The 288,358-nt window shown below is 35.7% G+C and overlaps 9 protein-coding genes and 1 long non-coding RNA gene across 12 annotated transcripts; 7 read left to right on the top strand and 3 right to left on the bottom strand.

Annotated features, from left to right (window-relative positions):
* Positions 1-6,799: 6,799 nt before the first annotated feature.
* LOC120771920 lies at positions 6,800-8,719 on the top strand. The gene is made up of 3 exons (XM_040100210.1): positions 6,800-6,918; positions 8,000-8,356; positions 8,435-8,719. The coding sequence occupies exons 1-3, from the start codon at positions 6,871-6,873 to the stop codon at positions 8,663-8,665; spliced, it is 636 nt and encodes a 211-aa protein (XP_039956144.1). The 5' UTR covers positions 6,800-6,870; the 3' UTR covers positions 8,666-8,719.
* Positions 8,720-10,304: 1,585 nt separating this feature from the next.
* On the bottom strand, positions 10,305-10,854 carry LOC120772095. The gene is made up of 2 exons (XR_005705036.1): positions 10,675-10,854; positions 10,305-10,587 (listed from the first exon to the last, which is right to left on the bottom strand). It is a non-coding gene; the product is annotated as an uncharacterized LOC120772095 (long non-coding RNA).
* A 3,498-nt stretch (positions 10,855-14,352) lies between these two features.
* On the top strand, positions 14,353-14,759 carry LOC120773073. The gene is made up of 2 exons (XM_040102018.1): positions 14,353-14,447; positions 14,505-14,759. Exons 1-2 carry the CDS (start codon positions 14,394-14,396, stop codon positions 14,757-14,759), a joined length of 309 nt encoding a protein of 102 aa, XP_039957952.1. The 5' UTR covers positions 14,353-14,393.
* Positions 14,760-19,473: 4,714 nt separating this feature from the next.
* On the bottom strand, positions 19,474-20,270 carry LOC120772100. The gene is made up of 3 exons (XM_040100507.1): positions 20,190-20,270; positions 19,818-20,126; positions 19,474-19,730 (listed from the first exon to the last, which is right to left on the bottom strand). The coding sequence occupies exons 1-3, from the start codon at positions 20,241-20,243 to the stop codon at positions 19,521-19,523; spliced, it is 573 nt and encodes a 190-aa protein (XP_039956441.1). The 5' UTR covers positions 20,244-20,270; the 3' UTR covers positions 19,474-19,520.
* Positions 20,271-23,553: 3,283 nt separating this feature from the next.
* LOC120772086 lies at positions 23,554-24,353 on the top strand. Its single transcript, XM_040100485.1, has 3 exons — positions 23,554-23,620; positions 23,678-23,986; positions 24,074-24,353. The coding sequence occupies exons 1-3, from the start codon at positions 23,567-23,569 to the stop codon at positions 24,281-24,283; spliced, it is 573 nt and encodes a 190-aa protein (XP_039956419.1). The 5' UTR covers positions 23,554-23,566; the 3' UTR covers positions 24,284-24,353.
* A 4,851-nt stretch (positions 24,354-29,204) lies between these two features.
* Positions 29,205-30,137, top strand: LOC120771632. Its single transcript, XM_040099725.1, has 3 exons — positions 29,205-29,275; positions 29,357-29,668; positions 29,751-30,137. Exons 1-3 carry the CDS (start codon positions 29,222-29,224, stop codon positions 30,063-30,065), a joined length of 681 nt encoding a protein of 226 aa, XP_039955659.1. The 5' UTR covers positions 29,205-29,221; the 3' UTR covers positions 30,066-30,137.
* A 5,923-nt stretch (positions 30,138-36,060) lies between these two features.
* LOC120772563 (mucin-2) lies at positions 36,061-38,089 on the top strand. Its single transcript, XM_040101250.1, has 3 exons — positions 36,061-36,148; positions 36,228-36,599; positions 36,675-38,089. Exons 1-3 carry the CDS (start codon positions 36,101-36,103, stop codon positions 37,923-37,925), a joined length of 1,671 nt encoding a protein of 556 aa, XP_039957184.1. The 5' UTR covers positions 36,061-36,100; the 3' UTR covers positions 37,926-38,089.
* A 60,445-nt stretch (positions 38,090-98,534) lies between these two features.
* On the bottom strand, positions 98,535-276,135 carry LOC120770299 (potassium voltage-gated channel subfamily H member 8). Of its 3 annotated transcripts, XM_040097665.1 has the most exons (17): positions 275,953-276,135; positions 246,664-246,787; positions 184,866-184,985; positions 169,810-169,920; positions 167,057-167,176; positions 161,072-161,209; positions 140,033-140,286; positions 136,985-137,213; positions 134,790-134,953; positions 128,798-129,002; positions 124,979-125,158; positions 124,676-124,794; positions 117,205-117,285; positions 108,278-108,373; positions 104,520-104,673; positions 104,160-104,284; positions 98,535-102,396 (listed from the first exon to the last, which is right to left on the bottom strand). In XM_040097665.1, the coding sequence occupies exons 3-17, from the start codon at positions 184,939-184,941 to the stop codon at positions 100,234-100,236; spliced, it is 4,215 nt and encodes a 1,404-aa protein (XP_039953599.1). In that variant the 5' UTR covers positions 184,942-184,985; positions 246,664-246,787; positions 275,953-276,135; the 3' UTR covers positions 98,535-100,233. The 3 variants fall into 3 exon arrangements, with proteins under 3 accessions (XP_039953599.1, XP_039953598.1, XP_039953600.1); XM_040097664.1 differs by lacking the exons at positions 246,664-246,787; positions 275,953-276,135 and adding an exon at positions 190,192-190,243 and having other exon boundaries at positions 140,033-140,271; XM_040097666.1 differs by lacking the exons at positions 246,664-246,787; positions 275,953-276,135 and adding an exon at positions 190,192-190,225 and having other exon boundaries at positions 100,234-102,396.
* LOC120770301 (phenoloxidase 2-like) lies at positions 216,676-219,432 on the top strand. Its single transcript, XM_040097667.1, has 5 exons — positions 216,676-217,264; positions 217,317-217,766; positions 217,836-218,466; positions 218,758-219,013; positions 219,076-219,432. The coding sequence occupies exons 1-5, from the start codon at positions 216,725-216,727 to the stop codon at positions 219,275-219,277; spliced, it is 2,079 nt and encodes a 692-aa protein (XP_039953601.1). The 5' UTR covers positions 216,676-216,724; the 3' UTR covers positions 219,278-219,432.
* On the top strand, positions 220,819-224,062 carry LOC120770302 (phenoloxidase 2-like). Its single transcript, XM_040097668.1, has 7 exons — positions 220,819-220,995; positions 221,065-221,240; positions 221,309-221,483; positions 222,096-222,545; positions 222,602-223,226; positions 223,296-223,575; positions 223,786-224,062. The coding sequence occupies exons 1-7, from the start codon at positions 220,819-220,821 to the stop codon at positions 224,060-224,062; spliced, it is 2,160 nt and encodes a 719-aa protein (XP_039953602.1).
* Positions 276,136-288,358: the final 12,223 nt, after the last annotated feature.

Here is a 288,358-nt window from a genome sequence, read left to right as displayed (position 1 = left end):
GCTACCAACTCCCCAGTCAATGGGCACTTACGCAGTGATTTCCACACTTAAGTAGCTGTTGAGCAGCAAAATACATGTGTACTTTTGGATTGCTGTGAATTTAAACGATAAGGGCATATGCATGTCCTTATATGTTTGCATGTCTGTGTGTATGTACTCAGTACTTAGCAGCCAGTAGACGCCCTCAGCTTGACACTACATCCTTGACATTCGGGCGCGCGCACAAATTTTTAAACGAAATTTTCTGCGCACACACACACATCATTATATATTGTAAAGGGAGGCAAAAAAATGAATAGACTCGCTAAAAAGAAAACAAGCAATCAGCCATGCATGTGTGTAGTGGTGTGGTTGGGCGATGATTGAATGGCTCCCGGCTGTCTGCTGCGCGACCGGCTGGCGCTAGCTAAGCAAACACATATTTATTCTTAAATATATGCATATGTACATAAATTACATATACTATATATAAATATACATACATATTATCACATGCGCCGGCTTGTGCATAAAGCGCGCTTGTCGATTATCAAACAAGCAGGTGGCAGTTGTTTTGAATTACTTACATGCTTGTTTAGATGTGTAATGCTTGTATGCTTGTTGCCATAAATCAGCGTTCTCTGCTCAATACTTACTCATACATACATATACATATGTGTACCCATACTTATGCTTACATATGTTAATGCTTGTATGCTGATGCTTGAGGTTCAGTCAAGTGACTTTTTAATATCTCTCATTCAATCTCATTCAGCGGTTTGCTTGAATGAATGGCTGATTTGCAGCATGTAATAAATATATTTACTTTTATAGATATTTTTTCATCTTTGATATGTTTGAAAAATTGTGGCTGCTGATCTTACGACAACTTACGTGGTAGGGTTCTAATATATTCGGTCTTTGAAAAAAAATCTGCAGCATAATTTTTTTAATTTCTAAAATATATTTATATACATATATTTTAAACATAGCGTGTATAGGTTTTTGAAGGGAAAAATTTAATATTTTCAAGTCAAACGCGATATCACAAAAAAGAGGTCATCCAAGGCAGCAGAGATTGTGTCATTATTCGTGAATGACAGCCAAAAAAAATCTCTGATGGAATAACTAATGATCCAAGGGTGAAAAAAAATTGTTTTGAAATGAAATTTTTAATTGAAAGCTCGCTTTTTCTGTTGGCGACACACGCCCGTAGAATGGGGCTGGCAGATAGAGAATATTGCAGGAAATATTTAGAGCAGGGCACCTGGAAAACAATAGAGCATCTCTTGTACACATGTCCCGCATTGGCAAGACCAAGCTGTAAGCATTTAAGGTCTCCACAGTATGGTTCACTGAAAAAGGTATAAATAGTGAGGCCAAAGAAGCTGGACTCATAGATCTAACTGAACTCCATATGGCAAATATATCCCAAAGGACCAAAACTTGTCTATGCGTGTCTTAGCTTTTAAAATTCAACCACACCCCTCCCCTTCCTCTTCTAGCTATCAGATTGTCCTTAAATTATTATCTTCCATTTTCCTTATTTAGACTTTCCTTTTCAACGGACTTCAGCCTACTATAAATCTTATTCACTTCTTACCATTTTCCAACCCTCTGCGCTGGTCTATTATTGAAAAACTCATAATAAAACTGTAACAACAACTCCTTTACCCGACGAAAATCGTTGACTATGTAGATCATCCTTGATGTGGCGAATCATAAAGAAGACTAATTCAGTGGATTAATAAAAGATCGTTTTAAAATTCGATATTTGTTTGCATGAAGATCTTTTCTTTAGTGAAAGATTACTCGCCGATTTTTCACCACTTTGCGACTACAAGGTGCGTTCCAAAGTAAACAGGACTTTAAAAACAAACGGAACAAATTGTTTTTTCGGCAAAATCAATTTATTTTTTTCAAAATAGTATCCTTCAGCTTCAATACAGCACGGTCTAAAAGCATGTCGAACGAGTATTTTAGTTCGTTGGTCGGTTGGCCACCAGTATGCCGGTGCAAGTCTTTTCAATGGCCTCTAAGTCTGCAGAACGCTTTCCTTTCAAGGGCAAATGCATTTTTCTGAAAAGGAAGAAAACGCAGGCCATATCAGGTGAATACGGGGTAAATGGTTAAAATGTGATTTTTGGTAAAATAATCGGTCACATTGATGTCCTTCGAATGTTCACGTCCAATCAATGAAATGTCATGAAATTCTCACTGGTCAATCGATAAAGATAGCAGATTCTAACGCATAGGTCAACATATAGATGGAGCCACCAGGAGGCGCTGGATTCATAAAGTCCTATTTACTTTGGAACCTACCTTGTATAATATATTTGAAATATTCGCCACATGTTAGACCAGCCCGCCTTAAGCCCACCTAACCACAGAGATCCCGTATTTTAAACAGCAACCCTTACAATCAGCATCTCATTACCGCTATTTTTAACAGCTTTTCACTCTTGAGACATATTAGTTGTTGGAGTATGCTCTCAAATATATTTTTAAATATACAATACTTTTGCATATGTACAACTTGAAGTGCTTGCCCTCAAAGCAGGCTAATATATAAACAGACATACACACACAGAATGCAACAAAGGGCTTAATTTTAATCGCTTACAACCCTTTGGCACCTTGAACTTGGTGACAGTGTCAAAGTCAATAAGAATTCGAATGCCTACGGTTGCTTATTTAATGCTAATGTACATACATATAGTATATATATATACATATGTATATATATATATATATATAGAGGCATATTATGCATTGAAAATAGATTATGTGTGATATAAGAAGCTTTGATTTGAAGCACTGAAGTGGGCTGTTTTTGAATAATAAATGTTTTCTCTTTGTGTCAAAAGGCAAATTTGGAAGTATTAACTTTGGAGCTGTCTGCTTCCTGCTCAACATATTGACTTCCTTGGTAGTGATCATGTATGCATTATATCTGAGTGCCGAGCTCTTAGGCAGACATCTGGAATGTGTTGTCAATGTGGTTTTTATACACATACATATATCGTGTGCCTAAAGTGTTAAATACACTTGTAATTCAGAAAAAATTTGTTTGAAAGAGCATTTTAAATAATAAATAAATTTAAATAATTCACATTTCCTTTCATTGGGGAAGTTTTTTAAGTGGCTGGTCCGAAATCCAGCACATAGCCTTGAGGATGGATGATTCGCCTTCAAACGGCTGTTTTTCGACTATTTAGAAAATATTTGTTCTAAGATAGGAGCTTGTGTGCTGCTTGGTCTATATATTAAAGAATCGTCTCTGGCCACTGACTGGTCGACAGTGCCATCTTTTTGTTTTGTATAGAATTGGGGACCTGGTAATGTTCTTGAGTCCATTTTTACGTATGTTTCATCGTCCATTATAACACACTCAACAGAATCTTTTAGCAAACGTTCGTACAACTTCCGTAGTCTTGTTTTCCCTATTTTTATTTGTCGTTGACTTTTTTTGGGAATCTTTTGTTTTTTATAAGTTTTTAAGTTATTCCGTTGCTTCACTCTTTGAATCATAGTAGCACTCGTTTTAGCTTTTTTCGCCAAATCGCGCACAGACATTGATTTATTTTCGTTTATTAAGGCCAACACATTTGCCTCAAGATTTGGATCACTAGGGCCTTTTTTTCGCCCACTTTTTGATAAATCCTTAAGAGAACAGGTTTTACTGAACTTTATTATAATATTTTTTACACCATTTACACTGACCTTAAACCGTTTTGCAAGCTTTCTATATGAAATGCTTTTTTCAGTGCAGTAATTGTGCACAATTTGCTTACGCACGTGCTCTTTGATTCGACCCATCGCGAAAATGAAATAACAAATAACGGAGAAAGAAAAAACAATAGAAGCAGAACTGATCACGCTTTCTAACGGTACTTACCGCAATGTGATCAACCGGTTAGTTCGTGAGAAATATTGAATTGAAAGTGTGCAGTTTCTTTTCGGTACAGTCCTTAGCTTCGCAATCAAAATTATGGTGACGTCAAATATATCTAAGAAGACACAAAATACAAAGAACCACTTATCTCCTAAATCTCCAAAACCATTCGCCGGCTCAACTTAAAATTTTCGGAGTACATTTGCAAATATATGTACATTCGATATATAAAAAAAAATAATATTTAGTGTCATTGGTTCTTGAAAAAGTTCAGAGAATTGCGTTTTGAAAAAATCTTTTATTATTTTCTTCCAAAAACTGTTTTAAAATCAGTTGATGTGTTTGCTTTGATTTCACATTTCAACTTGTGGTAGAATTCAAGCTCTTATAAGGACATTTAGAACTTATTTGCAATATGATTATCACAAAACAAAAAGTAAAAGGGAAGAAGAAAAATCAACAGCAGCAAGCTAGCTTTCCAGCTTCAGCAATCTCAAACCCCAAAAGGCAACAACTTTGTTTCCAAGAAGCAAACACTCAAAAGTGCTAATCACAGAAGTAATTTATCGCTTTGCCAAATTTACAGGAAACACATGAAATGCAGACTGTTTTCTAAGAACCTAAATCTCAACCAAATCTTCCATTATAAATATCAGTAACACCAAAATGATATCAGTAATTAAGGGGTTATCTCACGTAAACACATAAGTGGTTATATAGATACATATTCTTAGAATTATATTTACGGTTTTTATGTGGGAAAGTGTAGCTCACGCCTGTTATCTTATCGCTGAGTGTTACTCGCACACTTGCCACCTTATCAGTGAGAAATTTGGAGAGGCCGAAGGGCAGTAAAACATCAGCATGAAAAGGGAACTCTGTAGGCTTAGACGTAAAAGTTTTCATTTGTTATTGTTTATTTTCTTCAAACTAAACGAACAATTATTATTATTATTGTTGTTTTTTGCTATAAATATTATAAAATATATTATCTAACATATGGTAGTATGGCATACAGCCTGCCGCGCCCATGATATACATATATTTTAGGTAATAAAATAAAGAAATTAAATTATTTAAGCCCTAAAAAAAAATAAGATTGACATAAAGCGTAGAACACGCTTCAAATATAAACATAATAAACTGAAGACTTTTCTGTCTGAGCATGGGTATAGCCTGATATTGTGGTATTTCTCTGGAAAGCACTGAGAAATCCGCGTCTCATTATTGACATTATATACACAAGTATAGTAAGTAACATTATACTTAATTCGACTACATAGATGCTACAAGAGCAACAGTGGAAAAAACACTCATATTCTGTAGGCAGTTGTAGGCAACAAATAACGACAGGTGCGTTCAAGTGGCACAAAAGCAACACAGTTACTCCTGGAAACATGCTAACTACCACTTGGTTACTGCACCCACTTACATATTTATAGTGACAGGAATATAAAATGCCAAAAATAAAATGAATACGTGGCACATGTGTGCTTCATTGGTAATAATGTCAAAGCCCAGACATGCTTAGTGCAATAGGTGAAACCAATTACTAAATAAAAGCAAACAAAAATGGTATATTTTTGTCTACAGAAAAAGCAAATAAATTACAATCGTAAACGTTATAATACTATGACTTAGGCTTCGCAATAAATTTTGATCAATTGAGAATGCCATCCTGTTAAGCCTGCGGAGTCTCTTCATGATTGTTCTAAGCTTAAATTTGTTTTTGTTTTAGCCAGGAGTATGCCTGATTGCTACTGTTTCGAAGTTCTATGTCCATAAGTTCCTCCAACAAATTTCTTTTCTTAGTTCTCTGGTTTGACAGCTGTTCCTCTATAAATTTCCATAAATGAAAAATATCGCTGATCTTTCTGGAATGCTCCGTAAGTTTGCCGAATAAAAAACAGTTTTCGAAAGAAATTGCACCGACTTTAAAAAGTAACTTGTAAGCAAATCTGATTGAAATTTTGAAAGATGTGTCTCGTATTTGATAGCAGTTTTGTCAGATTGTTTGACAACTGATTTGACAAATGATTTGACAGCTAATTTACCAGTTGGCTTTACAGTTATACCTCAATGAATCGCAGATCTTTTCAAAGTACTCAGTAAATTTGTCGAGCAGAGCACAAATTTTCAAAATAAATTGCCTCAATTTTGTATGACAATTTTCCACGCCAGAGAGCCATATACATGCCTCTGCTTTCACAACTGATATTACAAAAGCTTTGGCAGCTAATTTGACATTTGTCTTAACAACTACATATGTATATCTCTAGGACTTTCTACATTCTTATTTTTATGACCTAGAAACTATTATAAGCCATTTATCAAATGTGATCCAAAGAATTTGTTATACAAACACAGCACACATTTTTTCTAAGCGCTATATGAGCATGCCCGGCCAATAAAAATATAACGCCAACACGTGTGATTTTCACAAAAGCAAAATACAAGTAGCAAATACAGATGTAAACAAGTGATAAGAGAGTAGCAGCTAATTACAAACAAAAAGGTATGAATTTATATCACAATACAATGAGTCATGTAATATATCTAAAAAACAGCTTCTTCTTTCATCGAAATCATGACATTTTTGATCGAACACACTAATTTGCCATTCATGCGAAAATTCTCTGCATTTTTGACGAGAATTCGATCAAGTAGATATCATTTATGAAAGTTTCCATGTTTGTATGTGCGGAATATTAAAATTTGCTACCAAATTTCCATCTATGTCTATGGGTGCACACTCACATAAATTAATAATGGTATTGTTTTGTATTTTATCTAAGCATCTGACATTAGCAATCAGCAATTTTCACATAATTTCCGTTCAGAAACTGTTGTTTGTTTTCATTTTTCGAAAATACTGCTATAAATACTAAGGGACATGTGAAAAACAGTTCAAAGTACAGTAAAGTGTTGAAAGCGGTGAGAATTTCGAAGCGTGTTCTTTAGTATATTTACAGATTCAGAATATTATTTCCGACAAAATGCAATTGATCGGTTCTGCAGTGTTAGTGACTGTGTGCTTTTTGGGCGTAAGTATGAAAAAGTGAAAATTAAAAAATTATTTTATGGGCCTTTTCGACGATCCCCATCGAGTTCATTATGTTAGCTAATTTCAAAAAAAGTATTATCCTCAAAATGCATCTTCTACATTATCACTTCCGGCTTAATAAGCAGTAGATTTACAAAAGCTGTGAAAGTTTTTTGTTAGCTTTTGCGAAGCTTTCATTGATAGCGTCGAGTGTGCTTTCCTTATAGAAACCACACAATCGTAAGAAGAGCTATACAAAGGTCTCAAAATCTGAGAAAATATGTTCAGAGAGAAAAGTTAAAAAGTGAGAAGTGGAAGAAAGGAGCCGAAGGTGTTTCTTGACAAAATGGCGCAGTAAATTCTTAAACATATAGTTATTTACAAAAAGTTATGGAAGAGAAAAATCATTACTCACTCTTTCTCTCAGGAGGATTTTTTTATAAATTGTGTGTTTCAACACCCAAACGACCAGACAAAAAATATCAAAATGCTTAGCTCAATCTGGATATATTTATATACTTTTACGGTTATAGATTGGATAAAAAAATTACCCGAAAGTTGTAATTAAACTTCCCAGGTGTTAAAAAAGTGAAAGATATGGTGCTTGAAAATCGTCAGACAAGTGTTAGAGAGATGGCAAGAAAGCTCGACAACTCTCGAGAGTCCGTTCGAATGTTTCTGGCGAATATTTTGAGTATGAAATGCGTTCTTGTTCGACTCGTCCCGATAAAGCTGAATTTTCTTCAAAAAGAGTACTGGTTTCGTTAGGCAGATTTGATCGTGCGAATTTCGATGACACATTCATGGAGAGCATCATAACTGCCTATGAGACATAGGTTTATGAGTTTGACATGCAAATAAAATAAAAATCATCGGAATGGAACCCACTTTCAGTCGATCGCAGAGAAAAAACAAAATCCGCTGAAGGAGCTGAATGTCATCCCAAAAAGTGCTTATAAAAACTATTTCGAGGACTGGAAAAATCGTTGACAAAATAAATATTGATGAATAATTAAATGATTATTTAATTAAAAATTTAATAGAAAAGCCTCTCTCTCTCTCACTTCCCACAATCATTTCAGACTTACGCCGTCCCCAATTACATTGAACCTCAGGAAGCTGATAACAATCATAACGAGGTCATTGGTTTACTAGTCGCACAGATGCGTTCAGCCTTAATCGATACGCGCGCCTTGACGCCAGCCGAGTCCACATGCGCCACAACATATAACAATCGCACACAACAAATCAACAATTTGCTGACGACCCAAACCAATGTCTGTTTCGAGAATGCCAATCGTACACTGGTGGCCAACAACCAGACCGCCAATGCCACGATAGCGAATATAAGGAAAAATTTGCAAACAGTGCAGCAACAATTGGCCAATTGCTCGGCAATAGCGGACACCAGTAAATTCCTGAATTGCACCACAGCTTCGGTAAAACTAAGACACTATGCAGCACTCAAAACATTTCAGTTCATTTCTATATTTATATTCTTATTTTCCTACGCACAGTTCGACAAGAACATTCAACTGCTGGACGAGGCAAACTCGCAGGCCTACCAAGCGGAGGCACAGATCGCCGCCAATCAGTCGTTAGTGATCGTTGTGCGACAAGCATGTGTCAGCGCAGCCATCGGCGGTGGCAAGACCAATCTTACGCTGGCCGCTAATGCTTATCAGCTATGCTTGAGCAATATCTCTAGTCAGCGCATGGTCGGCACATCACTTGAGCTATTCAACTAAGTTGCGCATTGGTATGATGTATTATAAATGAATAAATAAAATTTTTGAGCAAAAGTATTTGATTTTTATTCTAAAGTTGTTCGGTGATCGGAAGTTTTAGGTGGAAGCTCTCCAGTTTTATATGCAAATAATAGTGCAAATTATGACGATGAGGAAGAACACTTCAGTTCAACTGCACTGTCAAATCATTACTCACACTCTCATTGACGCTCACTATCATTAGGGAGACTATTGGAAGTGCTATCAAACAGCTGATACTGCAAAAGATAATTTTTATCTTTATATGTGTGTCGTATGTTTATTTACTTATTTACTTATTCACTTGATTTTCTTTTCATTTGGGAAATAACCATAACGAGCATGTGCTAAAGCTAACTGACTCATTTATTAACAGAACAGTGCACAAATAGACAGCGAGTCTTATCAGTACAATTATTTATTTATTTGGAACTTTCTTTCAATGACATAACAAGTCGGTTCCAACAAAAGATCTATTCCAAAGAAATATATTTATATACATATATTTATGACCAATGTCCATCAACTTGTCCCTTTCTCTCTCCTAAATATACCCTGTATTTTTTCGCTCAGTATGGTGACCGTGCAATTGGCAGTGGCGAGTTTCAAGATCGTTTCAATTTCCACAACAGCCGGTACTACGACAATGAAATTGAACCAGATTTTATCCGGCTAAGGTATTTCGTGGATCTAACCCTGCATAGACATTTTCTGTAAACAATGGAACTCAACTTTTCCGGCCATGACTATCTGATAGAATGATAAGCAATATATGGGGCTATGTAGAATCTGACTAAATATGACCAGGAATTTTGAAACTTCGAATTCGCCATGGATTTGTAGTAAAATAGCTGAAACTGTAGATTTTTCCAATCAATCCACGTCAAATTTGATCAAAATCGTTTTAACGTTGTTAATAATACTTCAGTTGAAACAAAAGTAATTTTTTGGGGTTAAATTATATGTATGTATCTTATTGTCTTCAAACTTCATTTTATTATATAAGCACAAAAGGAGCCAATTATAAACCATAGCGTAAAAGAAAAATCGCAAAATGTTGACTATAATAAAAAAATTCAGCTCACAACGAAGTAGTCAGCATAGCGAAATCTTGTCGCATTTTCAATGAGAGATGCTGTGCATCTTCTAAAAAATATGTCAGAGACCACAAATCATTAATCGAAGCTTCGAGTTGACTCTGTCTTCCATTAGGGTTGCATTTTCAATATATTCATCCATAATACAAGGTCTAGTAAAAATATTATTTTTCAAATCTATGTATGGCGTTATGATTGTAAGATCAATAACAATTAACTTCGGCTGCACTGAACCTGTAATACCTTTCACAACAAGTTTTCCATACAAGGATTGGAGTTTTTTCGAGATGTTTGTATGCTAGCTATATAATGTAATACATATAAACCAACGGTCAAAGATTGTCTATATAATTTAGGGAGCACAGGGCACAACGATCTGGTTGGTCAATTGTCAGAGGGATTGGATATCAAGCAACACCGTGCATTTTTGAACTAAATCGGATCACTCTTCCCATACTAAATTATTCAATATAATGTAAGAGAAATGGAATTCTTTCTACTAGACCTACTAATAAGTAAGATAGTTTTTGAAATGATAATGCACTTTTTATTACGAAAATGTAGTACAATTCAGATATTCTTGAAAACCATTGTATTTCATAAAATTTGTGGAAGAATGGATGAGCTTGCTGTGGTCTGTTCTGCCTCTGACGAACCAGGTGGTGATGTAACTTCCGGGTGTCGCACTAAGCAAAAATTAAATTTAGCATATTCACCGTCTATACGCTTGAAGAGTTTTACCAAACTGAAGAATATTTTTACATTGTCAACTGGGGTAGCCCCAACTTCTCGGACCACCTTTTCAATCTGAAATTGGCAAATTATTATATTATTACGAAAAGTTTTTATTTTGAATCACGAGGATGTCTTATTCTATCATTATATCCTACATACCGCCGAGATGTAGCAACCATAGCTTTCCTTTTGTGCGTCGCACTTGTTTATATTTGCTACGAAATCCTTTTCCAATTGACTTAGGTTTTCAAAATCGTCGGCGTCAGTTTGTAGAATTCCCAATACCTGGCGAAATTCTGCCCCAGCTTCGGCAATGTCTGTCCGAACAGAACTATTGAGCTCTGTTAGCACAAGCTTCACGAGCGGAAAGTGGTTTACTTGTAACAGCAGGCAACGAAAATTCACTTGGATTAAAAGTAGCTTGAAACAGGTCAGAGAAAATCTCTGAAACATTCAGCTTGGCGGAGACCTATAAATATAGATTAATTTGTTATTAATTCTTACTTTTTTCGTTAGTTTTTCCTACACCCCTGTTTTGGAGCACTAGGAGTACTGCGATCAATGCCAATGTAGCTTTCATTTTGGTCACTATGAGTGTCACTGAGGGTGTTCGGATGCAGCGTGTGGCTTTTATATATTTTCTCAATGCATTTTTACAATTTTTACGATGTCGTATAAATCCAATTACAAATATAAATATTTATAAATTTTTCAATAGTAAATATTTGAGTTGCATTATGGAAGGATGTTAATATAATATGGTTTCTAATTTTTTATTTATTCTATATACATATCAAACCCTTGTTTGCCACCATATTTACTTAAAAGACCATTTTTCTTTTGAGAGAACAGATAAGGCTTTGAAGCTTTGCATACAGCTTCATTATTTAAAGCAGCCTGTGAGGACGGCGAGGATGTGCTGAAACGGCAACTTATATTTATTAATTTAAAGTGGGTTTTAAAACAGGAAACTTAAAGTTTGGAAAGCAAGTCGACCTATGGCCCATGCCCTCCTGTGAATATTTCTTATATTGCACCGAAGAGTTTTTATATCAAATACTAAGAGATCAATCATCGCAAAGCTATCTAAGTACCTTAGAAATAAGATGCCAAATAAGTTTCCATCCTTAAAAAAAGCGACGCATCATTAGTAGAAGTTTCCATTTAACGGATGTGTGTTCTTACGTTGAACTCTTTAACGCAAGTTTTAATCTCCTCGGGAATACAACAACAAAGTTTAAGACTAACTGGCCATGACTATGTATTTTATAGTCCAGATATATTTATACTCCTTCAAGTTATCTGAGTGATCCTATAAAAAATAATGCCACTCAAGGGTTAATAATTTTGTAATCTGCAAGCTGTAAAAAGCAATGCACAAGTTTTCCTTTTATCCTATAGCAAAGATGATATAATTATTTTTTTGCTGTATTTAGTTTGGGGGTGTTTGGTGTAATGAGGGTTCATAAACCTATAATTTAGTATTTATTAACAATAACTAGGCATAACTAGGCATAAATACAGTTTCCAAAGGGTTGTATACATATTTTATCTAAGTATTACACTATATTTACACATAACGAGGTTTGTAATACCCAGGTGGAAACATCGGAGACCGTCTGAAGTATACAATTATATCACAAATAAATGTTCAATGTTACAGGTTGAGTCGATTTAACTATGTCCATCTGTCTGTCTGTGGGTTTGTATATGCACGAGCTAGTCCCTAAGAGTTTGAGATATCAATGTGATATATTTCACGTAATTCTTTCCTGCTAAGAAGCTGCTGATTTGTTGGAACCTCTGATATCAGATTGCAGCATATATTTTATAGCTGTTGCACAAGCTAATCGGAAGACGAAATTTTATATCTTTAAAGCAATGTTTTATTCTCTAAATATATTGTTCGAATCGAATGACTACAATATACAACTGAGATATATATGTACTCGTATGTATACCATTTATCTGAAAGCTTCGATACAGTCGAAGTTAACGTTGTTTTTTTGATCTATTTTACAGAAGGGTTATTTATAACCATGTCATTGTGGTAATGATTCCGATACTTCTTTCCTATTTATAACGCAGCAGATGTGATTTTCAAAACCACATTGGGTTGAGCAAGCCTTTTGAATCTTTCTTTCATATTTTTGAAATTCTGATACCACCGTTATTTTCAATCCCCGAAACAGTTGCTTAAGTCAATTTCGGGAATGTTTGTTGAAAATTTGGCGAAAATCTCACGAAGAATGCGACGGAGTATTAGCGTGGTGCGAGAACCAAAAGTTGTCGGGCAATAATTCTGGCCTCCATTTACGAATGGCTTCGCGCAAACGACGCTTAACTCTCAAACGGTATTCCTTGTTGACAGTTCTGTCAGTTGGAAGGAATTCGGAGTTTTTGACCTCCTTTCACGTACTTTTTCGGCTGCGGCTCACCTTTGTCCGCTTCCCAGTCGTAAGCATAGACACATCGACTCATGATTTTTCAAAATGGTTTCCACTGATCCTTCCGATATTCCAGCGATGCCAGCAAAATCTCTGACTGTTAGCCGTCAACCCTCAAGCACCAATTCTTTTGTTTTATTGACGTCGTGATCATCAGTTTATGTTGATGGCCGTCCTGGACGTGAGTCATCGTCAACGCATTCTCGACCCCTTTTGAATAATTTTCACCAATCAGAAACACATAGACACCAACGGACAGACAGATTGTCATAGCTAAATCGATCACACTGATCATTTGTTTAATACTATATGCCACAAACGGTCTCCGTTGTTTCCTTCTGGGTATTATGAACCTCGTGGCAAAGATAATATATGTACACGGTCCAGGTTATAAATATTGGGTAATACTTAGGCTAAGTATTTATACAACCATCTGGAAACTGTATTTACAAGTATTTTGACGTAATGTTTAATAGAGCTTAATTATTGTTAATAAAATACTAAATTTTAAGTCTGCTAACTCTCATTCCACCAAAAAGCAAAAAACAATCATCACCCTTACCTTAACTATAGGATAAAAGGAAAACTTGTGCATTGCTTTTTACAGCTTGCGGATTACTAAATTATTAACCCTCGAGTGACGTTATTTTTTATAGGATCACTCAAATAATTTGAAGGAATGTAGGCATAAACCCACAAAAAGATAAATAGTCAAGGGAATTTAGTCTTAAAAGTGTAATACTAATGAAATTTAAGAAGCTGCAGTAACAAGTTCCACCTTGGATCCCACGTCCCTAGAGCGGAATCTTCGTTTAAAATTTTGTAAATTTTTTATGGATGTAATCTTATTTGGCATCTGATTTCCGCCTTATATAGCTTTTCAATGATTTATATTTTTATATTCGATACATCCGGAGGGACTCTCTTCCTCTTCCCATTCTTCCAAAAAAAAAACTATATTCAGTAAAATAAAGGAAATATTCACATGAAGGCTATTGTTTTAAGGAGACAATAGATAGTCGTGGTGCTTTTCCAAACTTTAAGTTCCTGTTTTTAAACCCACTTTGAACTAATAAACATAAGTTATCGTTTGAGCACATCCTCGTCGTCCTCAGGCTGCTTTAAATAATGAAGCTGTATGCAAAGCTTCAAAGCCTTATCTGTTCACTCAAAAGAAAAATGGTCTTCAAAGCAAATATGGTGGCAAACAAGGGTTAGATATGTATATAGAATAAATAAAAAATTAGAAACCATATTATATTAACATCCTTCCATAATGCAACTCAAATATTTACATTGAAAAGTTTATAAATATTTATATTTGTAATTGGATTTATACGACATCGTAAAAATTGTAAAAATGCATTGAGAAAATATATAAAAGCCACAAGCTGCATCCGAACACCCTCAGTGACACTCATAGTGACCAAAATGAAAACTACATTGGCATTGATCGCAGTACTCCTAGTGCTCCAAAACAGGGGTGTAAGAAAACCTAACGAAAAAAGTAAGAATTAATAACAAATTAATCTATGTTTATAGGTCTCCGCCAAGCTGAATGTTTCAGAGATTTTCTCTGACCTGTTTCAAGCTACTTTTAATCCAAGTGAATTTTCGTTGCCTGCTGTTACAAGTAAACCACTTTCCGCTCGTGAAGCTTGTGCTAACGAGCTCAATAGTTCTGTTCGGACAGACATTGCCGAAGCTGGGGCAGAATTTCGCCAGGTATTGGGAATTCTACAAACTGACGCCGACGATTTTGAAAACCTAAAGTCAATTGGAAAAAGGATTTCGTAGCAAATATAAACAAGTGCGACGCACAAAAGGAAAACTATAAGTTTTTCACATCTCGGCAGTATGTGGGATATAATGATAGGAATAAAGACATCCTCATTGATTCCAAAATAAAACTTTTTCGTAATAATACATTTAATAATTTGCCAATTTCAGATTGAAAAAGGTGGTCCGAAGTTGGGGCTACCCAGTTGACAATGTAAAAATATTCTTCAGTTTGGTAAAACTCTTCAGAAAAGCGTATAGGCAGTGGAATGGCCACTAAATTTAATTTTTGCTTAGTGCGACACCCGGAAGTTACATCACCACCTGGTTCATCAGAGGCAGAACAGACCACAGCAAGCTCATCCATTCTTCCCACAAAATTTTATGAAATACAATGGTTTTCAAGAATATCTGGTATTACTACATTTTCGTAATAAAAAGTGATTTGCCATTTCAACGCTTATGTTTTCATTGGTAGGTCCTGATTAGTAATTCTAGCTAAATTTCTCTTACATATATTGAATAATTTAAGTATGGGAAGAGTGATCGATTTAGGTGAAATGTATGCCGAGTTGTTCGATAACTTGTCGTCCGACTCGATGATACTCAATATCTCTGGCAATTGCTGTCTATACATAGTTAATTGTTATTGATCTTGCAATCATACCGCCATTACTTGTATATCCTCACCCAATTGCACTTACATAAAGGTAGATTTGAAAAATAATATTTTTACTAGACCTTATATCATAGATTAATATATTGAAGATGCAAACCAAATGGAAGACAGAGACAATTCAAAGCTTCGATTAATGATTTGTGTTCTCTTATATATTTTTTGGGCGACGCTCTGCTTCCCCCATTGCAAAATGCGGCAAGTACTGATAAGACTCGCTGTCTATTTGTGCACTGTTCTGTTAATAAATGAGTCAGTTAGCTTTAGCACATGCTCGTTATGGTTATTTCCCAAATGAAAAGAAAATTAAGTGAATAAGTAAAGAAACATTATATATAGTTACTACATACATATGAAGATAAAAATTATCTTTAGCAGTATCAGCTGTTTGATAGCACTTCCAATAGTCTCCCTAATGACAGTGAGCGTCAATGAGAGTGTGAGTAATGATTTGACAGTGCAGCTGAACTGAAGTGTTCTTCCTCATCGTCAGCGCAGCCATCGGCGGTGGCAAGACCAATCTTACGCTGGCCGCTAATGCTTATCAGCTATGCTTGAGCAATATCTCTAGTCAGCGCATGGTCGGCACATCACTTGAGCTATTCAACTAAGTTGCGCATTGGTATGATGTATTATAAATGAATAAATAAAATTTTTGAGCAAAAATATTAGATTTTTATTCTAAAGTTGTTCGGTGATCGGAAGTTTTAGGTGGAAGCTCTCCAGTTTTATATGCAAATAATAGTGCAAAATATGACGATGAGGAAGAACACTTCAGTTCAGCTGCACTGTCAAATCATTACTCACACTCTCATTGACGCTCACTGTCATTAGGGAGACTATTGGAAGTGCTATCAAACAGCTGATACTGCTAAAGATAATTTTTATCTTCATATGTATGTAGTAACTATATATAATGTTTCTTTACTTATTCACTTAATTTTCTTTTCATTTGGGAAATAACCATAACGAGCATGTGCTAAAGCTAACTGACTCATTTATTGACAGAACAGTGCACAAATAGACAGCGAGTCTTATCAGTACAATTATTTATTTATTTGGAACTTTCTTTCAATGACATAACAAGTCGGTTCCAACAAAAGATCTATTCCAAAGAAATATATTTATATTTATATATATGAGCAATGTCAATCAACTCGTCCCTTTCTCTCTCCTCAATATACCCCATAAACGAATTTCAGTACTTCCACCTGCGTTCAAACGTTCAGATTGGTAAAAATATATGATATTTTAATGAAACTAAAGGGATACATTTTCTTTAAATTATGTTATTTAGCGCGGAATTAGAAAGAAATTGGTTTAGATCTAGACCTAAACCGCATATCATGAATATCCAATTATCCAATTTTCGAATCAGGAATGACTGATTATGGTTCCAGCACTGTAGATAAACTTTCACTAAAGTTTTGCAAAAAGTTTTAATATGAAGAAATTCAATACAACGGTTTTTCGATTTGGACGACCCAACAGCCAGCAGGTAACAATTTTTGAAGAAGTTCCTGAACCGATTAATTGCTTGTGTTGCTAAATAGTTCAGATAAACAAATGAGTTGATAGTTAAAATATAAAACTTTCTTACAACTCAAATATTCCTTTGCAATTTAAATAATAAAAAGCTTATTTATTGTAATCTAATAAATTGATACCGACCAGCTGTGGGCACACCTGACATTCATTATCAGTAAATATATGAACATTTGCCATTTATTTCCGGCCTTTGAAGTGGACTCGAAGATAAAGTGTTGGATCATAAACGTTGGCGTTCGACTGTGTGACTCTCAGCCCATGGAAATTCAAAGCACCCAGATTGCTTGTTATCTTGATTATTTGATTACAAGTAATTACCTAGAAGCTGAACGAAACGTTAGGTGGGAATGTGTGGCGTTAAGTGGGTAAGTAGAAAGCGGAATGAATAAAGACTTGGGAAGTATTGATATATCAAGAAGACAAATTAACAAATTAGGAAAGCCTTAAATATTGTCACCACCTTGATGAGGAGTGCGAAAAGGCACTTGTGTATCCAGTCCTACTGCGCATAAATAACTTCTTATTATTTAGTTATAATTTTTATAATTTAGTTTTAAACAAATTAATTTTAATTTGGAGTTATGAAAGATTTTTCCCATCATTCGAAGTGCGGTGTTCTGACAGGTCTGCATCTACTCTCTATTAGAATAAAAGAATTGAAAGTTTACAATCCTTAACCGTCAAAATTTCAGCATCCTCGACAGACTTTAAGTCCAATCTGTATTTTTTCGTTCAGTATGGTGACCATGGAATTGGCAGTGGCGAGTTTCAAGATCGTTTCAATTTCCACAGCAGCCGGTACTACGACAATGAAATTGACCCAGATTTTATCCGGCTAAGGTATTTCGTGGATCTAACCCTGTGTGGACATTTTTTGTAACCAATGGAACTCAACTTTTCCGGTCATGACTATCTAATAGAATAATAAGCAATATATAGCATAGCCCCATGTAGAATCTGACTAAATATATTTTTTTTTTTCAAACAATTTTATTTACTGTAGCTGCTTTTTCTCAAAGCCTAACAATAAGTAATAAAATCTTAAATCTATTTAAAAACTAGACAGACTCAAGCAAGTGATTGAGCTGTTTTGGTGATACGTCGCTCTTTAATACGCAGGCATATCTCTTCTTTAAAGTCGTGTTTGATCGCAGGAATGTACCAAAGCATTAGCCAAAGGGTTTGGGTGATGTCAGAGTTTAGATATATATTTAATTCTGCTGTCCTCTACTTATTTTTTTACCATAGGAATACCAAGGTCTTTATGGATATTTTCGTTACGCACGTTGTATTAGATCAATATTAGTTGCACAGGTCGCACCCCACAGTTAAATGCCATACTCTCCTTAGCAACATTGTTGCGAGAGTATAAAAATATTGACTATAACAAAAAAACTCAGGTCACAACGAAGTGGTCAGCATGGTGAAATCTTGCCGCATTTTCAATGAGGGATGCAGTGCATCTTCTAAAAAATATGTCAGAGACCTAGTAGGAGGTCTAGTAACAATATTATTTTTCAAGTCTATGCATGGCGTTATGATTGTAAGACCAATAACAATAAGTTTCGGCTACACCGAACCTGTATTACCCTTTACGGCTTCAAGTTTCCAATACAATAACTTGATTTCAAGCTATCAGTATGCCGCCTTGGAAAATAATCAATGTCAAAGTTCATACCTACATATAATTTCGCAAGAAATAACAAGTTTTCCATACAAGGATTTGAGTTTGTTCGATATGTTTGTATGCTAATATGTCCTTAAAATTTTAAGTCGATAGAAGTAATATTCTTAGAGTTGTCTTCTAATTAGTCTTCTGGCCTTTAACGCTTTAACTCTAACAGCTGAAGGCGGTCGGGATAGAAGTGCAAATTTTGACGTGCTTTTCTCAAAACTACTTTTCCAAAGTCCGTGTTCACTGTCATTTCAAAACTACTTGCTCGATTCATTTCAAACTTTGAACACATTTTTAACATGTAAAATACCGCCCACCAACGTTTATTAATTAACTTTTTTTCATTAAGGTTGTTTTCCACCCACAAAATGGCGGAATTTTTAGTAGAAAATAACAGTTCACACTTTAGATTTTTTTCTCAAGACTTTCTGGGGAAAGCACTGTTACCGGCTTATGCCTCAATACTTCTGCATGAAAAAATTACCTTATATTGTCAAAGGTGTGCTCCATAATCTACGAAAGGTCCGAATAAAATTACTCAATCCAGATTTGGGAATAAAAACCCCCAAAAACAAGTATGTTTTTTTGAAAACCCTACCCCCCCTAAACACACAGTCAAACTTTGTCCATATAATTTAGGTAGCAAAGGGCAACACGATGCGGTTGGTCAATTGTCAGAGGTATTGGATATCAAGCACCACGGTGCATTTTTGAACTAAATCGGATCACTCTTGCCATACTAAATTATTCAATATAATGTAAGAGAAATATAATTCTTTGTACTAGACCTACTAATAAGTAAGATAGTTTTTGAAATGATAATGCACTTTTTATTACGAAAATGCAGTACAATTCAGATATTCTTGAAAACCATTGTATTTCATAAAATTTGTGGAAGAATGGATGAGCTTGCTGTGGTCTGTTCTGCCTCTGACGAACCAGGTGGTGATGTAACTTCCGGGTGTCGCACTAAGCAAACATTAAATTTAGCATATTCACCGTCTATACGCTTGAAGAGTTTTACTAAACTGAAGAATATTTTTACATTGTCAACCGGGATAGCCCCAACTTCTCGGACCACCTTTTCAATCTGAAATTGGCAAATTATTATATTATTACGAAAAGTTTTTATTTTGAATCACGAGGATGTCTTATTCTATCATTATATCCTACATACCGCCGAGATGTAGCAACCATAGCATTCCTTTTGTGCGTCGCACTTGTTTATATTTGCTACGAAATCCTTTTCCAATTGACTTAGGTTTTCAAAATCGTCGGCGTCAGTTTGTAGAATTCCCAATATCTGGCGAAATTCTGCCCCAGCTTCGGCAATGTCTGTCCGAACAGAACTATTGAGCTCGTTAGCACAAGCTTCACGAGCGGAAAGTGGTTTACTTGTAACAGCAGGCAACGAAAATTCACTTGGATTAAAAGTAGCTTGAAACAGGTCAGAGAAAATCTCTGAAACATTCAGCTTAGCGGAGACCTATAAATATAGATTAATTTGTTATTACTCGTAATTCTTCCGTTTTTCGTTAGTTTTACTTACACTCCTGTTTTGGAGCACTAGGAGTACTGCGATCAATGCCAATGTAGCTTTCATTTTGGTCACTATGAGTGTCACTGAGGGTGTTCGGATGCAGCGTGTGGCTTTTATATATTTTCTCAATGCATTTTTACAATTTTTACGATGTCGTATAAATCCAATTACAAATATAAATATTTATACATTTTTCAATATAAATATTTGAGTTGCATTATGGAAAGATGTTAATATAATATGGTTTCTAATTTTTTATTTATTCTATATACATATCTAACCCTTGTTTGCCACCATATTTGCCTTAAAGACCTTTTTTTTTTGAGAGAGAACAGATAAGGCTTTGAAGCTTTGCATACAGCTTCATTATTTCAAGCAGCCTGTGAGGACGGCGAGGATGTGCTGAAACGATAACTTATGTTTATTAGTTCAAAAAGGGTTTAAAAACAGGAAACTTACAAGTTTGGAAAGCAAGTCGACTTATGGCCCTTGCCCTCCTGTGAATATTTCTTATATTGCACCGAAGAGTTTTTATATCAAATACTAAGAGATCAATCATCGAAAAGCTATCTAAGTACCTTTGAAATAAGATGCCAAATAAGTTTCCATCCTTAAAAAAAGCGACGCATCATTAGTAGAAGTTTCCATTTAACGGATGTGTGTTCTTACGTTGAACTCTTTAACGCAAGTTTTAATCTCCTCGGGAATACAACAACAAAGTTTAAGACTAACTGGCCATGACTATGTATTTTATAGTCCAGATATATTTATACTCCTTCAAATCATTTGAGTGACCCTATAAAAAATAATGTCACTCAAGGGTTAATAATTTTGTAATCTGCAAGCTGTAAAAAGCAATGCACAAGTTTTCCTTTTATCCTATAGCAAAGATGATATAATTAATTTTTTGCTGTATTTAGTTTGGGGGTGTTTGCTGTAATGAGGGTTCATAAACCCATAATTTAGTATTTATTAACAATAACTAGGCATAACTAGGCATAAATACAGTTTCCAAAGGGTTGTATACATATTTTATCTAAGTATTACACTATAATTATAACGAGGTTTGTAATACCCAGGTGGAAACATCGGAGACCGTCTGAAGTATACAATTATATCACAAATAAATGTTCAATGTTACAGGTTGAGTCGATTTAACTATGTCCATCTGTCTGTCTGTGGGTTTGTATATGCACGAGCTAGTCCCTAAGAGTTTGAGATATCAATGCGATATGTTTCACGTACTTCTTTTCTGCTAAGAAGCTGCTGATTTGTTGGAACCTCTGATATCAGATTGCAGCATATATTTTATAGCTGTTGCACAAGCTAATCGGAAGACGAAATTTTATATTTTTAAAGCAATGTTTTATTCTCTAAATATATTGTTCGAATCGAATCACTGCAATATACAACTGACATATATATGTATTCGTATGTATACCATTTATCTGAAAGCTTCGATACAGTCGAAGTTAACGTTGTTTTTTTGATCTATTTTACAGAAGGGTTATTTATAACCATGTCATTGTGGTAATGATTCCGATACTATTTTTCCTATTTATAATGCAGCAGATGTGATTTTCAAAACCACATTGGGTTGAGCAAGCCTTTTGAATCTTTCTCTCATATTTTTAAAATTCTGATACCACCGTTATTTTCAATCCCCGAAACAGTTGTTTAAGTCAATTTCGGGAATGTTTGTTGAAAATTTGGCGAAAATCTCACGAAGAATGCGACAGAGTATTAGCGTGGGGCGAGAACCAAAAGTTGTCGGGCAATAATTCTGGCCTCCATTTACGAATGGCTTCGCGCAAACGACGCTTAACTCTCAAACGGTATTCCTTGTTGACAGTTCTGTCAGTTGGAAGGAATTCGGAGTTTTTGACCTCCTTTCACGTACTTTTTCGGCTGCGGCTCACCTTTGTCCGCTTCCCAGTCGTAAGCGTAGACACAAGACACATCGACTCATGATTTTTCAAAATGGTTTCCACTGATCCTTCCGATATTCCAGCGATGCCAGCAAAATCTCTGACTGTTAGCCGTCGACCCTCAAGCACCAATTCTTTTGTTTTATTTACGTCGTGATCATCAGTTTATGTTGATGGCCGTCCTGGACGTGAGTCATCGTCAACGCATTCTCGACCCCTTTTGAATAATTTTCACCAATCAGAAACACATAGACACCAACGGACAGACAGATTGTCATAGCTAAATCGATCACACTGATCATTTATTTAACACCATATACCGCAAACGGTCTCCGTTGTTTCCTTCTGGGTATTATGAACCTCGTGGCAAAGATAATATATGTGCACGGTCCAGGTTATAAATATTGGGTAATACTTAGGCTAAATATTTATACAACCATCTGGAAACTGTATTTACAAGTATTTTGACGTAATGTTTAATAGAGCTTAATTATTGTTAATAAAATACTAAATTTTAAGTCTGCTAACTCTCATTCCACCAAAAACACCCTACTTAAATAAAGCAAAAAACAATCATCACCTTTACTTTTACTATAGGATAAAAGGAAAACTTGTGCATTGCTTTTTACAGCTTGCGGATTACTAAATTATTAACCCTCGAGTGACGTTATTTTTTATAGGATCACTCAAATAATTTGAAGGAATGTAGGCATAAACCCACAAATAAGATAAATAGTCAAGGGAATTTAGTCTTAAAAGTGTAATACTAATGAAATTTAAGAAGCTGCAGTAAACAGTTCCACCTTGGATCCCACGTCCCTAGAGCGGAATCTTCATTTAAAATTTCGTAAATTTTTTATGGATGTAATCTTATTTGGCATCTGATTTCCGCCTTATATAGCTTTTCAATGATTTATATTTTAATATTCGATACATCCGGAGGGACTCTCTTCCTCTTCCCATTCTTCCAAAAAAAAAACTATATTCAGTAAAATAAAGGAAATATTCACATGAAGGCTATTGTTTTAAGGAGACAATAGATAGTCGTGGTGCTTTTCCAAACTTTAAGTTCCTGTTTTTAAACCCACTTTAAACTAATAAGCATAAGTTATCGTTTGAGCACATCCTCGCCGTCCTCACAGGCTGCTTTAAATAATGAAGCTGTATGCAAAGCTTACAAGCCTTATCTGTTCACTCAAAAGAAAAATGGTCTTTAAAGCAAATATGGTGGCAAACAAGGGTTAGATATGTATATAGAATAAATAAAAAATTAGAAACCATATTATATTAACATCCTTCCATAATGCAACTCAAATATTTATATTGAAAAATTTATAAATATTTATATTTGTAATTGGATTTATACGACATCGTAAAAATTGTAAAAATGCATTGAGAAAATATATAAAAGCCACAAGCTGCATCCGAACACCCTCAGTGACACTCATAGTGACCAAAATGAAAGCTACATTGGCATTGATCGCAGTACTCCTAGTGCTCCAAAACAGGGGTGTAAGAAAACCTAACGAAAAAAGTAAGAATTAATAACAAATTAATCTATGTTTATAGGTCTCCGCCAAGCTGAATGTTTCAGAGATTTTCTCTGACCTGTTTCAAGCTACTTTTAATCCAAGTGAATTTTCGTTGCCTGCTGTTACAAGTAAACCACTTTCCGCTCGTGAAGCTTGTGCTAACGAGCTCAATAGTTCTGTTCGGACAGACATTGCCGAAGCTGGGGCAGAATTTCGCCAGATATTGGGAATTCTACAAACTGACGCCGACGATTTTGAAAACCTAAGTCAATTGGAAAAGGATTTCGTAGCAAATATAAACAAGTGCGACGCACAAAAGGAAAGCTATGGTTGCTACATCTCGGCGGTATGTAGGATATAATGATAGAATAAGACATCCTCGTGATTCAAAATAAAAACTTTTCGTAATAATATAATAATATGCCAATTTCAGATTGAAAATGTGGTCCGAGAAGTTGGGGCTACCCCAGTTGACAATGTAAAAATATTCTTCAGTTTGGTAAAACTCTTCAAGCGTATAGACGGTGAATATGCTAAATTTAATTTTTGCTTAGTGCGACACCCGGAAGTTACATCACCACCTGGTTCGTCAGAGGCAGAACAGACCACAGCAAGCTCATTTATTCTTCCAAAAATTTTATGAAATACAATGGTTTTCAAGAATATCTGAATTGTACTGCATTTTCGTAATAAAAAGTGCCTTGCCATTTCAACGCTTATGTTTTCATTAGTAGGTCTGATTAGTAATTCTAGCTAAATTTCTCTTACATGTATTGAATAATTTAGTATGGGAAGAGTGATCCGATTTAGGTGAAATATGCACCGAGTTGTTCGATAACTTGTCGTCCGACTCGATGATACTCAATATTTCTGGCAATTGCTGTCTGCCATAGTTAATTGTTATTGATCTTGCAATCATACCGCCATACTTGTATATCCTAACCCAATTGCACTTACATAAAGGAAGATTTGAAAAATAATATGTTTACTAGACCTTATATTATGGATTAATATATTGAAGATGCAAAACAAATGGAAGACAGAGACAATTCGAAGCTTCGATTAATGATTTGTGTTCTCTTATATATTTTTGAGGCGACGCTCTGCTTCCCTCATTGCAAATGCGTGGGTCGTTGGGACCTGATTTTTTTTGTTATAGTCAACATTTTTCGATTTTTGTTTTATGCCAAGGTTTAAACTTTTTTTAGCATCTTGGGATGTGGTGGGTTGTAGTCATGCTTCCGTGTAAGCAAGTAGAGTCATAGGACTGCGGCCAAGTATTTCTCTTGCATTTTCGTCGCACACCGTGGAAACGTGATCAACTCTGTGTAAGATGCGGTAGCCAACCCATGTAGATAAAGCCTAGGGCTACGACTGAAAGAGAGAAAGCTTCAGCGAAGGTCATCGACGACTTCCTATTCGAATTGCACTCCTGCTCTCTGAGATTACACATCTGCAACTCGGTATAAGAGAACTGTGGGACGTCTTTCAAATTTCTTATGCACAGCTGCAAGCGAAAGCATTGGATTACCATGATTAACAAACTTATAGAACGTTATCAGTGTGACTTTAAACCTGGAAAGCTTATCATCGCCCAGATTTTGGAAAAGAGTCTTGAAAGGAAAAGCGACATACACCACTTTTTTATGGAACTGCCTCTATTATTCTGTCACATAAAGAAACAATGAGTGTTGCTTTAAGCTAAAATCTTTGAAAATTTAATATTGGGACGAAGCCAACTCCCAGGCCTACCTAAGCGGAGGCACATATCGCCGCCAATCAATCGTTAATAATCGTTGTGCGACATGCAAGTGTCAGCGCAGCCATCGGCGTTGGCAAGACCAATCTTACTCTGGCCGCTAATGCTTATTATCTATGCTAGAGCAATACCTCCAGTCAGCGCATGGCCGGCACATCACTTAAGCTATTCAACTAAGTTGTGTACTGGAATGATGCATATGAATGAATAAAATTTTTGAGCAAAAATATTTGATTTTTATTCTAAAGTTGTTCGGTGATCGGAAGTTTTAGGTGGAAGCTCTCCAGTTTTATATGCAAATAATAGAGAAAGGACAATTCAGTTCAGCTGCACTGCCGAATCATCACTTACGCTCTCATTCACGCTCACTATCATTAGGGAGACTATTAGAAGCGCTATCAAACAGCTGATATGGGTAAAGATAATTTTTATCTTCATGAGAATGTAGTTGTAGCTATAAAATCGTCAACTCACTACAATTTTATTTCATATTTATTTACTTTTTCACTTAATTTTCTTTTTATTTGGGAAATAGCCATTACGAGCGTATGCTTAAACGTAGTGATTCATTTCTTGATAAAACAGCGCGCAAATAGGCAGCGAGTCTTATCAGCACAATTATTAATTTACTTAGAACTTTCTTTCAATGACATAAGAAGTCGGTTCCAACAAAAGTTCGGTCAATGCCGAAGAAAATATTATGAAAATGCGATTTCAGCTTTCTAAATTATTAATTATTTCCGTCTCCTAAAGGACGTATGTATAAAATAATTAATATGAGATTTTTGCTTTAGACATATTATAAAGAAAAATAAAAGAAAAAAACGATATTTTGAAGCCATACACATAGGCTGTTCACGATAAGGTGGTTATCGGGTTATGTGGTTATGTGATTAAGTAAAAAACAACAAAATGCAGTATGAAAAAATAACCAACTTTGACCAACCAAGGCCCTTGTTTACAGATTATGTGGTTGTTTGCTTATTTCCCGTGTTAGAAAGTCGTTGGAATTTTACTAAATGGCAGCACAAAAAATAAATAAAACTAAACGAATGGCACTTCCATTTAGATTTTCTTATTAGAAAATCTGCTATTAACAGCTGTTTTTTGTTTACAATCAGCAAATTAAAACCGAAATAAAAAGCATCACAAAGCATCAAAAAATAGGAGATGAGCGAATTGGCATTTGCTGACGCGTAGCATTTGAAAAAATCTCCACGGTCAAAGCAACACGGAACATTTTCTCGCCAATGAATAGATCTCGGAACATGGAGTTCATCTCCCCGTCCACTACAGATGATTAAAGTTATATCCTCTAGCAGTTCTTCTAATACTTCATCCATTGCATTGCGACACTGTTCAGGGCGCAAGATGTCTGCACAGTTTTTGAACCCTTAAAATTCGGATTAATTAATACGAGTAAGCACACACCTTCAATAAAGTCCATTTCTTGAATAGCAGAACTTATTTTAAATTCGATTATTTTGCTTTTTAAACTTTGTTTAGGCATTTTATAAGTAGGAATTTCATTGAACTAAAATTGTAAACAGTGAACAGCTGTTTGTGTAAAAATAAGCCAATGACCATACAAAGGATGTTCACAGAGCATAGAGGTTATTTTTAACCACCTTACCGTGAACAGCCTAACAGTATCTAAACAGCAGTTTGGATACGAGTGATTTCTCTATGAAGAGTTTCTTATTAATTTAATTTAAATAGATGCGTCCGGTGAGTCAGGACAAACATTTTCGCGCGATGTCTTTCTGTGTGTGGTGTAAGCCGAAAATGCAGAGTTCGTTAGAGTACCTCTGCTCTGCGCGATTAAATTCTGTGTGAAACTCGATAAATCTGCGACAGAGACGTTTGATATGAACTAGCAGGCTTACCTATATGTTGCTTTAACAAGAAGTGGTGTGTTTCGGTGGCACCAAGCCTTTTTGGAAGGCCGGGAAGATATTTATAATCGGAACAGGAGGGCGCAAGGTGTGCAAGACATCGAAACCGAATGCCTTCGATGACGCCTTAAATGCTTTGAAATGGCGGTGGCAGCGATACATCGAAGCAGAAGAATTCTATTTTGAAAGTTTTTGAAGAATTGTAACGATTCAATAAGTTATTTATAAGATCTTTTCAATGTGTACAATACTCAGTACATTATCTTGAAAAATCGCGTAGAGTTCAGTCTGCGTTTTCAACGTTGTTATACATATAAACCCTTTTTTTCAATCAGTCTATCTAATAAAAAGAATGTATCAAAATTCGTTGCGTAGTTTTAAAGGTTACATAGGGATATAGGAACATTCAAAGCGACTTTGTTTTATACTACCTATAAAACCAATAAAAACGTTTATATTCCATGACTGTGTTGCCGTTAACATATATGGATAAGGTGTATACCGTTAGAAAGAAGAAGACGTGCAGAAGTGCAAAACGCCATTTTCTCCCATGTGTTTTAATAGGAACACAGGTTGGCGCGTTTTCATTGGTCGAAGATAATTTCTTTGTTGAAGCGATTTAAAAATACAGTATCAGTTCGAGACTTCAGCAGTACAAGTATTTCATTAGTACAGTTAATCAAAATTTTGTATTAGTTATTTTGGCATATTTTTGCAGGTTCATACGTGAGCACATGCGACGACAAATTCAAATCGGCCGATTTGATTCGCTTGCTCGTTGAAGGCGGAATTAGGCCAAACCCACAAAGATAGCAAATGATTTTGCACACGAAAAAATTATAAATCTTAATTTATTTCTTTATTTTGTAAATTTTTTTCTAAAATTTTCTTTAGATTTGGTTGATCATTTGTTAAAATTCTTCCATAAAATTTTAATACTATTAACATTATTAATAAATTGTATTTTCTATTGATCGAATACCGACCACTGCCGGTCCTAGTCTGAGTAATTACAATAATGATATGATTGTTAGAAAACTTCTGTAAAATAAAACAACAAAAAACGTTAACTTCGACTGTACCGAAAGTACAATATCCTTCACAACGACAATACTTGTCGCATGAAAGATATAAATTTATCGTGATCTTGATATGATCGGTCAGCTTGCAGAGCACTTGTATGGTATAATGATTCGATCTGAAAGATTAATATAGAGAATATGGCGTTGCTTTGAAAATATTCCCTGCTGAATTTTATTTTGATGTAATGTATAACATTTCTTAATTATTGTTAATAAAAGACTTAATTTTAAGTTTATGAACCCTCATTGCACCAACCACCCCCAACCTAAATAAAGCAAAAAAATAATTATATAATCTTTACTACATGATAAAAGGAAAACTTATGCATTGCTTTTTACAACTTGGGAATTACACAATTATTAACCCTTGAGTGACGTTATTTTTTAGATGATCACTCAAATAATTTGAAGGAATATAGTTATATACCCACAAGAAAGATAAATAGTCATGGAAACTTAGTCTTAAATGTGGCTTTTGTAATCCTAATGAAATTAAAGAAGCTGCATTTAAAAGTTCCACCCAAGAATACACATCACTAGAGCGGAATCTTCTACTAAAGATGTGTCGGATGGGATCTTATTTTGCATCCTATTTCTAAGGTGCCTTTAAAGCAAATATGGGTTAGATATGTACTTAGAATAAATAAAAAATTAGAAACCATATTATACTAACATCCGTCCATAATGCAACACAAATATTTACATTGAAACATGTATAAATATTTATATTTGTAATTGGATTTATACGCCATCGTAAAAATTGTAAAAATGCACTGAGAAATCATTTAAAAGCCACAAGCTTCATTCGAACACCCTCAGTGGCACTCATACGAGTAGTGACCAAAATGAAAACTACATTGGCATTGATCGCAGTACTCCTCGTACTCCAAAACAAGAGTGTAAGTGAAACCATAAATAACGAGTTTGTCTAACGAAAAAAGTAAGAATTAAAAATAATTTAATATACTATATATTTATAGGTCTCCGCAAATGTGAATGTTTCAGAGATTGTCTCTGCCCTCTTTCAAGCTACTTTTAATTCAAATGGATTTTCGATGGAAGTCGTTATAAGTAAACCACTTTCCACTAATGAAACATGTGCTAACGAGCTCAATATTTCTGTTCGGAAAGACATTGCCGTTGCTGGGGCGTACATTCGCCAGGCATTGAGAATTCAACAAACTGTCGCTCAGGAAAATTTTGAAAACCTAAGCCAACTGAAAAAGGAACTCGTAGCAAATATAAACAACTGCGTCGTACAAAATGCAGACAATATTTGCTATTTCTCGGCGGTATGTGGAAAATAATGTTACAATAGTACATATTCATGATTTATAACAACAACTTGTTGTAATAATATTATGTCAATTTCAGATGCAGCATACTGTCCGGAAAATTAAGGCCCTTAACCATAATCAAATACCGGTTGACAATGCACAAATATTCTTCCATTTAGAAAAACTGTCCAGGAGTTTAGCTATAGAATTTGCGAAATATAATGTTTGCTTATTGCAACACCCGGAAGTTACATCTCCAAAACCACAAGCCTCGTCAGAATCCACAGCTTCTTCGCTGAGCACTGATTCAGAACCTCCAGCCTCTTCACTGAGCACTGAAAAAGGAAGTTCTGATTCCTCAAGGTCAGAAGAGACCACAGCAAGCTCATTACTTCTTCCACAAATTTTATGAAATACAAATATTTTCAAGAATAAGTGAATTGTGCTACATTTCCGTAACAAAAAGTGAATTACTATTTCAACACTTATCTTACTTATTAATAGGTCTAAATAGTAGAGATAGAATGATCAAATCATAGTTTTTTAGGCATCCTATTGTTCGAAAAATTGTCGTCGGCCCCGATAGTGTCCATTATCTCTGACAATTGGCCCTTCAGACCGTGGTGTACTTTTACCACCTAAATTATATGGACTATCCTTGACCGTTGGGATTTATGTATTACATTATATAGCTAACATGCAAACTTATTGTTCAAACTCAAATCTTTGTTTGGCGAACGTTTTTGTTTATTTTTTTTTTTCTTTGCGGCCAGCTGCTTAAAACGGAGTCGAAACTCAAACAATATACCGATTAAAGTTCGGACAATCAACTTCTGGTGGGTACTGAATGCCATTCATTGTTGAGCCATTAACACCTTCACTGACTCCCTCCCAGTGAATGGCGTACTTGGCGTCCACATACCATCAATAGCAGAACGAAAGTTCTAGTTGACACTTGAAACCAATGTGTGACCTTTATGCAACCTTCTTCTAGAAATTGCAGCAGCTTGAACTCCGAATTATTCATTACAGAACTACATGGAATGAATTCGCGCTTTACGATAATCACTGCTTTGCATGCCCAATGAAACCATCTCACGTAACATCGTTTTCTCAATGGTCTGATTTCTTGCTTTACCCCAAGCAGCATCTGCATAATCGTCACAACAACAATAAGACACTCAACGTTCATCAACCAAATTATTTTGTGTTATTTTCTAAAATTATGAGTTTATTCCATTTCTTTAACCACCGTTAAATTAAGCGAGGATAGTGGTCAGTTAGAGCTGCATGTGGATCGCGATAGCAATTTCAAAAGACATTCCACATATAATAGATAATTTATCGTAAAAGTAACTGTAAAGAGTTAATTATGCGCTGTCCCACTCAATTCTCAAATACTTTTTTAGATAGGGCAACAAAGCTTGTACAAAGTTTTAGACTATCATATTTTTTCTTTTTGATTCAAAAACATTTCTTAATTCATTATGAATTCGGCTTATTAATATTACCCACTAAACGTGGCACGGCCCCACTTAATAGCACATTTGTCGAACGTTTCGTACCGGATGTGGGCAATTGCTTACTTATAAACAATTAATCAAGATAAAAAAAAAGTCGTCTGATCGAACGCTAACGTTAATGATTCAAGACTTTATCTTCGGATCCACTTCAAGCTTCGGAAACAAATTGCAGGTGTTCATAAAATTGACGATAACCAAATGTCAGGTGTTTCCACAGCTGGTCATTATAAATTTATTAGATCAGGCTTTTTGTTATTTAAATAGCAACGGAATATTTGAGTTATAAATAAATTGTAGCAACACATCAGATTATCTTAACAATAAAGCAGCTTTGCAGGGTTGAGTTGGTTCACGGAAGAAAACTGTGAACTAGAAACTCTTACTCTTAAAGGGTCTCAAACGTAGTCAGCTGCAGTCGGAACTATCCTACAAGAATTGTCTCTCCCTTCTGAGCCTACATAGTGCAAATTACAACTACCTCTTTCAAATCTTCAAAGACTTGAAAATTCTTTACGAAGAACATATTAATTATGTAAAACTTCCTCAAAAGAGTTTTGTTTTTGGCTGTAGGGTCGTCCAAATCGTATCAAGCCAGTTGTCGCCTTCAAAATAGTCCCCTTTTAATACAATGCATATATGTCAGTGCTTGTTTCAATCGTCGAAACACTTCTGGGCTCAAACTTTGGGAGAGTTTTTAGCGATTTTCGTCTGTTGTGTAAAACAACTACTCTTTAAGGTTTTCTTAATTTTTCGTAATACCAAGTAGATCCAATAAATAAAGAAATATTGAAGAAAAAAATTAGAAATAGTAAAGAGTCACATGTTTTCCCTACAATATGGGAACTATATGCTGTAGCGAACTAGTTTGCATATATGCCGACGTGCCTTTTTGACTCAGCTCGTCACACTGATCATTTATACCATATGTATATACTTTAATACGATTAAGACCACGAACTTTATTTAAAGAATCAAAGTGACCCAAATAAAAGTTACATTGGCAATGACAGCAGCACTATTGTGCTCCAAAATAGGAGTGTAAATGAAGCCATGAAGGCGGACGAAAAAAGTCAAAGTTAGTAATAAACTAATCTATTTTGATAGATATCCATCAATAAGTATATTCCAACGATAGCCGCCGACCTATATCAAACAATTTTTAATTTAAGGTTATTTCATATTACCACTCTCATAGAAACTATCTTCCAGATTGGCGAGAAAGCTGGGGCAGTCGATGTGTACAAGCTTCTTTGAAGTCAAATTTATTCGCCATAAACAGGAACAATATTGGTACTTGGCATTAGATTCGGAACGAAAGTTTGATGCGTAAAAGATTGTCAAACGAGCTCCTGGAGCAAGTGGCGAATCACTGTTGCTTTGCGTGGCCTGGTCTTGTCCTGATAACCATTTCTGCGCATCTACTTTCTTCAAATGGCTCAATTGTCAACAGTACAAGTTCAAATTAGAGGCTTGACTCATAGTAGATGATTCCTTACCAATTCCACCATAACACATAGTAAATGCTTCCTGCCTGTCAATCCTGGCTTGATCACGATGTTGTAACTGTTAGACACCCACTTAGTAGTTAATCGATTTTATTTCGGTTTGTATATGAGAGTTCGATCGATGATGTGTTTTTCCATGTAGCCTAGATTTGTCTGTCTTCTTGTAAATAGTTTTCATCAGATTCGCCGATTTCCATTATTTTATCGGTATGTTTTGATCATACTTAAATTTGTCCATCACAATTACCGGTACGGCATTGACGAAATCTAAATAGCGTGTGATACAATAACAGGACTATAAACATTATTCAAATTTTTGGCCGAGCAGCTCACGTTTTCACCTTTATTGTACAAAAACTGTAAGATATGGCGTATTTTATCTTTCCTGGTGCTCACATTTGACGCGTGTTCAAACAATGCTGAGTGAATCAATCACAAAATTATTCAAACAATTTTATTACTCTTGCATGATGTTCATACAGAGTATAAGAGTTCTCTTCACTCAACGGACTGCCCGTCCATCCGTCAACTGTCCGTCCGTAACTTGAGTAAAAATTGAGATATCTTGATGAAACATGGCATATTCGTTCCCTGGCAAAAAAAAGTGGGCGTAAATAGACAACTACCGCGCCCACAAAACGCCATTAACTCAAAATAAATAAAGTGTAAAACTAAATGATAAAATGTAATTTGGTACAGAGGATCGCAGTCGCAAAGCAATTTTAAAATATGCGTGGGCTCGACTTCCAATAAGTTTAATGTAAGTATGGAAGCGTGGAAAATATCACATTGACATCTCAACAACTTAAGAATTAGTTCACGGATATACAAACAAACCGATAGACAGATGGACAAAGCTAAATCGACCCAACCTGTCACAGTGATCATTTAATTGTAATACATACTTTTTATGGTCTACGAAGCTTCTTTCTGGGTACCACTGTTTTACTACTATTGAAATCAAAGGAGCTTCATTGAGAAATTCCACTTATTTATTCATCCCTAGAACGGAATCTTCTACTAAAGATACCTAAATTTTTATTCATGGAATCTTATTCCGTATCTTATTTCTAAACGCCTTATGTAGCTTTTCGTTGATTGATCTGCTAATATTTGCAACATCCGGAGCGACTCTCTTCTTCTTCTCATTCTTCCCAAAATCTCTTCAGCACAATATAAGAAATATTCACATGAGAGCCATTGTTTTAAGGACACAATAGATCGTAGGGCGAGGTGCTTTCCCAAACTTGAAGTTTCCTGTTTTTAAACCCACTTTGAACTAATAAAAATTAATTATCGTTTCAAAACATAGTCACTCCACACAGACTGCTTCAAATAATGAAGCCGTATGCAAAGTTCCAAAGCCTTATCTGTTCCCTCAAAAAATCACCACCTGGAAAAGGAAGTTCTGATTCATCAGAGGCAGAAGCGAACACTGCAAGCCCATTAATTAATATATCATTTGTGTGAACTACAATTGTTTTCAAGAGTATGTGACTTGTACTACATTTTCGTAATAAAAAAGTGCATTACCATTTCAACACTTTCATTAGTAGGTCTGGTAGAAACAACTCCATTTCTCCTATATTATATTAAATAATTTTGTATAGATAGACTGGTTAGATTTAGGTCAAATAAGCTCCTTGGGACTCGATGATATCCATTATCTCTGACAACTGGCTTTCCAGTTCATGGTGCAGTTTTGCCATCTAAATTAACGATCAATCTCAAATCCTTGTTTCAAAATTTTTTTTTAATATACAAATTTGTGATCGGTTGTTTTCTAAGGCAGCTTTACTATCTCCGAATAATTGATCAGATTTTTTAGGAAAAATGTTGCTATGTTTTAGTTGATAGTAAAGAACGATAACTCAAAACAAAAGGGTCGTATAATCATTAACCGATTTTAAATTTTTGGCTATGCTGGTAGCTTAGAACGTTGAGATCATTTTGATATACAATCTCATCAAATTTGATCCGGACTGAAAAAAACCACTTTTCCAGGTATTTAATAAACATGCTTGGCGAATTCTAGATGAAACAGAAAATCCAGGGCAGTTATGATCATATGCAATGTAGCCTCAAACAGGGTTGTACGGAAAGTAAAGGGACTAATTTTCTTCTTAGCAAGAAGTGGTGTGTTTCGGTGGCGTGGTGTGTTTCGGTGGCACCAGGTCTTTCTGGAGGGCCGGGAAGAGGTCGCTTATGAAGACCGTGCTGGAAGACCTGTGACTTCGACAAACACAGACAATGTGGCTCGCGTGCGCAAAGTTTTGAACTCAGACCGTCGACTAAGTATTCCTTTAATTGCGCAGATGTAAAATTTATCAAAGTCTGTGGTTCATGATATTGTGACGGAGCACTTGAACGTGCGTAAGGTGTGCGCGAAGATGTTCACAAAAGTGCTCACTGACGACTCGAAATTGCGGCGAGTGGAACTGTGCCAAGAAAATTTTAACATGTGTGAATATGACTCCCAATTTTGAATAATGTAATCAAAGGTGACAAGTCATGGATCTCGGACTATTTTTTTGTTTCCTTGCCTGAAAAGACCGATGAAAGGCAAGAATTTTGAGACAAGAGATGGGATCCAAGCAGCATGCACCTCAGCTCTCAGGGCTATTCCGGAGAATGTCCTCCGTATCTCCTTTAATGCTTGGAAATCGCGCTGGCAGCGCTGCATTGACGCAAAGTGAGCCTATTTTGGAAGTATTTCAAGAATTGTAACGGTTGGTTCAATAAATTTTTTTAAATCGACTCAGGCGTATTACTTTTCGGACAAACCCTGTACCTTACTTATCATTTTATTGACACACGAAAACGTTTCATCATAATTTTTTTTTTAATTAGAAATAAGGAGATTTATATTTATGATTTACAAAAGCGAACGGTTGAAGAAAGCAGAAACATATATATTAAGTTTATCAACTGATAAGTAAATTCTCGGAAATACGGTTGGAGAAGCAACACCCGACAATGTTATCTTTCCTATCGTAGGCCACTAAACACCAGCAAACACCCAGTAGAAAACTTCCGCCTTTTATCTAATCAGTCGAGAAATTGTCAGTACTTCATGCAAAAGCAGCAACACAATTTATTTACCTCTACTTTCTGTTGTAAAGAGATTCAAAAATGATTAAAACCCAGTCAAAGAGAAAAACAAAGCAAACGTGTCAATGAAAATTTATTTACCTAGGGATTTCCGAAAAGTGAAATCATTTATCATATTAGTTCATATTTTTTGCAAATGTGATTGCTGTTAGTTTACTTATCGCAATGCTCAAAGGTGCCATACGATTGGACGGCGTTATCTGTGGTAAAAATAAAATAGTATAATAGCAGTTTGATAAACAGTGATTTGATAGAATATTTATATATAAAAAGTCGAATTTCGACTGACAAATCAACAGAACAGAACGATGAGGTGTACATGGAAGGTGCTGGCAGTTTGTCTGCTCTTGCAAAGCGTAAGTCCAAATTACTTCCATAGATCAGTTCGGGAGAACTTTCCAAGAAACACAATACTAACAATAACGCTTCTTACAGGTTTACGCTTATCTACCGTTGAACAATGAATCACTAATACCGAAAGGTGCCGAAATATTAAAAGAAAATGCTGAGAAATTATTCGAAGCGTTATTTCAACCGTCACAACGAAAAGAATCATTTCCAGACGACAGGATAACTCAGAATGAACTCCGAAAGATATGCGGTGACTTGTATGCTCAACAAGTGGAGGACACTTTGTATATTAGCGGATTTGGCATTAGGAAATGTATGCGTGTCGATATCTACCTACTGGAAGCCTACATGAAGTTTCATGACGTTGAGCAAATACAGCAACAATTTTTGGAAGGCATTGAACAATGCTCTCTGCGCAACCCAACCAATGCCGAAATTAAATGCTATTCCCGTTTGGTAATTAAATGTGTATTTTCTTTGGTGACGTAAACTTTTGATTTTACAAATTATTTGTATTTATTTTATATCCAGATCTCTAAGCTTTTCAACGAACTGAACTATCTTTCAAGTGATTTACCTCAAAAGGAAGAAAATTGCATAGACATTAAATTGTGGCAAATGATACGCGAATTGGCGAAGGTATCCGATAAATACGAACGCTGTCTGTCAATTAGCAGCTCCAATAATAATACATCACCGCCACCACAATGGAACTCCACTTGGGCGCCTCCCAACGCTACTTGGGCTCCACCTACCGCTACCTGGGCACCACCACAATGGAATTCAACTATAGCTCCACCCAACTCCACCTGGGCTCCACCACAATTGAACTCCACCTGGGCTCCTCCCAACTCTACTTGGGCTCCACCCAACTCCACCTGGACTTCACCAAACACCAATTGGACACCACCACAATTGAACTCAACTATAGCTCCACCGAACTCTACCTGGGCACCACCACAATGGAATTCAACTATAGCTCCACCCAACTCCACCTGGGCTCCACCACAATTGAACTCCACCTGGGCTCCTCCCAACTCTACTTGGGCTCCACCCAACTCCACCTGGACTTCACCAAACACCAATTGGACACCACCACAATTGAACTCAACTATAGCTCCACCGAACTCTACCTGGGCTCCACCACAATGGAACTCAACTATACCTCTACCCAACTCCACCTGGGCTCCACCACAATGGAACTCCACCTGGGCTCCTCCCAACTCTACTTGGGCTCCACCCAACTCCACCTGGACTTCACCAAACACCAATTGGACACCACCACAATTGAACTCAACTATAGCTCCACCCAACTCCACCTGGGCTCCACCACAATTGAACTCCACCTGGGCTCCTCCCAACTCTACTTGGGCTCCACCCAACTCCACCTGGACTTCACCAAACACCAATTGGACACCACCACAATTGAACTCAACTATAGCTCCACCGAACTCTACCTGGGCTCCACCACAATGGAACTCAACTATACCTCCACCCAACTCCACCTGGGCTCCACCACAATTGAACTCCACCTGGGCTCCTCCCAACTCTACTTGGGCTCCACCAAACTCCACCTGGACTTCACCAAACACCAATTGGACACCACCACAATTGAACTCAACTATAGCTCCACCCAACTCTACCTGGGCTCCACCACAATGGAACACTACTGTTGTTGGAAATGCTACCCAAGTATCAATCAACACTGCTGAAAGCAACGATGATACTGCAAGTGTGCCTTGGTATAAAAATATCTGGCATAACATTAAAAATATTTTCTAAATATGTATTAATAAGTTTTAGCAGTGGCAGATCACTGCATCCATTCTGAGCCAAGTGGCTATCCAGAATATTTGTAAAAATTAAAATAAGGCTATGACATGTAAAAAGACTTAGGTATGCATTTTTAATTTCTCAGAAAAGTATGATTAAACGCACCGATAGCTGCATGTGAAGTAGAGTTTGATTGAGAGACATTAGATTCAACATAAAATATACATATATAATATGACTCCAAAAACATTATCTCTTTGAAACTAAATTACAAAAAATAATCTTTCTCAAGTACCTCCTCGAGCATTAAAACAATGACTGCACAATGCTTCAAGAGTAACATAATTAAATCCTGAACAGGGTATACTAAGTTTGCCATGAAGTTTGTAACACCCAGAAGGAAGCGTCGAAGACCCTATAAAGTATATATATGTATAAATGATATAGCCATGTCCGTCTGTCTGTCTGTCCATCTGTCTGTATAAATATATACGAACCAGTCCCTGCTTTAAGTTTTGCACCTTGTCTTTTTCTCTTCAAGAAGTTACTCTGTCGGACTAATATAACATATAGCTTCCATACAAAAACTGAACGATCGAATTCTGTCCATTTGACGATTCTTTGGTGCAGCTCAGTCAACGTCTGTCTGTTTTTATTCCTGATATATCAACATTTCTTGAGTCATTGCTCATTAATTTCCGTTTAGGTATTACCCACTTGACGCCACGGGATCTCAATTAACAACACAAAGTGAGTAATTACTTAAAATCAAAAATTCAAGATAAAAAATGCGTATGGGTGCTTTGACTGGGCATGAGAGTCCCACTTCAGAACGCTAAAGTTTATGATTCCATCAATTTTTTTATTCAGCAATGAAATAAAATGATAACAAAGCTTGATTGCCCCAATTGCAACTAAAGAGGCATCTTTCTAAAAGGGGACTTCTCGTTTCCGCATTCACATATTCATTAAATCTTTTGTAGCGGGCATCTGCCTGAAATCTTATTTCTTCAGCGACTATACTTGCACTTTCTTGGGTCTCCATGAATATGAGCATTACTGTTGTACCAGGAGGCCTTAATGATTTTTTTTTTTGAAACGTGGCTTAATATTTTCCCTTCTATCATTGGCGATACCCAATACTTACGCACCTTATGACCATATCGGCTTGATATATAACTTGTTTGTTTGAGTGATGATATGCGATTCTGGAAGAGTATAATACTTAACCGGAAGACATAATTTTTACTTATGCTTATAGTTTTGTCTTTGTTTTTGTCACACCTTAACGAACGCCACAATCAAGGAATACCGCTGAGCACACTACTCCCTATTTGAAGGGTATTTCCATTTTAAATGTTATTCTATAAATTTGCGCTATTGTTGAGTGCTAATGCGATAGGATTAATGAAGTCCAGTTCTTATTGTTTATGCATATTTTAAATTGAAGTCCTTTTTAATGGTTATTTCACTTAGTGTTAAATATATTGGAGAAAAATCAGAGCTTAAATATATTTTGATGAAATTTCAGGATACTTCCCCAGTAATAAGGAAGTCTATTACATCGAGTACTTTTGGCGTTGGCCAATAAGTTGTTTTGCTGATCGATACCGACTAACATCCTATTTCCTGAACTGCTTGGAATAAATCTCGCTAAGCGCGATGTACAGGAGACATGCTTCGCATTAAAGTCGCCACCCATAATAAATTTGTGTATGTGCATGATGAAAAATTCCATCTTCATCAATGAGAATTTCATACCACTTAGGCCCATTCGAATCAGGCAATAGCAAACTTAAAGAGCTAAAAAATAAAATTCTTGTGTTTATCAATGTCGAGAATTAAAATTTGAGCATGAAAGCAGGAAGAAAATAAGCAAAAAATTCGCGTCCCTTTGCAGCTGCTGGTATTAATTGATAACCAAATGACAATTTGTTGGCTGTGCAATTAACTAACTGTTTGCTGTTTAAATAGCAACGGAATATTTTTTATTTATTTGAAAGATGAAGTCGATGTTTAACTCAATAATTTCTTTTTGACCATGTAGGAAAATGCATTCATTATATAGAAAAATATTATAATAACAACTCCACCTCGACTGATCGAGTATGAAACTCCTGTGCAGCTCTGCCTAACCGAGCACTCTATAACTGTATATTGAAAAATATAATTATCAACACATTAGACTATCTGAACTATAACACTGTTGGACAGGAGTCACTCACAGAGTTCGGTACCTGAAGCGTCAAATTTAATACAGAACTTGTTTATCAACCCTTACAGACTCCAGTCGGAACTACCCTATTGGAATAGTCTCTCACTCCTGAGCAGACTATAACATTCACAACGGGGTCTTCTGTAACCGTTCTTACAGTAAGAATATCTGCTTTTCTCTTTGATTAACTGTTTGTTTATTGCTAAACTGTAGTGACAAATGGTGGTACTTCAACTGCTGTCGCCTTCGTCACATCTCTTCTCATCCATTTTATTTACTCTTTTCAAAGCTCCGAAATTTCTTTACAAAGAAATTAACCTCTTCTCCCAGCGAAAGTTTCTCTACATTTCGAGAACCATTATCAGTCATACCCGGCTATAAATATATATATGCAAGTATATACATATATAAATGCGGAACTTAAGTATTTTATTGATAGATTTATATGTGTATTGAAAGCTTATTGAATTTAATTTATTCAATAATATAAATGATATACTTATAAATAGGTATAACTTGCTTTAAAACTTTCTGTTATATTTAACGCAATGTTTCCATTTCATATACGTATGTACCTTATCTTATATGACTTTTACTTATTTCTTCATAAACAAAATATTTCAATAATAAAATAATTTATAGATAAGCTAGTTTGTAAGTGCCGTGCTCAACTATTTGTGTGACTAAAACTAATTAGCTTTCACTTTTTTATTTGGGTTTAATTTTAAATTAATGATATCTATGCATTACTAACAGTGACTCATTAGCATTGATACCCTCTGTACATGACTACTAATAGCATAAGGTCTGATACTAGCAGTAAATTGCGACTAGTTTATCTATGTGGTATTTTAACAATAGAAATTCCGTATCATAAATCCACTACCATCCAAAAAAATATTTATGAAGCACTTGAACTTGTCATAAATTTAATGACTACAATATATATCCATAACACATTAGCTGTCACTTGTCTTGATAAGCGAGTAAATCAAGTGAGGTAGCACCATCAGGTCTGCATGAAATTTGCGATTAAATAAAAACGAAATAATTTCAAATTCAATGGGTGGTAATGTCTATTATGATATGAAAATACATTCTTTTGCATTTATTTTTTGAAGACTATCTCTTTCAAATGTTGGCCGCAGCCCGTCTCAGATGGCCCATACATCGGGTCCAATTTTCGTTCAAACATTTCAACTGGTAACTGGCGAATGACACGCGTGATATTTTGCTCAAAAGCCTGTATCAAAGTGGACGCTTATTTTTTGGACTTTACATATCCTCGCAGAAAAAAGTCTAACGGTGTGAAATCACGCGATCTGGGTGGTCAATTGACTGGCGCAAAACGTGAAATTATCTACTCACCGAAGTGTACTCTCAATAAATCCATTGATTGATGAAATGTGTGGGAAGTGGCGCCATCTGGTTAAAAGCAAATGTCGCCGCAAGCACGAGCTATAATTGCAAGCATCAAAATGTCGGTTACCATGGCGCGAAAACTGTCGCCATTGAAGGCCACTCTCACTGGCATTACTTTTGAAGAAATTTGGACTGATGATTCTACCGCCCTACAAAACATACCAAACCATTGCTTTTTCAGAATGAAATGGAAGGTTACGTCGGATTTACTTTTAATTTTTCAAGAGCCGCTAGAGCGAAGTGATGTCGCTTGAGAATTTCGAGCGGCTTCAGTTTTTGCACAAGATGTAGTTTTTACGTTTTCGGCATAAGATCATGAAGTAAATGCGCTAAGTCGTTCCATATGTCAGTTCGAGTAGCTGCGAATGGTGCTGAATCGACTCTCCACTGCCCACGGTTTCTTTCACTGCGTGCTGGACGTAATCTATTCGGTCGAATATAATCCAACTGTGAGTGCTGGGTTTCAAATGTTGCGAATAGTACGCTCAGTAGGCGGATTATGTTGACCATAAGTTGAGCGAAGAGCGCGAAAAACATTCTTTGCGGAACGTGAATTTTCGTATTAAAGTTGAACGTTTAATAAACGTTGTTTAGGCGTAAGTCATTCCATGATGATATACCAAACAATCCCTCAATTTTTAGATATTTAAATTGTATATTTTATCACCTTCAAAACAGGTTTCCTAGTCAAAAAAAAGTATGTCATGGTTTAAGCGAATTATGCCTCTACTAGGATGGCCATCAGCGACTTCAGAGAAATTCGGTTTTTTCGGTTTCAACTCACTTTTGAAGCGCCATTCGCTAGACTGTTGGAGAGTTTTGACATCGTATTCATAAACCCACGTCAATGATGCCTTTGAATTTAAATTTCTCTGTTGTGTTGTCAAGCATCTTTATTGCCATGTCATTTATTATTAACACATTTTATAACCAAAAAGTGTTGAATCTATCCATTAGGGATCTTGAGATCCTCTGCTATTTCTCCGATCTACACGAAATCTTGTGTTCATGCTAAAGTAGATTCCCAGAAACCCTTCTGCCATATTTTCAATGATTCCGCAGCAGTTATTCTATTGGAAATAAAATTTGAGACAAAGTCGTTGTTCGATTTTTTTTGGTACTAGTAACCCTAATAACAAATTTTATCAATACCATATGTGCCATACAAAAATAATTGGTGGTTCCAAAACCATCTATAGACATTCATCCACATATAGAGAAAAAGTGGCGCTGATGATGGTTGTTTAATATTATCGACGAACTAAATTCTAGTTTGAAATTTGACGAAGTTTCCTTTAACATCGAAGTTGTGAATAATACAAGTATTATTGTTGTGAGCCCGCGAACCGGTTGCTTTGTTCTTCTATAGAGAAATTTTGACCAGCTGCCTTGAACTTGTGCCTTCTTACGACGTCGTTTACCAGAAGTTGGGTACAATATAAATTGAATTCTTCACAATTCTCAATTCAATAGATCAAACGAATGTTGGCGCTGAACCTTTGGTCAGCTCTGGACTTCGCTTATCAGCCCTCTAGCGGATTTTTCATACTCTCAACAGTTTATATTAAGTTTGTCACGAAGTTTGTTATATCCAAAATCGATCCAACATCGATTTGAAATTTTGCACAAGTCGTTTTCTTTTCAAGAAGCTGCTCACTTGTCGAAATCGCCGATATCGGACTACTATAGCATATAGCTGCCATACATACTGAAAAGGTTGTATAGAAAACTTTCTCATTTGATGAGAATTGACAAAAATTGATCAATTTTCGAAAAATTTATTCAGATCGAATCACTCTAGGATGTAGTAACCAAACGAATTGAAAGACCAAAATTTAGCCCTTGTAAGGACAAAATAATTATGTGGCAGGACATCTTCATGGAATTTGACTTAGATTTTTGTCCAGTACAGTAGCATAATCTTGGAAGGAATCGTTTAAATCGGATCGCAACCTGATTGTTCAAAATCAAGTTCTTGCAAGCAAAATTTGTGAAGAGTAGTATGGCTTCGGCAGGCACAACCGAAGCTAACATGTTTTCTTGTTCTTATAACAATTTGCTTCGTTCTCAAAAGAAACCTTCATTTATTTTCGCAGATCGTATGTATGTATGTGTGAGTATGAAATTTAATACATTGGCTTCTAAACCAGACGCACATATGTATTTATAGGTTTATCAGATTTAAATTGTGTACGCCTCTGCAGCTCCGCTTTTGTCGCTTTTTTGCACTTTCCGACCGCCGCTCTTTTCGCACACATACACATATAAGTATGTGTGTGCGATTTTAAATAAATGCTAATAGCAGACTGTCTGCGGTATCTGCTTTCACTTTAGCTGATTTACTACACACACAACAGCTGTTGCGGAAATTGTCAGCGCCAAAGCCGCCGATGTGCAGTTGAGCGAATGCGATCATAACGAATTAATGTCACTTATCATATAAACAGCTACTAGGATTTGCTGCGACCACACATACAAACACACGTACACGCACACATAAACGCATGTGCTTGTGAATGCTGTAAAATCGGAGTCTATGTGTCGGTACTTAATTGTAAGGATGTGTGGGGCATATACATGTACAGCGCTGTAGCGAGAGTGAGCAATAAGCATAGAAGCGTATGCACTTGATGAGCTTATATCCGTCACAGGTGGGCACGTAACCATGGCATTCAACTATACATAGAGAGTAGTAGTGTCATGGATATGCTTGTGCGCTTTCAGTTTCGGTTTCTATTAGAGCCAACATTTTTCAAATAATTATACGCTAGACAGCTTCGTTTTTAATACGCCCACTTCAGTATAGATACTTTAAATTTAGTATGTGGTTTAGCTGCTCAAAATTTTGAAAGGATTTAAAATTTTTTTACTTCCGTAAATGCCAAAAAATGTACGTGATTATTATGAGAAATATTTGTAAACCGTTTTCATTTGAAGTTCATTTTATAGAATTTTTTTCTTCAATTTATTAAACGTCCGTTGTTCTCTTCCAAAAATATTTTCAATTGCCTTATTTCACCGCATTGGATTGATTTCTACAGTTATTTTGTATTTTCAAATATGCGGTAACCTTCTAGCAACATGTTTTTCACTTTTCGTGTAATATCGTTCAATCCAAACAAAATTAACCAAATCCAGCAAAAAGAAAAATAATAATATGTATCTTCAAAAATCACTTTCAATTCCATACTTTTATAAAAAGACATTTGAAAAACTGATATTGTGAACAGCAGCAGCTCATATTTCAATGACGTTGAACACACTATCCCATCTCAAGCGACTGATACACACGTTTGCTGCATGCAGCTCATGAAAAATATTTACTTTTCAAAAAGCAAGCACTTACAGAGAATGTATTTAGGTACATCTATGTGCATACGTCCGTAGCACTTATTCAAAGATATCGCTTGTGAGTATACTTATGAAAAATAAAGCAAACCTTCAGAGTCACCAAGGAGCAGTTGCCAATTAGTGCAGCTCAAAACATTTACAGAAATCATAATTAAATAAAGTGGCATACACATGCAGTTCTTTGCGTTTGCTTGTAAAGATCTTGTTACTGCATACTTGCATGGTGCATACGGGAAACCGAACTCTGTATTTTGATTTGTTAATGAAATGTAAATACAACAATAAACTCAATTAAATAAAGAAGAGAATTAGGTATATACATATATATGTACATATCTGATACTATAAAAAATGGACTGCACGCAATTGGGTAATCATTTTATATACACACTTGCTAGTATATTATTTCAGGAGACGCTAGTTTAATTAATTGGTACCAGATCGTAAATCCTGTTTTTTTTTTTTGAGGCAAGAATTACATACTGTACAAATACCAAAGTAATCTTTTTTTCAAAATAGCACTAAATAACATTGCATAGCACAACAAAACCAACATAATGCAGCATATTATAGCGTAACAAAACGTAGCATATCGCAACATAATTTAACATAACTTGACTTAACAAAACGTAAGCATGACTTAACGTAACATAACATAACATAAGATAACATAACATGACATAACATAACATAACATAACATAACATAACATAACATAACATAACATAAGATAACAAACCATAACATACCATAACATAAAATAACATAATATAATATAATATAACATAACATAACATAACGTAACATATCATAACATAACATAACATAACATACCATAACTTAACATAACATAACATAACATCCCATAACATAACATAACATAACATATCATAACATAACATAACGTAACATATCATAACATAATACAACATAACATACCATAACATAACATAACATAACATCATACATCATAAATAAACATAAAATGGTAAATCATAATATATGTAATCAGACATGACATGACATAACATTATATAACATGGCTTGTAATAGAAAACCACCACATTGCAATGAAATCGTAACATAAAATAATATGTCATTAAAATATCGACTCATAAGAAAGTAGCATGTCATTTTATGTCATAATGACGAGAAATTTAATTACTTATAATATGCCACATCCTGAATTAACAATGCTTGAAATACAAAACTAAATCACACACAAAATTTATTATCAATAAATATATAGAGAATCACAACTATTTGACTCAGTTTGCCACTTAATATGACATCATACATATGTATGTACATAGAACGCAAAATAAAGGCACTGTATGAATGTATCATACTTTTTGAAGGTTACGGTGAAAATATGAGAAAATTGCATATCACTGAGAATTAGCAAAACGCGTTTAGAAATCATTAAAAATAAACAGAAGGTTACGTGACATTTTGACTGTAATAATGACACCAGTTGGGTCAAATTAGGTGCCCTTATAAGATCTATTATTAATACTAAGTAAAAGGGTATTAATTAGTAATAACATTTTTCATAATTATTTCGTAGATTTGATTCCCAGTGGAATTAATAGGCTAGGGAGTTAAATCAAAAATTATCAAAATTCGTCGTTTTTATGACAAAAGAATTTGAGTGAGGTAATCGATCGCCTGATGATGCAAACACGGCGGAAACTTTTAGAAATTCGAATGAGACAAGAAATATCACTTACAGGAGCATAACATAACATATCCAAGAGAAAAATGCGTACATAAAAATCCGGTATTAGGGTCAAACTGTAGATTTTTTAATAGGATAAACATTCAAACTAATGAAAAAAGGCTGCAGACCGAACAGAAGCTTTAATAAAGAGAATCACCTGACAACAAAGTATATGCTCACTTACACAGCTTTATATGAGAATACTTACACACGGCCACTTAAAAAACAGATAACACTATACATACCATGGTATGCCATCCATGTAAACTCACTTTACTTAAATATTTTTTTCAAAAAGGTGATTGGCATGCACCAAGTTGTTTGAAACAGCCCCACAGCCACCATTGCTAATGATTATCCCACACCTTAATTACCAAGCACGGCAATATGCGACGTTCTACTCCCTCACTCAACTCAACTCACAACAACTTAATTAACATTTAAATTAATTAACCTCATTTACGTATTTAAGCAACTTGTTTGTGTTGTTTGTGTAGGCTACGGTGCTAAGTACACAAGTTGCCTCATAACCTACCGCTGTGGGAGAAATTTATGAAATTTCCATAACTCCAACGCATAGCAGACTCGCTGAGCGCAACAAAACGCGGCTAGTTGCCTGACAGCTGACGGTTGTCAACCGCAGGTGGGATGCCGCAGATTTTTTGGATTCTTCGCCGACATGAAATTTCCGATTTATTGTTTCTTTTTTCCAACCTGATAACCACAGCCACCCCCACACACACACACACATGTACCGCCAATGCTTCGTGCAGATTTTTTTATTATTCCATCTACAGCTTGTCGTAGTAATTAATTTTGAAAAGTTTTTTTCATGCCAACTGAACATGCAAGCCAGCATTTAAGTGAGTCGGGACAGAGAGGCAGAAAGAGCGCGGAAGAGGATGAGAAGAGGGTCGTACAGAAAAGGTAAGGAAATTAGTGTATGGCAGGAGCGACTCGGCTGCTGTGGCAGTGATTGTTGTGGTGGTGATTGCTTTAATTGATGTTGCCTCTGCTGACGCTGCTGCTGTCGCTGCCACCGTCGCTGCTACCGATGCCGCTACTGTTATTGTGCAGCGATTTGTTTACGGCTGTACAGAATGTGATGATGTGGAAGGCGCAGGGAGAGGGCTGAGGTAAAATTGGAACGTGAGCATAAAATCATTTTAATTAATTTATACTTTTCGTCGGCATGCCAGCCACACACACACACACATACACATACTTACATACATGTGTGCCGATTTGTGTGTGTGTGTATTGTCTGCAGAAGCTCTTACCGGCGGCAGCGCTTCGGCAAATGAGCGCGCAGTTATTCGAAACTACTGTCTGCCTGCCGCTGCCACTGTTCGTCGGCACCCGGGCGTATGAGTGATGTGTCGTGGGTGGCAATTAACTCGAGCGCTCAAAGTTGCGTGCGATAAAGTTTTTGCCAAAAATGTCGGCTGTGCTGGTGAGTTACATACATATGTATATATGTACGTGTGGGTATATTCGTCTGCATGAATGTGTGCGCTGGCGTTGGTTGTGTACAGTGCGGCGCTGTGGGAAATTAGTTAAAGGCTTTCGCTGTATTACAAATATCGATTGCTCGCTTTCGCTTAAACAGCAAAGTCTCCATTAAATGTTGCGTAACGCTGCAATGACGTGATTTATTGACTGTCAATGGGCAGGCAGCCGCAGATACACACATTTGGCTGTATTTAGTTGGGGAAATAGTTAGCTAACATGACAGTTGCCAGATAAGCCACAAGCGATATTTAAGCAAGTGGTTTTCAGCGAATACTGCGCAGAATACAATTTATATGAACTAGCGCAATTAGATGCCATTTGAAGTATGTATGCTTACTGGCTCGCGTTTATTTCATTTGTTTTTTTATTGGAATTATTTGAGAAGTACTTGTAGAGAAGCATAAAATTCAAGCGAAAAGTATTAAGTTATTCTCAAGCAGACACTTTTTGTCAAAATTTTCGAAAGAAGCTACTACGAAAGATATTTTTAACTATGCTAGAAGGTACTTGTTACACAACAAATTGAGTTTATATAACATAAAGTCAAGTTTCCTAACAACAGTTAACTTTTATTGTTGTTGGGATGAGGTATGAACTGACATTATTATCACGTTAATACCGTAATATACCATGAAATCTAATGGCACAGAGTTTACTACATATAAGAGATTTAGCGAAATTCTAACGTTTTTAAATAAAATTAAATTAGGCTGAGGACCCGTAATTTTAATTATGGCGTAAAATAGAATAAAATAAATTTATCTGATTTTTGATAATTCAGCTTGATTAACCTACAAGTTAATATTACCTTCATATGCACCAAATTTCATGAAAATATCTTACTAAATAAATAAGGTTTTTAATGAAAATTTGCGAAAAAGATAATGATTCAAGCTTCGTGAAGCTCAACAAATGGTCGCAAAGCCAGGATTGACGCCTCGAAAGGTTATGCTGAGTGTGAAAGGAAAGGGAAGGAGATTAGAAAGGAATCGCTCACTATGAGCTGCTCCTGCCTGGTCGAACGATTGATTCAACATTTTAATGTCAAAAACTGATGAGATTGAAACAAGGAATCGAAAAAAAGGCCAGAACTGATGAACAGAAAAGGCTTCGTCTTCCATTAGGACAACGCTAAGCCACGCACTTCTTTGATGACTCAGAAAAAACTGAGAGAGCTTGGATGGGAAATTTTGATGTATCCAATATAGCCCTGATCACGCACTATCGAACTACCATTTGTTTCGGTCAATACAGAACTCCGCTAATCGAGTAAAATTGGTTTCAAAAGAAGCCTGTGAAAATTATTTGTCGGAGTTCTTCGCCGAGAAACCAGAAAAGTTTTCCACTGATAGAATAATATCTCTAGCAGAAAAATTACAAAATTTGTTCGACTAAAATAGTACATATTTGTTTTATTAAAGTTCATTATAAATATAAAAAAATAAGTTGAAGTTTGATTAGAAATTCGAAAATACTTTTTCGACTACACAATAAAGAAGGACTGGGTTTTGGTAGGTAAGTTTATATGGTATGGTTGTAATATGCTATAGTGGTCCAATCTGAACAAGTTCTTTGAAGATTGTATCGTTGTTTTTGAAAATAATGTAAGCCAAATTTTGTACAGATGTCTCTTCAAATAAAAGAGTTTTTCACGCAAGAACTTAATTCAGATCGTTCGGTCTGTATGTCAGCTTTCACCAGAGATTATACCTTAAACAATAATCCGCGTTAAATTTAGCGAAAATATCTCGTAAAATCAAAAAGTTGACCCTTGAAGGGCATTGGTTGATCGTTCGGTTTGTGTGACAGGTCTGATATCGACAATTCCATCAAATGAGATGCTTTTTGAGGAGAACTTCCACTTAACTTTGAATTCAAGCATTTTTATATTATTTTTATACCAAATGTGTTCTTTAAGCATCTTCTTGCTCGTATTACAGATAGTGGAGTAACGCATGTTCCACATTCTCAATTACGTCGCCTCTACAAACGTCCCTTATATCATCATTTTCGTATATACATCGTTTCAAATATGCCCTGGCGCAACCATGACCTGTGAGAACTTGGCTTAAGCAAAAATCTGCTTTGTCGTGTGGATTTTCTATTCTGAAGATTTTTTTAAATATCCAAAGGCCATTTCGAGAGACTTCCTATCGTGCAACGAAGCATCTTCTTTTATAGTTCTGTGTGGTAGCCCCTTACACGCTTACAAATTACAAAGACAGATTTTAAAACTTCAGTCAGAAGTCTTTTGATATTTTTTTGACTTCGGGTATAAAGCATTTAGTAGAAGAAATTTTATTTGATTTGGTAAATTGGCCTCAATATTTAATTATACTTGTAGATTATAAAGTGAAGTAAAAAATTAAAACTTAACAAAATATTTCCTAACAATTCATGAATAACTTGCGACCTTACTTTCTAAAAAGGATAAAAAAAGACATATTTTAGCCACTTAAAGCCTGAAAAATATGGTATAGAAATTCGGCTGAATGTCGCAAACAAAGAAGAAGAATAAGGCCAACACTTCTTTGATGAAAAACTCTTTGAGCACCCAAGACATTGCTGTCATTTTATTTCATTTTAACATCAGTTTACTTATGTCTTATGTTTCAAAAAGGCTATAGTAAAATTCGTGATAATTAAATTTCTAAGTCTAATAATTCTCTACAAAATATATAGATAGCACTGTTATATGCATTTGAATCGAGTGTTACAGCTTAACTTTAAGCCTCTAACAAACTAATTATTATCTTCATCAAATGTTATAACATTTGAAAAGAATAGCACCACAAAAATAATAAGATGAGCGAGCATAGAAAGAATGAAGAAGCCAATGGAACCTTGGCTGTAGTGGAATATGCGAGCAAATAAAGAAACGCATTGAATATTCGGCACAAAATTGAAAGTGCACACTTGAGCACTTCAATTTGCAACGCACCAAATACTAGAGCACGCAGAAGCAGTCTGCTACCCTGAAACAACAGCGCATTCATGCGCGCACAAGCGAAAGTCATATGACCCTGTAGGAAAAAATTGTAAAATTTTTGGTTGAGGGAGATAGCTCCAATATTCGATCGACATAATAGCCCTGCAATGTCTGTATCAATTGGTTTCGCACCACGCTTACTCTAGTATTCGCATTCTGAGAGACCCCATGGAGTGCGCTATTGATGTGTGGAAAGGAGTAGTGAAAAAGCCCCTAATAAGTCCATCCCGGGCAACAATTGGAGCGGAGCCTATTCACTTCATGGAAGATTTTGCGAAAGAACTTCGGTTTTCGGTGAAAGACGGTATTACTGATCCGTATTTCTTCAAAAATGAAGCTGTTCATAAAGTTGGATCCAATAGAGAAGACTCAGAGCCATGATTACTGAATTTGTTGTGCCTGATTAGAGGTTGTTTATGTGTACATTCATTGGTTCCAACAAGATGCCGGTTATTGGCCAAACAAACAATGAAATAATCAATTTAAGACGATTTTTCTAGAGTCGTAGGTCTGTAGTGTGGTCTCCAAGATCGTGTCATTTAACAAAACTGCACTATTTTTGTATGGTTGTCTGATATCGCTTGCCTACGCAGATAGACCCGAGACGATTGACGGATATTTGGTTCGTTATTGCTGACAAACGATCAGATTGCTGCAAAAAATGGTCGAAAATTGAGCCTCTCGCTGGAATTTATTCGAGCCGCTCTCGTCGAATACTCAGCCGAAATCATTTCTTATTAATGACAACAAACCCTTATTCTTGTAGTAAACTTATCTTATCATAAAACTATATGCGTGTTTGATCTTCTTAAAAACCACATGTCTCAAAGGCATTTTAATAACATCGCCAGTCATATTAAATTTAGCTTTATAAATACAAAAAATTCCCCCTCAGTTTCTGCAAGGGTCATCTTTAACTATTTTTGGAACAGAATTTTTCCAACAGATACCCCAAGCTAAAAAAATATATCACCGCGCAGTGTTTTTTATCAACCGCACCCATTTCAAACAACAAATGCCAAACAAACATTGAAACGTGCTGATGGAAAGCGTGGCCTGATAGAATAAAAATATACCACAAGCACACACATGCATTTGCATATGCATACATGCATATATGTGCATATATATTTGTATAAATATAGCTAATCTCCCATGCGCGGCAATCTCCACTACAGAAGTGACTGCTAATCCTTTGAGGTTTTCCAATTAGCAACATTCGCTCTGCGTGTTCCAAACGCAATATACACATGTAGATGGGCAGAGCTCGTATTTACATATACACGTTTACTATACATACATATACAAATGCATATGAATGTTTATGCACGCTTGTGTGTATTTACTTTATATATTCTTAGATTTTACTCTGGTAAGGAAGCTGAAATGGTTTTTGTAGTAGTTTTCACTCTCTTGATGCGTTGCAGCTTGTGCGTGCAGGTGTGCAAAAAATTAGCATAAGTAGTCAAATGTCAAAGTAAAAGTTTATAATTATGTTATGAAAGACGAGGCTGCTTTCTCTCTGCAGCTTTTTCAGCGACTTCGCCGCATTGGAAAGCAATGAAAAGCGAAAAACAAAAAAACAAATACAACAACAGAGAAAAGTGAGTGGCACAAAATGAAGAGGTAAATAAGCACACATACATACATATATATTTAGGCAGCCAAGCTTAAGTAAGTTCGCAAAAGAAAGCCAAGAAGACAAACTACTCGCGCTGGCTGCGTCTTTTCAAATAACCATGCCTCTTTCTCTAAGGCTGCGAGTTGATAAGTCGTTGCTGTTGTTGCATGTGTTTGTGTGAAAATGTGCAATGCAACCGCACTCTGCACCCTGCTGACATTCCACACAACCACACACACACTTAAACATGCGCGTGGGCAAACAACACAAGTCCATGCATAAGCATATTGAATGTCAGGTTTTCTTGAATTTGTTTGCACACACCATAATTATAATAATCCATTGGTAAGCATATTTCAAGCATCTTCCCTCATCTAATTTTAATTAGTTGTTGCACACACACACACTTGCAAATATATGCATATACATGTGTATTTGTGCTTATGCTCTTCCATAAAGGAAAACTTTCGTAGCCAAGGACACGAAATTTGCACATACTTGTAATACATGAGCTCATGAGGTGCTTACTGGAGGTGGTGACATATGTCTTGGATTAATTAATTTAGTTAGCAAAAATAGCATAGGCTTGCGTAAAATTAGAAACATGGTGCTTGCCAAGAATAATCACCTTGGTTTGGTTGCAAAAGTAACTACAAACGATATATATTTATTTCCTGAACAGGGTATATTAAGTTTGTCACGAAGTTTGTAACACCCAGAAGGAAGCGTCGGAGACCCAACAAAGTACATATATAAATGATCAGTATGTTGAGCAGAGTCTATTTAGTCATGTCCGTCTGTCTGTCTGTCCGTTCGTCCGTCCGTCCGTCTGTATATATACGAACTAGCCCTCAGTTTTTAAGACATCGTTTTGAAATTTTGCTAACGTCATTTTCTCTTTAAGAAGCTGCACATTTGTCGGAACTGCCGATATCGGACCACTATAACATATAGCTGCCATACAAACTGAACGATCGGGATCAAGTACTTGTATGGAAAACTTTTGCATTTGACAAGATTTATTAACGAAATTTGGTATGAATTATTTCCTAAAGCAACAATACAATCTTCAAAAAAATTGTTCAGATCGGATTACTATAGCCCATAGCTTCCATATAAACTGAACACATAGTTACTAAAAGAAACAGTTTTAAAAAAGAAGGACAGAAGAAAATAATAGACCTCTAACTCCAATAATAATGAGAAGAAGTTGCTTTCTTGCAAGTTCATCAGCATTATAATGGGTTGTCAAAAAAGTCTTGCGGTATTTTTTTTGAATTTTTTTTTTTATTGAAACTGAAATGAATTTTTGATGACTCATGCCCAGCTCTTGACCGATGCTACGGCTGCTACTATGCCGGTCTCTTTCGACCAATTCAGCGATTTTATCGCAATTTTCGACGACAGGCCTTCCGGAGCGTGGTGCATCTTCGACCACCTCTACACCAGAACGAAAACGTTGAAACCATCTTTGTATGGTGGAAATGGAAACTGTATCGGGTCCATAAACTGCACAAATTTTATTGGCGGCTTGAGATGCATTTTTGCCTTTATCGTAGTAGTACCGTAATATATGCCGTATTTTCTCTTTATTTTGCTTCATGTGTTAGCACGTGAAATGAGCTTTCCAAAAAGGTATAGCATGACCCGATGCGATGAAAAAAATAGTCAAGTGTTCAGCAGCCATCTATCCTATACCCAACAGCCATCATCGCGGTGTTACACCTTCCAACTCTATCCAGATGGCGATGAGTTTTATTGCTGACGTAGTTTGTAACTCTCTAAAAATCTTTGCAGATTCCCGAGAATCCAGCTCAAACTTATGACTGTTTATCAGCGACTTCTATCGTATCGTATAATTACCTTACAAAAAATTGTTAATTTGACTATGGTTTCGTATAACCAATGAATCGCTCTTCATGAGTTACCCAATATTATGGCTTCCGATTTACGAAGAACTCTGTGCCAGTTTTGGTGAATACGAATAGATACATTATTGAGCTGGTATGTTTTAGATATAGTCAACGTCCAAGTGTGCAGCTTGGCTCACAAGCAAATAAAAGCGGTCGATCAAAAAGCATGGACTTAGCCACGAAAGCCAGCAATTGAACACCAAAAGGCCAAACAACGCTTGCGACCATACAAATGACCAATCCTGCAATTGACTAAATACAAAAACCGTAAACAAAAACCAGCTATATCACATGCACACACATACATGACCAACGGCATACGAGCATGCAAATATTTATCGCTGTGTTCAGCATGAAATCGATTTTATTTATCGGCGTTTTTTGTCGTTGATCTCCGAACTTCCCAGCCGGCTAAACGGCCGCAGAATGTCAATAGCCGCTACGAGATACACACATCACTCGACAGGCACCCGGTTGGCAGCGATATGTGTGTGTACAGTGCCAACAACAACAAGTAACTGTCACTACACGACCAAAGTCACCTTTATTAGTGCGGCGTTAGGACCACAACGAAATAAAAAAGATTTGGCTCTGGATTGCCGGCATTGCAGGCCGCCCACTCTACACGCACAACAAATAAATTTGAGTACACACATATAAGCACATGTCTAACAGCTGCTTATGTATGTGGGTGTATGAGTGACTCGTGTGGTGTTTGTCGGAATAGAGAGGGCACGGCTGACAGTTGCGCTTGCTTGGGAAATGAATAGTGTTGGGACACCAGATGAATCCGAGATGAGACCACATGCACGCACATATACATAAAAGCGCTTCCACACAAACACACGCTCTCATGCTGGCATTTGTATTTGCAAAATTTGCCAATTTTATTTTGAAATGGCGCGTAAATCCTTTTTTACTAAAGGCGTGAGTACACATACCAGCGCAAGTCGTCTGTGAGAGCTTTAACTGCATGCAATGAGACATAGAGTACACAAACACACACGCACATATGCGTACATGCAGAAGAGATGAATATGTCCCTGGATGGCAATTATTGTTATCGTTATTGGCATCGCTCGAGATTGTTAGGCGCGATGATGCAGCACAACAAGCAAGTGACTTAAAGCGGCCAAAGGACAACTGCAACGTAACTCTACATATATGTACATATGTGTGTGTGTTAGCTAGTATTGCTCTCGTTGTAACGCTGTGCGCGTGAGTGGTCGGAAGCTTCTGATATTTATTTTTCAAAAAGATTGATTTGATTACGAACCGAGTCCTTTGCAACAAATCACTACAAAAGTAAATATACAGTTACATAATAAAGACGAAAAAGTTTTTTTTTTTGGCAGCAACAGTTGAGGGTAAAATTTGGTTCGATGTGGGATCTTGTAGGCTGAAAAAGGTAAAATACCGAAGTTTGTGTGTGAGATATATGTAAAAGAGTTATCAGGCTTTTGGATAAGGTTTGGGTGCCACTAATTGTAGAGTGTATGTACAGGGTGCGCTCCAAAGTAAAGAGGACTTTTTGAATCTAGCGTCCCCTTATGGCACCACCTATATGTCGACTGGTGCGTTAGAATCTGATATCTTTATCAATTGTCCAGTAAAAATTTCATGACATTTCAAATATTGGAAGTGAAGTTATTGCGTTTTAAGTGTCAGTATGTTGTGTGTGTAATCGATGCGAAAATGAGCTTCGAACAAATAGCCAACATTATTTTTTTTTTTAAATTGGTGAAACTTTTACCGAAACGTTTCAGTTGATGAAACAAGCTTATGGCGATGATTGCCTATCCCGTAGCATAGTGCAAGAGTGGTTTCGACGTTTTCAAAGTGGTCGTGAGGACATAAATGACGATCAACATGTGGGCCAATCAAAATCCGTGATCACCGGAAATTCCATCGAAACTGTGCGTGAATTCATCGAAGATCAGGCGAAATCATTATTGAAATTCATGGAAATGGAATTCAACGCCTCCAGAACAACCGAAGATTTGGGCTTACGAAAGGTGTGTGCACGGTTCGTTCCGCACAAATTGACTGACGACTAAAAATTGCTCAGAATCCGTCTCATCGATCGACGCTTGTGACCGATTATTTGACCAAAAATCACATTTTAACCATTAACCACTCCCCGTATTCGCCTGATATGGCACCATGGTCTCATCCTTTCCTCCTTTTTCGGAAAAATTCATTTGCCCATGAAAGGAAAACATTATGCAGACGTAGAGGCCATTCAAAAGGCTTGCACCGGCATATTGGCGGCCATACCGGCCAACGAGCTAAAACACTCGTTCGACATGCTTTTGTACTGTGCAAAAAGCTATATTGAAGCAGATTTTGCCGAAAAAATCATTTGTTCATTATTTTTTTAAAGTCCTGTTTACTTTAGAAGGCACCTTGTATTTATGGGCGTGTGCAAATTCAGGATTTTTTACATGCTGCATAAGGGTATAATTAAGAAATTAAGAAGCAGAAAAAAATGTTTTTTTATGTCGAAATTATTAATATTCCCCGAGATTACTGAACAATATTTCAAATAATATTATAATATATATAATATATTTGTCCAAAACAATATTTTCAACACAAGTAGAGTACATGAGAGGACAGTCACCTTCAATATTTCATCGTTTGATCACATTTGACCCTGAAATTACATTTTGAAGTAATAGTATCGCCTTCAAATAGGCTTCTCATCCTGTAAACATACCACGCTTCATCCAATTTTCCATATATTGGGAAGTCGAAAAAGTATTTTCGTATTTTGTCAATAGCTGTCGTTGCGGTCGTATATCTCCAGTGCCTTCAATCACATTGTATCATATAGTGATGGAAAGGTGACATTTTAAGCTTCATTTAACCTAAAAAATCTAAATTCTGGGAAGTTGCAAAAAAAAGTTACAGCTGCAAGAAATGCGTGAAATTTATGAAGAAACTTGCTTTATTTCGTATTTTTTGTATAAAAAAGGGAAGAATGCTGCGCAAGCCACCAATGAAGTTTGTGAAGTTTACCGAGACGACGTTGTATCAGTTCATGTAGCACAGCAATAGTTCGCTCGCTTTCGTTCTGGAAATTTCGAAGGAATAATGGCAAAAAGTGGTCGACCAAAATGATACATATTTATTTATTTAGTTATTTGTATTAATTAAAAAAATAATAATATGAAATTTGGTTAGAAATACGATAGACTCTTTCGACTACCCAATATTTGTTATAAAACTCGACTGGGATAACCTTCAGCAGTACGGCAAAATACATACTAGCGCTGAGCTCGCAAATTGTGTGCTCAAAGATAGTCAAGGAGTGTCTGTCATATTCTTTTGACCTGAAGCTTAATACAGAAGATCTAACTAACCACTACCGATTTATTTGATTATAGCAAAGTTCAACTTGCACAATCGTTTGCGATTTTCCCGTATTTCGACCAATAGGTGTGCATTCGGTAAGGCTGAAAATATTTTCGGGCGCAAGTTATCAAAGTTGTGTGGAAGAAAACATCCAAACCACTTCAACCTCCTGCAAGACTAACTCAACTTCAGCGAACAAGAAGGTTGTGCCATTGTGCCAAAACTGTCCTTAGCCACCTCAAAAAGACTGTGATAGGCGCAAAGTGCTTTGTCGATTTGTGATTGTCTTAACATATGATCAATTATATGTACAAATTGGAATGGTATATTTGATCATTGAGAGTACTACACATATATTCGTTTATTGAATTGCGGTTAAATTAGATTTTCAACAGCATATTATGACGTACTACTATGCGCAAAAAATTGTGAAACTTTATTCATAAATTTAAAAACACTAATTTGTTTTTCAAAATCTTTTTCGTCCCACTTGTGCCAACATTTCTTCAAATCCTCGAAACAGTTTCAATGCGCGGAATAGCCTCAATGCGCGTTGAGCATGAGTTTTAAATTCTTCAATTAACTTAAAACAGTTTCCCCGAAGCGGTCGTTTAGGTCTGCTGAATAGCCAGAAGCTAAATTAGTCAAATGCGGAGGTTGCGGCACGATATTGTTTGAAAACTTGAAGAAAAATTCATGAAGAATCAATGCAGTATACGACGGTGCTGCTCAAACTAAGAGTTGTCGGCCCATAATTCCGGGCTCTTTTTACGAATAGATTCGCTGTTCACGGGTTGGTCGGTCGAAAGGAATTCGGAATGCACCACAGCTTGATAAACGAAGAAAACTGTTCACATAACCTTGATTTGTGACGGGTGTGGCGTGTAATATTAGGATGTGCCCCTAGTTTCCGGATGGAGCGGTATATTTGGAGGGGGAGTTTATACTAATTTAATCAGGTTTGCTAGACTTTTTTCGGCATCACAATACAAAGACTCATCTTTATATCTGATCCTTATAAAAACAAATTTATGCACCATTTTAAGGTAAATACACATTTATTTTCCTATAGTGCCCATATGAAATTAAACTTCAAAAAATATAATAGTTAGGAATACTCACACTTTAGGTACGGAGGTTAAATCTATTGAAATGTACACCTGAAAACTATTGAAATTAAGATTTTTACAAGACGATTCTAAATTAAGTAATTAAATATTTCCATGTGTGTGCAATTAAAACGATATTTTTATTGTGAAAGTCCTGTTCAAGATTGAGACTAGAGTTACTACTAATGTCGGATTTCCTTCCTAATGAGTTTTCTTTCTTTTTTTAATTTTTCACTTTCTTCTCATAATAGCTGAATAATTTTGCAGCATTTCGAATATTTTATTTGACAAGCAAACAGTAACATTTCAGCGGAGTCCAAACGTCTTCCGAGAACTCAAAAGTTTGGAAGTAAGTAGATAAGTAGGTAATCAAACAGCCATTCCGGTGTGCCTCCACCGCCCGAAACAACGGCTACATACAAAAAACCTTACGGCTGACAGCACTTTGGTAACTTGTTTACCTGCCTTTTGTAATGAATACGAGCAATTTCCCAACAAGACCGTAATTTGAACAACACTTGTAAGTGGCTAGCGCAAATTTTACTCTTCGACTATTTCACTACTTCGCTTGTTATTGCCGATTTTACAGAAACAAAGCACAGCCACTGACGAACAATGAAGCAAAGAAAACCTGCTATTAATAGAAATGTCAATTTTGTCTGGAGAGGGGTGGGGGGTGTTGTCAAAGCACAAAAGACGCTGCGTTGGAGTTGTGAGAATTGAAAGGATGCTAGTAGTCAAAGCAACGAGCTGCATGCCGCAGACACTATCGATTCGCTCACAGTGGGCGTTGAAGCTGAACAAAAACTAATCGCCAAACTTTGGCTATTCGATTTCGACCAATAAAAAGCACACAAAATTGCACGCAAGAAAACATTCCGGTTTTTAGTCTGAAAACAAAGCACTCGAAAATGAAAGACATACGAAAGAGTACACACCGGGAAAGAGAAATGAACACAGCTCGAAAAGAACAATTACAAATGAATTAAACTGCGATTTGTGTGAACAAACACAAACAATGGCTGCGGCAAGAAAGCAAACTGCGCTAAAGCAACGCAGACAAGTAAAAGGGGGAAAAAATAAAAAAAAAAATCAAACAATAAATGCACTCATTGGAAGCAATGAGCAGCTGAAGTGTGTACATGCCAACTATTGAACATATTAACACACATGTTGTTGAACGAAAAAAAATAAAAGGCAGGAGAGTCCAAAGACATGATAATAACGACGCAGAGTGCAGGCGCACGACGGCATACGAGCTGCCCATTGAATAACGGCGTTAAGGTGAAGCAAATGCGGAGGTGTGGCGAGCATGTGTAAAAAAAATACAACCAATTAGTAAAACAAACAGGCGGCCAAGAAAAACGGCACACAGCAGAAAGCAGACACCTCACACTAACGAAAAACTGACATGTGCATGCAACAACAAATATGTTCAGTGGACACGACGATGCGCTTTAAAAAACAATTAAGCTTTAAAACGAGCGCTTTTAGCGAAATGCTTAGAGCAAATATTAAAGTAAGAACTTGGAAAGCATATATACATATGTACAGACTGACACTAAATTGACGTAAGTCGTCACATTTATCGCTTATATTGTAAATACATTTTATATGGGCTACAGTGCTTTCTCCTGGGTGTTAACCCAGCCTGCTTGCTGAAACCTGCTTGCTGAAACCACTCATTGTGTTTGTTAAGTAAAAAACCTTTATTCATAACAGAAATCTTAAGAGAGGATTAAGGGGGTATTCTGGTCTAAAAGCATGAATTTCAGGTAATTTTTAAAGTGTCGTAAAAAAAATGCAATTAATATTTTTACTATCCATTTTTTATTAGTTATTTGTTAATTTTAGAAGAGTACAGAAATAAATTAAAAACTCAAAAAAGTAAAAAATTTCAAAAATTATGAGCTGACGAAGTGGGGGGTCTCTAAATATTTCCACGTGACCATACAAAATTAAAAACTAAAAATAGTAAAAAATTCAAAAATTATGAGCTGACGAAGTGGGGGGTCTCTAAAAATTTCCACGTGACCATACCCATGATTTCAACCCTCCTAGTTATCTGAAACCAAAAAAAAAATTTTATTAATCTAGACTAATGTTCCAATGGCCGAAACTACGGAAAAGTGGGAACAAATTTTTTTCACAAAATGGCGACTGCCTGAAAAAAAAAGTTTTTTTGGATCACTTTTTCTGACTATTTCGAAATTTTTAAAAATAACTTAAATAAAAATTTAGGGATGGGGCTAGTTCCAACCATAGACAAGCCTATAAAGAAGACTCTATAAAAATTTCAAGTAAATCGGTCTAGTAGAACCTGAGAAATCGTGGGTGTCGTTCCGCAAAAGTCAGTTTTGAGAAAAACGCGTTTAAAGTTTCGCGTAAAGTCTTTTGTTCGATTAGTTCCGGCCGAACCAGTTTGGATGACGGGTCAGAAAAATGCCTATATCTCCGAAAATAATTTGAATTTTGAAAAATCCTCTTGTACACATATTCTTGAATAGTTAAACTTTGAAAATATAAAAAAAAATCGATTTTTTTTAATTTCTAGACCAGAATACCCCCTTAAATTTTCGAGGATTATGTCCTCGGAATCATGCCAATCAAAGTTTTTGGGTAAAACTTGGCATCGAAAAAAGCTCTTCAGTAATGGGAGAGCGCTCAACAACACAGTTACTCAATTGTACATATACGCAGTCAGCGGGCATGATATCGAAAGATTGTATTTTGGTATTCGAAAACTTCACTTTTCGGAAGCACACGAAGTCGTCAACAATGGAATTATGTATTTTAAAAAATCTCTTCATGTCCTGCTAATTTTTACCTTTACAACTACACTCATTTTCCACAAAACTTCACTTGATCTTGCATATGTGAAAGCAATTATGCCTTAACTTCCTTTCTTATATCGTAAAGTTGCAAAAAACAACATATTAGAACTCTCTTGAAGAGAGAGAAGGAGCGAAATTTTTAGTACTCTAACTAATTTCGGATTATTACCAATAACCCAAAATTAGAGTAAAATATGCGTAAAATAAAGTCGCACACCGAAAAGTAAATAAAAGAGTCGTAAAAACCCGACTTATTTAAAGCTAGAGACAAAACAAATCGCTACAAAGCTTACAGTCCATAAAGGAACGGGATGCAACTGTCAGTTATGTTGCAGACCGAATGTCAATGCCAGTGAACCAAAGAGCGACTAAGCTTAAATCAAAATATAAATGTACATATATGTAGTTGTATATACATATGTGCGTATATATGCAATATGTAACCTGAATACGACGGCAAAGAAAGACCGTAAAAAAAACTGTATAAAAAGCCGAAAATTAAAAAAATATATTTGTGGAATTTTTTCAAACAAATCCACCAAACAGAAAACAAACACGAATGCAATATACAACAAGTAAGTTACGGGTTAGTTTGGGTGCAGCCGAACACTGATAGGTATAAATGATCACCGTGACGAACTGAGTCGATGTGGCATTCTCTGTCTGCCTCTGTGAACGATATTAACTGTTCCTTCAGTTGTAGAGATATCAATCTGAAATTTCGCAATTTGTCGTAGTTAGGCCTTAACAGACCACTATACCACATAGTTTTCATACAAACTATACGAGTGAAGTTAAGTTCTTTAAGAAATCTAAAAATCAGATATAAATCACTTATGGACGTACCTTATATATTTAAGTATACATCCCATATTCGAAACGCATATACATTTTTTGGAGAGACGGAGATCCTGCTATTACTAACTAGAGAAAAGTATGGACACATTATGAATATTCATATACAGAAAAACCTATTACCGCTGCCATTATTTGAGATACCTTTGATTTGACGTCATCGACGAATGACACCGAATTTTTGCCCGAATTTCCTCACTTTTATAACTAGTTTTTCTATAGAAACGCTGCAAAAGTAGATCAATAGGCACAACAAACAATGCCATATTTTTTCCCGCGCTTTTCATATTTCTCTTTAGTAATGGAAAGATATACGATCCAACAACTAGTCGAAATTATTAAAATTTACTAACGAAATTCGGAGTCAATGGCCTCGACTTTATTAACACAACTTCCAATTTATGATCGTCATATTCGACCTGTCAGATCAACAATTGAGCATCTAGTGGAAAAACATGAATCCACAGACACAGTACAAAATGTTTTCGTGCCAGTCAGTCAAAGAAGTGCTCGTAGTGTCGAGAATATTGCTGCAGCTATCATAACAAGTAATGAAGACCCAAATCAGTCTCTCACACGTCGTTTTCAAGCATTGAGCATCACTATGACGTCGTTGATGCGAATTTTGCGAAAAGATCTTGGTCTGCATTCTTATAAGATGAAATTGACGCCAGAACGGAAGCCGGTTAACCACAAGAATCGTCGTAAGTTCGTGAATTCTGCTGAGCAACAACTTGAAAACGATCCGGATTTTCATTGAAATATCAGCTTCAGCAATTAGGCTCATTTCTGGCTGAATGGCTTCGTCAGCAAAGTATGTGCTATTGGTCAGGCAGCAAACCACACTTACTCCATGAGTTACATTTGCATTCCGAAAAAATCACGGTTTGGTGCGGTTTATGGGCCGGCAGCATCATTGGGCCGTACTTCTTCCATGATGATCAAGACCGGCACGTTACTGTGAATGGGAATCGCTACCGCTCAATAATAACCGAATATTGTCGGCCTGAAGTGGATGATGTTGACTTGGAGAATATTTGGTTCCAACAGGACGGCGCCACAAGCCACACAGCGAATGTCATAATCGATTTATTGAAAACTAAGTTTGTTGAACGTGTTATCTGGTAGTAGAGTTTGCGTATTATGGTTTTCCCATAGATATTCACTCACCCATATTAAGCTTAGCTTTTCTTGATTGGTATGTTACCCAAACGAACGCACGAATAGAAAGACATCAGAAAATAAATTTCTCGCGTCAGGTTCATAACTGAAATGCTTATGTAAATATAACTCTTTCTATCTGTATATATATGTATATAGTATATCGATGATACGGAGTTAAAAAAACACTTCTACTCTTGCGTCACATGCTACGTGGGTTTACAAAATCATGGCTACTATCTCCAACTATTTTCCAGCCAAAATAAAGCTTACATCGGCACATTCGCGCCGAGTTTCATTTCAATCATTTTTATTTTTTTACCTTTTTTCGAACGGAAAGTAAAAATCGCTTACACACATTCGCGCTTTGATATTCTCCAATGAATTTGTAGCGGAAAACAAATAGAGACTGCACAGTTACTTAGTTTAGCCATACGATTTGAGCACCATGGGCACAGAGGCTGAATGGTCGGATTGCAACACTGTTATTATTTGTGACCAATTGAGCTTACTTCTAAAAAAAAAACTTTTGCACAACTGAGCCTAAATCGGCCAACCAGCTCCGCTATGGCCAGCCACATAACACTTGGGGAATTTGTCTACCTTTATAGTCACACATGTGTGTTTTTGTAGCTCAGTTGTATGGAGCAGAGATGGAAATGTGCTGTTACTGTGCGCGAAAACGAGATTGTGCGGAAATTTGTTTTTTTTTTATTTAAATAAAACCCGTTGCTTCCAATTCATGCACGTTATCTAAGTCGAAATCGGGAAGTGTCATATAGTAACGGTTTACTAGGTAAAGATTTTTTTGTTGAGCCTCCTCTAATGTTATTAGAGTAACTGATTTAAGTTAGATCTCCAATCTGTCTTCAAAAACAGTTTTCGGTATTAGCTTTTCTAATACATATATATATAATTGACAATATTTTCTACGATACAGATTATTTTGAAGTAAGTCCAACTCATGCATATGTACATATGTAATTAGTTTGAAGTAGAATTATCTGCGATTTAAATTTTTCTAATACTTCGTACAAAAACCAGAAAAAACGTTAATGGTTACCCTCACAAATACAAAAGATTTGTTATAAGAACACTTATCGGTTAGTTTGTAAGGCAGCCATATTCTATAGGGACTCGTTCAGGACCATTTCTTTTGCGATTGTATCATTATCTCAAGCAATAATCATGCCGAATTTCGTGAAGATATATCGTCGAATGAAAATGTTTTATATAAAAATCTTTGATTATTTTCCTTAAGTTTGTATGGTAGCTAAATTCTATAGTGGTTCGATATTGGTCATTCCCACAAATGAGCGGCTTCTTGATGATAAAAGGTCAGGCGTAAAATTTCAGATCGATATCTAAACAATTTTTTAACGAAATTAACTTACATAAGAACTCTAATAATACGGCGTCGAAGTAAAACAATTAAATCCACTAAATTCAGAAATCTCCCTTCATGGTGGTCCGAGAAAGCAAAGTCATTGTTTTCTTCTGGTAACCAGCTGTTTTTTTTTTAATTCTACTAGTTTAGGTCACTGGTCACTCTCAATCCCTTTTGAAGGCGGATGAATGTCGCCAATACTTTGCCTTGAATCATACTAATACTCACTGTATCAAGATATAGAATATATTTAGTATTACGAATCGAGTCTGGATTAGTAAGAGTTTAATTCAGAATAATAACCACAGCGCAGTTGAACTCCACATCAACTTGTTTGCCTACTAAAATGTCGTCAACTACATGGAAGAGAGTAGGCGGAGTTATTTCCTTTAAGTTCCATGGGTAACAAAAACCTTCTTTCAAGAATTTTTTTCTCTTAAAAAAATTAAACATATTTTATTAGAATTTTTTATTGCTACAAAACATACATTATTAACAAAGAAATTCTGAAATTTTTGAAGAAAAATATTTTAAACTCGACTATTGCGACGCTGTTTCCGGTGACCCCCCGGAAAAAAGATGCATCCGCGTTGACAGGATAACCCCTTACATTTGTTTTATTCGCTTTTTGGGTGACAAGACGGGTTGATGTCAGAGAGCGGGGAATAAGTTGATTCACAAGGTCCAGGATTGCAGATTCAGGGCATTTTATATATGTAGTTTCACCGTAGAATATGCTTATATGAATTTCAAAATATTAGGTCTATTACTGTATTCCTGCGATTTTCCACGAGATTCCGTAACTTCATTATAAGTAGCTGAAAGTCATGGCATCTTAGTGAAAGTTTATAGTGAACTTGGTCGAACTGAGCGAATGAAGCGAAGAATGTACTGGAAAGTCAAAAATTTTATATAAGAGGAAATGGAAGCATAACTCCATGTTGATTGATGTGAAATAGAGAAATAGCTCGCAGAATCTTAGGGAGTCACTCAAGTAGCAATTTCAAAATGTTTTAAAGTCGTCAGACATATTCGAAAGCTAGGCAATAGGGTGTCATATGAAGTGAAGGCAAGAGACGGTCAAGGATGATTTTGAATGCCAGAAATACTGTTTGATCATCACAACATGTAGTCAACCGCCTATAGACAAGGTCTGATGTCCTTCTGACCATCATTTGTTCCAGTCGATATAGAACGCTTTCACTGGAATACGATTTACATTAAAACAGGGCATCTTAAACTGTTTTCATTCTTCGCTACAACTAATTTAAAGTTGAAGAATTTTTATGTTTAAATATTGAGTTTTAGTAGAATATGTAAAAATGCCATAAATCTCTCTTTTTTAATTTCTTGCCTGACATATAAAAGAGAATAGCATATCATTAATATCAGGAGAAACCGATAAAAAACCAAACCAAGCGGAACAACTTCGGCTGATTAAACTGATTTGAAGATTAAAGCAGTAATTAAGAAAAATTTCAAACTTTCGAAATGACTTTCTTTAATAACTGTACATTAGAAGAGAATTCAACTTTTTCACTTAAATTTTTGATCATGTCTACATAACTCTTTCGAGGGGCAGTAAAAAATTATTTCCATCAGAAATGAAGAGCAAACAAAGTTAGTCATGCGAGCGAAGGAAGGAAATTCCGAAAGATGATCAGACATTCTGTTTTTAATTGTGAAACCCAAAGGGTCAGTGGAAAAATTAACATTTTTTGGCTTTTCGCCTTCTTCTTCTCCACCTCCCGGAAAGCTTCGTAATGCCAACAAGTGCGTTGTTTAATGGCTCATCACATCGCTGACCGCGGCTTCAACCTCTCGGGCAATTGAGAGATCGAAAAGACACTGCCAAGCAACCATCGGACGCGGCTGCCAATGCCGCCCACACTTGAATGTTGCCGTTGCTCGGACCGCAGTTAAGGTCATTTTAGACAATTGAGCTGGTAACACTTGCCCAAGTGAAAAACATTAATTTTTAATGATGAACGCAAAAGCGAGCATGATAACGCGCACCAACAGTATGCGCTGTTGTTGTTGGCGTTTGACGAAAAAGCGCGAAAAAGCTGCTGAAAAATCGCAAAATGAATGGTTGAAAAAGAAAGTTGATCAATCTGTTGAAGCAGGAACAAGTAACGTCCCATACATACATAGATACACATATATACACATACATACTTACATGCACACTTACACGTTTACACGTTTACATATACTTACGTATAAGCAATTACAATTTGGTGCCTTTGACGCCTCGCCAATTGGTAATCCCGTCAGCTGAGGCTCCAACGGACGTGCGTGGTGGAAGAGGTCACCGGCAGCGCGCAAAATGACGAAATTAGCGCACCCGAAGTCATAGGGTACCGATTGCAAGGGTTTTATTGGTCCTTGTCTCAATTTTGGTTAATGTAATAATATTTTAAACTTTGCCTTTATCGGCTTTATTTTCAACACTTGTGGGCCCCTGCTGATAGGGCTGCTGCTGGGTCTATCAATTTGCTATTGCCATTCACCCTTCACCCATTAACTGACAACACAACCTCACCCTTCACCCTTTAACTGGAAGCGCAGCCTCACGATTGCGGTCACAGCAGCGCTGTTTAATTTATATTTTGGCTTTTACTTTACATTGCCGTGTTGTTATTGCGGTCGGCAATTGTCTGCTTTGTGAGCATAAGGAACGAGACATACAACAAACAACATGAAGCAATGCCGAAATAGAAAACAAAAAGCACATAAATTAGGGAGAGCAAGCGTAAAAGTACTTGACGTGATTTATATGACTCTGTGGTTAAAGAAATTTAAAACAAGAGTTTTGTACCTAGTATATTATATACATATATAGCTGCGATATTATATATGCAAATATAATATGTAGATTAATGGTGTATGTATTAGCGAGTTTATTTGGCATAAAGCAGAGGAGACTTAATATAACTTCAATTTTTATTTACAGTTATTGGAGAACTTCCGAATGAACTTTAAAATTAAATTCAGTTTTAAATTAACAAAATCTGACTAACTGAAAGTTTTCTCTTGGGGAGAAACCCAGAACGCTGGTTTTAATTTAGGCAAGCAAAATCACGATCTGATACATGTCTTAATGTCATGGGCAGCAATGACTTCCACAGGCTGGACAATTCACACTGAAGTATTATAGAATTTTAAAGCGTACTTTAATCGTTTGGTGTTACCGCTATAAAAGCATTTAGTTAGAACTACAGAATAAATCGTACTGAGGGATAACCTATATATTTCTACATTAGAATGTATGTTATTTCCCGAGTTGATTGCTGTTTTTCCAAATGTAGTTTCGGCTGTGGCCTAGATCCAACAGCAACAAACACTATATTTTCAACTTAAACCGTAATCATTTTTCCTTCCCTATATATCTTATATAGCATCTTTTGCAATAAATTTTTTATCTTCTTCATATTTTATTTTCAAAGCAAACAAGTCTACAATTTGAATATAGTGATAATCTAAAAAAAGTTTTCGACTCATCAGAATGCGATCAAATGTAATAGATTTATACAGTTGTCCATGGCGTATGAGCAACACAAAATGTAGAAATCACTTGTATGAATGTTCACGTCATTTGATGGATAGATTTAAATGCGTACAAATTTTAAAGCAACGTTTTTTTTGGGAAAATCATTAAGCCTTATTTTGTAAATTGGAAAGCTTTTCAATAGAGCATCACTTTTGCAAATTTGTTCATTTACTTTCGCAAAGGGTTATATACAGTTAGAAGGCCGAAAAAAAACGAATTTTCAAGAATTTTTTCTCAGAAAACTTTCAAATTTATTGATTCAAAAATTAGTACACATATTATGGTATCTTTTAACTGTAGTTTAAGACTTAGTATCAGTAAAAATATTTATTTGGAAAGGAACTACAGCGGCTATTACCGCTCTTCAGATCTCGAAGGAGTGCTCGCTGAGAAAAAATTTTTTCGAATGAAGAGGTGATCCGCAAAACTGGGGTCTGTAATCAGTGTATCACCTTTGAACTGGAAAATGTTGAATAGAAAAAACGAATTTTGCCAAAAAGTGTGTTTTAACATAGTGAACTTTTCAACTGACCTGTTGTAACCGGTTTAGCGTAAAAAAATGGTTTCAATGTTTTGATATTGATAAAAACGGGCATTTAAGGAACCTTTTATGAACATATATACTTCGTTTTTCATCACCACTTTGGTTGCGCTCTTGAACATTAGAGAGTCTTAATATACTCTACCATAATAAAACTTCCTTCTTTGAGTGATTTTCGTACCTCTCTTCAAAGAAATTTACAAACAAAGTTTCTTTTATAACCGAAGGACTCTCTCTTTTATAACCGAAGGACTCTAAATTCTCTAAATTTATACTAATACCCAAAAACCATATGTTTTAAGGTCAGAATGCTAAGCTGTGCCAAAAAGTGTACCAAAAAATCGACAGTATATTTTTTGGCAACCCGCCTCCTGGCATGTTCGCCATTTTTGTGCCGCAACAAGGACACGTGCTGCTGTGGACAACGTTTAAATTAACCAAGGATGCGTAAATATTTTTAAATGCATCATCAACGTAGACAAATATTTGCCATCTAAATAAATATTTCGTTATATCGGCATAATTGTTGAATATACACAGCCTTCCGTTATGGTGGGAGCCGCGCGTTGGAGATAGGAAAGCAGCGTTTGTCCTTGCAATGCAAATTCGAAATGTTTTTGTGAAATATTTTAATTTTTGCAATTTGCCAGCCAACAAAAAATATACACACATTTAAATATGCATACAACAACAACAACAAGAGCGAGAGGCTTCTGTGGGTTAGTGCATTGAAATGAAATTTGGATAACTGCGAGAAAAAAGGCAGCAAACTGGAATGAGATAAAAACCAAACCAATTATTTAATAGCAAACCATAACGGTGCTGCGCCAAATATGCGCGACGCATTGAGGCAGCTACGGTAAGCGGCAGTTATAAGTGGGAAGGGTGCTTGCCTCTTTGAGGCCATGTTGGCCTATCGGTGCATGGAGATGATTGCAAGCGTGTCTGGCTGTGTATGTGCGCGGTTATATTTTGGCCAAGTTACTGCAGCAATGTTTGGCCGCTTTTTGCGTTTTTCTGTCTCTTGCTTTGCAGCTAAAACGTTTGCTTTATTTTGCGGCAAATAAGCGAAATATGCGCACATTTAATTAAGGTCAGAAATGTATTTTTGATTTGACGATGACCGGTTCGTAGGGGCAGTGAGTGCTTTGTGCAAGAGCACCCAGTCAGCATTTACAGCTGAAATGACTCGTAACCGAATCTTCTCGCCAATAAGGCAACGTTTGATGAATGTAGGGTTCACAGCTATGCTGCCTGTTGCTGTTTTAGCGGATACTCCTTCCTTATTTGGCTGGTAAGGATTGGCTAAGTTGTCATCGACGTCATCTAACGGGAGGCCCAAGAAACGTGCTGTTTCGACGGGGTTGGACCAAAAGGAGAGGGTTGTCAGATGAGAGGGGTTGATGGCATTGCATATGTCCGGGTCTATTCTGGATAAGTAGGTGTTTAACTTGCTATAGTAACCAAAACAAAGCAGTACAAGGGTCACTCTCGTTTATCGCAGCGACTCGAACTCTTCGTCTGCAATGGGGGGTGGTTTGACTGGAAGGGAGTCGATGTTGATGGCTGAATAGCAGGGCTTGTCGGAATGACCTCTTGATGTTCCACTCCAAGCAGGTGACTGTAGGGTTGATTTCTGCGAAAGCATGTACTGTCTGTAGTAGAATTCATTATACTCTTTTACTGGGAGCATACGGGCCTCACTATGTAGGCGTTCGATAGGAGAGATAAAGAGGCATCCTGTCGTAGTCTGGAGTGCAGTATTCTGACAAGTCAGTAGCTTCCTCGTCTGCGTTCCACTGCATCCTGTCTACCATATTAGTGCGGCGTAGTTAAGGACCGGCCGGCCGATTGCCTTGTAAGTTGCCAACAACGTTTCTTTGTCCTTTGTGCTGCCGTCTCTGATGGTTGTGGGAGTTTCGGGTATATAAGTTAAATAATAGCGGAGAGAGGACACCACCCTGCGGAGCCCCTTGTTTAATTCCTCTCAGTTTTGAATTTTTCCTTCGAAAAAGTATGGATGATTGGCGACCGCTCAGGTAGTTCATGGTCCACCTCTTCAGTCCTGGAATCCATGCTAGTGGTTTGCTAGGCTCAAGTGGTGGTTGAATGTCGGTAGTAGCAAGACATCAAGTGTCTTCTATACTGGAGAGAGGAGAGTTATCGGACGATAAGACTTCCCTTTGTTAGCGGGTTTCTCAGGTTTCAGTAGTGGAAACACTCTTCCGACTTTCCACACATCGGGTATTTGAAGAGTGGTTAGCGACAGGTTGAGGACTACGGTGAGGTATAAACAGAGGTGATTGCACGACTGATACAACTTTTCAATGGCTTTAAGATCTTCACAGAAAGGCTTGTGCCACTCAAATACTTGTGTGTATAATAAAGCAGACTCCCTAAATACTTCAGCAACATTTTTATCAAATCCATAGCCGCGATTCATTTGGAGTTTGAATGCTCAGAGTTCAAATTATGGAAGTGAAAATATATTAATGCTTCCAGGTGGTTCTTACTCGCATCGTTTAACTGACTTGCTGACTGGGTTAACACCAATAACCATTTTGCGTGTATTTGCATTTGTATGCGAAGGGTAATTTTTTCTTCAATTTGAGGCGGTACAAGTTGAAAGGGTTACAGGAAGGCGCCAAAAAAAGCCAACAAGAGCAATCAAAGCCTTCGCGTTTGCCAAATGCTAAGTGAAGAGTAAAAACAAATGAATGGAAGAAAGCAGTACTTCTACAACCGCGTTGTATGCCGCATGTGCTAAGTGGCAAACAGACCACGTCACACAAACACACCTCCCCGAAACACATTCCCGAAAAATACCGCCAAATTGCGTCCTAATGATGCGCAGCGTCAAATAGTTGGCCAGTCAAGTTGGGGCAACATTTGGCCGGTCTAGCCGCCGCTAAGTAAACGAAGAAGGATGTTGCAACAATGGCAAGCAGCTCGCACAGGCTACTGGCCTGGGGTGCTGAACACATCAAGTCGGTGCTTCTCAGCCTGTCTGCTCGCTTAGCGTCACAGATTAGTTGCTGGCATTGTGCGACTTAGCGAACACGAGCAACTAAATTGAAAAGGAGAAAAATAATTTGACTAAAAAGGCAATAAAGTTAAAAAAAAGCAGAGCAACAACAATCCAAAAACAACCGAAATCACTAAAAGGAAGTGATCTTATGGCCAACGAATTGCGCAGAAAGTAATTAATGCAAGAGCAGCGGCCGCAATCAGCTTTGGTGTGGCACTAATTGAGCAGCTCAGTAGTTGTTGTTGTTTTTGTGAATGTAATGCCAAATGCCTGCAGTTTGGTTGAATTTCGAACGCTTTGGTTATGGCCAAAAACAAAGCGTTAAGCAAACAATTCGTTTAAGCCAAAACGACTGTCAGACAGACAAGTCTTCAATCTGCCTTCAGTCTGCTGTCGAAAGCGATTCTAAGGACTTAGCGTAGTATGAGTCTGTGTATGTGTGAATGTGCGTGTGTGCCTGGGTTAATGTTCGGAAGCAAAAGTAAATTGCGTAAATGAAGAAAAATAGCCTTAACGTCAATACAATTAGGAAAACTTGCAGCGCAAGAATGCTGTGGCTTAAAGACCCACACTTGCCGACTGGGAAGGCATATATGTATATGTATGTATTTATGTATGTCTTTATATAAACTGGCGCACAAAACAGTAGCAGTAACTTTTCTTTAATGAGCTGTAAGTGCTTTAAAAACTTCCTTATCCTTAAACTTAATTGATCGGAAAAGTAAATTGAGTAAAATTATATAAGCATTTAATTTGCATATGTATGTGAATGTATGTATGTATGTATGTATGTATGTATGTATATGTATTTCATTATGTTCAATTATTTTTCCATAAAATAATAGAGCAAAAAATAGTAAGATTATTACTGACTATGACACGAAGATCATAAACGAGGTTAGGAGAAATCCTTGCAATTCAAACTGGGATTTCTACAGGCAAATACTATTAGGCAAGAGACTTAAGCCTTGCGTGTATAACTCACACGAAGAGCTTGAAAAGGGCTTTACTATATTTACAAATGCCCTAAATACAGTTCTTCACTACGCATACCCTATTCTGTGACTCTAGCACGAGCACCTGGGCCAAGCTACCAGATAGCGAGGACTGCTGGAATGAATATAAAGATCTTCTATGAAACTACAAGAAATTGGTGTGTAGGACAAACTAAGAATACTGGAAAAACTTTTGAAGTGGGTTTGAAAAGACTGACGTGGTGACGAGATTATTATACAAAAGCCCCGCCTGGCCTGATTTAATTCGCAAAAGTAGCGAAAAATGGACGGACAACTGCCAGGACTCATTGGAACACTTAGTTAGTGTGCACTTTCCAGGCTGTAAGAACGCGATAAGTCCTAGCATCGAAGAAAGTAGTGCTCTGTATATCTGTGCCATGGCTAAAAGCGCTTTTTAGTGGATGTATTAAGTTCAGCTATGTGCCACACTCATGGGGAGAGGCTAGAGTGGTTTTAATACCAAAGGCCGTTAGAAACAACCCAACCTACTCAAAAGAGTTTAAGCCTATAAGCTTAAGTTTCTGCTGGAAAGGGTAGATGGGATTTTGGACGCGCATATTAGGGCCACAGCGCCTCCTAGAAGCTTGTCCAAGGCGCCGAACGCATCGAAAGAACTCTTGAATATAAGGAATAAGCTCTTGGAGCATTCCTCGGCATTTCTGGAGCGTTCAACAACATCTCTACCGAAACTATTCTGAATAGTATCCAGTCAATAGGTGTTGATCCGGCTATACAAAGCTGGATCAGAAACCCTTTGACCTTTAGACAGGTAAGAGCAGAATAGAATGACGCTAAAATGACCAAGGAAGTCTGTAGAGTTACTTCCCAAGGTGGAGTGCTATCTCTGCTTCTGTGGACATTAGTTTAAATAGTTTGAATAAACTTTGGAAGCAAAGCTCCTAAGGTAATGGCTATGCGGATGACATTGCTATCTTAATAACAGGGGGGTGTCTACAAACCATACTAAGACCACCACTCTCTATGCAGCCCAGAACTAGGCATTGCAAGCGCGTCTTGGTTTGTACCCGAAGAAAACGGATCTGCTTGTGTTCACAAGAAAGCAGAAAAATCATCTATGGAGGTTACCTTCGATACATGGGACAAAACTCTCTCACAAGGACCGCACCAAGTACCTTGGGGTAGTCTTGGACAGCAAACTACTTTGCACTCTCTGAAGCACGACGTGGAAGAAAAAAATCAAAACGCATCCAAGCAAAACAGAAAGTTAACTAAACTTCAAATATGACCGACTTTGTCAGCATAAGTAAGGGATATGAGTGTCACCATAGCACTTGAAAAATCAAAATTAGCCATAATTCTTGCAAAAACTTTCTACAGCAACTGCATAAGAGTATTGTCAGTCCTTTTTCTTGTTTCTAGTAGCGTAGAATATCAGCGATTTAAGTTACTAGTACGAAAGGCTGATCTTTTGAAAAAGGATTCCTATTTCAGGAGTATATAAAATCCTTTACTCTCTACAAAACATTACAGTTTCTCTCTTTTTGCTGCTGTAAATTATCCAGAGAAATTAACTAAATGTAATGAGCACTGATTTCGGACGGAAATCACAATCAAATACACAATCACTCATTGATAACCGAAATTAAATGGCGGCTATTATTTAGAATCCCGCTTCGAATGGACGGAGCGCACAAAGGACAACAGAAATGCCTGCTTGTACAACAACATTAATGGCACATAGCAACAATGTCTTTGACTGCAAATAACTGTAATGACAGTAATCGCCAACGGACATTATGCACACGCGCCACTCACCCAATGACAATCTGCTTAGTTCAGTGGTGAAAAATAACAGCGCATTGCATAAATTAACCCGACAATTAACATTTCGCTCATTGAGCATTAAATAATAATGCAAATTACATAAATTACAAACGCAAATTCAAGTCTGCCGCTGCTGCTTCTTCTTCACGATTACCGCGGCCAGTAGATCACTGTACATTGTGTATCGCCGCCTGTTGGCAACCCGAAATTTATAGCTCCTTTTCCGTTTCCCTACACATTTTTTGGTGTGCGTGAATAATTGATGCCACAAGAAAGAAGTGTAGTGAAGTGAGAGGTTGCAGTTTTAATTTATGTGCATTTAAACTTTTTTATACTCGAAGGGCTTGTAACCCATTTTATGCGAATTTTTCTCGGCATTAATTTTTCTTGTCAATGTGAAATTGCTGTGCATTTATGCTGTATGTCCGCTTTTTTCCTTTTTTACATTCCCCCAAATTTCGACGGCAGCTAATGACAATTGACGTGACTCCGGCAGCTAACCCGGTTTTTCCATTGCATACATTACGGCGTCAGCGCATAATATTTTAAATCACACTTTATCCCGGAGCTTAGCTGCTTTTTTCGTGGATTTGCGCCAGAACTCCGCCCTTTTAATGTCTTGTTTGCTTAATATTTCAAATTAAGTTAAGTTTATTCGCGCCTCAACACACTTCCGGACAAGTTGGTTTTCCGCTTCTTCATCACTTATGAGTGAATGAGTGAAGCGGAGAGTGTGAGAACTTGCGTTATACACTTGTGTAAAGAGTGTGAGAGTATCTGTTTGCGTTTTCAAGAAGAAAAAGTAGAATAAAAAACAGCAAAGAAGTCGATGAGCGCACGGCTTAATGAATTAATTATGCAGTTTATTTACATGCAGCCGCCACCTACTCCCATATTTTCCTTTCTCTCTTTACATTCGGGTGCCGACATGAGTAAGGAGTACGGAAGATTTATTTGCCTGAATGTTGACTTTGATTAACTTAGTTTGCTGGCATATTTAAATCAACCGCTGAACTGTGATTTTGTCGTCAAGCGGCTTATACATGTATCTGCGCATTGATTTATCTTTTAGGAGAGCTTAATTACGGCGGTATTTGTATGCAGATTAGAAGATTTTTATAGAGTGAATTGACGAGTCTTCTCAATAATATTGTCATATAAATTGTCTTCGATATTTAATTGTAAGTTGAGTTTATTGCGAGTCTGTTGAATATGTAAAATCATTAAATTATGTTACATATACGCTATGTATGTCCAATATTACTTATTTAAACTAATATAGTGATCAACGTTTAAAGATTAAGGATTAACGATTTACGATTTAAGATTAAAGATTTAAGATTTAAGATTAAAGCTTTAAGATTTAAGATTTGAGATTAAAGATATAAGATTTAAGATTCAAAATTTAAGATTTAAGAGTTAAGATTTAAGTTTTAAAATTTAAAAACAAGTAAAGATTACAGATTAGATTTAAAAGATAAAGGTAAAGATAAAGATAAATATAAATATAAAGTTAAAAATATAGTTAAAGATAAAGATAAAGATAAAGATAAAGATAAAGATAAAGATAAAGATAAAGATAAAGGTAAAGGTGAAGGTAAAGGTAAAGATAAAGATATAGATATAGATAAATGATAGAGATAAAGATAAAAATAAAAAGAAAGAGAAAGAGAAAAAGAAAGGTAAAGATAAAGATATAGATAAAGATACAGATAAAGATAAAGATAGAGATAAAGATAAAGATAAAGATAAAGATAAAGATAAAGATAAAGATAAAGATAAAGATAAAGATAAAGATAAAGATAAAGATAAAGATAAAGATAAAGTTAAAGATAAAGATAAAGATAAAGATAAAGATAAAGATAAAGATAAAGATAAAGACGAAGACGAAGATAAAGATAAAGATAAAGGTGAAGATAAAGATAAAGACGAAGATAAAGCTGGGCGAACAATACGAATTGCTAAATGTGGCGCGAAAAGACATTTGTATACATAAGTTTTTATGCAGAAAGCACAAAAAAGCAGCGTACACAAATAAAAACAATAAAACTAATTGCAGTTCCCTACAAGTAAGTACCACACCCATAAATTTTATTTTTTTCGTTTGCTAAGAAACCACTTTCGCTTTTCCAGACGCGTTAATCTGTCTCGCGGTATCGCTACTATTGTCTGTGGCGCATTTCTGAATCGGAATTACTTTTTTTTTACTATTTTTTATGCTTTTAAGTACCAACAAACTCAATGTACATAAGTTTCTTGCTTTGCACAGTGGGCTCAATTGTGATTGTAGGGCAGTTTTTTTTTTAAGAAATTAATTTTTTTTTGTACTTTTTAGAAAATTTGTTTTTAAAAGCCAAAATGAAGTTTGTACAGTAATTTTTTTAAGAGTATTTTTTTTTAAGTCAGACCTAAGCAAAACTCTTATACTTTTGTTTTTTCAAGCACAAAAAAAAAATTTAATTTTTTATATATAGTATATCATTATTTTTGATTTCGATTTCATATTGTTACAATTTTTAATGTGAATCAATGATCAGAAATACCATGACATTCCTAAAAAAATACAATAATATAAGTTGTGATATTAAAATGGTATCAAATACCTACATCAAGCCAAAAATACACATTTCTTTACCTACCCGAAAACGCCCACCGTGCGACAAGTGCGTCGGCGAGTATAAATTTTACACGACAATTGCACTGGGAACTGTTGAGAATAAAAACGCTGCGGGAAGAAATTTGAACTTAATTCACACTTAATAGTCGAGTCATAAATTTCTTCACGCCCGCCTGCGAAGTCGGTGTGCCAGTGTGCGACAAATACGCAAAGCCATGCAGCAGCCAAAACACACATATATGTATATCTCAGCACATCACTCCTTAAGGCACATGCCGCTCCCTCACTCTCTCGCACTCTCTATCTCGCTCCCATCCATTCGCTTTCGTGAATGCACATGAGTTATTTGCTTTTTATGCATAATTTATGCTTTAAATGAGTTTTTCATATGTTAAACATGCCAAGACGGCAGAGCATCACATATTCGACGCACCCGCACAAACATACACACAAACAGTGATATATGCGTGTATGCGCATGGTAACTGCGATTTGTTGCGCATCAATTTTATTTATGACTTGTGTGCATGGAAATTCATTTAAGCGCATTTAAGTGGAAGATATTCTAACAAAGCATTTCATTTGTGCGCAAACGCGTCGAGCGCCTTAAAGTATGCACACAAGTGTACAAGTCAGCTGCATGCCAGTTGTTGTGCTCATATTTCTACATACATATAGATATAAATAATGAAAATGTATTAGTATGTGTGTATATTTGGTCTTGAAGTTGTGTATATGAATAAATGGCGCAAATGAAAAATAAATTTTCCTTAACTTTCATTTCCGGATTTATGCGCTTACATGTGTATGTGTATACGTATGTGCGTTCCTCATATGAACGTAATAATTGAGTGTCAACAAAGTGTTATGTTACATACTCAATGCGTGAATATATTCGCTCTTCCTGTCAACCCTTTGACGAAGTGATTTCGCCATTTTTGACCTGCTGGGTTGAGTTAATGGCGTTTAATTGTTTGGAAAGGGATTTGAATACGCCACACAATGTCATGTTATGTATATGCAGTGTATTATACTCTTGCTTGCAATGTCTGACTTGATGCGATAAGCTTTAAGTGCTTTTACTTTATTCCGAGAAAGTCGATACGTAATAGCCGGCAGCGTCACGCGATTTACTCTCTTTCAATAATATCAATGACGCATTCAGTAGATTCAAGTAAATTGAATAAAGCGTAATAGATTGAGCGCAGATTTTGTACAAAGACTTTCAAGGAAATGTAAGAACTCTCAAGCATCTTGGAAGCTTGGGTGCTAGGAATGCATTTGCAATCAATTGAGAAGATATTAAACAATACTTATATGATTACAAAAGTTGTATTTTAAAATTATAAAATAATTTAAGTATAAAGCAATATTAAATGCAAGTTTCTAAGGTCTACAAAATGTTTCCCTGTTTGAGTAATATGTAGGCATTACAATAATATGAAAATCGAAAAAAGATTTAAAAAATCCAGTTTCCTCAAGTTCTTTTGAAATAATTTTTGTACAAGAATTAGTTGTTTGTTTGAGGCACGAGAATTTTGACTGGCAATTTTTCTATGGGAAAAAATTTTAAAAACGATTATACTTGAAATTTTGGTTTTAAATGCAAAATTGCAGAAATATTCTGGGGAGTTCGCCTTATTACAAATACAAGTACTTGAGCGCCACAAAGCATTCACTAAAGGCCTTACAGTCGTTGGAAACTTGTCTCATGCGAATCGTCCACACACCTCTGTTAATAACGGTAACATAGAAAAGAAGCAGCGATTGAAAGTCGCCTTGTTAACTTCAGAGAAATAGATAAATATTATAATAGTTCTTAAGAATCGATTCAATAGATTACGGTTAATGTTTTGGGTTCGAAGCGTATAAGTGCTAACTCTTATTAAAAGACCTGACTCTTTAGGAAAACTAACGTCGTGTAGATTTCGCAAAATAGATGTTTGACAATGTTGCTAAAGACACTATATACATATATCAAGCGCAACAGTACTGTTCGAGCCGGGGGTATAAAATATGGCGTCAAAACTGTCCAGCAATCTAGTGAATGGTTTATTAGAATTGATATGCCTCTATTGCCCAATAGGAGCTTTTTTCGACAAGATAATAATTTGTATTAAAGTACAAGAAATTATAGTACTTTTCTTAATACATATTTGTATTATGAGCGATAAATAAATTACGAGCGATACTGTATAATATAATGTTGCGTATACGCCATGTATACTTTGTACTAGAGTCCTGCTATAACAGCCAGATTTTATGCTATTTCGATATACTAATCGAAACCTGATGAAGAATAAAATTTTGTATATGTATGTGCATACAAAATACTTTCAGAAATACCTACGAGTTCATATGAATATATTTGTCAGGTTTAAACAAAAGATTGCGAAATATTTTCTTTGGCAGATGAAATAAGCTGAATACTATATATGTATATACATACATATACATAAAGGTTGATATAAACGTTCGGTGTTAGTAGTTGAGACGTTTGAAGAAATATATTGAGGCGCATAAAATAAAATATAACAAAACCAAACTGCATTGATTTTCAGATTATGTACTATGTTCTTGATAATTACTTCTCAGCCAATTAAATGCACTTAATTAAGAAAAAGTCGGTGCTTTAAACGTTTTTAACATTTAGTCTAGTTTCACAGGACTCAAAGTGACTCAAGATGAAACTTCTAGTGTGGGAAACCAGTTTATCCGCTGCCCGTTCCTAAATATTTACATTGCGACTATTAAGGTGGTTAAATTTTTAAAAGAAAGAAGCGCACATTTTTATGGTTGCTTAAGAGTACATCTAAAAACTTTACTTATTCAATGGCTACTATTACGTCCATTTCAACGTCTGAGGTGCCCTCATAGCAGCGATTTATATTTTTGAAAGGCTGTATTTATCTTACAAATGGCTTGATCGATATGCCCCTAACCTGAAATGTTATTGGTATGATATGGTTTTTGGTATATATAAACAATTTATCAATCGTTGCGTCCGTCAAACTGGTTGTCAAATCTATTCTGAAAAATTAAACTTCGTTTAAAAGAAATTTTCAAGTTTTTGATTTCTTACATTTCCGATGTTTGTCTTCATAGACTAGTAGCTTAAAACTTATAAATCTACCAACACTCGCTGGCCTTAAGGAAATGCTTAGCCTAATTTATTTAAAAAATTCTTGAATGGAATATTTTGAAATCGTTTTCTACTATTTAAAATTAAAATTAAATTAAAAAAATGTCGCCTTGCTAACTGAGGCAATTTAAGTGCTTACTTTTTAATCATATATTTCAGATGATCTAAGCGAACCATTTCGTCACGTATGTCATCATTCAAAATATCACTTACATATTTCTTTTAACTGAGTCACTTCTCAACATTGAAAAAAAAACTACATTATTTTCTTTTAAAAATAAAGTAGTAAAAATATTAGTATAACGAAATTTCAAATCTTAATTATTGAGTTTTGTTTGCCATAGCTGAACTGCTTAGATCTCAACGCATAAAAAGCACTTTGTCTTTCATAACTTGGCCGTATAAGACTTGCAAATCTTCTTATGTCAGTTTGGAGGACGGAGGATAATCTTTGGATTATTCTTATTGTTATAGAATAAAGAATAATCGTCAAACACTCGAAGTCAAAGATTCGAAGCAGCCCACGTTGATCAACTAGATGATGAGCAACGTGCTTTGCGCCAAAAAAAATTTTCTCTAGAATGATCTGTGTGGAGCAAAGTGCTCTGAAAAAAAATCGACAAGATCGAAGATAGCTAAAATATTGGGACTAATAAAGCTTTTATTATAAAGTATTTTTACCAAAATTCTGGATTTTATAAAAGTTGTTATGATTATTTGTGCATGCATATATAATTTAGGTTAGGTAAAGGTTTAAATATCAAAATAAAGTTGTAAAACTTTTGGTTGTATTACTATAATATATAATAGTACATAATCAAAGACCTTCTGGTATTAGAAAGTAAAATTATAGCCGCCTTACATGAATCTCATCTTCAAAGACTCGTAGAATCAAGTAATAAATTATCCAAAAGCTAAACTTAACATCATGGTAAATAAAAAAAATGCTTATAACGATGTTTTTAAGGGCGTGTGAAAACCACGCCCACCTCTTCGACCAATTAAATGTGTCTACCGCTGTAAGCCCATTCGAATAGATCATGCCATCATTAATCTCTTGAGAGGAAATTAAATGAAAAACTTAGCTAATTTTCAAATCAACTGAAGCACGGCGCAGCTTAAATGTTCGTGAGCACATTACTTTTGCGCCGTACAAAAACAATCAAGCAGCCAATGCGCAATCCACAGACTCGTATATTAGCCGCCGAGGACCTTTGCACCTTTATTTGAAATCACATAAATTTCCGCTGATAATTCGTATTTTTATCGCAATCCTTTTCCACCCATCTAATTTACAAAAACTTTTAATGCTGCCACAAACAAAGAGCCGACAACAAAAACAATTGAAATTAAAAACGATTTAAAATATCAAGCAAAACGACTGAGTCAAACCGTTATCAGCGAAAATGGGCACTCGAAAGCAAAAACAAAGTGCAGAAATTAAACACACACACACATACACATGTACAGAGTTAGAGAACCATTGCAGCGGCAGACAAACTTTTCCTTATTAATGACATCAAAGTTCTAGATTTCGATTCTCCAATCTTTCTTGTGATTCGCGCGCCAATGAAGCGTTGCATGCGGCACATTGACGCTTTGGCAAATCCGCCGGCCGGCTGCTGGCTGCCGCTGCTGCGCATTAATGTTGGCGACCGCAAAAATCTGCTCGCATTGCCGTTGCCGCTCTTGTTGTTGTTGTAGTTGTTGTTGCAAGCAGCAGCCGTGGCAGCACGACGACTTCCTTTTGCTAATTACTTCGCTTAATTCAATTTTATGGCATTAGCCGTTGCTTTTTAGCAGCCAGTTGCAGCCCCGCCACACACTCACACACCCCCGCACACACAGTGGCTTCATTTTTGCTCCATAGTTTAGTTTTTCTCACCCTCTAGTTCCTCCTCAGCTGACTTTTCGCATCACTTTTCTCTGTGCTTTGGTCGTGGCAGCGCTTTGCGGTCAACGGTATTGGTTAATGAACCGCACATTAGTGCAATCAAGCATTGCTATTGCATCGCACCAACAACAAGAACAACAGTGTCACATATACATATGCAGTTACGAGACGAACAAGTTTAATGCCAAGTCATCAGCTCAGCAGCGCACAGGCGTTTTTTGCCACTTAGCACAGGCACGCACTCACACACACACTCATGCACACAAAGGTTTGAGGCTTGCCAACTGCTTTGCTGCTTGGCAGTTCATGTATTCATTTATCGTTGCGAATGCACTCAGCAGGCAAATGAATTAGTCATTCCTTCTATACGCCACAAACAAAATGGTCATATGTTCGATCATTTGCTTTCTTTCAGAGTCGTGTGGTATTGAAGGGAGTGGCGTGGCGCGTAGTGGTGTGAGCAGCGTTTGTATATTGCCTTTATGGTTTAATGTTGCTTAGCTGTTTGCTTCCTTGCTGCTGTTGCGAATTTACTTTGATACCGTGTCAGTATCGGTTTCGCCCTGATTTGCCTTTTTGAAACAAGAAGTTGTTAATATTTTTTTAAATTAAAACTTTTTTAAGCATAATTTTGGTTTTATCTACCATTGATGAGACGACAAAATTATAAATCTCAATGCTTTTTGCCTATCAATTTTGTACTCTTAATAAGAAAACACACATAAGAATCTCAGAAAGCTAAAGATACTGGAGAAAGGCGCCGAAAAATAGGCTTTTCACAGCCATAAAAGCACGTCCTTCAGTTAGCTTATTTACAGCACCAGGTTGTTCAATATAGTTTATCGTTCGATAAGAGTAGGTATTTGCTACTAGCCCAAAATTTTGTTTGTTTTGTTGGCACACTCTTAACATGAACGTATGTAAAGTCCTTTCAGTCTGTCAATTCATTCTTTCTTTACAAGCCATTTAGTGTCGCCGTGTCACAGTAGTGTGAGCCTTATTTTAAGTGAAATTTTCGGTTATACGAGAAGAAAGCTGTGTGCACAATGGGTGCAATGGAACAAAAACACATTCAAATGCGACTTTCTCAGCAAGATTTGGAGCGTTTTAAAAAGAATAAAGTGGATTTTGTGCGTCGATACATCACTATGGATGAGACCTGGGTCTATCACCATGATTCTGTATCAAAACAAGAGGCTAAAGAGTGCTGTGAGCCTGGTTGTTTGGCTTCGAAACGAGTTCGTATCCGGAAATCGGACAAGAACGTTATGGCATCGGTTTTATGGGATGCAAGAGGAATTTGTTTGCGGATTACTTGCAAACTGGTAAAATAATTAATACTGAATATTATTGCAGTCTTTTGGACCAGTTGAAGGAAAAAATTTGTGAAAAAAGACCCGGTTTGCAGAAGAAAAAATCATTTTTCATCAAGACAATGCATCGTGTTACTGAAGCATTTTTACAAGGGCTCAAATCCATTAATTAAAGTTCGAATTGTTGAAGCATCCACTGTATTTATCAGATTTGGCCCCCAACAACTTCCATTTGTTTCCACAACTCAAAAAATGTATGCGTGGCAAGCGTTTTTCATCAAATGAAGGTGTCATAACGGCGTTTGAAGCGTATTTTGCAAGCCTTCCGGATTCTCACTTCAGGGATGGGATCCACAGATTGGAGGATCGTTGGAGCAAGTGTATTAACGTTCATGAAGATTATATTGAGTAATAAAGGGTATTTTGAATCATAAAATTATGTTTTTCTTATCAAACGACAAGACTTATTGAACAACCTGGTAGACCCTGTGCGTTCCGAGGTTTTCATAGGCTGTCCACAGGCACTATAACTCACATAAAGCTTAGTACACCTGATAATAAGCAGAAACTTGAAAGACTGTCATTTTACCAAGGGACCGTATTTAAATAATAAGCCAAAGAAGAAGATATCAAAGTAATTGTAAAATTGTTGCTTTATAAACGAAAATCAAATAAATCATAGACATATTCTTGGCAATTTTTTACTCCAAAAAAAAAACATAACTCCATGTTTTCCCTTACTAGTTATGAATCTTGCTTAAATATTTGTCAAATCACTTAATTTGCCTACTGTCTCCTGCATATAATTGCTCCTCGTAATTGCACAGAATGCCCGCAATACGATTATCAGCGCACTACAACAATACAACACAAACACTGATAAGTCTGAAGAAAAATATATGCTTTCAACGGCTTAAACAGGACTAACAACAAGTGCACACATACATTTTAATTAATTGATAATGGAATTGTTGGCACAAAGTAATGAATCTGCAAAAATGGACAATTACGCAAATGAACGGATGAGTACAAAAGCACACAAGAGCTCATAGATAATAATTGCTGGTGAATATGGGAGTAGCCACGTCAGACTGCTTTGCATATGAGCAGGACACAGCAGCAACAAACATAAACTAAACAGGTAAGGAAGAGGTAAGTTCGGGTGAAGCCGCATATTAGATGCGCTAGCCATTTAAAAGAGTTAAAGGCGTGTGAGATACATTGAGGTGATCAAGAGACTTTGTTGCTTGCTTACTAAGGTAAATTGGAGCCAATTAAGCTGGGGAAAAGTATGAAACGATTTCATGTATTTTTAAAACCAAATTAAATTATTCTTGGGGAAATATGCTCCTATAATTTCATTAAGATATCTTATATTACCCGAAATTACCAGGGAAAAGTCAAACGGAGTCTGATTTGACCAAAGCAATTTTGTCAATTTTTTCTAAATTTTCCACCTTCATATTAATCACCATATATCTTTATCGATGAGTTGTAGATCATAAAAGCAACAGCAAATCTTTTATACTCCCTGCAAAATATTACGGTAGTTTGATAATACATATCTATTTCCATTCCAACAGGATAATAGCATAACTAATGTGAGGGATCTCAGCACAACCACCAACGTACAGATTAACAAACAGTGCTAAATTCACAATTGTAACTTAAACAATGGTTAAGACAATGGATGTATAGGCCATGCTTCTAATGGTTGCCTATCCGAGCATGTTTGCAAAAGTGTACGGCTGCATATTTGTGTCCTGCAGCAATCAACTACAATTCCAAACAGTATGAAGATTCTTCTAATATCGAGTGAATACAAAACTTTTCAGGATAATCTAGCATTTCAGCGCAACAATATGCAGTTATGTGAAAAGCAGATCTCTTCTGATCAGCAGAGCATGTGTCATTGATTGTTGCTCATACGCACTTGCAATCAGATAATTGTTTGCATGCAAGGCCGCATTTGAAAATAATTGCTGTATATTTGCTATGTGTTCTCAGTCTGGTAAATCATTAATTTAAAATTAAAGATATTTTGGTTTTGATTATTTATTATGTACAAAAACAGTTCAAAAGAGACATTAAATGCGATCACAGCGCTGCATATTTAGTCTGAAAATTATAATCAAATATTAACCACTTTAATAAAGAAATTAACTAAGATTTATTTATAAATCAGATATACTAATTATTCAGTCTAGAAAACTCAATTTCTTTTAAGGATAATATCAACAGAACTAGCAACTGACTTAGGCCTTAGCGGGTTTTACTGCAAACGAATTTGACTTAAAATGTTTTAGTATCCATGTAAGTCAGGAAAAAATGATTTTTTCGTTAATTTTATGTAATTTTTTCTTTTCGCTGTTTGGCGCCAATCGGAGATTCCAAGGGCAACCAGACCCTTCTCCGCCTGGTTTTTTCTACGGAGTGGAAATCTTCCTATTTCACTGCTTCCGCCGGCTTGTACTATATCGAATAATCTCAGAGCTGGAGGGTTTTATCCAATCGGACGACATGACCAAGTTAGCGAAAGCGCTGCCTTTATATTCACTGAAATGTAAATACGTACATCTTGTACAGCTCATCGTTCCATGGGCTGCGGTATTCGCCGTTCCTAATGCACAAAGGACCATAAATCTTCCACAGAATGGTTCTCTCGAAAACTCGTAACGCCGACTCATTAGCTGTGGTCATCGTCTATGCTTTTGTACCATATAGCAGGACTTATAGAATTTGGTTTTTGTTCGTCATGAGAACACGACTTAACTTCTCAACTACCTACTCAGTCCGAAGTAGTTACTGTTGGCAAGAAAAATTCTGCATTGGATTTCTAGGCGGACGTTGTTGTTGATGTTAATGCTGGTTCCAAAATGTACGAAATTAACTACGACTTCGAAGTTATGACTGTCAACAATAACGTGGGAGCTACGCCGCGAGTGCGACGATTGTTTGTTTGATGACTGGAGATGTTTCGTCTTGCCCTCGTTCACTAGTAGACTTATTTTTTTCGCTTCTTTGTCAAACCTGAAGAAAGCTAAACTAACGGCGCGCTTGTTATGGCCAATTATATCAATATCATCGCTCATCGACAATGCCAGCAGTTGTACACTTTTATAGAAGATGGTACCTTCTCTATTTAGTTCTGCAGCGCGAATTATTTCCTCCAGCATTAGATTGAACAAGTCGCATGAAAGGCAGTCGCCTTGTCTGAAACCTCGTTTGGCATCGAACATTTCGGAGAAATCCTTTCTGATCTTGAGGGAGCTTTTGACATTACTCAACGTCAGCTTACACAACCGTATTTGTTTTGCGGGAATACCAAATTCAGACATCGCGGCATATAGGCAGCTCCTTTTCGTGCTGTCGAAAGCAGCTTTGAAATCGACGAAGAGGTGGTGTGTGTCGATTCTCCTTTCACGGGTCTTTTTCAAGATTTGGCACATGGTGAATGTCTGGTCAGTTATTGATTTTCCAGGTCTAAAGCTACACTGATAAGGTCCCATCAGTTTGTTGGCGGCGGGCTTTAATCTTTCACATAATAGGCTCGATAGAACCTTATACGCGATATTCAGGAGGCTTATCCCACGTTAGTTGGCGCAGATTGTGGGATCTCCCTTTTTGTGTATTAGGCAGAGCACACATAAATTCTAATTAAAACAGTTTTATTATTTTTTTTAGAATGCAGACACATTAAGGTGATAGCCTAATAAACGCACTTTCTTTCAATAAAAAAAAAAAACCGATTGTAAATTTTAGGTATGAAATAGTACTTATTTTAAGAATAGCCAGCAAGATTTTTGTAAAATTTTTTTTATATTTTTCGAATTACAGACGATATCCGCTGGCCCTGAAAAGAAACGTCCTCCACATATGCAGTGATTCCAGCATTCTTTTGGAAACCTTAAAAAACTCTCTCTAAATAATATTGTCACTAAATGACTAGTAGTCGAAAGTTAAAAATTTGTCTTGGAAAAAGTTTCATTTAACTCTAAAATTTAATAATTTTCAATTTCAAATTTAAAAAAGGAGTTTTGTGAAAACACACATTTTATGTTAAATGATAGAGTTGAACACACTAAACATGTTAGAGTGATATAACTCAAAAATTTGTTGAAATATTGTTTAAAAGTTTATCACGTTATTTTTGTAGGTACAGCCGTTCGAAATGTGAATTTCATTTATAATTTTGCTTTAAGAACAACCCCTTAAGAGCGTAAATCATGAATATAGCGGCCAATAGCGATCGCTACGTGACAGCCAATGTTAAAGCTTCGTTTCGTTTGTGGATATAAAAGCTCATCAAACAATCAAAACTTCAAAGCACACCAAAAGCTTAAAGCAATTTTCTATACAAAAATAACAACACAATAGCCAAATATAATCGGATTGAAATAAATAATTTGTTAACAATTAAAATGCATTACTTTCCAAATTCGCTTTGCTAATGATTTTCCATTTCATTTCGCTTTAAACATAAACACTGCACTTAAGCAAGTTAAACTATTTAATAGAAATTTATTCAGCAGATTAAACAAAAAGCACTCTACTTAAAAGCACGAATGCATTTAGTTAGTTTGAATACACTTTGAGTGCAACTAAGTTGTATTCGAAAATAATTCGCCTAACAAATCCACAAACACCAACGCAAATCTACACACACACACACATACACATGCAAAGAAAAACACTAGCAGAGCAATACGCAACAGAGTCTTTCATGGAGACATTGCATTTATTATAACAGAACTTCAGCATTTCAACATTCATGCTACACCTACTACAATAAAAGCAACAACTTTTATTGTTGTAAATAGCGGTGGAAGTGAGTTTGAAGCATTTTACTTAACATTTGCAATGGGTAAATCCATTTCGCGTGCATGCCAACGACGACAACAGCAACAGCAACGATAAACAAACACAACAACAAAAGAACCATAATAACAATAATAACAACAAAAACAGCAATGCAGCGTAGAAACTTAGAGTAAACAATCACCAACACACACACACACACACACGCGTGCCACTTGCCGAAAGCCAAAAACAACAAAGCGCAGTGCAGTTACAGTTACATAGCGACATTCTATTTACGAATATGGGAACAAATGCATTTCATGGCACAGCTGAGCTGGCGTGGCTTTGTGTAGGCGAATTGCGGTGCATTTGTAACATTTTGCGAATTTCGAATGCACACGGCGGCGCGGGTCGCTTGGCACAGAGCAACTGGCTCTCCATACACACATACATATGAACATATGAAGGTGTGTATGTATGTACATACTTGTGCGCATAAACAACGCTTGTGTTGGGCGCTTAGCAACCGTTTTAAATACCCACTTAGCTGAGAATTAAATTTGCAGATTTTGCTTGCAACAGCAACGTTTGGCGGTGTGTGCGTGCAACGTATGTACGGTATATTTGGCTGTGTGCGTAATGCGACAAACAGAAGAGGTGGTCCTGTGTTTTGGTTTTGTATAATTTCCGCTTCAATGTTTGCTTTGAAAATGCGATTAATTGCGAAAAAACTGGCATGGAGCGTGAAACCAATACTCGAGAGGATTCTTTATTGAAAGTTTATTTCATTATAATTTTAATAAAAAAAGTTTTTTGGATTACTTTCTATCTTCTTTCCGTTTTATACGCAAAATTCTTCTGAGTTTATACTTTATATATTTTTAATTGATCAAAAATCTGAGAATTGGATAGAAGCGTTGTTGCTGTTGTTGTAACAGTTACCTAACCCCTGATAGCATGATAAGGACTAGATAGGTGGTCATCGAGGTCATTCAACGGTAGACCCCGGAAACGTGTTATTTCGACGGGATTGGGCCATAAGGAGTGGGGTGTCAGATGTGTAGGGTTAGCAGGGCATGCAAAGAGGTAGTAAGTGTCATGCGAGAACTCGTTGCACGCTGGACCTATGTATGTTTGATATGTCAGTGTCGATTCTGGATAAGTTGGAGTTTAACCTGCTACAGTATCCAGAACGAAGCTGCACAAGGGTCACTTTCGAATTGCGGAGCAATTTGAGCTCTTCGTCTGCAAGGCGTGGTAGTTTGACTAAAAGTACGCCATTCATTGAAAGAGAGTCGGTGAAGGTGTTAATGGCTTCACTGTGAATTGCGATCAGTGCATGGCTGAAGTTTAATGCGTGCGAAGCCAAGTCGGCGTATTGTTTTATGTCGTCAACGTAGTTGAAGACGGACCACTTGATGCTCCTAGGAGGAGGTTCGCTACTATGACTGCAGGGATGATTTCTGAGAAAACACCCCAGCAGAAACTTTTGGAGAGGCGTTCACTATGCTCCTTAACTGCATACGAACCTCACTGTGCGGGTGTTCGATGGTAGACATCAAGAGACATCCCGTTGTAGTCCAGAGTGCAATATTCAGACATGTATGTAGCTTTCCTCGCATTTCACTGCATCTAGATAATATTGTAAATTTAGTTTGTTCACAATACTTACTGAATAGAGCCACTTCACTATATTCTTCATTAGCGTAGATACCGTTTACGTGGGTATAGCCGAGCTTAGCTACTTGACCATACTTTTTTAAATAATAAACCGAAGATCGGTTATATCTAATAATAATGAACATAAACTGCACTACAACATATCTACGATTACATAATTCTGTTAAATTAAACATTTCTCGCGGAATAAGTTCAGCTGAAAAGCTCAAGTAAGCTTCTGTATCCGTATACCTTTTATATAAAAGCTTCACATGGTTGTAAGCTGAGCTGTCATGCAGTTTTTTTCAGAACCCTCAAAACTTGCTCAAGCTACATGAGCTGAAAAGCTGCGGTAATAAAGCTTTGTTCGTTAGTTGTGGAAAAGCTACAAGAGGTGGGTTGTTAAAATGGAAAAAAGCTTTATTCAGATGCTACTTTAAATTCCACAAAAGCATTTACATATATGTACTTCAGTGAACTTAATTTAATTGCTATAAAAGCTCTAACAGCTTTGTGAAAAAAATTGTATGCACTTAACACTTTGGTAGTGAAATATATACTCAGTAGAAACCTTTAGGAATAGGAAATTAGCGCTTCAAACGCTTCATCGAACATTTACACCTGAGCACCCTGTGTCTTAAATACTTTATAAGTGATGGCCATTTACTGACATTGAAATTAGATTGGTCTGAAGATGGTTCTGAAGATAACTTTGTCACAAAATTGTACCAAAATTCGTAGTGGGGACAATAGTCGTATATTATTGAATCTGAATCAATTATTACTGCACAATATTTTTAGGGATTTTCATTGGTTGATGTCGCAAGAACTTCTATATATGAATAGGTTAATGCACATCCCAATTAAAATTTGGAATCTGTAGCGAGTAAATATTTATCATAAAATAGCAAGCTTCAAATTTACAAAATGTATATTGAATGAAAAAGATATAGCTTTAGTATATTTAATATTATAAAATCAACGTCATAAAATTTTGAATTTAAAAACAAGAAAAAACATCAATAATGGTAGCAGCGAAGCTATAATGCCCTTCATAGATACATTTCTCTTAACATAAAAGAGTTTGAAACAAGATAAAACGTCTTTTGGCTTCAGTACAACCAAAATTACAGTTTTTTCTTCAAAAATAAAGAAGTTTTAAAACAAGTACTTGATTTTGATCGTTCAGTTTATATGACAGCTATATGCTAAAATGGTCTGATACCGGCGTTTTTCCCAAATAGGCAATTTTTTGGGGAGAAAACGAGACGTGTAAAATTTAAGATCAATATCTCGAAAACTGCAAGCCCAGTGCATGTGTATATATAAAGTCTCGATGTTTCCTTCTGGGTATTACAAAGGTAGTGGCAATATTTATATACCCGGTGTAAAGTATAAAAAGGAAAAGCAAATAATTCATCTGAGCGAAAGTAAATTTGTAAAATGTTTAGTCGTGTCTGACATTTTATAAAAACATACAAACGTAAAGAAATACTTGCATACGCAGACATTTCCACCATATCCTTTGAGACTGGCAAATAAGTGGCAAGACATAACTTTCTGTTTACCCAAAAGAAATCGATATTTATGCTGGAAAACTTACAACTTTTGCATTAACGGACATAAATACAAACACACACACACATACACATTAACTATAGCGCAAAAGAAGGTGTGTGTTTCCTGCCGCTCAAGAAAGTACTGCGGTACTTGCAGGTACAATTCATATCTTATATATATTTTGATATTTATATGTGTGTTGGTTTATGTGAACCACTCAAAACTAATTTCCAAGTAATCTGCATAGTTTAGAGCACTTCCACTCACTCTCGTTTGGGCAATTTATCAAAGCAAAATGTTTTTGCGTCGATTTTTCATTATTCTTGAAAAGATATGAGACTGTGGATCGAATATTTCAAAGAAGGGTAGAGAAATAATGTTTATGGCATTTCTAGTATTTTACCTTGTATATAAGCTTTGCAGGTGTATATGTCGAACTTCATGCTAAATTTGTGGTTACTGCTTTGATTTACTTAGTTTTCAATGGAAATTTTAATTTCTATAACTATAAAGCTCATACGAAGAGTTTAACAATTTTTTGAGAAATTTTTAATATTTAAAATTTCAAATATGAATCGGAAGGGGAGTAATTCCAAGTACAAGACTTTCTATAATTCTGAAAAATTTGCGTATTTTTTTATTTTGAACCAGTGTTCAGCAGCCTACCGAAATAAGAATGTATTTACAAATATTTATGTGTTTGTCTGTGCAGTTCTCGTTTTGCCAAAAATCGTGAGACTTCCTCTAACCCCTTCTTTTCTCATTCGTTTTCAGCTCGCTGAATGTTTTACAACCGTTTATCATCGAATTAAAAACTTTGAAACTTCACTCACAACACAGATTTATATATGCAATATGTACAATGTATACTATATATGTATATATATAGATGTGTATACATATATACAAACTAAGTAAACAAGTCGCTTTTAGCAGTTTTGGTCAGTCCACTCCAAATTGTATGCAAATCTCAGCGGAGATTAACAACCAAGTTGAGAACAAGTTTGTTGTTGTTGTAATTTCTGATGTTCCTTTTGTCGCTGCTGAAATGTGTTGGCGGCTGGTAAATTCTTTGCAAACTTTTCATTGTTATCATTATTATCATGATCACCATCATTATCATCTTCTTCTCAATCGTCTCTTTCGTACTCATAGCTAACATCAGTAGAAATATTATTTGGTGTCTCTTCTTTTTAATATTTTAAAAGTTGGTCTGCTGACTACTTGGTCCGTGTCTCTTTCATCCCAAGGGGAAGGCAAAGTCGCACTGCCGACTGTGCGAGTAAAGGATACAATCTGTCTAGTATTAAGGCAGCAAAGAGCACAAAATCAATCATGGCTTGTGAGGAAAGATATGTAAAAACTTCGAAAAAATACTTTGAAAATCTAGTCGCTTCAGGGAATGTATGCACCTAGATAAAAGTGCAAACTCTACAGGAAATTTCAAAATTCCATTAAGAAAACAGAATTTGAAATACTATCTTTTGAAAGCTACTTCTATAACCATATATGTATATACAGAGCATGTTATTCATACAGGCCACATTTAGTACCCACAACAGACCGCAGATTTTACTCCTATAACTTTTTTCTAAAGGATTGATTATAATAAAAGGCTTATGCCAGCAATCCTTGGAAGATTCGGGACCTCAAAACAAACAATAGAAAAAACAATATTGATTTACAAACCAAGATGATCGTAAAGAAATAAGGACAGCCATTTGATCGGTGCTGCGGTTAATAAAAAGCTAAAATAATTTACATAAAATAAATCATAAATAAAACAAGTTTTTCTTTTCCAAATAGTCAATATCTGCCTAGCAATGAACTAATTATAATATTCCTACTGAGCCTCCAAAAACTATTGTTGAATTGCATATACCATTGTATGTGCATTTGTCCGAATTTTCTTCTCTAACATGGCATTCAACTTAATGCTTCTTATATAAGCAATGCTTAATATTCACACAGCTGTAATTCGATTCAATTTCCATACAGTAATCGCAATCCCTTGAATTCACAGTGGCTATTTGCTTCGTAGCGCAATATATTTGGCACTCAATTTAAAAGTTTGCACTTGCTCTTACTTGAGGCTACAATTTACGATCGAATAAATTATCAGGAAATTTCAATAATTTGCGATAGAGCCGAATTTATTGAATATTTCTGTGGCGCTATCTGATTTGAATTCGAGGCACTTAATTTAATAGTTCTAAGTAAAAGTTAAATTTGAAAATAATAGACAATTTCAAGTTACTAAACTTAATTATACCGTTTACTGTGTCGGAATTTATAGAGTTTAAATTTTAGATTATAATAGAGTGTAGATAATTTGAAGCAATATTCGGAGATATTCGTTTAAATTAAAGTAAGTAACTATAACAAATTGTTTGAAGTGGCAGATGCAGTATCAAATTTAGATTACCAGTACTAAGGTATTAAGGATAATATCTACAGAGAAGCAATGTTCGATGAAAGTAATAATAAGAAATACGTAGTTTATTCTTAAAAATATCGCAGGAGTCGGCAGAGTTGAAAGTCAACAGCCGTCAGATGAGTTCAGTATCATCATAAGCACTCTTATCTATGCCAAAAATTTATTGTTTAATTAAAATCGAAGAACTTGCTGAATAAGCTGAAGAGCATCGGAATTAGTTCAGGAGGTGCTATGTAGATAGCATCCAGAAAGAAACATATTTAAATGCTGAAGAAATTATTAGATGGATAGATAAGAGTGCAATCTCCCCAGCTCAATTATCGCTAGATTTTGATTAACTTTAATAAGACTTTTTTAATCTTGCTATCTCGTTTCATTGTTGCGTTCAAACACTCAATGAAAGCACTTATTTCTGTGAAGCTTTTAGTAGATAGTCATTGAACGTTTAGTACCTGATATACATATTTCAATGGTTGCATGTCGGGTCTCTGATAGAGCTAGTTGTTTATACAGAAAGTATAAAACATCTTCCTTAGTCTCTTCTAATTTGCAGTTGTGTAAAATATTATTACAGGCAGACCTATTTTAGTCCTTAGTTCTTGGCCATATATGATGCGTTATCATCCATTTAGCTGAGATTTACATCTATTCTGAACTATTTGTTTATAGTAAGTTGTGAATCAAGCTCCCTCTTTATCGTTTCAAGCGAACATGGTGTTAGCTCCACCTCGGATTCGTCTAAAATGGTTTCTAGCATGGTCAAATCCTTGACATTATTGTGGCGGCAGGGTTCTGCCGAGTTGACAGTGTTCGGTCGGATAAAAATCTGGGTCCGTTCCGTTACGTAGACTCGACCGTCGTGGGAACGGATGGTTGCCGAAAATGTACTTTTTGTCAGGAATTCAAATTATGGAAAAGTAGAGTTGACCTGCCAGTGAGTTAAAAACTTGCCTACATTTATAGAATACTTCCGCTTGGAAGATGTCAGCTGAGTTTGGTACACAGATACGAAAAGAGGTCGCAAGATCCTTGGATTATTACACAACAACATTAGTTAAGTCTAACTGCATTTAACACCTAGTTCGTTGTTTGCAGCCCACAAGTGTTTTTTGTGTACGGTTTCCATATTCTAAATGAATGTGAATATGAAAAAATATGAAAGCAACACTGATATCATTAAAACTCGTTGTTTTGCCACTAATTCCTCTCCACCTCCCTCAAGTTGAAGTAGTATTGCGAACAGCGCCACCACCTGCTAAAGCGAGGAAAGGACACCTCCTTGAGAACTCGGTCTTCTTACGTAACTTATCACCTCATATCGGACAATTTCTGTTAATCAACCATTAGTGCATGATTTGCAGTCGATAAGGTATCCGCTTTGATTGATCTTACCATATGTCTATATCCAGTAACCTTTTTATGACCTTCACCATGAAGGAGGTGAGGCTTATAGGTCTTAAATCTATAACATTATCATGTGTAGTTTTGCTCGGTCTTGGTAGGAACACCGCTTTGATTTTTTCCAACTTGTTGCAATGTAAAATAGCTGGATACTGGTCTTACCAATAAATGATTATTTAACGCAGGAGGTTGATGCAAAATGCAAATAGAAGAATCATTGATTTTACAAAAGAATGTTAATCTCAAAAAGATGGTTGTATTTGCTAAATATTAACAACGGGTATGTCGTTCCCGCTAAAGGTAAGCAAAGGGGTCATTGACCTAACCGTAAGATGTTGACCTAGCAAAATGTTAACAAACAGATCAACAAAGATCGCAAACCTCAGAATAAGTGGTAGCTAACAAATAGCTGTTGTATCTGCTAAAGTTAACTTAATCACCAAAGTTCACTGACTTCGAGAATAGTGGTCGATCTCGCTACATATAAAGAAAGACGTATTATTGTGGGGACACGTCGAGCTATTTTAGTCTCAGTTGAAAAAATTGAGGCGTCTATATGCTATTAATTTATGATACAACGTTTGATTTGAAAAAAAGTTAGCTCCAAAAACCACCCTTTAAAATGAACAATCGTATCAATGAAATTCAGTTGCAATTTTATGTATGTAAGTATATTTTGTTCAAACACTGTAGTTATTTTATTTATACTGTTGAAATGCTTCATCATTATTCTTATTTTCTTTGTTTTCCAAATATTTTCTTTTTCATATACTTGTATATACATAAAACCTATGTACATGCACTTGTTTGTAAATATTTGCCAAAATGCGTTTAACTATTTGTTTGTTTGTTGGTGTTGTATTTACAACACTGAATATGCATATCTATTACATGCTTGTTCGATAATTGTATGCTTTTCAGTCCAGCTGAGTTTTGTTGGCATTGGAAAAGTTGTTTGATTTTTGTTTGTTCGGGTTAAAACATTGAATTTACAGAAACTGGGTTTTCATAACGGTTTTTTCTTTGAATTCAATTCTTGAATTCTTTGAATTGATTTTTTTTCATTTTATTTTATTTTTTCGAACAGTAAATTGAACTTTGCTCTTCAATAGACTTTACTTTTCATTTACATATAATTGCTATGCGATATCTTAGTAACTTAATATACATATATAACTAGTTGCTTGTTGTTGTAGTACTTAATTTGAGCAGGTATTTTAAGTCTTTCAGGTTCAAGATTTTAATAGAATTCAAGCCTGCAGAAAACAATGCTAGTTTTGCAATTTTTGTATTTCTCATTAAACATTTTTTGCTGAGCTAGCACTAGAGATTTATGATATTTAGATGTAGCTTGTATTATTTTACAATTTACTTTTTGCCAATTAATTTTTTGTGGAATTTTTCTTATGTTTTTTTACGGAAGTAGAAAGCTTAGAGCAATAGTTTTACATTTATACAAACATACAGCCGTGAAGTTAGATTTATTTTATAATTTTTTTATTTATTATTTTACAACATTTTATTTTACATTTCATTTTATGCTTCATTAAACATTATTATGCTCAAATAAATTAGTTTTTATTTTCACTTATTGTTTTATTATACATTTCGGACATATACTTAGACTTTTACCTTATTTGTGTTGAGAGCAAGCGTGCTAATTGGCATACAAAATCTAAAACAGTCATGAGCCTTTTCAGTTTTAAATTTATAAACTTAAAATTTAACATAATTTACAAGTTTTGTATTAAGATTAGTGATAAAAAATATTTTTAAAAATATTCAACCAACTTCAACAAGCGATTTTCAAAATTTATTTGCACCAATAAGCCTATGCTACGAGTACTCATACATTATACTTATGCTTCCAAGTAGTATATATTACCAAATAAATTAATATAGCTTTTGCTCATATGTCTCTGTTTACAGTTATACTTTTTTGAACTTTACGGTGACAGCTCGGCCACAAGTTGATATAATTTCTTTGTGTATAGGTATTTGCGAAGGTAGCAGTTATATACTAAATTTATATAAACAACTTTGAAAAATTAAAAATAATTATAAAAAAAAATTAGAAAAAAATTTATTTGATAAAAATGTACAATGATAACAGCAGATAAAAATGTATGTCACACACATATAAATATATATATATATATTTTAGTTAAGAACTATTTTCTACTTAAATTATAATTTTTTTTTTTTCATTTTTTCTAATAAATATTTTTTTTTTTAATATCCTCAACTTTAATAAATTAATTCTTACTTAAAAATATTCTTAAAACTACTTTTTTTTTTAATTTCACAAACATGCAAAAATCACATCGAGAATTATTCAACAAAAATTCAACAGAATACATCGTTTCATATGTATATGTTTATACATATAATAATGGTGTATGTGTGTAAATAGATGATTTATTTCTCTTTTTTATTTTTTATCTGTTAAAAATATCTCTTCTTTTCTATGTATATGATATAATCACTCACTGTTACTTACTAAAAACTCACTCAATTTCTAATTCCTACTCATTTCCATACTCCCGTTAGCTCACTTCTAAACTAAACTAATGTGAGATAAGCTTCGTGCAGCCCCCAAGCAAGATACTCTCTAACGCTCTCATGCGTATATCACCGAAGGTTGGAGTATACTATATTCGTTTATGACAAATTTGAGCTGTCAAGTTATGTCATTGCTGGATAATTGAGTAGAATAGTCTAAAAGAACTCAAAACTTGTATGCTTACTATTCAGAAACACTTCAAGCATTGTGTTACTTCATTAACGATGCCTACCAAATCGATCTTAGCGAAAGGTCCAACGAATAAAAAGAAGACGAGCCTCTGCAAGCGATAACCATAACCGCAAAGTTGTTGTTCATAAGTCCGATTACAAATATTCAAAGTGTACTAGAATGGTGTACTCCAGTATTTTAAAGGTTTTGGAAAAAAAGCATCAACAAGGATCCTTTTAAACTTCATTAATAAATACCATTTGCAGAGTAATTTTTACAGAGGATTATCAGAATGTTTCTAGGGTGCCAAGCCACAAAGGCATCGACAGCTATGATATAGTAGACGCTATTGCCAAGAGTTGTGTACGACCGTCAGCCGAAAACAGGAGCGACATTGGTAAGCCCATGCTTTGTCCTTACGACAATCTGGACAAGAGCATGACAAGGAAACTCGAAACATCGGATACAAAACTGCAAAAGTCATATGAAAAAATGTAGGTCAGAAATACACTAAGTGCCTTATCGTTCTTGATAGAAGCTACCTTATAAGCATGATTGGAAAATCCATTGGTTACAGAATGGAACTAACAGAGTGTGATAGCTGCGAGAAATGCCAGGAGCAAGGCACCAGTAAGCATTGGATCTTCTCTTGTGCACTTGCCCTACATTGGCAAGGTAACGCTTTAACTATTGGTGGCTTACGGTATGAGACGCTGGAAGAAGTAGCGAGAGTGCGGCCACGGAACCTATAGAAACTCGCATCAACAGCTGGCATCCTTAATGATGACTATTGCTCATGAACTACCTAATGGACTCCAACTGAGACCGCTAAGGAGCAAAAATGGTCTATGTGTAGCGCATTAGCCGACCAGACTAATCTAACCCAACCTACCGTAATATTTTCTGAAAATTATGTATAGGAATACAAAATTTTGAACCCACTAATATAAAGCTTTACTCAGAAAGAAGTAGCAGTAAAATTCAACAAGTGGATCAATTACGAAAACGAATAAATATTATATGTTTAGCAAATAGTATAAAAAGATTTCCTTGACAATACACGTTTCTTTCTTACTTGGCTTCTAATAGATACTCCTAGGGTTTTAAGCTCTCTCTCAGCATTACTAATTTCCTACCCATTATATTCAAACAAATTCTCTATCACTTTCTTCCACCTTAACCTATGAATTTATATGCTCCAGCTAAAACACAACCACTGCTTTCTTCTTCTCTTTTATCACTCATCTCATTTGTACCTAACTACAAATCTGTCTTTTTGTCCACTTTCGCACAGCACTCGGTTCATGATTTCTTAAAAAACTAGCTAGATATGCAGCTATTACTACGTCTCCGCTTCAGCGATTTCTTCGGTTTCCAGCCGCTGGCGTCCAACTAATTTACGCTGGCGTCCCGCAGCGATCTCGTCGATGGCAAACCCTTCAGTCCCTTTTCTAGTTTGTCAGCATCGCCAGCGGAGAAACGATAACTCGTATGCCCATGGCCACCATTTGTACCAGCGCCAGCACCGCTAACGCTCAACAGGGAGCGATTCGCATTGAGACTGTTACGCTTGCTCACCACTGCCGCCTCTGCGGCCGCGCTGACCACCGATGCGCAACTGGCGCGCGATGAGCGTCTGCTGGCGAGAAGTTCGAGATGTTCGTCGGCGGCGCCACCGCCGCTGTATGCGTAATGTGTGACAGACGTGGTTGTTGTTGCACTAGCAGCGGTAATGATCTTTCCCGGCGGTGAGTCCTCTAGCGCCTCGGGTAAACGTTTATAGTCGCCACTTTGTGAACGGTGAAGTTTCCAAGAAGAGCGTCGACTGTTGTTGTTACTGGATGCACTGTTACCTCCGCCGCCACCGCTAATCGTGCTGCCACCTGTGCCACCACTAACCGGTCCATTGTGTCCGGTCGTGCCGGCAGTTGTTGTCGCAGGCGGACTGTTGCTACTATTCGAATGTGTGGACGCATTGCTCGAGAGACTGCTATTGCTGTTGCTTTGGTTTTGGCTGTAGTTGGTATTGGAGTTCCGCCGCGTTGTGCGGTGTGCTGGCTGCTGTTGAGTTTTCACAGAACCGCCTGTTCGTTCTGCTTCGCTAACTAATTGGAAAGTGGCTGCCTGATCAGCAGATGCCGGCGTCGCGGCAATGATTGTCGTCGCGGTTGTCGTAGCGGACGTGTAGTGGTGCTCGTATCGCGAGGGTGGTGACTGTGGCATGCGTTGCGCTGATTGAACCGAGTACTTTGGCAGCTCCTGTTGCTCTTCGATGGGTTGCAGTAAAGCCTCCGTCGAGCGACAACAATTACTACTTTTACTCACGGAATGTTTCATTATCCAACGATAATCATTGGAATTCTCATCATCCATCACGGCGTACGACTTGCCGTTGCCACAGAAGCTGTCGCCCAGTAAGCGTTCATTGGAGCCGGTAACCGAGCCGGGGCCTTCGGCGGGCGATATAACCTCCTCGATTGTATTCAATGGCGATACTTGTAGAGTCTGCTGTTGTTGTAGCAATTCAATTTCAGTCTTTATCGCCGGATCAATACCCAGCAGGCCGAGCACCAAACGTGGATTGGCCAATACAAAACGTTCGAAAACGGGAAAGTCTATCTTATAGAAGTCTGTTTGTGTAGCGCGCGATATTTTCGGCACTTCTGGCGCAGCCGGCGAGTTTGTCTTGGCGCTACCAGTAGCACTGATGCCGCCACCAGCATCAACAGCAGCTTTACTTCCTTGTACTGTCGCACCGCCTGCAAAAGGCAGTTGCATTTCACGTCCCCAGATTTCAGGCGGATGAGAGGACGAACGCTGCAGTGACATATCATCTGTGCTACTCGCCACAAAGTGCATGGTGCTGCCCATACCCACTACGCCACCAACGGTACCACATATATTGGGTATAGAACGTGCAGGTGGGAATTTGAGACTAGCCTGCGAGGCCATAGTCGAAAACGTCATCTCCTGTAGCGCCTGTATGGCATTGCGCACTTCCAGACTCAGCTGCGCCACATCATTGTGCAGCGTCGACACCTGCGAATCCAAGCGTTCCATCGAAGGTTTCTTCTTTATGCTGTGCACATCATCATCCCCATCCTCGCCGTTCATATCCTCATCCATGGAGCCGGTATCCAAACTTGATGTTATATTTAGTGAACGTTGCCGCTCCACACGCTCACGCAAGGTTATCAGCGAACGTCCACGCGGATGTAATTTCATTAAACGTGGACTATTCAAACCCAGCAATGGTGAGCGTCCATGCAATGGTGATGGTGTAGTAATGCTGTGATGTGGTGAGGCGTTCGCACCATTTTCATTATCATCATCGCCACCATCGCCGTCCTGCTGGTTCTCATCGTCTTCGCTTATGCTTGGCAACGGAAATGATGGTCCTATTTCTGAGTCCTGACATTCATAACCTTCACGTAAGTTGAATGTGAGATCGTGTTGTATATCATTGGCAAACTGTTGCTGGTATTCCGGATAGAGACGCAGCACCTCAACCAAGCCGCCCATATGCACGCACTTCAGATCGCAATAAGTGAGCGCCTGATGATGATAAGCAGGGAAAAAGAGAAAAATTGTGAGCATTCATTACTTCAAGGGATATTCAAATAAAATTCTGAAATGATTTAAGAATGAATGATAAATATGGCTGGCGTCTTGTTGAATGAATGGGGAATATTTGAGTAAAGAATTACTATTAATATTTAAACGTAAAAAACTGTGTTTATAGTTTTACTATATAAACGAAAAAACGAGGAATAAGTGAGGAGGAAATAAAACAAGATAGATAAATATAACAGTTCTGTAAGTGTTATCCATACTATCGCCTCGGGAAACGAGCTTAGCTCTGCTTTAACCTTTAATAAGAGTAGTTAAGTTCCAAAAAACCATTGGTATCTCATATACCAATAAATTGTCATTGAAAAGATGGGGGAGGTTTTCGTTGAAGCTTTGTAAGGTCTGAACTACTGCCAACTTGAACACACAACCATTACCTATGACTTTAATATATGCTTATCTGCATATCATACCCTCTACCATTAAACACTGAACCACTCACTGCCTACCCTTGCAACCCACATTATCGCACATTATACAGCGCAAAGCCAGGAAATTAATGTTCATCATACGACAATGTTCACTTCCTGCCATTTGTCGGCGTCTTAGGGTATAATTGACTATATTTAAATGATATCAAAGTGAGCTGCGAAGGAGATACAAAAAATTTAACGAAAGAGTCTGATACATTTTCGTATTTCCTTTTCTTTTTGCATGGAAGAGTCTTAATAGAAGCTGAGTTACTAAAAGAAATACATAATTTAGCATTTGTATTACAAAGTAGCATTTATTTGTAGTATATTGAAAAAAGATTTTTCAGTATTATGATGCTTTCCTAGAAATTAAGGTCTCCTCAACGGGAGCGGGTCAGAGTTTAGTCGCTAAAACTAAGACAGAGTCGACTATTTTTTTTTTTTTGTTTTTACTCTTCAATTTTTTTTGTTTAACTGGCGACTTCTGTTGAACAAAATAAAAGAGTGTTACCACCTGATTTAAAAAAATAAAAGTTGCAAAGGAAATTATTTAAAAAAAGCAAAAACGGCTTACCATCATTTTAAAAGTAAATATTTGACTGAATAGAAAAAAGGGTGTTGCCACCTGATTTAAAAAAATTTTCAAAGTTGCAAGGAAAATTATTTAAAGAGAGCAAAAACGACTAACAAGCTGATTTTAAATATAAATTTTTGACATAAAGTTTTTGGTCTTGCCACATAATTTAACTTTTTTGGTAGAAAATACTTTCATAAATACAAAGTGTTAAAATATGGATGTGTATTGAATTTAACAAAACTACACTTATATGAAGTTGCCACCTGATCATAAATACGAAAAGCAATATAATAACAACAAATTGTTTAAAGCTTAAATAAAATTCAAAAATTTACTTGCTGTTGTGATTAAAGAAGCTATCAAAGGCTTGCACTTAAATAAAAATAGGAACAGTGTTGCCACACTTGTCAAACATAATTAATGATCTAAATTTATAATAACTAGTAAATGGTAGAAAAACAAGCAAAAACTATAAAATTCATGCTAAATGACTTTATAATGATGCCATCTGATTGAAATGAAATTAATATTTAAACTCTGAATGTATGCGTATGTATGTATTTATGCATAAATATTTAATAACTGCTTCAAATGAATTTTTTAAGCCACCAACAAACACAGATTAAATGAATAACTCTGCAGATTAAAAAACAATTTTAAACCCTCATTATCATTTATTAACTGTTAATTTCACTCACCTTCACATCACTGCTACTGCGCACCACCGCATCCTGACCCGCACTGTTGGTGGTCGCTGTCATCTGGCCATTGGAAGTGGCCACCAAATGGACGTTAATGTCAGAGCCAACCAAATCGCCTTTGCCTGCGGCGTGGAAAAAGTGAAATAAAAGGATATTTATGCAGCGATTAACATTTTTCATTGACAGCTAATGAACAAAGGCGAACAAATGAAAAGAAAGGGCAAAAAAGATATTAATAAAAGCATAAAAAAATCGAATTTTCACTTAACAAATGAGTTATTTCAATTTGCTTTCAATATGCTAAAGACAGCTTCTATGATAAGCTATGGTCTTTTATAATTTAGGCATGCCACTCACCCAATATAGCCACCACCATATCGTCCTTGATGACCTCCATGGAACCATTACAAAGATAGTAGATATAGTTTAGCGCGTCACCCTTGTGTATCAAAAATTCACCGGGTGCGCAAAAGTTGGTCTTGATGTGTAGTGAAAGCAGCTTCCGACAGCCCTGTAAGAATAAATTAGAACAATATTATGTATTACTTCTTGTAGGAACTGAATTAGTCAGAACTATACAAGAATGAGTCAAAATTTTAATGTGCTATTTCAGAATATTCGAAAAAGCACGGAAATTCCCCGGTCGCCAGACAAAGAGCACACGACTTTCCTTACTTTTCATAAAACTGAGACTTTTCATTTCACATAGATTATTAAGATGGCAATACTACAAAGGAAACAACCATATGGCAGCATGAAAGAGACTAGCGAGGTCTTGGATAGAAAAAGTTTTTATTTATAAAGGGTGTTACAGCTACGTTGGAGCTTAAGTTCTTCGCTTTTTCTCAGTTATATGTTCTTTAGATAATCAAATGCATCCAAATGAATCGGATTCCGTTTCTAAGACGTCTGAGAAACATCGTAGAGGGCCCAATAAAATCCAGTTATAGCAAAAAACAAAAATTTTGCCAACAATAACTTTCACAAATTTTGCAACTACTGAAATTTATGATGTAACACCGCCTTCAGCTACTTGCCACATGTGTTTCATTAAGAATTCCCAACTGTAACAGTACTTCACAAACAACATGTGCTGCAATAAATTCGCCGTTATTATGAAAATAAGTTTTCGTGTCTGTCAAAACTCAACTTTACTTTTAAAAAAATGTCTTAAAACTATTTTGCCCGCGCATACATTACCCCTCGCCCCCTGACCGCGTGCAGTGTCCTTGCACAACAATCCCTCAAGTTGTCACATTTATTTAGTATACGAATTTACCGGGCACTTTGAGTGATCCTCAACTGTTGCTTACCTTTTGCTTACTTTCGCACGCAAATTACGCGCTTGAATTGTTGCTGCCCTTTCCGTCCGCTCACCCATTTGTTGCACGCTTTCTTTTGTTGGCATGCGACTTTTTATGCTGCAAAGTATCCACCACTTAGCAATCCGTCTCGCAAGCACTTTTGCACTTGTAAGAGTCAGTATATCTTAAGCAGTGTTTCTGTTGTTATTGTTGTTGGCTTTTTATACTTTATGCTCGTAATGTGTTTTTTTCCTTTTTAGTTTTTAGGTTTTCTTTTCCTTTTACATTTTACAAAGCAATCATAGAGAGTAATGCACTAGTTCTTGCTGAGGGTTTGGGTCTATTACACAACAATAACAATAATAACATGGAAACAACATGTAGGTCTATACATACAAATATTGAAAGAGGTGAATGTTGCTCGATGTGGTCGCAGGTAAGCATTTCTATACACACATGAGTGTTTTAAAAAACATTCTTGGTTCTGAGTTTTTAGTTAAATTGTGGAGAAAGAAAGGTGTTTGTTAATGCTTAAAGCCGCACATGAGAACTTATTCCAGGCAAGTAGTTTATCTCAAGAAATTATATAACGTATATATGAATACCTCATAACTATAGTGGTAAGTTTAATAAAGAGTTATAGATGTGTAAGAATTACTAATATTGATGAACTCTTTCAGAACTGCTTTTGGCACTGAAAACCCGGAAAAAAATTATTTATGGGCTTATGAATTTTATGTTCACATAATCTCTCACAAAAACATCCTGTTGATATATTTTAGAAGAACGTTACTTTAACTACCTAGCTAAACAGACTATTCGCTGAGGTTCAAAAGCTATTCCAATACGAAGCTAAAGAGTTATGTGCACTTGTGAAATTTAAAAAATCACAAATTTTTTCACAACAAAATTTTGTATTAATCCTTCGATTATTTGATGTACTTTTCCATAATAATAATAATAAAATTGTATGGTTCTTAGAGTTAAGACAACTTTTTTCGAACTGCCTTCTAAAGATCGGCTACAGATTTAAGGAAATCCAACATTGCCTTCTTCCCGAGACAGCTAGTTTCCTTCGACTTTTTTACAATAGATCCGAAATCTTTTAATTCAGTTTTGTTGTTTTGAAAAAAAAAAAATGTCCGCTTGTGCATAGCCTCAGCTACGAAAATACACTAGGTGTCCTTCCAGCCTTCCTCCCAGCCAGTTTGATGCTCGGCCCATGCAGTAAACTCAATCATACTAAGGCTGCTCGTGTGAGTGCTGTGCTATTGAGAAGCGAAAAACACCCAGATAAAAATTCAGACCTTAGGTAGATACCTCGCAACTACACTAAGGTCGACCTGTTACCAGCCGGGCTCTGTCTTCGCGGTGATACCGAGATATATTGGGTGGATAGTCGAAAAACTATTTTCGTATTTTGTCAATAGATGTCGTTGCAGTCGTATAAATAATGAAGAAATTCGCTATATTTTGAAAATTTGAACCATACACATTTTTGATGACTCGACAAAAACTGAGAGAGTTTGTCTGGGAAGTTTTAATGCATTCACCATATAGCTTTGGCCTTGCACCATGGAACTACCATTTGTTTCGGTCAATGCAGAACTTCCTTAGTAGAGTAAAGTTGGCTTCAAGAGAAGACTGTGAAAATTGCTTCTCGCAGTTTTTCGCCGAGAAAACAGAAAAGTTTTATACTGATTGAATAAGGTCTCTAGCGTAAAAATGGCAAAAAGTGGAATACCAAAATGGTACATATTTGGTTCATTAAAGTTCATTATAAATAAAAAAATAAAAAATAAGTTGATGCTTGATTAGAAATACGAAAAGATTTTATCGACTAAATATATTACCAGCCTTCACCCACGACTAATATGAGTTAAGCAATTTTTGGTATAAGCAAGGTATCGCCTTCAATTAGGCGCATTTCGTATTTTAGCAAAGTCGCACACTTTTGGAATTTATTAGTATGTTTTTTAAATACCTACATATATATAACGTTATGCACTCTTTAAACTCGCTTTTGAGAGGGGGAATATTCAGTAAGTTTAAAATAATGAATCCAGAATTGTTTTATAAACATACATATTAAGAGAATTTCAACTTAAAAAACAAATTCCTAACCTTTTAGGATACTGACTAAGTGGTCTCATGCATAAGCTCTACTGTCAGCCAAATATAATAATTTAAGCTTATTATATTCGGCTAATAACAATAATACCTTAATAAACCCAACGAGGTCTGAAATTCAAATTTATGCCCAAATATTTCTGTATGTAAACACCAAATAAGACCACTTTATGTTAATATAAGTCTATGTAAAATTTTAAAGTAAGTCCCGATTTTGCATTTCGATAGTAACATCTGCCTAAAATATAAGCACAAGCATTGATGAACACAGAACAACAACTGATATAAATTTTCCAACGCAAAAGCGTACAAATATGTCAACCCAATATACAAATTTATTTTCAGCCCCTACAACACACCGGGGAATTTGAAAAGGCAACGATAACACAGTCTTTTCGCGCCTTACATGTGTTTCCCTTGTTCACGAATTGCGCGCATTTTCGCAAAATATTTCAATGTGTTTATTATTTTTTGTCTGCCTTCAGCTCAGCGTGCTGAATACATTGAGCGAACAGGCTTCGCGTCGCCTTTGTGTCACTTACACCTGGGCACTTGAAGGTAAACAGCATTCATGCAACAAGCTGAGACGCGCAAAACGTTGCCGAAGCCGGAGGAAATTCCATTGAAATTGTTGGCAAATCGCGAATAACAAAAAAATTTATTGATTCTTAGAAACATTACCTGTGAGGCGGCTTCGAATATCGGCAATTGCAGGATCTCACGGTGTAAATGCATGGACACATCGCCGCGCAGCTCCTCGGGAAATTCGCGTAGCGTCTGAAATTATTGACACACAAACAAATACAATGATACTAATATGGAAATGTGAAATGGAAAATGAAAATAAAAATATATTTGAGAAATATAATGTGTTAGCTAGCTTTGTTTGTATTTGTTTTTGTTACTTGAAATATGTACGAGTATATCAACTAATACAAATACATATATATTTATTTATGTATAGAAAATATCTACAAAGTCAAGCAGCACCTGTTTTCAATAAAGACACACACATTCACAATTGTTATGCGGACATCTTTTGATCGCTACACATCTGTTGTCTCAGCCAGCGGTTAAACACATTTGTCACCACAACAGACAGACAAGCTGACTGGCAGATGTTGACATACACACACACACATATACACGTGGCTAGCTCTTGTGCTCGTCTGCTTGGCAAGTATGCTACGTTTTCCCTAAACAACTTGTCTATCTCATTGCTTGGCAACACAAAAGGCATTTGATTAAATTGCTTTTGTAGATTAACTATGGGAACTCAGGCCAATTTGCTGAGGCTTTTCTCAGCACATTTTCTAGTTGGCATATTGCAGGCGTTTTATAATTTAAAATATTTCATCGTTCCGTAATAACATTTCAATTGATTGGAGTTGCTGCGACTATGCAGTGTTTTGCCTGGAATTGTTTTCCTAGATTCCAATATTGGTTAATAAACATTGATTAAGACGCTAAAAGTCCGAAGTTTAGTTATTTTTTATACGGAAAGACTAGTTTGTTTTAAATTCAATGCACAAGTTAGGTTAGGCTTGATGACAGTTCCAAGAAACGCACTTGACTACAGTCCTTTGTAAAGCCATAATAATAGAACTGTATTCTGTATCCGTTCTTACAAGTCGGTTAAGCGTCTCGTAGCCAGTAAACATTCTCCTAGGTGTTTAGTTTTTGTTCTCAATAGCCCGATGGTATATCTGAGAGTGTAAGCTCTCAAGTATTTAAGACTTGACCTCTCAAATGCGGGTCAATCAAGAGGGAAGAGATATTTTTGCCTTGTTTCTTTAATACAACTTTTGCAGCTGACATCAGGTAACATTCTTAACCTTATAGCATGGATGTGGATAGAGTAATAAACACCCGCAGCTAAGGAGAGGTTATTCTTACTTAGGATAATCAGCTCACTAGATCTCTTCAGATCGATCTTGGGTCAAAAGGATTTTGCGACAGCGCATCAATCATGCCAGCCCTGCGCTGAGATGATGCAGTAGCATAAATTATTTCGCGAAGTTAACAAATAATTTAAGATAATGTTTCCGGGGTCTTCTCTGTCACGAGTTTGGTAATACCTAGGGGTCACAAGAAGTTCTGTGTGGATGTTGCGGTAATAGAAAATCTGCTTGCCACGCAGATAATAATGAGTGATTGCGCAAAAAATACTTTTCTTATCATTGAGGTCATAAAGAATTCTTCCAGAAACCCCAAATTATTGATTAAGCAAATTTCGGCACGAATCTCTAACAAAATCTCATGAAAAAACCATATTATTTCAAAAATAAACATTGAGTAGCGATCTGATATATAACTACTGGCTATTGGTCTGTAACCGTTTATGATTATGATACTGAAACTGCAAAAGAACTTTAAGTGAGTACAGTCCAAATATACAATAAAGTGGTGGACGAAATAACATATTTCAAAGTCGCAAGTCAGCAATCACGATACTACACATATCAGGAGCGTGATACACTATGAACTCCTACCAGTAATGAAAAGGTCAGTAGGAAACATTATTTACTTTTAATCATCATTGTGAAAAAATCAGACATGAACTAACTCCTTGTGGATACACAAGTAATTCAAAAGTTCTTTATAACAAAATATAACTTCGCATACCAACCGAAAAAGATACGATTTTTTTGGGTCACATTCAATGTTCAGACCTCTTACTGACCAGATTTGGATATTTGAAACTTTTGCGGTTTCCTGAACTCAAATATTGGTTTCAAAAGAGGGCTGTTAAATCGAGGGTGGAGAGTTTTGTAGATAATGAAAATCCTATAAATTGATTCATATTCTAAATTGTATCGAGAAAGTTTGTGTAAAACTGTTTCAAAGTTTCGAAAGTTTTCGGTTCTACATTTTTTTCATTTCCATTTATATGTATTTACGTATTGAAACTAGGCAGGGTTGAGTTTATATAATATTTTTCTTAAATTGAATTGCTCGAACAAGTGGCAACCCTCTTATAATATCACAAACTGCAATATTTATTGATTCAATTTAATTGGGCTTTTATTTAGAATAATTTCATTTATTGCAACAAAATATTTAAAAAACTTAGAACAGGTGGCAACTCTATTCCAAAGTATTTTCAACTTTAAAACGCTTTAAACAAATTTTTTTTGATATGCAAATTGTAATTATTCGTTTCTTCAAATTCAACGAATTCATAGCAAACTTTCCAACAGATGGCAACTCTAAAATACAAAAAAAAATATATTTTAAAATTCGTCCCTCATAACCCAATTAAACAAATTTAAATTTGTATTATCTGAAGTTATAAAATAATTTTTTTTGTTTACATTTTTTAAATATACCGCAACCTTCCGAATTACCGAGAGAAGGTTCGGATCAAACATTTTGTTTTTTTATTCCAACATTTATTCCCGTAACACTTTCAGCATTTAACTAAAACTAGCAAAAGCTTTGCTGTAAGTTATTATTTAAATATACATACATACATACATTATTATTTGATTAAGAAAAATTCAAACCAAGTCAGTAAAGAGCATTTCCGATAACTTGGACTATCACCTGCTTTTGGTAATATTTAATTTTATCCAAAACCCACAATTCGAAATAAGTTTATGCTAATTTGATTATTTATTGCAGTGCTGTGTCTAGACTCTTATAATTCCACTCATCGGCCGAAGCTCACGTTCAATATACTTTTTTAACTTTTTAATCTTTTTTATTTCTCAAAAATTTAAATTGGATAGCAAAATCAAAGGCTCAATATATTTTGAATACAAGATTTGACATGACAAGAACTTCAAGCGAAGCGTTTCCATTGAACTCAAATGGCGACGAATTGCAATATTTTTGTAAAATCAAATTTCGTGTTTATTACATAATTTTTCACACATCAGTGGAGGCGCAAGCATATATGTTGGTATATACACATAGATGCGTGATTTTTCAATTTTATAACGCCAATGCGTTGAACACTGAATTTCAACACCTTTCTGTCTTATATTTTGCAAGAGCAAATCAAATGCAAACTCATTACATAATGTCTTCACCTAGAAACATTGTTTCGTCATTTCAGTGTCAGGCGAAGGCAAACGAAGGTGCATATCAATGCAAGTAAATAAGCCAAACGAAGCGTTTTCATTGAAAACGCGGGGTGTAAGCGGAGATTCCATCATAGAAATGTTCACGCGAAAGGCACTTCCGCGCAGGCGGCCAACAATCAGCAGCAGAACAGAATGTTTCCACTTTGTACTTTTCGCTTTTGCCGAATATATGAAATAAAATTTCCAATATAGTCGCTGTGCTGTGTTATTGCCACCGATTTAATGCTAATGGCGTGCGTATACAATGTGTCACTCTGATGCAGCAACAAAACGCTGCTGCATTGCAAATCAAATTTTCCAGCAATTCGCTCTTGAAATGCGCACATTTGTATATGAAGCGAATTGTTGCGTATACGCCATGGCAATCAATTGCAGCCGTCAAATATTATTGCATGCAACAAATAACCATTGCTGCAAATATATTAAAAGTTACGAAATTTCATTTTAAGTGCTGACTGGAAATACTTTTTAGTGAGAAATTTGAAAATTCTGAAAAATATTTAATACTGGCTTAAAGTGAGGTTATGCTCAGCGGAAAATATTTATTTGGAAGATATTTATTAGACACCATACAGAAAGTTAATTTAAATAACTAACATTTTTTTATCCTTGTTTTAACATAGGGATGGCAAGTAAGGAGATGTTAGGAGGATGCCAATTGTTTGAAAATATTTTAAATTATTGTTACTTTATAAATTTACAAGTATTAAAATTTAACTATAAAGTGAAAACTGTTTTAGACATATTATAGCGGAAAATATTTTTCAGGGTTGCCACCTGTTTAAAAATATTTCCTAACAAAAATGAAAATGTAAACAAATTACAACGTCTTAGATAGAGTTTTAAAAAGTTTTTTAGAAAAGAATTTTGAAGGAATTGCCACCTTTTTAATCAATGTAAATTCAATTGATAAAATAAATTTAGTAAAACAACACCTATAGAAAAGTTTCTAGCAGAAACATTTTTTATAATGGTTGCCATTAGGCTTAGAAAAATATAAATTGAAGAAGTTGATTTACATACATGCATACATACATACATACATATCTTTCTTACAGAGTTGCCACTAGCTTGAGAATGCAAATTGATGACATAAATGCAATTGACGAATATGTCTAACACATGAAACGTCACTGAGAAAAATTTGATGCGTACAATAGTATTTTCAATAACACCTGCAATTTAGGTAAACTCTCTGTTACATTCTTATACCCGAAAAACAAATCGATACCGAAAAACATAAACAATCTATAAAATTGTCAGCCACAACATAAAAAGACAGAAATCATAAAAAATATGTTACTTCGGTGACCAAAAATAACCTTCCACTTCCACTAGTTGCTCTAAATGCGTTCAACTTTTTCCGCAAAAAATAATACAAAAAAAAATCCATTAACACCAAAACTTCGGAAACTAAAAAACAGAGTCTACAATAACATTTTGTCTTCATCATCATAAAAGAGACACTTGAATATCTACTATTTCCTACTCAACACTGCGATTGTGGTAGAGGTTACTTGTATCAACAACCAATGACCCAGTTAATTTGCTGGAAAATATTGCTTTTATGCACATACACAATGAAACCCAATATGTGTGCACACACATATATATATAGTTACATATATGTATATATTTATGTATAAAGAGATTTGTATATTTTTCCTGAATCCAAACTTGGTAATTTCCGTCGCCTGTTGCTTACATAATAACTTACACAAATTGTATATATTAACATACATTTACCGCAACAAGTAGGAGTACCCACATGTGTATGTGTGTGCGCGTGTGAATACAATAAGTACGTACTTGTCGAGCAACCACTACAATGTAGACAAAAATCGTTTACATTTTCCGCAATCGCAAAAACGAAGCGGAGGGGACAAAATGTAATGAAAATCTCCATCGGGAAATGTTGCTTGTGAACGTCTGCAGATGCGTAGATGTAGTTGCCACAATCTTGGTAGATATGGGGTGTGAAATGGCAATGCTTTTTACAACTAAATTAATTTATTGTAGAACTTGAGCTGGTTATCACCAAATTGGTTTCTATAGACAACAAAGACATAGCTACGACAAAGGGACATCGAAGACGATTGGTGTGGCGGTTGACCTTATACATACATATATTCATACAATTTAATGTGTTTAGAATAGGTTTTTACTAGGTAGTTATGTGGTTATTGTAATATTATTATGTTAAGCGCCTTAAAATATGCAATGATTTTATTAAAAAAGTGGTGGGCGAAATGGTAGCGGGGAGTTGAGGAATTATTGAGCATACTAGCTTTATAAATTGTAAATATGGAAGTGGAGGTGTCTTTAAGTGTGTGAGAAACACGGGTGGCATAAGATCTTTAACATAAGGATTAGGCACGTGGTTATGGTTACTGTTGGATGTTTGCTTTTTATATCATAATGTAAGAATCATAACAAGAAAAAGCGGTCGTACTTATACCGCTCATAGCTTAGGTTTCACTTTTAGTTTAGAAGCTATGGAAACATTTTGGGGTTCTTTTCATTCTCTAACGCTTTTGTACAATCGTTGCCACAAGAAAATATTTCGGTTGTTGATATCTGCTGATAGAACTACAAAACAAAAGGAGAATATTGATTATAAAAAAGCGAATTTTACCTAAAAAGTCGTTTCCTATTGAAATGAGCATATCCTGACTTTAAAACATCTATTTGATTCTCTGTGGCCAGTTTATCAGATGTTTGCTAATTCGAAGTTCCAGCTATCTCAACAGATGTGCCTTCATAACCAATTTCTCAGGTAACCAGCCCTTTTCGTAAATGAAATTGGATTTAAATAATTTTTAGAGAAACGCACTTAAATGAACTTAGTTAGAAATCTGTTCGGTTCGGTTCAGAGTTATGATTTCACTTCTGGATTAGCTAATACGTGATTACGATTAAGAACCCATAGCTGGATTGGAATAAAAAACTATAAGCTCCATTGTATTGAAGTTATAATACCTTTCACAAATATAAAAGATTTCTCACAAGAACTTAGTTTCGATCGTTCAGGTTGTATAACAGTTATATGAAATAGTAATTTGTTCCCAATAACCCATGCCAAATTATTTGAAGATATCTTAACAAATGAAAAAGTTTTCCATACAAGTTCTTGATTCCGATCTTTCAGTTTGTATGACAGCCTTATGCTTTAGTGGTTTGATATCGGCGGTTCCAACTAATGAGCAGCTTTTTAGGAATATAATTTCCTTGAATGCTTCAATTTCTGCCCTGATTTAGGTTAAGTCTTTTAATTTTAAACGGTTAAATTAAATGGTTATCCAATTGGAGGTAATTTTTCAATCGCCTTGTTTTGACAGGTCAATCCTGAGTCGTGTCAAGCTATCATCTTATTTTTATTCAGTACTGTTTCATCATGGAAAGACTTTCGCCTGAACAACGTTTTCAAATCGTTCAAATTTATCACGGAAATTCGCGTTCTGTAAAGATCGATCATCGTATAGGCTCTTGAAAAGTTCCAAGAAGATCCCACGTTTTCGAGCCAAATTTTGTTCAGCGAAGAGGCCCATTTATGGTTTAGATTGCCGCATTTGGGACGAAGAGCATGCTGGCGAACTTTAAGTGCTGCTATTTCATCCAAAAGAAAAAACGGTTTGGTGTGGTTTGTGACCTGGTGGAATCATCGGTCCATATTTTTTTCAAAAATGAGGGCGTTGAGAACATAACCGTCAATAGCGAACGCTATCGCGGATGGATTGTATTGAAGCTCGTGATCTCGGCGCCAAATCACACATATCGCATCAATCAATGGGTTTATTGCGAAAACTTGCGGTGAGCAGATAATTTTACGATTTGAGCCGGTCTATTGGCCCCCAAGATTGTGTGATATCATACCTTTAGACTGTTTTTTGTGTGGATATGTAAAATATAAAATTTCTACGGATAATCTCGCTATGACTTTGGCCTTGGAACAAAACACCTTGCGTGTTGTTCGCCAGTTACCCGTTGAAATGCTCGAACTAGTCATTGAAAATTGGACTCAACTGATGGACCATCTGAGACGTAACCGCTGCCAATATTTGAAAGAGATAAACTCCAAAAGATTAATTCGAAAGAATGTTCTTTCGAATGATAATAAAAATTCTCTATTAGATTTGAAATTTCTACGTATTTTCCTTAAAAAAGTGGGGAACCTCGAAATTGATCACTCTTTAGTTAGAGTGTATGTTTTGGAGGCTCTCAGCAAAATTTTGCGAATGTTTAAATATCTGATATGGATATGAAACGATTTTTATTAAAAATTTTTTTGAATTTTTTCTCACAACTGGATCATTGAGACCTATAGATTGACTACAGGAGGACTAAATGTTCTTAAAATGTATTCCACATATTTTTTAAACACAAATGTACTACTGTTCATCCTGCTGAAGCGTAATATATTACGAGTTACGTATGAGTTTTAAGCAAAATATGAATTTTTTGAGAATTTTGACGGTTTCAGGTCAGATCTTTCAAATCAAAAATATTTAAAAATTTGTATTATAATATCAATTTCACACTCGCTTAAGGTCCGCCTTGCATAACGGAGAGCAGACAATTTGCATTTATTTCATTTTCGTTTTTTAGGTGAAAGTAACAGTTCAAAAAAGAATTACTTAAGTTTCTAGTTGCGCACATTTAAAGCTCACCCAAATTCCTGGTGCTCAAATTTATTTCACGTGCGGCAAATTTATGAATTAAACGACCCTTTTTATCAAACATTCCATAATAAATCATAACTCTTTTGTAGCGTAAAGAAAGTGACTGGCAAAAAGTAGCCGGCAAGCAAGAGCATTCATTTACCACTTGCAAGTGTAACACAACCCGACATTCTCAAATGCCAGAAGAGGCTAGTGACACATTAAATTCCTTCGTTAGGCATGATACGGCATTCATAGCTGCTGTCAGACACTCAAAACTAAAATATACTTAAGTACAGTATATGAAAGGGCATAGCAGAAACCCGCATCATTTACACTTTATGCAAATGTCAGCAAACTCGACCGCACACACACACACACTTCCACACAAATGGATCATTGAAAGCGTTCAGTTGCTGCTTTTGTGCTCGCAGAAAAACTAAGCTACATTAAAAAAATAATAAAAGGTAGCAGTAAAAAGTATAGCAGCAACAATCGCTTGCAAATAAGTGTGTTTTCGCACCACTCGTTACAGCTCAGTGAGCGTTGCTGGCAGAGTTCACTAAAAGTATGCTTCGGTTGGCCGCGTTGACTTTACGCCCAGCGTGAACCGCAGACAATATGCACTTTTGTCTCTAGAAACGACTCTGTGTTCACGCGTAGGTGTGCGTGTATGTAGCCGCCATTTGTGTTGGCACATTTGTGGCTGTCTGCTGTAAATATTTTAGCATTAACCGCGGCACTTACTATCTAACACTTTTGTTATTTTTTTCTTGTGTGTCTGTTTGTGTAAATTAGCATTGTGGCTAGGCTGTAAAATAGTTGAGTTATGCTTACTTTAAGTGCGTTAGCGTGTACTCACCTCGTAAATATCAATGCCATGGTTGAGCGACCACGATGTCTGGAAGTAATCTTCAATCCTTTGTTTCAGTTCTTTGGGCATCTATGTGTGTGTGTGTTTTGCCGTGAGATGAGGATGAGATTTTTCCATTAGCACGTTTTTTTTTGTGGAAAACATGAAAAAGGGGAAAAAATGTATTTCTTTATACGCATATATAGTTAAATTCAAGCACAGATTTTACGTAAATATTTCCACATGCTTTATCACATCAAATATTTTCAATATCCATTGTACAAACAGTACTTTCATGAGCACTCAAACTATTCTACTACCGTATTTTAATAAGCTGCCAGTAGATGGCGCTATAACCGATAACTTTCGATTTTTGAAAAAAAAAGTTATTCATTTGTCTAAAGTAATATGTCTCCCTTAAATAGTGCACATTTTATATTATGTACTTAAGCCAGCATTTCTTCTAATTGTCCAAATACTTCTCAAACTCGTTTTTTGGGAGAACTTTAAGCTCTTTCAACAATTTTCTTTATTTTTGGAAGTAATGAAAGGTCACACGGAGCCACGTCTGATGAGTCTGGGGCAGCGTTTCAGTATTGGTTGACCAAGAACTCACGAACAAGCAGCGAAATGTGAGTTTTTAACAAACGACAAGCCAAGCTCATAAAAGCACAGACAAATTAAGCAATGGATACAACTGAAGATTTTATCTTACTAGAGTAGTTGAACCTCCTGAAGGAAGTAATCGCCCAGAAACAATAACTATAGCCAATTGGAGAGTAATTGTGATCTCTCAAGATGTTGTGATATCAAACACATTGATAGTGACTCGCCGAAAGCTCCGATGGCTTGGTGGGGGAGTTCTATCACATCGCTCTTTAAGACATGGAACCAAGTGATTACTATGTATTCTGGTCTTTGCTTAAATTCCTAAGGCTCCCTAGAATCCACTGAATCCAAAATGTGATATGATTTGCGTGCCGAAGCCAATATTGCTTTCAAAACACTCAATATGTACCCATACAATACTGGGACGAATAGTTCATAGACGGCCAAGACGAATTTCGAGAGTGATGAACAGATAGACAAATAAACTAAACAACAGGTCGATGGAAGAACTGAAAGAAACACAGATAGACGGGGTAATAGACGGATGGACAGATTGTCGTATGGATAGAAGGTTAGGTGGACACATGAACAGATGAACTGGCAGAACGATGAACTAGCGAATAGATAGACAAATATACAGATAGATAGAAGAGTAAACGGATAGACAGATTTCTATAGAGTTATTTAAACAGATGGTCGGAGAAGGAGGTACACAGATAAACTGGCGGGTGGATTATATGGTAAACGAATGAGCTAGTCGATGGATGAACAGACAGACAGTTGAACAGATATATAAATAGACGGCTGGACAGGTAGACAGATGAAATGTCGTACGGATGAGCTGTTGGATGGAGAAACGGAGAGCTGAACTGTCATACAAATTAATGGATGAACAGGTGGACTGATGAGCTGCCGGATGAATGAGCTGGAGACATAAAATGACAATTAGACAGATATACGGTTCGATAGACGAACAGGTGGACAGATCAACAGACTTACAGATAAACAGGTGGACAGATTAGATAGCGGACGGATGACCGGGCGGACGCATGACCTGGCGGAGGGAAAGACAGACAGACGAGCAAATGATGAACAGATTATCGGATGGCGATACAAATATACGAACAGCTAATCTGCAATAGCATATAAATAGGTGGACTGATGAGCTAGCGAATCGACGAACTGTCGTAAAGGCAGGTGTACAGATTGTCAGATAGACTGATAGACTGATAGACGAATGAACATACGGAAGGATAGACTGGCGGACACATAGATACACATTCGCAAAGATGCAGAAGAACAGACATATAGAAAGATATTAACAGATATATAAAAATGTCATCTTGATTACTTTGAACCAAAAAAACCCTACTTGTCTCAACAATTTCAAGATGTTCCAATCAAAACTAAAATATTAAGGTGATACAAAATTTATTTGTGCCATTTCACGTATTTTACTTCAGCAGCTTTTGCAGTTTGGATAAAATATGCACCCAACCATCCCTCCAGTTGCCCGCTTTCATGCAAAATTGTTACTAAAGTCTGTGTGTAAGCTTGTAAGCGCAGCGCGTCTAATTCGCTACACGTGCAGTATACTTTGCAAATGAGCAGGTTCGCTCTTCATGTAGTCCTAACCTCAAACGCGTGACACACGTGCCGTTGGCAATTGGCGCGCGCACAACTACAAAGCTTCCGCTGCGTGATGGATCTAATCATTTGTGCATTAGTTGCTACAATTGGCCTTGGAAATAAATATCAACTCTGACTGCGCTGTTTTTACGACAAAGTCATCAATGTGCGCTTGATATTGCCTTGGAAGTCTCATTTGTGTCAATACCAGTCGATTGTGGAGGCAAATAATACTAAAATTAATTTATTTGACTCTCTGAGACCCTTAAAGTGTTTTTGTGTTTCAAGTTTACGGTAGCAAATGTGCCCTTCTTTGCAACCGAATTAAGTATTATACTTCAGGTATACGTTTATCAAAACATTGTTCCGTTATCGCTCGATGCCAACTAACTTTGTGCGAGAGTTTCTGCCACCAGCTGTTGCTGACTAGTTGCACGTTTATCTCTGCAGTGCTCATATGATGTCCATCAGGTGGTACTTCGTAATTTCCACATCATTGCCTGTTATTTTATGTCCGTCTATATATTTGTGAGGATGTGTGCTTAGAAGACTCAACATCTATACGTTTCGTAACTACCGTTAAGCTATTTTTTTTTGCCCGCCACGACTTGGAATATGCAGTAATAAAAACAAATTGGTGCGGCTGATAGGTGCTCTCGCCGGTTACTTGATAAAATACTCCCTATCAGGGCACTTGCGCGATGGCAACACCAATATTACACGCTCGAGCAGCAGACAGTCAGTTAAGTGAGTTAACGTTCATATGGGTCACTGGCGTTGTGCAACAGGGCATATTTCCCTTATATACTACGCTTTCTTACATAGATATTCATGCCGAAGTACACCTACATGCATATAAACGCATTCGCTCGCATGTCTATCCGCAAAATATCGCTCTTTCTGGCATCGTACTGAATTTTGTTAGTGCCACGGAGTTTGCCAGCGCATCCTTGCAGCGATAAGCAATTTAATTTTACTTCGATTATCGATAGACGTGTGTAAAAAATAGGCAAACAGCAGCAAAAACAATAACAAGTAGACGTGTGTGGTAGTTACACGAAGAGTTTTCAACGCGCTGCCACAATAAACGCTGAAATAACGGCATTTATATATACGTTTGTCTGCATATAATGCTGAACCTTAAATGGAGATGGCGATTTTTACACTATTTTCCTTTAAAACTTTAGATCTGCGAGTACTAAGACGCGGTCGAACTTTCAATAGACCAGTGTTGAAGGATCTCGGTTGTCATATTGGCAGGAAATGATAGTAGCCTCCTCAATAAATTTGTGACAGGCTCTAAGCATGTTGGCGATATCCGAAGGTCTCTTTGATCCATACTAGGAGTTCTGGGTATCACAACGGACAAGCGTCCATAGCTAGTGAGATTATTCGTGGCCTCACTAGTAATCAGCCTATTTGGCCAACCTAAACTAACCGTAAACTTGGTCGAAACTGTGATTATATCTTATACATCTGATCAAATTTGGCCCGGACTGACAAGAAAAACTACACTTTCACGTATTTTTTCCCAAAACTGTATTTAAACAGACTCAACTCAGTGAAGTCGATCACGCTCAACCCATTTGGGGATGTTTCATTATGGAAGCTGAATTTACCGTTGAGGATTGTGGATAGACGGCCGACACCGGGGTGAGTGCCAGGACTCGGCGACGGAGTTTCTCTTCCACCACGAATCCCACACCGAATTTGCGCTCCTTTATATTTCTAGGACCGGTGGTAATGTCAGCCTTTACTTTTGCGAAAACATCAACCCGCTGGGCAGGTGCAGACCTTCTCAGTTAAGGACCGGATATTCCAGGTGCAGGATCAGCCTTAGGATTTAAGGCGATTGCAGTGGTCGTATTCAAAAAGGGGGTTTCTCATCCGAGGCTGTCTTCCTTTCGTTGAAGGTGCTTGGCGTATCCTAAACCCAGCCTTCTTACTTTAGCTCGCTTTCAAACGGATGTTTTTTGCCTACTCTGGTCTAATACTAAAAGTCGTGAGCTGCTTGAGCCATATGTAAAAGAATCGTTTCTCTCCACTCTCAAGTCAATGGCGCTCAGAAAACTTTCCCAACTTACATGAACTTCTACACATGGGTCCACCCGCCACCTGAGTAAGCATTTATTTGAACAAAAAATCTTTTTATATTTAAAATTATTTTACAAAAAGTCGCACCCTAATGTAATAATCTATAGCATATTCAACACGCGCCGCCATCATTAAGAGTTCACGTGTTTTTGCCAAGCCGCTGTAATTATTGTCATCGACCACAGACACGGCAGTACGAGTATTAAATACGTACAATAATAAAAATAAATACGCCAACAGTGGCATTTACAACAATAACAACAAAAATTTAACTGTCACGTATGCAGAACTGCATTTTGTGCCATTTACCGCTACTCTGTTTTTAAACTGTCGCGTGGAAAATTGTTCGCTGAGTTTACAAACTGCTAGAAATGCAAATATTATTGTGGCAGCCATATTTATTCTCAAATTTCAACGGTACTTTACTCGAAATTTATTGTCACTGGCTTGAGTTTTAAGCTGGTGAATATTTTTGTACATACATATGGATTTTTATACATATATCTCGTTTATCAGTATATGTGACCTGGTCTACGAAAAGGGGGCTTAGGTGTCAAAAAAAAAGGAGAAGAATTAATGAGATAACGAGAAACTTACTATTATTTTTAACAGCTTTTCCCAGAAAACTAGTTTTCGCACGTTAGCCCCCTTTTCGTAGACCAGGTCACATATATAGTGCTTCAATTTAGTGGAATGTAGTTGAAGTTAAATAAATATTTGAAATTTTTATAAATCCTTTTAGAAAATTCTGCACAAATACAGAATACTCGTACAGCTAAATTTTGAAATCTGTATAAATTAATGATTTTTTTTTAAATTGTATACAATAGAGCGAGTTACAAGCTAGTTGGCGGAACTAATCGAAATTTCACGAAAACCTCATGGCATATTCAGAGAGCACACTAAAGTAATGTTCGAGCTGTCCTACGAATATATTATGAGATGAAATCCTAAATCTGTGACCAAATATTCGCTCGTGTTCATTTAACATCAATAAAAAACAAGAGAAGAGTTAACTTCGGCTGCATCGAAGCTATAATAGCCTTCACAGGTGAATTTCTTATACCAAAAAAAGATATAAAATGATTGTATTTTTATTTTGATCGCTCAGATTATATGGCAGCCATGTGGTATCGGTGATAGCCATAAAGAGGCAGTGAATTGGTTAAAAAAGGAAGTGTGCAAAATTTCAGATTTATATCTCAGAAACCGAGAAAGCAGTTTGCGCATATACGAACAGACAGACAGGCAGGGCTACATATACTCACAATGCTGATAAACTACACATATTTAACGGTGAACCAAGTAGAGTTACTTTTTCAATAGTCTTTCTTTTATAGATCTTTCTTTTATAGATCTTTCTTTTATAGATCACGCGTGAGACATATCAAGCTATAATGATTTTTTTGGTCAGTTATTGAACGATTCGCCGCATTTTACGTCGAGATCTTAAATTGAAAGCGTGAAAAATACTGCTTGTGCATGAACTGAAGCTGGACCTTCCCAATCGACATCACTTCGCTCTAGGGGTTTTTGAAAAATTCCAAGAAAGCCAAATTTCTTCACCTATGAAGCCTATTTTTGGCCCAACGGCCAGCAAACTTGTGGCATTTGGGATGAAGAGCAACCTGAAGAGATTCAAGATCTGCCATTTTGTATGGAAAATACAACGGTTTGGTGCGGTTTGTTGGCTGGTGAAACCATCGGTCCATATTTCTTCAAAAATTATGCCTATTGACTTTTTAAAGCCTGAAATTGAGGTTCGTAATCTCGATGACATTTGGTTTTAACAAGAGATTTATTGAGATAACACCTCGGTGAACAGACAAATTCACGTTTTCGACCGGCCGATTGGCCACCAAGACCATTTGTTATCACACCGTTAGACTTTCGTCCAGTGAAGACATGTAAAGTCTAAGGTCTATGTAGACAATCCCGCTTTGATTCAAGCCTTGGAACAAAATATCACGCTTGTCATTGGCCAGTTACCAGTCGAAATGCTCAAAGGAGTCATCGGAAATTGAACTCAGCGCATGAACCATCTGAGCTGTAGCCGCGGCCAACATTTGAAAGACATTGGCTTCAAAAAATAAATGCCGAAGAATGTTATTTCGAATGATAGTAAACATTCCCCATTTAATTTGAAGTATTTGTTTTTTTCTTTAAAAAAGTAGGTAACTTCGAAATGGATTACTTTTTATATTTTATATAGTCCCCGACATTTCAGGGTAGGAGTAATAATGAACAATCGAGTTGTGGCACATCACAAACCTCATTTCAATATGTTCTAGTTTTGTCAAACCCACTGACACTTCTTTGACAACAATACAATTTTGACGACATATCTTTCCACTGAACCGAAATATGTTCTTCAAATGAGAAAAACTGATCAAGACATGGGAAAGAGCTTATTCGCTCTAAAAATGTTGTCATTTTTGCACTACGACTGTCATTGAATTTGACATAACCAACACATAAGAAGAGAAATATATTAAGAAGAAAAATAATTTGTGTAGAGTTTACTGAAAACGTATCATTTTTACTTCAAATATGACATAAGTCAACCGTATTCTGAAGTATAGGGACTTTTGAAAATATATAGAAATTTCCGTTAAAAATTTACCATCTTGAAATCAATGGTAAATATGACTGTAATATTGACAAAATTTCTATTTATCTCACTTATTCTTCATGAAATTAAAGTAATGAAAAAAAAAACTTTTTTACTTAAAAATGTTTAGTGCAGCGAAGCATATTGGAGAACATTGTTTGTTATATAATTTTTACAGGAACTAAAACCTTGTTATTATTTAAGAATATGCTCTTAACGAGACAACTGAACACATTGTATCTGTAAGACTTTACAAAACGTTTCTCTGCGAACACAAAAGTAACATGTGAATTGTCTGTTAAAAAGGCTTAAGAATTCCTCTATGCAAGAACACCACTTTCTGTATAACTACATAGTATGTACGTAGCATAGGTATATATGTATGTACATAGGTAAATATATGGTATGTATGTAAACACCTGTTTCATATTTTTTAGGAAAAAAATTACATGAATATTTACCTGCCGCTTTCACAAACATATAAGTAACACACACACTCATAAATATTTGAAATGGAAATCACGCCGACGAACTCACCTGATGCAGCGCTATAAAATCCTTTAAGTCACGCCATTTGCTCTCGTACAATGAACGCCGGGAATACATGCGCTGGATTATCGCCGTCACATTGCCGAACACGACGGCGTGCATTAATGCTGTCAGATGGGCGGGAAAAGGCGGCAGACAACGCGTAACGCACGAATGGATTAAAAAGGAATGAAAAACAATGATTTTAAATTTTTAAGGAAATCCCGCTTAATTACTTTTCAAATCCACATGAAAATGAACAGTCAATATTTATGAAAGGTAAAAATGTGCAACGGTTTCTGGCTTTCTTACCTCCAATTAGCATCATGATGATGGAGAAGACTTTCTCCGCCGTCGTATTCGCGGATACATTGCCAAACCCCACCGACGTTAGGCTGGTGAAGGTGAAATACAGCGCCGTCGAATAGGCCTCGGCGTTGGTGATATTTGTGATGGGTATCTTCAAGCGCTCAGACAAAGCGTGCATCCAACCTGAAAGCAAGGTAAATATTATGGGTCGTAGTTCATAAAAGTAAAAAAAAAAATATTTTATAAAATAGTTTTTAAGGGTTTTCAAAATAGTATTATGTTCAGGGTAATCTAGCACACATCAGTAGCCACTGCAAAGCGGAAACAAAGGTTAGAGTGTCGCAACGATATAGTATCTTTGCAAGACGCAATCAAGGTTTCTGAGCAAAAAAATAAACGACAAGAAGTTGGAAATGGTTTAAGATGTAGCAAGGTAGGGCCCCAGTAATACAAAAGTAGTATAGAAACTTACTCTACAAGTTTTTCCAGAGAGCAATTTAAGATATTGATATTGAGCGTATTTAACCAAATTTTCGCGTTGGAGCTTGACGGATCATGTCACTTAGTTCAAGGCTGAGATAGGGGTTCGACCAGCGATAATTACTAAAGAAAAAGCTGAAGATCGCACAAACTCCAAATTATGTCAAGGTTTGCGGAGACTATATCTTTATAGATCTAGTCTAAGGGAATGAAGTTCAGATATTGTTTAATTATTGTAAAATTACTTTTAACTAATCTGACATTCAAAGGCATTTCCCTAACAAAAAATATTACTCAAAACTCAAAAGCAATTATCCTTAATCTTCAGCGACATTACGTTTTACTACTCACTTGATAAATCAAAATTGACACTTCAATAAATTTCCTTTGCCTAATTGGATTGACCTATTGACCTTCTCAGCGGCTGTCACAAAAACACTCACATATAAGTATATAACCTTAGATGCTTCTGACATTGGCCGAAGCATATTTCACATGCAGACAAAGAAAATAACACCCACACATACGCACACATACACATGTATTTGTGAGCTATAACAATTGAATGATTAAGCAAGAAAGACGGTCTTTGCAAGGCAAAGCAAAACAGTGACAAATAATCCAATGAAGGAGTACGTAGCAAATGTAAACGCACACAAACAAAAACAACGACAAAATAGCAAATGTCAACAATGTCGGACTTAGAAAAATAAACTGCGTAAACACATACACCCAAACATATACACCAGACGACGCACATTGCTGCCAACGAGCACTGTTTATTCTGTAGAAGAATAGTCGAGAGAGAGAGCGAAGAGACAAAACAAGGAAACAGCTTCGTCAGCGGATCACTGCGAAGCAACAGCTCAATGTCAGCAAACAAACAAGCGAAGCAGCAAATGTGTGACAGGGTGAATGCGAGCGGAATACCGAGGTGTGTGTATTTGTAATAACTTTTGCGTGCGCAACTGTGTGTGCTGTGAGTTATAAATGTAGATATGTGCATATGTATGTATTTATTTGTGTATGTGAGGCACATGTCTTTGGTAAATAGTTTGTGCTGCAATGCCTTACGCTAACAAGCGGAACTGATTGAGGGCATAAGGAAATTGCTTATAAGTTTACATTTCCTGGCAGCTCTAAGGAGAATTTACTTATGTACACAGAGATATGTATGTTGGCATGTCTGTGTACATATGTACTTATGTGTTAGACCCATTAGCGAATTACATAAGTATATGAATGAATGTCCTTACACTCGTATGCACTGGAAGTTGGCAGTAATTTTCGACTGATTATATGGAATAAGAAAAGTTATAAGAAACAATAGAAGTTACTTCTTGCATGAGATAAATAAAATAATAAAGTTCAGTGCACTTATAATCCATTAGTGCAATCTAATTAACCAATATGTAGTGTTAAAAGGGGATGGAAAGGAAAGGAAAAGAAAGGAAAGGAAAGAAAAGCAAAGGAGGGGAAAGGAAAGGAAAGGAGAGTAATGGAAAAAAAGGATGGAAAAGAAAAGAAAGGAAAGGAAAAGGAGAGATCAGCCAAACAAAACCAAACGAGATGAAAGATAATGAAACCAAACGATGTACTTACATATATTTTTATTGAACTTCTATATTACTTACAGTGGTATTTTAGTAATATTTTACTAACACTTTTTTCTTAAATTGTGGAGCTAAAATGCCACTTCTCTTCCGCTCTTCCATCTTTACGAATATACATACACATCTACATACATACTTATGTATGTATGTACTTACATATTGCCATACAAGTATGTAAAACAAACATGCGGCCGCCCTTCACCAAAACGAGGATTGCCTACCAATCAAATGTTCGGAAACACAAACCACATGACAGACAAGAGAATGAGTGTTGGTCAAATACAAAATCTCGAATTTCTCAGCAAAATCCAAAAACAACCATTAATCTAGGAATTTCCATGCAAAGGCAATTTGTAGGTCCGCTCTTGTTACTACTTGCGGTCATGGCCAGGAGGCCACTCTCGTTCTGTGCCATCGATTTATTGCTTAGCAATGCAAGCAATAATAGAATTCCGACGAAAACCCTAATAAGTAAGTTTAGATACGAGTTCACATATACATACATACATACGTACATCTACGTTTGTATGTGCAACTGCTTATTTGCTCGAGAGATTTAAGGAGCTCTTGTTAGCAAAATTTTGCCGAAAGTATAGAATTTGATTTTAATTAGTTGCTAAACAGCTTATCACTTTTGAGGTGGCAAGACAGCGTAAACAAAATTGTTTAGGGAAGTGTGTGTTTGACTTTAGGCAATCAGCCTTGGCAACCTCGTTATTAAGTCTCTTCGTAATTTGCAATTTGGCACAGAAGCAAAGTCAATTCGAGCTGTGTGATGGACTTTTAATTACTTCGGTTAGAAAATGCGGTAAATCTTGTTGAAGTTTAGGTGCTGAAATTTGTCGCAAGCGCCACAAGCCTAACTCCATTGACAAGCGTCGTATATTATGAGTAAGTTGTGCATTAGAAGTGAGAAGAAGGTAGACGCTGTGTAACTTAGAAGTTTTGAAGAGTTTCCAATATTTTCGAAATAGCTGGCAGTGAAGGTGTTAAGCGATTCCTCTCTGCATCACTTATCAGTTAAGGTAAAGTTTAAGGTGCAGGTATGTGTTACTTGATGTATTTACTCGAGAAGTAGAGTGTTTAGATAAACAATAATTCCTATTGTTATCTTTCTCGACTTTAAAAATATGTATGTATATCTCATAGAAAACCATATCTCGAAGTTATCGTTATTCGTAGCGCTGTCAAATTGTCAAACCAAATATATTTGGTGTCAACCCCACACTATCATGTCCAGTTGTTAAGCCACGAAGAATCATCCAAATCACAAAGCAAAAGCAAATTCATAACCAATTTTTATGTGCATTGTGTAATATTCACCGAAAAATTCGAAAGTGGGAAATATCTGGGAATTCGCTAATGAAAATGCTGTTTTTGCATCAAACTAACCAGATTTAACACGAAAGCCCCCAATATACTTTACAAATAAGTTGCTGAGTTGTACGTGGAATTAATCGCAGCTCATGTATACACTGCTCACCACACACATGTGCACGCGCAACACGGTATTTACATGAAAGGACATGCTGTGGCATACCAACTTGCTACGCGGTCACACGGTGCGTATGAGTAATTTTCATGCGAAGGCAAAGTGCATGAAATTAAACACATTGCGGTAACGCGTATTCATTTACCATAAGTGAGGCACATGCGGGCACACACACACCCCTATCTATGCATATGAATATGTATGTGAATGTATGTGGTTGTATGCGCGGGTACTCACCTATATCCCAGCCGCTATCATTCATCATGTACTCCTTTTCGGCAATGACATACCAGATGCAGGCCAACCAATGCGCCACCAGCGAGAAGCACAACATCAGCAGTGTCAGTATCATGGCGGTGTACTGTGAGTATCGATCCATTTTTTGCAGTAGCCGTGCCAGGCGCAACAGGCGTGTCAATTTCACCAAATGAATGTGCGACTCCTGCGGGAAGAAAAGGAAACCAGAAAAAAAGAAGAAATTAATAGCACAAAAAATTCTGCGGTTGTTGTGTGTATGCTTTCCACGGTGATTGTGTGTTGAAGGTATTGGCGCGTAGGCACGTTTGAAAGCAATCTGCTTTCCATGAAAAAATGGGCAATGAAAAGAATTTCAACTTTGCTGTGGAGTCAAAAGGAACGTGAACAGTTATGCTGTCAATGATTTCGCATGCGATATTTCTTTCTTTTGCGTGGACGGTTTGTATAAAATTGGATAATGCGATTAAATAGAGGTTAGGTTAGGTCTTTGTTGCTTTACAAATATACTTCAGTATTTATATGATATATGTATTTGGTCTAAGAGTTTTCTGTAATACTTATATTGTTGTGGACAGGTTGTTCATACCACTTGCGAGACTCTTAACTATGAGAAGTTATATCATTCGATTTCCTCGATTTCTCATTATTCATGTAATTATTGGGTGATTGGGAGCACTGGAGATATACGACGGCAACGACAACCATTGACAAAATAACGAAAATACTTTTTCGACTACCCAATATATCGGTTATTTACTGAATAATATTTTACGTTTCATTATGGTTCAAAAAGCGAAATTATTTCCCTCCATTATAGTTAAGTTCATCTCTGTCTGATGATCTTTAAGATATGAACTGTCAGAAGACCGTTTATTAGAAGAATACATTCAGTTGCTATCAATAATTTTAAAAATATTGCCTTACATCTCCTCTTGACGAAATAATCGTTTCCTACTCAAAACCTGATTCGACTGTATGAAGCTGAATCTTGTCATCAAGATTATCTAATATCGGTAACGGTCCAACGTAATACATCTATGCATGTATTCGCCCACCACCAACAGCTTTTAGATACTACGCCTCAAACAAAATGAGTATTTACCATTATCTAGACTTAAATCTAAGAGCCGTAGTTACCTAATTGATAACAGTGCCCGAAAAAGTTAATTGGGTGGATCGAAACTCTGATAGATAAAGGAAAGGTAATTTATTTCACTGTTTCCCTGTCCGTCTTATTTATGAAAAAAACAAAGAAACTATAAGACAAGTATAGCCAACGTCAAAACAGAATTAGCATGCACCTGTAATAAATAAGCCAGCAACTTGAGTGACAAAAGCGAAAGCAACTCAAAAAGTCAATGGCAACTCACCGAGCAACACTCAATTTAAGAGCACACCCATTCAATGAAGTGTGTGCAGCTGCTTGCTGAAAGGAAAGAAGTCAATTACTGCAAGCAAGGAGGTGAGTCACTGCAGTCTAAACTGATAGACACACGCCACCGCGGCGAACAAGCAAACATGAACTGTGCTAAGAAAACCCACTCTGTGTTTATGCTATGATACGCAGCGGTGGACGAGTTAATCCCACCGATTTTGTCGCCGATGCCGCAGAAAGTAAACTAAGACGAATGCGGGACTTAATAGAAAAGGAAAAAGCGCGCAAAATAAAAATCGCCAGGCTAGAAGATGACAAAAGTGAGAAGAAGATGGCAGGTGAAGGAAAAGAGTATAGCATTTTGGGAAAAAATTTAATGAAAGTAAAGTGAAGTGGAAAAATTTTAGTTAGGTGAGGTTAGTTCGCTCTTTTTTTGTTGTTGACTGTCAAAAAGACAGAGCTGAGTTTCAATTTCTTTGAAGTTTTGAACCCAAATACTGTGAGCAGCATAGAAATAAATATATATTGTTATATAATGGCAATAAATTATGACATGCTCGAGTGTTCCTCTTCACTAAAAAATCATTAAATTTTTTTCAACTCCATTGATTTATCTTCAAAGCTTTTAAAAACTGCACATTTTTAAGTGCAACACTAATGTGTATTAATGTCTTGCAGTTAAACTGAATTTTCCCTTATTGCCTTTTTTTTCTTGCCTTTGCACTTACTTCAAGGTGGCAACTACACCGCGCTCATTAAAAACACAGCAGCAGTTAGTGCAGCGCTTAAGTTGTCACAACAAGAAATTTATATTGCGTGCTTTATGCCGCGCAAGCTGTGTCGTCGGCTGTCCGCTGTTGCGGGAGTAGTTTCTGATTTAAATAATTCATTTTATCTTCTCTATAAGTGTACGCTTAATGGAGACAAATTGCCAGTCGCTTCTTTCTTTGCTAGAAGGTAGTCTCAGTGTGGAGCTTAATGGCACTTTGCGGAGCAGATTAGCGATGGCTATGTAGCTGTATGTAAATTAATTAATAATGGTATATTTTGTATATTCTGTGTAAAAGTTCAAGAGACTTTTCTATGATGGATTTTTAAGAGAGCCAAAAAAAGGAAACGCATCAACATAACCTCAAAACTCCTTTCATATCCTCTTCAGGGAACAATAAAAGCTAAGATTTTTAATAATTTAATAATTTTTTTCTACTACAAGAAAATGATCTGTGAAGGATATTTTAGCCACATTGCAGCCGAAGTTAAGTTTTTTCCCTGTTTAAGTTTAAGGATTCAGAAAGGATAGAATTTTACAAAACCATTAATCAATAAGGCGCAAATATTTGTTAGGATAAATTCTCTCGTTTTCGAGTCAATATGCATAACCCTCAAAGACTAGTGATAGAGATTCGGCTTACAAATCTTATAATCTCGCCACTCAACTTCTAAAAATTTAATTTTAATTATCATTTATGCCATTATTCACCTTCACTCAAGTCCACTCTCATATTACTTCCTAAGAAACCGCCCAGCTGTCTGTTTAGTAGCCACAAATCAGTACCAAGTGGATTAATATTACCCTCAGCAAACTCTGATGTCCTTATTCGATTTCAAATATAAGAAAGTACCTTGTCTTTCACCATTATGACGAACAACTTCCGAGAAAGTATTCCACTTATAAGTATTTTGTCCCAATTACGCCACTGCAACTCTTTATTTGTCCTCTTGCCATCACGATTGCAGCAAATGACTCGTACACAGCATAAAAAGAGTTCAAGAACTTTAAAAGCTCTTAAATCGCATTTAATCACTGCTGATTATGCTGATGATTCGCTGGCATGCCAACAAAGGCAAGAAGTATGCAGCAGGAAAAACTGTTTTGAACGGCAAGACAGGAAAGCTGAGCATCTCATCACGGTTGTAATGGCAGCAGGAAAATGAGAAATATCCCATCAGCATTGTTTGTCGGACACAAATGCACGGAGGAATGCACACATCTACTAAACCAACCCACCTGTCGACATTTTGCTGATATTGTGTGCACGAACTGCACTGAATTGCAGTCGAGTGTCGGAAACAAAAAAGCTGTATTTTTGATGAACGAGCAAAAGTTTTGGAAAACTTAGCAAATAAAGAAAAAGAAAAGCTACAAAACAGCTTTAATGCCATTTGGGGTTATGGGGATGCAGTTTGTTGATATGTTAGGGGATTTTATGAAAGAAAGCTAGTAAGAAAAAAGGCAGTTGTTTGGGTAGGGGATAAGGCGTACTCGTATTAGCAAGTGGTCGCTACAGATGGTCTTCCAACTGCTGCGGTGATTTCCGTGAGTGGGCTCCGAATGCAGTTTGACTACAAGTTACAACACTAAAAGGTTGTGTTCATATCATGTAAGCAGAAATAATAAAATGTAATTGGGGACAGTAAAGGTTACGGGTGGCAACTAAGTTTATTAGAAACTATGAAGGGAGTGAATTGGGATGGGAGCTTCTGTAAAATTACTTCGATTACCCAACAGTGAATTGTCTAGCATTGACCAATTTTGAAGAGAGAGTAAAAGAAAGAAGGAAACTTGCAGCGCTTATTTTCCCAAAGACTGAAGCAGAATTGTCAGGAAAAAGTCATTCCCTGAGAACTATGAACGCAAACCTTCTTTAAGCTCGGATAATTATGAAGCACACCTTCCCCCAAAATTGATGAAAATAAATAAATGCAATTTTGCATTTAAAATCAATGAATGAAGATTTATGGATATATTGGCTAGTCGAAAAAGTATTTTCGTATTTTATCAATAAACGTCGTTGCCGTCATATATCTCCAGTAATACTATATACAATGTGTCATACTATAGAGTGTTGGAAAGGTGAGACTTTAAGCTTCATTTAATCAAAAAAATTTAATTTGGGTATAAAACAGGAAAGAATGTTACACATGCCACCAACGAAATTTATTAGGTTTACGGAGACGATGCTGCACCTCACTTTAGTCGACCAATCGTTTAAAAAGTCGATAAAATGATGAAAGATTGACCAGAACCGTCGCATAAATAGTCATGAAATCGCTAAGGAACATAAAATTCATCATCAAATGGTTCTCAACCATTTAGAAAGGGCTGGCTACAAAAAGATGCTCTATGTTTGTCTGTAAAAAATTTAATGGACCGCAATAACATCTGTCATTCTTTGCTGAAATAAAATGAAATTGAACCATTTCTGTAGAGAGTGGTAACAAAAGACGAAAAGTGGAAAAAATATGACAGTAATGTGTGAAAAAGATATGGTGGTGAAGCTCAACAATAGGTCACAAAGGCAGGAATGACGCCTCGAAATGCTAAGTGTTGGGTGGGATTGCAAAGGAATCATCCACTATGAGCTGCTCCAGCCTGGTCGAACGATTGATTCTACATTTCCCTATCAACAACTGTTGAGAGTGAAACAAAGAATCGAAAAAAACGGCCAGAATTGGTCAACAGCAAGGGCTTCGTCTTCCAACAGGATAACGCTAGACCACACATATCTTTGATGAAGTGGCAAAAATTGAGAGAGCTTGGCTGGGAAGTTTTGATGCATTCACCATACAGCCCTGACCTTGCATCATTGAACTATCATCATCTCGTCAAAGTCGGTAAAAATCAAAGTGATGTTCGCCGTTTCTTTTCTTTTTACCATAATGTGGTTCACCAAAAGCTCGTTCCACGGCGGCAAACGGCCAATAAGAAATATTATTATCATTATGATTCGTCTAAATAAGGTAATTCATAATAAGCGACCGAATTTGAAATATACCAGAACATTTTAGTATGATTGTCATTGACTTTTTGATCAAACGCCAAGTGGAAATCATCGCTTATCCAGCGTATTCTCCAAACTTGCATGCTTGTGACTTTTTTCAATTTTCGGAACTGAAGAATTCACTTCGGCGAGTGCGACATAGTACATTGAAGATATTAAAAGTCGATTGCTAAAGGCACTGAAGGGCTTTCGGACGAGGTCTATAAGAAGTATACGCAATTTAGTATAAAGGTTGGCACGCTTTTCTTGGCTCAAAAGGAGCCTGTTTTGAAGTCGATAATAAATATTTGTATAAAATAGTGAAAATGTAATTTTTTCATTCCGTGTTTTTGGTTTAAATGGTCTAAAGATAAAAACTAAACTTAAATAACAGAGGCATTTCATAATCAATTTCAATAGCTGCTGTTTTACAAGATATTATACTGTACTATTAATCACAGAAAATTGTACGCTTTTTCGTTTTCTCCAAAAACTTTCATTACTTATATTTTTTGTAATGATTTTCAAAAATCCATTAAACATCTTAACTGCATTTGCCAGCGAACATAAATTTGTAATTTTCTGACAACCGTCTCAAAAAAGATTGTAAACAACTCACAGCTCAAAACAAATTCAACAAATAAATGAAAAAGTTAACGCTGATTTACGCAAAAAAGTCCTAAGCAACAAAACATCAACAACTCAATAATGCACGTCCATCGCGCACATTTCTTAAACTTTTAAAGCCAACGAGTGATTTAAGCAACTTGTTGCTGCGCTGTTGTGAAAAAAGCATTTCTCAACTTTTTCATTTTGCTACACGCCGACTACTCACCTCGCCATTGTATAAATCCGATGCATACAGATGATCGAACGGCAGCGCCGCCAGCAAATCGACCACGAACCAGCCGCGCAAATAGTTAATCGCAATCAGCTTGGAATCGGAGACAACTTCACCTTTGCTCGAGACGAACGTTGTACGAAAATTCAATAAAATGTCTGCAAAGAAAGCACAACAAGCATGAAATGTGTACTTCAACATTGGCACATAATAAAATATTCACAAGCCGCCGACGACTGGCGGTCGTAAATAAGCGTTAGAAATAAATAGGCATGGAAATTCAATAAAAATATATACAAACAGACCATCAGTCTGCGGTGACTGAGTAAATGTAATCAAATGCTGCAGACTACTCAGCTACGCGACAGGAGTGTTGCAATAAAACGGTGAAAACAAATATGAGTAGTCAGCGTTTACTTGACCCAGGCCAAGGTATTTTTTGCATATTTTCTTTTTTTATATATTTTCTATTTGAATATATGTGTTTAAAGTGGCACTCAAGTAGCTTTATAGCAGTGTATATGAGTGACCAACGTGTCGTATGAGTAACCTGCATATTTATTTGATTTGACTTGATTGCAATAAGCGGCTTTAAACTGGAATTGCCAGTTTTATTTGTTATGAAGATGAGTTTGCTCAGTGTCACCATGAAAGTAATTTTGTTTTTGTTGAAGAGGTAATAGCATTTTTTTTATTATTGCACGCAACTGACTTCGTTAAGGGTTTCATACACATGGAAGTGAGCAAAAATGCATTTTTTTGGTGAATTTTATTTAAAGATTTTTTTTTTTTTTTGTAAATAAGGAAAAATATTTTATATTTATAGAATCTAATGTAATTCAATGATACCGGTGACTCATTGTAAAAAATTTTGGACTTTCTTTATTCCTTAACCGATCTCCAGAAGTACCTGACGGTAAGCTCAATTTTTCAGCTTAAAATTTTCTCAAATTCACAGTTAAGAAAATAATTTAATTCATATGTACTTGTATGTAAATAGGTAAAAATCGAAGGACTAGTAAAAATTTTATTTTTGACAAAAAGGCGGTTTACCTAAAAATCAATTTGAAAAAAATATATATTTCGTAGTAACTTAAAAAATTAATATTGTTATCAAAAACATATATTAGGCCTATAATCGTTTCCCTATAAATTTATTTGAGAAAGTTGTGTAAAAATTTCATGCCGTTTCAGTGAAATTTTCCTCAGAGATTCTGAAACTAGAGTTTCGAAAACAGCACGTTAAAAATTTGGAAGCTTTTGGCACTAAACTAAAACTACATGCCGGATCAAAATAAGTCTTTAGAGAATATTCTGAAAAGCATGTAAAACAAACAATGAGTTTTTGGAAACCACAAGTGGCTGTAAGCCCTCAACAGATTATTTGGAGCTTATCTCTTTATAAACTACTTCAAAAGTATCTAAACTTCTTATCACAAGATTTCCATCAAATATTTACCCACTTAAATGCCTAACATTCACACATTTACTAGTTGGGACTACATGGCGTATACGTAACATTTTTTAAAGACTGTATGCTGACTTACTTTTGAGATTTTGAAAGGCTTGCTAATGACTAATAACACTCTAAGATTTCCATTAAGTATTTTACCACTTAAACACCTAATATTCACACATTTACTAGTTAGGGCCACATAGCGTATACGTAAAATTTTTATAAGACCTTATGCTGACTTACTTTGGAAATTTTGAAACGCTTGCTAATTACTAAATTACTAATAATACTCTAAGATTTCTATCAATTATTTTACCACTTAAACGCCTTACTAATAATACTGTAAGATGTCCATCAATTATTTTACCACTTAAACGCCTAATATTCACACATTTACTAGTTGGGACTACATGGCGTATACGTAATATTTTTTAAAGACTATATGCTGACTTAATTTTGAGATTTTGAAACGCTTGCTAATTACTACTAACGCTCTTAAATTACTTTTGAGCTTCATAAATATCCTAAGAGTATCAGCAAATAAATTCTCCCTCATATTTCTCATAAAATTCTTCAATAAAAGTTATCTACTTATGGTCTCTCTCTACTCGTATTTTTACAAACTTACCAATTACATGAACACACAACTTACTCAAGCCATTTGTAGAATATTTTCACGCTTCCAACATGCATATTTTACAAACTTTTGGCAAAAAATGAACCACCCACTCACCTGCAATGAACAGCGCCTCGACAATAACATCCGACACCATGGTTTGACGATCAGCTTTCGCGAATGCCGCATTGTATGGCACCAAAACGGCCACATAGAAGGTGGACACCAATATAATCCAGTCCCAAAAACCCTTGAAAACACCGTAATGCGGCAGAATGAAGCGTGACTTTTTTATTGATTGCGTTTTGTATTCGGGAAAAGGCGCCTCCGTTGAATGCAATAAATTCTGTTTGGTAAAATGCAAAAAAGGTAAAAAACATTTACTATAAAAAATGCGAAAGGTATTAATATTTGCGCAAAAGAAAAAAACACAAACAACAAAGCGAGGGTGAGCTGGAAAAACGCACTAATTGCTTGACAGTCACTAGCCTACAATTGTTGTTGTTGCAGTTGTATTGTGCGCGGCGAAAAAAGAGATTAAATTACATTTAAGCTGAATGTGAGAATTATTTGTATAACCGTGTTGGCTGCTGTTACGGCGCACAAAAGAATGCTGCGTGAGTTTATTTGAATAGAGTCTCACACATACACACACACGTGCAGGTCCACACCTTTTCACGTTTATTAGCCGCGAGCGTTGTGAGGCAGATATTGGATTTAACGTTAACGGATGAATGTAATATGACTCGACTTACACACGATTGCAGTTGTATGGCATTAGTTTTATTCGCATGTCTGTCGAATTTAATTAAGAGGCAAAAACGGAATGATAAACGAGCGAATATGCGTGTGGGACATATGTGTGTATGTGATATGTCAGTGTTTAGAGGCTTGATTATCATCGTCATAGTAGGCAGCTGCAAACTAAACGACTACAGCAAAGTCTTTCAGGCCAAAATTGTGGCTATAACAGAAGGTGCCAAGTAGGCTTCTGCTCTAACCAGCAAGTTCACATTTCATCTCCTTCACAGACATTCTAGTGGATTGCCAAGCAGCAATTAAGGCCATTTGTAGCACCAATATTAAGTCGCATTTCGTTAGGTTATGCAAGCAGACAATAGCTAATTTTATAGTAGGTAACTCGGGTTCTCATCTGGGTAGCTGTTCGTAAAAGGAAATTAAAACGCAGGCGAGCTGGCCCACTCGGAGGCAGCTGAAGACACAATTCCACTAAGCTGTTCATACCATTCAGCTTCTTCAATCGCTTTTTGAAGCAATGGGTTCTAGGGGAACACCTCAGATCTTGGAACACAAGCAATACAGAACATATCACAAAGTTACTTTGGGGTAGTGGGCAGACCAAACAGACCAAACAGTTCCTAATTATATGCAAAATATAGCTTAGAAGCATTATTGGGGTACCTATCGTTAAGATCCCAGCTTAAGAAAATTTTAAAAGTGGATGCGGACGCTGGAGCTTTATCTATGTGAAATCTCAGCTTTCAGCCAAATGAGAAGCAAAACATATGACACGGCTTCCAATATTCCTACTTAAGAGACTAAGCTGAATAAGGCTCAAATATTTTGCTTAGTCTCTTAAGTAGGAATATTGGAAGCCGTGTCATATGTTTTCCTTCTCATTTGGCTGAAGGCTGAGGTTGCCACCCGAGAGCACAAGTGACCTAATGATGGTCCAAGTTTGCCAACTTTGGTCCGGCACTTATACGCTTCCCTTTTCAACTAAACAACCAAGACGTAACTCTCGTTAAGTAAGAGCGATTGGGTTACGCTTTATGGCGTTCGAATGATAAGAATTCACACTCAGAAAGTTCTGCAACAGTGAGTCCGTGACTTAGTGACTATTTTATTACGACCCTGAAACTGCAACAGCCAGGAGATGAAATGTTTCAACGCAAACGATGGGCAAACCACAATTTGCGGTCGGGAACTACAATCCCTACTACCATGTGCCAAACTCGGAAATATACCAGGACTTGCGGTCATGAAGTTTTTGAATTGTGTTTGGTGGCATTGGTAGGGAATAATCATGCACGAGCTAAGCTCGGGCCTATACTGTCATCAATTCAATAGTCTAAAAGAAAAGAGAACAACCAGCAGCGGGCAGTTTTGTCCAACAGGAGGCGAAAACTGTGTCGCTAGGATAACGGAAGACACGTGAAGTGATAGCGACTCGCTAAAAAGTCGCTCTGGTAGCTCGTTTAGCTTTTATGCCACCACCTACTAGCTCGGACCTGACAACAAGTGATTATAATTTACTCCTTTCTCTGGTGAATGTTTGTTTATGCTGGTGAAAAATCCAGTTCGAGAGCAAAGTGTGAAAATTTAATGTCCCAGCTTTTTGCCAAATACATAATATCCTGAATAAACTTGCCAACAGCTGCTACTTCGAAGTATTTGATAAGTAAAATCCTCTTTCGACGAACAAAGACCAATCTCTATAAGTCACTCATTATTCCCGTTCTGCTGTATGATGCAGAGGAATGGACGATAACAAGTCAACACTGTGATGAGTCGACGTAACGAGTTTTCGATGGAAAGATTCTGCTGAAAATGTATGCCCATTGGCAGTACTCGCCGTTGCCAATGAGCATACGACGAAACGATGGGCTGTATGAAATATACAATGACATTTAACATAGTTCAGCGAATTAAGAGACACGGCTACGCTGGCTAGATCATGTCGTCCGAATAAATTGAAACACTCCAGCTTTGAGGGTATTCCACGCAGTACCCGCCGGGGAAAGCAGAGGAAGGGAAATACATCCACTCCGTTGAAAAAACAAGGTGGAGAAGGACCTGGCTACACGCAACACTTATTTATCTTGTAGTTGCCACCAATTTTCTCCATCATGCTATTTATTATTTAAAAAGCATTAATGTATGCGTATACTCGGCTTCTGCTTTATTGCTAGTTAAGGCTTTTGGATTTTAGAAAGCAACTTGTCTTTCAAAAAGTAAAATTGCCTACAACAACACTTATTTATCTTGTGCTATACGCGTATAGCGTTAAAGATTTGGATTTCAGAAAGCTTGTCTAAAAAGTAAAATTGCCTATACTGAAATGTCTCGTACCTTTTTTTTACTTTTAATCAAATAATAATGTTTAAATTAGTACGTAATTGATTATAATAGTTGAATACTCACATTTCCTAATTTCAATTTCGTCTTCACCTTCTCCGGCTTGTAGTGGCCGGATAGTTGATAGAGCACCGCGCGACTACGTCGCCGTCCCATATTACAGCCAGCAGGTACATCCAGATTATTGCCCTCCATGCCGTCAGCATCCGCCTCCGATGTCGGCGGACCGCCCAGACCCGGCAGGCCGCCCAAGCCCAGCATGCCAGCATTGGAACCGGCACGAAAACGCGCGCCCAACAAAGCAGCTGTAAGGGCAAAAACTTTGCAGCGTAAACAAAAAAATTGCGAACAGAAGGAGAAGCGATAAGTGAAGATAAAGGGGGCGAAGAGTACATTTTTCGGAATTTGCATTTTTTTTTGCACAAACAAATGCAATGCAAACACAAATGAGAGACAAAGGTGAAAAAGAGAAAAAAAAAACAAAATAAAAATGCAAAAAGAGAGCGAAAATGGCAAGTAAAGAGAGTAAGACAGGTGAAACAGTGAGTTAGATGTGAGAAGTGCAAAAATGTGTAGCAAAGTGCGCGGGATTTTACAGAAGAGCACAAAAGCGCGAACAAGAGAGAGAGAAAAAGAGAAAAAAGAATGGATAAACAAAGGTGAGGATTATTAATGGTTTCTTCTTATGAGATTTATAACTTTATTGACATATACGCTAATTTAAATGTGTATTGGTGCACGTGTAAGCATTTATAAGGTTTTGGGGCAAAATACCATAATTAAGTGTTTTGGATTTAGGTCGTTTCTTGTTTTATATTTTTATTTATTTTTTTTTGGTTTTGTGTCACTAAATGCGTAATCACTTTTAATTAAATATTTTTTTGTTACAAACTTTTCATGCCACACGCACAAGGCAAACAGCTTGACGGTTTATAAATATGTAAATAATTTGAACTAAAACTAAAACTACTTTCGTGGAAATTTACTTCATGCCAGAGTGCAGTCATTAGTGGCTGAGAACTTTGTTACAAAACAGGCATGCACACACCACTACATATATGTAAATATAAGTAAGGATGTACACACAGAAATATATATAAAAACATTTTCATATATTGCTTGGTAGCTGATGACCAGCAGAGCATCACTTTCATCGACTTTTTTTTAGTTTTTATACAATTTTTTATATTTATTTTTCTCTTTTATTATATTTTTTTATTAATTTTTTTTTCTTTTCTCAACTTTTATTTTCATTTTTATTTTCATTTTTATTTTTTTCTTTTATTTTTTTTTTTTAATATAATATCTACTTCTACGCATTGAAATGCAGCGCGTTGCCAAAGCGTTAAACAGCGCAATTTGCCTTTGCATTTTCATTACTGCAGCGAAACTTTTCTCATTTTATAAGCAAATATTAAAATATTACAAAGCACTTTCTCACGCGCTGCGCAGGCGTGCTGCTCTGCCTTTCCTGCCTTTGTTGCTCGGCGAGGACGTTTTCATAGCCCAGCGACTTTTAAGCGCTTTGCTGTTTTGCACTTAACGCATTTCGCACACCACTTTTTGCGCTTTTTTCTCTTTTTTCCACAAACTTCCTAAACTACTTTGCCGACGTGCGCGGCCGCTGCTCAAAAAGCGTTATTTTAATTTTTATTCAATGTTAAGCGAGTTGCAATTTTAAACGCCACTAATAGCAGTAATAAAAAAGCTATGTTGTAGAAATTGATATGGTCTAATGTTTGCTTCTAGATATTATAAACTTCGGGCAAACTTAATATACCCTGCTCACGATGTAAGTCTCAATTCCTGTAGATCAGCTTTAATTCCCTTCCAAACAAATATTTTTGCTAATACTCCGTTCTAAAATACAGTTAAAATGTGTACACATTTTTGGATCAATAAACTTAAAAGTGTACTCAGAAAAAATTCTAAGAAATTCGCTTTTTTTCTGCCAACTAATTGTATATAAGCGTTCAAACTTCCTTGCGTCAAATATTTTCGACGTAACGGTAGCTCTCGATTATATGAAGCAAATGAAGTGTTCCCTTTAAAATAATTTGACTTTTTTACATTGTTTTCAGATTTCCAGTTGCAAATGAGTGGGATTGCTGGGCAAAATAGATGCATAAAAAAAGATTTTATAGACTACAATTTGGTACCATATATCGCAGAGATCAAGAGGTTCTTATCGTGATATTTCCAATAAAACAAAACTTCATAGGGTTCGAAATAGAGTTGCTACATATTAAAATATTCAGGGTTCTTCACAACATACCAAACTAATTAAAACTCCCCTTCTAATCTAGTATGATTTACATAATTATACTAACCCCTCTCAATTGTTAAAAGGAAAAAACTTACAATAATGCATACGCCTTAACTTCAGCATAATTCCAGCTAAAATTATTAAACCTGAAACAAGTGCTTCAACATGAGTTTTAGGAAGCCACAAATGAACCAAAAATACTTTTAAGATCTAAATATATCATCATTCAAATGGCATCCACTACTTCTTTAGCGGTAACAAATTCAATAAAAACTCAATTTTCGAGTACTCTTTCCACTTAATAAATTCGAATATCATGAACAGCAAGTTCAATATTGGCTTCTAAAAATTAAAGAAAGGCTGGTTTATTGCTAAAGACCAATGACTTCAAATAACCCCACAAGAAGTAGTCTAATGTCGTTGAACCACATTTCCTTGGAGGCCATTTAATGCCACAATTTCTTGAAATAATCAAATCTCCAAAATTTGCTAGCAGTAATTCGGTTATTGCAGGTGCTGTATGGCTTTTTCCAATTGCGGCCATATAAAGTTTATTATAATCGATCTATACCGCTTTCCATTGACAGTAACGGTGTGACCAGCTTCTTTTCGAATGAAGTACGGACCAATGATTACACCAGGCCAAAAGTCACACCAAGCGGTCAATTTATAGTAGGTGAATATAATTGTTGCTCATGAATGATTTATATATTTTCTTCGCATCAGAATATACAGTTTTGTTTATATACGCCACTATTCAAAAGAAAGTGAGTCGCATTGGGGAAGATGATTTTCTTAAAAAAATCGTTATCTTTTTCAAGTGGTTCCACGGCAAAATCAGCAAATTCACAATGCTTATAGTGGTCAAATGACTACGTTCTTGAGTTAGAACAATTTTATACGGATGCAAGCTCAAATCCTTTATCAAAATCGATGATTTTGATAACAAAATTGAAAAATTCTCAGGAGAAAGGTTCATCAGAAGATTTATGCATTCGATGGGACAATGAGATCTACGAAATATATGACGGCATTGACATAGTTCAGCGAATCAGTAATAGTGCCTACGCTAGCTCGGTCATGTCTTCCGATTGAATGAAAAAAAAAGATCATTCCATGATGAATTTGTAAACATTATTGAATAAAATGAAAAAAATTAGATATCATGACGTATAAAAATGGCCAAAACGACAATTAGAAATCAAATCATCCCTGGTCCTGGAAAACCCGATTTTAATTGGTGCTTTATTTGTATATTGAAGTGAGAAAGAATTAGATGGAATTTCAAATTGTATTATGGAAAGTAGACGTAGTTGTAGTCTGATTTCCTCACTTATAGCGGGTTCAGTTGATATCGGTCGAGACATATGGATTTTGACCTAAATAAGGGTGGTTTTACTCCCATTACCCTGATACCCATGACTGATAGGGCCATCAAACCAGATCCTAGTGTTGGGGCTGCCAATGGGGGTCCACTAAGCCGATACTTAAGCAACAAAATTTGTTCTGTGCTAGTAGAAGGATATATAGCCTATGTTCTCGGTCGGCAGTTGCTTTTTAGCGATAACAGGGATCATCAAGCTGTTAGGGGCAAGGTGTGGGATTCTCGTTTAGAAGGGCGTTTTTATATATTCATTTCACTGCCCCATAAAGATTGCCTAAAACATATGACATGTCAAATATTGAAGAGAAGTACTTGGTTTTCATTACCATATCACGATTAAGTGACGAAATTAGGTAGCTCAAAATATATTTAAAATAAATTTCGTAACAAATAAAAATGATTTTTTATAAATATTATTCGATAAAATGATTTTTAGCTAAAAAAAAATTATTACTATGGCTTTCGAAAGCAAAAGTTTCAAACAAATCACACTGTGATTCCATTTGTCAGCCATTTGTCCCACGTTTTCAGCCACCATATTTACCTACTACTTTCTCATGTTCTTTCTCTTTGAAATACGTTTTCTCCAAATAATAAACTCGTTCACAATGTACCCCCGAGCAAAACAATGTTCACAAAATCGCATTAGGACAAACTTAAATGATTAATTGCACAAATCCACGCGAGATGAATCAAAATTTAACATAATAAAGACTTGTAAACATTGTTATCAAAAAAATCGTCAACACTTAGCACCATATTTAACAGCTTTGTTTTGTGATATTTGTAATTTTATGCCGCGAATTAATCATCATAACAGATCTGAGCCCTGCAATAAATTAAAATTGTCCGCCTTGATTGCAAAGGAATTTCGCGAACAACATGAATAACGACCTTCATACAAAATTAACGAAAAAGGCAACCCGCCCAAGGCGTTTGTAACGAATAAGATCCGCAGGTTACCTTAGCCCTTTCGTTGAGTTTTTCACAATTGTCCCAAATACAGAGGTCATTTTCATTGCAGTAATCTATTTAAAGGCCTGATAAGTTGTTTGTATGCAAACAAATTGGATTTTAATTCAAACAATTTGCGGCCTTAAGAGGTTGGGCGGAAACCCGTTAGCTTGAGGCCTGAGTGTCTTAAGAAAGTTAACTTTTTTCTTTCATTATTTCGTCTCTCAGCGCAGACAAGTCAGTATGCTAATTTGCATAAGGAGTATTTTGTAATCGAGCGCTGTGTATGTTTGAGTGTGTATGTATGTCTGTGCATGTGCAAGTGTATTTGTAATATGCCCGCGGCAGTGGCTTTGAACCCGTGCATAGCTGTTGGTGAAGGGCTTAAATCAAATATAAGAATACAAAGCAAGCACATAATTTGTGTTGTTTGCTTGCTGCGCAAGGACTCCAGTTGAAGAGCTTAACAAAAAAGGTAAAAAAGCCTAAAGATTTTAGTGCCTCTTTGGTCGGAGTCTTTTTGCGTTAACTCAATCAAAAAGGAATACGCGACGTTTAATTTATTCGCCAAGTGTCACAAGTTCTAAAGGTAGGTAAAATTAATACTTATCAGAATCATGGACGAAATATCTCCTGTCACTCGCGACTTGGTTCTCACGTCACTGTTCACAGTCATAACTTTGAAGTCGTAGATAATTTCGTCTATCTTGGAACCAGCGTAAACACCACCAACAATGTCAGCCTGGAAATCCAATACAGGATAACTCTTGCCTACAGGTGCTACTTCGGACCGAGTAGGCAATTGAGAAACAAAACCAAACTCTATAAGTCGCTCATCCTGCTATATGGTGCAGAGGTCTGGACGATGACAATAACTGATGAGTCGACGTTGCGAGTTTTCGAGAGAAAAGTTCTGCGAAAGATATATGGTCCTTTGGCCACGGCGAATACCGCATTCGATGGAACGATGAGCTGTATGAGATATATGACGACATTGCCATAGTTCAGCGAATTAAAAGACAGCAGCTACGCTGGCTAGGTCATGTTGTCCGAATAAACGAAAACGCACTTTAAAGAAATTACTGCATGTGAAAATGACCTCTGTATTTGGGACAACTGTGAAAAACTCAACGAAAGGGCTGAGATAATCTGCGGGTCTTTTTCGTTACAAACGCCTTGGGCGGGTTGCCTTTTTCGTTAATTTTGTGTGAAGGTCTTTATTCATGTTGGTCGCGAAATTCCTTTGCAATCAAGGCAGACAATTTTAATTTATTGCAGGGCTCAGATCTGTTATGATGATTAATTCGCGGCATAAAATTACAAAATCACAAAATAAAGCTGTTAAATATGGTGCTAAGTGTTGACGATTTTTTTTGATAATAATGTTTACAATTCTTTATTGTGTTAAATTTTGATTCATCTCGCGTGGCTTTGTGCAATTAATCATTTAAGTTTGTCCTAATGCGATTTTGTGAACATTGTAGTATACGACGCAGTACCCGCCGGGGAAAGCAGAGGAAGAGGAAGACCTCTACTCCGTTGGAAAGACCAAGTGGAGAAGGATCTGGTTTCGCTTGAAATATCTAAGTGGCGCCACCAAGGGAAAAGAAACAAGTAAGGAAGGGCTAAGTTCGGGTGTTACCGAACATTTTATACTCTCGCATGGTAAAGTGATAATCGAGATTTCATAATACGTCATTTACATATTTTTCAAATACCGTATTTTTGTAAAGTTTTATTCCGCTATCATCATTGGTTCCTAATGTTTATACTCGTATTATACAGAGAAGGCATCAGATGGAATTCAAAATAGCTTTATATTGGAAGAAGGCGTGGTTGTGAACCGATTTCACTTATATTTTGTACATGTCATCAGGGTGTTAAGAAAATATTATATACCGAATTTCATTGAAATCGGTCGAGTAGTTCCTGAGATATGGTTTTTGGTCCATAAGTGGGCGACGCCACGCCCATTTTCAATTTTTAAAAAAGGCCTGGGTGCAGCTTCCTTCTGCCATTTCTTCCGTAAAATTTAGTGTTTCTGACGTTTTTTGTTAGTCGGTTAACGCACTTTTAGTGATTTTGAACATAACGTTTGTATGGGAGGTGGGCGTGGTTATTATCCGATTTCTTCCATTTTTGAACTGTATATGGAAATGGCTGAAGAAAACGACTATGTAGAGGTTGGTTGACATAGCTTTAGTAGTTTTCGAGATATATGCAAAAAACTTAGTAGGGGCGGAGCCACGCCCACTTTTCCAAAAAAATTACGTTCAAATATGCCCCTCCCTAATGCGATGCTTTGTGCCAAATTTCACTTTAATATCTTTATTTATGGCTTAGTTATGACACTTTATAGGTTTTCGGTTTCCACCATTTTGTGGGCGTGGCAGTGGGCTGATTTTGCCCATCTTCGAACTTAACCTTCTTATGGAGCCAAGGAATACGTGTACCAAGTTTCATCATGATATCTCAATTTTTACTCAAGTTACAGCTTGCACGGACGGACGGACAGACGGACGGGACGGACGGACGGACAGACAGACATCCGGATTTCGACTCTACTCGTCGCCCTGATCACTTTGGTATATATAACCCTATATCTGACTCTTTTAGTTTTAGGACTTACAAACAACCGTTATGTGAACAAAACTATAATACTCTCGTTAGCAACATTGTTGCGAGAGTATAAAAACGACTGACGTGCTGTTGTTAACTCGGCTATAATCGCCTAAGCGGTGTCTACGCCAGTAAAGAAGAAGAAGGGCATGGTCACTAGGTTGAAACGTCTATGGCGCTTTCAACCGAATTCGCTGAGTAAAAGCTTTTTAGCACTTCTTAACATACTGTAAAAGTAAGTAAAAACAGTTATTAACTATGCTCGTTCTGCATATAACGGTTATATATAAAACCACTAAATCTTCGATAACACAATAAAAAAATATATTATATGCCTTAAATTTCACAGCTCATATACTACGGAAATCCTTTATAGGAGTTAAGATTAAAATTTTATAATGTGCGTGACATCGTCCACTTTTACGTGAAATTCTATACCTCAAGAACTACACCGACGAAGTCAATTCAATTTGGTTATGAAAATGGACGTAACCAAACAACAAGCTGGCCTACTTCCTTCCATATGGTTCCTTCACTTCAATGTATATAAATATGTAAATCACCAATGCAGTTATTAGAATAAACTCTTGCACAAATCGTGGCTCTGAGGTATACCATCTCACGTTCAAAATTAGTCGATATCGGACCCCAACTGTTGAATTTCTCAGATAACGAATATGATGACCACAATTTCTCTGTCTGACTTTGTTTATGAGAATATAAATCAATATGTGGGATGTATTATTAAAATTGTTAATTCATTTTTTCTCTGTCTGCAGACTGCTATGCAGCCAATCAAGCAGGTGGGCTGAAGTTTCAGGCTCCCTGCCACAGAACTGGCAATTCGCATCGGAAGCTAGGATCATATTATAGGTGTGCTTCTTGAGTTTGCAATGCCCAAGTAGCCTGAGCTTGTCTCTTGGGATATTGGTTACATATTTAAGTCTGCTTAAGTGGTAACCACCTATTAGCAACTTGACATGGTGAATGACTTGGAGTTTTTGCCAATATCTCTTCTTGCCTACTCCTTTCTTCTTGAGTAGCAGCTCCTTTATGGTATGTGGTATGAGGACCAATTGCGACGAAGGGTTCAGATTTTATCATGTTAGTGTCTGCTGTGAGCAAGATCATCAAGCAGTTCAATTCCGCTTTACCTTAGTGACCATGCACTGTGCACCTGGTGACGTGCAATGTGCTGTAGGACGAGTAAATTATTGTTATTTTAGGATAACTCTAGATTTTCGTTTCACTTGAATATCAATAAAATGATCATAGCTTCATGATAAAACTCAATCATTCAGTAAATTGCAGAACAAAATTTTAATCCATCGATATGCTTCTATACACACACATATACAAGTACAGGAATGTATGTTTGCTGCCTGTAATTAAAGATTATACTCACGCGCATGAAGGGTGTATATTAGGGTGGATCAAAAAAAACATTTTTTTTTCGTTTGGTACTCTGAAAAATAGGTTCCTAGACACCTCTAAGAAAGCCTCTCCAAGCATGAGCTCTTAATTGTAACGGGAAGGTCCTCCTTCTTACAGTTTTCTATTTTTTCTTTATTTTTTCATAAACCCAACCGTTTAAAAGATATTAACGGTTGATGTTTGATTATTTTTGGAAAAATTATTTATTTCTAATGAATTTTACAACTCAATGAAAAAAATAATTATGAAGGTTTTTGGAGAGGCTTTCTTAGAGGTGTCTAGGAACCTATTTTTCAGAGTACCAAACGAAAAAAAAAAATTTTTTTTTGATCCACCCTAGTGTATATGTACATATATACAAATACAAGTATATGAATACATTTCTCTGTTCAAGCGTATTTGTGCTTCTGAATAATTAATAAAACACAGTGCAAATGCCATATTCTTCTGAAACACGGCCGACAACTGGTAGTTGTGTCATAATTAATTACAAATGACATACGCTCTTCTATGGCTGCGAATGGAGCGTGAATTGTCGTTTTTCGCTTGCACAAACACACGAACAACCACATATACGTATACTCACATATACACACATACACGCGTGCATATTGCAAAGCAAGCTCATACTCATAATATATTTTCCACTTCATTACAAGCATATTGCGTGTACAATGACAACAGCAAACACAAACTGCATGTTTACTTATTTGTTCATTTGTGTTTGTACATATGTATATATGAATTTAATAATTATTATTTGCGCTCTCCCGTAGCTTATGAGCTTTATGCTGTCAATTATTTCCGCAATCTTCTTAAATGCAGGTTAATCTTCGTTTCAAGCGTAATTGTCAATCGTTGCAGCACGTAATAAAGTTTATGAATGTTTCAAGTTAAAAACATATTTGATTTTACAGTTGAATGATTTCAATGCTTAAGCGCGAGCTACATTGCTGCGATTTCGCACAATTTGATAAATTATTTGATTTGACTTCGGTTTTCACAAATGCTCGTACACTCTTTTTACGACTTTATTACATTTTAATTCTTTGAGTACGCACAAATTTAATTAATCATTGCATACTTTTCGGATTAACGGCGCAGATGCTATTTTCTGAAGCGGCCTTTAATTAATTAAGTAGTAGAGGGCGTACATATGTTTTAATGGAAGATCCTGCTATCTAAATATACAATTTTTGTTTTAAAATCTTTTCACATTTCAATACGAATCGGTACGATCGTGAGCTAAAGCTCTTCCTTGTTCTTTGGCAAAAAATAATCTGTATACCTTTCTATAAACTAGAATAATCAATTATTCATGTTGCCTGCTTTAATCACTTTGACACCGACCACATGTCTTTGAGACTTACACCGTCACAGTTATGAACTTCTTACTGCCGCTAGATGTCTCCTTGCACATTTCTAGTGAAAACCTTATTTCATTTCCTAATCTGACATTTTATCTTTATTTTTAAGAGGCGTACAACAATTACACTTTATTTATATCTTAACAAGTAATAAAGTGCTAAGATTGGTTGTAACCGAACACTTTATACTCTTACAACTTACATGAACCTAAGGCAGTTGCAAAACATCAACCACAAAATCAGTATCCAAGCAATTCTCTATATATATACAGATATATGAAAACACTCCAGCCCTGAGAGTATTCAACGCAGTAAGCGCCGGGCTGCAGAGTAAAAGAAAGACCTCCACTCTGTTGGAAGGACCTTCGCGCGGTTGTAAACTCAGCTATAGACTCATACGACGACGGACATATTCGGCATAAGGTTTGTTAGAAAAACGAAAATCATTCCACCCGATTTTATATATCTTCGCCGATACTACTTACAATTGACATGCCGCATTCTAATAAAATCTTCCCTGATATTCATTAAGACACATCACATACCATCACCAATCATATGAGGTAAAGTCACCCGGATGTTTTATGTTTGTTTTATGAGAGCTAGGTCATGTTTTCGCCCAGTTTAGGCACAAAGACACAATGTTATCAGTAAAAGCCCGCCTCTCATTTTTAAAGAGATAACTCACATTTTGGCCGAAATGTGTCGTATAAATCACTTGGAAACTCAAAAATCGTTGTATTAGGTATATGAGAGCTAAAGGAAGTATTCTCACAATTCAACCTATTTTTGGCGCACCGAATTACTATTGTCAGGATAAGATTATCCTTGACATATCTAACACATTGACTGATATTTGCGGCAAAAAGTCAACAATAAATACTGGAATTCAAATGTGCGGTACCAAGGGGCCTGAAAAATTTGGTTGGACAATTTATGGTCATAAGAAGGCTTACACTGAAGGCATTATTCGTGAAAAGCCTTACGTCGTTACATTCATTGCTTCCTGATTTGCATACCGGAAAGTGAAAACATCAAAAGAAATTTTAAATTATGTTTTATAAGAACTAGGCGTGGCTGTAGTCTGATTATGCCCATTTTTACTCTGCAGACCAGAGGATTTCGCACACCAAGTTTGGTTCAAATCGGTTATAGCGATTCTACTTAAAAGTGGACCGCGCCACACCCATCGTCCAATTTTGAGCACGGCTTATTTAAAACCCTCTAATACCGCTTCGAGGGTAAAATTTAAGTTCTCTTGCGTATTATGGCAATTTATAGGTTTTCAGTAATTGGCGTTTTGTGGGCGTGGCAGTGGTCCTATTACGCCCATCTACGAACTCGTACTTTTTTTTGCCAAAAGATGCGCATGCCAAGTTTCATCAAGATATTTCAATTTTTACTCAAATTACAACTTTCACGGATGGACGTCTCGTCATCCTAAATATCTATATAATATAACCCTATGTCTAACTCGCTTAGTTTTAGGGGATAAAAGAGTGTAAAAATTTTTCTTAAAGTCAGAATTGATAATAAAATATACTTTTTGCCTAGATTTGAGGTCAGATGAAATTATTTACTAAAATACATATATAATATCCTAAAATACTTCCTCAAATTTTTGCTTTCAAAAAAATCGTTAAATTTTTAAACAAAGCAAAATATTTTAAATCTAATTTTGAAAGAGCAGTCAGCAATAAATATTTTTATTGAAAAATTTTTTTTTAATAAATATTGAAAATAAAATTGTAGAAAGCGTGACTGAACTTTCTACAATTTTATTGCTTTGCCAAAAAATATTTTCTATTTCCTTCAATGCAGAAAATGTTCATTTCAAAAATTCCTTCTTTCTCTCTTTAAAATCCAACTAAAACCAAACTCAATCGTAGTGTCAATTGTATGGTTTAAAATTGAATTCAATCAATCAAGCGAAAATGCCGAAAGATAGTCAAAACAGAACCGAAGATCAAAAGAGACATTTATGGTATCTGCATATATCACAAACACCCCCAAATGCACAAATTTCTTCAGGGAATAGGAATGAATAATACATCACCACGTCTAACCACCGAGCAACGCAAGAAGTAGAAGAGTAGAAATGCCAAGAATATGTCAAAATTTAAATGTAAATAAAATGCATTGACTCGAATATAAATATATCACCTTCTATCACCAACACAATGCACACACAAAACAGCTATAAATATCTTACTAAAAGACAAAAATATATAAAATGTATTATGCAGATGAATTTATGCAAGCACTCGACAGTAAAAATTTAAATTCTGACAGTTTTAAGGCATTTCGACAATATTTATTTTATTATTTCTCTTACTCTCATGCGAGCGAATTTTTGTCTCAATATTTTACAAAATAAATTTTAACAACTTTTCCCCCAGTAAATATGTAGCAAACACTCATGCATCTTTTATTGCCTGCTTTAGCCAAAATGCTTGCCAAGTTCAACGTAAATAGCGCAAAGTTAAATGCAAGCCACAAGCCGCCAAATACCGCTCTGCGGTTGTCGGCTGCTCCAGCTGATTGCTTGCGGTCGATGACAGCAACCACAGCAGCGGTAAAGCACAAGTTATAAAACGGATTTCTTTTTTCATTTGCACACAGGTATGATACACAGTGGCTGGCATACGGTCAGCCAGTCAATGCCCGACCGTAAATACTTTGTCCGTTTTGTGTTATAAATTTATTTGAGTTTAGTCGACTTTAAGCTGCGGGTGGCATGCTGGTCGATTTTGATTTAGTGTTTCTTGTTTTTATTGTTGTGGGTCTTGTATAAGCGGCTAAATAGAGCCCAGTGAACCGTTGTTAATACGTTTGGTACATCTCACCTGCTGGTTAATAAGCTGATTCACCATTATTGCGGTTAGGATTATACTCAGCTGGTGCTTTAAATTCGATTGAGCATTTTATTGGCGGTCATCAAAATAATGTTAAATAAACAGTTAGTGCGCTGAGGTGAAATTTGTATATATACTATATCGTGGTTGAACATATGATATATACATATTTATCAAAAATGACAAAACAAAAATTTCAATCAAAATTCTAGAGACTATTCGCTCCGAAAACCGTGAGAAATCAGTTTAGCCAACGAATCAGCAAACACTGGCAAAATTCACTCACTAACCACACCATCAGTCGGGTAACCAGCTGCGAATTAAATGCATCTCAATCGGTAAATCGCCTTGTCAATGCCTCCATGGCTGCTGGTTAGACGTACACGTGCATCATGCATTCAGTAGCAGCACTCTTCGCCACATATCAGCTCTGTGTACTTACGCAACGGTATTTTGGCAATGCTGTTAAATCGCATTTCGTTCAGTTGCCACATCCATCACCGGTCTTATCAAAACAATCGCTCATCGTCAGCATCGGCTGCACTAATCCGCTTGATGTGCCCGGGCGTATACGTAACATGGTTTGTGTTGAATTCGCCGAAAGGTGGAATATGTGTGCGATTGCCTGCATAATTGAGGAAGTGGCCATATGTGTGCTGGCGCATAATTGAACAGCATATTGATGAGGGTTCACACGCGCTGTGCCGTCTTTTGGTGCTTCTTTATGAAGCCATTGTTTGGAATGGAGCATAGTGCACATTACTTAATGAGCCTTGTCACGTGCTATTATGTGTTGACAAGGGTTTTTAGCAGTTTCTGCGATTATTTTAAATTTATTAATGGCATACTGATTAAATGTTATAGCTTCGTAACTTATTTAGACACAATAATTGGGCCGCAATAAGGTCGAGCAGGTGCTAAAGATATATGTTAAAGATTTCGTTTGTTTGTTCTTTATATCCTGAGTAGGGTATATTAAGTGCACCATTAAGTTTGTAAGAAAGTATCGAAGACCCTATAAAATGTATATCTACAAATCAGCTTAACGAGCTGATTCGAATTGGCCATGTCCTTGGGTTTGTATATACACAAAATAATCAATCAGCTTGTCAGATCGAAATCGATCTGAAATTTTGCATACGCTCTTTTCGCCCGAAAAGACTACTCTTCTGTCAGAATAACTGATATTTGACGACCAAAGCATGTAGCTGTCATACAATCTAAACGATCAAAATCAAGTTCTTGTATGGAAAAGTTTCCAATTTGACAAGATATCTTCACAAAATTTAGTATAGATTATTTTCGAAGTCAGCGCTACAACATCCAAAAACATTATTCAGATCGGAGCACTATTGAATATAGCTGCCATACAAACTGAACGTTCAAAATCAAGTCCTTATATGGGAAACTTCTTTATGTCACAAGATATCGTCACAAAATCTGGCATGGGTTATTAACTGAGGCAACTGCACAACCTCCGAGTAATTTGTTGCATAATTTAATGCTTGTCTTCTCACAGTAATTGCTTTATTCGCTTTTCATTATTATAATACACATCACTTGCTATTTACGAAAGCCAGTATTTGAGAACAAGTCAACAATAAACACCCTCAAAGTTAATATTTAGTTTAAGAACATAATATTTATTTGCCTTTAAAGCCTTTGTTTAATTCCGGTCATTCCAAACATTACTTTATTAAACAAATAATACCAGTATTGTTATAATTAACTAGATGAAAGGTATACATGTAAATAAACCACTTGTACATACATGGAAATGTGTATATTTACATAATACTTGTTATATTTACACCCACAAAATAATGGTGATGTGTAATTAACCATATGAGATATCAATTAACAGCTGTCTATAAAAAAGAATCGAATGTGAAGTGAAAGCAAATCCATTAGAATATTAGAAGCAGCTGCAAGGGCAAATTTACAAAAGGTTGCGTAGAGAGTGTAAATATTTGCTACATGTGGCGAAGGTGTTACGAGGGTAGTATGTGAAGTAGTTGGACTATTGAAAAGTTAGGATAAAGAAATCTATAGTGCGCCCCACTGTTTGTCAATACATGGCTTCAGTTGTGATCGATATGTACCCATAACGTAACGAACTTGACCTAGAAACTTGAAGAAGAAACTGCGTTTCCACAATAGTGGCTTTGTTCATGTGTCACCTACCTTTGGCTTTACGAATATATCCGTTTTTTTGCCAAATAATCTTCATTTTCTTTCTGTCAAAAAAAATTGTCAGTTGTAGCATATTGGGAACTTCGAAAAGTTGAGTGAAACAATGTGTCGGCATTTGTTTTATCACTTCAAAGATGGTGATTTCGATATTAACAACGGTCCGCGTGAAGGAAAGCCAAAAACCTTCGAAAATTATGAATTGAAGACATTGTTCAATGAGGATCTAAGTCAAACGCAAGAAGTGTTTGCTTCAGCATTGAAAGTCACCCGCCAACCCATTTCAAAACGACTACATGCACAGGGAATGATTCAAAACACAAAGAAAATGATGTTGCTGCATAACAATGCTCGCCCTCACGTTACCAATCCAGTTAAAATCTACCTGAATAATCAAAATGTTGCTTCTTCAGCTATTACATACAGCTCAAACTATTACAGTGTACTCAGATTAAATTTGACTCGGACTGGTCATTCTATACTCCGCAGGCAAACCTAATCGAAAAAAATTATTTTAATAGGTGCGAGTCCGAGTCAATTTTGATCATTAGTTTATATACCCAGAATTCATGCAATATTTTTATAAAAAAAAAATTATAAAGGTTATAGTATTAAACATATTCTTAGAATACAACTTTTTTTAGTTCTTAAAAAATAATACATTATTTTTCGCCTTTTCCTCTACACTCACATACATTTACAGCAACCCTCGTATGTATAATTATGCAGTGTTCGTTCAGAAGTTCAATTTAAGTTAATTGCTTTCGTGAAAGCAAACGAATTTTATCCTTGCAAATTTCAATCAAAGAATCACACACACAAAAGCCAATGCACAAACATACATAAATGCTACGGTATATCATATATGTATGTAAACAGCAATATACAAGTATGAGCACGAAAATAAACATGCAAGGGAAGACCTTACGCAAGGGCTGTTACATCAAAGAATATATGAATATATATATAAATACGTACATAAATACATATATACACATATGCATTTATGTTCAACACTGAATAAATTAAAATAAATAAACCCTTCTGAATAATTAATTATACTAAGTATCCAAATGCAAATTATTTGCTTAACTGCAAGAAATTAAATTCAAAATATTTTAATATCAGCGAAATTTATTCATAAAAGAAACAGTAATAAATAAAGCATTAATTAATAAAAATGTCTACATTATATCGGCTGTAAAATATTAATTCTCAGAGTGAGGCTTAATTATGAAAATTGATAGGGAGATAACCATCGATCATTAGAGCACTGAGCATGATAGATTTCTGTGCTGCTAAATAGAGGGAAAGCCAATTATATTAGATTTTATGCGTCAGATGTGACTAAATTCACTCAAACTAATATTTTGAAGAACCAAAACTTATAAACTTAAATAAATCGTTCGACGGCCTTTGACAAAATTTATGTTAAAACTAAGTATTCGAAGTTTTTGCAAAACAATTCATCACTAATACTTGCTAGAACAACATTCTCAATTGAGTCAATTAAGCTGAATATTAAACTGAAGTAGTCCACTAAATTAAATCAACCAGCATATGTCGAAAATATTTTGACTATATCTTTGATTTATAAATACTATATAGGCAGGATTACTTTAAATAAATTAAAATCGTTAATCGTCATTATGAAACGCACCTAATAGAGTTTTGAACATATTTATTATAATGCTTAAGTAATATATTATATGGACAACTAAAAGTTTCATCAATTTTGCATGCGTTCAATAATAGGAGGAAATCGACTGTTAAAGAAAAGTACGCACTTAATTCAATCAAAATGCTGGTAAATCTTTTTGGGTAAGAAAACCTTCTTACAGACATTATTATTATTGTTTTTTGCCAGCAATTTCCCCGTTGAACCATACCCGACTGACAACTGGCCATAAATACCGCAACATTATGACAATGATGTGGACGTACTGCCAACAGCTCGGAAGATGGGAAGTAGCTAACTAAGGTATGACCTCTTGATTGGATGTTCGTTGCTCTTTAATAGCACGGCATTCAGATTGGCAGTCTTAATAGGATTGGGAGTACACAAAGGGTTGAGTAAAGATTTCAGACGAACCCTGCCAAGGATACGGATACTGCGCTTCATTTGCATAGCGGGGACCTACTTTCCCCTACGCTATGAAAACCACTGTAATAGATTTTATACAGAATTAAAGGAGGAGTCCTGATCTCCTGGAAAAAAACCAGAGAGGACTAGTTAGTGGTTGTTCCGAGAAGAGAGCAGCGTTCGTAACGAGCTCAAAAGTGATCGGCACTAAGACAAGAGGTAAGCTTGGTTTAGGTGCTATGGCTGGCATTAATCCTGGAACTTAAGCTAAGCCTAGCTCCAGCAACACAACAACAGCAGCAGCAGCACGGAATCCAAAAGTGCTTTTTTTAAAGGTCAATGACCCAGAGAAAGTCAGGTACGCTGAGAAGCGTAGTGCTGCCTACCTGCTCAGAAGTGTACAAATGCAATCGCCTACCAAAGAGAGCATACAAATAAAAATCCTGCTGATACCAAGAAATGAATCAATCGAACCACTGGCGAAGAGTAGCGAAGAGATCAATAATAGATTCACTAAGACAGATTCACATCAGAAGCTACAATTCTGACGTCGCTGCTGCAAACCTTGTAACATCGGAAAACGAGATGGGTGAATTAAAGGAAAGTCCTATGGAGTCCTCTAATATTCTAATGGAATATTGAAAACATTGGGCAAGGTGAGTGTTCTTCGGGGTCTGAGTTTGAAGACAGAACCTCCAAACTCAATGAGAGAGAGCTTTTGAGTGACTCTCATCAATGCAGATAAGACAATTATTTAATTTCAATCCACACTTTTAAATCCGATTTATTAAAAGAAATTAAAGTGCCCACACAAAAACTCTCCACAGTATTAAAAGTATGAAAAATAAATTGAAACAAAAAAAAGTACAACAATAACAAAAATTAGCAACAGTCAAGTTGCTGAGCAGAAAATATGCGGCACTCGCATGTGTGCGTCCTTTAAATGTGCTGCGCAAATCGCAAATAATACCGGCAGTAATGAGGAAATGAGATTTATGAAAAAAAAACATGAAAATTATAATTTTTCACCAGCCAGTAAGTGTGCAAATGGCAGCGATTTTATTGAAGCTAACGGCATTTCGCACAAAAATGCTCGGATTGCGGTTATTTATAGCACATACAGTGCCGGAAGTAACGAACCAGAAGTATGACGCTGCAGTAAAAACTCGAAATGGAGCCAAGAAGTACAACGGTATGAATCCAAGCGCGAAAATAGTATGCAAATGAAATGCAAAAAACGGAGAAAAAATGTGGGGGAAAAAAAAGCGTTGAAAAGACGAAAATTCCAGCTTCAGTTGTTCAACAATGGCTGTTGATTAAGGCACATTTCGTGGAAAATTATAATTGCGGCGTACTTAAGTATCGTGTGGCAAGTAGCTGTTGCTTAGGCTACAAGGGAATATAGCTAATTATCTTTTAATGTAGCGGTGGCATATTTTAAAGCAGGAAAGTGCAAAGTAAGTAATGCTAATACACATATTTATATTTAGACCAAAAAATTTTTACTTCAAAAAAAAATAATTTTTTTCGTTTCTTAATTGCATGCGACTTACTCTTGTGGTTTTTGTTTACATGCAAATTTTCCAATGCCTTTATAATACTCATGCACACATATTATATAAAATCTTTGGGTTTTAATTTTTGTTTTGGCTTGCTGGTGTGGACGCGTTTAATAAACATGTCAGTTGCAATTCCAAACTATAGTGCTTCCATAATTTCTTTAATCCACGAAGAATCCAAATAAATTCTATTTTAGTAATATTTTTTCAAGTATTTGTACATTTTTGATTTTTTTAATCATAATATACAGGTAGTGACTGAGTAAAGTTATTTAACACTATATTAACTATTTATATATCTATATTCGTGCTAAGAGATGGCGTAACTTGATTATTACTTCATTGTTCCAATAAATTTTGAAAATGAGGAACTGGAATCATTACTCATTGGAATTTGTTGCCAAATCAATAGAGAGCTCGCAGAATATTTTTAAGTCACTCAAGCAGCCATACCAAAAGATGTTTGAAATACGAAGAGATGGTGACAGAGCTGCTGTAGTTTTCGCATCAGATTGAGACTGTTGATGAAAATTTAATCCATTATTTCAACCCAGAAAATCTTATGTGAAATCTGTCCAACCCAATAAATCAACGCCAAAGCCGAACATTGTGACAAAAAAGCTCTCGGAAATTGTAATTAAATTTGCCGGAAAAATGATATTTCAAGAGAAGAGTAAGAGTGGTAAGACTGTTCTTAATTACTATGCCAAAGAGGAACGTGATCTGTCAACCAGTTTGGTTACAACAGCTGCAGAAGTCGGTACACCTTAGTAGTACGTTGCGCTTTTTACATTGGATTAAAATGTTGAACTGAGAGGATGTCTCAAAATTTGTATTTCTAACCAAATTTCGTATGCGAAATCGTTATGCATGTTAGAGAAGACTTACGGTGTTTATCAAATCGAGACACGATTGTGACCGAATTTAAAGCCAAAACGACAACGAATACCATCGATGAACCATCGTATTCGACAGATTTGGCTACGTGTGATTTTGTCTTGTTCCTAAAACTGAAATTGCCGCTCAGTGGAATCCGTTTTCAGTCGATCGAAGACAAAATGTGCTGAAGGACCTGAAGGCTGCTTATGAAAAATGTTTCGGGGATTGAAAAAATTGTTGGCATAGGTGTTTTACATCTGATGGAGATTACTTTGAAGGCGAAAAAATAAATATTGATAAATTATTAAATATTTTTCGTTTTATTTACAATTTTCGGATATTTTTTTGTCACAATGTATACAAGATGTCCAGGTAACGCTATGCATTTGGCGGGATCTGAAGTGCTTGCTGTATTATAAGCTTCAAAAACAGAGTAGAGTCATAAATAGGGAACGCTACTGGCAATAACTCATCAAATTGAAGCGAGTGATTGCCGAAAACGCAGGAAACCATGCTCAGCCAAACTTTGCAAAACCATTTGGAAAGTGTTTAGAAAACAATGGTTCCTAAAATTTCACTTACGTTACCTTATAGCTCAAATATTTGCCTTTAGGACTACCAGTGGTTTCGGTGGATTAAGAAAGCGCTCATTAGTACACGGTTCAAATCTGAACAGGGTATCAAGAATTGGCCAGATTAATATCTGATCGCTGGCAGGTGCATTTCTTTTGAAATATAATCCACAAATTTCCGAAAAGCTGGGAAAATGTTTAAGATAGATATATGCGGAATATTTTGTATATGGTTTTCTTATAAAAATGTTCATAACGCACGAATATAGTCATATAGACAAAATGTGTATAAAATACTAAGCTCGAAACTACTGTTTCGATTATAAAATAATCAATAAGGAAAGCAATTTAGAAATTTTTGATTCAATTAGAATCCATGTAGGTAAGGGCACCGAGATAAATATTGTAACTTACTGACTTGTTTTCTACTTAAAGAACCAAATTATTCTTATGTTTCGCGGTCTAAAGACCTTGCCTTAGTATTAGCTTCTTAATTCTTTAAGTATTTAAAATCTTAAACACCAGGCATTAAGTTTTGAAAATGGACATAAAATTATTTTCTCTTCAGAAAGTCATTACTACAAAATAACTTCAAATCGTAGTTTAAAAAATTGCTTTAAATTTCCCCTCACTACCTTTACATTATAAAAGCATTTAATTATAGTTTGAAATTGCGTCAGTTGGGGACATTGTGGTTATCGAAGTGTAGCAAAGGGGTATGACTTCTTTCACAAAACAAAGAAAAGGTTGCTCAAAGTACATACTAAAATTCATAGAAAAACATTTCTGCAAAAAAATTTAAGCCAATAATACTTAACTTAATATTAAACGCTTAAATTTTGTAAAAGTCATATCCCTAATTAAATCAAAGCATTAACATGTTAACATTTTTCTAAATTTTCTACATAAACACCGGCACTCATATTTCACTTTGTCAACTTACCGCTATCACATTCTTCATTTACATTCATCTCCAACATCTTTGTATGTGTAATATCCTTGTGTGATGCCAAAAAGAGCACCACATCGCGTTTTTCGTTCTTAATTGGCACAATGTCAAAGAGACACCAAAACGGTGAACCTGCAAAGGAGAAAGGTGAACAAGTGAAATTAGCTTATTTACATAAATGCACAAAGTATACGCAGATGAATATGTGTGTGTGTATTGAAAGACTCAAAGTCTAAAAGCGGAAAAATGAGCAAAGCGCTAAGCTGGCAATTACTTGTTGATTGCGTCTGCCGTTGACATGGCGTATACGTAATCCATATTTGCTTATGAACGGTAGCGTAGATTTCGCTTGGTAAGCTGGAAGGTAAATTATGTTTTAAGTTAGCTGTTCAAGCAGATATTTGCATTTATGTGTTAGTTAGAGGCAGGCTGCGAATTTTTTAATTAAAAAATTTTGGATCAAAAATCAAATTTTAAATTTTTGAGTCGAATTTCAAAATAAAAAAAAAGATGTTTCGGCACCACAAAAAAAACAATAAAAATAATTTTTAAATATGCAAACTCGAAAAAATTTGAGTTCAAAAACATTTTATTTTTTCCTAATATTTTAATCCAAAGAAAAATGTTTCGGGACCATAAAAAAAAACAATAATAATACTAATTTTAAGTCAAAAATATTTTGTGTTTTTGTATTTCCATAATACATTTTTTCCTAATATTTTAATCCAATTTTTGGATTAAAAAGTAAAAAATTAATTGAAAAAAAGTTAAAAATTAATTTTTAATCCGTTATTTGGGGTTTGAAATTTTAAAAAATATTTTAATTCAAAATTTCGAAACTACTTAAGAAAAAAATGTAATTTAAATGTAAAATCAACTCTTTCTTAGTTCCTGGCTTTCAATCCTGCTTAAAAGTGAAATGCAAATGCCAAAAAACCTTGATTAGCTGATCAAATCATGTGAAGTAATTATTACTACCTCATTCAACAAATTACCAAACAACTCTTATGCTTATAATTTTACACCACGGCACTTTTGGCATCACTTAAAGACCACTTTTAAATATCTTAAATATGATAGCCGCCGTATCACTTACACCATCAGAGCACAAGAGCACACGTACGCCACACTACCAAGTCTTCATCTTCACAGCATCCACCAAAGCAAATAGCTGTATTCTTTACACAAATGAATCAAAAAATCCCTCCAGACTTAGACTAGACCAATCAGTGCTGCAGAAAATAACAACTTATAGCATACTCACAGGCGCAACGAAGACTAAATTACGTGTTACACACATATTACGCGCTGCATGTACTTTACTTTTATCTCTTTGCTCTTCATCTGCTTACATTGTTATTATATGCTTTGTGACACACACAATGCTTCGCACAGCCTTCGAGCGAAATAGTCTTTGAAATATGTGCCTACACTCTTAATGACATGCATTTGCTCATTTCTTATCAATTTGACACACTTTTTGATCTTATGCACATACACATATACAGTATATATCACTAATATACTTCTTTACACTGGTATGTGTGTGAGTATAGAAAAATTTATATAGTTAATTTAATGAGACCTTACTGCTTGAGCGCGCATTCAAGCGACTGTGAACACTTTAAGCGTGTGTGGGTGTGAGTGAGTGAAGGACGAGTGGGGAGATAAAATGCTCAAAAATTCAGTAAGGTTGATTGGAATATCGCTTTAATAGAAATTGCATAGAAAATAATTAGATTTACGCCAATTTCTTGAAGGTGAAGAGGAAACAAAGCAAATTTTAGAAGTCGTGGCTGTAAATTTTGAAAAAAAAATGTTTATGGAGGTAACGATAGTGAATAAAACAAACGAATGAAAACATTAATTAACGCACATCAAAAAAGAAAAGTGTTGCCATTTAACTTGAATTTATTTTTTTTTAATTACGAAAAATAAAATTAAAATTATAGCACAAAAATTAAAATGAAGTGATTAATTTAAAGCCATTGTCAGTTAAATTATTAAAAATATATAAAATAATAGATTAAAATAGAATTAAAAAAAAAAAACAATAAAATTGTTATTCCAAAAAATTTTATAGTAGCATTCAACAAACAAAATAAAAGTTCGTAAATGCTCTTAAAGCCCAAATCAAGCAATGAGCGAAAACCAAAAGATTTAACGCGCATTAAAAACCAATAAAATGCTTAGCTTACGCACCCAACTGCCCTTAATTCTTATCATCATTTACGAATTGAAAAGCAGACGTCAAGTCAAGTCAAGTCAAGACGAATAAAAAGCCAAAACACACTCAAATGACGCTATTTACGTATAAACTTAACGTTCATATGATTTTATTTATTACCAATGCGAATACGTGTCCGCTTTGCTGTGAACGTGTGAAATGGTGGAAAGTTGCGTATACGCCATGCTGACTGTGTCATTCACACTGATATGGGCAGCAGCGTGTGCGACGTGCGCGCCTTAACTTCAACAGCTCGTGTATATACGAGCAGAATACGTGCACACACACACCCAGCAATACAACAAATTGCTCACTTACAGTTACAAATGCGCAACGCTGAGTAAATCCTCACAACATGCTCCCCAGCGACTGGGCACAGTGGGAGTTGAGTGGGAGTAGTATACTAGTTGTAGGTATATTTTCGCAATATTTGTGTCTGTATATAAGTATATTCACTTCTGTTAGTTAATATCGACCTGCTGCCTCTCGACATCCTTTTGTTCTGCTCAAACTACTGCTGACACAATAAAAAGTCACTCGAATAAGTTTCTGAGTGGGCTTACGTTAGATGACAATGTTGTCCAATACATCTCTTGGCTTGTTTTTGCTCTTTTTATCGCCTTACTTTCGAGTTCTGTTCAACTTGTTTGTAATTTTTACAGTTATTGTGCTGGCATATGTACTTTGTCTGCCGAATTGCACGACTTCCGCTTCAATTCTGAATGTCGCTGTACATTTGTGTTAAGAATACTCCTATATAGAAAATTGAATGTACATATATGTCATATAAAACCGCTTTAGTGGTGTTAACATATTTTCGTATTCAAACACGTACACTTTTGAAACAAAGACATTTTTATTATCGCGTGTAGCAGACTATTATTGACACTAAATTTCAAATACTTTAAGCTCGCAAGCTCGCATTTTAGTCGCAGTAAAGAGTCTGCAAAGCAAAATTTTCAAATATCTTCAATAACGAGTTAAGCTACTTTTTCTTTTTTAGTTACAGCTGTGTTCATTAGTATATCATGACAAGCTTTTGCCTTTTTCATAATCTTGCACATTGATAAATTGTGATTTTAGTTTGCCCCAAAAGTTTCACTAATTTGTGGTTAGTGTAAGTGAATAAAACTTTATTGCCAAAGTTTCCAGCAATTAGTTCTTCCGTATTTTTAGCAAAGGGATAAAAAAAGTAGTGATTCTTATATCTATATTTCAAGAGTATAAATCGGTTAAATAAAATATTAAAAAATGGGTTGACAGCGAGAGGGATTAAAGTTTTTTTGTACATTGAGATAAGTGAATTTGTGTACTTTTCTTAGATACTGATAGAAAATTAGTTTATGCTTTATCACAACCAACAAATAATTTTTTCAAGGCATCGAGGATTTACTAACAGTCAACAGATCGTAAATAGTTAGTGAAAAAAGCTCAGCGAAAACGTTTTTGTCGGTATAAATATCCAACGAATTGTACTTCAGGTTTAATTTTGAATATGTTCACACAAAGAAATTTCATTGGAAAAACTAACGAATTTAAGAATGCTTTCTCAATGTCTGGTTACCATCCTCTCTGTCCAGTTAATAGAATTGTCCGCTTAATAGATTGCCCTTAATAAGCAGCAACATTTTGTGACCGGCCAATGTGCATGGCTCATGGAGTTGTCCGCTTAATAGAGCTTTCACTGTATTTTTTTATTTATGAATTTTTTTTTACTATCGTATCTTCTAAGTTGGTTCGAACTGGACACAGTGTGCTTAATTTTGCTAAAATCGGTTCAGTAGTTTAGGAGTCCATCGCGGACAAAAATTAAAAAAATATATAAAGATATAAAAATCTAAGCCCACATGATTTCTATTTAAAGTATAAACTTATAGATACATAAGTAAACTGATGGTTGTGATATATGGTAGACAATCTTGGGTGTGAAACACAACTAATATAAAATTTTGTTAGTAAAATAAATATTTTATTTCACTAGCGCATTATAGTGCAGACTTTTGGTAGGTAGGGTGGACGTCTGACAATGCACCTAGGCTTTCAGGAGGAACTTTATGAAACCACCGGAACTCAAACCCCTCACTTTTTATGTTCTAACACTGCTCTTAATGAAGCTCATCAAGGTTTTACATGTGCGAATTCCGATATATCGCCAAGAAACCCTCGGCCAATAGTTAAGATTCTTTTTCTATATAAAACTACAAGGCTCCACCGAGACTTCGCTACATTTACAACATGTTTGTCGATTAAATATCTGCAAGTAGCCCTCCTTTATCGGTGTCTAGTTAAAGTTTTGTGTCTGTTCTGCCAACTTAATCTGCTTGATATTAAGATTATTATTTTACAATATATCCTCAAAGAGTGATTTAGAAGCCACCTGGATATCTGTTCCAATAAATATATTTCTTGTATAGACCTCCTCTCTATCTGAGTAAGAAGGTTTTCTTTGATTGGTGTGACTTACGTTTGAAAGACACCTAAGGATGTAGTATTTGGAAGACAATTGTGCTAACTAATTTTGCGAAAATCCAACACCTCAAACTCAGTAACCCAGTTCAGACACGTCCTTATATCTATTTACCTCTGTGTCTTTGTGGATCTCTCCATTATTTCACTCCCATATGTGTGGGAAGGCACGTTTGGGGACAGAATTTAAGCAGTTTTCTAAACTATTACGAAAATCTGTGGTATTGGGTGGAATCGGAAACTTGTTAAGTATAATAAAGTAGCCTCTTATCACTAATAGAGATGATTTCATCAGTGTCGCTGTCGGTTGCTTACAGAACAAGTACGTGGGCAATAAATATAAAACAACGTTTAGAGAGTGATGAATTCCATACTTGGTGTAAACGGCTCCCACTCAAAACCTTAAAATCGTTTAACTCGTAAGGCTGCTTTCAGAGCCGTTGAAGAAAATTCATACAAACCAAGATGCAAATTTTCAAACGAACTTCTTGGATAGATGTGTCTCTTTAAAATCAACAGAACAAGAATTTCGTTAATAATTTCTCTTTTTAAGCCACGCTGGACTTTAAATTTCTTCACTAAAAATTACTTTTCTTTTGAAAGTTTGTCGATAAGCAAAAATTGCCTAGTTCCTCGATCATTACCTGCACTAATCCATAGTAATAATTATGTTCACTTGATTTTGGATTTGAGATAGTTTTAAGGAAAAGCATTCCTCATCACCAGCCATCTTTCTTGGAGGACTTTCTGGAAATCGGCCGCGGAAGCAAGGGAATTCGGATTTTTCAAAACGAATCGCTGATTATTAAAGTGGTGTAAGTTTCTCTGTTTATTATTTATTTATTTCATGAAATGCCTATTCAAAAAGAATTCAGAAGTCTCAAAATATATTCATATTCGGAACAAAGTATAAATATTAAGTAAAAGAGTTTCTTAGTACAAATACAATTTACAAGTCATCATACAAAGGAGTTTTTTCACTAGTAAAAATACTTGGGCTACTTGCATAATGATTCTCTCTCTTTCAACTCAATAATGCCATGCTCAATCCTTTGAAGTAGCTAAACCCGTAGCCAGTGCTCTGTTGTTGGGTCAATTTGTGTTTATTTATCATTTATTTGCAATTTGCTCCAGATAAACATTTTAATTAGAAGCAATTAATGTCTTGCAACAACAGCACCACTTGCTTTTAATTATGCGATTGGAAAAAATTATACACACACACACACACACATATATATGTATATAAAAATATTAATGTTTTCAATAACAGTGTGTATACTTACCATCTTTTTTGTAAAAAATAACTTCCAATTTCAATTCGGTCTTATTCATCAGACTTTTTTCAATTTGCTGTTTGTGCTCGTCTTTTGTTTCCGGTCCATATAGGAAATGGCACGAGCATCCTGTTGACACAATAAATGCAGCCGACGAGTAGTCGTAGGCGAAACGCGCCGCCACCGAACGAAATTGACACAAGCCAGCACCAACAGCAATAACAACAAATATGGTAGTCGTCAATGAACAATGATGTTGGGCGCAGTTGGGCAACCATTGTCCGGCGGAATGTTGCCATGCACGGTGATGAGCCGGTTGGTAGCCAGTTTTAATGTTTGTTTTGTTGAATTTTATTACAGTTGTTGTTGTTGTTATTATTTCAGATGTTTTTTGTTAGGTGTTTTTGTATCGTTTTTTGTTCATTGTTGGCATTTTAATGGGTACAATTGTTTTCGGTGTTGTTGATTGGCAGCATTTTACACGAGTATTGTTGTTTTTATTATTGCATTAAGCCCGTGAAATTGCACGGATTTGCGCGAAAGCATGAAAAAGAGAATTAAATGAAAAAACAAGTATAAAAAGTGTTGATTTAAAATATATTTGCGCTGCATAACATACTGATGCTACTCTCACAAGATACTGTTGCCAAGTGCCAAAGTAAACATCAAAGCCTTTAATTTTTTTTAACCATTCAAAGCAGTTAAATATTTAATATATACATATTTTTCCAATTACATTTTTAGTTCGCCATAATATCCAGTTTATAGAACTTTTCTTTGATAGCTTCTTTAAGCACCTACTGAAATCTAGTATGAATTCAAACTAAGAATAAGTAATATAATTGAATAAATTTGATAGGTAAAGCCTGTATCTATATTCCTACACCACAGTTGTCCGCTTATCCCTCCTCAATCCATCACATATCTTATAACTAAATTCAATAGAAATACATTAATTGCTCCTTGCAGTACTATCAAACAAGTATTACTAACTTAATAATGATGAGTTGATGAACCAGTGGAGAATTACAACAAAAAATACTGATCCAACGAGATAAGTGCATAAGCTATAGCTTCAAAATCTAGTGAAAGCTGAAGTTTACACATAATTTTCCTAATGGAAACTTTGATCAGTTGTGTCCTCCAAAATCTTTAGTTTCACCCCTTGAGTGCCAATGGGAGAGTCTCCGGGTAGGATGCCTATTATTGCGGCGATGTGACACAAACGCTGTTTTTTGACCAACGCGTGCTGAGCTCGCGCGAGATGCCTAGATACAGCGTCCAAATACACGCAAACAGAAAAACTCCCCCTCACTCCTATGCTACTGGAATTGGGATTAGAGTGTCCCTCTCGTATATTTCTCGGCTTTACAACTTTGATTATGCGACGGCTAGGTACCCAAATATTATAGAACAAGCTTAATACGAATACTAGTAAAGTCATGCACTCCTTGACGAGCTAACTTAAATTGCAGGGTTTATTACATGTATTGACTTCATCACCGATGAATATAATCTAGTCGCTCAACGTGAAAAATGGACGATTTATATAAAAGAAATATTACTCCACTAAGATGGAAATTATTATGAGCTCTTCTTGGCTCACTTTAAAAGTTGTAATTCATTAATTGCTTTTCATATTTACAAACTTGAGGGAAAATTAATAAAAGGTAAATTTACAAAGAAATGGGTATGAGGATAAGAATCTGTGAAACTATGAAATGTATTGCAGCAGAGCTTGGCTGAACTGCAACTGAGAATTGAATCTTAGTCAAGGTATTATATCACTGCTTTTAAGCACTGAGGTAAGAAAAAGATGTTAATTTTATGATAAACTATACTTTCTTGAATTACATGTTTTGTCCACATAGTCTAAATTAGACGGTGCTTAAAAGCTTTGCTTAATTTTCTAACATACTCTGTCCTACTTAAGGGGTTACATGGTTTTTTAATGTCCTTTTAGATTCTACAACAACTCTAGAATATTGCCATGAATTTTCAAATTGATCTGAGTAATAGTTTCGAAGATACAGCCTTGAGAACTTGTGAGCTCGAGGCTAGCTAGGCTAAGTGCGTCATCTTCTATATAATTTTCTTGAAACTGTGTTTCTGAAGTCGGTTGGCAAGATTACTCAAGAACTACTTAACCGATCTTCATGAAATTTTACACTCGTCTTTGAGATAAAATTCTTAAAGACTTGGACGAATGATTATTTTTGATTACAACTATTTGAAAAAAAATGTAGCGAAGTTTTAATTTTTTTTTTGTAAAATTGTCTGCCAAAAATCCAGTTTTCAGTTTTTTCCTTCGTCTAAGCTCTAAGTTAAGGTTTTAACTACCGTAAATCACGTATTTTTTCAATTTAGATGATCGTGTAAGGAGTTTTCTGACAAAGCAGAAATTAACGTGTTTCAAATATTTTTTTCCAAAAATTTCAGAATTTCTTTGTTAATAGCACGTTGTAATTTCTGTAACATTAAAAAATTCTAGTAAAATATTTAATTTTTATATGAAAAAAAATGTTGAAAAAAGGCTGTTCTTTACCACAGGAAACCCATGTAACCCCTTAACTTCAGTAACTGTCCCCTAAAATCTATTGGCTGAAGTTTCTCTGCACACTGATTTGTCCTTACTTTTTGTTGGAATTTTTGTCAAATCGCTTCAAATAGCATTTGTATATTTCAATTTTTTTTTTAATTTTTTTTCCTTTTCCACTCCGTTTTTCTTTATTTTTTATGCATTTCCCCACTTTAGAACTTACCCTTCTGCATTATTTGCGCACGCGAATATCTTGTCAGCTCCACGAAGCCATCCGAACAATAAACAATTGGATTGCCATTTGCCTGCGCATTGCCAAGCACGAAATTTGAATCTGCAAAGCAAAAAAAATAACAAAAGTGAAAAAGCAAGCAAATAAATGTTTGACGAGTAAAATGGTTTTGTTGACAAAATTCTAAAAAATATATGTATATCAATATGTAAGTAGCGAGTAAATGGGTTTCTGATAATAAAAGGCTTTCAACTTGCATTGTTTGCCGTCCAGCTGTGCATTAAAGGACACTATTGACTTTGGCACTTATCTGACAGAGTGACAAATTTTTATTATTGTTTTTATTCTTTTCTCCTTATATAAAAGTAGAGTGACAATCAATTTTCGACACTAAAGAGCTTCACTAAAGAGCATGACACACTCTTAACCTAACACAATAAATGATACTGTTCTGTTATAGGAATTCCAAGAATTTTAACTCAATTAAATTTAAGGCTAAATTTCTGAGAAATGTTACTAGTATTTACATTAATAAAATACTAGAAAAATAAAAAGGCAATAAATAACAAATTAAATGTAGAAAGCAAATAAGTAATTATATATGCGTACACACACATAAAGTAATTTTATTAATGCCCAAGAGCTTCCGTAAATTCTTGGTATTTAATAAATTCAAACTTTTCTTCTATTTGCAGAAGCAAGTGATTGCTGTAAATCAAAAATCTACAAGCAAGCAGCTGGTCAAAGCGAGCAGATAAGCCAAGCCAGTATATGGCTCTCGAAGAAGCATACAAAAGTAAGTAAACATGCATTATTTCTACACCCACGCACACATTGCCAAGTAATGGACTTCAAGCTAAACTGCTCAAGTACCACTTAGCAGTATTTAAGATGTGTGTTTGAATGTGTGTGAAGGTTTGTCAAGGGCACTTTTGAACCTGAGCAAAGAAGCAGACAAGATATTTGTGTAAAACCAATGCGGTAAAGGTAAATATGTACTCACATCATTGTAATCTCATTTTAACAAACTACCGTTAACTCAGTACCCTTTACAACGAATGAAACTTTTATACGAAAGTATAAAAACTTATTTTTATATCCTGAATATAGTCTGTTTCAAATTTATAAGACCTGGCAGAAGACAGCGGAGGCCCTAAAAAGTATATATAAATGATCAGCATGACGAGCTGAGTCGATTAAGCCCTGTCTGTCTGTACATCTTTATATACATATATAAATCTTCTGACCGTGTGTTTGTAATTGAACTGCTCCTAAACGGCTGGACCGATTTTGATGAGATTTTTTGTGTGTGTTCATGGAGATCCGAGAATGGTTTAGATTGACAATTTGGTCCACTGGAAAATGTTTTTTTAAATTGATTTTTCTTTGGTAATCAATTGCTAATTTTGGAATGTTTGACCGATAGATTGCTCTGCCATCGCAGTATTCAATATTCAAACCTTAAATTGATGCCAAAGTAAAAGGCGACATCTGTACACAAGTTTGCATAACGTGGACAGAGTTCTTCGTTCTTAAGTAATAAATTGGGTGATTCAATACATCTATTTTTTCATACCTGCTAACTATTGGAGGTGGTATCTTGACAGGCAATTTAAAATTGCAAAAGATCTGGCATAAAGCAATAGCGGCATAACTGAAGTGTTGATAAAAAGGTCTATTAAAATTTGAGATATACAGAAATTTTTTCGAAGCATTGCAAGACTGATGCCATAACCTTGCCAGCCGATTTATTTGTCTTTCTACGCTTGAGAACCATTTCTTAGTATGCAGTCCACCAGGCTGACATTCGATTGGACTCGATTGATTTCACTGATGCACAGCCCAAATTCAATAGTATTTTTACCCCAAAAACCCATTCTTTCTTAACGCACGAAATGCTTTTTGATTAATTTTTGTTGCTTCACCAAAAATGCGATTATTCCTTAACTAATACTTAAAATCTAACTAATAGAAATCATAAAGATGGTATTAGTAGTACTACATATGTATGTATCAGCCGCAGTAAAACATGGGCGGGTCCTCTAGTATCCTATATATAACCACTCAACTTTTGAGATATTAAACGGAAATTTTTCACATGTTCTTTATTCCTCAAGAAGATGCTGATTTGTCAGAACAGCCAACATCGGATCACTGTGGCACATAACCATACAAACATAGCGTTCAAAACCAAGTTCTTGTATGAAGAACTTTTTTATTTGACGAGATGTCTTCACGAAATTTACCATGAACTATTCTCCAAGGCAATACCTACTTGCAATACTTGAGGAACTATTATACTTTATATGCATATAACTATCACACAAACTGTCCTAACAGAATCGAATTCTTGCATGGAAACTTCTTAGTGTTTTAAGTTTTTTAAGTTTTCTTGATTTTATTTTTTTAAATTTGGTCATGAACTTTTCTATTAGTATTTATCGATTAGTAATAATGAGTCTGTCAGCACTGATATTATTTGGATAGATCTAAAACTCAATCACTAATGCGTAATAAGGTCTACTTTCAATCGTTAAAATATTAAACTTCCAATATGAGTCTTTTGAAAAATAGAAACCGGTTCCATGTTTTTAGTGTAACAAAGTTCGAAAGCCACAAAAAGCTTTCTTTTAACTTGTAACTTCCTGGATCTTTAAAAACTTACATAAGAAAGTGCTCATGATGATAGAAATAGCCAGACTTGTATAAAGATAGAAACGCTTTCAGAACATTCTTCAGATTATCTGTCAAGTAAAATAATGCAGAGATAATTCCTCATATGAGATGGCGAGTCGTGATTAACGAGATATTAACGGTATTGGCTTCAATTATGGTTCATGCTGGGACTCTCTCGGTACTCTTCCGACCACTTCTCTGAATGATTTGCTAAACAGTTGTTGATACATAGTTATCTCGTTCACGAAAAATATTGTACATCTGTTTTATATGAGAGTTGGAGTAATATTGACCCGATTTTATCTATTAACTGCTATCAAGCTACATTCTAAAAGAATTTTCCCTGGGTTTCATCAGGGTACCTCACATACAATCACCAATCATATGGAGTAAAGTAAGCAGAATGTTCGACAACACCGATATTAGTTATATGGTAGCTTCGTCGAGTTTTCGATTAATTTTATCTATTTTAGGCACAAAGATACACATTCTGTAATTTTCCTTGAGATAACTCAAATATTGGCCTATATGTTCAGCATAAAGTTACCCGGAAGGTCGAAAATCTTTATGTTAGGTATATGGTGGCTGAGGTAAGTATTGACCCGGTTCAACTCATTTTTTATACACAAATATAGTATTTATGTAAAGAAAGGATTATCCTTAAATTTCTAGTACATACCTCGCATATTGATCGATATTTTCGGTCAAAAATCAACTATAGATACTGGGGTCGACATATTTGGTACCCAGGGCTTAAACAGTTTTGGTTGGATTTGAAGAATTTAGCGAAAAAGTTGATCATATTTACTAATTACTTCTTCACTGAAAAGTGATATAATCAAATGGAAAATAAAATTGCCTTATACATATATATGGGAAGTAGGCGTGGTTGTTGTCCGAATTTGTCCATTTTCGCAATGTGACATAAGAATGTTAGAAAAACGCCACGTACTAAATTTTGTCGAAATCGCTTTATCGGATTCCGAGATATGTGATTTCACCAAAAAGTGGGCGGTGTCACGCCCATCGTCCAATTTTCACACCAGCTCTCATAAAGCTCTCTGATGCCATCTCAGCGATAAAATTTATTGTCTCTGGGGTATTTTGGTATTGATTTATTCCGCTTTTAGTAGTGTACCGTTATATGGGCAGTGAGCGGGGTTATCCTCCGATTTCATCCATTTTCACAATGTCGATAGTAGTTCTTAAAAGATTTGTACTCAGCAAATTTTGTTAGCTTAAGTCGTTTAGGAGATTTGTACCTTAAAATTATTAGCGGACGGGGCCACGTCCATTTTTCAAAGTTTTTTGCCCACACCTGTGGGAGTACCTACTCCTGCTTTCGTGATTACATATTCCAACTTGAAGTTATATATCTTATTTTATTGGTTAGTTATAGCACTTTATAAGTTTTCCTTTAATGGCGTTTTGTAGGTGTGGCAGTGGTTCGATTACGCACAGCTACGAACTCGAACTCTTATTTAGCCAAGCAACGAGCGTTCCAACTTTCATCAAAATAGCTTGATTTTTACTTAAGTTACTGCTTGCACGAACGAACGGACGGACATATACTTGTATTCCTACATACGTTCACCCGGATTTCAACTCGTCTTGTGATCCTGATCATTTATTTGTATATAAATTTCGGTATGATAGTTAGATTCGGTTAGTTAGCTTTTACTTTGTTGGCTGCTTACCAACAACCATGTGAGATGGGCATAAGCCTTTTTACAGTTAATCTTACACGATTCTCTTGTTACATTCCATTCCGCTGCCACATAACCAACAAAAGCTAAATAAAATGAAATGGCTCAAAATTCATGCAAAGCGCATTTCAACTATGACAAAGAGCTCTCGTGTAGCTCCTATGTATATATGTGAGAAGGCTTGCAGTAAATTTGCAAAAGGCATAAGAGGCTTTAAAATTACTTTGAGAAATTTGCAGGTAATTGTTTGCTGAGACCAGATGGCGTATAGTTATAGCAAATATGTCTCAGGTGAAGTGATTTTCATGCTCCAGGTGGTATTCTAATTCATACAAATGCAGATAAACTTTTACGACAACAGCAAAGATTATACTTAATAAGCATAGATATCCGTTCGCGTGACATTTGGAACTAATATCAAATCTATGTTGCGTTGTTGTTGAGGATATCATGCACTCATCTCAAATTATGAAGCAGCTGTGTTCGAAACGTTTGACAAACAAGTGTTTCTAATGATAGCTCAGAACCAACCCTAAGTTATCGGGATGTACAATAATACGCTGATTGGCAATTCCGCTATAGGGTGCGTTATCACTCACGTAAAATCTAATAAGTCGAGTTTTGAAGCACAATAAAGCCATTTGAGTGTATTTAGGGGAGTGTGAAACGATTCAGGTAACCTTCAGTAACGGCTTCAGATAACATTTTAACTAAATATTTTGTAATTTCCAGCGGTATTTAAATGTCTTCGCGATAAAGAGAGCAAAACTTTGTAATCGGTATTTTCGAATTATTTGTGTACATATACTTGTCCGTTGAGATTAGCCCTCAGACACTAGCCTATCTTTTTTTCACAATTTGTTTTGCAAGTCAAGTTACAAATGCCAATTAAAAGTTCATCAAATCGCCACACAAACAAAAAAGTTTGAAGAAATGACACATGCACTTAACTCTTTTCGGTGAGACTAAAAAGAAATATTACATCATACATACATTTGTATATATGTATGTGTGTGCATGCGCCTGCAATTTTCGTTTCAGGGGAACAACATATTGGGTCGAAAATTAATGCACAGATACAAGCAAAATATATTGCTCTTCGTTTAATTTTCTAAAATATACGTGTGTGTATTTGTGTGTTTCTATACGTAACGGTATAACAGCCGCAAAGCCAAAAACCAATATCGGAAACTTTTAGAAGTAAGTACACAAAAGCCTCAGGTCAGCTTAAATGAAACCATATTTTTTTACACATACACACACAAATAAACAAGCATATGTGCCTAAATATACGTGCATATATGTATTTCTAAAAGTTATTTAAACCGACACAACAACAACTAAAGTAGCAAACAGCTTTGCTTTTGGGAAGGTCAGTGTTGACCGAAAGTTATAAGTAAATATTTGCGAAACTTAATTAACAGTTCTAAACCGTATGATGGGCAACAACAAAAACGCAACAACACCAGTGCCAGGCGAATAAATAGACATTGCGTGATCAGAGTATTAAAGCAGGGCGGCTATCTTTAAGTACAACTCTAAATATACAGATAAATATACTCATATATATGTGTATTTATGTGGGCTGTCGAGTTCAATTCAGCAAATAAATTGCAACGCCACAGATATGGGTGACAAAGACACATGCAGAGCGGCGCGTGAAACTTCAGCAGAGGGCGTTACTAATTGAACGCAATTTTCACATTCAACAAAAGACCACAATTACGTTGAAAGTTGATTATGTGATGATTGATAAATGCGTTGATTGGGTGACAAAACGCACACATACATACATACATATGCATGTGTGCTCATTTGTACTTCAGCACTGAGATATACTATAGGAACCGTTGCTTTAACGGGCAGCATAGAATTCGCCTAGCGGGAAAAAGTGTAGCATATGCACAGGCGCATGTTTACAGTGTTGGATGGCGTTTATGGAAATGTGGAAGTGAGTAAACCCAGCAAACGCAACTTATTTCAACTCAATTAAAGTAATGAAAAAAGTATTATGCAGATATTGGAAACTGGTATTTTTGTATCAGCTGCTTTAAAGGGGCACACCTAATGTCAAATTAAAAATAAAATCCGTTTTTTCATATTTTGATTGGTGATACCTTTTAGAATGATATATGAAAGTTTAAAACGATATCTCAAGCAATTCTTTATCTACAGCCTCCGAAAGTGTAGTGTCGTGATTCAGTTCAACTAGCTCCCTCAGTTTATCCTTAAAAATATATTTTTCTCAAAAGAGCATTTTTCAAATTTTCTTAAGTGTATATACTCGGAGACAAATGAAATGATGCCAATAATATTTTTCTCCATGTCTTTTATAATGTCTTACTAGTTTTGTGATCATCAAAAATCAATCATCAGGCCAAAAAGCTCCAAACTATGGAATAAAAATATTTTTTTTTTTTTTTTTTTTAATGCATCATTTTGTCAAGTTTTGAGATTTTTATCGACCGCAGTTCTAATATTGGCAGCATCTTTTAGCCGAGAATTTTAGATTTCAACCATAGAGAAGGTTAGAATCACTACAGCACCTTTTTTTGCGCTGTAAGAGGCCACAAAAAATATTTAATTTTTTTCTACAAAAAGTTTGCTGCTATAAAGCAAGTATAAATACACCCTTAAAATACTAAAACAATTAATACAGCTTTTTTTATTTAAAACAATCTCTTTTTTAGGTTTAAGTGCACTATTAAGAGCGCGCTAAAGAAGTTATTTAGAAAACCCATAATAATGTAGCCAATGCCATAAATGTGCTCAGTATAGAACTTTTGAATGCTTATAGACATAATTTCTGGACACCAATAATAACGTTTGACCAGTGTGCCTAGTTTTGTGGCTAAGGTTTTACTCAGAGACAGAAGTAAAAAATGGCAGAAATAAAGAACTCTTTATTTTCGTTTGAAAGGCATGTATTTAAAAAAAAAATTTACTCAGGTTCACTCAGTCGCTGATACAAACTTTTTTGTTACACCCTAAAAGTATATCACAATTAGTTTAATTCAGTATCGTATGGCACTATAAGTTATCGAATCAATTACTTTTTTACTGAAAAATAATATAATAATGATATCTTTATACTCAATAATTGCTCAGAACTGAATAATTCGAGTTTTCTTGCGCTTAGTGAAATTTTAATATTTCTACGTGTCTTTAAGAGAGTTATTAGGTTTGCGTCCTTGATAATAAAATTGACCACAATCTTAAAATACACTGTTATATTTAAAGTCATATTCAAATGACCTTAAAATTGTCCAAAGGCAGATTCTGCTGAAGTCAAAATATTTTTTATTGCCATTTTAAAAGTATACTACAACCTATGTCTTCAATTTCGAAGAACTCTATAGGTTGTCCAAAAGATAGTTTTTCTTCTGAAATATTTATATTGCTAATATTTGCAAAGGATTGAAAATTTAACTATAAGTATGCCAAGCTGACATAACAAAGTGGCTAAAATTTTATTCATTCGAGAATTAATTTGAATCGCGTCCTCGATAAAATATTTGATTCCACTCTTAAAAATACACCATAACCTATATATACAATATTAATTCAGGTTAGGTTAGGTTAGGTTAGTCTAATAGGCCAATAAACCACGCATAAACCACTTTTGGTTCTCTATACGACACCATGTCATATATATGTACGTGGTCCATGGAGAGTAGTTATATTTTTGAGATAATTTTTGAGTTTCTAACACAAGTAGGATTAAGCAAGAAATGTTCAAGTCAACAGCAGAACAGCAATGGATAGGCTCAAATGCAATACATACTTACTATGCCTGAAATGATATCTCTCATAAAAAAAATTTCAAATCCTGAATTTCAAATTCTATTTGGTCTCTCCGACAGTGTTTCGAAAAACTTTAATTTAACATTTTTTTTTAAATTAAAAACAACAGAAAAAACAGAGAACCGAACTCTATTAAAACAAAGTATACACATTTATAAACTACGCCCGGGGCAGACTACAAAGCCACCAACCAAAATTTTACCGATTTTTGCTTGCTAGGTGCACTCTCATATATAGTATACAATACATATAGTATACATGTGTGTGTTTGTCGTTGTTATGGGAAAAATGAAGCTGCACACATACACTTCCGGCAACATGTCGCATCTGCTACTGATTGCGGCGAACTAAGTTGCCGCAATTGTGGCTTTTATAGCCACCAGGCAACCGACCAGTAAACAACATCAATACCATACACACAAACTCGCATATGACCAGGTATATAGATCCAAAGTATATTCATTGCATTTATAGTGCTGAGCCAGGAGCAGCTTCGGGGTATTATATTTCGTCATGAAATTGCTGTAGCTGTGCAATATTTTTAGAGCACACTTTTGGCCGCAATAGAGCGCGATTTCGACATTCAACTGTCATCTGTGCACTTATCGATACTCCACCGGGCTTACCACAGCACAGCGCCCAATAACCTAAAAATGCAAATGCAGCAATGATTTACAACGAAGCGAATGCATTGCGTTGCCTGCTGCTTTGGCCATTTTTGGACTGAATCCAATTTTTGTGTGTTGGTCATGTTTTGGAAATTTATGCATTGGGACGAGTTGTAATTGTAGCAGACAGACAATGAGCTGAAAATGCAAACGGTTTGGGAATGAGATGAGTGCTTGAGTGTTGTGGTAACTCTACAGGTCAACAGTTCTCATTTCAATCTGAACGGCTTAATGGACGACCGGTTTGGTAGTTTTCACTCGACCGTTCAAGGCAAATCTGGACATCGTTTTCATTTTTCCTGCGAATTTGCCGATAGGGGCAGTGTAACCTGGTATTGTGGTACAGAAAAGCAGCTTAACTGTAAAAGAATTAAAGGAAGGAGAACTAAGACCGTAATAGAGACATTTCCATTTTACTAGGAACAATATGGAGATTCTAAGCAAGAAGAGCATTCGAAAATTGATTTACAAACTGCTTCTGAGAAATTTTTGTAACCAAACCGACCAACCGACTTTGTTGCATACGACAACAACTGCTGCAAAAAAAGATAAAAAATTGGACATCTCAGAAGACCGGTCGCGGCGGTCACTTGCCAGAAAACACTTTTAAAAAACAATACCAAACCTTTATCTTTTTATAAAACTAAATACTTTGCCATAGCATTAGCATTATATCTTCCTAAAGACCACACGATTTGTCATATTCTAAAATACAAAAGTGTTCTATAAAACCTAAAAACAAGATTATAAAACTCAAACAGACCGAATGCTTGAAGATCGTCGTATTGGCATCCGAGAGCTTTGGATATGAAACGAGTCAATGTTACACTCGCAGCAAGAGACTTAAATCTTTTACAAAAATGACGTCGTGAAACGGCCGCAAATATATTGCTAGATTCATCATAATCATCATTACCAGTGACGCGACGTGGGTTATGAATCAGACGTCGACACTTGTCAATATTCTAGCGTCACAAAAATGTTCGAAATTGGAAACAACTAAATGTAATAAAGGGGACTCGAAATCAAACCGCCCACATGCAGCCTTGGGTATTAGAGGGTTAACTACAACAAAAAAAAATCATCACAAAGAAAACCAAAATAGTCAACAATACACGGATCCTGCAAACTAACACGAATGCAATTAGCAAAAAATTTCTAAAAAGAAACAATTAAAAGCAAAATAATTTACAAAAGTTGTGCAAGCTTGCTGTTAGAGTCAAATGAAAAAATTAACAAAATTCGTTGCATTTCGCGGACCCACTAATTAATGATATAAAAGTACGCTCTGCGGTCGCAACAAAGCGAAACTCGAAAGCCGGTCACTGCCACAAATAATTGCGCTTTGGCGAGCGGCAACAAATACAAATTGTTAGTGGCATAAACGCCTAACTGTAATTGAATTAGTACCCCAGCTGTTTGCGCGAGCCGCAGGAATGTTGAAACGAATTTTCGCAATTGCTTTGAAACGCAACGAAATCCGGGCAACCCCACAGTGGACGACATAAAAGCGAAATCACAGGCAGATCTCGCCCCAGCGCAATCACCCAAAGGGGTGAAGGGCGTGCAGGTAAGTAAGTGCAATAAGGGTATTGAATTATTGCGAAAACTAAACTATTTGCGCAACCAATGGAATTTTTGTGCGCAGCAGCACAGTCTCTAGCTGGAGCCGTGTATCATTCGGCGGGGTAAGTTCATTAATCAGGTTTGGTTGTAGCATTGTTCGGTAAGCTTTGCAGGCAAAACGAGTGCATGTTACTATTTCGATTTCATTGATGGCATCGCGTTTAGAGTTGACTTTAGATGGTGTATGGTTGTCACAATGTTATACGCTTAACAATGCACTTGCACATTACCACTTGTTGCATGGCAGACAATTCGTTTCGTTTCGATTCGTTTTTGGATGTATGCATTTACATTCATAATTGGCAATTTTGTTACTTAACGATGACTGAATGGAAAATATCCCCGGACGGGTTTTTTGCTCAAGAGTTCCACCGAAAAGCAATTGGGAAATTATAGAAAGCGTATGAAATTGTTCTCACTCAAGAACTAAAGCCTCTAAGAAGTTGTGATTTAACGCCACTAGACTACTTCTTGTGAGATTATTTAAAGTCATTGATCTTTAGAAATAAACCAGACTATTTTCAAGCTTTAGAAGTTTATAATGAACGTACTATTCATGACAGACGACTGGATTTAGTGAAAAAAAATGAGTTAATCGAAATTGTGTCTGCAGAAAAGATTTTTGAGGCCATTTGAATGGTGTTATACTCAGAACTTAATTGTATCGATTGTACTTCGCATTAAATAAAAAATATTCGATTTTCCTTAACAATTACAATTATATAAATCTTATTACTTTTATTGGAAAACTCAATATAAATTATCAGCATAACGAGCTGGATCGGTTTAGCTTTGTGCGTATGTCTGTCCATCTATCTGCATATACTACTATGAACAAAAAATGGTAAGACTTTGTTCATAATTTTAAATTTTTAAACTTATTCTGCAAAATCTATATCGTCCACCTTAAAGTAATCCCCCTTGTCTTCAATACACTTATGCTAACGTTTTTCCCAATCCGCGAAACAGTTGTTTCAGTCCATTTCCGAAAGAGCTTTCAAAGCGCGTAGCGATTCACGTTTAATGTCATTAATTGAACACGGTTTCCTCGGAGCGGTCGCTTTAGTCTGCTGATTATCGAGAAATCCCACGGAGCTAAGTCAGGCGCATTCACGAGGTTCGATGAAAGGCGTTTTGTGAGATATTTAAATTAAAAAGTCTTACTATTTTTAGCTCACAATAGTATATTTGAACTAGTCCTTCAGTTTTTCAGAGATCGGTCTGAAATTTTGCACTCCTCATCGTTTTTGACAAAAAAGTTGCTCATTTGGCGGTATGACCGATCTGGTATCAATATAGCCTATAGCTGCCAGACAAACTGAACGATATCGAGAAAGTGCTTGCATGGAAAACTTTTTCATTTCACAAGATATTTTCACCTAATTAGGTATAGGTTATTTTCCAAGACAACGGTGTGAAATTCAAAAAAGACCTCTTCACTATATCTTTTAGCTATCATACAATTATAGAATCGTTGCATACTCATTACATGAGCTTACGTATTTCCTTCCCACATTTGACCACTAAATCCGACATAACCACACTCCACCAACACCGTTAGTTGTGACGCACAGATAACACAAATAAAGTGACTGAGCAACTAAGTTATTTATAGTTCGAATGTAAGAGTAAATATGTCAGCATTTACTCAATTCAACCCACGACAAAATGGAGCATTTTCCATGCAAATTCTACTATCTTTATATAACGGCAAAATACGCGCTAGTGCAGGAAGATATGTAGGTTGTATTCTCAGACTGCAAAATGATGTTAAGTATTTCCAAAGGAATTTACATAACATAACTGTAAATGCATATAAAAGTTAGCCAAATGAAGTCTTAATTAATACTCGAAAAATTAATTGCTGATTAAAAGCTGCCACACACACGTTGCGAATGGCACTTAGTGCGCTTCTTGAAAGCTTTTAAAACACTTCGCTAATGTCATTTGAAATATTGCTGCTTAAATCCAGTTATGTGTGACTGCTTTATGCAACACGAGACGACGTCAGCCACTTCTATGCAATTAATTTAATTAATTTTCCTTTGGCATTACGCAATGCTCATATGCAAGTGTGTGTGTGTGCGTGTGTTTGCACGTGTATCATTCATATTTCACGCTATGAGCGCATTACTTATACAAGCACCTAAGTATTTGCTAAGCGCTTACATGGTTCAGCTCGCAACTGCAAGAACAAAAACAACAGCAATAGCAAACGCTCTTAAGTCATAAACACTTTAACAGCACTTAACAGCCAGCGAGTGGATTAGCAAGAGCTTTCGGCCAACTGATGCACGAGTGTGTGTGTGAGTACATCAAAAGTACTCAAAGTGCAAGAGTATTTGCGTTTGTGAGTGTGCAAGCAGTAAATTCAAAGTACTTAACGGTACATATGCATTGCGGTAAGATTTATTGCGCTCATAAATATGTTGTGGGCGTAAGTGTGTTAAGGGGTGGGCGGGGCACGCATTGATGACAATTGACATATGTGAATTGCAAACTACACGCACCCACGCACACGCTGTTGTTTTGTAACGGTAATGTAATTACGTAACTGCATGCCTGCATATTTCATTTCGGCAACTACGAAGGGCATCAGCTATGCTGTGGCTTTCGTGGTGTACAGTGCGATTGCGTAACCAAAGAGGATTTCATTATCAGCGTCATGAACATACAAATCATCTACATTGTCATGTCTATTGATAGCTTATACTTCATGCAACACGGTTGCGTAGAGCAATTTAAATTAAACTTAAAATGTGCTAAGCTCAAAGACGATAACTTCGGCTGCACCTATGCTATGATACATCATCATACATCATGGAGAGATATACGATCTAACAGCAAGTCGAAATTGCCGAAATTCGAAGTCAGAGGCTTCAACATTAAGAACGCTACGTTCGATTTATGGTCGTCAAAATCGTCTTGTCAAATCAACAATTAAGCGTCTAGTGAAAAAATTTGAATCCACAGGCACAGTACAAAATGTTCCTGTGCCAGTGAGAGAAAAAAGTGCCCGTTGTGTCGAGAATATTGCTGGCGCTAGCGCATCAATTGAGGAAGACCCGAATCAATCTCGCACATGACGTTCTCAAGCTTTGAGCATCTCTATGACGTCGTTGTAGCGAATTTTGCCCAAAAATTTTGGCTTACATTCTAACAAGATGAAATTGACGCATGAACTGAAACCGCTTGACCACCATAATCGTCGTATATTCGTCAATTGGTCTGAGCAACAACTTGAAAATTATCCGGACATTCATCTTTAACGATGAAGCTCTTTTCTGGCTGAATGACTTTGCCAATAAGCAAAATATGCGTTATTGGCCAGGTAGCAAACCACCGTTAGACTATTTCCTGTGGAGCTACGTCAAGTCTATGGTCTATGCCAACAAGCCAGCGACGATTGATGAACTTCGTATGAATATCGAACATGAACATGCAGCAGTATTGGCCGATTTATACTTAAAAACAGCCTGCAGAAGAAATCGAGTTCCATACATAATGGAATCGAATGCCAGGACTAAAGCATTTAATTGATATCCCAAAACGTTTTTGAAGCGCTCTTATTGAAAAATCTGTTACTAATATTGGAAGATAGTTTTGATCAATAGAGATGGAAGTTACAAGATGATTCTACCTTGCCTAGAACACCTCCAATTGCGGAGAGGTTGACTTTGTTAAGAGCCAGTAGTTCGGAAAGCCTCTTACGGTTCGCTCTGGGCTAGAAGGATCTCGCAGTCGCAGAAGTTCCGGTTATTGACCAGAAGGCTTGCTGAACTCAGTGCAGGTCGAAAAGTCCAATGCCAGAATGTAAGAAGAAGTCGGCTTTGATGTTTCAGGCGATTTTGATGTAGCCGGGGTCCCATACAAGTCTAACATGGAAGAAACCTGAAGTTATTGCTAATAAGGTCAAGCACTTATTCACTAGTTTTAAACACACAATCAACAAGCTCAAAGCCAGTATATCGGAGTGAAAGCACACCTCTCTGAAGAAAACTGCGCTTCGAAGCAATAGATCTCCTGTTACCTTGATGGCAGTCAACTCGTCTTAAGAGACGCTACAATAGTCTGGCAATCTGCAACTAGATGGAGAGCTCTTGATAGAATTCTCCACCAGCAACTTTCCCCTTAACTGCGATCCATTCTTGAAAAAAGTTATAGCACGCCTTCTCAAAAGAGTACCTCGCAGTTATGTATGTGAGCAGAGAAAGTACGGCCAGGAGAATGCTCCTTGATAGGGGTTGTCTTTAGGTAATAAGTATGGAAAAATTAGGGAGTATTTTAGTAAAAATGACATTCAAAGCTGATACTTTTAGTTTAAATTTAGCCTAATTTCATTCGTTATTTAAAGACACTTCAGTTTTGAAGCAACCTTAAAATTTAATAAAATAACTGAGAATGTAAATCTATGGTTTTAACCTTTTGAAATATATTAATATAAAAGTAGTGATAAAATTAAGCACTAGAGCTGGAATTTTCTTCAGCACTAATTTTATACCACATTTCACAGCTTCTTGTTGTTTGGAACACAGCTATAGAAATCAAATTTATTTACTTCACTTACGTGTGCCATCGAAACGTGTTGCGATCGTATCCAAGAAGGTATTTTGGGGCGCAAGCAGCCCCTTTCGGGCTGGCATTGGATTGTAGGGTCTTTTATATAGTTTCTTCTCACGATGAAAATCTGTAAGCAAATAGTTAAGAATTATTAGTACTTAAGTGTTTTTGTATACATGAATCATCGTCATGAAATATGCTAAACAATTCAAAGAGTTTGCAACAATTTCTATTAGATATATGCTTGAGTGAATTGTAATAAAAAAGTGAGACCAACCAACATTTGACTTCAAAATTTTATTAAATTTAGTAGCATTTTCCGTTAGAGTTTAAATTATTGTAAGCACTGGCATTCAAATCGCCCACAAATCAACACTTTGAAAGTAAATGCAGCTGCTCATTTGAATAAATTTATTTTGGCGCGCTTAATCCGATTAACATGCCACAGCTGCAGCACCAGCGACGTCAGCTAAATGCACTCGAATGTGCACTCCTCACTAAATACACTCGCATATGCTTAGTGGGTTCAATAAAATTTGCTCTGTCATTGCAGTATCTGCTTTATTACTTGTTTATTATTGATTTAATGCGACCACAAATTCGAACAGGCGCTACATTCGCGCGTTCAGCTTTAGCCATATATGTATATGAGCTTATTAGAATTATTCAATAAATAAAATTGAGTTATGGCGTTCGCAGAATTTAATTTTACGGCTATAAACCGAATGAACCGAAATACGTACATATGCATATAACTAAACATGCATTTTAACTAAATTTCGTTAGTTAAAATATGGAAATTTGACAGTAAACGTGACAATACGCTGTGCGTATCTGATAATGGATAATGCTCATAATTGTACAGTTAAAATTAATATTTGCTTAGTAATGAATAAGTAGTGACCCAATTTGAACATATTCAATGTGCATACCTAATCGATTTGCCAATTAAACTTGTGTATTTAATTTAATATTGCTTGCTAGTTAAATCACGACATTCTAATTAAATATTTGAATATATTTTATATTCTAATAGCCTCTATTACTTAAATATGGCTTAATTCAATATTCCTGAAACAAATGCTTCCTCAGTTAGATTTATTATCTGATCAAAATTGAAACGGACTAATAACAGGCAATAACATTTTCATGTATTTTAATACACATTTTTGCTAACGTCTACAAAACAGGCTCCAACTTTCTATAAACTTGCTACTCCTATAAGGCTCGGATATGGTGGCCGTCAGTGTCTTCTACGAATATTGGTTTTTCGATTTCGGCTCATTTTTTGAGCGAAATTCGGTGGATTGTTGGATAGTTTCGATATTATATTCATAAATCCATGTCTCCTGTTAACAGATGGCAGCTCTTTTAAAAATTACCACTAACGTTGTCAAGCATCTGTTTTACAATATTTACTCGACATCGTTTCTGCAAAAGATTGTGGTTTTTGGGTATGAGTCCAGCTCCCCAAAATACATAAACATTTTCAATGATTCCGTAGTACCTATTCCAGTGGAAACATAACGTATCAAGCAAACTCATTATTAAATTTTTTCGATGGTAAAAATCTTTTACTTTGGCAAAACAAACTTTTACTTTAAGAAAAAATATTTTACTTAGCGAAGAGTTTGTTTTCAATTCCGTCTGCGCCCGCTGCTTAAGTCCGGGTCAGTCCGGGTCAAATTTGATCAAACGATATTTGTGTTTGTGTTGTCTGTAGTTTAAATAGACCAGTCCTGGTCAAATTTGATCAGCTAATATGTGTTCGTTTCTTTTCGTTTTTCAAAGTTTCTTGAAAAAATTAACAATAAAAGACATCGATTTCAGGAGAAAGTTCAGAAAATCTGTAAATGAAAGGCTGCAGTTTCTATCAAAGCTCAAAAGTAATCCTTTTTCGAACATAGAAATCTAATTTTGTAAATTTCTTTATGATGACATAAAATATGATTTATCCAACAATTGCAATAACGAATTTTAATGCGATAAATTTTTATATAATTTGCTAATTAGCAGCTAATTTATTTGTTTTTACCGAGTTGTGTAATTTTTTTAAACAGCTGGCAACGCTTCTCAAAAATATCTCCAACATGAATATTTTTTAAAAGGGTCTTATTTGATGGTGATGTTGCCATATTTCAGCTACTTTATTAATACAGTGCAATAAAAACTTGTAAAAGATGGCAACTCTTTTTAAAATTCTTTCGATCTTTAGCCTTAGTCGCGTTGGTATTTAATTTGACATCCATTTTTTTACAACAACTCAATTCTATTAAATAAAAAAAATATAAATATGGCAACCTTTTCAAAACTAGCTTCAACGGAAATATTTTTTGAGCTTTTCTTATTTTTATGCGCACGTAGTAATATTTCATTTGTTTAAGCAATTTTTAATTAAAAAAAAAAATTACAGGGTGCAACACTATTTAAGATTAACTTAAACCTTAAGTTTTTCAAAAGTTATCTAGTTTGTTGTACACTTCATACTTTATATAATTTGCAAATAGTGCCCAAACATGTGGCAACTCTCTCTCTGAGAATTATACCTATGTACCTCGTATACCTTCTTTATAATACGTATAAAAAAACAAGAAAAAACGTTAACTTGGGCTGCACCGAAGCTAATATACGCTTCACAGGTGCTTTTTGAAAATTACATTATTGCCTTACAAAATAATCTATACCAAATCTCGTGAAGATACATTGTCAAATGTGAAAGTTTTCCTTACAAGAATTTGATTCCGATCGTTCAGTTTGTATGACAGCTATATGTTACAGTGGTCCGATATTGGCAGTTCCGACAGATGATTATCTTCTTGAAGAGAAAATAACGTTTGCAAAATTTCAAAACGATATCTCAAAAACTGAGGGACTAGTTCATATATATACAGACGGACGGACAGATGGACGGACAGACAGACAGACGGACATGGTTAAATCGACTCAGCTCAACATACTGATCATTTATATATATACTTTATAGGGTCTCCGACGCTTCCTTCTGGGTGTTACAAACTTCGTGACAAACTTATTCAGGGTATAATAAGGCAATGCCAAAAAACACATAAAGGGTATACATAGAAATAAATGAAAACAAGTAAGGAAGGGCTAAGTTCGGGTGTCACCGAACATTTTATACTCTCGCATGGTAAAGTGATAATCGAGATTTCATAATACGTCATTTACATATTTTTCAAATACCGTATTTTTGTAAAGTTTTATTCCGCTATCATCATTGGTTCCTAATGTTTATACTCGTATTATACAGAGAAGGCATCAGATGGAATTCAAAATAGCTTTATATTGGAAGAAGGCGTGGTTGTGAACCGATTTCACTCATATTTCGTACATGTCATCAGGGTGTTAAGAAACTATTATATACCGAATTTCATTGAAATCGGTCTAGTAGCTCCTGAGATATGGTTCTTGGTCCATAAGTGGGCGGCGCCACGCCCATTTTCAATTTTTAAAAAAAGCCTGGGTGCAGCTTCCTTCTGCCACTTCTTCCGTAAAATTTAGTGTTTCTGAGGTTTTTTGTTAGTCGGTTATCGCACTTTTAGTGATTTTGAACATAACCTTTGTATGGGAGGTGGGCGTGGTTATTATCCGATTTCTTCCATTTTTGAACTGTACATGGAAATGCCTGAAGGAAACGACTCTGTAGACTTTGGTTGACATAGCTATAGTAGTTTCCGAGATATGTACAAAAACTTAGTAGGGGGCGGGGCCACGCCCACTTTTCCAAAACAATTGCGTCCAAATATGCCCCTCCTTAATGCGATCCTTTGTGCCAAATTTCACTTTAATATCTTTATTTATGGCTTAGTTATGACACTTTATAGGTTTTCGGTTTCCGCCATTTTGTGGGCGTGGCAGTGGGCCGATTTTGCCCATCTTCGAACTTGACCTTCTTATGGAGCCAAGGAATACGTGTACCAAGTTTCATCATGATATCTCAATTTTTACTCAAGTTACAGCTTGCACGGACGGACAGACGGACGGACAGACGGACGGACAGACGGACGGACAGACGGACGGACAGACGGACGGACAGACAGACATCCGGATTTCGACTCTACTCGTCGCCCTGATCACTTTGGTATATATAACCCTATATCTGACTCTTTTAGTTTTAGGACTTACAAACAACCGTTATGTGAACAAAACTATAATACTCTCGTTAGCAACATTGTTGCGAGAGTATAAAAATACAGTACCGTTGAAGAGCAATGAAACCATTAATAAAGCTTTACACTTTTTTGTCTAACCATTTGATATTCACATTATCTCAACCTGCTGTACTTGCCTGAAGCAACTCACTAACATGACTACAAATTTCAACGAATTTTGGTGCATATGATCTCAATAATATTGTCAGTTTATATTTTGGGAACGGAAAAAGATGGACAATAATTACACTTACTAGCCATATAGAGATTAATATAAATTTTATCGGTCAAAATTACTCGTAGTTAAAGTATCAGGGCCAACAGAGAATATTTTCACAGAACTTGTGATCAGTATATAGTACTTAGCTGCTAAAAATTAGTAACCTAGCACCATACAATTATCAAATAATTTACAAAGCAACTTGTTACCCCCAAACCTCAAGCTCATAAACTACAAAACCCGAACTTTAGACTATGAATCTACGAATACCATGACATAACAGCTTCCCCTCAACCTCAACACAATAATTGTCCTTGAAATATTTGAAATGAACATTATAATAACAAATATTTCATGAGAAGAAGAACATTTTTCAGCAACAAATGCAATGCAGCAGCAGCAGCTCTCTGCTACAACAACAAAGCATGAAAATGCGCATTTTTCTTTGCATACTTGCGAGAAGCCCTAAAGCTATCTTCGCACGCTTTCTTTCGCATTTCTATTTTACGTTTGCCTTTTTTCTATTTAGGTATTCCTTTAATATGCACAATCTGAAATGCCTTAAAGAGAGGAATGTCTGAGATGAATAAATCACAGCGCAGACAATAACCTCAAGGATAATGCAAAGCAAGACGAGGAAGCAGAATGAGCATGCCACGAAAGCCACGCAGCAATGATGAGCAGCAACAACTTGTGAGACCCTTTCTGTTTTTGTGTATGTGTGAGCTGGGGTTTTTAGCTGTGCAGTTAAAGCAGTTGTGGTTGTATGCAACATGACAACATAAAGGCAACGCCAAGTAACTGCATAGCTAGTTAAGGAAGACCGTCTTTGCTCTGCTGTCTGCTGTCTTAGCATGCATTTCCACACCTGCAATGATGAAGAGCGAGCTGACTTGCTTTTTATGTGTAGCTGGCAACCACACCGCCACAAGCTCTATGCTTACCATCTCTGCAGCGTCGTAGTGGTGGCTGCCGCGGCTTCTCCGGTGGCATCATTAATATTAACATGCTCAACGAAACACTAACATTTCACACACACACACGCGCGCACAAAAGCTGCGAACGCGTGCGAAATTTTACACTTTTTACAAAATGTACAACAAAACACGCGCTTGGTGGCAACAATGCGTGGAAATTGAATGGCGCAGCACACACAGGAACGCAGAGCTTGCAACTTTCACTGCGAGTTATCAACAATATGCAGTTAAAATTATTTCAGTTTCACTTTTTTCGAAAATATGCAAATTAAAATAGCGAAAATTTCGTCACTGCGCAACATTCGTTGGATTATGCAACAATTTTGACAACTTCGTCGCAGGAAAATCGTCGGAATTCGCATGTACTAGCGCACGCAAGGACCTTGTCGAACTCGCTGGTTTGTTAGCAAAATCCTTGTTTGGTCATTACACAAAAAAAAAAACAAAAAACGAAGAAGCGCAACACGTCTGTGGCACGCGAGTTTGAGGCGGCAGATAGGCAGCAACTGGCGCTTGCCATTGAATATCGGCAAAACGGCGTCGTGTGTGGAAAACGCGAAATGCGCAACAGCTGCCAGCTGCACCGACACCAACATCGACGCCGCGCAGCGCAAGTAAACAGGAAAGCGGATGCAAACGCGCACCTGCCCACAGCTATGAAAGCTCTACGAAGTGAGCTAGTGAGTACACAAATAGATAAACAATTATTAAATAATATATGCCTGTGAGTGTGTATATTTAAACCTGTTAGAATGTCGGCTGAACACTAGCTGGATACCGCATATAAATACATAAATATCCCGCTAGTGTACATATGTACACACATAAACATCCATAGTGTTTATAAGTTAAGTGCTAGTGCACGTAAACACCTCCAATCTGTCACATATATTAGACGGGGCATACGTAACATGTCAGCTTGTAAATATGAAAAGTTTAGCTATGGCGCTATTAATTATACCCAGCGTTTGTTAGCGGGAGAGGTTCAAGTTTATTTATAAATTTGCCGCATTTTTATGCCTATCATGCAAATACTATAAATTATAATTTGAAAGCAAAATAGCACAACAGGCAATTTCACAAATCAAGTAGGGCTCTAAATCAATGGAACATGTGGTAAATGAATTCACGACGAACGAGTTGATAAATAATCACGCAGTAAACAAATAAACTGAGGCTCCAGGAAGTAATTATTTAGCTCAACTATGGGGTATATGCCCAAATTATAAGCAGAATTTCTCAGCAGTTCCATAGTTAGAGAAAACTCACCACAGCAGGAATGACTAACAGAGCGATCTACCTCAACAAATATATGTAGCTCCTACACAGTCTTGTACTCCACATACAAGTATACCACCACATCCACAGACATCATTCACATTTTACACTATAAGAGTGTATGAGAATTGTTCGAGAAAGAGGTTCGTAACCGAGAGGTCGATTAATTCACATATTAAAAAGCGCTGAGAGATAGATTAGAGTCATATACATATATAATACTATATTACTATCGCACAATAAATAACAGAAAACGCACGTGGTTGCCGTCAAATTTTACTGAGAGAGCCGAAGTTTTATCAGTTTATAATTCTCTGATTTCTAGATAATTATTGGTGTCCACACTTTTTTATTTCGTCACTAATTTTTTCCGCACTGTTCTAAAAATGTGTTGCGATATACATACATACAAGAGGTATGTGATGTACATATGAATATTATGAGCCTTGGTAGGAATGAAGTCAGTTTAAACTCAACTTCTTTGCCCTGTCTTTTAAACTAGTTTGACCACAGAAAGGTGGTTATCGATGTATCAAGCTACCTCTACAACAATAGTAAGAGCATTATCTTTTACATCTTTAATAGAAAAGCGAGTTTAAGGGGTCACATAAGCTTACGTGTTTCAAAAACTCAAAATTTTTTATTACCGATCTTCATGAAATTTTACACAAGTCTTTGAGATAAAATTTTTAAGGACTTGATCGAAGGCTGTTTTTTTCGATTAAAACTATTTGAAAGAAATTCCCAAAATTTTCATTTTTTTCGTAAAAATGTCTGCCAAAAATCAGTTTTCAATTTTTTTTATTCGTCCATGTTCTAAGTTAAGAATTTAACGAAAATACGTATTTTTTTACTTTAGATGATTCTCTAAGAAGTTATCCTGGCAACGCAGGCGAATCTTTTTCGCGAGGGATCACCGGAAATGGCGTCGCCATGGCCAAGTTTAAAATATGTTTTTCTCCAAAAATTTCAGAGTTTCTTTGTTAATAGTGTATGCTTTTAACAATAAAAATTCTAATAAAATTTAATTTTTTATGACAAAAATTTGTTTAAGAAAAGCTGTTTTTCCTCGAGGAAACCCATCTAAACCATTAAATTAATACTTAAATATAGGTCTTGATAGCTCAAAGTTGGTTTAGCCACGGTGATCCAAACATCGCTTTATTTTTCGTAAATGAATATTCGACTAAAAAAAGGTTATTTTATATCGACAGCGTCCTTTGGCATTGATTTTCAGTCGTAAGCAGTATGTATCGATAAAATCGAGGTGAGATAATCCAAACTTTCTTTGTGCCAAGTTTGTTTTCACATTGACCTTTGAGAACTCGTTGTTAAAGCACAAGCAAAACAAAAAAATCATTGCCAAGAAAGGTACTCCGGATTATCACGAAGCTGTAACTCAACGGAAGAAAATCCAAGCTTTATATACTATATATATGATATTTGAGTACTTAGTACTCACTTAATATTTTTACTACGTTTCCTTTTACGAAATCTTAAGTCAGAAAAATCCAAAAATATTTTTTACCAATCCCAGTTACGTGTTGGGTATAAAAACTGCACTTTTATAATGGCATCAGTATACCCACTTATTTGTTTACTCACATGGCAAGGCACACGAACACTCATGTGTCGTAAATCTTAGTTCTACAACCCGTTGATAATCAAAAAAGTTATCAGCCCTCACAGCTGTGCCACCCCACACCACAACACTGTCATGCATGCCGTTATCAGCTACATAAATGCCACTTAGTTGTCGTGGACTCATTAGTTACAGTCAACTACTCATAGTCGCGCTTTCATCGTTATAATATTTAATTTTAGTTAAGTTTATAATAAATTACTGATGGTTGTAATAACGCGAATGCGAGCTGACAGCACTAAAAATAAAAGATACTGCATAAGTTATGAAGCAGGGCTGCGGCAAGTGTTGAAAGCATACATACAAACATGCAAATGTTTTATTTACAACAAGCATGCATACATATATATGGATATATGCATACAATGTATATAAAACTTGCATTAATGAAGCAGATATTTACTTTTCCCGCTATTGACAGATACACCCCGTACATGTGCATGTGTGTGCGACTCTCCAGATATAGCGAATAAATATCGCGTTTAAAGCGCTTATATAAATAAGTGACGCACCCTCGTATTATGTATTATTCCCCCTGTCAGCTGTGGTTTATTCTTGGCAGCACGTTTTGAGACGTCAACCGCATTACCGTTATTATCAGCTGCATAAAATATTATTGTTATTGGCTTGAATGAAATTGCAATGCTGAGATTTTACATTGCAGCGCCCTTCTTCTAATTTTAGCGCTGCAATCACTTTGTTCACCCCCTTATAAAAATACATTTTATATTTGCTGTTGCACGGCTTGCGTTTCCCTCACTGCATTCATTTGTTGCCTGGCTCAGCTATTACTCACATTTATTTTCATATTTCACTTCATAATGGCTTTTCGATGCATTAATAGCTCGCACAAGTCGCTAATTTCTAACTATAGCTGTTATGTGTAACGGTAACGCTTGTATTTCATATTTGCATTTCCTTCCTTTGCAACAGCGTATTATACCGTGTTTATTGAACAAGTCGAGTTATTAATAAAATCTGCTGTCAGATCACCTTTGTTGTTAATTTTAGAAATGAGTGCAGTATTTAGCAAATATAAAGAACTCAGTTATGAAATGAAGCATAAAAGTGAATACGTAATAGTTAAAGCTTAGTCCAGTTTAGAAAAGAAAACCATAATCTTGTAGTAGTAAAGTCCTCTCTCGACGAACAAAAGCTAAACTCTATAAGTCACTCATAATTCCTGGCGCTCTGTTGTTAACTCGGCTATAATCGCGTAAGCGGTGTCTACGCCAATTAAGAAGAAGAAGAAGTTAGTTTAAAACGAATTTTAATTTACTAAAGAATATCATGAATATTTTCATCCCCCAAAATCGAAGAGAAGTTCACCGTAACATCATATATGTAGGTATACTCAACACCAAATTTGACAGCTACATTTTTGGTATTTTCGTCATGTCGGAGGTCAAATTCCTAGGCCACACTTTAGACTCAAACTTACGGTGAAAAAGGCACTTGAAATTCACACTGTCAAGAGCCACCAAGGCACTCATAACTATACGACGGCAATAAAACACCGGAAGGCATTGAAGGACCTAAAACTATTCATACCAATGGGATATTTTCTGAGCATATTTCAAACAGAAGCCTTTGCTATAAGTCATTGTGCAGAAATAAATCTCGAACGCAACTTTCGCAACCATCGTCACGCTATACTCAGCGATAGTCTAGTGACACTAAAAACAAACTCAGCTTATGAGGTCAAATCGCTTGTTGTGGAGGAGTGTATTGGAAGGCTGAACCGCCTATCAGTTTCCAATCGTGTACACCTGATCTGGGTAATAAAGGGGTAGCCGCCACTGAGCTGGCCAACAAACTAGCCCGCTCTGCGGCAGCGTCCAGGATGATGGAGCCAGAACCGTGCATTGCGATGAGGCCCCACATCATAAGCGCTGCTCCGCACAGAGAAAAGAGTGGGAAGAGAATGGTACTTGCAACAGGCAGCAGGAATGCCCCACGCCAAGCTACTATTAGGAGGGTACAACCTTGCAAAGTTAAGGGATATGGTAAACATACCCCGTGACAAAACCCGCCTCCTTATCGCGCTTGCAATTACTTCACTGCCAAAAAAAATTAATATCTATTCTGTCAATTCTCGCTTCTCGGGATACCTTTTTCCTACATACTGGGCCAGAAAAACTAGAAGAAAACTATTACCGTCCAGCAGAGAAGGAGAGAGAGCGGGGTATTCGTGCTTGTACCTTACCTCATTCAAGACCTATTAAAATACTTATTGAGAATAAATAAAATAAGTTCCATTCGCTGCAAAATACAAAATTTAATTTTACACCTGCCTAAATATAATTAGTTTTGCTTGATGCAGTATAGATTCTATAAAAGTGATCCGAAAATATTGACCTTAAAACAAATGTACGTAAGGCGTCTTAAAATTTCGTTTTTGAGCTGTATATATAATGGAAAAGAAGAGGTTCTAAGAAAAAAAATAGGATCAAAAACTTGTTTAAGAAAACTCTCGCTTTTGTCCCTCCAAATTATGACAGCCACAGCCACAGGCACAGTAGCAAATCGCTCTTTTATACAAAAACAACTTCAACCATATTTAAACTAATGACAATATCTAATATGGAAGCTTAATCTGCTATCTCATTATGAGGTACAAAATATTTCCATCTCCGTTAGCCGTGACACATATTTTTCCCAAATACCGTAATTTTTTTAATAAACAATAATGTTATCACTAATCTGTACAATTTTAATAATTTCAGCTAATTCGTTTTGCCAACGACCGCGGAGCCTCATTAAAATTAAGCCAATTTACACGAAACGACGGACGACGCGCAAATGAACTTTTCCACCACCACTAATTGTAGGTTAGAATTTTAATGAAGCGAAACATAAATGAAAAGTTCAGCATTTGTCCACAGCACAGCAAGCGTATGTTTCTATAAACGAGTATATATAGATATACATACATACATATAAACAGTTGCAACGTGCATATAAAAGCGCTATTACCTTTCTTCTTTGTGTGCGGCGAGCTGGTACCATGGTCCACGGCTGCCTTGTGAAAATTCTTTAGAGGCATGCTCTTTACCGTTTTTACACAAATATTAACCGTTATTAGTGAATTCGACGCTTTGAAAAAATAGATCCACTTAAAATTCACTAACGCTTCTAATTTGTTTAGACCGCACATGCAACTCCGTTATAAGTGTGCCTTTAACTGCCTAACAGTTGAGATTACAACATTTAGCACAGGGTTTAACACAAAATCGGTGCAGTAAAAGTTCAAAAATTTAAGATTGTCGTTACGTCATGGCAAATATATGACAAACGCTTCTTTATTACCATGATAATAAGCAAGTGTGCTGAAATGCACAGAGAAGATAAGCCATTTTAGACTTTTACTATAAGAAAATAGCAAATATTTGTTGTTATGACTAACCTCTCTGTTGGGTTTCGAGAATTGAAAGACGAATTGTAGCTAGTTCAAATCATTGTTATCTGATTGTCGATAAGTGGGTTATAATATTTGCAGCAAATCAGGGTCTATAATGAAACTTTGGGTGATAATTTGTCACAATACAGGGTGAGTCATCGAAAAAATTGGAAAAATAAAAAAAAAAATTTAATACTTTATTCTCCAACTATGTTCTTGACACAATGTCAGCAGTTCGCATCTAGACTTTTTTCACCTAGTTTCAAGCAGACATCATGAACTAACGATTGCTGCTGAGATCATTCTACGTTACTGGAATAACAGCTGATCCATGTTGGCGTACTTTTTTCGATAGCTCCATTTTTGACAGATCACGCGTGGGTCGTGTCATTTTTGTTCAACTTTATTACGAAAACTTACGATCGGTAAGAATATTTCGCGAGATTCGCTCAACTTATAGTAAATATAATCGGCCTACTGAGCGTACTGTTCACAACACTATCACCCATCCTGAGACCCAGCATTCATTATTGGATAATATTCGACCAAACAGACCACATCCAGCACGTCAGCCGTAGCTGAGAGTGTATACGAAAGCCGTGGATTCGGCGCCGTTCGCAGCAACTCGGACTGACGTATGAAACGGCTTATCGCATTTTACGTCGAGATCTTATATTAAAAGCATATAACATACAGCTTGTGCAATAACTGAAGCCGCTCGACCCTCCCAAGCGTAGAGGCCCATTTCTAGCTCAATGGTTATGTAAACAAGCAAAGTTGCCCCATTTTAGACGAATAACAACCTCAAGAGATTCAAGAGCTGTCATTTCATCCAGAAAACCGTTTGGTATATTTCCATATTTCTTCAAAAAAGATGACGGTGAGAACCGTCAATAGTAACCGAATATTTGACGCCTGAAATTGAAACTCCTGATATCGGCTAAATTTGGTTTTAACAAGACGCCGCCCCTACGCACACATCGCAACAGCCAATGGATTTATTGGGAGAACTCAAGAACAGCTGGTTTTTATAACCCTAAATAGTTTCCTAGTTGGGTAACTTTTTTGTAATACTTGTATAAATCGGCCTATATGTCACATATTTCAGATGCTGACCTTATGACATAAGATTCTTGTCTTGTAGGTATGATTAAATATATTAAATGAATGATCGAGTTTTAATCAATCTAAGGGCAAAAATTGGTAATCCACTTATCTTCGAAGATTTTATATAGAGAACTTGGCGGGATAACTATCAGATTTTACATATTTTATGCTGATATCTCCAGTAGCACCACTTGCTAAATACTCTAAACAAATTATCCAATGGTCCGATTTTCGAAGAAATGCATTTTTGATCTTTTCAAAAATCGAAGTTTTTCTGGACAAAACTTCCAAGCACTTAGATAAAATTTAACTTCCAATTTGCAATTTTTTCCAACTGTCCGTCGTTGCATGAAAAATATCTTCTAGCTTGAAGAGATTTTTTTCAGGTTTCTTCTACGAAGAATGTCGAAATTGTTGCAACAGCTCCTCCACCCTTTTGTTTAGCGCAGTTGGAGATCGTGTGAAACTTGAGAAATATTTAATAGTTTGCTTAAAAAATTTTATTGTGTATGCTTAAAATATGTAGAAATATACTATTGAAATTTTAAAGCATTGATAAAGCACTTTTTCCATTCCCACAAATAAGCCTTTTTGAGGCTGCCTTTCAAAAAACCCATCAATTGAATTCAAATATTATATTGGGCGCAGAATATTGCAATTGTGCATAAAAATATGTTTCATGTTAACTTTTAATGCAAAAAATATATATTTGTGGAGATAAACATTTGTGTTGCTTTTGTTGGCAAGCGAACTAAAAATATCTGCTTCCGCCGCACTTTTGTGGTTTGGCTCGAAATTTTAGCTGATAAGTTTTAAATTCCCACAGTGGCGTGCACTTGCGGTTACTTAAGGGTTAAAAATAGGATTGTTTGAAGCTTTTTGTTTTAAGCGACACACACATGTGTTTATCAGAATATATATGTATTGGTGTAAACAAAAACTGAAGATGTCGATTATATTTTAAATATTTTAGAACAATCAATTTGTATGAATAAATAATAAATTTGTGAAAATGAACTAAAAGTGTAGAACTTAAAGCTGGGATTTAGGTAAAAAAATGTAAAGGGCGCCAAATGTTTCAAATTTTTAGCAAAAGAATGTAAGATGAAATACACTGCTTTAAGGGGTCTTAAGGTAATTCAAGACATTAAAGACGACTGAGAAGAGTTGCCACTTGTTGTATTTTTAATAATAAAACAACTGAAATAAAAAAAGTTTAGTTCTATAATTTGAGCTTACTATAAGACTTAGCAGGTCTAAAAATTATTTCATTTACAATGATATGTATGTGAGTAGAGTAGCCAGCCGTTTAAAAATTTTAAATAAAAAATTGTTTATGTAAATTGAAATTGAACAACAATAAAATGGTTACAAAAAGTCTAGAATTATAAGTTACTTTTTGAGAGAGTTGCCACCTATTTAAAAATTTTAACTAAACGTTTTTGTGTATATCAACGAGCTTTTTCATTATACATAGGTATTAGGCAAAGAAAATTTCAGATGATTTTTCAGAAATTTTTGATAATAGTTGCCACCTATTTGAAACAAAAAATTGTTTTTTAAATTTGAATTAATTAATAAGCGAAACCAAAGGAAAAAGAGAAATTTTTTTGTAGAGAGGAACAAATTTTTGAAAGTGGTTGCCACCTATTTAAAAAAAATATATTTTTTTAATTTAAATTAATTTAGAAGCAAAAATAAAAACAAACTTAAGGGAAAATTTTTTGTAAAGAGAAAAAAATTTTTGAACGTGGTTGCCACCTATTTGAAAGAAAATATTATTTTTTAATTTGAATTAATTTTTAAGCGAAACTAAAGAAAAGCTTTACGAAAAAATTTTTCTAGCGAAGTTTTTTAAGAGGGTTGCCACTTATTTTTATATTGGATACACTATTTCACCAGTATGTTCGTATCATATAAGGGTAATTGAACAAATTTTGATTTACTTTCTCTTCTATAAATATAATAAAATATCAATCTGCCTTTAAAACTCCCAAATGACTACCATATCTACAAAACACATACACTGCACTCATTTAATCAAATTAAGCTAACTTTGCACTATTCAATTTTAGTGGCTTATATTTTTTGTAAAGGTATTTTCTCAACTTAAAATTTTAATATAATTTTTGCGTGCAAAGCGAATGTCCACACTATAAACTTTTCATATTGCATTATCTGCTAAGGCCACGGCACAAAGTAAGAGTTTAATTAAATAAACACAAGGTGTTGCGTTGCTTACCCAATTTAGTTTTCCTTCTACACAATATGCTTGCTATGTTTTTAATTGGTTGAAACTGATATTATAGTTTGCCAGCTGGCGTTTTCTTTTCTACTTCTTCTTCCTCGATGTACTCTATTTGCTCTTTTACGCTCGCAAAAAGTTATTTTACTTTAATAAAAGATGGAAAGTTTTAGAGCTAGTGTAAGATTATAGTTTATAGGTTGTACTTATTGTTTTTATTTGGAGGGTGGATGAAATGGCAGTTTACACAGGAATAGATCTGCTGACTAACAAGGTAGGTAGGACAGTTATTACGCACAGAATTCACTAGCAAAGTGTGATTCTATAGAGAATATACAATAAATCAATTACTTCTCGCCTCCTGGAATATAAAAAGACTTTTCTTGCGGATTGGATTACTATAGCATATAGCTGTTATACAAACTGACCGATCAAAAACAAAATACAAATATTTTTATATCCATTTACGCTATAAGAATTGCACATGTGAAGGTTGTTACAGCCTCTATTAAAGGCTTTTTTGTCTCTTCCCTTCCACCTAGATAAGCGTTGTTCTTGAACTAAAAATTTTGAATAAATATAAGGTACATACCATGAAGCGTCAAATTTGGCAGCACAAAAAGAAACTCGCTTGAAATTAAGCTATTTTTTGTATGCAATGAAGTCCATAAAAAACGAAAGCAAATGGCAAAAAGCATTGTCAGTAGCAACAGGCGTACGTGCCATGCAATCTATGCCCGAAATTCTTCTTTTTTTTTGTCGCTGCACAGTAGGGGTATGCTGTGAGTCAAAATACACAAGAATCTAATTGTTCAACTCTACGCAGATATATGTATGTATGTCAGCTGTGCGCCATTGGCCGGTCACTGCCAGCGTCTAACGTCGCTTTTAACTCACAATGAAGCCAATTTGCGCTTTCGCCAAACGCGTTGGAGCATTAATAACGCAGCACAGTTTTCGGAATACAAGTTAACTGACTTTTTATACGCTCCTGACGGATTGAGGTTCATTGCGATTGAGTTGCGGAGATTTCAGCAACATATCTGCATGCAATGGTGTATAGAATGTATGAAAACACAGTATTAATTGAACTACTGGAGCGTGAATGTAGTGCTAGAATTAACTCTGATTTGTTTACGGAAAATTTTTGGATATATTCCCTTAGATTTTCTTGTGACAAAATTCCAATGAAAATGCAAAACTGTGAATTAAACACACCAATAAGGTAGTTAACCTGAAATGCGACCGTTGCGTATGAGTAACTTATAAGCCGCTTGAGAGCAACTTGTTTAACAAGCAAGCAAGGATTTACGGCAACATGTTTATAGACATATTATGGATATATTAGATTTGTACACTAGCACACATATTTACATACAGACACTCATCCACACGCGGAGTTAAGTAGATATTAAGCCTAAAGGCAGCCAAATAGCTAGTAAGTGAAAACGTGCTTAGCATCGAATATTAGACAAGCAGTGCAAAAAAACCCTACAAGTGTATACACATGTATAGTATATAATTATATGTAACATATATTTTGTATATATAAATATAAAAACATATGTATGTGTAGCGCATAAGAAATGCATAAAAAGGTATCGACAAAAAACGCAGAGTTTCTTTGCGTAATAAATATACATATATCTATACACCATATACTATATATATATGTACATACAAGTATGTATTTTGTTTTCTTGCACACAGTTATGTAACAAAGCTTCTTACTTAGCTCTTCGTATTCAATACGTGTGTCTATTCTATGCTCCCTCTTGTCTTTATGCGGTGAAAGCAAATTGGTTTTATTAACACTATGTAACATTGCCAGTATTTTATTATTTTGTTGTTGTTTCTTGCGGTTGTTATTGTCTCTTAGGGCACTAACTAGTTGAACATTGAAATTCAATTTACACGCATGCTATTTTTCTCCAGCTTACCACATTCTCGGAGCATACTTTTGTTTTCATGGAAACCCCACAAAAACTTGTTGCAAGTACATAGTTATATACTAAATAAGCATTGCTACATTTGTCTACACAAATACATATATAGCTGTAAATATGTAATGTTTCAATAACACACACTTATGAACTATGGAAACTCCTGTGTTTTAATAATTTATGTTACACTTGAAATGGCCTCCAAGCCCTTAACATATTGTAATATATTTGCATCTACACTTATAAATTTAGTTCCATAAGTACCATGTATGTGGAGTATTTGCTTTAGAATTTACATCATTTTATAATTTCAAGTATTATTAATTGTTACAAACTATAAGCAAACAAATGTAATTACTTTGCAAATAATTAGACTTTAATGGAAAGAAGCTTAATTTTTGCTTATATTTAACAGGTTTCCCAATGAAAGAGAGTCTGTTATTTAAAATAAGAAAATACACAGATCATTGGGGCTTCACATGATGATGAATTTTAATTTACTTGCTCGTAAAATATATCAGCCGCAACCACTCGCCTCTAAGAACAATGTAGATATTTGAACAAATCTGATACGGACTCGTCTTAAGAAAGAATTTGCATGCAATTTTTGTTTTCAATCGCATCATGGCTACGGAATTGTAGAAAATTTGCAAAAGTGTTTTGGAAAGCCAGCTTTATAAGCAAGCACTGAAGATCGTTAAGTCATCGAAGACTTGCCTCCAACGTGTCGTCCATCCACCGCTGTTAATGCGGATAACATCGAAAAGGTTAAAGAAACAGACTTTGAAAATGGTCGTGTTAACGTCAGAGAGATAGCAGAGGATCTCAACATCTCCTGTGGATCGACACAAATGTTGGTTAATAATTTGAGTATGAAACGTGTCAATGTTAGACTCGTACCAACAGACCCGAATATTTTGCAAAAATAACATTGAGTTGAGGTTGCAAAAGAGGTACTTGATAACAAAGCCACATGGCGACTTCGTTTCCTAGCTAAAGCACACAACAATCGGACTTCATTAGATAAGAAGATTTCTCAACACAATCAGTTTTAAGAAAAATTTATATCTAATTTATCCTATAATCATCCACATAAAAAGGTCAATAAATAAAATAAGTTATCCCGATCTATTGATAAACTGTACGCGTGAAAGACTATACTCTAGAACTGCGAATTCACTAAATTTTACACCAGCTTAAAGTATGTAACTAATTTCGGAAAGAAAAGAACCACTCACAAAGGTTAACATTATCCGGCAAGCAAGGTAAAGGCGGTTATTTGGTTGGCTGAAAATGGAGGCCAACATTAGGCCGATTGTGATCTCAGGCGGTAACTAAATTAAGCTACATCCCCCAACTCAATGATTTTGTAAAAATCCTGATTTTTTTCCACACCAGTTGCCGAATATTTTTGAAATTGTAAGCATTGGGAGCCTTGGAAGATATCTTTTCTACGACGACTGAAGGCTGGGCATTCGCAAATATATTGTTCCTGCTTCTCATGATCCTTCGCGCTTGCTATGCATTCCACCGAATTTACTTTTCTATTTTTCTAATTTTCTGAAAATGGAATCTTAAGAGTAGGTATCCTACAATTTACTATTTAAGTTCCTTTTTACCGGGAAGTAAAGCTTTTTGGACTACAATATTATTCACACTACCCCAAAGGTGAATATGTAGTTTTTGCCGTAGGAACTGTCGATCCAGTGCCATTAGTCCATTCTTCTTTACTGGAGAACGAAAATATTTTGTTGTATTCCCCATTAATCCTTTTTTCTTGGTCGCATTGCCAATTTATTGAGAACTAGAGACCGCATTGCCTTCTTCAAAATCTAAATACTGCAAGAAGAATAAAAAATAAAAATTTCGTTAATTAATCTGAGAGATTTTCTCTTCTTTTAAATATCTAAATTTTATTTGAAACTCCTCCTTTTTTCATACACTCAACTGTCACAGCATTTTACTTCAACAATAATATTTGTTCCTTCAGCATATTCAACATACTTTCAGCATCACTCCCGTTGGCAATACTTATACTCACTTTTTCTTTCTCACATACCATTTTGTGGGAGAGGTGAAATTGACATAAAACTTCAGAACATGCTTGCATTCTTACGGTCCATAATAACGAGTATCATGCAGCAAGAGATTTTGCAAAATTTTCGTAAAAAGCGTAAGCCATAACTTTTATTGTTGTCAAGGTAAACACCGAACCTGGTACAACAGGTATTAAAAGTGAACGTAAAGCCAGAGCCATAAACATACTAAAGTTGAGTTAAGAGCGGCCAATTTGTACTACTTATGTTGTCCCTTGTAGATGAAGGGAGTAGTGATGCGAGCGGTTTAAAGCTCTTTGTATGTATGTATCTGCATATAAATTGTGCTTCTCCTGCTGCAAGCTTTGAAAGCGTTTTTTTTTTTTTGAAGCTTTCCCAAGGCGCTTAGATTAGCATTAATTCGAGAATATGTTTTAAAAATATGGAAGACAGTACATAATATTTTTCTTCCTTTTGATAGAAATACTAATGTGGATAACAAATATTCGTATCGAAAAAATAAATTATGGTGGTACGAGTCACATTGCACACATTATTGGTCGACTTCTATTCGCTGAAGTACCACATTGTGAGCAAAAAAGTATTATACCTCAAAGTTGCTTCTTAAAAACCCAGTTATAGAACGATGTGGACTCAAGGTGAGCTTATGATAAACGGGAATCAAGTCGGACTTATAATTTTGAATTTTAAACTCATGTTTCTGTACCTTACATCATTTCGCTCTATCAAAAGTTTGCTAATATGTTTCAATAACCCACACGTGGGTTACTCGGCTTAGTAGCTTCATACTTGTTTTCGTTTTTTCCAACTGTGACCCGTTTGTTGTAAATGAGATTGTTAGGAGTCAAACGGAGCCAAGTGAGCTATTACGTGAGCACCCGTGAAATGTGCCACTGGCTCTACCGCTGAGCTGTATAGTCATCCCTTGACTAACTCCACAAGTATAGCTATATCTTTATCTTTATCTTTAGCTTTATTCTTTCTTTATACCTACATATATCTATATCTATATCCATATCTATACAGATAGAGATGTTCTCTGTACATATTCCCACATTCGTCCCACTCTTCAACTTTGCATGTATCTTTATATACATACTACTCAATATCTGTCTCTATCTCTACCTCTACCCAAGCCATACAATGCTATAATGATCAAAAAGAGATTACAGACCAGTTTTGTGCCATTAGATCGTTTGGAGTAAGTTTCTTTTAAAGTTTATTAAGTCGTGCTATTATAAAAAATATGTACGAAATATGTTTAGAATAATCAAGTCAAATCAAGTCACAGAGTATTTATATAATTTCTTAATTCAAGCTCCCTGCTTTGCCTCTGACCCATTCCGTCTCAACTGTATACGACTATCGACGTAGAATGTAAAAAGCTTCGAACGTTCATACATGAAATCCACCCACAACTTCATGTCGGTTTCGAATGACAGCGCTGGCATTGCATCCAAATTCAAGCGGAATCCACGAAAATAGTATAAGGTGTCGCGTTTGTAGGGACAGCCTTGCATAAAATTGCTGACGCGTTTCAACGAGTTAAGTAAAATCTGCACGAACGGCACTTGAACCCTATTCGCCATCAATTGGCAACCATTCAAATGGGTTAAATTTAACAGCACAAAGTTCACAGGACGTCGCGGCAGAACAACAAGAAAATTTATGTTGAAGTGTTTCAAATCCTTTTTAAATACCAACTCCATAAAGAGACTGCTGCGTTTCGTACTTTTGCTTATGGAACACGAGAGTTTCTCAACGAATTCCTTCGGATCAAAAACGGTGCAATTGAACTCAGTATAGGTGAGCTCAAAGTTGCTCTGCGAATTAGTTGCAACGGTAAATGTAAAGTGTTATAAATTTTGCGCAGCACCAGCTCACCTTTGCTTGCACCTTTCCCAGCTTGCTTTGCAACAAAATAACAGTTAATATAATTCTCAAGATTTTTGTATAATACATCTTAGCACGGGGCTGTTTGAGTGGAAATGTTTTCAGTTTCGTTTGGCGGAACACATACTAACTATTTGAAATTCTGGTTCAGCAATTATAGGCAAAATAAGCATTAGTTGTGCTAAATTACTTTTTAAGTAGTTCGAAATGAAGCCCGATATAAAGTCTGATATCATCTAACGCTAACGAAGTAAACAAGTAATCATTAAAATTGTTGCAGAAACATTATGTTTGTGGCAAATAGCACAGCATTTGGGTAACATATTGGGTAATAAACTCAAATATATGTTATTTATAATTTTCCAATATTAAATTAGTATATTAATGCTAATGATTTTGTTTTATATAGATAACAAGCTAAAGCGCGTTTTTATGATCCTCTGGACGCTCTTAGTAGAAGATATAACAAGCTAAAGCCCATTTTTATGACATCTGGATGCTCTCAGTAGAAGAGATAACAAGCTAAAAGTATGTTTAGGATCTCTGGACCCTCTCAGTAGAAGAGATAACAAGCTAAAGCCCATTTTTTTGATTTCTGGACGCTCTCAGTAAAAGAGATAACAAGCTAAACCCTATTTTTAGGATCTCTGGGCAATCTCAGTAGAAGAGATAACAAGGTAAAGCGCATTTTTCTGATCTCTGTATATGTATATGTGAACCAATCCCTCATTTTTGGGATATTGATCTGAAATTTTGCACCCGTCCTTTTCTCACCAAGACCTTGCTCATCGGATCACAATAGCATATAGCTGCCATACAAACTGGCCAATTATAGCTCGTGTAAGGAGAATTTTCTATTTGTGAAAGCTTTGGAGTTTCGGCTGCGTTTAACGTTTTTTCTTGTTTTTTTTTTTTTAATCCGGGTCAAACTTAGCTATATTGATATCAAGCAATTTTTTACTACCTTCTATGGCAGCTAACACTCCTGACAGTGGCTGCACATCAAACACTCAGTTGTAATGTTAATAGGTCTCGAAGCCCAAAACTAAAAATAAAAGTTCAAGAAAACGAAACCTTATACTTGAACACATAAAAAGAAATTCACGGACTGAAAATATGGCAAAACAACAACCAGGTTAGAATGTTTATTTATTTATAGTATATGTATTACAAGTCATTTAAAAATTCCACGAACGAATGACACTTGGGGAAGCCAACAAGCTTTTGAAAATAAAATATGGAAGCCGCAGATGCATTTCAATGTAAATGGATAACATTAAGTTAGCATTACAAAGCCACAAATGTGAACGACAGCATCGCTTCAAAGAGAGATATGACTAATTTTAGAATGGTGAAGCAAACAAGAGAAAGAGTAGTATCAAATCGTACGAAAACTGAATTGTAGTTTATTAAATATACAAAAATAATGCGCACAAATAATTTCTGATAAAACCTTCTATTATTATAAATTTTGTTTGAAAATTTTATTTCATCCAACAAGCGTTTAATACACGCTCCTCCCAACCCTTCCATTTCTCTTCGTTTGTATGCGACCATTCACGTACGCACTAAACAGTACATCACCCTCGTGTATAACATCAAACCACGATTTCATATCGGTGTCGAACGCAAACGCCGGTATTGCATCCAATTCCAAACGGAGCCCACGTACATAATACAGGGTGTTGCGCTTGTAGGGACATCCCTCCATTATGTTGCTGTATCGTTTCATCGAGTTGAGAAATTGTTGTACCAGCGGCACTTGATTCCGATTCGCCATGAATTGGCAGCCATTCAAACGGGTTAAATTGAGCAGCACAAAGTCCACAGGACGCCGCGGCAACACAATCAGAAAGTTTATGCTGAAGCGTTTTAAACTCTTTTTATATTGCATTTCGAGTGAAATGCTGCTGCGCTGCGTATTTTTGCTTATGTAACAGGACACTTTGCTTAGGTAACCTTTGGGATCGCGTTTGGTACAATTAAACTCCAAGTAGGTGATGTCGAAGTTGCTCTGCAGGATACTTAAAGCGCGTGAGTTTTTAAAATATCCAGTAAATGTGAATAGATTTTACCTTTGATAACACGAACACGTTTCGTAGGTTATGGTGCAGCAGTAAAAGTATGAATATTAGCAATATTTTTTGTGAAAACCCCATCTCCGCTTGGCAATTGTTGAGTGAAAGGTTACGCTGTTATTGAAAATTTACCAATGTGCTTGACGCTGTGATAATTATGCAATGGCTTTGCTAATTGTCAAAATAATTGCTGAAATTACTCACTCAAAAAAATATAACCGATAATTATTATGTAATAATATTTGTATCAGCCCAATGTTTACGTAATATTAGGATTACTACTGAAGTATGACCTGAACATCAGATTACCTAACGAAAGGTGCTCGAATTCTGTACAGCTGAGAAGGAATATTATTACAAAACATTGTTGTTTTCTAATGATAACCGTCCCTTAGCAAGTAATAAAAGCTGCGGCAGCATTTTCATAAAAAAACGATTAACTTAAGATCCATGAACTGTTAATATTTGAATATAAGTCTACCACTCAAGTCCTTGTGAATTATACGAACAATTATTTTGCTCTGATTGTATAATCCAATGTACATATACTTGAATATTCTCGGAGAATTTCAACTTTGTCCGGCAAATACTCTCGGAAATGTTTTTCTCACCGACTCTGGAAATCTTTAGGTTTTGAAAAAAACATTTGTAAAATTTATAAGTTATCTTGGTGGTTAAAGACCCAAGTAGAGAGCTCGAAGAACGAGGCTTTCGGGTGAAAAGGAAAATTTCACCGTCTTTGAGCTGAGCGGCTTGGCCGTCAACCCAAGTAAAAAGAAATGGTCTTATTTACTATAATGTGTAAGATTCCGATCGTGTCTTTCCCCCACTTCAGAAGCTCACGTCTTCAACCTAATGATAAGGTGAAATAACTAGGGATTATTCTTGATAGAAAGATTTTACGGAGGCCAAAAATTGATAAGTTATAGGGAATAACACTTGCTAAAGAGCTTGAACTTGTCTAAAAAATGGCTCTCTTCGGCATGTTTGACACACTACGGACTATTCCGAAATTCTCTTCTGCGTCAACTGTATTCCTGAAAACTGGGATCACAGAAGCTACTCATGGTGCTTTTTTGTATGCTCACATACCGACGAAGAAAATGTGGATAAGTCGGCAGAAAAGAAGCGCAGTGAGCGTTTTCACGGATGTGTCGAATCCAGGATGGACATTAGCCGTCTCACAAAATGTTCTATAGGCTCAGTGTATTTTGTCGATCTCTAAGGGTTTATGATCCAGTGTGTATAGGAATTTTAAGACCCCTCCTCTTATCGGTGCCCAAATTATAAAAGCGATTTTCTCAAAACTCTGTTAACTGAGTCGGTTAAAAAAACTTCTCTGATTGACTTGAAGTTTTTATACAACTTTCTTGAACATATTTATCAGGTTTTATATATCTAATTAACTTTCTGCTCTTTAACTACTTGAGTGACAGGCAGCGTGATCCAAGTCAGCTGGATAGGCACTAATGGCCGCCAAAAGGTGACACGTTTGCACTGCAAAGCAGTTTTTGGGCAATTACCACGGCCCTGATATGACTATCTAAGCTGAATTGTAAAATTTTTAATAAAAGTCACGAAAATTTAGAAAAAAGAATGCTAGAACTCACTTAAATGTTTGATTTTGGAATACATTAAATTTCTATTCAGAGAATAAATAATAAATACTCTAGAGAAATTTTTTGCAGTATTTTCTCCAATATATCTCCCCTATTCTCATGAGTATATTACTGTTGGATTCACCACTCACCTCACCAGGTCAGATCTCTGATTTCTTCTGAAAATGTTTACATATGAAATGATATTAACAGGACTTAATTTAATAGAGTATTCAAGTAATAAGACCCTAGTTGTTTTATCTCTGACTGCTTCCCTCTCTTAAACTGTCTCTCTCTCTAAATCTTTATCGCTCATCCTTTTGCAGTCGCTTTTCGGAGGTCCCAAAATAAAAAGGAATTTATTGCTAGTTATTTTAATGATGCTCTCATCGATTCAGTTCATATGCTTATAAATATCAATGCTGCTAACTCAACTCTTCAAACTCCACCTTCTGTTTCTAAAACCGCATAAAAAGTAATATATACATATATACATATATATCAAAATAAGTACTCAATAAGAAAAAAATCGCGAAACGAATTTAACGGCATAATATTCGTATAGAAATTTTCCAGAAATAAATAGAAAATGATTCTCCTCACAGAATTCGTCCGCGTAATACGTCGAAAGTCGTTGCTTCTATACAAATTTTGACTTGCACAAGTTTCGATATATATATACATGTGTGTATGTATATACATTCCTCCACCACCCACCTTATCCCGCCTACAGCAACAACCTGCAGCAATTCGTTGCGATTAAATGCAGCTTGCCAATCTAGCAACCTGGCAGTCTGACCAACATATTGATTTTAAGCAAACTGCATTCTTAAAAATCCCATTGAATTGCATTTGAATGCAGAAGATACGCAAAAGTATGCTCACAAAGCAGAGCGTTTGGCAACGCTCATCAAATGCAATTGATGATGGAACAAAAACAAGTAAACTCGTTGCAAAATCGAATCAAACTGCCTTTGAAATCTAGTGGTTTCCAGTGCTCCTTGTATACACTATAATTTCCGGAAATGCCTTCAATGCGCGTAGTGATTCAAGTTTAATATCTTCAATTGACTCAAACGGATTCCCCGAAGCGGTCATTTGTGTTTGCTGAATAGCCAGAAGTCACACAGTTACAGAAATAAGATAGGTCGCCTCCGCGTGATGCACCATGAGCAACACGACCTTCACTGCCTGTAAAAGTCATAATATTCTTGAAATTTGAAACAAACAACGATTTCAGAACTGCAACTTCAGGGTTTTGGTTGAACCCTGAGCTGGTGGTTAAGTTATTCCTTCACCTGAGTATATGGGAGTAACGATCTGGAAATGTAGGTGGCGCTGTGGTGGGAATCAGAATCGGCCGTATCAGTAGAGGAAGTAGCTTAATGGGAGTTCGGAGACCTCAGGTTATGTTATAAGTCCCAAAAGAAAGAAGACGACGGCAGCAAAGAAGTTAAAGTTCAACCGCCGCGTGCCAGCAAAGATCGTAGTTCGCTACGGCAACGGGTAGAGTAGCATACCAGCATACCGGATTGGACTAGAAGGGTTCTGAGCAGAGACGATGACGGCAGAGCATGTTCGAGTGATTCCCAATCTTCAGTTAAGCAGCAGAGATTAGCAGACCCTCCTCTACCACGTCCACCTAAGAGGCCGCCTCCTAATTGTGAACGTACGTGTTGATTAGCCATAGTTAGAAATATCTGGTAGGGTGCTCGATTTGACGCTTTACTAAAGATGAATCTTCCGTTGCGCTTTCGTACCAACGACTGGTTTTCATCGCAACTCTACGACTCTGAGGATATAGAGGAAATGTTACGATATTAGAATCTATCCCTCACAACTCGCTACTGGAGACAGATAAAGCTCGAGAGAACCGATGAACCATACCGCCAAGCGAATGGCGAGTTGTTTCGCGTATCGGAAACCCCGCCTTAAGTATTTAAACCGAAATTGCATCCTTACTATAAAAAAATTAAATGTTATTAAGGGTTTATGAAACATACCGCTTTTATCTAAAAATCACAGCTTGAACCTCTAATAATTAAGTGGGACATATTATTTCCGAGAAGTAATATCTTCGATGAACTCAATCAGCTATCGCAGCCGTTGCCTTCAATCATGACTTCACTCAAAAGATATACCAATAGCTTGGCGATTAGAAAATCTCAATATTAAATACTAAAATCCACTAGACAGAAACATCATAGGACATAAGCGATCAAATCAAACGCAGCAGCTTCCAATGATTCTGCAGAAAGTCCACAAATGACAAATAATGCTCAAAAGCTAAATCACACAGCAACTATGCGGCCATTTCAACACACACATATGTACACAACACGAACGGACAAGTTCAATATAGTACAAAATAGTGCATGCTCTACTCTCCATTCACTATTTTCAACTTGAAAATTCCAGTGCAGAGAAGTCAAATACAAGCGAATACAAAGTAGGAAAAGAAAGTGAAGGAAAGTGCTGTGCAAGCAAGAGACTCCAGCGGTAAAAAGAGCAACTTGAGAATGCAAAATGCTTAAACTTCTTTGTGGAAGACCGCAAAGAAATTGAAAAATGCACTCACATATATACGCGTATATGGTAGATAAGTCTTAAGCTACCAAGTGAAGGCATGCGATTCTATGTTTTCCAAATTGCTCCACGTCTTGCACATTTTTCGCTCGCTTTAGCTTGCAAGCCAACTATCTTGAGACTAGCAACCGAGCAGTAAGGTTCGCTACGACGAAGAATGTTGGAAAAAAATGAACCCAGCAACGCCCACTTGCCGCAAACAATTCAGTTTAGTGTGAAGACGTCTCAATTTGGCAAATTGCAGCTCCGCCTGGTCGAGGGAAGACAGGATGCAGTTGACTACAGGAGCAATTGAATTTATATGATTATGTATACTAGCTTGAAATAAACAGTAGGGTGGTTCTTAGTTATGTAACGTCAGCAAAACCCATTAAGATCTGTCTTCATGCGTTCTAGTGCTGCATCTAGGGGCAGTGCACAAGCTTAGCAAGTGTTGGTCAGTACTTGTGGGGTTACGAAAGATGTTTGGCTCAGAGTGGCCGAACTGGATGAAATTTGTCGCCTCAATAAATTTGTGGCAGACTCTAGACGATTTTTCGACGGTCTCTTCGATCCATGCCTATGAATCCTAGACATAAAAACAACAGGCATCTCTAGCAATCTAAGTGGGATTGTTTGTGGCTTTAAGAATATCGGCATAAACAAATGACGTAGCACACAGCTATCAAAGTCCATACTATTCTTCTTAGACTCAAGATTTATATCTTAAAATTCATTTCCTGTGTCTCCATAATCAAACTTGAACTTTATCCAACATAACTTAGACCTTTGGAACCTTTAAATGAAACCAAGAATTTTTTATGACCACCCTAGTATTTCTTCATACCCACAAACTTCAGTAGCAGCGTCTTGTGTCTCAGTGACAATTACCTGTTTGCGTTCTTCATCAACGCTAACGCAGTTATGTGGCATTAACATTAGCACTTTATTAATGCCGTTGTCATTAATAAAATTTCCATTAAGGTGTGATATTCAATTTGCTGTAGGTTGCGCGGCATGTCGCAGCTGTCACGCTTTGTTTTATTGCCACTGCCCACCTGTCCGTCATTAGCGACTGCCACAAACGCGCTGACACAGCATGCGACTGTCAGCTTGGCCGCCATTCTAATCTTACAATTGTGCGAAAATCGTCGAGACGTCTCAGCTATAAAGGGAGACGAATTAACAATTTGTTTTAAGTGACCTTAATCGTCTTGTATATTAAGGGGTCATCACTAAGTGTTGTAAATTTATTAATTTATTGTTGTAGTTGGAAATTACTTAGAAGACTGCAATCGTGGCTGTAGAAGAAGGAAGATTTTCTATACTTATTTTTAGTTTAGTCGAACTAGTTTGCTTTCGCGGCTTTATGCCTGAAGAGACAGCGTTTCATATCATTATTAGTTCACCCACGAGGACTTTTCAGATACTTAATTTGGTGAGACGCAATTTGATTCCGCCCAGTTTGGACCTCCCAAATAGCATTGAAAAAGCAGTATCAATTATTTAGTAATTTCCACTTCCTTTTTCTTTCATACTTAACCCTTTCCAGTCACACTGCCTCCATTGAAGAAATAATATCTTAGAAAACTCCTCTCTCCACCATATTTATATCTTACGGAAAAGTCAGTGAGTAAAACATAAGATCCCAAACACGCCAACCCTTCATCCACATCAACGAAATTAAATCAACTAAATGATCTGCCAAATGCCCGCACGTTTTCACAGCCATTCTAGAGAGAAAAGAAATTGCAAAGTACTCTAGTAAACTCAATTGGTGCGCGTAATTTGAAGCGGCGAATATGACAATAACCGCAGCTGGTCTTGTCAAGCTTAGAAGCAATGTAAACAATTGTTATTTGAAGCGGCTAGACTATTGCTCAGTTACGGTATTATATGAATACAATGCAACAACAAATACACAAACAAATTGCTATAAAAACTATGCAAAGATGTGCATATATTGAATGTGCTTTCTGCCTTTGTTCTCGCGTAACCCGCCTGAAATAGAGTGAGTGCTCCAGCGAATGCGCCATGTTGCCACAATGACCGCTTTTACTTCATCCCAACACCACATAGGTTTGTCTTTGTCTATAGTCTTCTTGGTTGGTTTGTTGAGCTTATTCTACTTCCTCCCTTTCACTTTCTCGCATTGAGTGTACAATTCTGCTGTTATTGTTTTAGTTATAATGTAAAATTAATTGTTTCAATTATGCTGAGTGACACCATACAAATTGTTGCTATTATTGTAGGCACTTACAGTAACGGATAATTAAGATTCGTGTTACAAAACTGAGAGCGTTTAAGAAATAGCTAAAACTCCACCGACGAAATGCAGCGCTGGGAGAACTGAAAAGTGTTTGAAATAGCTTTGAATCAGCGCAGAGGAGACCTAATTTCCTAAAGATGAACGGGTGGGCAAAGGTAGTGCAGTAACAATGTTAGGAACAAGAATATTGACAGAAAAATTACCAAACTCAATAATGGAGTGCCTTAAACACGACAGATAGAGTGAGTTCTTTGGACAGGTAATCATAAACTTCACGCTTTAAACTCGAGTTTCTGATAACATCAGCTGTAAGTTCTCACCCAATTCCAACTTAAATGAAACTCTGCAATAATAAAATGGGGTTATAGAGGAATCTTTGTCTATTGGCGCTAGGAGAACGAGGAAGGAGAGTATTGAAAAAAAAACATATTAAACAAACGATGTTCCACTAGTCTGAACCGAAACACACTTCCGAAATAAAAAAATTTTCACACAACAACTCGATTTCAATCGATCAGCTTATACTTGTAGTTCGATCTGAACAATTTCTTCAAATAATTCATACCAAATTTCGTGAAGATATATTTTCGAAGAAAACAGTTTTCCTTATAAAAACATGATTTTGATAGTTCAGTTTGTATAGCTATAGGCTATAATGCTCTAATATCGGAATTAGCTCTTGGAGATAAAGTATTTGGGCGAAAGTTCAGATCGATATGTACAGGCAGGTGGACATGACTTGATCAACTCAGCTCATCACGTTGATCATTTATCAACATGTTTTATAACCCTCTGACGTTTCGTTCTGGGTGTTACAAACTTTGTGGCAAATTTAATATTGGGTTTTTTCATAGACCATCACAAATGTAGTAGACCGATAGGGACAGCGATACCATATTTGTTCCCGCTCTTTTGACATTTCTCTTCGGTAAGAATTGCCATTTCATCATGGAAAGATATACAATCCAACAACGAGTCTAAATTATTAAAATTTACTACCGAATTTCAGAATCAGTGGCCTCAACTTTAAGAGCGCTACGTGCAATTTATGGTCGTCATAATCATCTTGTCAGATCAACAATCGAGCGTCTAGTGGAAAAATGTTAATCCACAGGCACAGTAAAAAATGCTGTACCAGTGAGACAAAGAAGTGCCCGTAGTTTTCATAGAATATTGCTGTTGCTAGCGCATCAATTGAGGAATCCCCAAATCAGCTTCACACACGTCGTTCTCAAACGTTGGGCATCTCTGTGATATCGTTCTGGCAAATTTTGGGAAAAGATCTTGGCCTACAAGATCAAATTGACGCAAGAACTGAAGCCGCTTGACCACCAGAATCGTCGTATATTCGTGAATTGGGCTGAGCGACAACTTAGAAATGATCCGGATTTTCATCTAAAACTCTTCAGCGGTTTGCAAAAAATGCGTTATTGGTCAGGTAGCAATCCACACGTCACCATGAGTCACCATGAGTCACCATTGTATCTCGAAAAAATTACGGTTTGGTGCAGTTTATGTTCCGGCGGCGTCATTACTACTGTACTTCTTCCGTGATGATCCAGACCCGAATGTTACTGTGAATGGGAATCGCTACCGCTCAATGATAACCGAATATTTTTGGTCCGAATCGGATGATATGGACTTGACAATATGTGGTTCCAACCGGACGGCGCCACAAGCCACACAGCAAATATCACAATCGATTCATTTGAGTGTTATGACAGAGGTTTTATTAATCATTCGCACTTCGATCGAAATCCTTAGTTTGAAGTTAAGAGTAAAAACATATGGTCTGCAATAATTTAGTTGAGTATACTTCCTTAGTAGTATTTTCAGGTTTAGAAGAATTGTAACTAACAAAATGACAGGTTAATTCCAAGACCTCAGATTTTTAAAAGTTTCAAACTGAGGACCTTCGCTTCAGAAATATTACTTATCTGACATTATCGTATGAATTTATTTATATGTAATTAATTTTTCGGATGTGTTTTATTTTATATGTATTAGAGACATACCCAAAATTTATAAAATATAATAAGACTTATCAGGAAATAGAGCTGAGTATTGGGTGCTTTAAATATTTCTGCTAAATTTCAGAAATGCTATTTTTTGTTTAACTGCATAAAACTGATTTTCCTGCATGAACCAAATCCTCAAAAGCACTTTCTACACATTAAGTTCTCACGCTACAAGCTTACCTAAAACAGGCTTGCGGTTTTCAAGGTTACGTATCAGCGAGAATATGATAAGGCTATGCAGCTATTGAAAAAGTGCACAGACAACAACAAAATGGAGCAGTCATTGCGAGCGAATCCAATTCAAAACGGTATAAAAGGTTTTGGAATTCGAGGTATTTTCACAGTCGTTTCGACGCAACCCAACACCGTCTAACTTCAATTACTTGCAGTCAGCAATAGAAATCAACATGTCCAGCGAACAGAACAAGAAAGCGCTCAACTTGCTCTTCCAGAACCCCTTGGAACCGGTATTCGCAACACGCGACAATGGCAAAGCCGTACTTGACGTGCCTGATAGCTTCTACACGGAACAATATGCCGAAGTCAAAGAGGAGATACAGAATCGGTTTGGCGAAGAAGTAGATGTGAAGATACCGATACGCGATTTGAGGAAAAAGCCCAATTTGGATTTCGCTAAACCACTCACGAAACGTCGACAATTCTCACTCTTCTACGCGCCACATCGGCGCATTGCCGCCCAGCTCATACAACTGTTGCTTGAGCCCACCACCGAGGAAGATTTCATCGCCTTGGCTGCGTATGTTAAGGACCGTGTCAATGCTTTTCTCTTCCAATATGCCTTCTCCGTGGCTGTGCAACATCGTAAGGATACTAGCAACTTCCAGGTGCCAGTAATTGTGGAACAGTTTCCACAAAACTTTGTCGAGCCATCAGTGTTTCAAGAAGCACGCGCTGAGGGCAAGCTGGTCACAGATCCAGGCAGTCGGGTATGTTTAAATATTAAAAAAAAAAACTTCTTGCATTTTCTTTCCTTTACAGCGCCGCATTGACATTCCGCAAAACTTCACCGCTTCCGACCGCGAAGAGGAGCAACGTTTGAGCTACTTCCGTGAGGATATCGGTGTGAACAGCCATCACTGGCATTGGCATTTGGTGTATCCCGGTTCGGGACCCGATGAAGTGGTGCGCAAGGATCGTCGTGGTGAACTCTTCTACTACATGCACCACCAGCTTATGGCGCGTTACAATGTGGAACGCTTCTGCAATGCCTTAGCGAAGCTGCAGCCATTGAACAATATACGTGAACCGGTTGAGGAAGGTTATTTCCCAAAAATTCTGTGCAGTCTTAACAGCCGCACTTATCCGGGACGTGTTGCCAAAACGTCTTTGAAGGATATCGATCGCGATGGACGTGTACTGGAATTAGCTGACATTGAACGCTGGATCAACCGCGTAGTACAAAGTATCGATCAGGGTTATGTAACTGATGTAAGTATTCATCTTAGATTTTGGAAATAACAAAACATAAAAAACACATATTTGTTATATTCCTCGTAGTCAAGAGGCAACAACATACCACTGGACGAAGTCAAAGGTATCGATATACTCGGCGATCTTATTGAGTCGAGCGATCTCTCTGTCAACCCCGGTTTCTATGGCGATCTTCACAACCAGGGCCACAATGTCATTTCGTTCTCACACGATCCAGACAATCGTTTCTTAGAAGACTTCGGTGTTATGGGCGATGTCACAACCGCTATGCGTGATCCCATCTTCTACCGCTGGCACGGTTACTTGGATGTACTCTTCAATCGTTTCAAGGAGAAGTTGCCTGTGTATAGCGCACCTGATCTCGGTTACGACGGCGTAACGGTGACACGTGCAGATGTTCGCATCATTAGTGCCACAAAGAACATCATAAACACTCTGCTCACCTATTGGGAGAAATCTGATGTGGATTTGGCCGCTGGTCTAGATTTCGGACCAGGAGGCAGTGTTTATGCATTGTTCACACATTTGCAACATTCGCCGTTCGAGTACTTGATCGAAGTGAATAACGAAAGTGGTACACCAAAGCGTGGAACTTGCCGTGTTTTCTTATGTCCCATCACCGACGAGCGTGGCACACCACTGACTTTGAATGAACAGCGTCAGCTGGCCATAGAATTGGACAAGTTCAACGTTAATTGTGAGTTAACAAGGAAAAAACGAATGCTTGTGTTTCTAAAAGCTTTTAAGAAAGCTTACAAAAAGGCTTAATTTAAAGCTTACAAAAAGTTCTTGTGAAAATTTTTATAAAAGCTTTTGTAAAAGTTTTCACATGGCTACTATGCAAATTAACTTTAGTTTTTCAAAAAGCTTTTAAGAGCGCATAAGTGAAAGCTTTTGAGAATTTTTTCTTTAAAGCTTTGAAGAAATTTTTTTTTAAATTCTGTAATTAAAACATTAATAAAAACTAATTTCTCCTATCCTTTTACAGTAATGCCTGGCCCTAACAAAATCAACCAATCCTACTCTAACTCCAGTGTAACCATACCTTATGAACGTTCCTTCCGCCGTATCGGTGGCGACCACTTGCCCACCGATCCACAAAAATTGGCTGAATTCCGTTTCTGCGGCTGCGGCTGGCCGGCGCATATGTTACTACCGAAGGGTAAGCCCCAGGGTATGCCATTCGAACTATTTGTTATGATTTCAGACTACGAAGGTGACGCGGTATTGCAGAAGAATAACGCGTGAGTATAGCTTGAGAAATGAAAAATGGAATAATAAATAAATATGCTTGCTTTCCCGTCAGTCCTGATGTCTGTGGCGATGCTGCTTCCTTCTGTGGCCTTAAGGACAAATTATATCCGGACAAGCGTGCTATGGGCTACCCATTCGACAGACGTCTACCGGCTGACACTTTGACTGCACTAACTGAGAACTTTAGCAACATGAAGAAGACACCGATCAAGATAATCTTCAACGATGAGGTTATCGACAGGAAACGTAATTAGAATCCTATGAGAAGCACTCATATAGCGCTTTAATAGTTTCTAAAATATCTATTATTTTGTGGTCAGTTATAATTAAGGCTATACAAAACGTCATACAAATCTCTGCTTTATTCCCATTTACTCAATAAATTAAAATAAAAGTTATTAGCAAATTATTCATGTTTAGTATATTTATAGTATGTTGAATGTTCTTCAGGAAGGTACTAACTGTTTAGGAGACCTTTTTATTAAAGACTATACACTTTAGACTGACCTGCCCATTAAAGCCAGTAGAAAGACATTGAATAATTTTGGAGATTGGAATATAAATCTTTTTTCTAAAGATCGATTAAAAATATATAATTTAATTTGTCGATTAAATAAAATTATCGCTTTTATTCAATAATATGAACTTTAAACTGAACTAAAACTATGGACACTTTATACTGAAACACATGTTTGAAACCTATAACGAGTGAATTTATCGATAAATGATCGATTTTGAAATTAATTGATAAATAATACGTTTTGATAATGAAATTATATTTATCGATAAATAATCGATTTTGCAAATAATCGACAAATTTTTCAAAAATCTTTTACCGTTTCATGACTAAACTTGAAAATCGAGTACTTTCGAAACCAAGAAGCTCGATCGCTGTCAACATAATACTGCAGAGAATAGAGATTAAATATTTCCTTGAAACAATTTAACATCAAACTATTTTATTCATAAAAACTTTACTGTTTTTCATATAATAGAAGTAAATTATTTAATATTACTTTCTCTCCTTCTCTCTTTCTCTCTTTTAACATAACCTCTACGTAACTTAAGAGCTAATGGAATCTGAACATATTTGATAATTGGTTAGTTAGTGGTTTAGTTTAGAGTTTAGTGGATCTTGTGTCGAGAGCAGACCCGTAATGCACAGGTAATAAATATACTGCTCTTAAGAAAAAGGATCTTGAACACAACAAATTCGAATAGATTCTCTTTTCAGTGACGATTCGATTACAATTCAATTCTTGGATGCTCACAACGGTTTCTGCCTAAAACTAGGATCTTTTAACACATATAATATTACAACAATTATCTCCAGGTTCCAGATAAGGCTATTACTATCAGCTTGACTCCCAGCAAGTACGCTATAGTTCTTGAAAAAAATCTCATATTTTTATGCAAATTTCGTTGAAAATTTTTTAATTTGAAATACCAATGACCTTTCAAAAATTTTGCGGTAATTGCAATGCATATTTTGAAATTCCGTATTTACAGTAAAAACCACAAATATATGTATATTATAAGATATACATATGTACATGTGCATAAGTCGTTATCCATAAAAATATCATCCCGAATTCTGACTAATTTTGCAAAAACTACAATATAAAATATACAGAAAAAGTAGTGAATTCTTGGAACCGCAGCATTCAATGAAGACTGATAAGTAAAAAGTTCTTGCGGTCGAAGAAATGGCACGCACTCATATAAAAGAGCAGACGATGCAATCGATATGTACAGTTTACTTTCGTTTCTGCTGAACACAACCAAAAACAAGAAAATGACGGATTATGCAAAAGCCTTCCAAATGCTCTTTCAGAGCCCTTTGGAACCCATTTACACATGTCGCGACAATGGCAGGTGTATTTTCGAGTTACCGGATTCCCATTATATGGAGTGTGACGGCGGCGTAAAGGAAATGTTGCAGGAACGTTATGCGAATAGCCAGCACATAAGGGTAAATCTGACTTGTAAACCATTTACAGTTTTATTTGCTTATGTACTTTACTTCCTTGCATATATGTAGTTCGCCTTGCAGGAGCTGCCGTCAAAGCCAGATCTGTCCTTCGCTGATAAATTGAGTGTGAAACAAAACTTTTCTCTCTTCAATACGCTGCATAAGGAAATTGCAGGCAAGCTCATCAGATTGCTGATGGAAGCTGAGGATTTAGATAATTTCCTCAGCTTGTGTGTCTATAGCAGGTAATATTTTCCGTTTTCTCATTTGAAGGAGTCGTATACTAGGTATGATGTTCTCTTCTGCTTCACAGACATCGTTTGAATGCTATGCTCTTCCAATATTGTTACTCGGTTGCTTTGCTACATCGCCGAGACACACGTGGCATTTGGGTACCGCCAGTGGCCGAGATCTTTCCAGCGAATTTCATAGAGCCCTCAGCATTTACAAAGATGCGTAAGGCTTTGGAGTTTAAAGGCAATAAAAAGGTAAGTCCGAAAAGTATATGTGATTTTACAAGCTTTTGTGGGGCTTTTTGTAATCCGGTCAGGGCTCATTTAATACGTTCTTCACTCTACACCGGCCCTCATTAAGAAATCTGAGCTAGTGTCCTTACATCAAAAAACTTACTTACGCGGAATGCTGTCTAAAACCTCTGAAATTTATTTATTGAAGTTTTCTGGGATCTGAAATTTGAGGGCAATAATTGGTCCAATTTTTCGACAACAAGAACTTATTAGTACCCGAAAACTAATTTTTATATAAAAACTTAACGGTTGGATTCAAAGGTCTAATATCACCATCAATTCGATCACCATATCTTAGTCTTAAAGACCTTTCCATAAAGATCTTTCTGGATTGAATTTCATGAATTATAGATCTGAATAAAGCACCGGAAAAAAGTTTAAGGCTCCCAGCTGATTTCGGCAAAAGAACAAATAGCTGACTCCGGTAACATTAGGATTTCTATAAGACAATGGTTCGAGGTTGGTTCCATTATTTAAACAGGTTCTCATAGATCAAGCCTTCATATATTTTTTTTGCTTTATTAATAGCATTCTTCTCATAACATTTTTTTACATTTCTACCACGGAATTTAGCCTCACGTACAAATTCCCCATAACTATACCGCCTCCGATCGTGAAATCGAACAACGTTTGGCATATTTTCGTGAAGACATTGGCGTGAATATGCATCACTGGCACTGGCACTTGGTTTATCCAAATAGCGGTACACGTGAGATCATCAACAAGGATCGGCGCGGTGAACTCTTCTACTATATGCATCAACAGATTTTGGCGCGTTACAATGCCGAACGCTTTAGCAATAAACTAGCCAAGGCACTGCCGTTAAGTAATCTACGCGAACCCATCGAAGAGGGTTATTATCCGAAATTGTTAGACCATGTCCATCAGCGCACCTATCCGGGACGTAGCAGTAATTTGTGTTTGCAAGATGTGAACCGCGAGGATACAGCGGTCGAGATTGCCGATATGGAACGTTGGGCTGATCGCATCTTAGCGGCAATCGATCAGGGTTTCGTTATAGATGTAAGTTATGCGAAGAATTAAGTAGAAACCAAAATAAGTTAAACACTTTTCTGCAGTCGCATGGCAACAAGTATCAACTGGACGAGGTCACCGGCATCGATATACTGGGCAATATCATTGAGGAATCCGATCTCTCCATCAATGTGCAATACTACGGAAAACTGCATAATATGGGTCACAATTCAATTGCCAGCATACACGATCCAGATCATCGGCATATGGAGGAGTTCGGCGTGATTGGACACAATATGACCGCTATGCGTGATCCGGTCTTCTATCGCTGGCACACATACATAAATAATATAATGTTGAAATTCAAAAGACTGTTACCTCCCTACAGTGAGCAACAGCTCAGCTTCAGCGACATCAATTTGCGAGAAATTGAAGTTAGGACGAGCTCATTGAAGGAACCGAATCATTTTGAGACCTTTTGGCAAAACTCCGAAGTTGACTTGGCGGCCGGTTTGGATTTTACGGCAGATAGCGGTTTACATGCCTCGTACACGCATCTCCAACATGCACCTTTCGAGTATTGCTTTGTGGTTGAGAACAACAGTGAGCATGTGAAATGCGGCACTTGTCGAATTTTTCTCTGCCCCATAAAGGATGATCGTGGAAAGCTCCTAAAGTTGGAGGGACAGCGCTTGTTGGCAATTGAATTGGATAAATTTACCGTTAAGCGTAAGTGGTTGCCGATAACTCAGCATATATGTATGTATCTGTATTTATTTGCTGCTTCGTTTTTCCCAGTTTACCCTGGCGAAAACCAATTGAAGCGGCTTTCTGTGGAGTCCTCCGTCACCATTGATGTTGAGCGCACCTTTGGTCGCACCACCAATAAGGACGCACTGTCCGAAGCGAATCCGGAGCTCAATACGCGTCTGCACTTCTGCGGTTGCGGTTGGCCACATTATATGCTGTTGCCTAAAGGTAAAATTCGTGGCATGCGATTTGATTTGTTTGTCATAATTTCGGATTATGCCGACGATGCGGTCCAGCAGCCGGGCCAGACAAGTGATTGCCATAACTGGTAAGTGTATACATTAGTGAAGTCGTGGAGTGCTTGAGCGTGTGAACTAAGACGTGTTGGAATTTCGGTGTAGGTCTTGAGTAACTTAAAGACTACTCATTGCTAGCTGTGTGTGGTTTAGACGCTTGCGGTTAATACACTCATATACTCTTACAGTACATTTATAAGTGTTTTAGTGTCTAGCTATATTTGCTCTTTCCAAAATCACAGTGAAGGTGTACCTAACGAAGTGTTTGATGAGAATTCCACACTATGCAATGACAATGCGGCTTCCTTCTGCGGTCTGCGTGACAAATTGTATCCGGATAAGCGCACGATGGGCTATCCTTTCGACAGACGCTTGCCAGCTGATACCCTTAATGGACTTGTGGAACAGTTTGGAAATATGCAAAGAATTGACGTCACTATCACATTCAATGACGAGGTCAGATCAACCGCCGACGAAGTGGATTTAACTGCAGAAGATATCAGTGATTTAATAAGATAGAAACTATTTCATCTTCCGATGTTTGAAATGAACAAATATTAATCATGACAAAACGCAAATTAAATAAAGACTTAATCATTTTCAAATTGGTCCAAAAACAGTTGTTTCATTTTTTTCATCCACTCATAATTGCAGGATGATCATATGATTGCCATGTTGCCTGTTCTATGTTGTAACGTACATATTTGTGAGCAGAGGTTCCCACCTGATAAGAACTGTTGTGCAGCTAAATGTTGAAAAAGTTTAAGCCAAAAAAATTCTTCGCTAAAAACCAAAATAAAGCACTTAAAAATTTTCAGACATTTTTGAGAAGGGTTGCCATCTTTGTAAAAAAATATAAAAAGAATATTACAACAAATTTCTTCGCTAAAAACCAAAATAAAGCATTTAAAATTTTTTAATATTTTTGAGAAAGGTTGCCATCTTTGTAAAAAAAATATATATATATAAAGTTGATAAGATAAAAGAATATTATAACAAATTTCTTCGCTAAAAACCAAAATAAGGCTTAAAAAATTTTAAATAATTTTGAAAAGGGTTGCCGTCTTTGTAAAAAAAACATAAAAAGTTAATAAGATAAAGGAATATTCTAACAACTTTTCTGGCTAAAAACCAAAATAAAGCATTTAAAAATTTTTAAATATTTTTGAGAAGGGTTGCCATCTTTGTAAAAAAAAATAAAAAGTTGATAAGATAAAGGAATATTATAACAAATTTGGCTATTAAACTATAGAAGTTTAGAAAAGGCTGCATCTAAAAAATATGTAGCATAGGTTGCCATCTAAAACTTTAATTTTTTTATTATCTATAAAAAGGGTTACTTAAAAAACTTAAAATATATTTGGAAAGGATTGTCATCTTTATAATAAAAATTATTTCAATAAAATGTATATCACAATGGGTGTGAAATTGAAAATATTGAAAGAACAAAGGAACTGCAATAAAAAAATTTGATTGTTGCCATTTGTCAAAAATTTATTAAATTACAGTTAATATAAAAATGCATTATGAAAATATGAGTATCAAATGTTGTAGCTTAAAATGGTTATAGAGTATATATTTGGAGAAAGAGTTGCCACGTGTTTACATTTTTCATTCGATTATTTCATAAAATTAATGAAAAAAAAATCGAAAGAATGAATGAAGAACTTTCCTCACGCATGAACTTCTACACATGACTCCATGCTCCAATCCTTTAGGACAATTCTAGAAGAAAATTTTTTTTTTATTAAATAAAATTTTTTTGAAATAAAATTTATCGGAGGAATTTAATTACAATTTCCGCGCTATTTTTGTCACAATATATATTACACATTCATAAATTTCTTCAGTTGAAGCACATAGCTTTAAATAATTGCAGAACCAAACGCAATCATGATTTATATTTGTATAAATATTGCTTTTATGTGTACAGTGCCTAAACTGCTTAGAACCTCAAAGGCTTCAACATCGCTCATCACAAAAGAAACCATACATAACTTTTACATAACATATGCTTACATATGCCTATTTATAGAGAAAATAATTAGACAACAGCATGGTAGCCATGGTGCGCTGCGGTTACACAGCTTAAACATTTTTACACACAAGCATACCCGTTTAGGAGACTAAACTGTATAGTCTTCCTAACCCAATTGAAGCTAACACCACAAACAAAGTAGAACTTACTTAAGCATGTAAGCCCTCGGACTGACCGTTGGTTGGCGGAGCGACAAAATGGAATTTAATTTGGTTGACCACATAGAAGATTGCTTGCAAATATTTGCTCTGTATGAGTGCCGCTTACCGAACATATGTTATTGCCACAATAAGGTTGTAATATGGTGTATAAACATAAATTCGCTGATGGAATGTACATGAAAGTGGGCGTTCAAACGTAGAATTGTTGTAGTTATACGTGAGTATGTATTAATGTATGGCAATATTTGATTTGCGAATGTATTTTTTTACACATATGAATTTTTTCCACCAAAATCAGTGCAAAACTGAAATTATATTAATATTGCTGAGTATGACAAACTGTTTAAATCATGACTTGTAGTATCGCGTGTAGTCTCCCATATAAATAATGAAAATATGAGAAAAGAACTCTCTATGAGTTATTGAACGTACACTTGGGACACTAGTATTCGATGAGTTGGGTTTTGGTGTACTTAACAGCCAGATAATATGCCAAACACATATATAGTGCGATGGCCAACTTTTCTGAGAATGGAACAGTAGACTCTACACTGTCCAGTGGCGTAGCTACACCTTCGGGCGCCCGGGGCCAAGGATGTTCTGCCGCTCCCCTTTAACTACCTACCTACAAGTTTCATGAGGTGGTTCGAACAAAAGTGAATTTTTACAAAATATCTTCGATATTAAGTGTATAAAATTTAGGAACTAGAAGCCACGCAAATTCTGAAGTTCCAAAATTCTCACAATACGATTTTTGAGGAAATTGATAGTAAATTTACAAGACATCTTATTAAAACCCATTTAAACAATTTTCAAAATTTTTGCCCGAATTGGAGTTGTGAAAAACCATTTTTGAAAATTTGGAGAAATAAAAGTATTTGTTACATTCAAAGCATAGGGTAACTGTGAGAGTGGCACGTCGCTAGACAAAGCTAGAAAAGTGCGTCTTTAAGTTCTATCACTATTTTTAAGAGAGATATAAGCCAGAAGATATAAGACAAATTCAAAGACTGAAGAGTATTCGAGTAAAAATTAATATTTTTCATTGTTATACAGATTATTACATTGTGAGTGTACAACTCTTTATCTTTTATAATAAATTTTGTAAAAAAAAATTTGTTGAGGTATTTTTCTGAATATTAAAAAACAGAGAAGATCGTTTTGTCGCCCCCAAAACGTTGCGCCCGGGGCGAATGGGCCTCAGTTACGGCGAACACCTCTTCAGTCGACGAAAATTTCTTCACAGCAGGCATTCTTTTGAGTTCTGAGAACAGTAAATAATCACTGGAGCCCAGAACTGGTCAATACGGTAGATGCGGAAGCGATTTGTAGCCCAATTCATGGATTTTTGCCATCGTTTTCGCGACTTGTCACACAGTGTGTTGTTTTGTTGAAACAGCCGTCCTTTTTCTTTAAATGCGGCCATTTTTCGGCTATTTCCCTTTCAAACGGTCCAATAACACTATGTGGGTAAAGTCGTTGTTGATGGTCTTTCCTTTTTCGAGGTTAACAATAACAATTAATTCACTCGCATTCCTAAATACAAATACCATAGCATTGCCAGCCGACTGCTTTTCACGCTTTGGAGTGGGTTCATCGTGTGCATTCCACTCGGATGACGGTCGATTGGACTACGGAATAAAATGAAGGAGCCATATTTCATCAATCGTCACATATCGATACAAAAACTTATTATGTCTTATATCTCCAAAAACTTCATATCACCACGTCTAAACCAATCCGTGATGTCCGATTTTTATGGGGCAGTGTCCGAAAACTCGTCATCAAGTCAGGTTTTTGGTACAGCTGTAATTTTTTCTTTTTAAGAAGCAAGGTTTTTATCAACACCACGACACAATAGACCTATGGGCGCGGTGCATTCCTCATTTATCAGTCTAAGCAACATCCTTATCCACTTTTTTTCAATAACAAAAGTTGAGATACATCATGTTGGCATCATGAAGATATCAAAGGATCTCAACATCTCTTGTGGATCCACTGAACACATTTTGGTTAATGTTTGGGGTATGAAGTCTGTCTTGCATTAAAAGATCTGAATCTTTTACATACAAAAACGTTGTCGGGAGGAGGCTTTCATGATAACGTGACTGAGTACATTCATCAACTTGATAAAGGCACCGAGCCACATCCAAGTTAAAGCTTATAATAAGTGTATGGTAAATAAATTATGTATTTTAATGCTTTTATTGACTCATATTGAGCATATTTGATGACGTGATTAGAGGTTTAGAAGTCCGGCTCAAGTTTGATCAGATAATGTTTCCAATATCCTAGCCAAAGCTTATAATAAATCTATGGCAAATGGATTATGCATTGAATGCTTCTATTGCCTCATATTGAAGACGTGATTAAAGATTTGTCAGTCCGGGTCAGATTTGATCAGATAATATTTCCGATATGAACTGCTATCAAAAGATTTCTCAAATAACTGACCTTAAGGAGAGCTGGTCCCCACATTTTTTTGTCATTCTAACCTTTTCATCGAAGGACTCGAACTTGCGGATTGCTTGAGTTAAATACATTCTTAATAAGTACAAATAGGTATTAGGTTTCATATATAGAATAAATCATGTATTTCTAAGTTGCCAACTGAAGCATTCATCAATTATGGATAGGCAATAATGCATGGAATATTAAATTATCCCTAGTTAGCTTACAAAATTACTAGTATTTTCTTTTTTTTCTCAAAACAATTATCAACTTGAATAATACAAGTAGATGTGAGTTTTCACAATTTTTTTTTTGGAAATGCTGAAAATTCTTCCGCGCTTTATCATTCTTCATAAATAACTTAAATCGTCCCTTTTCATATTTAATTGTAATTGAAGTGTAAGCAATAGCATTTCTTCTCTACTCTTATTACGTTTTACTTTTTTCCTCACCGCAATTTTGTCCCACGTTTGCTCTCAATCAAAGTCAAAATTGCTTTTACTTCGCTAAAGGAAAGACGCAAGAGAATCGAAGAAATGACGAGTTTTGCGCGCTTAAAGAAAGTAATGTTACAACACACAACAAACTGTCATTCTCAAATTGCAGAAACGCAAAAAAGGCGCAAAACAAATAACAGAAACAGAACAGAATTGGCCAACCCTTTGCCTTAAGGCACAGAAAGTATTAGGCGCCTTAATTTGTAGAAATAGTTGAAAATGTAGCAAAATATTTACAAAAATATATGTATCTATGTATACATCGGTATGGGCTTTATGTATATAACTATATATATGTAAAATATATACATGCAACATGTCGGCATTAGTTAATAATCGTTAAAGTAGCTTAACATATTTGCTTATTTCAGCCTCAGGCATTGTCTGACTCGTGTATCACTCATCAACAATTTTCTCTTATGCTGAACGGTTTTTTGAACGCTCACTGCCTAAACAAGGGCGAAATTGCTGGGTAAATGTCTTAGACAGCTTTAGATGCCAGTAATGGTTAGCTGTAGTAGTCGAAATGTTCCTATAACAGTAAATGCGAAAGCATGTAAGTATTTAATAAGCTAATGCTGGTTTGTTGTCTGACCTTGAACGTCATACTGGTAAGAGAAGAAGCAGAAAGAGACTTAGGAAAAATAAAAGTTAAACGGAAGCGCAATTTTTGAGTTTCAAAAAGCAGTATTTTTGGTATTGGAGTTTTTCAAAGTAAAGTTTTTGCTTATTGCAGAAGAGAAAGGACGCTCAACTGTATAGCTGAACAAAATACTTGCAAATTGAAGAAGTTAATTTCCAAATGTATATGTGTAGCAATATAACAAAGAAATTAGGCAAAGAAATAAAAAAAGTTACAGTGAATCATAGACCTACTACCACCTAGCCTTAGGTTTCCACCTTACATTAGGGTATATTGAAACGAATTTTAACCTTTTTTTTAATTAATTAAGGTTAATCACAGAAACTCAAGTTTATTGATCAATTTGATGTTTGAAATAGACTCCTCAGGCAAACACAAAGTTTGGTTTAGCTTATACAATTTTTTTCTTGAGATCAGCCTGAACACCTCTTTTTTCAGGTTTTGATTACTATTCATAAGATCAAACTTCAGGTTATGAACGTTTTTCTTTTAAATCGCCTTAAACACCATTTATTCAATATTTAAGAAAATTAGCCTTTCGGATCTCTTCATAAACTCTGAGTTTAGTTCAAAAAATTTTTTGTTCAGATCACCTTAAACACAATATTTTTTTAATGTAATGAAATTTTTTTTTTTCGGATAGCCTAAGCATCACTTTTTTATAACTAAATAGTATAACTCCGAGCTTAGCTTACGAAAATGTTTCTCTCGGTTCGTCTTAAACACTGCATTTTTTCAGTTTTACTAAAAAGTTATAAACATCGAGTTTAGGTTATGAAAAATTTGCTTTCGATCACTTCAAATTTCACTTTTTTAAGCTTGTCAGCTACTCATAAACTCCGTGTTTAACTTATGGAATTTTTCTTCACATTGGCTAAGAGATTATGATTTTTAGTGTTTATAGTGACACCCTACGTTTTCGATTTGAGCAGATGATTGAGTGATCTGCTCTGGCTATTTTAATATTTTTATAAACTAAACTCATTATATCTCGAACACTCAACTCAAAATAACATTTTCTATTGTAAAACTTTTAATTAAAATAATATAAATTAAATTTATACGAATTTTCATCCAAAGTATGACCGCCCTAATGTAAGTGAAGACATTTAAATATATGTATTTGTGTAATGATATGCTTTGTATAACTTTCTGTGTTTTTTTTTCGACAATCTCCATCAGTCATCTTTCAGCTGCCTTGTAATTAAAAACTTTTGCGCATTTCTATTTATTTTCGTGCTTTGCTTTTTTCAAGTTCTACTTTTGCAATTTAGATGAAGGGTGTTATTTATGGAAGCATACAAATTTTACTTCAATTAAAAAGTTAAAATATTTTGGTTTTAGTAGCTAAAAAATGTTGTATGCATTTAACAGAAATCTGTTTCAACGAATTGTCAGTTGTTGCTGGTATTATTAACATAGACCCATTATTAACATAGTCTCCCACAAAAAATAGTCTTAAGAAACAAAATTCTTCACATAGGTTATCTATAGGTTATCCCTATACCTTCGCCTTACATAAGAGCAAACAACATACTTTATTTCAAGCGCGCCTGGAAAGCATCTGTAATATTTTATCCACAGCAAATACAATTTTGCAACCCTCCTACAAATTTCTATACTTCTAAATAAACACCTTATACATTTCTAAGTCAACTTATATTCTTAGCTTACCCAAATTCGTCTACTTCATTACGAGTACGCCTTCCTTTATGCGCGAGTGTAGCTCGAATGGGAAATATAAAGCCATTCCTAAAACTCATTTCATTAGCGTTATTTGCCGAAAACAAAGCAAAGTCACTTTTTCGTGACAAATTTTTCCTGCTTCTGATTCTACACACTTTTAATGAGTGTTAAGAGACTGATATAAAATGTTTCCAAGCAGCGTGCTTAGGCTTTAATGCGAAAAGCGGCATTTCAGCAGAAAAGTTTTTTATTAAGAATGTGCTTTAAAGCTAAAAATCGAGATTAAAGTGTTGCCAAAGAGCGGTATTAAAGCATAACGTGAAAATATTGAACTTTTTACACTTCCCAAAAATTTACTATTTATTTATTTATATAACGGTTCATTGAAGTAGAGGTCCTCTGTTCAATAGCATGTTTTTAACAGATCACGCGTGAGTCAAGTCAAGCTGTCTTGTTATTTTTGTTCAACATTGCTTGGCATTTCGTCATGGAAAGACTTACGTCTTAACAAAGTTAAAAAATCGTCATCCATCTTGAGACCCAGCATTCATTATTGGATAATATTCGATCAAAAAGACCACGTCCAGATCACAGTGAAGAAAGTACAGAAGCCTTAGCTGAGAGTATACACAAAGATCGTGGAGAGTCGATTCGGCACAATTCCAAACAGACCACGTCCAGATCACAGTGAAGAAAGTAGCCTTAGCTGAGAGTATACCCAAAGATTGTGGAGAATCGATTCGGCACATCGTTTGAAGTAACTAGGACTCGCGTATGGAAGGACTTAGCCCATTTTACGTCGAGATCTTAAATTGAATGCGTACAAAATAGAGCTTGTACAAGAACTGAAGCCGCTCAACCTTCCCAAGCGACATCGCTTCGCGCTATGGGCTCTTGAAAAGTTCCAAGAAGAACCGACGTTTTCGAGCAAAATTTTGTTAAGTGATTAGGGTAATTTCTAGCTCAATGGGTATGTAAAGAATGTACACTTTGGTGAGCAGATAATTTCACATTTTGGGCCGGCCGGTAAAGTCTAAAGTCTATGCGGACAATGCCGCTTCGATTTAAGCCTTGGAACAAAAGATCTCGCATATCTTTCGCCAATTACCAGTCGAAATTCTCCAACGAATCTTTGAAAAATGGACTCAACTGGTGGATCATCTGAGACCTAGCGGCAGCCAGCATTTGAAAGAGATAATCTTCAAAAAATAAATGCCAAAGAATGTTTACAAACATTCCCCATTAAATTTGAAGTTTCTGTGTTTTTTCTTAAAAAAAAAGTATGGAACCTCAAAATCTATCATATGAAAGATATTTATATGCAAGCTAAGACTCCAAAAACTAGATCAAATAATCCACCAAAACCAAAGAAAATTAAACCTGAAAGAAAAATACTTTCGACCAAAGAAGCCAATTTTCTCCAACAAGATAAAACCCCAGGGAACCATAACAATATTTTGGACATCATAAAACTATTGTATACAAATTAGACTTCTTTTTCATTGCCAACACTGTCAATTATTTTAATTTTCTGCTCTATTTTCTTTATCAACTTGGGTTAAGATATTTCCCGTGTTAAGCCACTTAATTTCTGGCAACCAAAATTTTCCGCGAAACCGAGGTACAACCACAAAAACATACAATTCTGAAACTTCAAACGAATTTAAATTGCTTTTCTTGCCATTTTCGTTGGCGAATGCGATTACAACAACTGATAGCAGCAACAACCAAAAACAATATGGCAACTACTGTGACAACCAAGCGACAAGAGCACGCGTGTCTCGTGCCACCTACCGTTACCCACTTAGCATCTGCCATATTTTGTAGAGATGTATGTATGTAGGCGTGTTTGACAGTGTATTTGTATGTAAATATGAATATTTTTGTGTGTGTGTGTAAAGCGGATGAACTCAAATCCTTTTGCGCAGTCATGGCGACAATATCAATTTTTCGCTTATTTGCACTGCACAATTCTATTTTAGTAATGCATATAGCTAGTTGGTGTATATACGTGTGCATTATATGTATACATTTGTGTATGCACATAAAAGCGTATATATATATATGTATAATTATATATGTGCAAATCCTTGCATATTTGACATTCTGGCATCATTGCTCGCTGCCACGCCCCACCAACACGTGCAGCCTTAACAATATGGCTGCCATGAAAAGCTTTTAGCTCGAAATTGTTTGCAATTTATACCGAATATTCTCTATCCACTTTTGCTTACGGGAATTTTCATTACGCGGATTTTAAATAAAATTTTCCAATTTTCAAATATGGAACATAGACGCGTGTGGCAACCATAAGCGGGTTAAAACACAAGCATGCTCTCACATATGCACACACATATTGTATAAATGAGTCTACTATCTAAATTCTGTTAAATGTAATCCGCCTTGAGCGTAACCCATTGCGACTATCTGATTGCCTGCCTTCCGGCCGGTAACAAAGCAAACCTCCACGGGCCATATTTCCACTCAACAGGCATTAGTGAGCATTTAGTGGCAACGCTGCGCAAATATTTCCATCAATACGCACTCCCCTGGCACTACTCAAACTACAATATATATTTCGGTTATTCAAATATCTTCCCTAAACCATTTTTACAAGGGTCTGAGTCGTCCTTTAAAATGGCTTTTCTGTCTATGAAAAAATTTCGCTCTCCTTAAGGTCTACATGTGAGATGCATAAGCGAGATATGCTCGCATTTGTTTGTTTATATTGTAAATTGTTGGCACCCTTCTGCACTTGACTCGAAGTAAATTTGAAGTTATGCGCCATTTTTGTCATACTCAAAGTACCAATAAAGCGGGCTAAGTAATGCAGCAAAAGCCTCTGGCAACAACTTAGCTGATGGTGTTAGGTGGCGGAAGTGTTGTATATCTAGACGCTCAGTGTCACTTATCAGCTCACTTAGGAAAGCCTACGCGTTTGCGCGAGATTTTAAAGTATTTTTGGTAATGTTCCTTAGGGTTTTCCTTATTATGATGTAATATTAAAAATGGCGATAAGAATTTTTAGCAGTATGAAGTATTTTTTCTAAATAAACGTTTTATAATGCGAAGAACCTTTAAGGTTTTGTATGTGAGTAGTGCTAAAACTGAAATTTGATTGATGAATTCTCTGTCTCTTCCTTCACTCTTTTATTGAAAATACTGAGACAAAATTGTTGTTGGATCGGCAAGAAATATAACTAAAGTATTTTAGAAGACCGCAACCGAGGAGACAGGTTTTGGGTGAAAATTCGGATCTGTACCGGTTATACGGACCCGATTGTTATAGAGAGAGATCGGTTTTTTTTAGTAAAAGCCGGCTTTGGAATAAAATTTTCTGTAGCAAAATATATATGTATTAAATATAGTAAATATTAAACAACTCCTTAAAAGAAGCTTTTTGGTATTTATAAGGTACTAATATTTTGTGTATAAACCAATAAAGAAGAAAAGGAGTATTTTGTGTATCAAAATATATTCCATCAATATATATCGAACACGGCAATCGGTCAACCTTGCCAGGTTTTCCGCCTCAAGAAAACTTTGGAAGATAATTTTGATTTAGAAAGATAATTTTGATTTTTGTGGAACAGTTATACACTACAGGACAATTTCCTCAATTTATTGTCTATTATACACATAACTGTCTAAGATAATTATAAGGTGTCACTAATTATTTCAAATCTATTCATATTTATCATATTGGGGATAATGCCAACATTTTTATCAGGCCATCATAAGTTTTGTTGTATTTGTAACAGTATAAAATTTTATTCATATTAATACGAATCTGTTTCGAACATAACTGTAGTGGTAGAAAGTTAGCTCTCATAGATATAAAATATCGGTGGTTGATTTATTGAACCTAATAGAATAGAAGAAAGCCAATAGATACTTTAAGGAAGTGCAAGATTATCCTTCAGGGAAAGAAAAAAAACTATGCTTCCATGAATTGAAAACCAAAAAAGAATAATTCAGAATAAATGAAAATATGTTAGAAAATATTTTTATAGAATAGGTTATCAGACCTCTAGTAAATTGAGTTTTATGCCCTGAGCACGTCATACTACGTTTGCCACGAAAGAAGTACTTATAAACTATATATTACATAGATCTAAGCAAAGTTATCTCTATCTCGCATATGGATTATGTAATGCCAGTCGGTCATCACCATGGTAGCGTCAAATAAAGACGGCCGTGGTCGAATTGAGGATTGACGATCAGGAAATTTTTGCTTTGTGCTTGGCGAGATTGGCAGGGAATAGACTACTGGCCATTAAAAGTGAGACCGTCTGAAGGAATTAATCGCCCAGAAGAAGCCAACTTTGGCCAATAGAATATAAAACTTCTTCTATCAGGAACACGCCACATATAGTATATAGAGTGACTCGTCAGTAACTCCGGGAGCTTTGTTGTTAGATTCTTATGCATTCACTTTATAGTCTGGTCGTGGCATTCAGTTTTTGCCACCTCTTTCGAACTATCGCACTATGAAGGTGCCATTATGAATTAGTTTCCAAAATCCAACAAGTTAGCGAACAAAACATTTTATATTTCACCTAATTTAAATTATTGTTAAAGTTGATCCATTTTTATCAAACACACTAGTCTATGAGTAGTACAAAGTCTTTAAGGACGGTCAAGAGATCGTTGAAGACATGTCTCGTTCTGTACGACCTTCGACCTCTTCAGCTGATAAATTATTTATAATCAAAAATGAAGGACATAATGCTTGAAAATCGTCAGACAAGTGTTGGAGAGACGGCAGCAGAGCTCGACATCTAATCAGTTCGAATGTTTTAAATGGATATTTTTGGTAAGAAACGCGTTTTCGACGACAGGCCTTCCGGAGCGTGGTGCATCTTCGACCACCTCTACACCAGAACGAAACGTTGAAACCATCGTTGTGCGGTGGAAATGGAAACTGTATCGGGTCCATAAACTGCACAAATTTTATTGGCGGCTTGAGATGCATTTTTGCCTTTATCGTAGTAGTACCGTAATATATGCCGTATTTTCTCTTTATTTTGCTCCATGTTTGCGACGCTATAACTCACGAACGACTTAAAAGAAGACAATCAATCAAACACGTGTTAGCGCGTGAAATGAGCTTTCCAAAAAGGCATAGCTTGACCCGATGCGACGAATGAAACCAGAACTACGCGCTTTTAGCGCCAACTAGCGCAAATACCGCAAGACTTTTTTGACAACCGAATATTATAGAGAAATGCATGTATAATGCATTTGATTGAGTTGACTGCAAATACACACAATCTAAATTTCTTATATTTTCTTATGACTGCCATAATTTGAAATCTTTAAGCAACTTTCTAAACAAATGTTTACTCAGTACTCTTATAAAATAATTTATTATCAACTTAGACAACAAGCTGCACTGCAATTAATAAATTATTGCCAAAACAACAATAACATACGTGCCTTTCAGATCTTTTCCATTAATTCTGCATTCCCAAATGATTTCCTACCGCTTGAACTGCTATTTAATTTATAATTATAATATATATATACTCTTGTGCTGCCTGTCAGTTAAGGCAACTTTTTAATCACTTAAAATACCAACACTTTATTATATACAAACATAAACCAGCAGAGTTGTAATATTTGCATGTATTTGTAAACTTTTAATGACAACATTTGTACAATTTCAAATCGCAATTTGAAATCATTGTCACGACCCTGAACAGTATTTACAGCACAACAATCTCACAACAACACAGAAACGTGATTAATCTACAATTTAGCGAACAATGCGCACGGTAAATGTAAACAGCCTTATGCAAAATGTCGAAGTGAAAATTATTTAATTATGTCAGAATATTTATAAACGCAAAAAGTGTAAATTTTCTTTGGAAACAATAAGCAGCATAATTTTTGTAATTAATAATTTCTGAAAATAAACTATAAGAACCGTGCAGTGCATTTTTAGCTAGCTTGTGGTATTTTTATTAATAAATTTTCAGTGGAATTTATATTTTTATTGCATTATTTAGAATATTTTGTGCACTATTATGAACACTTTATTTTATTTTGCAATATTTTGATGAAGCGTTGGAATTTATTTTCAACTAAGTGGCTGAAAAACATAGATATGCATTTGTGTGTTTGTGTGTGAGTGTGTGTGAAAATGCATGTATGAAGTATGCGATTAATTCCATTAACATGTTGTTTTGATATGTGTTAATAAAACACAAAACATTTCTTTTTGCCTGTGCGCCTGAAAAGTATAAGCACCGGCATTTTTAAATGCCTGGTTACTCATACGCCGTGGTGGTAGTTTCATTTCAACTATAAATTAATTAATTTAGGTGAATACAAACTACAAGTATTTTTTATATATTGTTGTTTTTACATGTCGCGTGTTGTTAAGTAGAAACCACACAGAAATGGAGTTTCGAATGAGAGACACGGTCGAATGACAGTGCGTATGAGTAACATAAATGAATATATTCTGGCACATTGCAAAAAGGCACGCATTTAATTTAAAATTATTATGGAATTATGACAGCAGCAGCTGCGTATAAATATTTATTAATAAAACAATAGCTTAAATGTGTGTCTATTAATATTAGGGTGGTCCTTAAATGTAAGAAGAATTAAATTAATTTCAGTGAAGAGTATTGTTAATAAAATAAAAACAAATGGTGAAGTTTGTAATTTTTATAACGAAAACAGAGTTGCCACCTGCACATTAAATAGAGTATAATATACATAATTAAAAAAAAAAAATTAACTGTATAAAAATAGATGTATCTGGCAGAATTTAAAGTAAACACATATAAATAGAGTTGTCAATTAAGTTAGGTGTAGAGTTGCCACCTGTTTCAAATAATATATCCAGAAAATATTTTTAAAATTATGCTAATGGCAAGGCAGTTTGGTATCTAGGATTGAAAGATATTTAGAAATAGAGTTGCCACCTATCGAAAGTAACAGAATTAGACGAATTTAAAAGTATACGAAAAGTAAGTAATTTATAAATGCATATTTAAATATAAAAAAATTAAGTGAATTAAAAATATTTGATATAGAGTTGCCACCTCTTTCAAATAGTAGAACCAACCAAAAAAATTAATAAAATTGCGCTAATGTGATGCAGTTTGGAATTGAAGAAAAAATCTATATTCAAGTAGTAGTTGCCATCTATCGAAAATGGGTGAGTTAAAAGTATTTGGATAGTCTTTACCAAAAGATATACTGAAGAGTTGCCATTAACGCGAAATACATAAACATTTAAAATAAAAAAATTTCAAAAAAAATTCCGTTTTCATTGAAAAAAACTTTAGCTGATCTCATTCAGTTCAGTTGTTCGACAAGATTGAACTTTCTGACTTACTCACATCATTACAAACAATACAATCTACATATTGTGCTGCTGATCATTCAGAGGAAGCGCGCACTATTTACATTACAATGTTTATTTTCATTTGGCTTTTCATTTCCGTTTTTGTGCGATACAAAAGCCAAAAGTAGCAAAGTCTATTTAATTAATGCCAAGGCAATGTCACTGCCGACTGTTTGTTTTCATTTGTAAGCATATGCAGCCACTTGCATGTATACATACATATGTTTATAAGCAAACATCAATAAGTGTCTAAGCATAGCTGGCTGAGGAAAACATCAAATATAAGCACAGAAAACTACACAAGAAAATAATAATAATGACAAAGCCATACAACATTTGGGGCTCTTGAGAACTTCGCACAACTTACTTTTATCTAAAAGAGGCATGAATAAATAAAACGTAAAAGTTATACAAAACAAATGTAGAAGCGCATGAAAGTAGTCTACGAATATAGTAAATGTTTCCTAATAAGTAATTGTATTTACAATATATCAAAAACATTACAGGGAAAGGTCTGGACAACAAGGTCCCTAGCCAATGGCTGCCTTTGGTACATGCCCCACTACTTTCTATTCTTCACAAAGTATTCAAATACTTGTACTAATGGATTTCTCTAGTTCTCTAGAGCAAAACTTTGAAACTCTGAATTCTTAAAAGTTATATAATGTTATAGTTGATGTAGTAGTTTTTTTTTTTTAATTTCCAAAGTTCGCTATTGCCCATCAAAAACAAATTATTCCTAACTCTTTTAGAAACTCACCAATTTAACTCACGAAACTCTACCGAATTCACTACGCTTTACTCACCACTCATACATTTAGAATTTACATGAACAATTTGAAACCCACCAACAGAACATCCACTGAATTCACCAATCTTAACTCACCACACATCACTATACAATTTACAAGAACAATTTGAAACCACCAACAGAACCTCTAGCGAATTCACCACACTTAACTCACCACTAACATATTTACAATATACAAAAATAATTTGAAAGCCACCTAAAGAATCTCTACTGAATTCACCACTCTTAACTTGCCACTTATACACCTCCAATTTACAAAAACAATTTGAAGCCACCAACAGAACCTCTACTAAATTCACCACTCTTAACTCACCCCTTATACATTTCCAATTTTCAAGAATAATTTGAAACCACCAACAGAACCTCTAACGAATTCACCACACTTAACTCACCACTCACAAATTTACAATATAAAAAAAAATTTGAAACCCACCATCATAACCACTACATAATTCACCACACTTAACTCATCAATCATACATTTACAATTAACAAGAACAATTTGAAACCCACCAACAGAATCTCTACTGAATTCACCACTCTTAACTCACCACTTATACATTGCTTTTCAGATGAACTCAGTTCGTAGAGAAATGAAGATGATTACTTGCGACGTTTTACATAAAGAACCAGAGTACTCAAGTAATACTTATTTTATAGTTCATTTTGTTAATCATTCATAACTAATTCCATACATGGGGTGTTGAAACAAAATGCAAGGTAAACATTTCAAGCACCTGTGCTTGAGTCAAAGTACACATTACACGTTTCAAATACACCAAAGCTCCAAAAATATTCTTAAAGGCTGTACCCGAATGCCCGGAAAATTATTTACTTAACAAGCGTATATTTCTTTATAGCAAAAGTTTGGAAAAAATAATTACTTACACGTTCTCATGTTTAGCATAAAAATACACAAATATTCACAATATTTTGATTGAACTCATTGGATAAGGCACTTATTAAAAGTTGCAGCAATTTGAAAATTCCAGACAGCAGCCAGCGATTACTCACTCACTCACCGGCGCGCTGTGCTCACAACGCCAAAGTAAATAGAGCACAAATACCCGAAAATCGCATTAAAACTCATTGATTTATGGGCGCATAGAAATAACAAAAATTTGACGGCGTAATAGACTAAATGGCCAGAACATTCATCAAAATTTACGACTTCAACGAATTTGATTTTTTGACTGCCCACAGCCTACAAGCGACGGGGGGCAGAGTGCGGCATGTGGCAACACTGCATTGCTTTTACGGCCGCTTCCTTCTTCACCCAAAATCGCTTTGTAAGCAAGCAAGTATATAGGTATGTGTGTTTGCAATAAAGTTCAAGTGCATAACGGCATTTTGTATTTACACACGCCGTGTGGCAACCTTGCCATTCAAGAATGTATGTAGGTACCCAGTGCCCAGTTTGTAATTTTGCAATAAAAATATATAAACTTTTGTTTCGTTTTATTCTTCGCATGCAGCTTCAAAGTGGCGCTGCGTTAATGGATTTTTGCTGCAGAATTGCAAAATATTTATTTCGCGTTTGTTTGAATAATGCGCGTTTTTCATTGACAGCAGCGCGTCGGCCCCCCAGCTTTTGGTCAATATTTTTATGTATTTCTTTATTGTTACTGTTTTGTTTGTGTGCTTCAAAGCAACTCGTGTATTTCAGCGAAATGTTTTGTATAATTATCAGCGTGAATGGCAACAAACTGACTTTGAAATGAACTCACTTCCCAGTGGCATAAACGAAATGGTTGTTAAAAATTTTATTATGAACTTAATTACAAGCAGTTGTTTATATGAGCTCGAGTAAATTACATCCCTAAGGGAAGAGTTACATAGTTAAATGGAAAATTCGGGGCTTTGAAATCGCAAAAATATAATATTTGATATTCAGTTCATATAATATTCAGTGATATTCGGTTAGATCAAATAATTACTTCATTGATGCCCTGACACATTGAAGTGAAAGATGCAGCTTGCTCTGCTCAACCATTGAATCATTGAAAAGGTCGATGAAATTATGAAAAAGATTGGTCAGGACCGTCACATAGGTAGCTATGACACCGCTAAGGAACTTAACATGCATCGTCAAACCATTTAAAAAAGTGTGGTTCGAAGCTTGATGTTTTGATACCAAATGAATTGTCTGTGAAAAATTTAATGGACCGAATTAACATCCGCAATTCTTTGCTAAAACGAAACGAAATCGAACTATTTCTGAAGCGAATGGTAACAGTAGACGAAAAGTAGATCAAATACGAAAATAATGTGCGAAAAAGATCATGGTCCAAGCGTGGTGAAGCTCAACAAATTTGCACAAAGCCAGGATTGACGCCTCGAAAGGTTACGCTGAGTGTTTGGTGGGATTGGAAAGGAATCATTCACAATGAACTGCTCCAGCCTGGTAGAAAGATTGATTCTACAATTTACTGTCAACAATTGAGGAGATTGAAGCAAGCAATCAAAAAAAAGAAAAAACGGCCAGAACTGATCAACAGAAAGGGCTTCGTCTCCCATCAGATTAAAGCTAGATCACACTCATCTTTGATGACTCGGCATAAACTGTGAGAGCTTGGCTGGAAAGTTTTGATGATGATATAGCCCTGACCTTGCACCATCAATGTTTTGGAAAAAAGCAAAAAGTATTCGGCTAAAATTTTACATATTTGGTTCATTAAAGTCCTTTGCAAATATAAAAAAATATAAGTTGAAGTTTGATTGGAAATACGGAAAGATTTTTTAACAAATTTTCAGAAGAATTTCCCAAAACCTTTATAATTCCCAATATTTCGCATTATTTTCATTAGTATTCTTTTTAAAGATAACAACTCTATTTTCAAATATGTCAAATGAAAACAATTAAAACTGGGAGATGGCAGCTCTTCAGTATATCCCTGGATAAAAGACTTCTCGAATTGCTCTATAATCAGCATATTTCGCCCGATTCCGGCCCAATACAGTATATCTCTAACTAAAAGACTTTAATTTTCGAAATGCCCTATACTTTTTTGCCCTGCGGCCGCCACTATTAACCTTTCGGGATGTCTTTGCACTACCTCACTCAGCTACCTTAAGCTTTTACAAGGCTTTAACTACTGTCTTCGGGCGCACATTACTGAAAGCCCTCTCGATGGAGAGAAAAGTGTCTACAAAAATTTCCTTATGCATAAGGGCTTCCTTCAGTCATACAAAATTTTCAACAGAAACGCGAATATGCTAATGGACCTGAAATTCTTCACGAATCTCCCTTTTCTCAAATTGTTTTTGTATCTGTAACACTCTTAACACGGCAGTCGGTAATACGTTACCGGAACGGACCCGGATTTTTTTCCTGCCAAGGACTGTCAACTAGGCAGAATTCTGTCGTTACAACAACAACAACAACAACACGTATCTGTAACTAGCATACAATTATCTTGTTATAAGTATATACATATATTGCCAAGTGATTTCAAGTTTCTAAATAACCTTTATAGAGCATGTAAAAATAAAGTGCCAAATATGAGGCCTTCAAAGCTAAACTTAAAAATTCTTTCTTAAGTCAATAACTAAGAACACTAGCAAAAGCGAAAAATTCATTATCAAACAATCTAATTGTGAATAATACCAGTTTAATCAAGTCGAACAAGGCATCACATCCCCACCTTCGGAAGCCACAAAAGTTGCTTTGCAAAGCCAGCACTTTCAACAACATTCCGACACGCTAACACCTTATCACCCCTTATCCCTCGTATTTCATCTCTTTCATTTGCTCTCAATGCCACCACTGATGGCGGCATTAATTTTCCATCTTTATTTCAATCATTTACGACTATCGAACGGAGAAACACAATTTTCAGGCGCATTAACATAAAGCATAATTGCGAACAATTAGCATTTCAAAGAGAATATCCTATCGATTTTCGAACTCAATTGCGCCTGCACATCCACATACATACTTATGCATTATACAAGTATATGCTAGGCACCACAATCCAGCACAAAAGTAGCTATGCTCAGGCAGTGCGGCTTCTCTCGATCTCGCCATTGTTGCGTGAGTGCAATGGTACTCGTCCTGTTTTGTGCTGCACTTTGAATTCCTCTATTCAATATACTAGTTGTAGTGGGAGTAGTTTGGAATTACCAATTTAATTCGACGGTGCCTGTATTCTCTCTTGGCTTTCCGCCTGCTTCTCTCATACTCACAGTGAGCATTATAACGAGCAATTACTTGCCTATGTACTTGAGCATTGCCTTATTATATACGTATGAATAGGAATTTCAAATCTTACACACACAAAGACATGTAAGTGCATGAAGGATAAATGCTGCAATGTCCAGAGAAAGATATGACAAAACCCAGAATCTAGATAATGCTCGTGCGGTCAATGGCGCAGCCAGCTGTGAATATTTTGAGATTTGCATCCATTTTACTTTATACGAGTATTCTATGGCATATATGCATGTCTGTATGCATATGCTTTCAGCTTAAGCGATGCAGTTATTTTTTAATTAAAAAACAAATAAATCTGATTATCTCGCAATCTATTAACGTTGCTTGAAAGAGCCAGAAAAAGTGCCCTCAACCTGCTTTTTCAGTGAAACTCATGTATACATGAGCTGGGATGCCGTTGACCGCCTGCTTACTAGCGCTAGGCTTTAGGATTTCGAGTGAGCTTAGCAGGCGATGGTTAATAACTAGTTTGTGTGCGACATGCGAAACTCTTTTGGCCTAATACAGTACGCAAGAGATCCACCGAACTACTTGCTTTCAGTAAAGTTCACCTTACCGCAATATTAGGAGTTCTTACTTGACTTTGTCCAATAGGCGTGCGTTCGGTAATGATGGAAATTTTGTCGAACCCTGTCAAAGTTGTATGGTGAAAGGCGAGTTGGAAACAGCTACACATTTTGTGCGCCATTGTGCAACTATTACAAGACTGAGGACATCTCGGCAGTCATATCCTCGACAAAGCTTATGGAATAATCGGAATTCATATCCGCCTACATAACAAATTTGCCGCAGGCTTAAAGCATTTTGCCGATTTTTGAGAGTCCTTTCGATGAAAAATTAGGGGTATTTAGTATCACAAGCCGGCGTTCTTAGCTGTCAATCGAATTTTGGATCAATCTTTTCATCTTTACTAACCTTTGAGTCTTTGTGATATCCTAATAGATGGTTCAGGATACTAAATATCAAAAACAAATGAATGTTAAAATATCAACAACCTATCGTGTTTTATCTACGGTTTATTTTATATAGTATACATTACCTTCACGAAGAATTCTACGGAAAAGATCTTAAGCTGAAGTACTTGACAAATCTTCAAAAAATTCCCCACTCTCTGAAAAACCCCAATTCTAGCCGTTCATAAATTATTTCCACTAGAGCTATAGACTATGATTGAACTATACTTTCTTTGTGCGATCACGTAGACTTAGAGCTGTAGAACTGACCTAATACTACTAAAATCGTATAGAATCTTCTTCGAAGGATACAAATTCGTGGTCCTTAACGCTACTGAAAGTAAGTAAGAAAGTAAAGGCGAAATCGAAAGACTAGTATTTTAATAAAAAGGTTCCCTCAGAGAACTAAGGATTGAACAAACTTTGAAATTTAAAGACGACGTAGTATCTACAAATGATCTGAAGTGTTGAACTAGCAGTCTCTGGCCGAAGGTGGAATAGATTACAGAAAAGCTGTGTTTTTTTGATATATAAGAAATGACGTATTCATCACTAAGTGAATTATTTGGAAATAATGAGTGTATTAAGAGCCAAAGTTTTTTGAAGACAATGCTGGCGTTAAACCTGACTCCAGGCAGTCATGTCTAACAGTAACGATTAAAAAACTCATGGTCAGAAAATAAAGCATAACAATGCCTTATTGTCTTGAAAAACTTATTACTCAATACGAAGTGATCGTTGGCTTTCTGAAATATCTTCTCAATCGAATCAAAAAATCCTAATGATCGAACATTCCATTCCATAAAGTCTCGATCATTTCGCATTACTAAAACTTACAAGACAATTAGGCATCGAGACAATAAGACATTCGAGAGTGAATAATTCCGACAGATAATGAAAGTACTTTCATGCTTTATTAGGACGCACTCCATTAAACCATTGCAAGCATTAAAACTCTGTTTTGTATAGCTTTTACTATGTTGCCAGCTGTAGGAAAAAATGTAAACCTTCCAGACGTTAGTTTAGTTGAGGGCTTAAGAACCGAACATGAGCTTCAAATAACTCGTAAAGTAAAATATTGGTTTGATACAACAATATTTGTTTTAGACTTAGCTTTGAACTTAGAATGCAATCATATTGATCTGGTCTGGTCCATTTAAACTACGCGCTCAAGCCAAATCGAGAAAGTTGTTCCCTTTGTTAAATGTTCGTTTGTATTTCGCAGCTTTTTACGACGTGAAATTGAAAAACAAGTTGGTTACAAATTTTGGGTTTCCAATGGCTACTAAATTGCTCAACATTTTTTGAAAATTTTTCGGAGCATACGAACACAATTTTTTGAATATCACAAATCATTCAGTGAAGTCATCAGAAACCTACCCCATTCGAATCGTCCATCTAACTGAGTTAGTACAGATAACATCGGAAAAGCTAAAGAAACAAGGCTTGAAAATCAGCGTTTGGGCATCAAACAGACAACAGAGAATCTCAACATCTATTATGGATCGACAAAACACATTTTAGTTAATGTTTTGGATAATACTTTCATTATTAATCTTGTTAAAACTTTGGTTAAAATTTTGATTAAAACTTTGGTTAATATTTTTGGTTAATATTCTGGTTAATGTTTTGGGTATGAAACGGGACTATGCTAGACTGGTACCAAAAGACCTGGATCTTTTGCAAAACTGACGTCGAGTAGAATTCACAAAAGAGATGTTTGACTACGTAGCCAAGGACCCTATATTCAACAGACTTGTTATTACTACGATACGGATGTTTATGAAGATGACATCGAAACTCACCAACAATCTAGCGAATGGCGCTCCTAAAAGGACACAAAATCGAAAAAGCCTAATTCATAAAAGGCACTGAAGTCTATCCCAATCAAGATTTACAGCAACTGTGTGGAAAATTCGACTAAGCATTGGCAAGCTTGTATCGGCTCAGGAGCCTACTTTGAAAACGAAATAAATTTGAATATTCAACACGGGATAATTTTGTTTTTTTTTTTTGGCAGTCTGTAGTAAATTCGCTGGTATAATAAGTAATCTTGTGGATTTTAGAAAGACATTCAAAAGGAGGTGGATGTTTGTAATCTGATTATTCATGACATTTTCCATTGGCTTAAATCATTATTAATATTCTAAGAATATAAATTACCGCTATTGATGCAAAAACAGATACTAAAAAATATTTTTGAAGACTTAAAAGTTTTCACATATTTTTACAAAGTCTTTATGTAAACATGGCAAAAACTACTTTAGTTCATAAATATTCATAATAAAATATTTGTGTACTCACATTTTCGCTCAATCAACGCGCAGCCACCAGTTTTTTGGTACACAGTTCGTTACCGTCGCTCGTCAAGCCCGTCGTACCGCCAATGTTGCCACTCTAGCTAAGCGACGTACAAATATTTTGAATGCTGTAATGAGCAGAAAAGCACACACACCGACACAAGTCAGCAATTATAGGCAAACAAGTGAAATTAGTTAAGCGCATTTACTCATTTACTCATTTTCAAAATTACTGTTAATATTTGTGCAAGGCAGATGAAAATTTCTATATATGAAATTATATATTAGATGTTTGCATAAATTTGTGTGCCTATGCATACAAAAGTGTTGGCTTTCATTCATATATTAGTTATTGCCGTGCCTGTATGTACGTGTTTGAAAAGGCAAACAAACTAAAAACTGGCAACAATTTCGTTAAAAGGGGTCGAGTACTTGGCAAGTGTATTACCCTAACCAACACGCACACATACGTAACAGTTATGTACACACTTGTAGCGGAGATATGCTTACGCAGCCATAGAAATTGAAAAGCGAAAATGTGTTGGAAAAATTTCATTAGCTAACAGTAGTAAACATCGACTCAATGCCAACGCTATGCAGGTGCAAGGATATTCTAAACACACATACACACGCACGAGCTGACGCACACATAAATTGCACTGGCATAAATTTCCGCTGCAGCAAGCGAGGTGCATGCCAGCCACCTGCTGTTACTAAAGTGAAAGGTGAAGTAGAGGTGGAGGAGCAAGCTGTAACTACACTGCTGCCAAGCAAAAAGGCAACCGTGCGAAAATAATGTTGGCTCCTGCTGAGAAGGATTAAAACGCACGTGTATATTTTTATGTATATTCCTGGTACCCTACAATATAAACAACAACAAAAAATGTCTGAAATGTGCTCATTCCTCCATTAGAATGCTATTAGCACGCGCATAAATTGTTGCTGTTGCTGTTGCTGTTGCCGTTTTTATTCCACAGAATTCTTTTAAATCCTTTTCGCCTCTGCCACGCCACACCGGTGTTAAGTTCTCAACACTTTTACGTCTCATTCAATCACAGAGCAAATCTCATGAAAAATGCAAATGACACCTGCTGCTCGCTTGATTGCGTCCGCCCCCACGCGCTTTCAACTCACCAATCCGTTCGGTTGGGTTGAGTTTGGTCCCCATGGGTTAGCTGCATAGCTGTTTTAGCAAGTTTTATGTATATATGAGTGTGTTTATATGTAAATTAGGAACACCCATTCGCCCGTATATCTCCCACGGTCCCTCTAAATGCCGATTTACCCAGTGTTTATGCACAATTTATTGGATTACTGATGTGTTCGGTGACAACCGGAAAGGAATACTTAAGTGGCGTAAGTCAAGCTGGCCATCAGGACTTGAAATTAGTAAATGTGTTTACTTTTAAATTTTTGCTTTTCACATTTAAAATAGGGGTGAGAGGTGGTACCTTCAAGTGACTAAACAAAATGCATTAAAGGTCTCCGCTGAAATAAGTTTAAGGTATAAAAAGTGTTACGAGTAAAGTAATTTAAATGAATTTGAATTTGAACCCGGTTGATGTCCTCATAAAAGTAAAGGCTAGCATCAAGAAGTTCGATCGACGGGACAAGGTAGATTCGGCCTCCATGATGAAACATCCCCAAATAGGCTTAGGCTGATACACTTCAATATGTTTACCTGTCGAACTAGATTCCTGTATAGTATAGTAGTATAAGATAGAAAATTTATCAAGCTACCTGGCTCTCTCCGGATCGAAATGCCACCAACTAGATCGATCATGTTGTGATAGACAGAAGATGCGTCTCCAGTGTTTTAGACGTGCGTATGCCTCGAGAAGCTAGCATTGACTCGAAACACTATATTATTGCAGTCAAGATACGCCCCCGCCTCTGTGCATCAAAAACCCACGTCAACAAACACAAGAAAAGTGCGACCTCGAGAATCACAGCAGACAGCCGAACGATTTTCTGCTCGACTCTCTGAGAGCACTCATCAGCAACTCGGTATAAGGGAACTGTGTGACGGCATTTCAAGCTCTTTAAGTACAGCTGCAAACGAAACCATTGGTTTTCGGAAAATTCAAAAGAACAGCAGATACGATGAGGAGTGCCGTGTCGCAGCGGAGAAAACAGGCTGCCTACCTCGCAACGTTACGATCGATCACTACAAGTGCGGGATGGGATAGATACCGAGAGTTGAAGAGGGAAGCGAGACGCATTTGCAGACAGAAAAAGAAGGAGGCCGAAATGCATGAGTACAAAAGGTTTGATAAGCTGGCCGACAGGGGTAATGTTCGAAAATTCTACGAAAAGATGCGGCGGCTAACTGAAGGTTTCAAGACCGGAGCATACTCTTGTAGAACCCCCAAAGGTGATCTAGTCACTGATGCCCAGAGCATACTTAAATTATGGAGGGAACACTTCTCCAGCCTGCTGAATGGCAGTGAAAGTACAACGCCAGGAGAAGGCGATCCCGATGCCCCAATCGATGAGACGATGGAGCATTCATTCCATTGTCCAACCATGAAGAAGTTCGAATAGCAATTACCCGCATGAAGAATAACAAAGCGGCGGGGACCGATGGACTGCCGATAGAGCTATTCAAACACGGCGGCGAAAAACTGATAAAGAACATACATCAGCTTCTTTGTAGAAATTGGTCGGACAAAAGCCTGCCCAACGATTGGAATTTAAATGTGGTCAGCCCAATCCACAATTTGCGCCAACTACCGTGGGATAAACCTCCTCAATATCGCCTGTAAGGTTTTATCGAATATCAATGTGGGATTAGACCTGGAAAATTTTTAATCGAAAATTTACAAACTTCCTCTTCGTCGATTTTAAAACCGCCTTTGACAGCTTGAAAAGGAGCTGTCCTTATGCCGCTTTGTCTGAACTTGGTATCTCTGCAAAACTAATACAGCTGTGCAAGCTGACGTTGAGCAACGCCAAAAGATCCGTCAGGACCTCTCCTAGCCGTTTGATATCAAGCAAGGTTTCAGGCGACTCCATATCGTGCGACTTCTTCAATCTGCTCTTTGAGAAAATAATTCGAGCTGCAGAACTTAATCGAGCAAGTACAATCTTCTACAAGAATGCAGAATTTAGTTTGGACAATCTGAGGCCAAGATGTTGAAGATATCCTATCAAATAAAAAACTTTTCCATACAAGGACTTGATTCGGATTTGTCTATATGCTATCGTGCCGATCTTAATAATATATTGGCAATTTGTAGATCTGCCTTGGGCAATAATACATGCAAAATTTCGTGAAGATTTGAATCAGTCACTTTTTATGGCAGCTATATGCTGTAGTGGTCCAAAAACGGCGGTTAAGACAAATGAAAAGTTTCTTGTAGAAAAAAGGACGAGTGAACAATGCTAGTAGCTTTTTCGGAAACTTTACTTTATCAAGGTTTTTTGATTGTGTGATCGATAAATAATGGTAAAGATATTCATCGAGAGATGAGTTGTCTTTAGATAGCAGAAGAGCAGCTTTACCCAAAGTATAAAATCCTAAATCGTATATAACTTGGTTTCTCGTTTAGAGTAGATAGAGAGTAGATATGTAGATATTTTAAAACCAAGAAATTTTTATAAACAGAACTCACAGCGAAAGATCGACAAACAATTTGTTGAAGTCATATTTTTCATGTCAAAAATACTAAAAATAAATTTTAAAATGCCACATTTCACTCAAATAAACCCCACAGATTTGGCTCGATTCCGCAAACACGTTCCAACAATTGCTATTTATACCCAAGTTAAATCCAGCAAATACCAATTCAGCGAGCACAACCTCTGCTCCGACTGATGGACCCGTGTCAGTCCGCTGCGCTTCATTTATTTTTATTATCATTATTACCTTATTTACCTTTAATTTTATTTTATTTTCTTTTTGAGCAAATTGTCAGACAAATCGAGCAGACGGTTCGTATCAGACAGGTGGCACGTAAACAAGTTGTTTTATATACCGAGCAATACATGAACATACAAACGAACTTTTTTTACGCAATTAAATTTGAAACCTTTGATTTTATTTATTTTCATAAAAAAATTGTATTTTGCAATGTGGCCAACGCGCTGTCAAATGCATATGCTATTTAACGTGTCAAAGAGGAGCATGTGGGCGAAATAAGCAGGAGTAATAAAAATATGAAATAAATGAAAATAAATGTATGTATTTATATATGGTATGTATGTATATTTGAATTTAATATACCTATATAATTGTATGTGGAGAAGAGAGTATTGTATGATATTGACATAGTTCAGCGAATAAAAAGACAGCGGCTGCGCTGGCTAGGTCATGTCGTGCGTATGGACGAAAGCACTCCAGCTTTGAAAGTATTCGAGGCAGTACCCGCCGGGGGAGCAGAGGAAGGCTTCCACACCGTTGGAAAGGCTAGGTGAAAAAGGACCTGGCTTCGCTTGGAACCTCCATTTGAAGCCAAGCAGCGAAAAGGAAGAACAACTGGCGCGCTGTTGTAAACTCGGCTATAACTGCGTAAGCGATGTCTACGCCAATAAAGAAGAATTATAATTGTATGCAACATAACTACTTAAGTTTAATAACTAATTTTAATCATATTTTAAAACTGCTGAATATTATATCAAACCCACTGATGCTGAGTTAACAAATGTCAACAAGCTGTTAATGTCAACTTCTGATATACAAGTAAACAGAACTTAAGAAAAATCAGAAAAAATGGTTTTTTTGGCAAAATCAATTTATTTTATTCAAAATACTCTTCTTCTGCTTCAATACAGCTCTTTGTACGGTCCAAAATCATGTCGAATGAGCCGCCACTATGCCGGTGAAAGCCTTTTGATTGGCCTCTACGTCTGCATAACGCTTTCCTTTCATGGGCAAACACAGTTTTCCGAATACGGGATGTGGTTAATAATGAAAATGTGATTTTTGGTCAAATAATCGATCACAAGCGTCGATCGATGAGACAGCGCATTATCGTGCAATAAACGCCAACTTTCATCTTCGCAATATTCGGGCCGAACACGTCGAATATGTCGCAATGTAGAATACCGCATTAACGTTTTGGCCAGGTGGAATAAATTCTTTGTGGACAATACCCTTGGAATCATAGAAACAAATCAGCATTGTCTTCACTTTTGACTTTTCCATACGCGATTTTTTGGGTTTCGGCACGTCCGGTGCCTTCCATTCAGCACTCTGGCATTTCGTCATCAGTCACAATATTGTAAAGGAAGTTTTTGCCTTCTTTGACCTCTTTAATGATGTCCTTCGAATGTTGGATTTAAGTCAATTTGTGCGGAACAAACCGTGCACACACCTTTCGTAAGCCCAAATGTTCGGTCAAAATTCGATAAACAGATGTTTTGGAGATGTGCAATTCCATTTCCATGAATTTCAATGATGATTTCGGCTGATTTTTGATGAATTCACGCACAGTTTCGATGGAATTTCCGGTGATCATGGATTTTGATTGGCCCACATGTTGATCGTCATTTATGTCCTCACGACCACTTTGAAAACGTTGAAACCACTCCTGCACTCTGCTCCGGGTAGGCAATTATGATGTTATGTGTAAAACGACTGCATACAAAAAATTTACATATTTTTATCTCCTACAACGTTGCCAAATCAATTTTTTATGAGACACATAACGGACGGAAATCGAGAAAAACCGTTTTTCACACATAAAAATTAAAAAACGCCCCTCTTCTTTCTTTTGCCAACTTTAAATTGCCAGTAAATTATTTTTCCCCGAATATCTGTTATTTTATCTTTCGTTTTCGATTCAGGTTTCTATACTTCTTTGTTTTCAAAAATTATGTACCCTGGTCTAGGATCTCGTGTAGCTCAGAAAATATTTAATTTCTTCCTCAAAAATTTACTTCGTATTCATAAACTTGGATGTGTGAATGTAGCCTTAAAATTTTGATAATAGTTTAGTAGTTTTTTTTATTCCCAAAAATCACATTTTTACGCCGTCAGACCAAGTGTGACCTTAATAAGTACACATACATACATATACAAATCTTCCGATATACCCAGAGTCCCTGAAAGCAAAGCGAAAACGCCAAAAATAAATTATTTTCCTCTTGTTGACTGTAAAACACATTATATTATTTGCAAATGTTGTTGAACAAAAAGCTGTGTCTTTTAGGTTTTATTGTGACTTCAAAGCCATCAAATAATTTCTAGAATATAAAATTAAATATAACAAAATTAATATTAAATGCGAATATTCGCACACTCATTCAAACAAGAGATGCATATATGGAGACAAACATATACAAGTACATATGCATATAAACATTTGTATGACGAGTAAACACAGATGTTGCTTACTTCAGCTGTGACATGAGTTGTTCGAGTGAAATGCGTTGAACAGCGGCAAGTGAGAGGGGCAATGCTGCAGCGTAAAACTTTTATGAATGCACATCTGGCCGAAATTACTAGAGATAATTTCCCAAACAAAACTAAATAAAACTCTAATTTAAAAACAACAAGTGATTTCATCCAGCTAAAGTAATTTCAATTTTATATAATAGAATTTTGAAAATTTAATCAAATTTGTAATGAATATGACACAGAGGAATTGAAAATGGTACTAAAGAAAGCTGAAATATATACACAAATATTACAAAAGTATATATGTACATTTCGAAAACCGTTCTTAGAAAAAAAGTTCTCATAAAAGGAAACTGGCAAAGGTCATCTCACCTTAAGTCTATTTGAAGATATTAGAATTCATATTTTAATTATTAAGAGTATATATTGAAGTCGATAAAATAAATTTTTTATGAAAAACATATTTTTTTTTGGAAAAAAAAAATTGTTTTTTTCTGAACTATGCATCTGCAATATTTGTTAATAAGTCACCCTCACCAGTCACTCTTCCAGAACAAGCCAGATATTCAACTTTAAAACACACAATACCAACTTAAAATACTGTAAATTAATAATCTATAAGTAGAGCGTAAATTTGTCATATAACAGCTCGTAATAAATAAAGGAATGGCAAATAAAATGGCGTGTCATTATTCATCATAGTAGTGGCAGCTGTGACATGGCTTGGCGAACAACTTTGCATCTGAGAGACAAAATATTTTATTAATGATTAATTCGCTCGACTTGATATATAGCTGGTGATACCTTTTTGTCGCTGTATGTCTGATGCGCTTAACGGTTATTATATAATTTTTAAACTGTCAAATATTACAAGCTGGAAAAAAGGCGGAAATCTTTTGAGGGACTTAAAACAAAATATTCGTTAACAATTTCAAGTATTAAGTTTAAAGTTACCATTGTGTTTATTAGGATATTTGTAACTTTTTATGGTATGCAGTGGCTCTATGTAACATTTCAGGGGTTATATCCACTTGCAAATTTCAAAAAATTGATTTTTTAAGAATATATATCGAATGCATATATATTTGAGAATCTTCTCCGAAAATTTGAAGTTGATCCCACAAAAGTTTTGGAGATATTAGCAAAGTCGTAGGATTTCTTTAACTTCTTGCAATCGGCTCATACAACTTTAAACACGTTTTTCTCGAAGGACTGTTTTCAGAGTAGCTGAAGAAATTATCTCTGAAACAGCGGAACTAATCGACTTGCAATTTTCAGACCAAATATGTTAGATATATTTTCAAGTAATGATCGAAGGAATAATATTTGGTAGTCGAAAAAGTCTTTAAGTATTTTGTCAATAGATGTCATTGCAGTCGTATAGCTCCAGTGCTATCAATCACATGGCGTCATACCATATAGTGTTGGAAAGGTGCGATTTGAAAATCAAATTCGGTGAAGTTCAAAAATGAATGAAAAGAATGAAGAAATTCGCAATATTTTGAATTTTTTGCATAAAAAAAGGAAAAATGCCACGTACGTATCAGTTCGTGTAGCACAACAATGGTTCTCTCTCTTCCGCTCTGAAAATTTCGATGTGAAAGATGCACATCGCTCTGGTCGACTTATCGTTGGAAAAGTCAATGAAATGATGGAAAAGATTGACCAGGACCGTCACATAAGCAGCCATGATATGGCTAAGGAACCTAACATTCATCATCAAACGGGTTTAAGCCATTTAAGAAAGGCTGGCTACAATGTTTGGGTACATTCACATCTGCGATTCTTTACTGAAACGAAATGAAATCGAACCATTTCTGAATCGAATAGTAACATGTATCGAAAAGTAGATGAAACAAAACAAAGCCAGGCTTGACGTCTCAAGAGGTTATGCTGAGTGTTTGGTGAAATTGGAAAGATAGTGAAATCATCCATTATGAGCTGTTCCAGCCTGGTCAAACGGTTGATTCTACATTTAACAGTCAACAACTGATGAGATTGAAGCAAGCAATCGAAAAAAACGACCAGAACTGATCAAGAGAATGGGTTACGTCTTCCATTAGGACAACACTAAACCACACACATCTTTGATGACTCGACAAAAACTGAGAAAGCTTGGCTTGGTTATTTTGATGCTTCCACCATATAGCGCTGACTTTGCACCATCAGACTGCTATTTGTTTCGGTCAATGCAGAACTCCCTTAAAGGAGTAAAGTTGGTTTCCAGAGAAGCCTGTCAAATTTACTTGTCGCAGTTTTTCGCCAAGAAACCGGAAAAGTTTTATACTATTGGAATAATGTTTCTAGTGGAAAAATGGCAAAAAGTGGTCGACCGAAATGATACATATGTGGTTCATTATACTGTAAATATAAAAAAAAATAAGTTGAAGTTTAAATAGAAATACGATATATGTAAACTAAAACCTAGAAAATGGCCTAGAGAAATCCGAGAGAAGGACAGCATGTAAGTACATACATTCTTCATACAATTCCACCATAAGCCTTTACAGCTGCGGATCCAGAGTAGAATTTGGGACGGGGGGAGCAACTCAAAGTCCTTTGCTTCGCAGAATATGACTTATGATGGAAATATTGTATAATTTTGAACTTTTGGGTAGGGAACTCTCCGCAGCTCAACTTCTTAAATTTAAGCTCCAATACGCTTACAGGCTATAGCATGGTTTAAAGGGATCAATATACATATGTTGAAATATATTGAATATGTTATTTAGTCGAAATATACTTCATCGTATTTTCACTGCAAATATGTACCAACGATAATTTATTGAACTTACACCCAATAATAGCATCGTAAAATATCGAAAAATCATAATTTTATGCATTCCCTTGAGTCCACACATTTGAGCGAATTTCATTTCGTTGCCACACATTAACAACCATAAATTGCACAAAATAAACTTAATACCCAAACTAACTCATCTCAATTACTTAATCGCCAAAAGTATCAGCAGATTTTGGCCAAAAAAAAGTTTTATTTTACTAATTAACATCGATTGCACTTGAGTTTTGTCAAATTCCCAGGCATACTCGCACTGCAGTCAAAACGTTGGTGGCATCAATAACACTCGCTGCCAATTAGCTAAAACGCACGTTACTCATACGACCGGGTGGCCGCAACAATTTCGTTAATTGATTTCTTTTCCAGCAGCACTTGAGCGCTTTGCAACTTTCTTCTGCGAATTCCCATTCGCTCTGCACTGCGTTTGCTATCTCGCAAACTCGATCACTCTGCTATTTATACTTTTAGCCGCATTGCAAACACTAAACTTTCGCTGTGGTTTGGCTGAACAGAAAGCATACAGTTAATGAGCCGAAGTTTGGCTGCAAGCAGCTTGCCAAAGTCAAGCAAACCGCAACCGCCGGCGAGGGAATAGCGGCACTTGCCAAATGCGAAGTTAAAACATGCCTTTTGAGGAATTTTCTGCAGCAGTTAGAAACAGTTAAAACTGCGCGAGTAAAGAGAAAAAACTAAAAGCAAAAATTTTAAAATAAAAAAAAAAATTAAATTTAGTTTTTTTTTAAATAATAATATATATAATATTACGGCAGATATATTAACGCAATTTACTTTTATGTACTTGTTTAATGGCTCGCTGCGCACATGCAAATTGAATGTTGACCTTCTTTACGCCGCGTAGCCACACAGCTATTTAGCCCGATAGCCCGAAAGCATTTGTAGCGCTGCAAAAATAGAATTTTAGCCTTTTTATACTCTTCATCCAATTTCGACAATTTTACCGTGCGACCTTTTTCCCAATGCCAACAAACATATGTGCGAACAATGGCAAGTTTATTGCTTTAAATTTTTTACAAACACACACACACACTTGTATGCATACCTTTCCACATCCGTAGTTCGATGCTGGCGGATATGCCTTTGATTAGCAGCCAAATCGCAAAAATATATGGGATATTGGCACAAAAACAACAAGTAAAATTTAACCGCACTCAAATTGTCAAAAGTGGGACGAAAATTATTTGGTCTAAAAGCAAATTACAGTCGACATATTGACAGCATGAGACAACGGAAGTTGGAACGCTCGCCTTGGGGCGTGAAACCTATTTCAGTGAATGCGACCTTCAATTTTCGATAATACTATGTATAAAAGCAGATAATTTGTAAGGGAAAATTTTAGGATTTTTACACAAAGCAAATATGCAAATTAATTCAGGGTGGCAACTTTCTTTAATTTATTTAAATTATTTTTAATAAATATATCGATAATATTTTGAAGGAAAGTACAATGTTGTGAAAAACTATAAATTTGATTGATTTAAGTAAAGCGAGTAGCCGAAAAAGCAAACAGAAGTCTAGAATTTAATATATAAAACAAATTATTTTATTCAAACAAACGCAACTGTAAATAATGTTTTATAAATTTAATTTTTTCTAATAATTACGTCAAAAATGCCTTAAGTACTTAAAAATATTACACTAATTTTGAAATATTTAATTAAGTTTAACAAATTTTTCAATTAGGTGGCAACGCTATTCAAAAATATTTTTAGTTTTATTCTTTTCAGTTGCTTAAATATGTATCTAGCAACAACTTCATTGCAAGTATTATAAATTTTATTGAAAAAGGTGGCAACATTTTAAGAAATTTAACTTGAACCAACCGACCATAACATCGAAAATTCAAAACAAACACTTGAAATATGTGCAGACCTCCTAATTTCGTACATAATTGTCGTAATTCGTATAACATATAAATTTTAAACAGGTGGCAACTATTAAAAAAGATTATTTTTAACTGCCTCTCCTTAAAAGTCTTTAATATTAATGGTTTTGTCGAAAATTGCTAAACTAAAAGTTTTAAACAGGTGGCAACCCTAATTTTACTAGTATGCGATTAGTTTTTATTAAAATTGATAAATATACTTGATATACATATGTAATAATTTCAATTTTTATAAATAAAATGTATCCAGTAATAATATATAGTATAATACCTTTTATTTTACTGAACTAAAATTAAAAGTGGCAACATCGGAAACAGTTATCTTGAATTACATTGTAAATTCAAAGAAAAACTTTAAACAAGTGGTTACCTCTTTGCTTGTTACAAAGTATTTGTAATACAATTATTTTATAAATTTTAGAAACGTGGCAACCATTATGTAAATTTATTTTCAAACAGCTTTTCCAAAACCTTTTTAATTTAAAGCGTTTTGATTTTGTTACAAATGGTTGAATTAAAAAGTTTTAAACAGGTGGCAACCATAACCTTCATATTAAGAGATTAATTTTTTCTACTGCAGGTCAAGAGAGCAGCTTCAGTCCGTTATACCGGATCTAAGCGAGAGTATTACACCATCTCACACATTTTCACAACACACCAAACGGACTTTCATTCCTTTCGCCATCCTGAAGATTTTACATATGGTAACCCTATATAGAACTCTAAGCTCTATCAACAATCCTTCAATCATCTAATGAATATTCATTATTTCACCTTTTTATACCAGTATTGTTGATTTAATCAAAGTCACACCTGACCGCACAGAAATCAAACTTATTACCTGCCAATTTAGTGAAATATTTACTTTATTGTTGTATTGCAGTTTATTGCAAATCGTTTTGGCTTTGTGAGCAAATTGCAATCAACTAAAACAAGATAAATATTTTCTTTGCTGCAATTTAGTTTTGGGTATTTTATTATAAAATTAAATGAGCGCTCACTGTTATTTAATTTAATGGCGAATATCCGTTAGCACACGCATACACGCATCGGTGAATACATGCTTATAATGAATACTTAAAATGAAAACGATTTTCGGGTGGATAGCGACGAGCGCAAACATGCTTATTTAAGGAAGGAAAAACAGTGCAATTGAAATACCAAAATATTTACATAAATGGCAAAAGAATTAATTTCCGCATGGTGTTATAAATAATGGAGTGCCGATAGTAGTTCATTTACATATTTATAGAGCGAAAATAACTGGAAGGCCATTTGTGCATTAATTTATCTATTTTACTTGCATATAATATATACATATGTATGTATGCAGCGCTGAAAACTTATGTGAAGCTCGTAAATGTTTTAATAGTTGCTTCAATTGCAAATTTTTTCCATAGTGCAGATTCCTCATGAGATAAATGATGTAGTAGAATTTTTCAAAAGTGGAGCAGATTCCCTTTTACGCAACATTTTCTTCAAGCAATGTCATTTTGAAGACTCTCTTAAACACTGAAATTTTACTTCAATCGAAGCTGTCTAAGTCATCTGTAATTTTCAGCCAACGACATTTAAAGACATACGATCCAACAACGAGTCAAAATTATTAAAATTTTCTACCGAAATTCGAAGCGTTACCACCAATTTATGGTCGTCTTAATCATCTTGTCAGATCAACAACCCAGCGTCTAGTGGAAAAATTTGTATCCACAGGCACAGTACAAAATGTTCACGTGTCAGAGGGACAAACAGGTGCCCATAGTATCGATGCTGTTGCCGCTAGCTCATCATCGAGAAGGACCCAAATCAGTCACTCACACGTCGTTCTTATGAGTTGGGCATCTCTGTCGCGTCGTTGTGGCGAACTTTGCGAAAAAGGTCTTGGCCTACATCCTTGCAAGGTCAAATCGACGCAAGAACTGAAGCCGCATGACCACCAGAATCGTCGTATGTTCTTGAATTCGGCTGAGCAACAACTTGAAAATGATCCGGATTTTCGTCGAAAAATCAGCTTCAGCGATGAGGCTCATTTCTGCCGGAGTGGCTTCGTTAGCAAAATATGCGTTATTGGTCAGGCAGCAATCCACACACACACTCCATGAGTCACTATTGCGTTCCGAAAAAATCACTGTTTTGTACGGTTTATGGGGCAGCGGCAACACTGAGCCGTACTTTTTCCATGATGATCAAGACCGGCACGTTACTGTGAATGGAAATCGCTACCGCTCAACGATAACCGAATGGTTTTGACCCGGGTTGGATGATATAATGATATTTTTAAGATTTCATTTGAAATTTTGCAAACGTCATTTTCTCCTCAAGGAGCTGCGCATTTGTCGGAACTGCCGATATCGGACCACTATAACATATAGCTGCCATACAAACTGAACTATCGGAATCAGGTTCTTGTATGGAAAACTTTCACATTTGGCACTGTATTTGCACAAAAGTTGGCACAGGATATTTTCTAAGGCAAGAAACGCACCTTTGAAGAGTTTATTAGCTTCGGTGCAGCCGAAGTTAACGTTCTTTCTTGCTTTACCATAATATTGCCACCATTAATAAAAAAAAATATATATTTTAATAAACAAAACAAATTATTAAACAAATCTAGGTCAAAATTTGCCATAAAAATGGAAAACTAGCACATTTTAAAATAAATAAAAGGATAAAAAAATAAAAAGAAATGAAAAATTCAATACCAAATTTCTCGAAAAAATATGCTGTCTCATAACCGAATGACCTTAGTCTCTCGAACGCCATTTCTACGTAAACATAAATCACACTATATATGTATGTATATACATGACATAGAATCATTATAAGCGAATATGAAAAATTATTGTTTTTGCTTTAGCAGCTTTTGATGACGTATGCCACAGATGAAAAACTAAAGCGCAGGGCTTGCCTCAAGTCACAGCAAACAAACGGAAATATTTATTGTTTGAAACTCAACGGCCAGTTAGCGATAATAAATCGTAAAAAACAGCATAGACAGCTGAAGAAGAACAAGAAATCATTACACATGACTGCACACAAATTTTTGACGATTTGGTTTTTTCACTTACTATACACCATATATATGGTATAAGTATTTCTATGACGAGTAACCAGTGCAGTGAACACTAAATTGAAACGATGACGTTATCAGCAACACCGTCAGCGAACAACAACGAAAAACAAAACACGAAAAAAGTTCAGAATGAAAATAAGAATGGAAAAATATTTGATATACTAGACGCAGTGTAGCAGTAAGCAGATGTGGAAAGCGCGCGCAAGTTTGTTTACAAAAGAGTTTATCGCTCAGTATGTATGTGCGCCTGTATCTCTCTGTTCAGCATTATGTATGCGTGTGTGTTTGTGTATCTGTGTGTTTAGCAGTATCTACATATGTATGGCTACGTGCACGTATATGCTATAGATAGCTACTGTATTTATAAACTAATTTTTGCTTATTTTATGTGATTTTTTTTTTGTTATTATGTTGCGTGTTTGATACTGGAAAAGTCCATTGTGAACACATTTTATAAACAAATCGTTAAAAGTAGCCTCGCTACGAGCATGACTAGAAGCTGTGTGTTGTGTAATAATGATAGCGTCACTATCGATTACTTTTTGTTGAGTTTTTATTGTTGTATTTTTTGTTATAAGTATGTATGTACTTATAGAGATAATACTTTCCAATTTTTAACTGTAAAAAATGCTTGAATGCTGAATTATTTTTCAGAGCGAAAAAACAGCAAAAATATATTAATTTTGTTGTACTCATTACCAATAATAAAATTATATTTATATAATAAGACTTTTGAATAAAAAAATTCATTATTTTTTAGATTATTTTTTTTTTAAATGCTTTATTAATCAGGTTTTTCTAATCTAATATTTTTATATCTATTTTAATATTTTTTAAAAATAATAAATCGCTGCATTTTTTTATAAAAATTAATAGTCATCAAAAAATTTTTGTTCATTACAATAATTTATTTTCTAACGAAAAATTTATTGTTAAAATTTTGAGTATTAACTCCACCATTAAATAGTTGAAATACTAATTTTGTTGTATGGAAAAATGCAAGACGTTTCTCTTATATTTATATAATATTGTTGCCTACATTTGGGCGCAATAACATAAGAAAGTAAAAGCAATGAAAACCGGATTGAGGTGGTCTTATGTATTATCTCCTCAATTAAAAAAACAGTTTGTGCAAGAACTGAAGCCACTCGACCTTCCCAAGCGATGTCGCTCTTGAAAAGTTCCAAAAGATCCCAAAATATCCAGTCAAATTTCGTTCAACGATAGAGCCCATTTCAGGCTCAATGGGTATATAAACAAGGAAAATTGCCAAATTTGGAATGAAGAGAAGCCTAAAGAGATTCAAGAGCTGCAACTTCATTTTGGGCCGGTAGAATCATCGGTCCATATTTCTTCAAAAATGACGCTTGATGCCTGAAATTGAAGCTCGGGATCTCGGTGTATTTGGTTTCAACAAAACGGCGCCATTTCCAACATATCACATCAATCAATGAATTTATTGAGAGAAAACTTCGGTGAGCAGAAAATTTCACGTACTGAGTTGGTCGATTGGCCACCAAGATCATGTGATATCACACCGTTAAAATTTTTTCTGTGAGAATATGTTAAGTCTTAAGTCTGTGCGGACAATCCCGCTTCAATTCAGGCCTTGGAGCAAAATCTTAAGCGCATCATTCGCAAGTTACCAGTCGAAATAGTCGAAAGAGTCATCGAAAATTCAACGCAACGAATGGACCATCTTCAAAAAATAAATATGATGTTTCTGTGTTTTTTCTTTAAAAAAGTATGGAACATCGAAATGGGTCACCCTTTAGATATATTCTGCCCACTTAGTTTGTATATCAATTTTCCATTGTTTATTATTCACGCAAATGTGGACTTTGATTTAGTTTAAATTAGAAATATAACGCATAGTTAAAAAAACTTAAATTGAAAACATTTACTTTCTAAATTTATCTAAATGTACATATGTATATCTACACGAATTCTATTGACTAATTTATCGTCCGTTTCCCACTTTTCCACGCACATCTGTCTGTCTGATCATTCACAACAAACTGTTTACGCTTACACTACCAGCGCCTCTGGGCATCGATTTTCCAGCGTTGCCACGCGTGTTTCTTTGTCATTGCTTTTCCTTTGGAGCCAATATTTAAAATTTTAGTTTATATTTATTTGAAGTAAATAATATTTTTGTTTTGTTTACTTTGTTTTCATTTCAATTTGCATTTGTTTGTATGTTTGCATGACTCAACAATTGTCGGACTTATTTGCACTACTGTTCGTTTGCGGTCCAAAGCGGTTGGGAATTTATATTGTATTATTATAGGAAAAGGCCGTAAATACCGATACTTTGTTTGCGGAATATCAATTCTCATTCATTGTTATGGAATATTGTACGGGCCCTGGTGTAACTGCTGATTGTAAATAAAAAGAGGCCGCTTCAAACAGCGCTGAGCCTTTGAGGGAGAATAATTTGTTGTTATCAAAATTTTTTAATTTCTGGAAATAAATGCCGTTTCAACGGAAGAACTCTTCCCATGGAAATTAAATACATTTTCCATGCTCACACTCAAAATTAATAACTTTAAAATGCTTTAATTAGTAATTATTTCCTTCTACCTTCTCTTTATACACACTCAAAATCGCTTAAATGAGAAAATTAGTAATAATTCCCCTATTTGTTTAAATTTCTCACACTCAATATATTTCTGACGTTACTTAATGAACCCACTTAATGGACTCAATTAGCATTGACTTCCTGTAACCTTCCCTGCTTGTTTCTTTAATCACACTGAAAACAACCTACTTTCATATTTTTCGGAAAATGACTTAATTGAGTCAATTAGTAATTATTTGGCGGAACTTGGCCTGTTTGTTTAATTTTGTCTTCCGCAAAAACATTGAAATCTTAAAGAAAATCGACTAATTGAGTAAATTAGTAATTATTTCTCTTAATAGCCTTTTCGAAAAGCCGGCTCTAATTCTTCTAATTTTATTATTTTCTTCAAAGAAATCACTCCCAGATCCCCACAGATTAATCCAAAAAAAAATTAGAAGCCCTTTTTGAAGAGAAGGAGATAGTATTGTAACCTTAAATCTATTCTGGAATCAAGTTACTCTAATAGGTGTTTGTTGTGTTACAAACTCGAGTTTATTGTTTTGTGTTTATGGACCACCAACTACATATCATGTTTTTTGAGAAAGTCAGACTTTTAATTTCTTGCTATCTGTTAAAATAATCATCAGTGAAGCCGAATTTGGTAAGGAAAGAAAAATGTATATCCATGAATACTGAAAATAAAGGCATTTTAAAATATTCACTTCTAGAACTCCCGTTTCACGCCAAAATAATCAATAAACTCAAACTTGCAACATCATAGACTTTATAAATTATTTTCTCAACTAGATTAATGTCTCTAATTTTCTAGTAATTTTGCCACTTTTACTCGTAATATGCCCAAAATCCACTGTACTACATCTTAGCGCCTTTGAGACGCTGTTTAACTTTGTAAGCACTTAGCAATAAACGAGCTTGGGACAGCGAATGCTTCGCCTTAAACTAAGCAACTATTTATGAAAAACATTTCGCAGGCTTTGTAAGGAAACTCTTTTGGTGTTACAAAATTTTCCAAAAATTCTCTTAACTATCTGTTGCAATATACGTAGCACTGAGCTGGCAGGGCTTCCTACAAACAACACACAAGCGCATGTGTGCGTGTTTTACGCCTGCTGATTTCGAATAAGTTTCAACACTCGCATTTCACAATACAACTAAATTGTGCATTTTTCATTTATTCAGGTATGTAATCAAATTAACACCTAAGAAAAATCGTAAAATTGGAAATTTATTTCTATTGAAATTGTGCAACCACAAAAATATTGTGGTTTATAGAGAAAATATTTATATTTTTATTAAGTGTTGTTGATATTTATTCATAAATAGCTTTGCTATTGGGAAAAATGCCAACTGCGATAAAATATGATTTTTGCCAATTATCTCATTAAATTCGGTGTCAATAGTAACGGTATGTATTTTTTAATCATTGGCATGTTGTTTGAAGTTCTCAATAATTTTTTAATACCTTACATGGCTCGCTCTTCACTTTAATCCGATTTAAATTTCACCTTTTATTACAAATGGGAAAAATCCACTTTTATGGCCTAAATTTCACTTTCAACAGCACACTTGTGTTTCAACAACATTATATCATCCATCAATTCTCACATTCTTAATGAAAGCATTTCTCACATTTTTATCAGGAGCATTTTTTTTATTTTAAATTTTTTTTTTTAGTAAAAGCAGTCACTTGTTGTAGTTAGGACCGTAGAATATTCGTTTAAGCATTTGACTGCCTAATAAAATGGTTTCGTTTGTAGATCTGCCGAAATTATTTCTTTTTACGTTTTAATCAGCTTTTTCACTTATCAATTAAGCTTTTGTCTCTTTGACTTTCTCTCTTGGGAAATGATAATCAGCTTGTTATTCAAACCTTTTGACTTCTACATACGTAGCAACAATTACAAAGAAGAAAAAAATCAAAAAGAATGAGAAGAAGTAGTTGTTGGAGGAAAAGTATCCGCATATTCAGTTTTAATAGCATTTGTCAATATTTATGGACTAAAGGAACATATTTCATCGATAAAATAGCACTGATAAAAAGAGGCGGCTTTGTAGATAAAAGAGAACTAAAAAATTCAACAATTATTAGAAATTAGGCATTAAATATTCGACACATACATTCAAGAAACATTTTTAAAGTCAAGTTAAAAAGACAATGTTTAATCTCCTTCCTCTCGACCGACGCTTGGGGCACGAACGACGTACATATGTTCCAAGTTAGCCGATTCATGAAAGGAGGATTTTCTCAAGTGCTATGATGGCTGGAAAATTCGTTGGCATAAGGGAGGGGATTACTGTCAAGCAGTTCAAGTGGACAAAATTTCAATTTGATCACAGTATTATATTGTTTTTTTTTTAATAGAACAGAACATAAATGATTGTATTAAATTCTGTGTTCAGTCCTTGAACATCAAATCAAAAACAAACGATTTTTAGATGGATCTACTATTGTTTCGACTAATTTCTTCAATCATTTAGAACACAGTTAACTTCTCCTACCTTTTACATACCGAATATAACATATGCCTTCGATTAAGAATACAATACAAAGTTATATTGCTATCTAGTAATGAACTAAATGGTTCACAACAGAAGAAATATAAATGTACTGAAAAGATTCTTAAAAGAATAAGAATAATTCAATGTTCTACTGGCAGAGGTATCTATCTTGGTTAATAGTGAGTAGATGAACTATCTTTTGCTCTCTAGATTATAGGTTGCATACAATTAAAGTATTGTTTAATAGAGAAAATCTTTGAAATTGCAAAATATTTTCCAAGTTTTAGAGAATAATTTTCTGCAATGAACTCTGGCGAAATTTTCGAAAAAAAAATATTCGGAGTCTGATCTGAAGTGTTGCCTTTACTCTCAAATGCCTTTTAAGCAGGTTTTTGAAACTGGGTTAAACTGGCAACTTAAAAGAACCCACCTGCCCTCTACAATGTGTCAAAAAAGACTGGCAGGCTTGGCAACATATCAATTCAAAATAAAGTGACAAAAACTGTCTGCAATAAAACATTTTTTTCAAATTAAAGGCATGAAAGTATGTAATTCTATAATATTTTTTTATGAATTATGAGGCCAATTACGGTTTCCAACCCAACTACAGTTTGGTTGAAGTTTTGAAATTCGATGTTTTCAATATCAACTCAACCTGTCAAAAAAAAATTCAGTTGAAATGTTGTCGAATTTCAACTTTTTTGGGGTATCACGGTTTTCAATTCTGTAACAGTAGGGTTCACTAAGATAACAAAAGCTTGGGAAATGTTTCTTATATAAAAAATTGCTGAAGTAAAGTGTAATAAAACGTACTTAGTAATTTTAAGAGATTATAAATTTTGTTTTTACGACCAAATAGGCTTAGAAAAGGCGCAGAATTTGATATCCTCTAAGGGTGGTAAATTATCTCGGCCCTGATAAAGGTGATCTTGACAAAAAAGCAAGCTTCCGCCTTCGGTAATTGATTGCAAATCACCACCCCCATTCTGCTGACAAAAACTTTTTCAAAGCAACCTAGCAATTAATAATCAATAGATAAATACAAAAAATATTATAAATAAAGATAAAAAGCATATCTTTGCATTTTTTATTACATTCACAAAAGAGCCTTTTTTCTTAGGAATCTCACCGTACGCCCACATCTTGCAATACATCTTTAAATGCAACATGTTTAAGGAAACTACACTCACACACAGACATCACAAATTATGTCACCTCATTTTTTCCTTTTTGCTATTTTCTTTTCATTGCGGTTGTCTCTCTTTTGTATTTCCTGTTGAATTCTCAGCAGCTTGCCTCTTACAGTGTTTTTTTGTTTTTTTCTTAAGCCACAGGTGGGTTGTTGTCATCTCTGACAGACAAGTGATTTTCATCTGTGACTGCTGTCACTACGAAATTGAATAAATTGAAAACAGCTGGAGGCGAAGAAGGATTACATGTTATGTATGAATGGATGAAAGGAGGAAATAGTATAAAAAAAAAAAAGCTATGAAAGGATTGCAATTCAGTTCAAAGGATGCTAGGGATATAAGTAATAAAAGAACGAGGCATATTTATGAAAGCCAGGAATGCAAGTTCAAGGTAATATCAACGCATATACATATGTATACATATAGTATGTTTGTATGTAAAAGTAACTGAATTTCACATTTCTCCTATGATTTACATGTTTTCAACTCACATATAGACATCTAATAAAATTCTTGCTAAGTCCGCCATTAGCTGTCTATAATAGTGTGTTACTTCAGCAGACTTTCGCAACCGTAAAATCAGTCGTAAAACAGTAACGCGTAAGTCCATAACACAGGGTGCACTTGGTGCTATGCAAATACAGCAATATCGTAGCAAAGTTACTAGGTACGTTTTACGATTACATACATATGTATATGTTCGTATGTATGTAATGTATATTCAAGTACATATATGCGCAACAAAAGAGGGAAAAGTATATTAATGTCAAAGTTGAAGTTTTATTGGCATTTCAGCAGAAATTTACGACTAGAAATCTCTCAAAAATTGACAGTGAAAATCCGTTGAGCGTTTGGCATTTCCGATAAGCAGCCGAATGGTAATTAAATTACACGAAGATAGCGGCAAAGCACGTAGCGACGAAATTGAAAGAAAATAATCAGTTTTGGAGAAGAATATCGAGAGCAATATGCGTGAGCAGGAAATAAAAACAAGAATATCCAGGCTCAAAATAGCAAAATTATTTGCCAAAAATAGATATAATATCAGAAAAATTACTTCTTTTAAAACAAACTGCATTAAGTAACATAAAAAAATATTAATATTTCAAATCAGGTGGCAACTTTATCTGGCCAAATTTTATGATTAAAACTATTTAAATCGATATCATTTCAAATCACAATAGTGCTAAATTTTAATACTTTGGACACTAAAAACTTAATTGAAATTTATTAAGGGTGGCAACACTGTTAAAATTTTTACTCAAAACTTAGCTTTTGGTAGCATACAAAGTTTCTTCAGGCACTTTACCAACTTTTTACTAATTTAGACAAATTAGGTGGCAACTCCATAAAGCATAATTTTTATAGGCAAAAAGTTGCATAATCTTTTTAGCAAAAAAATCACTCTTTAGATAATCATATTGTCAAATTTTAGTAAATTTCAAATTATTTCTTAATTAATGCAATTGGTAATATTAAAAAGATTTGTATTTTAAAAAAGGTGGCCGCTTCAAATGGTGACATTTTATATTAATACTTTAATTTATAATTACAATTGTGTTAATCGAAGTATTTTAATTATTTAATATATATTCGCAATTTTTTAAGTGTGGCAACACTATAGATATTTTTACCCAAATTTTTCTTTATATAATCATATTGTACAATTTTAATCAATTTCATGTTATTTATTAAATAATGAAATTAGCAATAAAAAAATGTATATTCCAAAAACGGTGGCAGCTTCAAATGGTTTATATTAATACTTTTGACATATGTAGGTCATAAGTAGTTCAAAATTGCAATTGTGTCAATTATAGTATTTTAATTGTACATATATTCGAAATTTATTAAGTGTGGCAGTTTTTACTGAAATTAATAATTTAGTCACAAAATATTCCAATATTGTCTAATTTTAATAAATTTAGTGTTACTTTAATTTTAAATGTTTTTCTTTTAATTAATGCAATTGGCAACAAAAAACAAATAAAAATTTATATATCAAATCAGGTGGCAGCCTCACATGGTGGCATTTTATATTAATACTTTCGACATATAAGTCATTTAAAATTACAATTGTGCTGATTATAGTATTTTAATTATTTAAAACATATGCGAAATATGTTAAATGTGGCAACACTGTTTAAATTTATATTCAAAGCTTTACTTTGAATAGCATTGAAATTTTTTTCTTACACATTGCCAACTATGAATATTTTTTTAACTTTGAAAAATTAAGTGGCAACTCTGTAATATATAATTTTCGTATTAAAAAATAATTTTTTAGATACTCATTCCTATCATTTAATCTTAGTAAATTTTGTTTCATTCACAATTCCTTTATTGGTAACATGTGGCAACCTTCCATTTGCAGCTGTAATATCTATTCTATAACATCAATTTCATTAGTTTCAATACCTCAGTTACGTGGTTAACACCAACCCAAATGCATTCCCTCGATAAAGAAAAACTAATAGCAAAGCAGAGCACGTTCTAATTGGAAAATGAAAACAAATTAAAAATAATTAAAACTTATGGAAACTCTATATTGCAGGTGCAAACTCCACCCACAACCTTAACCCACACACACGCACCTGTTTGTGCACAGCTGCGCGCACACCTTTAACATCACCTCAACCGCGTTGCATATATTTCCAACTCTCAACCAATCAAGAGTTCTTAGTTCAGTTTTTTAATAATTCTTTCGCGTTTCTTGGCGCACTAGTCAATGGATTCCCACGCATGTTCGGGAAGCTAAATTAATGTCAATTAACTGCTATCTGCCGTTGAAAATTGCAATAAAATTTAATTGCTTTTCATTGCGCCTTTTAATTAGCTGCTTTCTTGTTTTTCACACGTTTTTGTTGTTGATTTTTCAGTTCTCATATCTAAACTTTTATTAATTCATTTTGCGCACTTTTTTAATTTCATTTTCTCGCCATTAATGAATTTCCGTTATGATTGCTTTTGTTCGCTTTGAGCTTTTAATTTAATTTATGAAGCGTTAAAATTCGCATTTTATTATTTATTGGCTCAATATCGATAAAAATTTCGTTTTTGGTTTGGATAATCGTCCATCCATCGCGCCACAGTTGTGTGAGCGTGAGTGCTTTTCTCTTGATTTTATCATAGCTGTCATAGTGGGAAGAAAGCCAGTTGTAGGGGTTTCGAAGCAAATAATATACATAGTATCATTCCTTTCGAAGTATTCGAAGTCCAAGCTTACGCATTCTATACAATATGCGTTCAATTTTGGAAGGAGCTCTTGTGGACTAATGTGAAAATTGAAGTTTAAGCCTTTAGTGGCGTCTGATTTGAAGCTAATGCACACAAATATTATAAAGAACCATAATATTCACCATTTTATTTCGATAACTTTACCTAAGGAGCTAAACGCTACAATTTAAGAGTGGTTTACGTCTCAAATGTACTATTCTTTTATCACGCTCGTTCAGAGCTTTTATAAATCAATAAAATCTCTCCTCACTACCAACCATATATAGTAATGTATTAAGTAAGAGAGCGAGAAATGCTTCATCGGCAGTATTATTGCTCACTCAGGTGAGGTTATCTTCAGATATATGTAGAACATCCTATAAATACCGCTTAAATGCCTCACAAAAAATATCAGATTTCTGAGGTACTTAAAGGAGTCCGCTTAAATCCTTAGTGCGAGTACTAAGCCCAAAATTGTGGTATTTTAATGGGGTTCGGGTTTTACTGGCTTTAATAAGATTTCACAGCATCTTTCAGAAACGATATATCCGAACAAATAGTCTCTGAAAGCATTTTCTTTCGTACCTATTCTTTCTGAGCGCACAACTAAACGTAGGTAACAATTTTCTCTCAACCTCTCATATGCTCTCTTCTGTTTTTTCTGCTTCCAAGTATTACAGTAATTACATAAATCTTACAATGTATTGAAAAATTAATTTAAAATAATAAGTTATCGATTTAAAAAAATATTTTCGATTTAAAATAACAATTTACCTATTTCAATTTATCGGTTATCGATTTTAATTTCCCGACTAACTATTTAAAGCTTAATATATGGATAGGTGGGATTTAATCTTGCCCCTTAATCGCCAAATCACCAATCAGAGACAATCAAATTGATTTTACATAACATTGACGAGAAATCGGTTTAAAAGTTTTAGCTATCGATTTATATTTATCGATTATTGATTAATTTCCTGATTAAGTATTTAATGCATGAATAGATTGAATCTTATCTTGACCCTTAGTCCCAATCTCCCATAAAAGACAAGCAAATTGATTTTACATAACATTGCTCATAAATCGGTTTAAAAATATCAGTTATCGATTTAAAATTTTAAGTTATCGATTTAAATGTATCGACTGTTGATTAAAAAATAGAAACTATGCAATTAAAAGTAGAAGTTATCGACATAAATTGATAAATTATCGAAGTAAAATTATCGATTTAAGAGTAAATAAGTTTATGAATCAATTGGAGTGCTCTTTTATGTTATACTATATCATATTATATATTATGCACTCTTAAATGAACCTTAAATTCGATTTAAGCACTTAAATGGTATCTTTAGCGAGGAACAATGTTAAAAACAACGCAAATTATTTTTGATTTACATCAATATATTGATATGTAGGTTTATACATAGTATGTATCCTTTTCATTAATATTGAAATCGTTATGCACACTAATAACATAGAATCCTTCAAAGTAAAATAAAATAAGCAAAGTCTTCATTAACAGTAAAAATTATGCAAATGTGAAAACCACGATTTAAAAAAATTACTTTCGATTTTTTAGATCCACCTTAATGTGCACGCATCTAATTAAAAATAAATAAATTTTTGTCAGTAAAAAATTCATAAAAGCTCTTCACACGCCACATATTTTTGAATTTAATTAACAATTTGATGTTAACATTTTGCCACGCATAAATAAATTTTATTTCCAAATAATCAAATTTTTTGTGTCCACGAGCCTCAAAGCTAAATGGCCGAAGTCTGTCCCTTGCAATGAATCATTGATTGGCGTGAAAATACGCGGCATGCGCTTGTTATCTTTCAGCTTTTATTATTCATCGGCTAATATGCATATTTCGCTTTTTATTAAGCTTTGTGTTAACAGTTTTAGTGCATAAATTTTTTATAAGAATTTAACAACAGATCATAAAAAAGGTTTATAAAAAGTACATTAGTGAAAGTGAAGCAAAAACAAGGTTTTTGTTCAATACATGATTGGAATGTGAAGAATTTTCAAATTAATTTTTTTATGGTTGTATTTTAATATGCACATAATTTATTATGGAAATGCGCAAGCAATCAACGATTTAAAATCACTCATACGCCCGGGTAGACAACAGATATAAATATATCGTATAAGGGCTTATGTATGTATATTTAGCTGGTCTATTGCATTTTGAGCGCAAATTTTTTGTATAACGGTGAACTTTGTATATAAAAATTATATGAGGACAAGAACAACAATTTTTATTAAATTTTAACTGTTAACCTAAAAATCGTAATAAATTAAAAATAAAAATATGAATGACTTGTAAATGACATACACGGTACTAATAAGAAAAAAGGTTAATTTTGGTTGGGCCACAGCTATAATACTCTTCACATTGGCATCTTTTATAACATTCAAGGGTATACAAAGATTGTTTTCTTGATATTTTTCGGTCAGTTTGTATGACAGCTATATGCTATAGTTGTCTAATCTGAATAATATTTTCGGAGATTGTAGAGTAGGCCCTAGAAATAATTTTCGCCAAATATAGCGAAGATATCTTGTGAAATAAAAAACGTTTCCATACAAGCACTCGATTCTGATCGACCAGTTTGTATGGCAGCTATGTGCTATAGTTGTCCGATCTGAACAATTTTTTCAAATATTGCATACTTGCTTTAGACAATAACTTTGCCAAATTTCGTGAAGATATTTCGTCAACTAAAAAGTTTTTCGTACAAAAACTTGATTTGTTTGCTCAGTTTGTATAAGAGCTATATGCTATAGGGCTCCGATGTTAGCTGTTCCAACAAATGTGTTGCTTCTTGAGGAGAAAATAACAGATGCAAATTTTCAGCTCGAAATCTCCACAACTGAAACATTAATTCGCGTATATATAAACAGACAGCTGCATATTAACGACTAAGCTCATCATGTTGATTATTTATGTACATTATTATTTTATATATTATTTTATATATTATTTTATAATGCCTAAGTGTCCTTTAAGAATGTAAAACTACACAAAAACTCAGTTTGCGTACAATTAAGAGCTGCCTTTCTTATCCTCTTCAAACCTTTACTCTCACATTTCACTTCTCATCCATTTCGCTCTTCACTAATTTTTCCTTTCTTTGTCATTTCAGCTAGCCTTAAACATCATCGCCTTAATTATTATTTAATTACACGAGTTTGCCGTAGTCTACACGTTCCACTCAAGCATTTCGAAGCGCTCAATTACACCTGTGTTACTTTACTCCCTTGTTGCTGTTGTAGTTTTCATGTCATACAAACTGCTGACATGCTAAATTATGAAATTATTAAATTTAACACTTCATTTAGCGGCGGCTGGCCTCAACTCTTACTGATGGAGGATCAGCTGGTGGCACGAGTTGTGGCCGACAGCTAAATACTTTTGTCCCGAGGGAGCATTCAAATTCACTTTGCACTTAATTATTTTAATATTCCGCAAAAATGGTTGAAAATTTAATCAGTGGAACTAACAAAGTTGACCATTTCACTGTAATTATAAATACAATATCTAGTAAACTTATACCCACATATATACGTAGTACGTATACATATATAAATTGTGTGAGAATTTCACGGAAACGTTATTTTTTGATCGCTAAAAGCTTTAACTCATAAGACAATAAGACTATTAAATAAGATGCTAAAGGAAGTTTCGTTGAAAAGCTGGTGAAATATTTATTTATATCATCGCTGGTTAACGGTAGTTTAATTTATGTGCCGGTTTTCGGCGATGAGTTGATATTGGTTCGATTTTGATGTGGCTTTTTTAATTTTCTGAGAGAAAATTTACCCCAAAAAATTCGGAATTGTAGATCAGGTTATAATTATTTCAGGTTAGATATCAAAAAATCGGATCAAAACCAAGGTTTTGAAATTTCAAAACTGAATCAAAAGTCAATTGATTTTAGTATAGATCTTTCATGTAGCAGATAAAGAAACGAGGGACTAAAATACGATTTTCTGGATGATAATTGATTTTAAGGTGCTTTACCATCTGATCAAATATGACCCGGACTGATCTATTTAAACTGCGCGTGCAAACCTAATCAATAACAAGTAAGGAAGGGCTAAGTTCGGGTGTCACCGAACATTTTATACTCTCGCATGATAAAGTGATAATCGAGATTTACATATTTTTCAAATACCGTATTTGTGTAAAGTTTTATTCCGCTATCATCATTGGTTCCTAATGAATATATTATACAGAGAAGGCATCAGATGGAATTCAAAATAGCGTTATATTGGAAGAAGGCGTGGTTGTGAACCGATTTCACCCATATTTCGTACATGTCATCAGGGTATTAAGAGAATATTATGTGCCCAATTTCATTGAAATCGGTTGAGTAGTTCCTGAGATATGGTTTTTGGTCCATAAGTAGGCGAGGCCACGCCCATTTTCAATTTTTAAAAATGCCTGGCTGCAGCTTCTTTCTGCCATTTATTCCGTAGAATTTTGTGTTTCTGACGTTTTTTGTTTGTCGGTTAACGCACTTTTAGTGATTTTTAACATAACCTTTGTATGGGAGGTGGGCGTGGTTATTATTCGATTTCTTCCATTTTTGAACTGTATATGGAAATGCTTGAAGAAAACGACCCTATAGAGTTTGGTTGACATAGCTATAGTAGTTTCCGAGATATGTACAAAAAACTTAGTAGGGGGCGTGGCCAAGCCCACTTTTCCAAAAACATGACGTCCAAATATGCCCCTCCCTATGGCTTAGTTATGACACTTTATAGGTTTTCGGTTTTCCATTTTGTAGGCGTGGGCAGTGGGCCGAGTTTGCCCATCTTCGAACTTAACCTTCTTATGGAACAAAGAAATACGTGTACCAAGTTTCATCATGATATCTCAATTTTTACTCAAGTTACAGCTTGCAAGGACGGACGGACGGACAGACGGATGGACGGACAGACAGACATCCGGATTTCAACTCTACTTGTCACCCTGATCACTTTGGTATATATAACCCTATATCTGACTCTTTTAGTTTTAGGACTTACAAACAACCGTTATATGAACAAAACTGTAATACTCTCCTTAGCAACTTTGTTGCGACAGTATAAAAATCGTCATGTCGACCTCAGAGTAAAAACAATGGATCTCAACATAGCTTCTGGATCGACTCGACGTAATTTGGTCAATGTTTTGGGTATGAAATGTGTCAATACTACAACTGAATATTTTACCAAAACAACGCCGAGTTGAGCTGAGGGTCCAATATTCATCAAACACATCATTTCTGATAACGAGAACATTTGTTTATCATTTTTTGCATTCTCACTCGCAAACCTTTGTGTCATATGCCTGACTGCAGAGCACATGTAATGATTACATAAGTGCAAGTTTCCTGTTAACACAATCAAGTCACGGGCACGAGTACAAGTACAAGTGAACAGAGGAAAACGAAAATAGCAACAATTCAGAGAAAAAGTATTAATGTGATTTAAATATTAACGGCAACAAACTCATTTGCATATGTAAATAGCTGCGGATGCACTGTGAAGAGCACTTGTATTGTACACGAGCAACCGCCCAAATCAACAAGGTTACAAGGGTGTATATGGAGGTATAAATAAATAAATTGATTTAACAACAGACAGATAAGAAAGTCTTAATAGCAAATTTATATAAATGATGGCACACTTACCTTTTTACCAGCGTGAGCGTTGTAGGAAGCTGGACTCACACGCTGCCAGACGTCAAGCTGTTGTGCAACAGATGTAACACAGCCGCTTAGATCAGCTTGTATGACGGTTTATTTTATTATTATGTAATTTTATGTATTTCTTTATATACTTTTCTCTGTGCTTTTTGCTTGCTTTTCTTTGTGTTTTTTGTTTACTTTTCTTGTGCTTTTTATTTGCTTTTCATTTCTTACTTTTTGGTTAAATTTTTTCTCTTTTGCTGTTGCAGGTTTGACGCTGCTAGCTGAAGTAGTGGCGTGTGTCAGCAGGAGCTTTGTTGCTATTGTTCTTTTATCGTTTTTGATTGCAATATTTCTTGTTGTATTTTTAGTTGATTGTAACTTTTTTCGCTGCTCTTGCTGTCAGCTGATAACAAAATGCGCGCTTTTTCCCCGCTTAACACTCGGTTTTTCTCATTCTCTTCTACACTTTCCCACACATTTTCTTCGCGGATAATCTTTTCCGTGTATGAAATCCTACGCTTTATATGATTTTTTGCTTTTGTTAAGCAAATTCTGCCGCTTTTTATATTTTTCCGCGATTTTTGTTTTTGTTCTCTGCTCTGTCGTAAATCTGCCACGTCTAAGCGCTACAATAACAAAGCACATCAATCACATTAGCACCAAACGAGACGTGGACGTCGCCTTTGTCACGCTTAGTTGCTTACTGTACATATGTATTGCGCGCTATGGTTTGTTTGCTGCTTTATTACAAGCTCGAAATATACTTCACTGCGTATGATATGAATTTGTTGTTGTTGTCGCAAAATTTCCATATATATTGTATAGTGGCTGAATGATTAAAAGCAAATATTAAAATTTAGTATTCACTGCAAGCCTCACTAGCACGAACTAAACGCATACAAGCATATTTATTCTTGTATGCGCCTTAAAGTATGCAAATGTAAGCGAAAAATGTAAGTTTGCGCTTGATTGTCGTTAGTGCTGCGCCTTTTCTGCATATTTTTGTATGCATGGAAGCATATACATACATAAATATATACATATATATGTGTATGTGAGTGTGTTTGTGCTGCTGTGTACACTTCAGCAGCGCTTTGAAGCAAGCGCCAGCAGCCGCCACCGCCACCGCCGTCGGCATCAAATTTACAAATGTTTTGGTTTCACTTTTCCTCCACCACGGAGGTGGTGGACAACCACAACAATGCACACACATAAATGTATATTTATTTAATTTCCTTTGTGCATATGATTTTACGCGCTTTTGTTATTATTTTCCGTCTCTGCTTTCGTTTGCCCAAAAAATGTGTTAAATTTCACTTTCAATTGGCAACTGTCATCCGGCATTTACAGCATTTATTGTCGCCAGCCACCGCTTGCTGCTTGCTCTCAGTATATAAAAATCAAATGCACGCTTTAAAGCATTTTTTTGCACACATACAAGTATAAATGTTTGCTTGCTTGTGCAATTCCCCAGCGTTTACCCAATTTCACTTAAACAAATTGCGCACATAAATTCACACAGCATTTTCCGTCATTGTCACATTTATGCGTTTTATGTTGCGTTTAGTGCAAATTGTAATTTAATGAGTTTTGAAGCCGCTTTTGTTGGCGAAATAAGAAAATGAAATAATATTCAGCCTGTCAAAATGTGTGTTGGAAAGAGGAGGAAAAAGGACATGATTAAGATTTATTATGTGCATGAGCGAAAATTATGAAAAAATGCTGCTTAGAAGCTATAACGGTTTTGCTTTCCACAAATTTTGTTTGCCAAAAATTAAGCAGGATGGATTTGGATTTGTTTTGGGTTTAACTTGTCATTGGGCAGCTGGGCGTATACGTAACATTTCATAACAAATTGAAAAAAAGCAAAAACAATATAAACCCTTACTTTTGGCTGCATATAAGATATGTAGGCATTAATTCCTAACAATACCCTTCACAGCTGCATTTCTTTTAGAATAAAAGGGTATAAAAATATATTTAACTTGATTATGATCTATAAGTTTTTATGGCAGCTATATGCCATAGTGGTCCAAACTCGAACAATTTGTTTGGAAATCGTAACATTGTCTTTAAAAATATTCTATGTCAAATTTCATGAAGATATCTCATTAAATAATTTTTTTCCATGCAAAAACGATATTTTCATCGTTTACTTTGTAAGGTAGCTATAAGCTATAGTGATCTGATATTGATAGTTCCGACAAATGAGCAGTTCCTTGGAGAGAGAAGCACGTGTACAAAATTTCAAATATAGTACATTTAGTAGGTATCTTAAGCAATGAGATACAAATATCAACCTTTTTCCAGTATGAGAAGGTTTTGGACCGTAGAATGCAAAAAGTGGAGTAAGAAAAAATGGTTCATTGAACTGTAGTAAATTTTTGTAGAACGAATAATATGGTTGCTGTAAACTATGGACGCTCTGGTGAAATGGCAAAGATAAGGCACTCGCACTACTCAAAATATTTATTCCATTACTGATTTATTTAAGCGATGAAGACCTAAAGAGATTCAAGAGCTGCTATTTCATCCTGAAAAAACAGCGGTTTGTTGTAGCTTGTGGGCCGGTGAAATCGTCGGTCCATATTTCTTCGAAAATGATGCCGTTGAGAACATAATTGTCAATGGCGACCGTTATTGCGCCATTATAACCGACTATTTGATGTCTGAAATTGAAGCTCGTGATCCCGGCGACATTTGATTATGACAAGACTGCTCCACTTCCCACACAATGCATCAACTAATAAATTTATTGAGTGATCAATACGGTGAATACATAATTTTACGTTTTGGGCCGGTCGATTACTCACCAAGATCCTGTGATATCACACCGTTAAACTTTTTCTTGTGAGAATATGGAAAGTCAGGCCTTGGAGTAAAACATCTCGCTTGTCATTCGCCAGTTTCCAGTCGAAATGCCGAACGAGTCATCGAAAATTGGACTCAACGAATGGACCATGGAATGGCTATGTCCGCCGCGGTCAACATTTGAAAGAGGTAATCTTCAAAAACTAAATGCCAAAGAATGAACATTCCCCATTAATTTTTTTTTTTAACTAGGGAACCTCGAAATAACTCACCATGCCAGCAACTTATTTTTGATACCAAATGTGGTACCAAACACCAGTGGAAATTCTCACTGCTAAAGCTTAATCTTTTTGACTACCAGAAAAAGCAACAAACTCCTCAGTGAGCTACATAAATCAATCATGGAAGCTCAAATCACCCTATTGAGATGGATGAAGTACTATGAAGACCGTAGATCGGAAATCTAAACTCGCTTTTATTTTTCGTCGCTAATTTTTAGTCGACGAGTTTTACAGGCTTGTCCAAGTTACAATATTGACAAGCGAAGTTACAAAGCAACAGGCTTGAACTGAAACTGTACTATTCATATATTTTAAATCACTTTTAGTTTTCATTCATAAAATTATTTTCTTTGCACTTTAACTGCAAGTCCCGATTCAATTTTTGCTTCCAACACTTTCAAAAGCATCGAGCAGTCTTTAAATGTATTGTGTTTTCGATTTTTGCAGTCTAAGCGAAATTTAAATTTTTACAGAAGTATTGAATTCGAAACAGTAATCAAGTTAAAAGCTTACAATTTATCGTCATCTCTCTTGCTCATTTTTTTGCTCTTCTATGCACAGTAAGTATATATAATTTTAATAACGATTCAATATGTTCACATTAAAAGAAATTCCAAAGGCTTTTAACTAAATTACATCTATTTTTAAAACTCAATCGCAACCCAAGTATATGTAGGTACTTTTTTCAATAGCTGGTTTTTTTGACAGATCACGTGTGAGTCGTGTCAAGCTGTCATGTTATTTTTGTTCAGTACTGTTTGGCATCTCATAGCGAAACGACTTACGTCTGAACAACGTTGTCAAATCGTTCAACTTTATAATGAATATTTGCGTTCTGTAAAGAATGTGTTTTGCGCTCTTCGCTCAACTTATGGTCAACTCAATGGGTTCAGCGTACTATTCCCAACAACATCACCCATCTAGAGACCCTGCATTCATTATTGGATACTATTCTAACGAATACACCACGTCCAGTGAAGAAAATATAGCAGCCGAAGCTGAGAGAGTACATGAACACCATGGAGAGTCGATTTGGCAGCGTTCGCAGCAACGCGGAATGACATATGGAACGACGTATGAAAAGCGTACAGCTTGAGCACAAACTGAAGCCGCTCAACCTTCCCAACGACATCGCTTCGGTCTACAGGCTCATCAACTCGGCGACATTTGATTTCAACAAGACGGCGCCACTCCCCCACATCGCAACAATCAATGTATTCATTGAAAAAACACTTCGGTGAGCAGATGATTTCATATTTTTCCCCATTATAGTTGAAGTTTCCGTGTTTTTTTTTTTCTTTAAAAAAGTAGGGAATTTCGAAATAGATCATCCTTTATATTATACAACGTGGTTGTATTTTTTTTTTAGTTTCAGCGAAGTTTAATGCATCACAAATGTACGGATTATTGTTGGAACAACACATGATTTATAATGAAAATTAATGTCATCGGAATTATGTGACTTGATTTTTTTTAAATAACTCCGAAAATCACCGTTTTATATTATATTCATAAAATAATATAAAACGGTGATTTTCGGAGTTATTTAAAAAAAACTTTACACATACTGTAAAAAATTAAATTTCAATTTGCTTCACTTTCTTAAATTTATACGGTGAACAGTGTACCACCATGCTTGTAACACTTAAGGGAAAACGTCTGAGGTTTACAAAATATATACATAAATCCTCAACATGACGAACTCAGTCGATTAAGCTGTGTCCGCGAACATACGCAACCAAGTCACTGAGTTTTTGAGATATCGATCTGGAAATCTACACTTGTTCTTGTATATCTAAGAAGCTCCTCAATTGTTGGAATCGCCGACATCGGACCACTCTATCATATAGCTGTCAGCTAAACTGAACGATCAAAATCCTGTCCTTGATAGGCTTTTATTTTATTTGTCCAGCTATCTTCACAAAGTTTGCCATGACTTATTGCTTATAGAAACGCGCAACCTGAGAACAAATTGTTTAGATCGGGCCACTAGAGCATAGCTATATGCGATAAAAACTGATCGATCGAAACTAAGTTGCCATTCTCAAAAAAAAAATTTGATAATATATTTTCGCGTTATTTGACAAAGAGTATTACCCAAAACAACGGTATAAGTAGTCCATAAATAAATTGCTCATATAGCTGGAAATAAAAACTGTTTGATCAGAATCAAGTTCTTGCGCGGAAAGTTTCTTATTTGTGTTAACGTTTTTTTTTATTTTTTTTTTTATTTACATTTTTTTAACTTATTTTGTTTTATTATAATTTATTTCAATATTATAAATCATTATTTTTTTTATTTTATATTATCTTAATTTAAATTATTTTTTATTACTTTTATTTTTTTCATCTTTCAGATTGGAAGATTTGTATTATTTTTATTAACTTTATTTATAATAATATATTTACTTTTGTTATTTTATTTTATTTTACCGAAGTTAACGTTTTTGTTTTCCTTAATTAACGTTTTTTAACTTATTTTATTTTATATTTTATTAAAATTATTTTATTTTTTTATTTAAATTAATTTTTATTAATTTTATTTTATTCCATTATATTTTATTTTGCTTATATTTGTTTTGCATTATTTTTTTGTCATTACATTTTATTTTTTTATTTTATTTTATTATATTTCGTTTGTATTTATTTTATACCAAATTTTACTAATTGTATTTTATTTTTTTTTTTACTTCACTTAATTTTTTAATTTAATTCTTTTTTTTAATTTTATTCAATTTTTTTGTTATTTTATTTTTTTTATTTCACTTTTTTTTAAATCTTTTTAAATTTATTTTTTTTTTATTTTACTTAATTTTTTTATTTTATTTTTTTTTTATTTCACTCAATTCTTTTTTTTTATTTTACTTTATTTTTTTTATTTCACTTAATTTTTTAATTAAATTTTTTTTAATTTTATTCAATTTTTTTTTTTGTTAGTTTATTATAACACAAAAAAATAAATTTAATTTGCTTTTTTTATGTTATTCTATATTATTCTATTTTGTTATTTATTTTATATTACACTTTGTATTATTTTATTATATTTTTACCAAAAAGTTTCATCACTCTCAACTTTCTCCTCAATAATTTAATTTCGCTTATTTTTTCTTATTTACACCAAAAACATTTCACTGCGCTTTTTATTTCTCCATTCGCTATAAACTTTTTAATGAGTTATGTCAACTTGCAACTGTCCTAACAAAGCTACGCTTACGCCAGACTATTCACTGTCGAAAATTGTCACATTTCTGTTCGGGACAGTCACCAAATTTTCACCATTCTTTTACATAGAATTTCTTTTCGAAAACACCACGCCAACAGAGGCAACGGCGCGCGCAGGTGGGCAGTGGTAGCTCAGCTGTTGCTGCTTCTTGCAAGGCCAAGGTAACAAGCAACAACACAAAACACACACACTCGCTTGTGTTTCTGAATAAGAATTTGATTTCTCGCTATTTTCAAGCACTGAAAACAACAACAGCAAATAGTACTATGTAAATGGGAATGGGAACCACTGTTATAACGGGTTTGCGCGCCTCGGTCCTACACTTGGCTTGAATATTTGTTGTTTGCAAGCATTCAGTCACGCAGCAGCAGCAACAACACCAACAGCAATCACACGCACTTTCTGCCATCTACCGTATGTTGTTGTGGAATTAATTTATTTTTGTTTTTTGTTGTTTTCTTTTTTGTTATTGTTGTTGTGTTTTCTTACGTTCTTTCTTTCTTTTTTTGAGCTGTCGATGGCACGTCAGACGCAGAAATTAAATTTTTTGGCTTTCGATTGGGGAGAGCAGCAGCAAACATATAGCCTTTGGCTAATTTAGATGAAATTCACTTATTTCACTTTCTCTGCGCACTTTCACTGGTGCTCCATTGACTTTTCACTTTCATGAAATATTTGATTTTCGATTAAGAATTCTATCAACAAACGCTTTAAACGCTTTTTGCACAGGAATATTTAAAATTACTACGACACATCAACATATGTATGTATGTGTGTATGTAAGCACACACATACCCATGTACACATAAATTTGTACGCACTTACGTATGTATGTGTGTGTTGAAAAACGTTGTCGTTGGAAGTGAGCGCCTCCCAGCTGGGTTGCACTGCGCTTTCCCTTCTCTGTGTATGTGTGTGTGTGCGTGCGGATGTACACTTCCGGCTGAGTTTCACTTTGGGCCGCTTTGCGATTTAGTCCGTTAACCACGTCCGTTCTTGAAAGCAACACGTCTGCTACTGTTGCACAGCGTACGAGATGGCAACTTGTGGCTGCCGAGATGCCGAAAACGGGACCGATGTGGATGCTGCTGCCAACACGTCGAACAACCACTCTGACTCCGTTGATGCTGTTGCTTCTAAACCCTGATAATATTGTTGCTGTTATTGTTGTAGCGTGATTATTCGTTTATATGCGCAACAACAACAGCAGCAATCAGCTGTTGTGATGCTGCGTCGCCTCGCCAGTGAAGTCTCCAATAATAAACAGATGAAAGCTCTTGAGAGGAGAGCGCGAACATAGAGTGAAAGTGAGAGCAAGTAAGCTCGCGAATGCTGTGCAGCACTGATACCTCTTATCAGTGGGCCTCCGTTTTTGACCTCTCACAACTTCAATAACCCTGGCATATTGCATGTATCAGTTTGCTGTTGTTGTTGTTAGTTGTTGTGCTGCTATCATTCTTGTCTGCAAAAAAATGATAAAGATGAACCGAAGCAACAGCCTGTTGAAAGGCGATAATATCTGCGAGTATCTTTGCCCGTGTATGTGTGTGTGTTGCAGTGACAGTTGGTCACATGGTTGTTATATGGAATCATACAAAAATATTTGTTTTGTGCAATATGGAATGTGAAAACAAAAAAAAGTCGGAAGGCCTCTCCAGAAAGGCCTTGAAACACTGTGATGACATAGGTATTGTCAACAGATGTGTCTCTGTGGTGATATTGGGTCTTAACTACATTAATAGTGTCAAATTGACCATAAATTTTTGAATTAAAAGTTTAGTGAGGTTATGTTGAGGTTGAGCTTGAGGTAAAGTTCTTATGACAAAAAACATTAGTTAGACGTTAGTTAGACCAAGTTAAAAAATTCTTACAAATGGGATCATATCTATGAAAATATAGAGCCATAATTAATAGCCTTTTGTTGTCTAAATTGGAGAATGTTGATATGAATGACCTGTGGTTCCGATGCTATATGCCATAGAGCCAATGAGACAATCAATTTATTGAAGAAAACTTTTGATGAGCGCAATATGCCATATACATATGATTCCAAAATCGTGCCTGGCCTATCTAAATCTTTTTCGCTGAATGCAAACCGTTGGCCAGTAATATTTTCGGATTTAGTTCAGTTCTGTTCGACTCCACCTAATTGTACTCTACTACGTCTGTAATATTCTTAGTATTATTTTTTGTTGCAGTTCGTATATAATTACCAAATATTCTCAGTGGGTAGAGTGGTTGTCTTACGACGCACCTAGGCCTTGAGGAAGCCCATTGTGATACCACCAAGACTAAAGTCACCCCACTTTATTGGCACTTCTCTGAATCACCCCGTGCTTCGAATGAATTCCGGCAGTACGAAAAGTTTTATCTGTACCACCTCCGAGGCGTCGACAAGAAACCTTCGACTGATAGTAGCGATTAACTGCACTTATAGAGTTATATAATCGCATAGAAGATCTTTGATAGACATGGCATGTCTCTGACTCTGATCTTTTAATACTCCTATCAGAGTTCTTATATCATTCCTTTTAAATTGTGCGGCTCACATTTCATTCACGCCACTTTTGCCCTCTTGTTGAGCAAGCTAGACTGTTAAGGTAAATAGAGAGAGAGCGAGAGAGAGAGAGAAGAGGAAATTAGTTTATAGATACGCATGAACGAGGTGCGAGGTACCCGGGGGCACCGCGACTGTACTTCGGAGCGTGCGGGCACCGACTGGATTCGGTAGAGCTGGCAAGTTGTCTCCGAGCACCTAGAGAGTCAGGACAAACAATTTCGCGCGACGTATTTCTGATCAAGCAGGCTTACCCAGATGTTGCTTTAGCAAGAAGTGGTGTATTTCGGTGGCACCAGGTCGTTTTGGGGGGCCGGGTAGAGGTCGCTGATGAAGACCGTGTGACCAACGGTCTTTTTTTGTTTCCTTGCCTGATAAGGCCGATAAAAGGCAAGCAGACGACATAGGGTATCCAAGCAGTATGCACCTTGACACTGAAGGCTATTCCAAAGAATGCCTTCTGTGACACCTTTAATGCTTGGAAATCGCGCTGGCAGCGCTGCATCCACGCAGAAGGAGCTTATTTCGAAATTTTTAAAAAATTGTAACGATTGATTCAAACCTTGTATATCTGTAGCAGCCGCTAAGCTTAGACGTGTTTTTATAAGCTTGTTGGTTTCCGTTTGTGGAAAAATATCATTATTATCATGTTTCTGAATTCTTAGCAAAAAATAATATCGCAATGAAGCTGAACATTCACAGAGAAAGTGTAGATCCTTCTCTTCGTGTTTGCAGCTACAACAAGTGTTGTGGGTATACCCAATTTTAACGCATGTTCTCCAAAAGGTCAGCTATAAATCTGTTTAAACTTCTCCTAGACCTACGTACTGAATCCTTATTTTTTTCTTGTCATAATTTGGCATTACTATTTCGTAGTCCTGTATTTGGTTGAAGATTTCCATCTATTTAAGCTATTTAGCTATGTATATAAAGATCCTCGGAGTATACCCCCGTAAGCACTTATAAACTACTAATTAATAACAATGATCCCAAGGCTTCTTTCTTAGCCAGCTTGTCAACAACAGCAAATCTTGATACTTAAATCGGTCTATAAGTATAATAAACAACGACTGTTTAAAGAAATTATTATTTATTTTTAATTTGTTTGTACTTCTTTTTTTTGTGCATTTCGTTACGTTTCAAAAATAACGTACATATATCATTTTCCTTATTTTCTTTAAAAATTTTGCTATATTGTTATGTATAACACTGTATTAATACAGTGCATAATAAACTGTCGAGATAAAAGCTCATACTCGCTGTGCTTTATGCTCACTCTCTCCACACTCTCTGTAAAATCTCTACGAATACTTAATATTCACTCGCTGATAAGCACAGCGTTATACTGCGATTATATTCCTCATGCAAACCACAACAATAAATGCCACAAAAAAACTCAAAACTAAAAACAAAAGTTTACGGAAAAGTTGGTGCGACAATTTGTACCAATGTCCGAGCAACAGCTTAGCTGCCCACCGATGGCTAACCGACAAGGCCGCTGCAATCAGTAACTCCAAACTGAATTTGCTCTAACGATGCCAGCAAAAACAATAGCAACTGCAGCAAAGTGGAAACTCAAATGACAACCGGTTAGTTGGAGTAGAACAATTATGGTCAAATGAAGGCTGTGAATGCAACAGATGCAAAATTTATGACTATTTTCAGCTTGAAACGCAGAGGCGAAGGCAAAAGTAAGCCTAAAGTATGCCACGCACAATGTTTTCATTTAGTTGCCAGTTGTTGAAACCAAAGCGACAGATTGGTAATGAATTACTGCAAGAGGCTCCGACCAATGGTCGTACCGCAGCATATTGCGGAGCACAGAAATATACATACAACAAAAACAAGTTCGTTGTGAGTGTGGCGGAGGAAATGGCGACACCTATAGCGAGTGTTTGCCGAGGGTGTAGCGCGTGTTTACAGCTATGCGTATGAAGTGGCTTCGAATTACCGTCTCAAGTGTGGCACTGCTGAAGTGTGGGTGCCGCAGCGGCGGTTGTAGACATAGTGACGGTGCTGAAAGTCCAGCGAAAGCCAGTTGGCAGGGTTGTAGGAGTTAGTAGGTAAAATAGAAGTCAGCAAAGCCGCAAGCTGTTGGATACTGTGATCCAAGGATACATATTTGTAGGAGGGTTGGTAGTTGCGTTTATAAGCATCACAGCGTGGTTTCACAAATTTAAAGGACGCTGTAAAGAGGAAAGTTATAGGAGGTTATAGAATAAGAAATTATTAGTTAGCTATATGAACTCAAATTGTAGGCATTTATTAATAAACCTCAATCGTTTTATAACTTCAATATTCACATAGCGAAAGCGGAGACATCTGACCAGTCACTTGTTCGTTAGCTAGGAACGTCCTCTACCGAATCCACTACTACTCTGAAGTACAGCCACGGCAGAAGAAAACCAGTCCTATTACTCTCCAGGCAACCCCTGTAAGGTCCTCTCTCTACGAACAAAGACCAAACTCTAAAAATTCCTCATCATTCCCGTCCTGCACCAGCAGAGGCATGGACGGTGACAACATCTCATGAGTCAACGCGTGGAACATTTTACTTTTTGTTGATTTAAGTTCTCAAATGTCACATACAAAAAGAAAAGTAGTAAAGCAACTACTTTTAATGTTTATTTTTTTATAATTGTATGGAGTGCCACCATAAGGCTTTGTTAAAGGCCTAAACTGATCCGCCATCACGTAAATGCCTTTTATGCGCTTCGGAGACACTAAAAAGTATTCGAAGTAATATTAAGTCAAATGATTTTCGAATTTACATTGTTTCTGTTTTTTAGCCGAGACACACACCACTGAACCCTTCATTTGCTGTCGAACGTGTTTTCAAAAACTCAGAACAATTTTAATGGTGTTAAGAATCGTATACGCACTCACGGACGTGTGTCGCCACTAGACAGTGCTCAGTTAGTATTCCGATCATGTTCCTACACAGTCACTTTTATCGAGTGCCAATAGAAATTTTCTGTACTTCCAATCTACCGTTTTGCACATCACTTTTGCAGTTTTGCACACAGGTAGTTCATTCCATCGAGTCTAGATTTTTTTACCATACTTCTGTCCAGATCGTCGTATAGACATGCACACGTTGCCTGGTGTTAGCCGTACACCATTCTCGTCTCTTCATCGCAATTCCTGCCGATATGCGATACGAGGTTACTGCATTGTTTGCTGCTTTCACAGAAGCAAAGATCTCAGCTAGAAATATACTGCAGTGGTCCGGAAACCTAAGTTGTGCCCAACTCTGGACAGTATATTCCCGTACCAACTCCATCGTCTTTTTTCGAGCCATCCGTATAAATGTTTGGAATGTTGCGCGTAGCTAACATACCTTTACGTTAGCCGAATTTTCTGTGGTTACTTTGAACATTTTTCCTAAGTTGAAAGGTGGGATCATGCAGTCCAAAAGTTCTATTTGTAAATTTTCCTGCAGCCAGTAGTCGTCTCACCCCTTTTGCTGCGCAGTTTCAGCGTAGAGGTCTATTGGTGGCAGATTTAGTACCAGCTCAAGAGCCTCCGTTGAAG

This window comes from Bactrocera tryoni, chromosome 3 (assembly GCF_016617805.1).
Source record: "Bactrocera tryoni isolate S06 chromosome 3, CSIRO_BtryS06_freeze2, whole genome shotgun sequence".
NCBI lineage: Eukaryota > Metazoa > Arthropoda > Insecta > Diptera > Tephritidae > Bactrocera > Bactrocera tryoni.
This window is presented reverse-complemented; position numbering and strand designations above follow the sequence as displayed.

Excerpts from the sequence above, each read along its gene's own strand:
- LOC120771920 (XM_040100210.1), top strand. The coding sequence starts at position 6,871 with ATGCAATTGATCGGTTCTGCAGTGTTAGTGACTGTGTGCTTTTTGGGC. Across the intron at positions 6,919-7,999 it reads TGACTGTGTGCTTTTTGGGC|ACTTACGCCGTCCCCAATTA; the intron begins GTAAGTATGAAA and ends CAATCATTTCAG. Across the intron at positions 8,357-8,434 it reads TGAATTGCACCACAGCTTCG|TTCGACAAGAACATTCAACT; the intron begins GTAAAACTAAGA and ends TCCTACGCACAG.
- LOC120773073 (XM_040102018.1), top strand. The coding sequence starts at position 14,394 with ATGAAAACTACATTGGCATTGATCGCAGTACTCCTAGTGCTCCAAAAC. Across the intron at positions 14,448-14,504 it reads TAGTGCTCCAAAACAGGGGT|GTCTCCGCCAAGCTGAATGT; the intron begins GTAAGAAAACCT and ends CTATGTTTATAG.
- LOC120772100 (XM_040100507.1), bottom strand. The coding sequence starts at position 20,243 with ATGAAAGCTACATTGGCATTGATCGCAGTACTCCTAGTGCTCCAAAAC. Across the intron at positions 20,127-20,189 it reads TAGTGCTCCAAAACAGGAGT|GTCTCCGCTAAGCTGAATGT; the intron begins GTAAGTAAAACT and ends CTATATTTATAG. Across the intron at positions 19,731-19,817 it reads ATGGTTGCTACATCTCGGCG|ATTGAAAAGGTGGTCCGAGA; the intron begins GTATGTAGGATA and ends TGCCAATTTCAG.
- LOC120772086 (XM_040100485.1), top strand. The coding sequence starts at position 23,567 with ATGAAAGCTACATTGGCATTGATCGCAGTACTCCTAGTGCTCCAAAAC. Across the intron at positions 23,621-23,677 it reads TAGTGCTCCAAAACAGGGGT|GTCTCCGCCAAGCTGAATGT; the intron begins GTAAGAAAACCT and ends CTATGTTTATAG. Across the intron at positions 23,987-24,073 it reads ATGGTTGCTACATCTCGGCG|ATTGAAAATGTGGTCCGAGA; the intron begins GTATGTAGGATA and ends TGCCAATTTCAG.
- LOC120771632 (XM_040099725.1), top strand. The coding sequence starts at position 29,222 with ATGAAAACTACATTGGCATTGATCGCAGTACTCCTCGTACTCCAAAAC. Across the intron at positions 29,276-29,356 it reads TCGTACTCCAAAACAAGAGT|GTCTCCGCAAATGTGAATGT; the intron begins GTAAGTGAAACC and ends ATATATTTATAG. Across the intron at positions 29,669-29,750 it reads ATATTTGCTATTTCTCGGCG|ATGCAGCATACTGTCCGGAA; the intron begins GTATGTGGAAAA and ends TGTCAATTTCAG.
- LOC120772563 (XM_040101250.1), top strand. The coding sequence starts at position 36,101 with ATGAGGTGTACATGGAAGGTGCTGGCAGTTTGTCTGCTCTTGCAAAGC. Across the intron at positions 36,149-36,227 it reads TTTGTCTGCTCTTGCAAAGC|GTTTACGCTTATCTACCGTT; the intron begins GTAAGTCCAAAT and ends CGCTTCTTACAG. Across the intron at positions 36,600-36,674 it reads TTAAATGCTATTCCCGTTTG|ATCTCTAAGCTTTTCAACGA; the intron begins GTAATTAAATGT and ends TTTTATATCCAG.
- LOC120770299 (XM_040097664.1), bottom strand. The coding sequence starts at position 190,243 with ATGATGCCACCGGAGAAGCCGCGGCAGCCACCACTACGACGCTGCAGA. Across the intron at positions 161,210-167,056 it reads TATTTTTTACAAAAAAGATG|GTTCACCGTTTTGGTGTCTC; the intron begins GTAAGTATACAC and ends TCTCCTTTGCAG. Across the intron at positions 134,954-136,984 it reads CGAGGCGCTGTTCATTGCAG|ACATTTTATTGAATTTTCGT; the intron begins GTGAGTGGGTGG and ends CTTTCTTTGCAG.
- LOC120770301 (XM_040097667.1), top strand. The coding sequence starts at position 216,725 with ATGTCCAGCGAACAGAACAAGAAAGCGCTCAACTTGCTCTTCCAGAAC. Across the intron at positions 217,265-217,316 it reads TCACAGATCCAGGCAGTCGG|CGCCGCATTGACATTCCGCA; the intron begins GTATGTTTAAAT and ends TTTCCTTTACAG. Across the intron at positions 219,014-219,075 it reads GTATTGCAGAAGAATAACGC|TCCTGATGTCTGTGGCGATG; the intron begins GTGAGTATAGCT and ends CTTTCCCGTCAG.
- LOC120770302 (XM_040097668.1), top strand. The coding sequence starts at position 220,819 with ATGACGGATTATGCAAAAGCCTTCCAAATGCTCTTTCAGAGCCCTTTG. Across the intron at positions 222,546-222,601 it reads ATCAGGGTTTCGTTATAGAT|TCGCATGGCAACAAGTATCA; the intron begins GTAAGTTATGCG and ends ACTTTTCTGCAG. Across the intron at positions 223,576-223,785 it reads ACAAGTGATTGCCATAACTG|TGAAGGTGTACCTAACGAAG; the intron begins GTAAGTGTATAC and ends CCAAAATCACAG.